Source organism: Macaca fascicularis, chromosome 15, assembly GCF_037993035.2.
Source record: "Macaca fascicularis isolate 582-1 chromosome 15, T2T-MFA8v1.1".
Lineage (NCBI taxonomy): Eukaryota > Metazoa > Chordata > Mammalia > Primates > Cercopithecidae > Macaca > Macaca fascicularis.
In genome coordinates, this window is record NC_088389.1 from 116,127,427 (window position 1) to 116,371,698 (window position 244,272).

The 244,272-nt window shown below is 38.2% G+C and overlaps 1 protein-coding gene across 1 annotated transcript; it reads right to left on the minus strand.

The window, feature by feature from the left end:
- Positions 1-26,683: 26,683 nt before the first annotated feature.
- Positions 26,684-225,475, minus strand: AGTPBP1 (ATP/GTP binding carboxypeptidase 1). Its single transcript, XM_045373027.2, is given in 26 exon segments — positions 26,684-27,426; positions 59,285-59,445; positions 63,414-63,590; positions 70,529-70,660; positions 71,922-72,051; positions 73,344-73,524; positions 74,571-74,724; positions 77,498-77,642; positions 81,628-81,715; positions 104,832-104,980; positions 105,065-105,151; positions 107,041-107,124; positions 118,692-119,404; positions 129,509-129,625; positions 133,084-133,181; positions 141,739-141,916; positions 143,901-144,109; positions 147,389-147,426; positions 155,912-156,005; positions 158,995-159,126; positions 164,196-164,342; positions 165,068-165,131; positions 168,099-168,166; positions 178,229-178,353; positions 225,277-225,318; positions 225,320-225,475. Coding segments are annotated over 26 exon segments (3,834 nt in total). The 5' UTR covers positions 225,463-225,475; the 3' UTR covers positions 26,684-27,248.
- Positions 225,476-244,272: the final 18,797 nt, after the last annotated feature.

The following is a 244,272-nucleotide window of genomic DNA, read 5'->3' on the forward strand; positions in this document are numbered from 1 at the left end:
TGCCACAATGGAAATCTCATTTTCAATAATTTTTTTGTCTACCATTGGAACAGTGTTGGAAGACATTTGAGGAGCTCAGAAGGTGAATGTACAGCCGAGTTCCACCATTCCCAAAAGGAAGGCCACGGGGGGCTCATGTAGCTTGGTCTTTAGCTGGAAGCTAATAAAAAGTGGGAAAATAAAACACATGACTGTAGTCAGAACAAGAGAGACGATACTCGGGTAAGCAGGCCAAGAAGTTTATTGCCTATTTCGTAGGGCCCAGTTCATTAAGCGTCCTACTGAAAACCATGGTGGTTCCAAGTTCTAAATGAAGTGAACTCTGCTGGCAATGAACGATCCGGGTAACTTCAGACTAAACTGCCATTGTTTTTTCCGCAGGGCATCAGAAACAAGACTAAGCCTTGGAAACGTCGGCGACAGGGCACAGGGAGTAAGATCAGCATGCCCAGGCCCTGGTCAAGGGAAATCCATAACAATCTTGGACTCAGAAGATGGCTTCATCAGGAGCCTGCAGGACCCGTGCACCACCACCGCACTCTCTCCAGCCCCCAACACCCAAATCACATCCCCTGAAATGCTGTTAGCTCACTACTACTCACTTTCCTTGTGCTGGACAAATTGTAACAACAACACCGTGCTGGAAGTCACCAGTCCTGTCTTCTTTCTGCCCTGCCACTGCTCGTGTACCAGGGGCCTGTCACTGGATAAGTTTGCTAACTTGCAGGAAAATTTCCCATCAAAACCATTCTTCACCGCCCCCCCCCCCCAACTCCCAGCTCGGCTGGGCTGAGCCAGGATGGCAAGCTTCTCAGTCCCAGGAGGGGCCGTCTAACTCTCACCCTCCCACCATGCCGCTCCTCTCCTCTGACCCTAGGAAACAGTGGGCATCAGAGGGAGGGCTAGGATCTTCACTGTCCCTCTCTTCTGGGATGCATGGCTTGTCCCTGGGTCCCATGACACAAATGCTCGTGGCAAAAGTCTCTCCTCATCCATCTTTCCCCACATGATCAGTCCCTGAATCTATATGGCCTCTGCATTGGCCCAGTTTTGCCATTAAACTGATCCTCTAGTCCCCAAATCCCAATTCCCACCTCCACTAGGGCCTGGGATCTATGACCTCTCTACCAGAAGAACTTTTTCTTTAATGGTTTCCTTGAAGAATTTTGATTTCAATCCCCAGCACTTGTTAAAAATATAGTCCCAGATGGTTCTGTTGCATAAACCAAGATGGAGACCCCTGAATAGAATCTCCACATCTTCTGTAGTAGCTGTTCTGTGGAAATACTACTCTACATATACTGGGTCAGTTTGACTATGCACTAGACATTAGATGACATTATATAATTGTTGATAAATTCTGTTAGGTGCAATCAAAGTGTTGTAAGAGTACTGAAAATTTAAATGCCTAGAAAGAATAGCTAAATTATATATAGCAAAAGTAAATAATTGATCTAGATGGAGGATATATGGATGTTTATTGTACTACTATTTCAACTTTCTTCAACATTTAAACATTGTCATAACGGAAAGCTGAAATAAGAAAGCAGACAACCAATAAAATATTTCATATAACCGCAATTTATGTTAATAAGAAAAAATAAAAACTTTATTATATAAAGGTTTTCCATGTCAAGTTATGCTAATCATTGGGAAATCTAAGAGAAAATCACTCCGGAAAGTGACAAAGATTTGTGCCCTGAGGTGATAATGAGGGTGTGAAGCTGAGGTCAGCTTCATCAGTGGCAGGGGTGGGTGTCATTCACACAGGCTTTGGGGAGGGCAGTTCAGGAATGTTGATCGAAAGCATTTCTCCAGCAGTTCCACTGCTAGAAGTTTACCCAAAACAAATGGGAAAACAAAGGGAGTAAGACATACACATGAGGATGTTCAACATAGTATAGTTTTTAAAGAAAAAAACAACCGGTAACCAACCATCTCTCAATAGGGGGCTGATACAACTGCATGGTGGAATAATATCCAGCCATAAAAATGAAGGTCTAGATCTCTATATGTGTACTTGGAGAGAACCCTATGGCTGCAAAAGGCAGGTCAGTTACAGACAGGCAGATAGATAAAAATCAAGAAGAAATTATAGTCCTCATGGAGTTCTTTTTTATTTGGTGTGTTGTTTAGTCTTGAGTGTTTTTATTCCTGGAAAACATTTAAATGACCATTTATTACTTTTGTAATTAGAAAAAAAACTCTAGCCATTTCCATTTGGGAATTCAAAGGACACAACCCCTTCCACCCAGAGTGAATCAATGTGGCACAGCATGTGTCATGTGGCCCCGCCTGTCCCCAGGGAGAGGACAGATAGCTTTGACAGAGTCCCCTTCCTGCTTAGCCACGGCTGATGGAACACATCCACCAGGGTGCCTTCCAGGGGCTGATGAGTTAACCACGTGTGCAGTCCTCGGCTTCTCAGAAAGAAGAGTACACACTGTTATGATCTTTCTCTCCAGGCATGCCAGCCTGCATTTCATAGTTTGATTGAAATTGTGCCATCCAGTCTGTCTCTTCACAAACAAATGGAATATTCTGAGCTGCCAGCATTTGGAGGCGCACAGCTTGCATCTTTTTATGAAGAAAAATAAACACTGTGTATCGTAACAACCAAGTCATGATGGATAAAACATGCCTGTGATCGAGAACCACTTGCACGGCCCACGCCACAGACTCGAGGCAGGTGGGGAACGGCTGGACAGTGATGGAGAACAGGCTGCGGGCGGCTGGCCGAGAGAAATGAGTGGGAGCAGCGTGTGGACGCGCCATCAAGAACTCTCTTTTCTGGTGGCATCCCCGCCATTCCTGAAGAACGCAGGCACGTGTTGTTTACTCCATGGGTGACAATTAGTGGTGGCGTCCAGCTCCCTTTGTGCTTCCAGTCATTACTCGAATGCTTCAGACTTGTCCCATCTCCTGGGCATCCTTAGGTTGTTTTGTGGACTGGAAAGAATTTTAAACCACTCACATGTGATTTGCCAACTCATTCCTTTGGACAACTGCTTTTCATAGCCCCAAAGTCCTAGAGCAGTGGTGCTCAAGGCGTGGTCCCCGGAATATCAGCATCAGCATCAGTCAGGGAACTTGGGAAACATGAAAATGCTTAGGCTCAGCCCCAGAGCTGCTTAAGGGGGATGGGCAAAGGGCAAAGAGCTCACGTCAAGTGAATTTACACCCGTTTACACACTTTCTAGAAGTTTCATCCAGTGAGCTCTACTTAGGTCTCTGGCCGGAATGGTGTCATATGGCCACTACACACTGCAGGAAAGACTAGGGAATGGAGCTTTTGCCTTGGGCCTGTTAGCATCTCACCAGCGCTCTGGACGGACACACACACACACACACTCACTCACGTGCGCACACACACTGCACACGCGCACATACACACACGCACATTAACCAGGGTCCTGTCAGCAAGAAAGGCAGGCAGGCAGGCTGTTGAGCAGGGAAGTGGGAGTGCCCGCCGCCGTTCTCCTCTGTCCCTACTTCATCCTTCCTCTCTCACTGTCTTACAGCAAAGGACTCAAGAGAGCGCGTTCGGCGCCTGCGCGGCCAGGCCCGGGTGCTGGGTGGCGGCTTCCCGCGGGTAAACCCTGTGGGTCCGCGATCCCCGTCTGCGCAAGGCCAGGAGAAGGCGGTTCCCGCTCTTGTGTCCTCTCCCTTCCCGCATCTGTGGATAACTCTCCCCGCATCGGCCTCTCTCTGCTGACATTAGAAAGACGTCCCTACCCCGCGGCGAGCTTCCTTTACCCCCAAGAGCGCTCCCTTTCTGTGTGCGGGAAACGCCCCCGGCTCTGCGCGATCGCCCCGTGCACGCAGGAGTGACAGGCGCCCCAGCTCGGCCTCTCAGCCCGCCAGGGCGCGGCTTTGGCAGACCCGAGGCTCCTGACCTGCCCTGAGGGACGGGTTGTACTTCCTGAGAATTGATGCTTAGTAAGCTCAAAATCCCCAGAAAGGAAGTCTGTACAGTCCTTGGTGATCCAGTCAATTGTCGCTGCATAACAAACCACCCAGAACCGGTAACTTGAAACAATCACTTATTCTCTCGTATAGGGTTCAGGGGTTTTCTGGCCTTACCTGGAAGTTCTCACCTTACCTGGAGTCTCCCACGAGGTTGCGGTGGTCAGATGGGGTGCATCGTCTGAAGGCTCAGGTGCCTCGACGTGCCAGATGGCTCCCTCCCAGGGCAGGTATGGGTGCTGACTGGCAGCTGAAATCTCCAGGGCCGGAGACTGAAGTGTCCGTTTGCTTCCCCATGTGGCTTGCGGTTTTCACAGCATGGTGGCTGGGTCATGAGAGAGAATGTTCCACGAGGCCCACACTGAAGCTGGAGGGCTGCTTCTGAGCTTGCCTCAGCCAAAGTCCCAGCCACATCACATGGGTTAAGCAAGTTACTTAGGCTAGCCCAGTTTCAGGAGGCGTGGAATTAGATGCCACTGGTCAATGGGAACTTGTGGCCATCTTCAGTCTACCACACTTTGTTTCATAAATAAGGAAACTGAGGCCCAGAAAGGTCTAATCCATAGTCACTCACACTGTTAATGGCAGATTCTGGGCTGATACCTACTCCCCATCCACCCCTACCCCAGCCCCGCAATCCCCATCATTGTTGATAAAGGTGTACAGTAGTTTTTTTCTTATAAACACAAATATTATCATAATTAGAAGGGGAAAACCCCTCCTTTAGGTCAAAATTCCAGGCTTTGTTTTAGGGACTACTCATCAAATATAGAATTTTTCACATTGAATATAGAATTCTACGTTTCGAATATAGAATTTTCATCGAATATAGGGATCTTCATAAGATCCCTCCCTATTTCAAATGTGATAGGGATATGTGGTTGTCTATATAGATACAAAATTCATTCATAACAAATAAAAGCAGCCATAGCCTCCCGTGGCCACTCAACTCAAAACTAGATCCTGGGGAAATTCTCAAATTATCTGTGACAAGTATTTGCTGAGCCTCTGTATTTTGAGTATTTTACCAAATACACCATAAAGAAGGTCTCCCCTTGTGGAAGTTTGTACTTTAAGGCCAGAAACAGAATAGAATGGGTAGTGCTGTCTTAGAAAGCCTACTACCCCAAAAGATGCCCTCACCGCATCCTTCCCGGATACTCCACTGTCAACCCGAAGCAATAGAATTTCTTTCCTCATCATCTGTGCGGCAGAGACTTGAAGATATCCAAAAATCTCTCCTCCAATTTTTCCCACAAGTTTTATCTGGCCATATGGCTGTTTGCATAAGAACTCTAATTCCCAGCTGCTCATGCACCACATTCGGACCAATAGGAAATGCACTGAGGTAATGTGTGCAATGTCTGGACCCGGACCTTAACGGGAAGCAGTATAGCCTCCATCTCTCTTCTGCCTTTTCTGCTGGCTGAAATGCCGATGTTCCAGTCAGAGGCAGAACGGTCCTAGCAGACCCACAAGATGCGAGCCTGCTGTAAATGACAGTGTGACAGCCACGGGTGCTGCTTGCCGTGTTCAGTTCTCATTGCTCTGTGGGAACACCTGCAGGAAGATTTCTGGCCACTGAGTTGCATGTGTCACTTCCAGGCTCAACATTCTATTGCTGATGTAAGGCGTGTACTGTGGCTGCCAGAAATGTTACAGAGAGTGGCAGTTCCTTCAGCATGACTCTCAGAAAAGGACAATGCCCCTTTGTTGATCTGCAATAGACAGCTAGCACCAGGGAGAAATAACCTTGCTGTTTTCAGCCACTTAGATGTTTAGGATTGTTTGTTTCTGCAGCATAGCTAGGCTTTCCTGACTAATACACCAGGCAGCAAGATAGAAGTGTCTTGGGTCCCTAAAATCATAGCACCACAATCACTTCTGCACTGGTGGTTCTTTAGCGACCAAACTATCTGCTTGCCAATGTAATCATCTTTAAGGGATCAAATTTGGAAGGTGTTCTGGCTCCTGGTGATTAAAAGGGCACCAGAAACCTGAGCTTTGAGTGCTGAGCATAGTTGAATGTCCAAGTTTGAAGAAATAGAGTTTAATCTCACAAGGGAAACTCTGAAAGCCAGTGTCAAACCCACACTCCAGTTACTCCACCCAGCATGGTAAGGGAGCTGGGGTCTTTATTCATCAAATCCAGAGACTCATCGGCTGAGTGTGGCTCCTAATTTTTTAGCATTTCCAGCCTGATGTGTTGGCAGCAAGAAAGTCAGTTTGGAAGACAGAGAAAGCCTTCAAGTGAAGCAATGTAAGTGCTGGCAGTGTTGAAAGTTGGCCTATGTGCACCGAGGAGGTAAGAGCAAGAAGATATAGACAAGCCTCCTCCAGCAGGTGCCATGTTCTTCTAGTTTCTCCCCCCTATCCTGAGCAGGAGCCTCTGTGTGCAGGTGCTGACAGAAAGAGTGTCTACAATCCAGCAAGCACAGCCACATCCGAGTAAAAGCCCAGCACAGCCCAGACCTTGCTCCCCTTTCTAGCCTTCTTGTTTATCCTTTACATATTCTGCACTAACCAGGCTGAACATCTGTAGCTCATCCAATATTTGTGCCTGTCACTCTCTAGCCTTTAGCACATTCTGTTCCTACTGCTCAGAAGTCTCTTCTCTGAGAGACAGAGGATGAAATTCAGACATAACTTCCCCCAGAAAGACTTCCCTAGCCACTCAAGTCCAAGTGAGATGCCCATCTTCTGAGCTCCCTTTGCCCAGGTCTCCCAGTGTACTTGTCCCCTTGCCCCTAAACCAATAACCCCAGACAAAATCTTGACTAGCAGATGAAGCAAGCAGGTCTGAATACTAACACTGCAGTAAGCAAGAATCTCATTCTTGCAAGAGGTGGACACTCTTCCCATGCCCACACAGCACCTTCTGTGAAATAACTGTCCCCAAGCACCTTGATCACTGGATTGGCCATTTTTGAGACTCTTTCTTTCAAAAAAAGAAGTCCCAGGGTGGTAGTTCTACATCAACAATAAACAGAAGAGGGCAGCAAGCTGGTCAATCTACAGGTTTTCTACAATGATAGAGAAATTACCATCCACCCCTTCACACCCACCCCAACCCAAAGCTGACCCAATGCTTCCTCTGCCTGGAACGGGAAGCTGTGGCTTCCTGCACCATGTTCTAGAAGCAGTGTCTTGTCTCTCCCACTCAGTGCTTCCTCTCTTCCTTCTGTCTTGGGAGCTTCCTGGGAAAGTATCATTTTCCCCCTAAAATCTTAAAATGATAATCAACTGTCTCCAGCCTCCCTATCATAAACAAATAAAGAAGAAACACAGATAAAGGAGCAAACATGAAATAAGATGTTAAAGAATACAATTCTCACCAAGAGCCCAGTGGACTCCCTAGAGCTTCCCAGGTTGCAGTGGTTTGAATGATGGCTTCCACTCCAAAATTCCTATTGAGACTTCATCTCCAGTTTCATGGTATATTAAATTATGAGGGCTTTGCCCTCATGAATGGAATTAGCACCCTTATAAAAGAGCTTGAGGGAGCCCTCTCTTGCCCTTCTGTCCCTTCTGTTGTGTGAGGACACAGCGTTTGTCCCTTCCAGAGGACGCAGCAATGGGATGCCATCTTAGGCACAGAGCATAGCCCTCACCAGAAGCCCACAGGCCGAACTTGATTTTGGGCTTCCCAGCCTCCAGAACCATGAGAAATAAATTTCTATTGTTTATAAATTGTCCATTCTGTGGTATTTTATTATAGCAGCACAAAGAAAGGTACCTTTTGTCTGAAAATCTAAATTCCAAAAGCAGGCCTGGGTTATTCTGGGAGTATTTTTGGCCAAAGAAGGTTGGACCTGCCTCTGAGACAATTTACAACCCCAAGTGAAAAACCCAATCCCCAGTGTCCCCCGCCAGTGCATGGACTACATCAGGGTCTCACTCATCTGGAAGTAGCACCACCATTTTCTAAAGAGAAAGAACTCCCATTCCCAAAGGGAACAGGAAAAAAAAAAATCACAACTATACTCTTTCTGCCTCTGGACCACACATTCCTCTGACTTTCTTTCTTCCTTGTTTTTTTCCTTACTTGAAAGCAGTAGGGAAGAATTCGTTTGAGGGAATACTTGTAACATTTCTTCCCTAGTAAAAAATAAGGAAAAACAAAATATGGTCATAGAAAAACAGAGTCAAAGGAAAGGAGAGAAGGGAATCAGTATTTGTTTAACGCTTAGTATATCTGCGGTATTGTAATAGCTGTTTTTATCTTATCATTACCCACAATCTTCTGAGGTGGGTATGACCCTAATTTACAGATGAGAGGAATGAAAATCAGAGAGGTTCAGAAATTTGTCCAAGATCCACAGCAGAGGTAGAAAACTCTAGTATGATCACTCTTCTTTTTTATCGCTTTAACACGGCCAGCCATCTGCTCTCTCCATTGCCAAGTCCATCTGCTGTCTGAAGGCCTCACCTCCCCTATCACAAGCTCACCCAGGTTGATCCAGGCACCTAGTTTGCAGAAGCTTTCATGTCTGTTTGACAAAACACAGGAAAGAAAGACACTCTAGGCACAGTGTGAGCTGCAGAGCTTTCTGGAACAAAGGGTTTTAAACTCACCTTTTTTGAATGCTCTCAATTCTGAGAGAAACAAATAAAAACAAGAATTTTTCAGCTGTGGTCTGTTGGAATAGCTGGACACTTTTCTCGGCACGTGACACCATTTTCCTTCCAGACTTCCGTGATAAAAATAGCCCGGCAGACCCTTTGAACCATTGTCTTCCTGAAACACAATGTGGATTGTGTGTGTGTTTACCACTTTGAAGAAACACTTTGTGACATGAGCCATGCTGACAAGCTGTTCCAGGGGCCTGACTGACACACAGCAGGACCTGTACACTTGTTAGGCTTACACTGAGCAGACACACACACACACAACACACACAGATGCTGCTCTTACGGGGTCCAACCGTCCCACACTCAGCACGAGGCCCCCATTCTCTCTCGCCTAGGCAGGTAGGTCAGGAAGATGCCTGATGAGAATTGTAAGAAGCTGCCATCTTAAATTTTCTAACTGCTTTCCTGTCTGGGTGGACTTAGCACATCCCGTCTGTGGACTGTGTCACTCAGGTGACCTCTCTGGGCTCTGGAAAGGTGAGGCGAGTAGGCCTCCTCTGTCTTGAGGCCATGACAAGGGCTCCCCCTTATAGTAGCACTTTAAATGGAGAGCTGGTTGCTGGAGAGGAAGTGAGGACACTCACTGTGCAGCATATTTTTGGGAGCGCAGGGAAAGGAAACAGAGCGGTGTCCATGAGCCTCTCAGTTAGACTGAAACATTCTGGCCAAGACCAGCTGCTCCACCCCTCCCCCAAAATCTTCAGATCAACAGTCACCAGGGCATGAAGCCACTTGACTAAGTCTCATAGTCACCTGTCAGCAGCCCCCAGCAAGGGCTCCACACCCAAGCCCTTCCCACATCTGGATGTCCATGGCTACCCCGTATCCACAGGAGAGACGGCAGGACCCAAAGGGTGGAGTCACGACTGGCCCTCCCACCAGAGCAGCAGCAGGGTGGCCTAAAGGTCTCCAACAAAAGTGAATCTAAGTGTTCAAGGTGTGTACCCTGTGGGTGGCAGTCACTCCTGCACTCCCTGTCAGTGTCCTTGGTCAGACCCAATGTACCAGCTAGTTCAACTTCCTCTAAGCATCATCAGGCCCATGACCAGCAGGAAGTGGTGACCAGCAGATGAGCCTGCCTTACTCTAGTGCAAGGGCAAGTGGACACCCAACCAGAGGAGTGTAGCCCCCCACCACCCCTACCTTCATGCGCAGGCAGGCCCCGGGGCCATCAATCAAGAGGCAGCATGGCTACAGACCACCACCAGCCTGCTGTCTCCTCCTGTGCTACCTCCAGCCCCCACCTCTCCCAAGGATCTCTGGAGAGGAAGAGCAGCCCCATGTTTGAAGTGACTTTAAGGAGTATCTGTCTGCTGTTTCTCTGCAATCGCCGCCTGCATCCTTGCATAGATGGGGAACGCACTCTTCCTTGGTCAGCTTATTCCACCTCCAGCCTTTTCCTTACTTCGACCTCATACTTCACACAGAACCTCCAGGGCCATGTGGAGCCAGTGCAATCCTTTGAACACTTGGACCTACCAATCGCGCTGCTCTCAACTCTATATGGATATGAGCATGAAACAGTTTTCTTTTTCTCCAATGATATTCTTCAATCCTACCTTGTCAGATCTGCCATTTCCTTCCCTTGATGACATTTTGCAGATTTAAGCTCAAATTCCGTTTAAGCCTCATCTTCTTCCTTCCTCTAATACTTGCTTCAGAGGGATCCTAAATGTGTACAGGGAGAGGGTCATGGTCTACCTCTGAGTCCTTCTTCTTCGGGGCAGTACTCTTCAGTCTATGTCAGGGTGAGGGACTGAGAGAGGAAAACCAACCACTGTTTCTTTAGTTGCTTGCGTCCCAGCACAGTCCTCTCCCTGCTGGTTGCCTCTGCTTCCCAGGCTGAGAGCTGGGGGCTAGATTTGGCCTGGCTGCAAACCTCCCTATTGGTTGGCACAGCTGTTGGCACCCCGGGACAGGTGTTTCAGGTGCTGTGTGTCTGGGCCTCAGAAGACCCTGCCGAGCCCTTTGGAAGGCACAGTTCCTTGCAAGGGCAAGTGGACACCCCAGCCAGAGGAGTGTAGCCCCCCCACCACCCCTACCTTCATGCACAGGCAGGCCCCGGGGCCATCAATCAAGAGGCAGCATGGCTGCAGACCACCACCAGCCTGCTGTCTCCTCCCATGCCACCTCCAGCCCCCACCTCTAGTGCCCTCGGCTGGAGCCACCTGCATGGAGCCCATGGCCTTGCAGGAGCACTGGCCCATCCACTGGGCAGCAAATCAAGTGGGACACAGGAGAACCATCTCAATCCCAGCTGCCTTCCACAAGATGCCCTCCCTGGGCCCAGGGAAACTCTTGCATTCCTGCCTGCCTCAACTTTCCTTTAGGGCCCATCGGCATTTTGATCATCAGTAATCCCATATCCGCTGAAGGTGCAGGTGAGAACACAATTGGTGAAAACAGCCTGAAAATTCCACCTTTCTGACATTCAAAAGTGAAGATGGACAAAATCATGCCAAAAAAATGACACCTTGTAGTGGATTCAAAACTGTTGGAAAAGGAGAATATGTGGCGGGGAGTGCTATGAAGTGAGAACATCCACATATTGTGAATAGCTCCGTGTAAATATGGGCACCAAAATTGGCTGAGCTAAGTGGTCCCCCTTGGGTCAGGCAACTTCCCAGACCACCTGGCAGTCATCAAGGACAGCACTGGGCTGCTTAACAATCTCATTTTATTACATTGTATCTCTTTTTCTCCAAAACTGAAACCAAACTATCACTCCACACTGAATATCAGCCACGTGGAAAGCCTTAAAATTCAACCCATTCTCAATAATTTGACTTTTTTAAATGGGGAAGGTATATTGTTCTCATTTTCCTAATTCTCATACTCAATGGGGAATTGAAACAAACTTTCCATACACTTGCAAAAAATATATAAAAAGTATCACCCTGAAGCTGAAGTCAAACATCGAATGTTCAACTCAAGCAATATGAAAGGTGGTCAGTTTTGCTCATGAAAGCAGTCACGTCACAGTTTCATAAGCAACATGTAGAACTCATCGCACAATAGCATGGCGGCTGGCATTTGGTTGTTTTCTGTTCTCTTCTTTTTCCTCCAGTTCCTCTCCACTGTATTTGTGTTCTTTTGAGCCCCCAAAATGACTATAAATTTAGCAGATTTAGCAAATCTAGCACCATAAATGTACTATCTCGCAGTTTCTGTAAGTCAGATGTCTGGGCATAGCATGGTTCTGCTGGTTCTCTGTGTGGTCTCATAAGGCTAGAGTCAAGGTGGCACCCCTTTCTGGGGGCTCTGGGGATTAACTCACTTCCAAGTTCATTCAAGTTGTTGGCAGAATTGCCTTCCATGTAGGACTGAAGTCCTGTTTCCTTGCTGGCTGTTGCCCAGGGTCATTCTCAACTTCTAATTGCTTTCTGTGGCTTGAGGACTCCTCTTGCATCTGTAAATCTTTCTGGCTGAGTCTTCCGCATTGAAGGGTTCCTGTCAGTACATTGGGCCCACCCAGATAATCCAGGGCAATTTATTCTAAGGTCATCTGATTAGTAACCACCTCTTACAGCGTGCTGGGCCCCTGCCAAATATCAAAGGCCAAGGACATGGGCTTTGAAGCAGCCCGAAGGAAACCAGAATCTTCTCCGGGAAGAAAGCTCATGATGGGTATTCCTGGGTATCCCTTTGCTGATCACACACATCCCACCTACATCTCTTTTTTTTAGATTTATTTTTAACCTTCCTACTACCTGCTACGCAATGTTTCCCACCTCAGTTGAAGGTTGCACTTTCAAGTCCCCAAAACTGAGCATAAAGATTGATTTCTCTTTATTTCTTATGCCTCCATACACAAATCAAGTCTTGTTTTCACCTCCAAAAGATCACTCAAATCCCAAACTTAGGAAACTCCAGTCCTTTACCAAGACTGCATGAACTTTTCCTCAGAGATTGATGTGGTTTTTATTCTACTGGTCAGCAAACAAATTGGCTCTCTGTTTGAAAAGAAGACACTATTCTTATGTTCCCGAAGCTGTTTGTTTGAGAAAATAGTCTGGAACAGAAGCTGCAAGTGCCTCTGCTTACATGATATGCAGGAGCAGAAAAGACACATGGGAAATGTCTCCCAGGGCTGCTTTGAACCGTGTGAAAATTAAGGAAAAAGTAAATCAATGTAAATGTTAGGGTGCATTAGGCTACAAGTAACAGAAATCCCCACTAACAGTAGCCTAAGCAATAAAGTACAGAATAGGAAGTCCAGAGCTGGTTTGGTACCAATGTCAGTGGCAACAGGGACTCAGACTATTTCTGTTGCACCATTCTCAACTTGTTTCCTGTTGGTCCTCATGTTCTCAAGATGGATGCTGCAACGCCAGGCATCACAACCACTTTCAAAGGAAGGAAGTAATAGCGTTGCCAGGTGCTGAAAAGGTGCCCTTTTTGTGTGTCTTTTTCTTTTTATCAGGAAGAAATATTTCCCAGAAGCTCTGCAGAAACCTTCCCGGTGTGGCCCATTGGCCAGAACTTGGTCCCTTGGTTACCTCTATCTCTAAGGAAGGCTGGGGAAGCATTTGGTAAAGGGGAATAGGAGGCAGTGTTTGGTTTGGATCCATTACGATCTCTCCGAGGATTTATTGCCACCCTAAATAAAACCAGAATTCTGTGAGGAGAGCAGAGAATGTTTCCTGCTGCACCAGCTAAGTGCTATGCTGTGCAGGGATAGTATCTCACACTAATCAGCGAAACTCAAACTTATTTCAAAGAGAAAGGCAAAGTCCTGTAAAGAACTTCCAACATCAAATACACAGAAACAGGGCTTCTCCACCTCAGCCAGGGGTGAGCATTTGAGTCTCTATCTACTTAACCTCCACTCAACAAACCTCATCAGCACACACACACACACATAGTCTCACATACACACACTCACACACATACACACACTCATATACACGCACACACTCATACACACGCACACACTCATACACATGCACACATATATATACACATACACTCACACACATACACTCACACATACACACTCATACACACACTCATACACATGCACACACTCATACACACATACACACACACAGATACACTCACACATGCACATACTCATACACAATCACACACACTACACACCCACACACTCATACACATAGACATACTCATACACATACACACACACACATGCAGTCATACATACATACACATTCACACGTGCACAGACATACACACATACACTCCCACATGTGCATGCACACATGCATATAAACACCACACACACATACACACACACTCACACAGGCACACATACACACATATGCACACACATACATATACACACGCAGATACAGACACACACAAACTCATGTACACAACAGGAGATAAGCTAAAGGCTTTGAGATAAGAAAAAAATGGCCATTTGTTTCAAATAACTTGGTAAATAAGGAAATTCTTTTAATAGGCAATTTTTCTCAAGGAAGGTGGCCAAATAGCAGGAATACGCATGGCCCTAGAGATGCAGTGAGGTGGTCAGGAGCAAGAAATTCGCCCTAGTGGGGGCAAGTTGTGTTTGTCTTTAGGTGTTTTAGACTCAGGGAGTAGATAGCCCAGCTGAAGCCGCTGTCTTCCTCCTAGCGCCCTATTCACAGGACTAGATCTTTCTACGACCCCACTCGGGATTCAGCCAGCATCCTTGGATGGAAGCTGAAGACTCTGAGGATATGAGAGAATATTGGGGGTCTGGGGTCTCTGCACTCTGGCAAAGGGTGGCCTGGGGCCAGGACAGGAGAGTGGGGGCACCGGGCAAGACACACAGAAAAGGAGGCCGCTTCCCTGTGGGCTGCCCTGAGAAGGCCGCACAGGAAGGTCGTGCCCCTTGTGCAGGCTCAGGAAGTGGGTGAGGCAAGCCACGGGCTCAGTTCCTACTTTTCTCATCTCCCTTTGAATCCAGATCTACAGGGCACGAGCACACTTTTCTGAACCCCTCGGTGAAGAAGTTTGCACACCTCGGCAGAACCCAGGTGCGCTCCCATCGGTGCACGATGAGCCAGGAGGAGGCCCAGCAGGTGCTGACCCAGCTCGAGGGGGCCAGAGGCCAAGTCCCCCAACTGTCCTCTTGGTGGGACAGAAAGGAGGCACCCTGCCTCACAGATGTCCCAAAGGTGAGCAGGATGTGGACCCTGGCCTGAAAAGAAAATGGTAGATTGTTAAGATACAAACAATGGGAGCCCCTAGAACCTGACTTATCCTCCCTCTCTCCTTCTCCTCTCTCTCTTTCCCTCCTCAAACAGACTGTAAGGCCTCATTGATCCCATCTAATCAATCCATGTACATTGATCCAACATTTCCTTTCCCATCCCACTAGGAGGCTTCTAGAACTTTGGTTTGGTTAAGAGAGACAGTGAGTAGAGTTCACTGTGGGACTAAAGATAGTAACAATTATTGTAGTAATAAGCCAAAGTCCTGCTTGGCACACTTTACATACTTCATACGTCAATGAATCCTCGCTTCCACATAAGGAGACGGGTGCTCCAGTTTTCTGCCAGGGCAGGAATCAGTCAGCTAGTGCCTGGACACAGCTTTGTAACAAACCACACCAAAGCTCCTCGGCTCTCAGCGAACACTTACGCCCTCGGCTCTCAGCGAACACTTTCGCGGGTCTGCAGGTCGACTCAGGTCCAACCAATCTAGCCTGACCTCAGCTAGAGCGGAGTGTCTCTCCAGACTGACTCTCCTCGGGGAGGAACTACTCAGCAAATTTATTATTTGGGAATTTGTTTGCAGTTCTGTTGAGAAGGAAAACGAATCGTCAATGTATAGAAGATCTCCTAACTACCCTCCCCAAACGGTGATTCTGTGACAATACTGATCCAGCCTAGAATCCTTAGTTGAAATTTCAAGATTTATCATTTGCATATGCTTGTTAAATTCAAGAATGTGATGTCTTAGAAGAAGTGGTAACCTTAGTTTGCTAAATGATTACAGCTGTCTGCCTTCCTCTGGGCTTCGGGAACAGGCTGCCACAGGCTCCGGCCCCGCGAGAGGCGGGGGGGGTCCTGTTTCTGCGAGCTTGGGGTGGATGTGTTGCCCGGGGGCAGCTATCAGCCAGAGGGAGATGGGGGTCACATATGAACTCGTCCCCAAGGAGGGGAGTTGAGGGGCAAACCTAAGAAACTCAGCTGATTGTGGAATCAGAAGTGAAATCAGAGGTTTCTACCACTCCAATCCATTCCCTGTCTTTCTGCAACATAACTGTAATCCCATTACTTAACTTGCTTAAGACCCATCCATAGCCCCCCACTGACCTGTGGACACAACACCATAGCGTGGTTTCCAAGTCCTTTCATGAAGGGACCCTATTTACCTCTCCTCGCCTACCAGCCTCCACCCTCTGCTCAACTTGTTTTCTTTGCCTGGAATCCCTGCCCTTCTTTTACTCTCTCTCTGCCCCCATCTCCCCGCCTGCCACCTTTTCCCTGTGTGTTATAATCCCCACCTTCTTTAAGATCCAGCCCAGCCTCCCAGCATCACGACACCTTTCCCACAGGCCCATTTCGGGACTAGTCATTCCTTTGTTCCTACCTTGGCACTCTGTCCCTCCTGGCACATCATGTTCTGTCTTGCATCATTGTTTATGGAAACCAGGCCTATCTCCCCCATGGGACTCTGAATTCCTTGAGGATAAGGACCACATCTTACTCACTCTTGCATTCCTCTCCCCTTCTCTGCTGGCTTGCACATCAGTACTCCATCAAAGTTTGAAAAATGAATAAGTGAATGAATGCCCTAAATGAAGAGCTGCCACACTAACTGGCGGGTTTTCTCTATGGCCCAGGCTAAGGGCAGCTGGTGTTTCTACTCCAAGAACTAAACAAATCATTTAGGCAACAGGAAAGAAAAACTTTCTTTTGTTTTTTGTTTGTTTGTTTGATAGACCTACAAACAATAGAAAGTGTAACTTCTAAACAAAGGACAGGAACATTGAACATAAAATTTGGGGGGAAAATGTCAATCCTGAGGTACTATGCTACAATTCTGCAAAATAATCAAAATCTTAACCAGTATTTGGGCAATGACCTGACATTTTGTGCCTTTCAAAATACAAAATGTACCAAGATAACCACAGATCTGCTATCAGACAACTCGTGTCACTGCAAAGTCCATTACCAAATCCCATTTGCTCCAATTTCTCATTTCGCATGAGCTATCATCTTGCCGCTCTCCTGTGCCACCACTTAAGAGCCTCATTATTAGGAGTGGGGAGTACACATTTGGATGGGCAGAGTGTTTGCAATTATATTTTAAGGTGCTTCCTAAAGCTATAAAGTCAGAGCTCTAAACGGCATGATGGACAATGTAATTGCCAACAGACTACGAAACGAGTCTGAAAATAGAGTCAGCACTGCTCGGCCTAGAAGAATGCGCCCGCGGAGCAGACACATCCAAAAGGACTGATGGGGGGTTCGAGGAGCAGGGTCAGAAAGCTGAGTGGCCTCGAGCAAGCCACATAACCTCCTTGGACTGAATTTCTTCATCTAACAAAGACAGTGGGACGTGATGACCCCCGAGGGTCCTTTCACACTGAAAGTCTCTAGGGAGGAACAGGAAAATTCTACATTTGTTTGTTTCTTTGTTTTTTAGAGATGGAGTCTGGCTCTGTCACCCAGGCTGGAGTACAGTGTGTGATCTCAGCTCACTGCAAACTTTACCTCCCAGGTTCATGTGGTTCTTCTGTGTGAGCCTCCCAAGCTGGAATTATAGACAACCACCACACCTGGCTAATTTTTGTATTTTTTTTTAGTAGAGACGGGGTTTCACCGTGTTGGCCAGGCTGGTCTCGAACTCTTGACCTTAGGTGATCCACCCGCCTCAGCACCTCAAAGTACCGGGATTACAGGCATGAGCCACAGCGCCCAGCCATAAATATTAAGTAGAATAAAGGAGACAGCCAAATGGGCCACCAGCCACAAAGACACACTATTTGAGCTGTTATTTTGTGCTGAGCTTTGTGCCTGACATCCTACAGTTGTAATTAAATCCACACACAATACAAAAACAGCACCATGATTGCCACTTCACAGGTGTGGAAATTCAGGCACAGGGAGATGCAGTGTCTTGCCCAAGGTCACCCAGCTGGCTAAGTAACAGGGCAGTGGGAGATGAACTCAGGTCTGCTAAATCCAACACCTAAGCTCTTTCAACTAAGTGCAACTCCCTTTTTTGTTCTGTGTTGTTTTGTAAGGCACTGAAGTGTTCATTATGCAAAAGTCTCACATATTGCACTCCTGTTACAACATTGTTGCAACTTTTCCTTTTCAAAAGGTTGCTCCCATAGGCTCCACTTACACAACAGTGTGACTCCAAGGCCACGCCAGGCCCTGTGCCCCTCTTGGTGATCTCCCTGATGAAGGGACACACTCATTTTCTCAAGCATATTACAACCCAGTTTCACCAGTGAAGATCACCAAGTGAGGACATGGGACTTACAGAGACTCAAAGGCTGAATGAGTCCCCAGGGGTCTGGTGAGGTTGCCTTTCTGGTGGCTCATTGACTAAAATGTCTCTGCTTTCGATGAAGTTTTAGGGACATTATTGACCGAAAATGAAGGAGTAATTCCTAGGTAACCTTCATCAAGATACTGTAGAACATCTCTTGCTTTCCTTCCACTCCTTGTTATAAGTGCACATTGTGGGAATAGAACAGACTAAACTCCTGAGTTGTACCATTTTCCAGTAGCCAATAGGTTGCTGCTATTCGCTGAGGTCTCAATAACCTTATAGGCTGGGACTGTACTATTTGGTGATTTGATTAAATGGACATTGAGTGCTCTACCCAATGCAAAGTAATCCCACACTAGAAAGTAGGCCTGTGAAAAAGCATGCTCTGTCCCTTTGAACAGTTAGATAAATTCAAAGAGTCCACATTTCATAAGATTCCATGATTCCTCCCGCTGGGGCAATAAAATAAACGTGCTGTGGACGCTGGAGAACACATGGGTGGTGCTGATAAGCGGAGAGGTTAGAGACTAGAACAAGTATTTGAAAGACCCACAGTGAATTTACACCTTTAGGTGTCATACCTGTCCCTTACAAATCCCCAGGCAGGTAGTTTTAATGTGGAATGGGGGCTATTTAAATATTAAAGAACTAAAGGTAAAATCTTGGTCTATTATATCTGGTTTCTACCCATTTGTCTTCCTACGCAGACCTCTAAAATGACACTATTTTAGACAAAATGGTACCTTACAAAATTAGGTAGGTCGGTTAAACAATATTCTTTTCCCTCACAATCATAGAAAGAGAAACCAGAAAGACGAAGAAAGGCCTGTACTAAACCATTGCCTATTTTGTTAAACATAAAGTAAAAAAGACCCAAGGGTGTCTTTACTTTGAAAAAAAAAAAATACAAAATGGTTAGAAATACAAACTGGATGTACCGCGTTCTCCCAATCACCCATAAAAATAGTGATTTGGAAAATATGAGAATCTTCCCACGAGCTAAAAAAGAAAATGTTTCCATTGAGATTGTTTTCATAAGACACCCAGGAGAGTGCTTAACCCACATTAGGTATGTTGTCAGTTTCAGCTCTCTCCAATCTCCTTAGGAACACGATGGCTTGTAGTGCTGAAACAGTTACCATATTTCTCCAGCGTCATCAAGCTATTGATACAAGGCTGACTAGGCTGGCTCGCTTGCGCAGCCTGGCCCGGCCACGGGCTAGCTGACTGTGGGGGGAAGCACTGGGTCGTTGGCAGCCCCGGCAAGGCTCAGGTCTGAGTTCCCACTCCGCTCTGCACTCACAGGTCCGGGTGAGACACATGCCTCTCCGACCGCCGGTTCCCTCGCACGTGAAGTGGAAATGCTAATGCTCTCTGTTCAATAGTGTTTTCGTGATGCTGAAATGAGGTACCTTTTAGGAAAGCACTTCCTAAACTTGAAGGGGATGTTCATATGCTCTTTATGAATCCTGTGTGATGAAAAGGCAGGGGGGTGCAGATCCACTCAGCGAGTGGATGAAATAGCTTTGAAATGCATAGATGAATAATGCTAAGACTTCATCCCATTATATTTGTTCATGCTAGAAATGTCCAGCTTTTACTCGCAGTCATTGCATACTTGGTCTAATTGATATGGCCCAGCAAAGGGATCTCTGCTGTTCCTCAGCTTGCTCTCCGGGTCCATCTTGTTATCATGATGCACCATTAAAGAGGTACTCAGTTTCAATATGAATATTCAACAATATTTGTGTCCGTCATTACTACTAGAGAGAACTTTGAAGATGCTGAAAAGCCAGCTCCTAGGACAATATTATCTCTGAAGAAAAAATGACAGGTCTCACCACTGGAGGAAATATTCCCTGAGTTTAGAGCATCGATGATAAAAATGTGGCTCATTTCCGGCTCAACATTGATTTCTGGTAGACACAAGATAAAAATCAGTCGGTCGGACATGTGTGAGTGGACATCTGCTGTTTTTGCCTGCTCAGGGTCCTTTTGGGTAAAGGAATGCATCTTTTCCCTTTGGCTTCTCTTGGGACATTAGCTGTGGGTAGAGCCACACCTTCTAGAATGGAGACTATAGGTTGCTGGCTTTTCAGATAGGTGTCAGACACCTGTAGAACAGACAGACCTTCACTAGTAACAAAACATTCAAGTAACTTAAACAATGAAGGTGGCTTATAGGTCCATATAACTGACACAGTTTAGGGTTTCATGTACAGTTCAATACCGGGCTGAAATGATAAAGACCCAGTTTCTCTCAATGCCTTGGCTCCATTCTTTCAGTGTTGGCCTGCCTCAGGAATCTCTCCTTTCACACTTGCCTGGTGGCTGTCAGTAGCCGGATCCTTCCTTACCGAAGGAAGGGGCTTGCTCTAGCATTGTCCTGATGCTCACTCTGCGTGGACTGGACTGGCTGACATGCTGGAGTGGACATTTGCTGTTTTTGCCTGCCCGGTGTCCCTTAAGAACTCATCTCTTCGTTTTAATGTTTCTGAGGACATTAGCTCTGGGTGGAGCCATGCCTCTGGAATGGACACTACAGGTTTCTGGCTGCAGGAGGATGGCTTGCTGTAGGAGGATTGTAGGATCGCCATCAGCTCAGTCCCTGCAGTCAGCAGTGGAATGTGCCAGATGGCTCAGAGCAGGTCATGTTCTTCACCCCTGAAGTTGCTGGGAAATTAATGAGAGATCTAAAACACCGGTGAAACAAAGGGGAGAATGGATATTTGGTAGGCAACCACATAAGGGTCCACTCCGTCAGGTAAAATACTTTAATTTTTATTTATTTATTATTTATTTAGTTTGTTTGAGACACAGTCTCACTCTGTCATCCAGGCTGGAGCACAGTGGCACGATCTTGGCTCACTGCAACTTTCGCCTCCCGGATTCAAGCCATTCTCCTGCCTCAGTCTCCCAAGTAGCTGGGATTACAGGCATGTGCTACCACGCCCAGCTAAGTTTTTTTGTATTTTTAGTAGAGACAGGGTTTCACTATATTGGCCAGGTTGATCTTGAACTCCTGAATTCAGGTGATTCACCCATCTCAGCCTCCCAAAGTGCTAGGATTACAGGTGTGAGCCACTCTGCCTAGCCAAAATATTTTAATTTTGGCTTGTAATCGTGACGGTGGTTTAGTTTTTCCTATTTTTTCATTTCGTATGGCACTTCGGAGGGAGAAGACTAGCAAAGGTAGGTGTACAATGGACATTTCCCTCTGCATTAAATAAAAATTAGACTCCTTTAAAGGGGATGTTTTCAGATTTTGAAATTTATCTTCTTACATGAAATTATACAACTCATCCACTCTATTTCAAGCGCCCCACATTCTGACAGAAAAAAATGTAGATGAAATGTCAAACATTTCTAGAAATATGAGGAAAACAGGAGAAAGAACAATCATACAGATGACATAAGGGAAAAATGGGAATGCATAAATAATTTAAGTCATGACACTGTAAATGTGTATGTAATCTGACTTTAGTAAATATTTACCGTTGAACATGAAAACAAGTTTCTAGTCATAAAACCCTCTACTTGATTACACTTTCAGCTAGAGAAAAATCTACAGAGAATCAAGCTACTTTCAAAGGTGCAGACATTAATTTATTAAACACTAGTCTTTTCTAATTTTCAGTAACAAACGTTTTTGCCTTTTACAATCTCTTCACATTTGCCATTTAACAAAGATCTGTATGTGGTTTAAAAGCACATCACGAACATTCGGGAGATCATGTATCTTCATAACTGACCAGATGTTTGCTATTGCCTGCCCCACTCTTCTCAATGATGTCTTTGAGAGAGACAGTCCTACACTGGGTATTATAAAGGTCAATCTTTCTAAATAATCAGAGCAAAATCTCTTTAGCCCTTTAAGGTTATCTGGGTTTGCAAATAGAAGAATACCACAAATCCATTTCCACTTCACAGGGATCTAAGTATGCATGCAAATGCACACACACGAAGAATGCTGTAGGACTCGAGTGTCAACCGCATCTTGGACTCCAAATATTACCCTGACTGGCCTGTGTGAGGTCTGTATTCCACTGTAAAAGGGCCATTCACATGAATTTTGGCACTACAAAGTTAGCGAACTCAAACTGAGAAAATGTGTGATTATTCAATGCCTCCCAATAACCAGCCAAGCTGGAAGAAATGGTAGGATTTGATAGAGGGCACCGAGATTCGAAGAGTTGTAAACAAGGCTTGTGAAGCAGAGTGGGAAGAAGGAGTGGCCAAAGGCCACGTCATTGTTCACGTACTAGAAAGCGGAGTATAAATAAAAGACTCCCATCTGCCCTGTATCAACCCAATATAGGTAAGTAAAAATGCTCTGTAAATATTATTAATAGTGGAAAACAACTCATGTGATGTTCGAGGATTAAACCTTCAAAATACTCATTTTCATAAAGAAAATTAAACTTTCTTCTAGACTTCCTTTTCTTCATGTCACAGGAATTTGAATACAGTTTAATCGCAGAAATACTTAATATTAACATCCTATTGTAAAAGTAGAGTAGCATTCTAATTAAAACATTGCTTCAATGGGTTTTTCCTAATGGAAAGAACTAGAGTTTACTTACAGCTAAACCTTCACCAACACAAGAGAAAAATTCACCAGTTTTCAATGAACATTTGGAAAGTATGTATAGGAAAACAAGGATTTATAAGGATACACTTATAGTTCCATTACTATCATTTATTACTGTATCATGCACAAAACAATTCCATTAATACATTTATTATATTATCCATTTCAGTACTTATACTAATATAGTCATTTTAATTTGGATATTTGAAATTTAGAATAGATTCATTGCTGTTAGTGCACTATCTGAAGAGAATTCTAGGTTACTTATTTGTAATTAGGATTCAGACAAATGCCCATTTCTAAACACCACACAAAAACTAGCACAAGTGGCAGAGACTGATTCTACTTCCTGTCTTCAAAAGACAATGATCGCTACAAAAAGTCAATGTGAACCACAGGATTTTGCTTTCTACCTTGCCTGAACAAATTTCATAAATTCAAGAAAGATCCTTGAGCTTTAAGCAGTTCTCACTCTTTGGGGAAAGGCAAAGGTTAGCAGCTCCTCTGCGGTAAGGACATAAGGCAGTTGTCAGGAGACCTGGGCTAAAACCCTGGCTCAACCCAAGTGCCCCTGTGACCTTACTTGACCTCCTTGATTCTACAAATTAGTTTGATCTAAATTCTCCCCAATGCTAATCTGCAGTTCACAAGTCCTATGATTCTCAGAAAGGTGTGAGGCTGGAAGAGCATATTGGATTATACTAGTGATTCTCAAAGTGTGGCTCTGCAGCATCACCACCTGGGAATTTGCAAGGAATGCAGATTCTTGGACCTCCACCCCGATCTACATAATCAGCAATCTGTGTCTTCAGAAGATTTGCAGAAGATTCTGATGCACATCACAATGTGAGAACCAGTGGACTAGACCAAAACTACATTTAAGAGATTCAAAGTTCCAAATGCAAGGTAAAGGAAATAAATCTAAACTCCATCATCAGACTCAGTTTATCAGATCCCATCACTGCTGCACAACGCAGATAATTAATTTTCAGGACTATGGCACTGAAGACATCTAAACCACAATTTAAATACTGAATAATCTGAAAAAGAAATGAGGCCACAGAAGTAAAAATAAGGGCATTTTTAGCTATTAATGGTCAACAAAACTTAATTATATTTCTAACTAGGCATGTTAGGATTTTGATTTTATTTATTCTTTTTTGAGACAGTCTTGCTTTGTCGCCCCAGCTGGAGTGCAGTGGCTCGGATCTTGGCTCACTGCGGCAACCTTTGCCTCCCAGGTTCAAGTGAGTCTTATGCCACAGCCACCCAAGTAGCTAGGATTACAGGTGCATGCCACCATGCCTGGCTAATTTTTGTATTTTTTCGTGGAGGTGGAGCTTCGCCATGTTGGCCACGCGGATCTCGAACTCCTGACCTCAAGTGATCCACCCACCTCAGCCTCTCAGAGTGCTGGGATTACAGGGGTGAGCCTCCGCACCCAGCCCTAAATTATTGGCGTGAACCCGGGAGGCGGAGCTTGCAGTGAGCTGAGATCTGGCCACTGCACTCCAGCCTGGGTGACAGAGCGAGACTCCGTCTCAAAAAAAAAAAAAAATATTTTTTTATATTTTCAAAGCTATTTATTGTTTATGAAAAAATCATTTCCTAACTATAAAGAATTTCTCCTTCAATCTTGTGAATATTTAATAAAAAGTTTTATTCAGGCTCATAATGTATGCTAAAGTACTTCATTAATATAAAATATAATAATATGTGGTTAGGAATTTTTACACTGCTAACATAATAAATTGAAACATTTGAGTCATTCGGCACATTATAGTAACTGTAGTTACTTTTTACACATGACTATCTTGGCGTTTAATTTCTAATTTTGTAAAAGCCAAAAACAAATTCATATACAGCCAGTCCTCTATATCTATAGGTTCCATATCCACAGAGTAAGCCAATCTCAGGTAGAAAATATTCAGTAAATAATGAACAATTTTTAAAAAGGCAAATTTAAAAAACTGCCAGGCACAGTGGTGAGTACCTGTAGTCCTAGCTACTTGGGATGCTGAAGTGGGAGGACTGTGTAAGCCCAGGAGTTCGAGACCAGCCTGGTCAAAGTGTCCCATTGTGAGTCCTCATCTCCTAGAACACACACACAAACACATACACTATATAGTATAACTGTTTACACAGCATTTATATTTATATTGTATTAGGTATTATAAGTAATCTAGAGATGATTTCAAGTATACAGGAGGATGTCTACAGGTTAAATGCAAATACTACCCCATTTTATACCAGAGATCACAGCATCTGTGGATTTGGGTATCTGTGCAGGGTCCTGGAACCAATCCAAGAATACCAAGGAACAACTAACTGTATGGACATAATCTACTGTATGGCTCCATAATCTACTCTCTGAAGAAGTGTAACTATAATAAAATATGTAATTGTTTTATACATAAAATATACAAAACAAAAAATAATAGTTTATAATTTTATAATTATAAATAATTAAATAAATGATTAAATACTTTCCTTGCTAAGTTATCCTGATCTTTCCTAAATTTGGTTACCACACGAAGAGGACTAGGTCTACTTCACAGTCTATTTGATCTTTGTTTTCTGAGATTAGGAAGAATTAGGCTAGTGAAAAAGACCCCTTTTCAATTGCTCCATACTACGTTTTTAAACATGGCTCCCCAAACATCAAAAAGAATTGACACTGTTAATGAAATACTTTAAATATTACAAAGAAAAACCATTGATTTGGAAAACGCAAAACTCTGAAATCCATCTCTATCATTTCTTTTCAATTGTAACAGGTTAAAAACACTTTAGGAAAAAGTGAGGAGGATATGTGCCAAAACCTAAGCACCTGAATCCTGGCGAAAATCTGCAATGAGGTATCTTTTGGAGGTTGTTTTATTATATCAGAAACTTAGTTCTTAAAACACTTAGCCAAAGTCAATGGATTTGCTTTATTTTATTTAAAAATAAAGTCATTCCTGCAGTAAGAAGGCTAAAACCCAGGTAGGTATCACTACAAGAAAGGGCTTGGCCAGGCGTGGTGGCGCACGCCTGTAATCCCAGCACTTTGGGAGGCCAAGGCGGGCGGATCATGAGCTCAAGAGATCAAGACCATCCTGGCCAACATGGTGAAACCCTGTCTCTACCAAAAATACAAAAATAAGCTGGGCGTGGTGACGGGCGCCCATAATCCCAGCTACTTGGGAGGCTGAGGCACGAGAATTGCTTGAACCCGGGAGGCAGAGGTTGCAGTGAGCCGAGATCATGCCATTGCACTCCAGCCTGGGTGACACAGTGAGACTCTGTCTCAAAACAAAACAAAAACAAAAACAAAAACAAAAAAAGAAAGGATTTAAATGTACTGCAGTCATCTAGGATTCTGATACCAGCATCAGCACACCCTAAATCAATTCACTTCAGTAAGTCTAATAACACAGCACAGCTCACGAGATGCTGAATAAGCTCAACAGACAAATGCACATTTAACATCAGATCATCTCCTCACTGCATTTTGCAAGCTTCTTAACAAACTGTTCAACTGCAGTGATACACTTTAGGTATATCCATGAGGCAAAGTATTAGAGAAATGGGCTTTCAGATATATCTCTTATGATAGGTGTGGGTATACCTCTATCATAACAAAATTTAAGACTAGCATATTCAGCTTTTTTTTTTCCTTTTAATGAGACAGTCTCACTCTGTCGCCCAGGCTGGAGTGCAGTGGCGCTATCTCCTGGGTTCAAGTGATTCTCCTGCCTCAGCCTCCTGAGTAGCTGGGATTACAGGCACGTGCCACCACTCCTGGCTAATTTTTGTATTTTTAGTAGACAGGGTTTCACCATGTTGACCAGGCTCAAACTCCTGACCTCAAGTGACCCACTCACCTCAGCCTTCCAAAGTGCTGGGATTACAGGCATGAGCCACCATGCCCAGCCAACTTTCTTAAAAGCAACTTTTTATCACTGTGTCCAATTCTGGGTTTTTATCACATTCTCACAAAGTTCTATACATCAAATAATCTGAGCTGGTTAAAGAAGATGACAAAATGAATGCAACATTTAATACAGTTTTATTTGTTTAATTTGGTAAATGTAGAATGTAATGGTTTCAAGGCAAACCCTGGATTACTTCAGTCACAACCCAATAGTTAACATGATTCTGAAGAACAGTCTTATCTTCAATATCTACCCACTTCTAAACAAACACATCTATAGAAATCCATGTACATATATATTAGTTTTCAACAACTCAGGATTTTCAACAACTCTAAAATTTCAATTTTATATTCTGAACACACTTCAAAATTATCCATTTGATGCAGGATATAACCATAGGGAGATAAAAATTCATGCAATGATACTCAGGTTTTTTAAAGGTAAATCCAATATTTGATCATTCAATGCTACATAAAGTGCACTGAATATCTAAAATAAAACAAGTGCCAATTTTATCATTAATTAATAACATATTTATTGTCTTGAAACCAAACTGGCCCAAGTTACTTTTTGTCTTTTTGAGTCAGCTCTGTATAAACTCATTTCTCTCAAGTTTCCTGTGAAATAAAAACCAAGATATTCCATTTCTTCTTTGCGGTTAACAGGAGATGGTAGCGGGCTCAAGGTAGGTATGTTCTTGATAATTCAGAGTCAGAAAGCACTTCTTCTTGAGCAGAAGGTTCATAATCTCCTACATTTTCAGCCAACTCAATATCTAACTCATCATTACTTTCTGCACTGTAATCAACTTCTTCAAGGAATCGAGGTTCATCTTCATCCAAAACGTAAGTGGTAGGGCTGCAGCCAAAACACACAGACCATACAAGACTTTGTTAGGTCTTAAGGTCCTAATGTAAGATTATTTCACCATACTGGACTAACTCTTTGATTCCAACATGATATAAGCTGCATTAACTTTAAAAATCTTATCCAAATGAACAAGTTGAGATTTATAATAGGTGAAAGTTCCTTGTATTGACAATAAGCAGTGAAATGTGAATTATTAATTATATTACAAGAGTATCGACATATATCCTAACATTAGATAGCTTAAAAAAACAGTGAACTCTCTCATCAGGTTATTTCTTTGAAAGACTTCACCAATTTGCAAGCTAAGATTTATTTTTAAATTCTACTTTAGTCACTGTAAATCAGGCAAAAATAATTGCAATAGTCCTTACAAGAAACTGTGAGCATTTAATTGGCTTCTCGAGCAATGCACTAAAACCACTCACTCTAAGTCTATAAAGTGATTAGCTGCCATAAAAACAGCCCATGTACCCACCCCCCGAGTTTCTGTAGGTCAAGAATAAAAATGAAAAACAAGTGAACACTCTATACCCAGATTAATACTTTCCCTAAGGACACAGAATAAGACATTTGCTTAAAAGCACTAAGTGCTTCTAAATATTTCATGAAGTAAGTCGTTTGGGACTGAGACAACTTTTCTACTAGGTTCTGTAACGTATTCTTTCCTAGAAAATTATCACATCATTCTGATATCTCCCTATTTGTGAGATACACCCCCCCACACACAGTATCAAAGAAACACTACAGAAACATTTCAAAATCTCTAAAGTAGTGCCCAAAACTACCTTAATTTCATATAGATGTATGTTTATTTATTTCCCACCTGTTTCCAAAAAGGATTTCCTATAACTGATGCATTTAAAACCTATAAAATCAGACAATGAAAAGGGAACAATAATCTGTTAAAATAAGAGAGAAGCAGATGTCATTAGGCACCTAAAATGAGAGAATTCATGCAACTGAGTATGAAATTCAGTCCAGATATCTGGAAGTTAAGGTGGGATGGGAAAGTTAATAGATTACATGGTTCTAATTTTCGGAGAAGTTTGCAAGACTTTATCTGGCAAGAGTACCTTTTTTCCTATACTGGCTTTAATCTTGCTCATTAAAGAGAAAAATACATTGTAAAACCACCTTGATTTAATGTAGCAAACTTCCTCTTAAAAGTTCAGAGCTTGCAATATGATAGAGTAGTCCAAATAAATCAGGCTAAGTGGCTTGGAGGATTGTGTGAGACTCAACAACATACCTAACCCTCACAAGAACAATTTTAGTTTTTAATTTGCAACTAAAATATTTAGTATGAATCTGTTAGGTCTTTAGAGAAACAAGTTAGGTTAAAAGAAATGATTATTTGTGTTTTTTGTTTTTGTTTTGTTTTTTTTGAGATGGAGTCTTTCTCTGTTGCCCAGGCTGGAGTGCAGTGGTGTGATCTCGACACACTGCAACATCTGCCTCTGGGTTCAAGCAATTCTCCCGCCTCAGCCTCCTGAGTAGCTGGGACTAAAGGCTCCCGCCACCACACCTGGCTAATTTTTGTATTTTTAGTAGAGATGAGGTTTCACCATGTTGGTCAGGCTGGTCTCGAACTCCTGACCTCAAGTGATCTGCCTGCCTTGGCCTCCCAAAGTGCTGGGATTACAGGTGTGAGCCACCGCGCCTGACCTTATTTGGCCTTTTAAAATGACTTACCATGTTTCTTTTGAAATACAATAATTCATTCTTCCTCCTTGAGTTTGTATTTCAAATTCTCAGAGGAGTCCCAGGTGATTCTTAGAATAAATGGAAAACTAACTGAAGCAAAGAAGGGGAAAAGAGGGAAGGGAGAAAAGACAAACCTTCTCTTGCCACATACTTATTTTCTTCCTGGAGACAGTCATAACAAGAAGAAATGATAATGGAAATGTGAGGAAGAGACACATACTAAAAAGTTATGCACTGTGCCAGCACAGGGGCTGGGGGCACCCAGAACTACAGAGGCTGCTTCCAGATAGACAAGAGTGGCCAGCGTCTCCCCACAGGTGGGAAGAACACAAAACCCACGTGTTGGGTAGGTGGGCAGGGAAGCACGCACTGTTCAAGAGATCTATGGACAGCGGAATTCCAGCCTACCTTTCCCATCTGAAAACAGACTTGGCATAAGTGAAACTGGCTGCTGGGAGCCCAGCCACTGCACTGGAATCAGAGTAAGGATCTCGTTCTCCATGGGAAACTGAATATTAGAGAGTTAATCAATTCGAACAAAAGGAAAGCGTTTACAGAAAAAGCCTACTCTTATAAGCTGAAGTCAGTGAGGAAACAGAATGACAGAAGTATGATTTAGGAGCAAGAAGGATGTCCAGGATGGAGCTAAATAAGCTCCTTGACAGTATGGAATCGTACAGCAATGTTTGTATCAGATGTTGATGTGCACTTTTAAGACAAAGTAGCACAACCTGGAAGGCAAGCACCTGGAAAATTAAAAGAAGCATCTTCACAAGAAATGCTCAGGAAAATAATCTGATCCTGTCAGTTCTTGATCTTGGCTCATCCAGCATGTTGACTATGAGAAGAACTCTATTCATTTATTGAAATCACCCATTCTCGTAAGGGTATGGAACTGGTCCATTCCTCTGATTCCACTCCTATAACCCACAATGGCCCTAACATTTGACTCTTGTTTCTCCAGGTGCTAATAAAATAATGTTCCTAGCCACAGCTTCATTAAGGTCTACATTAGAGCTGAAGTATACAGCACACGTCGAGTTATTGTGATGGGCCGACCAGTGCTAGCTCAGGCACATCAGTCAGGCTGTGTGTGCAAAGAGGAGGAAGTTCATGGTGGAAAGAGGTATGCACAAGTGTGTGTAAGAGTGAGTATGTGTGAGAGGGGGAGAGAGAGAGAGAGAGAGATATTGGGGGATCTCGAAGGAGCTAGGGAAATAAATACTGAGACAGGGGAAAGAGAAAAACAGAAGATTATAACCCCCAACGTTTCACTAAAACCAGCATTCAGACTGCTATTCCAATCACCATTTTCCAGTCCATTTTTACTAGCTCTTTCCACTGTGCTTCATGGTGGTGAAAATTCTGATACCCTTCTATTCTAGTTTGCTTAATTCCTTTCTGTCCCTTCTCAATGGTGATCACGTGCTCCTCATCCTCTATGTATTCCTCAAACCTAGGCACTGTATTTATAAAAATGCTTTCTTAACCAACAGCTCTTATAAGTATCCCGTCTTTGAACAAGTTCATCTATTTTAATCTGTATTCTGATTACTTCCAAATCCAAATTTCTAGCCCCAACTTCTCCACTGAATTTCTGTAGATGCATAGACTTGCCAGTTGCATGACTGTCTCACGTGCACCTCAAATGTAGCATCTGGAGAACTCACTGTTCTCCCCAAGCCCAATCCTCTTCCAGTATGTTTGGTATCAGTCACTCTGAGAGTCATGCAAACCAGTTTACTATAAGCAAGTCTTGCCACTCAATATCCTGACCACTCCATGCCTCACATTTCATATTGCAAGCCTTCACCAGCACTGTTTCCTCTGCATAAGGTATTGATAGGGTTTGGATGTGTGTCCCCTCCAAATCTCATGTTGAAATGTAATGCCCAGTGTCAGAGGTGGGGCCTGGTGGGAGGTGCTTGGGTCATGAGTGGCTTGGTGCCTCTCATGGTAATGAGTTCTCACTCTGTGTTCATGCAAGATCTGGTTATTTAAAAGAGTGTGGCACTTCCCCCTCTAACCATGTGACATGTCTGCCCCTGCTTTGCCTTCCACCATGAGTAAAAGCTCCCTGAGGCCTTCCCAAAAGCCAAGCATACTGTGGCACCATGCTTCCAGTACAGCCTGCAGAACCATGAGTCAATTAAACCTCTTTTCTTCATTAATTACCCAGTCTCAGTTTATAAGTACCCAGTTGCTACAAAGGAATATCTTTATAATGGACAAATCCAGGTATACTTCACATCTTTCTTCCCCTAAATACTCTTATTTTTTCAAAACACAGCTCAGTCTCATCTTCAGATGTTCATCCTTTAAGCTCATCTTGGGATATGTGTCCTTTTCCTGTATCCCCTTTGTACCTTGCACATTCTATCTGATCACTTTATGTATGCAATTGAAACCACTCATTTGTGTGCCTATCTTCTCAGTGTTAAATCACAAGCACCTGTAAGATCAAGAACTGTGACTTACCCATCTGAGTACCTCCTGTCAGCTTCCAGAAGGGCATGACACATTGCAGGCACCTCAATAAATGTCTGCTAAACTCTTTATGAAAAGCCTTGAGGTTGACAAGATCCTCAGTTTTAATCCCACAGATTTTATTTAGTGAACAAACTTCAAGGCACAAGACCAATCACAGCAATTCCTCTTTGCTTTTATTAATAATTTCAACGTATGTTTTGAGCACTTTACAACATAGGAAATGCTTTCATAGACATTATTTCCTATGATTCTCACAAAACCTTCACTTAAGAAAAAGACTTCAAGGTCACTTGCCCTATGTTTATAAAATAATCGCTTAAATAAGCAGATACGAGTCCAAAAATTCTTACAATCATAAGAAAAAAAAAGTCTAACCAGTACTTAATTATTTCCCATCATGATTACTTTGTTTTAACGCCACCATTTCCTTGCGTCCCCCATTTTCTTCACATAAGTTTACTCCTTTTGGCTTGTTCTGCTTCATTCTCTGACAGCTGCCCTGTGTACACCTGCCTTAATATCCATCCTTCTACTCTGAATAGACTAAGCCAAAAGCAATTAAGAAATATTTCATCTTAAGGAAAACAGCATTTTAGTCCAAAACCAAATACTGTCATGCTGCTTCAAGAAAAACATCGTAACTTTCACCCAAAGAGCCTTCCTCACAGGATGAATGCATTGAAATTCTCCGCTGTATGGTGTCATTATGATGCAGAAAAGGTTTATAATTTCAACTGATTTCTAAAGAGAACAGAAAAAAATTTTACTTCATGCAGATTCAGAAATTTTTCTGGCTACCCTCACATTAAGCTATTAAGTGTAACCCAAAACTAAACCTAAAAAATTCACCATCTCCCTCAAATATACGCCATCTCCTTCCACGAGAGCTGATTTGACATGCAAGACACCAGAATGTAGACCCTCAGCTCCATCACCTACAACAGGCACAGCGAAAGCAAAACACTGCCCATGGAGTTGGAAATTCTGGGTTGTGCCTCTACTGTATTTACCAGTTGTGTGACCCCAAGCAAGCCATTTCCCTTCTCCGAGCACAGGTTTCTCAGTGTAAAGCAGAGATAACAATATCAGTCCTACCCATCTTACAAAGTTGCTGTGTTCATAGTATGACAATAATAAAACCTATCTTGTTCAAGAAAACAATAAATCAACCTTTCTCAATTCCTAAAGAACCCAGACAATGGCCTGTCTCAAGCCAACAGGATGAAAAATACTCCATCTACCTTTGCACCTCAGAACTCTGCACTCTGAACTCTTGAGCATAACCCACCTGTTTTAAGATAGCATAATAAAATATCACGGGGGAAAATTCTTGAAAATGATGCACAAGCAGAAAACTATGCCATTGCCTAAATTATCAGCATTTGTGACTTGCTGAGTGTGTCTGATTTTCTTGTATTGAAATGTCAGATTTAGTGTGAAAGAAAATCTTTCTATTTGCACAAATACCAGAGGATGTTTCATTTATAGAATTTATAAAATTTTATTCCTATCTTGTGAAAGATAAATACAGCATCTCCTAAAAATATCACAAAGTAAACAAAGTTATCCATAGAAAATGCAAGTAACAATTTCTGTCAGGCTTAAATAGCTACAGTATATAGACACACATGCATACACACAGAACTAGCGTACCGAATATCCAATGAGAGAGTATGTCTATTTGAAAAAAAAATTTGCTAATTCATTTGTACTTTTGTTGAAAAGAACAATACAGTCCCTGACTTGTAGTAGTTCAACTTAATTTTTTTTGACTTTACAATGTTGCGAAATCATTGTTTTTTTACTTTCTGTATAATACTCAATAAATTACTTGAGATATCCAACAGTTTATTATAAAACAGGCTTTGCCTTAGATAATTTTGCCTGACTGCAGGCTCCTGTTTAAGTGTTCTGAGTATGTTTAATGTAGGCTAGGCTAAGCTATGACGTTTGGTAGTTAGGTGTAGGAAATGGTCTTTTAACTTCCGGTATTTTCAACTTACGATGAGTTTATCGGGACATAATCCCACTGTAAGTCAAGGAGCAGCTGTATCACTAAACCGGCTTTGGGAAGCGGCAATTAACTATGTCACTAAGCTCCAACTTATTTTGCCATTGATTTAAAATATTACTTACACATAATGAAAGTGTTAAATGATTAAATTATCCAAATTATACAACAGTATTTCAAAAATTGAAACCATTATATTCTAGTAATTTTGGTTATACACTTGGGGGACAGAAGATACAATAAAGGAACATGAATTTTAGAGTTAGACCTCAATCCAATTCCTAATTCTGACAGGAATTTCTAGATGGATGGCCTCAGGTAAATTTCCTTCTCTGAGCCTCAGCTGCACACATCCATAAAAGGATCACAAAACCATCTGTCTCTGATCATTCTCAGTAGAACATTAGAACCTCTGGGATAACCAACCTTTACAGAAATGGAGGATGAACATGCTCATCAGGGGTCCCAAGACCACCTTAGGGTTAGTGATTTGCTAGGACGCCTCACAGGACTCAGCACACAGTCAAATTCAGTTATGACTTATTACAGTGAAAGGATACAAAGCAAAATCAGCAAAGAAAAAAAGGTGCGTGGGGCAAAGTCCAGTGGAACCCAGGCCAAGCAAGGGCAGCTGTTAGAGGCAGAGAAGTCATCAGAGCTTTCAGCAATTTCAAAGGATTGGAGGCAAAAACTGAAGTTCAGAGCTGCCAAGGTTCCTGAAAGAAGGGAGGTGCAGACATGTGACCTCAACACTTGACAGTTTTCCCTTAAAGACATTTGACAAATTTTTAAATTACATAGCAGAAGAGGCTAAAAACCAATGCATAAAGCAGCAAAACAACTAAAACAAAAAATAAAAAAGTGAGCAACAGAAATTTCTGGTAGTCCTGTGGTGCTGGGGAGAGGAGGAGCCTAGACCTTCAGTTGTGACCTCTGGAGGGCTACAGCTTTCAAGAGTGAACCAAGAGTTAAAAGAGGTTTCACACATTTTGCAACCCTACCTTAAGGCAACTCAGTGGCTCTCTGGACTGAGGCAATCTGCCCTACTCTAAAAGCCTACCAGAAGATAAAATGAATCTTCCGTGAGGGAAGATATCCAGAGCCTCTGAAGTTTTTATACATAATACCTGGCATTTGACCTAATATTACCAGACATATTAAGAAACAGAAACAGGAAAAGTATTTCAACAGAAACAGACCCAAAGGTAGTTCAGTATGGGGTTTCTCAGGCAGGAACTTTAAATGATAACTGTAATTAATATGTCCAAACAGATGATGAAATGAAGAATTTCACCATCTATTATCTATTTAAAGCGAATCAAATGGAAAGCCTAGAAGTGAAAAATATTTAACTGAAATTAAGAACTCAATTTTTTTGGACAGAGCTGGAAAGAGAATTAGTGAAGAAGAGATAGGTAAGTAGAAAATGTCCAAACTGAAGGGAAGAAAGCAAAAAAGGATAGAAAACTTAAATCTCCACATAAATTAAGCCTGCTGAGGAGAACTGAATGTGGCAGATGTAACATTTGAAGAACTAAGGGCTGGGAATTTTCCAAAAACAATGACAGACTCAAATCACACATTTAGGAGGGGCTACAAATCCCAAGTAGGATAAATATAAAGAAAACCAACTCTCAGCACTCATAGCAAAATTGCTAAAAACCAGAGACAGAAAAACCTAAAAGCATCCAGACAAGACTCATTACCTTAAAAGGAGTAAAAAATAAGACAGTAGGCCAGGCGCAGTGGCTCCCGACTGTAATCCCAGCACTTTGGGAGGCTGAGGCGGGCAGATCTTGAGGTCAGGAAATCGAGACCATCCTGTACAACATGGTGAAACCCCGTCTCTACTAAAAATACAGCAATTAGCTGGTTGTGCTGGCACGTGCCTGTAATCCCAGCTACTCGGGAGGCTGAGGCAGGAGAATCACTTGAACCTGGGAGGCAGAGATTGCAGTGAGCCGAGATCGTGCCACTGCACTCCAGCCTGGCGACAGAACAAGGCTCCATCTCAAAAAAAGACAGTTGATTTCTCAGCATAAACAATGGAAGCTCAAATTCAATGCAGTGGTCTCTTTAAAGTGCCAGTGAGGGGGGCGAGGTGGCACTAGGGGGAAGACCCACTTAGAATTCTATACTGGAGACACAGTCTTCAAGAGTGAAGGTGAAATAATAAGAACATTTTCAAATAAATAAAAATGGAAATAATTTGTTGTAAGCAGACATGCACTAAAAGAAAAATAATCTTAAACCAAAACACAGAAATAGAGGAAGAAATGAAGAACAACGGAAAAGTAAATATAAGTGAATATGACTAACTAAAACATTAATAATGTGTAATTAGATTTAAAATATATGGAGTTCAGTTTAACAAACCCTAGGGCATACTTTAGCGTGGAAAGTGGGAGAACAGAAAGGATCAGAAAAAAATAACTATTAGTCTTAGTACCCAGGTGAGGAAATAATCTGTACAACAAACCCCCGTGACATGGATTTACCTATGTAACAAGCCTGCATATGTACCGCTGAACCTAAAAGTTTAAAAAATACTAATAAAAAATAATAAAATAAAATATATAGAGTTCAATTAAAATATATGACAATAACACAAATGGTGAAAAGGTGAGTAGAATACATCCCAAGGTCCTAGCATTGTCTGTGAAGAGGCAAGAAGAGTACTTTTTATTATACGCTAAAAAACCAAATATCCATGTTGTCATCTCTAGAGCACCAGTAAAAGAATAGTAAAAGAGAATGGAACAAGCTTATAGAGAGACAAAACTGGAATAACAATAAAATGTTTTGAATTAATCTCAAAGAAGGTGAGAAAAAAAACATAAAACAAGTGAAACCAATAGAAAACAAATAGAGTAACTTACAAGCTTAATTGTATTAGTAATTCATTAAATGGAAATGGAGTAAATATTTCAATTAAAAGACAAAGATGACTAACTGGATTATAAAATACAATTACATGATACATACAAGATTCCTATCTTAAATATAAAGAGAAAACTGGGACTAAAAGGATGGAAAAGATATATTATGCAAAAACTAACCAACCAAAACTAGGACAGCTACACTAATGCAAACCAAAGCAGGCTTTTAAGCAAGAAGCATTACCAAAGAAGAGACGTTTCATGATAAAGGGATCAATCCACCAGAATGATGTAATGATTCAAAAGCTCTACACATCTACTATAATAATACATAAAGCAAAAATTGACAGAACTAAAAGGAAAAGTGGACACATTCACAGTGATAGGGGAAACTTGAAAACATCTCTTTTAATACCTAATAGAACAAACAGACCCAAAAACCATTACAATGTGAAAAATCTGAACCACAGATTTAAAAACTTGATCTTATCAGGAATATATAGAATGCTACAATCAGCAACAATGAAAGAATATACATTATTTTCTAATATGAATAACACTATGTATTCTTCCTTATGCTGGTATATTCTTATTTTGAAGTCTTACTTATTGTGAGAGAAATAACTTCTTCTTCCAAGAGGCTACCAAAAATATAAATATCCATAAATCTTTACAATCATCAAATTCCTTATACAGCTAAGTCTTACAGACTAACAATCACTAATTTGAAAGCTATTTACATCTGTTTAATCGTTCAGATAACAGATAAAATAAAAATGCCTTTTGCTAAGCACAAAAATACTATAGCTATTTGCTTTTATGAGTCCTACCAGTATTTCCAGCTTTGACCTGAAAGAGAAACACCTACCCCAGGAAAAACGTAATGCAGACTTAGTGTTGCATCAGATGGAATTTTTATTATACAACACAAATGGGTAAAATTAAAATGACTTTTGTTTGGTAATTACCAATAAATGCCCTGGGAATATATAACGTAATGAATATTCAACAATGAACATTATTGAAAAGAAAGTTCTATAACTTTTGGTAAACACAGAGGATCTAACATAAGCATTTATTTCTGATCCCTTCTTAATTACTACTATGATGACAGTAAAAAATAAATAAATAACTTTTTTTTTTAAGGATAAATTCATAGGGAGAAAACAAATTTTCTATTTTCTATATTCTATTCCTGTCTCATTGTTAGAATGAGACAGGAATAATACAGGGTGGTCACAAAAGAACAGAAAATTCCAGGCAGCAGTTTCACATGACTAGCAAAAAGAAACTGCTGAAATGGCTGCAGAAACTAGGGACTGATAAGACCCTGAAAAACCAGGGTGTGGACCTGGCTAAGACCAACTGGACCCAACACAGCACTGGAATTGACCTAGGTTTTACCTAGGACCCCATCATATGCTCATTAACATACTAAGTCACACACCCACCAGTGTCATGACAGTTCCAGGCACACCCATATTTGGTGTAAAAGTGGGTAGCACAGCAGTTCTGAGAAATCTCCACCTTTTTCCAGTTATCTTCACAAATATTCCACCTTTTGATTAAAGAAACCGTAAAGATAAAAGATAAAAATCCCAGACCCCACTGTGGGACTGTCTCTTGAGTATGCCTACAGTCCCCTTTCTTGAATGTATACTTTTGTTTTGCAATACATCTCTGTATTTTCACTATTTTCTGACTCATCCTTCAATTCCTTGGCATGCTGGTGCCAACAGCCTGGACACAGACACTGGCTGGGGTCAAGGTCCCATCAGCATTTGGAGACCCCCTCCAGCATACCAGTATCAAAAGCAAACAAGAGATATCAACAAAATGTTGGAAGATGGAGGCAGGTGGAGGCAGATGGATGAAACTAATGGTCTTGAGTTCCAACTTCCTTCACTTTGCTAAGTACCTACAGTAGGGAGAGAAATCAAGGGGAAAAAATGCTGACTTACATTACAAAGCCCTAGAAAAGTTCAGCAATTGGAGACGGTGGTTATTTTTAACAAATGGGTTTTAGGGTGGAATTGAAAACAAGAACCACCTAAAAGATTTATAAAGAGGAGTTAGACCTTCAAATTCCCTTCATCAGCCCATCTCCTATTTCACTAAGATGGGAAGTTGGCTTTCAAAAGATGCTTCAGAGAGGCTACGCACATAGGGCCAAAAGGGAGAAGTAGCAGAAGTACAATCCAGAAAATGGGGGTGCAAGTGGGGAGCGCAAGTCAAAGTCTGCTCGAAAGTAAAACCTATCGAGCTCCCCAAATGCTGGCTTATGCCCCAAAGGCAATATTTCTCAAAAAAAAAAAAAATCCCCTAGGGAGTTTTTGTAGATAGATGTTTTTCCTAACTCCCACCCCTTAATTAATTACATCAAGTATTAAAAAGATAAATTTAATGTCAGCTAACACCCAGCTAAACAAAGAATGGGTAAATCAGAAGGTGGGTTAGGAAAAACATCCAGAAGAAATCACAAAGAGATAGAAATCTATTTTCTATAAATAGAAAGGACAGAAATTTATTCATAAGAGAATAAAAGACACAGAGGATATAGTGAAAAGATCTAATGTAAACATAAGTGGAGTCCCAGAAGGAGAGGTAATGAAGGCAGGAACAATGTTTGAAGAGAATATAGCTAAGAATTTCCCAAAACTGATAGAAGACATGAAGCTCCAAATTTAAGAAACTTCGGGAACCTCAAGCAAAAATAAAAAGAAAATCCTATCTATGTATAAAGCTCCTAAATATGAAAGACTAAGAGAAATTCATAAAAGCAACTTAGCCTTAAAAGACAGACCATTTTCAGCCAGGCATGGTGACTCACGCCCAGCACTTTCAGAGGTGGGGGCAGGCAGATCACGAGGTCAGGAGTTCAAGACCAACCTGGCTAACATGGTGAAACCCAATCTCTACTAAAAATACAAAAACTAGCCAGGTGTGGTGGTGCGCGCCTGCAGTCCCAGCTACTTGGGAGGCTGAGGCAGAAGAATTGCTTGAACCCAGGAGGCAGAGATTGCAGTGAGCCAAGATCGTGCCACTGTACTCCAGTCTGGCGACAGAGCAAGGCTCCATCTCAAAAAAAAAGACCATTTTCAAAAGGGCAACAATAAGACGAACAGCTAACTGGACATCCCAACAGTGGAGATGGAAGACAACAGAATCATATCTTTGATGTATTGAAAGAGAGTAAATGTCACCTGGATTCTCCAGCCAGTGAAAATATCCCTCACAAGTAAAGGTGAAGAGATAACAGTGTTCTTTGGGAAAAAGAAAAATGATCTCAGATAAAACCCAAAATGTAGGGAAAAAATGAAGAGAAAAAAGATCAGGGGGTGGAATGTGTAGTGAGAGCTAATGACTGCATTAAACAATAATATCTATAAAGTTAAAATTACTCACAGTACCTGAAAGTATCTAACAACAGCAACAGGTATGTTGAGGGGGGTTCAATGGACTTAACATGCTCTAAGAATCCTGTATTGTCTAAAAAAAGCTAAAAGTACATTTTTTTTCTTTGAGAAGGAGTTCTCGCTCTGTCACCCAAGCTGGAGTGTAGTGGTGCAATCTCAGCTCACTGCAACCTCAGCCTCCCGGGTTCAAGCAATTCTCTGCCTCAGCCTCCCAAGTAGCTAGGTGGCACCTGCCACCACGCCCAGCTAATTTTCATATTTTTAGTAGAGACGGGGTTTCACCATCTTGGCCAGGCTGCTCTTGAACTCCTGACCTCCTGATCTACCCGCCTCAGCCTCCCAAAACTACAATTTTATGTTAAGAGTTTGATAAAGTGAGACTGCATGAAGTAATGCCAAGTGTCCATTAAAATCAGTTAAGAAAATAAAACCGATATAAATCTAAAATCAACCAATCTAAAAGAAAGAAAAAAAAATAGGACAGATGGAACAAATAGAAAGCAAATAATAATCTGGTAGATTTAAACCTAAATATGTCAATAATTAAAATAAATGTAAGTGAACGAAATGCTCCGATTGATAAAGAATAACTATATTCTGCTTACAAGACACATTTAAATTTAAAGACACAAAAGGCTAGAAACAAATAATAAAAAGATAGCTTACATACATAGTAACACTAGCAGGGTTAAGATTCTGTCAACTTTGTTAACTCACACACTCAGAAGTTTCAAGCTTTTCCAATTAAAATAATTTTACAGATTAGTAGTTTTAAGCTCTGTTTAATTTACACCTAATTTTTAAATCTCCATTGTTATTTAAAAGACTAAACTTATCTTTCACCAAATAAAGCAATGGTGTAGAAACTAAATGGAATGACTGGTGACTTATTTTTCATAATTATCACAGATTCACTTTGAATAAGTCTGTTACCTTTTTCTTAGTTTATTTAAACAAACTTAAATGTTACATGCCAAAAACCTGATGGTTCAGTGTTGTAAAGAATAATTACATAATATCTGAAATTGGGCAAATATTTACATCCCCCTTCCCACCCCAATTCATATGTTGAAACCCTAATTCCCTAGGTGATGGTGTTAGGAGGTGGGCCTTTGGGGGGTGATTAGGTCACGACAGCAGAGCCCTCTTGAATGGGATTAGTGCCCTTATGAAAGAGACCCCATAAAGATCCCTCACCCCTTCTGCCATATGAGGTTACAGTGAGATGACCACTGTCCATCAAAGAAGCAGGCCCTCCCCAGACACTGAATCTGCTGATGCCCTGATCCTGAAATTCTCTGTCTCCAGAACTGTGAGAAATAGATTTCCGTTCTTCATAAGGTACCCAGTATATGGTATTTTGTCACAGGAGCTCAAACAAACCAAGGCAGAAATTGACACCAAGAATTGGGGGTGCTATTGTAACAAACATGTAAAAATGTGGAAGCAGTTTTGGAAGTGGGTAGTGAGTAAAAGCTGTAAGAGTATGGAGGTGCATGCTACAAAAGGGATACATGGCTGTGAATGCCCATAAAGAGTGATTCTGATGAGGCTCAGAAAGAAAACAGGAAAGCTACAGAGAAAGCTTCAGACTTCTTAAAGAATACTTAATAATCCTGATAGAATGTTGGTAGAAATGTGACAGTAAAGGCCATTCTGGTGAGGTCTCAGATGAAAATGAGGATATTTGGCCAAGGAAATTTCTAAGCAAACTGTTGAAGGTATGGCTTGGCTTCTCTTGATTGCTTATAGTAAAATGCAAGACTAGAGAAATTAAAGATGGAATTGTTCATGAGAGAGGAAGCAGAACTTAAAAATTTGGAAAACTCTCACCCTGTCTATATTGTAACAAACGAGAAAGAGAGTTTGGGAGAGAATACCAAGAGTGTAGCCAAAGGACCAACTGATAAGGCATAAAGTCAGTCAAATAAACAGTGCCAGGAGCTACTGTCCAAGACAAGAAAAGAATGACCACCCTCCCCAACAGGCAATTCAGAGATCATTAGAGTGGTTTCAAAAGAGGAGCTGCCTGTGCCTGTAGGCTCACAGACTCCACTCCCTGCAGTCTGGCACCCTGCTCCTCAGCAGCACAAGGTGAGGCTCTGGAAGGTCCAGGTGTGGTACACACGCAGTGGTCACCACTGCAGAGGGCACAGGCATTTGGCAGCATTCATGTGTGCTGTCTCTGCTGAGCCCCAGAATTCACCAGCCTGGGGAGCATGGCTACCTCCACCTAGATATCGAAGGATAGCGAAGGATGGAGCCATAGGCACACAACCCAGGCAAGGAACCACAAGGGCAAGGCCACTGCAAAGAGCTGCTACCAGGGCAAGGCCCAGCAAAGCCGTGGGGACAGGACTGCCTGGAGGCTTAGGGATCCAACCACTGGCCAGCAAAACTATAGGGATGGAGCCCCCACTCGAGCGTGTCCAGAAGGTGGAACGGCAGCCCCAGTGGGCCTGAAGAGCAGAGAATGCAGCTAAAGATCATTTTCAAACCTTCAGGTTTTGGACATGCTCAAGAATTGTCACTCCTTTTTCTTTTTGGAATAAAAATGTCTGTCCTGTTCTTGTCCTCCCATTGTATTTTAGAAGCACCTAACTTGGTTGATTCCACAGGCTCACAGCTAAAGGAAAATTTGCCTCAGGACAAATTATATCTTGAATCTCACCCATATCTGATTTAGATGACAGAGTTATATGCTCCAATGATGTTTCAGTCAACAATGTCATGCATACATGACAGTGGTCCCAATTATAATACCATATTTTTACTGTGCTTTTTCTATATTCAAATATGTTCAAATTCAGAAACACTTCCAATTGTGTTACAATTATATATAGTATTCCATACGGTCCCATGCTGTACAGGCTTGTAGCCTAGGAGCAATAGGCTAGACCATATAGTCGAGGTGTGTGATGGGCTATACCATCTAGGTTACTGCAAATACACTATATGATAGTCATACGATGGTGAAATCACCTAAAAACACATTTCTCAGAATGTATTCCTATTGTTAAATGATTCATGACTGTACTCACATGAGTCTTTGGACTTTAAACTTTTGAGTTAATGTTGGAATAAGCAAACGCTTTGGGGCTATTGAGATGGAAATGACGTATTTTGCTTGTGAGAAGGACATGAATTTTGGGATAAGAACAGAGATGAAAGGTAATGAACTCAATGTTTATGTCACGTGAGGTTACAGTGAGAAGAAGGCCACCTATGAGGAAGCAGGCCCTCACCAAACACCAAATCTGCTGTTGCCTTGCTCTTGGACTTCACCACCTCCAGAACTGTGAGACATGAATTTCTGTCATTTATAAGCCATCCAGCCTATTGTACTTCATTATAGCAGTCTAAGCGGACTAGGATAACATCTGTCAATGAGTTACTACTTATGTTGACAAAGACATTTAATGTAAACATTTATTCTTATTGCTGCAATGATCAAGCGTATTTGATATACATTGCCTATAAATGAAAATAAATTAATTTATAACAGATACAGTATCTCGGGAAATAGTTAAAACCAAGAAGGATAAAACTGAATTGAGGGCTAATTTGTGGAATAACACGATCCACACTGCATACAGGTTGAATAAAGCAAAATTCTGGCAGGGAAAGATGGATTTGAAAGATTATAAAAGGGTGAACTCAACTAAAAAAAAAGTTGGGGGAACTTGTATTCATTAACTTGATACCTCAGTTTCACATTAGGACCACGAAATAGATTAAAAATTATAAGGACAAAGAAGGGATCCAGAAGAGCACAGACAATAAAGAGAAAAGGACAGGAGGGTGATCTTAGTAAAAGTTAAGTGGTCTCCTAGTTCCATCTCTAATACTGTCATTTACCCTTTTCACTTACACTTGGAAATGTGGCTTCCCCTACTCTGATTCCATATTCCTCATTACGACCCTCCAATGCTACCTAATACTACCTCCTCAAGCAATCATTGCCCCTTATCCTCACTATTCTTTTTTTTGTTTTGTTTTGCTTTTTGTTTTTTTTTTGTTTTAAATTGCTTTACTCTTTACCAAACATAATTATTTCATGAAGATTGTGTCTTTTTTTTTTTATTTATTTTTTATTATTATTATACTTTAAGTTCTAGGGTACATGTGCATAACGTGCAGGCTTGTTACATATGTATACCTGTGCCATGTTACTGTGCTGCACCCATCAACTCATCAGCACCCATCAACTCGTCATTTACATCAGGTATAACTCCCGATGCAATCCCTCCCCCCTCCCCCCTCCCCATGATAGGCCCCGGTGTGTGATGTCCCCCTTCCCGAGTCCAAGTGATTTCATCGTTCAGTTCCCACCTATGAGTGAGAACATGCGGTGTTTGGTTTTCTGTTCTTGTGATAGTTTGCTAAGAATGATGGTTTCCAGCTGCATCCATGTCCCTACAAAGGACACAAACTCATCCTTTTTTTATGGCTGCATAGTATTCCATGGTGTATATGTGCCACATTTTCTTAATCCAGTCTGTCTAGGAATCCAACTTACAAGGGATGTAAAGGACATCTTCAAGGAGAACTACAAACCACTGCTCAGTGAAATAAAAGAGGACACAAACAAATGGAAGAACATACCATGCTCATGGATAGGAAGAATCAATATCGTGAAAATGGCCATACTGCCCAAGGTTATTTATAGATTCAATGCCATCCCCATCAAGCTACCAATGACTTTCTTCACAGAATTGGAAAAAACTGCTTTAAAGTTCATATGGAACCAAAAAAGAGCCTGCATCTCCAAGATAATCCTAAGTCAAAAGAACAAAGCTGGAGGCATCACGCTACCTGACTTCAAACTATACTGCAAGGCTACAGTAACCAAAACAGCATAGTACTGGTACCAAAACAGAGATATAGACCAATGGAACAGAACAGAGTCCTCAGAAATAATACCACACATCTACAGCCATCTGATCTTTGACAAACATGACAAAAACAAGAAATGGGGAAAGGATTCCCTATTTAATAAATGGTGCTGGGAAAATTGGCTAGCCATAAGTAGAAAGCTGAAACTGGATCCTTTCCTTACTCCTTATACGAAAATTAATTCAAGATGGATTAGAGACTTAAATGTTAGACCTAATACCATAAAAACCCTAGAAGAAAATCTAGGTAGTACCATTCAGGACATAGGCATGGGCAAAGACTTCATGTCTAAAACACCAAAAGCAATGGCAGCAAAAGCCAAAATTGACAAATGGGATCTAGTTAAACTAAAGAGCTTCTGCACAGCAAAAGAAACTACTATCAGAGTGAACAGGAAACCTACAGAATGGGAGAAAATTTTTGCAATCTACTCATCTGACAAAGGGCTAATATCCAGAACCTACAAAGAACTCAAACAAATTTACAAGAAAAAAATCAAACAACCCCATCAAAAAGTGGGCAAAGGATATGAACAGACATTTCTCAAAAGAAGACATTCATACAGCCAACAGACACATGAAAAAATGCTCATCATCACTGGCCATCAGAGAAATACAAATCAAAACCACAATGAGATACCGTCTCACACCAGTTAGAATGGCAATCATTAAAAAGTCAGGAAACAACAGGTGCTGGAGAGGGTGTGGAGAAATAGGAACACTTTTACACTGTTGGTGGGATTGTAAACTAGTTCAACCATTATGGAAAACAGTATGGCGATTCCTCAAGGATCTAGAACTAGATGTACCATATGACCCAGCCATCCCACTACTGGGTATATACCCAAAGGATTATAAATCATGCTGCTATAAAGACACATGCACACGTATGTTTATTGCGGCACTATTCACAATAGCAAAGACTTGGAATCAACCCAAATGTCCATCAGTATCCTCACTATTCTTATTGAAGCACTCATCCTCCTCTCAAATATAAATAATTCCAAACACTTTCCTTAAGAATTTTCTTGCCTCCACCTTGCCAGTTTCAAAAAAATGCATACACTTCTTTCAGGTAAAATGGCATACTTTGTCAGTGGCTTTAAAACTCCCAAATGACTAAAGGATAAAGTCTAATGTGCTTACATGATTAATTAGGGCATATAAGACAGTGCTATTCCCAGAAATCTAATTCCATTGAATTTTTAAATCTTACATAGCTACCTACCTCTTATTCGAATAACTCACTATGTGACTGGCACACATTGCAAGGTACCAGGAATGGCACATTATGCAGTACTAAAGAGCGCAGATACAGTCTCTGGGGTTAACTAAGAGTTAACCAGGCAAAGTGTGAGCAAAAGGCTTCTCTTAAAAGTTGGTATTAAAGCCAGGCACAGTGGCTCATGCCTGTAATCCCAGCACTCTGGGAGGCCGAGGTGGGAAGACTGCTTGAGCCCAGGAGTTCAAAACCAGCCTGGGCAACATAGGGAGGGGCTCCCTCTCCACAAAAAAAAAAAAAAAAAAAAAAATTAGCATGTGTCTATAGTCCCAGCTACTCAGGAGGCTGAGATGGGAGGACTGCTTGAGCCCAGGAGGTTGAGGCTGCAGTGAACTATGATCATGCCACTGCATTCCAGCATGGGCAACAGAGCAAGACCTTGTCTCAAAAAAAAAAGAAAAAAAAACTGGTATAGAAAAGTACATGCTTTCAGGTTCCTGTTATCCCCGTCCCAAAGACAGAGCAATGATTAGGTAAAATACAAAACAGGATGACAAAAATGACACATATGCATATAGAAATAAGATATACATCTCCTTGGACTGGAAAAAGAACAGAATCACGAAGTCAGGTCATGGGTGTGCCACCAGGTCCAAAAGCAGGCAGCAGTAGCTCCTTCAAGGCAACAGAGAGGCTGAGAAAGTGCCCTACAGGCAGGGAGCTAAATTCAGACTTGTGAATGCAGCAGCTGGAGTTAGGCTTCCCACTTTAGAAAGGAGGCTGAGAAAATAAGGCTGAGACTTCTGCCTAAAGCTAAAGCCTTTATAGCATTGCAATTATAAAGTCAGAAAGACAGACAGAGGGAATCACAGCCAGAACTTTCATGAACTCAGTGACTTGTCCTGGAAAATCCCCAATCACTAAAGGATGGGAAGTCTGAAATGTCAGTATCATGCTACCATAAACTTGTGCCAGAGCCCTGAGAGGGCCAGGTAGAAGGAATCACAAAATCATTAAAAGGTTACGGGGAGAGGCTTGAAAGGCCTGGGAGTGGGGGACTCTTACTCAAAGTGACCCTGCAAACTATAGGATCATGAGAAATAATGGATGAATTTACCAACACAATAAAAATAAACAGCACAATCTACAAATGACTTTGAAAGTGCTTAGGGTCCTCAAAGAAGGAAAGAATAACGGTCATAAGATAAACAAGAAAATGCAAGGGCTGGGGTGCTGGCTCAGGCCTGTAATCCCAGCACTCTGGGAGGCTGAGGCAGGTGAATCATTTGAAGTCAGGAGTTCAAGACCAGCCTGGCCTACACGGTGAAGCCCCGTCTCTACTAAAAATACAAAAGTTAGTCAGGCGGTGGCACCTGCCTGTAATTCCAGCTACTCAGGAGGCTGAAGCAGAAGAATCGTTTGAGCCTGGGAGGTGGAGGTTGCAGTGAGTCGAGATTGTGCCACTGTATTCCAGTCTGGGTGACAGGATGAGACCCTGTCTCAAAAAAAAAGAAGAAAGAAAATGTGAAATAAATGCAGAAACAAAACAGAGCAAATTAGATGTGAAATACATAGTCATTAAAATAAAAATCTCCCAGGAGATAAATTCTGGAACTAGTTGGTGAATTATAAAATGCTACTGAAGAATTTACCTAGACTGTAGCAGGAAAAGGAAACATGAAAAAGTGGTTAAGAGATATGCATGGAGAACAGACTGAGAAATTCCAGTACAGGAATTCTAAAAGAACAGAATAAAGGGAATGATAAAGAAGCAATTTTCAAAGAGAAAGTGGTTGAGAACTTCAAAACTGAAGTCAAGAGTCCTCAAATTAAAAGTACTTATTAAGTGTCAAGCAAGATATATTAAAAATAAGTCTACTCCTAAACACAATGTACTGACACTGAACCAGACTGAGGATAATAATACAATCTTAAAGAAGTGGAGAGACAGACATTTTGGTAGAGAAAACCAAAAATGCAAAGACCCTAGAGTGACAAAGAGATTGATCTGTTCTAAAATAAGGCTACTCAAGGTGTGGTCCACTGACCAGTATGGTCTACAAACTCTTTGTTACTGGCCCATGGTGACAAAAGTACAGAAACTGAAATGAAGTGTTCAGAAACCCTTATAACAATTTGACACAGAAATTATAGGTATGGTGAATCTAATAATAAGAAATTAGAGCTCATATTTGTATTCTTTGGGGTCCTCTCTTCCATTTTCATAGTATTTCATTCTCATCGCATTTTTACTCAAGTATCAGTACAGAAAAAGTTGTAAAACAGAAACTGGTCCTTTGCCATAGCTGGTTTAGAAGCACTGTTCTGAAAATTCAAGGGTGGTCAGTGCAGTTAGAATGATAAGGATACAAAGTGAGAGTAGGACAAGCTGAAAGAGAAGAGGAAGGTGTAGGTGGCTTATGCTGGACCTCAGAGACTCTGACAATGGATATATTCCATTACACACCTGGGACACTGATAATGGTTTCTAAGCATGAGAGTGACCAGTGCATGCAAAGAAGGTGGAGGATACCAGAAGTAAAGTACATGGGGCAAGACCAGTCAGAAGGTTACTGGAGTCATCCAGGCAAAGGGTAATGGCAGCCTGGACTACTGTAATGGTAAAGGAGATGGAGAGAAATGAATGCTCTGAGAAATATCTTAGAAGATAAATCGAAAAGTTCTGGGTGATGGATTGGGTTAAGGGTAAGAGAGAAAGAGGAAAATGCCAAGAATAAGACATGAGCATCTGGGTGGACAGGGATGGCTAAGAATGAACAGGTTTGTTCTGGGAGCAGCAGTCACAAGCTGAGTTCTAGACCAGTTAATTTTGTGTCCAGGTGTACATAAGCAAGTTGGAAGATGGATCCACAGGTCTGGGAGATTGTAACTATTTTGGAGTTGTCAACATACAGGTAAAATGTGAAGTCACAGGAATGAATATCACCCACAGAAAGCAGGTAAGTTGAGATGTGGAGGAGGAGAAAAAGCAAAAGAAGATGAAGGAAAAAATGCTCAAAGGAAAGTTTATGAACACACCACCCCTGTTTCCCGCTCAACAAATAAACCCAAGTGACCTGTGTTAATTAACTATGGCTGTTGTTACCAAAGTAAGTTTTATTAGTGATCACTGATGCAGAGTACGACTAAAGGATGAATATCAACAGCTAAGAGAAGGAGGTAAGGATAAGAAATATGTACAACATCCCCATCACATTACCAATAATGTAAATAATGACAAGAATTTGCACTTATTCCTGAAAAGTTTCCAAGAGCAAGAAAAAGAACAGCTGAATGAATAAGCAATTACTATAAAATAAGATATTAAAATAATAAATAGCAGTAACTAAGGAAAAAAGCTTTGCCAACCTGTATTGGGTGGGGGAAAGCAGGCTTAAAAGCAACAAGTATATACCAAAGATCTGATCTGAAATTATAAAGCTGGCTAGTTTCATCTTCATCCCATAGTCAGAACCTCCTCATCCCCCTTATTTACTCTATCTGTATTACATGAAAAACAAAACAATAACAACAACAAATTTACATTTAAGAAGCAGCGTAAACTGAATAGCAGTACGCTAGTAATGTGTCATATCACACCGGAAGTATCCACCTCAAAAAACAACTCCAGATCGCTCTGCAGCCGCCACTCTCCTCAGAGTACCACATTAGCTGGTGCTTACGTCACAGAAGTACCAGGCTACTATAAGCTTCTAAATGTTTTGAATTAATACATTTTTCATATAGGATGGATCATTTATCATTCCCTACTTAAAGACACACACAATTACTATTTCCTCTTCTGTAAAATCTATACTCATTAGCAAAGAACTGAACACTTGCTCCTCTGATGTTTTCTTCAGTCTTAACTTTTCTAAGCTCCAGATAAGTCTTTCCACCTTACCTAGTCTAGAGTAGTCCCCTATTACCTGCAGAGGACAAGATCAAGACCCCTCTGTTCATGCCTGAAACTGTGGACGGTACCAACCCCATATATCTGGTTTTTTCCATCTGATAACTGAGACAGCTACTAAGTGACTAAGGGGTGCAGGGGGTGGGTAGAGTGTGTCTATAGTGTGGCTACGCTGGACAAAAACAATGACTCATGTCCCAGGTGGAATGGAGTGGGATGGCAGGAGACGTCACCACGTTACTGAGAACAACATGCGATTTACAATTTATGAATTGTTTATTTCGGGAATTTTCCATTTAATGTTTTTGGACTGCGTTTGACCACAGGTAAATGAAACCATGGAAAGTGAAACCAAGGATAAGGGGGCCTACTGTATTTTCCATTGCTAACTTTGTTTCCTTCACGTTCAGCTGCTATTTTTTTTTACCAAACCTCATCTACTATTATCTTTCAAGCCCTACTCTAAAACCTAATGACTTGGGAAAAACTCTCTCAGATAAACCCAGACTTCACTCAGTCACTCTTTTTCTCCAAATGTCTATGTAATTTTTAACTGTTATTTCTGTACTCTTTTATAACACCATCATGCCACTTCACAAACATAAACTGTGCTTTCTCCATTATACTACTGGCTCCCCTCAGGACATGAGCTCTCATTTCCCATTTCTCCTACTTTTGCAGAGATTCTAGCTCAACACTGCCCATAATAGGTTTGCAATAAACATCTAAACATAACGACTCATTAACAGGTCGTTGACAATTATGTCAATTATTCATTGACATAATTGGTCAATGAATAGCTACTACATGACAGATACTGAGATTACAAAAATAATTTTTAAAAAGCTCCCTCCCTTTGGATTGTTGGAGCCTAAGCAGGGTGAGGAAGGCATCCGAGAGAGCAGTGAGATAGAAGATTAGTTACACACAGGCAGGTTGATCAAATAAGTAAAAAATATTCAAGATAATGACAGCCAGGTTTCTCACTGTTAAGGAAGGGAATTAGACATTTAAAATTTTAAAACTAGACTTAACCCTTAGGTGTAGAATCAGAATTGAACATATCACTGTGAACTCAGAATTTTCAGGTTATGTCTGTCTTTATTTGAGCACGCATGTATATGCATGTGTGCACATACATATAAATTCATGTATGTAAATACTTAAATATATTCTATAGCTCTGTCCACTGAGAGGACTTCAGAGCAGTAACATCACAAAAGCAATAAATAACAACTAGCACCGAGGCTTACATATAAATACTGTTTTCCACCAAAAGGAATCAGGGAGCATTGAAGAAATGACTGATTCCAACACTGAGATAAATAACATGCAATGACGGCCTGGGAAATCCTGTTCTGCCAAAAAGCAAGGAAATCCTCAAAGACTGATGGGGACATATAAAAAACATACAGAAGTTTGAAGGGGCCAAATCAGGAAAATTTTGAGCATCAAAATAAACAATGACAGCAATAGATTAAAACTCACTGAATTAAAATTATAAATCATAAACTCAATACATACAAATATAAGATGAATAAATTAAAAGTAGGATGATAAAATGGAATACTGACAGTTTCAAAGTACGTGCCCATAAAAATATTTATTAATTATAAAAGAGGAAAAAACTAACTTCATAATGGAGAAGTTTGGCAGATACCATCTTAATTAAATGATCAAAGGGAACATCTTGAGTAATGGAATAAATTAAAACTGCGTTCTATGATAAGATGCAATGAGAAGCGCACAGTATCCGTGATAGTCTCGCCAAAGATGCATAATCTGAATATAATCATGCAACACAGACAAATGCAGATTGAGAACCTTTAATCCTCAAAAGTGTCAGGATACAGAAGTCAAGGAAAAGTCAGAAGTATGTAAAAAATTCATCTGAGATAGACAAAGAGGAATGGTAGCATGGAGGAAAAAGTGACTAGTTTCCTACATCAATAAACAGGAGAAAGAGCTACAGTAAAATCTCAAAAGAAAACTGAATTTGTAATTGGCCATTATTAGTTGTTGTTGTCGTTATTTTATTTTATTTTATTTTTTGAGGCACGGTTTCACTCTGTCACCCAGACTGGAGTGCAGTGGCAGGATCTCAGCTCACTACAACCTCTGCCTCCTGGGTTCAAGCGATTCTCCTGCCTCAGCCTCCTGAGTAGCTAGGACTACAGGCACACACCACCATGCTTGGCTAATTTTCGTATTTTTAGTAGAGATGGGGTTTTGCCATGTTGGCCAAGCTGGTCTGGAACTCCTGACCTGACCTCAAGTGACCCGCCCACCTTGGCCTTGCAAAGTGCTGGGATTACAGGTGTGAGCCACCGTGCCTGGCTTGGTTTGTATTTTTTTATATATGCAATGATAAGGATGAGGAGCTCTTAACCGTTTTTATGCCACAGTTCCCTTAAAGAGTATGGTGAGGCCTCGCCCATGGAGCCTTACTCACTGCTAGCACATCAGTCTGAGATCAAATTCTGAGGCAGCAGCGAGGCTAGGGGAGGGGTGCCCACCATTGCTGAGGCTTCAGTAGGTAAACAAAGCAGCTGGGAAGCTCAAACTGGGTGGAGCCCACCACAGCTCAAGGAGGCCTGCCTGCCTCTGTAGACTTCACTTCTGGGGGCAGGGCATAGCTGAACAAAAGGCAGCAGAAACTTCTGCAGACTTAAGTGTCCCTGTCTGACAGCTTTGAAGAGAGTAGTGGTTCTCCCAGCACCGAGTTTGAGATCTGAGAACCGACAGGCCATCCACACCAAAAACCCATCGGTACGTCACCATCATCAAAGACCAAAGGTAAATAAAACCACAAAGATGGGGAGAAACCAGAGCAGAAAAGCTGAAAATTCTAAAAATCAGAGCGCTTCTTCTCCTCCAAAGGAACGCAGCTCCTCACTAGCAATGGAACAAAGCTGGACGGAGAATGACTTTGATGAGTTGAGAGAAGAAGCCTTCAGACAATCGGTAATAACAAACTTCTCCAAGCTGAAGGAGGATGTTCGAACCCATTGCAAAGAAGCTAAAAACCTTGAAAAATGATTAGACGAATGGCTAACTAGAATAACCACTTTAGAGAAGTCTTTAAATGACGTGATGGAGCTGAAAACCATGGCACGAGAACTACGTGATGTATGCAGAAGCTTCAGTAGCCGATTTGATCAAGTGGAAGAAACGGTATCAGTGACCAAAGGTCAAATGAATGAAACGAAGCAAGAAGAGAAGCTTAGAGAAAAAAGAGTAAAAAGAAATGAACAAAGTCTCCAAGAAATATGGGACTATGTGAAAAGACCAAATCTACATCTCATTGGTATACCTGACAATATACACCTGACAGGGAGAATGGAACCAAGTTGGAAAACACTCTTCAGGATATTTTCCAGGAGAACTTCCCCAACCTAGCAAGGCAGGCCAACATTCAAACTCAGGAAATACAGAGAACACCACAAAGATACTCCTTGAGAAGAGCAACTCCAACACACATAACTAACTGTCAGATTCACTAAAGTTGAAATGAAGGAAAAAGTGTTAATGGCAGCCAGAGAGAAAGGTTGGGTTACCCACAAAGGGAAGCCCATCAGACTAACAGTGGATCTCTTGGCAGAAACTTTACAAGCCAGAAGAGACTGGGGACAAATATTCAACATTCTTAAAAGAATTTTCAACCCAGAATTTCATATCCAGCCAAATTAAGCTTCATAAGTGAAGGAGAAATAAAATCCTTTATAGACAAACAAATGCTGAGAGATTTTGTCACCACCAGGCCTGCCTTACAAGAGCTCCTGAAGAAAGCACTGAACATGAAAAGGAACTACTGGGTGCCAGCCACTGCAAAAACATCCCAAATTGTAAAGACCACCGATGCTAGGAAGAAACTGCATCAACTAACGAGCAAAATAACCAGCTAACATCATAAAGACAGATCAAATTCACACATAACAGTATTAACCTTAAATGTAAATGGGCTAAATGCTCCAATTAAAACACACAGACTGGCAAATTGGATAAAGAGTCAAGACCCATCCGTGTGCTGTATTCAGGAGACCCATCTCATGTGCAGAGACACACAAAGGCTCAAAATAAAGGGATGGAGGAAGATCTACCAAGCAAATGGAAAGCAAAAAAAAAAAAAAAAAAAAAAAAAAAAAGGCAGGGGTTGCAATCCTAGTCCCTGATAAAACAGACTTTAAACCAACAAAGATCAGAAGAGACAAAAAAGGCCATTACATAATGGTAAAGGGGTCAATTCAACAAGAAGAACTATCTTAAATATGTATGCACTCAATACAGAAGCACCCAGATTCATAAGGCAAGTCCTTAGAGACCTACAAAGAGACTTAGACTCCCACACAATAATAATGGTAGACTTCAACACCCCATTGTCAACATTAGACAGATCAACGAGACAGAAAGTTAGCAAGGATATCCAGGAATTGAACTCAGCTCTGCACCAAGCAGACCTAATAGACATCTACAGAACTCTCCACCCCAAATCAACAGAATATACATTCTTCTCAGCACCACATCACACTTACTCCAAAATTGACCACATAGTTGGAAGTAAAGCACTCCTCAGCAAATGTACAAGAACAGAAATTAAAACAAACTATCTCTCAGACCACAGTGCAATCAAACTAGAACTCAAGACTAAGAAACTCACTCAAAACTTCTCAACTACGTGGAAACTGAACAAACTGCTCCTGAATGACTACTGGGTACATAACGAAATGAAGGCAGAAATAAAGATGTTCTTTGAAACCAATGAGAACAAAGACACAACATACCAGAATCTCTGGGACACATTTAAAGCAGTGTGTAGAGGGAAATTTATAGCACTAAATGCCCACAAGAGAAAGCAGGAAAGATCTAAAATTGACACCCTAACAACACAATTAAAAGAACTAGAGAAGCAAGAGCAAACACATTCAAAAGCCAGCAGAAAGCAAAAAAATAACTAAGATTAGAGCAGAACTGAAGGAGAGAGAGACACAAAAAACCCTTCAAAAAAAATGATGAATCCAGGACCTGATTTTTTGAAAAGATCAACAAAATTGATAGACTGCTAGCAAGACTAATAAAGAAGAAAAGAGAGAAGAATCAAATAGATGCAATAAAAAAATGATAAAGGGGATATCACCACCGATCCCACAGAAACACAAACTACCATCAGAGAATACTATAAACACCTCTACGTAAATAAACTAGAAAATCTAGAAGAAATGGATAAATTATTGGACATATATATCCTCCCAAGATTAAACCAGGAAGAAGGTGAATCCCTGAATAGACCAATAACAGGCTCTGAAATTGAGGCAATGATTAATAGCCTACCAACCAAAAAAAAGTCCAGGACCAGCAGATTCACAGCCTAATTCTACCAGAGGTACAAACAGGAGCTGGTACCATTCCTTCTGAAACTATTCCAATCAATAGAAAAAGAGGGAATCCTCCCTAACTCATTTTATGAGGCCAGCATCATCCTGATACCAAAGCCTGGCAGAGACACAACAAAAAAAATATACCTGAAGAACATCGATGCAAAAATCCTCAATAAAATACTGGCAAACCGAATCCAGCAGCACATCAAAAAGCTTTTCCACCACGATCAAGATGGCTTCATCCCCAGGATGCAAGGCTGGTTCAACATAGGCAAATCAATAAACATAATCCATCATGTAAACAGAACCAAAGACAAAAACCACATGATTATCCCAAAAGATGCAGAAAAGGCCTTTCACAAAATTCAACAGCCTTCATGCTAAAAACTCTCAATAAATTCGGTATTGGTGGGACATATCTCAAAATCATAAGAGCTACTTATGACAAACTCACAGCTAATATCATACTGAATGGGCAAAAACTGGAAGCATCCCCTTTGAAAACTGGCACAAGACAGGGATGCCCTCTCTCATCACTCCTATTCAACATAGTGTTGGAAGTTCTGGCCAGGGCAATCAGGCAAGAGAAAGAAATATAGGATATTCAATTACAGAAAAAGGAAGTCAAATTGTCCCTGTTTGCAGATGACATGATTGTATATTTAGAAAACCCCATTGTCTCAGCCCCAAATCTCCTTAAGCTGATAAGCTACTTTAGCAAAGTCTCAGGATACAAAATTAACATGCAAAAATCACAAACATTCCTATTCACCAATTACAGACAAACAGAGAGCCAAATCATGAGTGAACTTCCATTCACAATTGCTTCAAAGAGAATAAAATACTTAGGAATACAACTTACAAGGGATGTGAAGGACCTCTTCAAAGAGAACTACAAACCACTGCTCAATGAAATAAAAGAGGATACAAACAAATGGAAGAACATTCCATGCTCACGGATAGGAAGAATCAATACTGTGAAAATGGCCATACTGCCCAAGGTAATTTATAGATTCAATGCCATCCCCATCAAGCTACCAATGACTTTCTTCACAGAATTGGAAAAAAACTAAAGTTCTTATGGAACCAAAAAAGAGCCCGCACTGCCAAGACAATCCTAAGCCAAAAGAACAAAGCTGGAGGCATCACACTACCTGACTTGAAACTATACTGCAAGGCTACAGTAACCAAAACAGCATGGTACTGGTACCAAAACAGAGATATAGACCAATGGAACAGAATAGAGCCCTCGGAAATAACACCACACATCTACAACCATCTGATCTTTCACAAACCTGACAAAAACATGAAATGAGGAAAGGATTCCCTATTTAATAAATGGTGTTGGGAAAACTGGCTAGCCATATGCAGAAAGCTGAAACTGGATCCCTTCCTTACACCTTGTACAAAAATTAATTCAAGATGGATTAAAGACTTAAATGTTAGACCTAAAACCATAAAAACCCTAGAAGAAAACCTAGGCAATACCATTCAGGACATAGGCATGGGCAAGGACTTCATGACTAAAACACCAAAAGCAATGGCAACAAAAGCCAAAATTGACAAATGAGATCTAATTAAACTAAAGAGCTTCTGCACAGCAAAAGAAACTACCATCAGAGTGAACAGGCAACCTACAGAATGGGAGAAAATTTTTACAATCTATCCATCTGACAAAGGGCTAATATCTAGAATCTACAAAGAACATAAACAAATTTACAAGAAAAAAATCAAACAACCCCATCAAAAAGTGGGCAAAGGATATGAACAGACACTTCTCAAAAGAAGACATTTATGCAGCCAACAGACACATGAAAAAATGCTCATCATCACTGGCCATCAGAGAAATACAAATCAAAACCACAATGAGATACCATCTCACACCAGTTAGAATGGCGATCATTAAAAAGTCAGGAAACAACAGGTGCTGGAGAGGATGTGGAGAAATGGGAATGCTTTTACACTGTTGGTGGGACTGTAAACTAGTTCAACCATTGTGGAAGACAGTGTGGCAATTCCTCAAGGATCTAGAACTAGAAATACCATTTGACCCAGCCATCCCATTACTGGGCATATACCCAAAGGACTATAAATCATGCTGCTATAAAGACACATGCACACGTATGGTTATTGCAGCACTGTTCACAATAGCAAAGACTTGGAACCAACCCAAATGTCCATCAGTGATAGACTGGATAAAGAAAATGTAGCACATAGACACCATGGAATACTATGCAGCCATAAAAAAGGATGAGTTCATGTCCTTTGTAGGGACATGGATGAAGCTGGAAACCATCATTCTAAGCAAACTATCACAAGGAAAGAAAACCAAATACTGCATGTTCTCACTCATAGGTAGGAATTGAACTTAAGAACACTTGGACACAGGGTGGGGAATGTCACACACCGGGGCCTGTCGTGGGGTCAGGGGAGTGGGGAGGGATAGCATTAGTAGATATACCTAATGTAAATGAGGAATTAACAGGTGCAGCACACCAACATGATACATGTATACATATGTAACAAACCTGCACGTTGTGCACATGTACCATAGAACTTCAAGTATAATAATAAAAAGAAATTTAAAAAAAGAGTCTGATGAGGCCTATAAACTCCTTCTCATAATACTTTTAAATATATAAAACAAAATAAATATGATTACAAAGGAAATCAATTATATGGAAATACAATTATCAAAATGTTAAAACATTTGTGATATAGCAGTATATGTGATTTCTTTAAAATATGTGCTTTTCAAAATATATATACTCCCCTTAAAACAATAAGACCAGTGGAGGGTCTAATCATAACCATAGTTGTGAAGTATTAGTAAGTATAAATATATCTAAAGCACCAGTAACATGTCTGTTGAGTATGTTAAGAATACATGAATTAAAACTTGAAAGGAGGCTTAAGTATCAGTGAGAACTGACAATCATTATATTCATTTCTATTCTTGTTTAGGAGGTACTTTGAAGGGTAGAGAATGCAGGTGATTATTTGTCTAAATTATCACATTTATGAAGAATTGAGTTCCAAGTAATGTTTGTCACACCTAAAACTACTATACTGACGTAACAGTGCAGAGCAATAAATTAACAAATTTGATGACAAGTTAATACCTAACAACAAAAATCATGAAGGTTCTATAAAATGAGACTATTCTTACCCATATACACAAAACTATAAAATGCTAATCTCTGGCATTATGATTAAGAATTATGATATGAAATTATCTGAGCCTGTAACTTATCAAATCTGTATATACTAAATTTTAGGAGAAAAAGACTACCTATTTAGAAGTATATTTGGCAGATGCTGTTAAATTTTCAAAGGAATGCTAAATTAGCTGTTTCTACTATATATAACTAGAAGGATACTGGACAGCCATCTGATGTGTGTAGACATCAACAAAATCTTCTGAAATATTCCTGACTCTAAGCCCTCTTTCTCCTTCTTTTTTTTTTTTTTTTTTTGAGATAGAGTCTCCCTCTATTGCCCAGGCTAGAGTGCAGTGGTGAAATCTCAGCTCACTGCAACCTCCACCTCCCAGGTTCAAGTGATTCTCCTGACTCAGCCTCCCAAGTAGTGCTGAGATTACAGGCACGAGCCACTGCACTCAGCTGTCTAAGCCCTCTTAACTTAGATATTAGCTAAGTACAATATTTCTCACATTGTTCATTTTGGGGTTAAAAGTAAACCAGCACAACCACTAAAAATATTTGAAATATATTTTTATTAAAATCTCATCCAAATATCAACATTAAAAGAATCAGCAGTATAATAATTTGGAATGAATATTAGATGTATTAACTTAATTATATTAATTCTAAACATGTTCTCGCCTGTCAAAATTTCCATGCCTTTTCTATGCTAAGTTATTTTAATGACGTCTAATAACATACTACAATATAATAAAAGAATAAACAATTTTGTCCTACCTAGTTACTTTGCAGCTTGATTCAATTAAATCATTTTCAAAGTCAAGCAGGCTGGAAGGCAGATTATACTCCAGTGGAGAGGTCAGTCTTTTCAAACGTAAAAGACCAACACAAAATTTTGCTCCCATCTCTTCCAGTTCTCGGGTACCAATCTGTAAACCCTTGAAATAAAGAATATTATGCATATAATTACAAAGTTTGCTATCTTCTGGATACATCTCAATGAAATTATATAAAAGGAATTTATATTAATAAAATTAAAAGGCTGGTACTTTGTATGGAAGTAGGACTCAATACGTTTAACATCTTAACAATACAAGATTATTCTAAGTCACAAATGAAACTGTCCTAAAAGACAATTTCTAAAACGTCTATTCTCTTTCACTATGATGCAAACTATTTTCACCATCACACTAGGGGGAAAAATACAGTAACACTTTGTGATTAATGTTACTTGTAGAATTCATGTGAGAAACTATATTTTAACAAGAGCTTGTTAGTATTTCTTGTAATCCACTACTTTGTATGCTAATGTTGAAATATTCAGAAACACGTATAACCTTTCTAAAAGTTACAAATCAAAAGGTCAAATGAATGTTCTAATGAAGTCAGTTAGGTCTTATTTCCTAGAATATTTGGGAGTTGGCCAAACTATTTAAACCAAAGAGTTGAAAAGTTAAAAAATTACTGTAAAGTCATGTGCTTCCTGTAGAGTAAGTAACAGTTGTTACAGTTCATTTTCTTCAGTTACTGTGTGCCATAGGAACTCACTTAGTCTGGTCACTGAAAAGCTGTTTTAAAATACTTTCTCTCTAATTGATATCAGCTGTCATCTACAGCTACAACTTTTATAGGTGCAAGAATTTTGCCTTTTTTAGGGATTTGTTTATATCTGAAAAAAAATGATGAGTATATTAATTTGCAGGCCATTTTTACGGTTTTATGTGATAACATTTAACTTTTGGTAAACCTTATGTTACTTATTGGGAAACCATTTTTTAAAAAAGATAGGGAGGTTAAGATAAAATACTCTTTTTGCTTTAGTAGGCAAAATTTGAAATGAACATTCTGAATTGACATGGATCATAGGAATTTATTTTACCACTACTTCATTGGCTTAGATTTGATTCTTTTTTTTTTGACAGTTACCTTTATTTGCTTTTTACTGATCAATTTCTCTTATCATACAAAAGCATCTATAAAGTACTGTTCAAGTATACATATTGGAGCCTTGATTTTAATACTTAATTTTAATTGACCTTAATTTTAATTGACCATGTCAATTCAGAATGTTCATTTCAAATTTTGCCTACTAAAGCAAAAAGAGTATTTTATCTTAACCTCCCTATCTTTTTTAAAAAATGGTTTCCCAATAAGTAACATAAGGTTTACCAAAAGTTAAATGTTATCACATAAAACCATAAAAATGGCCTGCAAATTAATATACTCATCATTTTTTTTCAGATATAAACAAATCCCTAAAAAAGGCAAAATTCTTGCACCTATAAAAGTTGTAGCTGTAGATGACAGCTGATATCAATTAGAGAGAAAGTATTTTAAAACAGCTTTTCAGTGACCAGACTAAGTGAGTTCCTATGGCACACAGTAACTGAAGAAAATGAACTGTAACAACTGTTACTTACTCTACAGGAAGCACATGACTTTACAGTAATTTTTTAACTTTTCAACTCTTTGTTTAAATAGTTTGGCCAACTCCCAAATATTCTAGGAAATAAGACCTAACTGACTTCATTAGAACATTCATTTGACCTTTTGATTTGTAACTTTTAGAAAGGTTATACGTGTTTCTGAATTAGTTCATAGACAATAAAAATAAAGAATACTTACATCCTAAAACTCAGTAAGATAAAAATATTGTTGAGGGTGAAAAAGACTGTTACCTAAAATATTATGAGACTCACATACTTATCAGCTAACAAGTTTAAGAGATGTTAAGTGTGTGTGGAGAGGTTGGGAATGTATGGGAGCTCTGCGTACTTTCCACTCAATTTTGCTGTGAACCTAAAATTGCTCTAAAAAATAAAGTCTATTAACTTTTTTAAAAGTATATGTTATGATCAAAATCTTGCATTTTAGACATTAAAGGAAAGCCCTGGCTTAGTAAGACACTTCTCTCAGTGAGAGTTTTAAATCAATGTATACATTATTTACTAAACAATATCAAAGAAAAATGAGTATTTATTAGGTATCCATTTTGTTTGTAAAAGTTTATATATTTATACATTAAAAACAAAAATGACTTGAAAAAATGATTTCACATTTTACATTTCAAAATATATCTTAGCTTTCTAAAAATCTGTGTTTTTAAAATGACCAAATTTATCAAAATAGAAATCAAAAAACATTTTTAAATTCAATGAAAGTCTATCAGTAGAATCCAAATAGAGTGACAAAGCACTACTATTGTATACTATGGATGATTTCAGGGGTATCCAAGTCAGGTGTCCTGACAGCTTCTTTCTCCACTGCCCAGAAGCCTGTTTCAGAGACAGTGATGCTTTAAGTCACCTTCTGAGCCCAACTGCATAAGTCAACTCTTTAAGAATTAACAGTGTTTCCATAAATCATATAGCCCAAGGTTTTTCCCTAGAAATCACCTATATTCTTATAAAAAGTGATTCTCAAGTTTCTTCCCCATCCCACACACTTATTGAGTGAGACCCTTAACAACAGTTGTCCACTGAAGCAATGATCAGGTGCAGGGGCTGCAAGCTGGAGTGGTACTAAAGCTACATTTTCTCTCTCACCACCATCATGCCCTTGGTAAAACTACACTGACTAGAAGTCACTGTTTTTACAATATTCAGGGAGATCTCATATTACACTTTGGAAGATCACATTGTGATCAACCTAAAATTCAGGGAAGAGTCACTGAACAGAAAGAACTGGAATTTCAGTAAGTTCTACTTTACTACTACTCTTCTTATTTAAGTTCTACTTTACTACAACTATACTTATTTAAGTTCTACTTTACTTAAACATCCCTTGCAAAATCAATGTAATTTTCTTCCAGTTTGTTACAGACTGAAAAAGTCATTATTTAAGCTCTCCTAAAATATTTCACATCAACCATAATATGTTTACATTTTAAATGCTAACCAGTTAGATGTTTCTTTTCAAACACGAAGTTATAACCACCTTTATGTTGAGGTATATAAAAATCATTCTCAGATTCAGTACCCTCTTTCCCCATAACAAAAGAAATGAACAAAATGGAATGAGTGGAATAATTAGCATGACACCTGAAAATCTTTCTGTGCCAAGGCGAGACACAGAAATGCCCAGTTTTGCTCATTGCTTATCTAAAGTCCAACTCATTGCACATTAAGTCTTCAATTTCTAAAATTAATAAATCCAAAATCACCTAACATTTTACTAGTATTTAATTTCAAAAGTACAGTTTAAATTCTAATTATCTCCAGTAAAAGCCTATAGTACCACGAATGAGTAGTCTTAATGAAGAAAAACGTTTACTAATGGGATATGTATTTAAAAGTCACACATAAGGCCAGATGTGGTATCTCATGCCTGTAATCCTGGCACTTTGAGAGGCCAAGGTAGGAGGAGTGCTTGAGGCCAGGAGTTTGAGACCGGTTTGGGCAATATGGTGAGACCTGTCTCTATTTTTATTTTTCAAAATATAAACAAACAAACACATAAACAATAGCTACACATACAAAAACCTAAATATAACAAACCTGCTGCTTTTTAAATAAATATGATGTGTTTATTTTAAATGCATAAAAATATATTTACACCCAATCAATTAAAACAATAGAAAATTTTTAACGTACCACTTACACAGATTAATATAAATTACTAATGAGTAAATGTGTACTCTAATATGCTTGCTTAAAAATTATGAATATAAACAGACTCAACCAAGAATTTAAGGATCCAAGCAAGCTATTTAGTTCAGAGAAGTAAATGAACCAACAAAACAAAAAATTAAAACCTATTCTTAAGACTGTATATGATTCCATTATTACAAATTACATGTAACTCAATAAAACAAACATCATTTAATATATACTTAAAAATCACAAGACATATATGAAAGGAAAGTCTTCAAATATCTTTCGTGGTTAGAAAACCTAAGATGTTTTACCTTGTATTTTCCCTGATCACAGCCACATAAAGTACTCTCCATGGTATAACTTCTTTGTACTCCTATTTCCCTCCAAACTACAACACGTGCTGTGGATTCTTTAGATTTTTCTACTACGAAGCTACAGCTGCTCATGCAAAATGCTGGGGCAATATGGCTCAGTATCTTAGGCAATGTCTGTTAAAAACAAGAATGATGATGATAAAATAAACCAAGAGGTAGTTTTTAATTTTAAATGTTTTTATTTTTAAGAAGTTTTTGATGAAAACACAGTAATCAGAGCAAAGCCATGTGGATGTTCTATTATATATCCCTTGCCATTCAAACAGCAAAACAATCCTCTTAACTAATTTCAAATTTTCTACTTTTCTAAACAAATACAGTATCCAGTTAGAAAACAATGGAAGAATCACATTCACAGTATAACCAGTAAGCAAAATAAAATTATTTGAGAAAACCATGTCTAAAAATATGAAAAAAATGTTTAAAATGTGAAATTTAGTCATAAAAGACTAATTGAGATGTTTAACACTGTAAATGCCAATCATCCCTAACTTAATTAATAAAGCTAAGACAATCACAATCAAAACTACTGCCGAAGTTTTCTGCAACTGAAATTATTCTCAATTTCATCTGAAAGCATAAATATAGAAGTATACCCTGAGAAACTGTAGGGTCGGGGGGAAGGCTGTAACTAGAGAAATAATCCAACATATCAAACTAGCTTACAGACCTAAACTAAGTTAAATTGTGATACTGACACAGGAACAGATGCATCTCTAGAAAGAAAGAGAGTTCAGAATTAGAACCAAATGTATTAAACTTATTATTAGTAGAGAAAAGATGGATTATTCATTAAATACTGGCACTACTGGATAGCCATTAAGAAAAACAATCTAAAGTCACTCTTCATTAAATTAAGTTCTAGGTGGATTGAGAATATAAACTTAATAAATATTTTTAAATGAAACTAGAAATAGTAAACATGGAACTGTACTTTTAAAACTTCAGAATGGGTCAGGCGTGGTGGCTCACGCCTGTAATCTCAGCACTTTGGGAGTCCAAGGCAAGTGGATCATGAGGTCAGGAGTTCAAGACCAGCTTGGCCAACGTAGTGAAACTCTGTCTTTACTAAAAATACAAAAAATTAGCCAGGCGTGGCGGCAGGCACCTGTAATCTCAGTTACTTGGGCGGCTGAGGCAAGAGAATCGCTCAAACCCGGGAGGCAAAGGTTGCGGTGAGCTGAGATCACACCATTGCACTCTAGTCCGGGCAAAGTGCAAGACTCCATCTCAAAAACAAACAAAAAAATGCTTAGAATGAAAAAAATCTTTCTAAGCCTCAAAACTCCAAAAAACAATTTATGAAATTAACAAATATGATAAAATTTTAAATTACTACACATCATAAACAAAAAATTAAAAAATATACTTGTAATATATAAAAAGGTTTTTTGTTTTTGCTGTTTTTGTTTTTTTGTTTGTTTTTTTGAGATACAGTTTCACTCTTGTTGCCCATGCTGGAGTGCAATGGCGCAATCTCGGCTCACTACATCCTCTGCCTCCCAGGTTCAAGCAATTCTCCTGCCTCAGCCTCCCAAGTAGCTAGAATTACAGGCATGCGCCACCACACCCGGCTAATTTTGCATTTTTAGTAGAGACGGGGTTTCTCCATGTTGGTCAGGCTGGTCTCGAACTTCCGACCTCAGGTGATCTGCCCGTCTCGGCCTCCCAAAGTGCTGAGATCACAGGCGTGAGCCACCACTCCTGGCCTATAGAGTTCTTATTTAAAAAACAATAACAATTACATGACCTGAACAAAAGTAAGCAGAAAATATAAGAAAAGACTATTTTAAAAGACACAGATGATAATTGGCCAAAACATAGGAAAACTCAACCTTATTTATAATTATAGGTATGCTAGTTAACAATCAGGTATTATTTTCACCTGACAAAGATGATAGTACAATGTAATAAGGGTGTGGAAAAACAGTACTATCGTTCATGGTATTTGGTAGTATCAATTTGTACATTCTTTATGGAGGACAATTTAGCAATACTTATTAAATGACTATCAACAGAGACCACTAAGTAAATAAATTTGGGTACAGTTTACAAAAGTAACAAAAATGCACAATGGAAATCTTATCTGACTGTTTAAAAGACTGAGACAGATTCAGACATGATGATCTGGAAAGATGACCAATAAATACTATCATGGGAAAAAGTTACTAGGTAGTGTTTAAAATACATAAAAAGACAAAAACTGCATACGCTACTTGCATATCTATATGGATGTGCTCAGTGGCAAGTCTCACAATATACATGGTAAAACTGCCTAGTGTTAAGAGAATGACTAGGAAAAGATAACTTTCACTCACTTCTTTATATAAATCTGGAGTGTTTCCCCATTTTTTATATAATTCTAATCATTTTATTTATTTAGGAGAGGGGAAGAAGAGAGAGGGCACCCAAAAAGAAAATGTGCTTTGAAGTTCTGCTAAGAGCTGCAGTAGGTTACCGAAAATGTTTTTGGGAAATAACCTAGGGCGCTGGTTTAGGCATAACTGTAGGAAGAGAGGCACTGTGACAGAATGGAAAGCACACAGGACTTAAAGCAACACAGCTCATTTCAGTCCTAGGCACACCATATTTTGGCCAAGGCCTCAAGCATGTCAACTGACTCAGATGTCTTAGTGGACTTATTTGTGTAGAAGGAATGATGATCCCTACCTACATCACAGAGCATTGTGAGGCTGGCACAGAAAATTCATATGAAAGCTATAAGCACAACACTAAAAGCTGTAAGCACAATACCAATACGGTAATATAATTGTTACATGTTGGTCTATAGGTATAATTAATTCATCCATCCATTCAACAAATATTTACTTAATGCCTACTAAGAATCAGGGATACTCAGTCAACCAAATAAACAAAAGTCCTAATTTACATTATTGTTAGTCATCTCATTCAGGAATGATGATCTACTATCCATAATATTTAGCAATATTAAAACATCCCTAAAAAGCTAATAGTTTTGTTGAAGCTAAATTACATATTTCCATAGCATCATATGCTATGAAGTTCACCTTATTGGAAGGATGCTATGATGTCCCCCTTATTGGAAGCAAATATATGATTTAACTTCAATTAAAAAATCCACTATGTTCCAAATTCCGAATTTTTTTTAATGTCAACATGATGCTCAAAGGAAATGCTCGTTGGAGCATTTTGGATTTCAGATTTTGGGATTAGGAATGCTCAAACTAGCAAGTATAATACAAATATTCCAAGAAACAAAAAAAAAAATCTGAAATCAAACACTTCTAGTCCCAAGCATTTTAGATAAGGGACACTTAACCTATAATAATAAATATTTGTTTTGTAAACCTTTTATTTTAAGCTAATTTTAAACTTAGAGAAAAGATGCAAAAACAGTAGAATTTTCATTTTTCTGTCACCCTTAACGTTAATATCTTGACTATAGTTCAGTATCAGAACCAAAGAATTAGAATTGATACAATACTATTGATAGACCTTATTCAAACTTCATCAGTTTTTCTAATGCCGCGTTTCAGGATCCTATCCAGAATCTCACATTGCATTTGGTTACTGTTCCTCTTTAGCCTCCTGCAGTCTGTAACAGTTCCTCAGTCTTATAACTTTAATAATCCTAACACTTTTGAAGAGTATTGATTAGTTATTTTTTCAAATGACACTCAATTTAGGCTGGGCGTGGCAGCTCACACCTGTAATCCCAGTACTTTGGGAGGCCAAGGCAGGCAGATCATTTGATGTCAGGAGTTCGAGACCAGCCTGGCCAACATGGTGAAACCCCGTATCTACTAAAAATACCAAAAAAAAAATTAGCTAGGAGTGGTGGTGGGCACCTGTAATCCCAGCTACTCGGGAGGCTGAAGCAGGACAATCACTTGAACCCGGGAGACCGAGGCTGCAGTGAGCTGAGATCGTACCACTACACTCTGGCCTGGGTGACAGAGTGAGACTCCATCTCAAGAAAAAAAAGACACTCCATTTATATGTCATAGTTTTTTGTATTTTCCCAAAAAACATAAACACTTGCACTAAAAGGACAAAGCAGTACTATGATCTATCATCAGAAACATAGCACATAGCATTTATGTGTATTAGTCCATCCTTTCCCAACCCATCTGCAAAAAAAAAAAAAAAAAAAAAAGGTTCCATGGTATGGTAGTTGCCATCAAAAATGTCTTAATCACCAGAATCTAGGAATGTTACTTTACATGGCAAAAGGGGCTGTCCATATGTGATTCAGTTAAGAATCTGAGATAGTAAGATTATCCTGGATTATCTTAGTGGTCCTTGCCATCACAAGGGCTCTCATAAGGGAAAGGGGAAGGCAGCAGCAGGAGAGAAGGAGATGTAGCAATGGAAGCAGAGGTCAGATTTGATTCCTGGTTGAAAGGGACCATGACGCAAGGAACACAGACTTGTTAGGGGTGTGGAGGAGAACAAGGAAACACTTCTACCACAGGGCCTCAAAAATTAATGTAGTTGATGACACTTTGATTTTAACCCAGTGAGCCTTGCATTCGACTTCTGACCTGCAGAACTGTAAGTCAATTTGTTTTGCTGTGTTTGTGGTAGTTTGCTATAACAGCAATAGAAACTAATATGATGATAAAATTATGGGAAATACTCCACTTTCACACATGTGCACACACACCCACATACACACCTGCCCCACAATGTAAGCTTCTTACGTTTCCTAAAGAAAAGAAACAAAGTTGGCTGTGTCTAGTGCAATTACCTGATGTAACTAATTACACAACTACTGGTGAGAGGAGGTGTGTATGAAACACCTGTTAACATCTTGAGAAATGAAATTTGGGAGAAAAGTGCACTATTTACTCTAATTACAGCATCATCTTATGTTTCCTTTCACAACAAAATTCAAAAAATTAATCAAAGAAATTTGGGACGAGATAATTTTAATGAAAAAAACTGAGACCAAAGAGAGTTAATTTTATCTTTTTCTCTTTTTTTTGAGACAGAGTCTCACTCCCCCCCAGGCTGGAGTATAGTGGTGAGATCTCGGCTCACTGCAAGCTCCACCTCCTGGGTTAATGCCATTCTCCTGCCTTAGCCTCCCGAGTAGCTAGGGCTACAGGCGCCCGCCACGGCACCCAGCTAATTTTTTGTATTTTTAGTAGAGACCGGGTTTCACCGTGGTCTTGATCTCCTGACCTCATGATCCGCCCGCCTCAGCCTCCCAAAATGCTGGGATTACAGACGTAAGCCACTGCGCCTGGCCAATTTTATCTCTTACAATGGAAAAACTCTTTTGCATTTACCTTCCCACATGTCTGTCTGCCATTCATCCAACAACTCACCTAACAACAAATACTTATTGAGTACGTATTATGAATAAGGTATTGTGCTATATAGTGGCAATGTTGACAAAATGAGCAAATCAGACATATTTGCTAGGCATGTGGCGCTTACTGAGAAACCTATTAATCAAATAACAGAAAACCTTACCATTATAATTCTTAAGTGTTATGAAGGAGACAGAATCCTATAGATGTCTGATCTGATTTCGTTTTGGGGACTAAGTGAGAATTCCCTGAGAAGTGAAGTATGATCCAAGCAAAAACGACTGGGTGAGGCAATGGTGGCAATGATGGTGCTGTTCCAGAGCGCAGCCTAGGGAAGGCTCTGTGCACGTGCTCTTCATCTAGCTTTCTCCCATTCTCTGGGCCTCTCACTAGTCTCATTTTCTTACTTTTTTTTTTATCTGGGTCTCAACTAAATATTCCCCTTTTCTCTATCACTGAGGTCTGCTAATGTACTTGGTTTCCTTTATTTAATGCGGTCTAACCTAATAAAACTCTATTTTCTGAAGGTCGTGTGGCAGAAATATTTGTTGACTGTTGACATGTTGGGCATTTTACATACATTCTTGGGCTCTCCCTCCACCTTTATCCTGGGCTTTGTCTCTCTCTTGAACTTAATTTCTGTATGCCTTCCTCTTTCATATATTCCTTTATTTTGGCAAGAATGTTGTCCAGCAGCTTCCAGAGAAAGGCTATTTGTGAGGTAAATTTTTCAGACTTTAGTGTCTGAGAACATCCTTTTTTATTTTCACACTTGCTGATGGTTAGAACGGGGTATGAAAATTACAGGTTGGAAATCTAGTTGAAAATTATGAAGGCTTTCCTCCACCAAGTTTTGCTTCCAGTGTTGCTACTGTGAAATGTGATGCCATGCTTACATGTAATCCTTTGTAGAAGGATCTGAAAAATTTGCAGACATTTTTTCCGAAAACACACAAAAAAATCAATAGCTTTCCTATGTACCATCAATGATCAATTGAGGGGAGGAAGATATGTGGGGAAAAAATCCAGTCCCACCTGCAACAAAATTCATAAAGTATTTGGGAATAAATCTAACAAACATTTCACACCTACGTGAAAAAATTGCATACTTTATCGAATATAAGACTTGACTAAATAGACACATAGGCAATGGTCACAGATAGCAATATTACATATTGTTATAATAATTCTCTCCAACTTTAAATTCAAGGCAGCTCTAATGCAGATTCGAACAAAGTTTATCCCAAATGGATCCTAAAATTCACAAGTACAGAGAAAAAAAGTCAAAGCAATTTTTAAAAGAATAAGAAAGGAAAATTTGCCCTACATGATATCAATATTAATTACAAGCCTATAGTAATGAAAGCAACATTGTATGCAAAGAATGAAACAAGAATGGCCATAATAATAGCCTCGCAATACATCCATATTTACGAAATAAGGTATGTAACAGATGGCGTCATCAAACCGACAGAGGAAGGAGGTACAGAGGAAGGAGGTACGAGCTAGTTCATGGTGCAAGCCAACTGGTATTCACAGAGAAAACAGAAATGGATCCCCACATCTCACACAAACATTAATTCCAAACAGACAAAAAATATAAACACAAAAAAACTTTTAAAAATGAAAAATCTGAAACAAAAATGGCAAAATGTCAGTATTTATTGAATTTGAGTAGTTCATATATGTTGTTTTCTGTACTTTTACGCGTGCTTGAAATTCAAACACTCATGACTCATTTGTAATAATTACCCTGTATCCCGTATCTTCCACAACATCACATGAAGTTGCATTATCATTGGTATGCCACACTGTCTCTTTGATGCTGCAACCATACATAAATACGTTCTTCTTTCGGGAATGGCCATGATAATCACAATAAACCTTGAAAATACGTATTTTAAAAATTAAAAGGCTCCAAGTTCATATGTTGCCAAGTAAAGGTAGTTAATATCAAGCCAATAAACATGTAGGTCTGTGTCCCTTGGTCTTTTTTATTGTAAAAGAACCACCATTTAACAATTAGAACCAATGAAAGTAATAACACCTAGTTTGGGAAAGGATCTATAATTAATTCTAGAATTGCCAAATCCTTTAAAGGTCCTATATCACCTTTGTGTTTACTATTCACGGTTTAAAAAACAATACATTCCATTATAGTTCCAATCTACAGTTGTGGTGATTGCTGCCCCAAATGGCTGTGAAAACATTTACCTAATTTGGCCTGGAGCAATGGCTCATGCCTGTAATCCCAGCACTTTGGGAGGCCAAGGCGGGCGGATCACTGGAGGTCAGGAGTTCGACGTCAGTCTGACCAACATGGTAAAACCCCGTCTCTACTAAAAATACAAAAATTAGCTGGGCGTGGCTGTGGGCACCTGTAATTCCAGCTACTTGGGAGGCTAAGGCAAGAGAATTTCTTGAACCTGGGAGGCAGAGGTTGTAGTGAGCCGAAATCATGCCACTGCACTCCAGCCTGGGCAACAAGAGCAAAACTCTGTCTCAAAAGAAAATAAATAAAAATAAAAAATAAATAAAAACAAGCAACAACAAAAAACAAGAAAATGCTCCTATACGAAAACACCATTAAGAAGGGTATGGTTTTAATTTAATTTTTAAGTGCATCATTTTTAAAAAAAATTAAAAATAAAGGGCATGTCAATTTTACTCCTCTGCAAAGTTTTTCTATCTTTCCTAAAGAAAGATTAAATAATATACACACTAACAGGAACATTCTAATCAAAAGCTGGTAAGAACAGGAGGAGCATATGTATATAGTCCAGTCCAGTCATGCCTGGACTACATTTCCCATGTGTGTAGTAGAGACTTAACAGCTTCAGAGCTGACTAGAAAACTCAGAAATAAGTTTCTAGTTTGAGAATCTAGAAGATACATATTGTTACCTTAGCGTTGTTCAAACAGTGAAGTTAAATATCTAAAACTTACAACCAAGAGTTACCAATATTCATAACCAAAAAGGAAAAAAAAGAAAGCTTATGAGAATTAGAAACATTCAACCTTATAAAATTAAGACTACTAACATAATGGATTAATTTGACCTCATGATTATCACACAAGTGCTTGATAATAAAAAATGACATTTTATCTTTAACTATACCAAGTAAAAACAAGTATTGCTACTTACCAAGGGTAAACGCTTCACTGCAGCCAAGTATTGCAACAGCCCCTTAGCATGGTAAATTGTAGGATGTAAATCCGGATTTGGACTTTGCCACTGCCTATTCAAATCCTCTCCACTTAAAGAACAGCGATGACTACATGTACATACACACAAAGACAGAAAAACACTGGTACCAATAAACCCTTATATACACTTCTTAAACCCTTATATACATTTCTGGTTTAACTTTATGATTCTATTCCACTAAGCATTTCAAATAGGTATAGATGGTAAGCTCAACCAAATGCATACTATATTCATTATGTAAACATTTATTGAGTGTTTGCTATGTGCAAGCTTTTATGTCACATGCATTTAACCGTGGTAAGTTTTCAGATTCATAATCAAAATGTTGAAAATATAGAAAAAATTAATTCTTAATTCCAGGGTTTTCTTCCATATTTTATAAAAATGTATTAATAATCACATTTTCCATTCTGACTACATAATAATTTATGTTAGCATGCTATATCTTGACTTTATCAATTAAAGTGCTATCTAGGTGCTTCTTCTGAGAAAGACAAGTATATGAAAAGTATACATTGTTGTAAAAAATCAAATACCTTTTTGTTTATTTATGGGTTTTAAGTAGTAGAGCTATCATGCAAATAAGCAAATAATCATAAAGGGATGACAAATATAAATAGAATTCTAACTGGTCAATATATTTCTCAATTAAAAAGAGACATCATTTTAGTTCCATAACCATAACATATTAAGAAGAAATTCTATATTTAAAAAATTCAGTAATTTCCTAAAATATGAGAAATAGTCATGCTACTTTTATTCAAGTAAGACATGTTATCCTCATCTTTGGAGATATTCATGACAACCAGACTAAATCCCATCTTTCAGAGTGGCACTACAGAGACCTTGTCAAATCACCAGAATAAATGTACTGTACTAACTATAGGCAGCCACCTCTTACAAAGTAATTATCTTCCACTATTCCCCCGCTAAAGAACTCCTGTCAAAAACTACGCCTCATATCAGGAAGAGGTTAGCAGATGGGGCTAACATTCCAAGAGATCCCAGAAGGATCTTAATCTTAGAATAATCTAGGTTCATGCCACTAACAAAAAAAATAAAGGAATATGAGAGGTATGAGTTAATCTTTCTTACAACCTGACATTGTGATTTTTCTAAAACAATTCAAGCATTTTATGAAAGCATATTCCCATGGATACAGAATTTCTCATAATTTCATACCGCTACTAGTATCCAAAATATATTTTCATTTAAAAGTTTATCTTAATTTCCCACCAAAATTTTCTTTATTCTAGAAAAATCACTAAATTTGTTAACCTGGACACTGTTATTTCAACAAGTTTATACAGGACAACCGAAATGGTCTAGAATATATTCTATAACTATTGCTTAACTTACTTTCCATTGATGACACCATCTGGATTTAACATAGGGACAATTTTAAAAATATAAGATTCTCGTAAGCTCTGAGCAGTGGGGTTATTGCTCATGAGATATTCCAACGTTCCTTTCATAACCCAACTTGCATTAGTTTCTCCAGGATGTACCCGAGCAGACAAGAAAACGTAAGGGCGATTTCCTAAAGTACACATAAAATCTCAAATTAAAATGAACAGCTACTAAAAGTTTGTATATTTTATTCCGGGGCTTTAGAAAATGTCTCTAACTCAATTGTGAATTCTGATATAAATTAATAGAACCCAATGGTGCATCCTACAAGCACTGCACTAGGCCCTATAAAATAAACAAATATAAAAACCGATAAAACCATATCCCGAAGGAGCTCATAACAGGACATAAAACAGTAAGTAGTATTTGATCCACTTATTTACTTCCCAATGACTAATTTAACATGTAAAATTAGTTATTTAGTATAATGTTAATTTTATAAAGAACAAGTACTTGGGGGAAGTTTAAAATATAAAACTATTTTTTCATAAAATCATGGGGAAAAGAAAGAAAATATAATTTCAGCCCTGTCTTACAGTTGCTCTGATAGAGAAAAAAGTTTATCTGCTCAGAGATTTAGCCTCCAAAATTTCACTATATACATTTAGATACACAAATCTACAAAATAATCATTCAGCTCATCACTCATATTTTCATACACAATGAGCTCTGTTTCCTGAAAATACTTTGCCTTCTTATCAAACTGAAACAGTTTTATTTTTATTACTACAGCTGTACATTCGAGGCAATTTAAAAAAATATAAATGGCAGGGAAAAATGAGTAGCTATTCAGTGCCAGCTATCAAAACAATTGATAGGTTTCTGGTTGGTTTATTTACAAGTAAAATCAGTTCATTTCTAAATTGATAATATTATTACATGACCTCTTAAAATAATTTGTTGTATTCTACTTTGAATATAATTTCTAAGGATAGAACTAACAACAGTAGTAGCAAAAGAGACCTCAGAGAACATCTCATGTAGCCCCTTATTTTCAGGATAAGGAAACTGAAGCCCAGAGGTGGGCCCATGGCTAGCTAAACAATAGCAAGGCCAAGACTAGAGCTCAAGTCTTCTGGTATCTGTTCCTATTATCATTTCCATTATAAAACACAGATGAAGCAAATCAAAGTGGGTGAGAATGACTGCTCTTGTGAGCTGGGAAGACAAACTTACTGAAATGACAGATATGTTCATAATAATTAGACTCTGGCATTGCTGTTATAGTCACCAAGGGGCAGCTGTTTCCGGACAGGGTTTCACATAACACATCTTTCCGAAAATAGATTTGCTGAGGATTGTGTGCTGATTCCAATTTTTGAAGATGCATCTTGATAAAAATTTTAAAACAAAGTATACAATCACTTAAAAAGTCCCCATGATATACAGAAATAACGCATCCAGATCTCCACATAACTAGAAGTGAACCAGATTCTTAACCCCTTATCCAAAACCCTCAGGGCCAGATGTAATCTAAACATCAGTGTTTGGGAAACTTGAAAAAGGCAATACATTGTTTAAATCATTAATTATGCAGCCCCACCAACAGGGTCAGGGGTAGCAATCTGTAATACACACATTATTTGTGCAGCAAAACATATGAAGAATCACCCTAAGTGGAATCAATATTCTAAATAAATTCAGGTCAGGCTTTGCCTCCAAATGAGTTCCAAAAAACCTTTTGGTTTTCAAAGCCTTCTGAATTTTGAAATTGTGAGTGATAACAGACCTGTAACAGCAACAATCTAAAATTTGAAAAATAAAAATTATGTAGCACAAATTTTAACAATTTATTTTCCTGATTTCAAGATTAATATGGGTTTATTGTAAAATGTCTGACAGTGAAAAAAAAACAAAGAAAAAATTTTTTTAATGTTTTAAAAATTTAAAACATCCACAATTGCACCGCCTAGATTACCACTAACACAAGGTATGTAAGCAAAACCATGATTACACAAAGACTTTTATAATCTGATTTTATCACTTAAAAATTTATACATACACACAAACACATATATATTCATAATTATGAATACGATACCACATCATTAAACACGTTAAATGTGTATTTTTTGAAAATACAAGTTTTAATGGTCTTATGATGTGGTTATACCAAAAATAAATTGTTCAATTCCCTATTTTTAGATATTCAGTTGGTTTTCAAACTTTTGCCTATGTTCTTTCACATAATCACTATTGACTGAGTGGTCACTATTTTCCAGAAACTACAGGGCATTGGGGATATGACAATGAATAAATGAACCCTACCCTAGGGAAAATAGAGAGTGCTGTGGGAGCCTGTAATAAGGGGAGGGGACCTTAGCCAGGTCTGGGCAGTTAGGGAAGGTCTTCTAGAGAAAACTACATTTAAACTAAACTCCAAAGGACGAGTGAAGAGGGCAGAATACTGCAGGCAGAAGGAAAAATATTAGGAAGACCACAAGACAGAACAGTGCTTTTCAAAGAATTCAGTAAGATTCATTATAGCTACAAAGGTAAGAAACAAAGAATCTGACACAGAATGAAGGGCCTGGTAGACTGGTCTTTCCCAAAGCATAGTATACATACCACTGGTAATCGAGACAACTAAGTGATATTTTAGAAGTTTAATAGGTATATATTTTATGTGAATTAGAAACAAGTCTAGCACATTAAATCTTTCATGGATGTCACAGATATTAACTGAGGATGAGGATATAATTTAAATGATTTCATGGATATTAATTGAGGACAAGGATACACTTCAAAGAGTAATCTATTTTAAAGTCTATTTAAAGATAAAAAATACTTCAAATAGTATGTGGATATGGCAAAAAAAAAAAAGGGGGGGATTATTAGAAAAAGGACAGGGTGAATCATGGTAAGAATTTTAGACTTCATACAAAGGGCAAGGGAAATCACTAAAGAGTTTTAAGCAGGGTATTTTGTGATAAGATTAGCTATAAAAGAACCCTTTGGCTACAGTCTGGGCTTTGTCGGAGCGGGTGGGGTAACTAATGAAGAGCAAAGCGGGCAAAACTGAATCCTAGGACACCAGTTACAAAGAGGCTGGCAGAAGCCCAGGTGAGAAACAATGGTCATGCCTGGAAAACATCATGGTAGGGGGACTGAAAGAAAGCAGGAGAATTCAAAACATATTAAAAGGCATAATCAGTAAAGAACAATAACATAAAACCAGGCAAATAAAAACAGTGAAAATATATTTTTATGTGCATTCTTATTTGTTTTCCTAGGATAAATTACTCAAAAGTAGAACTACTGAGCACAGAAAGATACATGAACATTGTACCTTTATGGTAGGTTGTAACCTTTATTAAAGTACAGTAAGTCTCATTTAAGGCTGTCAGCCTCATTTAGTCTTCTTAGGTTTGATCTCTCTTCTGCTCTATAGACTACGTTTTTCTTTCATTTTCTCCTCTCTAATAATTTGGGAGCTTGTTTCTAATTATAGTGTTCCAATTTCTTTATTGGTAAATTGATCACATCTTCATGATCCTTGACCATTAGAATAGATATTCTGTTCTGAGAATAAATATCAACCACAGTTGATATTTAATTACTAGACTTGTTTGTTTAGTTTTTTTAGTTTCGTTTTGCCAATATTCAAAATCTCAAAAGGTCTCACACAAAACAACTCTTATACCCCAGATTCTTAAAAATTTGGATCTAGGTCTCCATAATAAAACCATTTCCTTCAGAAAAAGATCTCAATTTTTCCTTTTAAAAAACTCAAATTGCATCCACATTTTCCTAATACTCTATTTTCTATGAGATTCTGGTTAAACATGCAGAAATCTCACCTGGTTAAAATTTGTCAATTATGGAATCTTAGCTCAGAGAACTGTGGATTTCAACAAAAGATGGGAAGTAAAAATCATGTCAAAGTTCCTTAATATTTCTATTAAAAAAAAAATCACATTCCCATTTGACTCCTCAAGAAATATTGTAGTATTTTCCAAAATCTTCAACACTAAACCCTTTTCTTATGTTATGATATTTAACTAAACTTCATTTTCCTTATGTTAGAATATTTAACTAAACTCAATTTTCTTCCATTATCTTACACATATCCAATATAATACAATTTAATTTAGAGTTCTTACCTGTAAAGTTGAATACGTATATGGATAGTGATAAGCAAAGTAGCAAACATCATCTTTATGTGGAAAACTGACAGTAAATGTAATTGTATAGTAGGATTTTCCCTTTTGCCCACCTGCAGCAACTGAACTTCTTGAGAAATGATTTCTACAATAAAAAAGCATAAAACATGTTCATTTCATCCACACAAAAACTGATTTTCCTTGTTACTTTTATTAAATAGAACTTCAGGGAAAAAAGAAAAACCCGAGTCTGTAAAAAGTGTAACTTAAATACCCTATTAAAAAAAAACTTAGTACTCATAAAGCAGTTAACTGTTATCAGCCGATGACACTACATAACTTTTCACTTCTGAATTTACTAATTAAATGAGCTAATACTCTTCACGTCAAAAAAAATTTTTAGAACCCCATTCTTTGACATCCATACACATTATTGAATCTAGAAAATGATCATCAGTGGCTGCTACAATCAAGAGAGGAAAGGCTGATGGACACCTTTACGTGGATGGATCAGGCTACAAGACCTGGGTTCACTAATCAATCTTAAGATTACAAAAAGAGAAACAATCAGAGATGATGATGTTTCCTGACATGATGCAATGGGAATTCATTGCACCACCTATTAAGTATTCTTGCCAAAAGTCAAACCTGAAGTTGATTAAGCTTCTAGATCTAACTAACAGTTTATAGGAAACTGGTGAAACAGAAGTACTTGTTAACACCACAGGGATGCAATCCAGTAAAATCCAAATGTGAAAAACCCTACATGACAATCCAGCTTCTTTAGCAAAATGAGAAATGTAAAAAAAAAGAAAAGGGAAGCCTATAAATTAACAGACTTAAGGGACATGTCAACAAAAATCAAATGTAATGTGTGATCCTTAGCTGGATTATGATTAAATAAAACTATAAAACACCACTTAGAGGCAATTGGGGAAGTTTCAACGTTGGATATTTCATCACAGTAAGAAATTTTCCTAATCTTTCTGTGTTGTGATAATGGCATTGTGGTTAGATTGTCTTAAACAGCCTTTGTCTTTTAGAAATACTTATGTAAGTATATATGGATAAAATACAGTATCTGAAAATGGCCTTAAAAATTCATTGTGGAAGTATGAGTAAAAGTTTTAATTTCCAAAATGTCAACTGGAGATGTGTTCCAAATACAGAACATCAGCTTACACCGTTCATCTTTGACTGTAAATATGTGATCTACGTATAGCAAGTTAGAAGTAAGTGCTAGAGGTCGGGTGCAGTGGCTCACGCCTGTAATCCCAGCACTTTGGGAGGCTGAGGTGGGCAGATCACCTGAGGTCAGAAGTTATTGCCAAAAATCAAACCTGAAGTTGATCAAGCTTCACCATGTGTTGATAATTGTTGAAAATGGGTGATGAATAAAAGGGGCCTCATTATCTTATTCTCTGTTTTTGTAAATGTTTGAAGATTTCCATAATAAAGTTTTTAAAACTATACATTACTTTCCAGACTCTAAATACTGCTGACATATGCTGACTTAAAGATGCTCTAACAACTTAATTTCTAAAATTCTGAATCATCTTGTATCATTTAAGTCATGAAATGAAGAAAAACCAGGGTCTATAGGTTATTTTTTCATGCACATAAATGTTCAAAGTATTTTCAAATTGATATAGTCTTCATTAACTTATGCACAGTATCTTGAATAGATACCCAATGACAGAGTGCTAAGGATTAACAAAAATGCAAAACAAGTTCAAAAACTAGTCCTTGCCAACTCTTTTCCCTCAAAAGTTTAACATTTAATTGGAGAGGTATTTATACTACCACATTATAGCTATATGGCAGTTTCTAGCTTATAAACCAGTGAAACATATATTATCTCATGTAATGGTGAAAAGCAGTTTTATTCCATTTTATAGATAAGACAAACAAGCATCACAGGACTTAGCTGACATGAAAAGTTATGGCACAATGCAAAAACAGATTTTAATCCTTATCATCTAAATGGACTTAGCTGACATGAAAAGTTACGGCACAATGCAAAAACAGATTTTAATCCTTATCATCTAAATTTCAGGCTGGGCACTTTTGTTCATGCCTGTAATCCCAGCACTTTGGGAGGCTGAAGCAGATGGAACGCAACATGGTGAAAACCCAGTCTCTACAAAAAAGACAAAATTAGCCGGTTCACAACTGTAGTCCCAGCTACTGGGGAAGCTGAGGTGGGAGGATCACTTGAGCCTGGGAATGATGATATGCTCTTGAGGCTGCAGTGAGCCGGATCGCACCACTGCTTTCCAGCCTGGGCGATAGGGCAAGACTGTGTTTCAAAAAAAAAAAATTAAAATTAAAATAAATAAACCTATCTCAGGCTTCAGGAAAACAACTAGAATAGAGTCTTACACAGAAAGTGGTTAATAAATGTTTGTTGAATTGAACTCCACTTACAGATCAGGAAGTAGTAGCCAAAAGAAAAGACAGAACCTAAACTAAAAATATAAAAATCCTTGCCATCACCCCTTACATAGAATAGAACAACTTGTCCTGCTACGATCATTCATTTTGCAATGTGAAAAAGCATTCCTTGATTAACAATTTCTAATGTGACAACATAAAGAAGCGTGAAATAAAGAATGCATTTTGAAAAACATTGTTTCATTCTTTAATAGTCTAAATAATTCTGCTAAAATCTAGCCAAGCACTGCTCAGGTAGCTTCACTCAACTTTATGAGAAACAGACAAGTGATCAAAGACTATTTTTATGTTAGTCTACCATTAAAAGAAGTACAAGATGTATTATGGTGCAGATGAATTACATATTACCTTTACTTCTGTTTCTCATTTATTCGCTATTCATTTTGGTAATAAGAGTAAGGAAGAAATCTTACTGAGATGAATCCCAAGGAAGATTTTCTTTCGCAGAAAATAAGAGTACTTAAGACCAAGTTTTTCCCAAAGCCATGTCAAAACAGTTTAATTTTAGAAGCCTTCTTCTAATTGATAAAACTAAAAAAGAGGGGCATTAGTGCCAGTTAAGCACAATCTAAAAAGTCAAAATTCCCCATACAGAAATGTCAGGATTGAACTTAGTAAGAGCAGAAACAGGGGTGCCAAGTGGAACCAGCAATGAACATTACCTGGAAACATTTGCAGACACAGAGTAAAAATGAGAAGCAAGATACATGAGAATCCTCGAGTACTTAGAGGTGGAGCTGAAGAATAACCAAACTGTTCCACAGAAGTAGGAAATGATTTCTAGCACTTAATTCTTTGTATTTTATTTTATTTTTATTTTATATTTTATTTATTTTATTTTATTTATTTTTTTTTTTTTTTGAGATGGAGTCTCGCTCTGTCACCCAGGCTGGAGTGCAGTGGTGCGATCTCGGCTCACTGCAACCTCCACCTCCCAGGTTCAAGCGATTCTCTTCCCTCAGCCTCCCGAGTAGCTGGGATTACAAGCACACACTACAATGCCCGGTTAATTTTTGTATTTTTGGTAAAGACGGGGTTTCACCATGTTGGCCAGGCTGGTCTTGAACTCCTGACCTCAGGTGATCTGCCCACCTCTGCCTCCCAAAGTGCTGAGATTACAGGCGTGAGCCACCATACTCAGCCTCTAGCACTTATTTCTAACTTGCTATAAGTAGATCACATATTTACAGTCAAAGATGAACAGTGTAAGCTGATGTACTGTATTTGGAACACATCTCCAGTTAACATTTTGGAAATTACAATGAAGTAAATATTGTGTGTTAATATAAAAAGGGAAAAACTAAGAGTTATACTTGATATCATAGGAACAACAAAAAGCCACTGCAAATTACTACTCGTAATTCCTAATTTCAGTTTTATTCAATAAAGTTTCCAGAGTTTTAAAGCTGGAAAAGCTGAGGACACATAACTCTCTAAGCGGTGGAGACATGGCCTGGACCTAAGTTTATCTGCCTATACAACACATTTTATTTCTACTATATACACTCTGTAAGTGGATCTCAAGTTCAAAAGGATTTTTTAGAATTACTAAAGCATAGCACCACAATTCAAAGTATGCAATAATAACTCTACTGTTTCCTTTTACACTGAAACAGGATGTACTTAATACTGCCTTCTGTAAGCTGACGTTCTATTAATATTCTTAAAATCCTTACTTATAGTAACAAATGTCAGTCCCCATACGAATCCACCATGGTCTGGCATTTAATGCTTCCTGAACCGAATACATGAGTGGTTGCATACCTTTGAAAGACAGAAAAAAGACAGAAAATTATTTTCAGAATTTTTGAATTAAAAATTAATCTTGACTTTGTAGAAAGCACCAAACATTCAGGAAAGCAGAAATAAATTACATTTCAGTGTTTTAGTATGTATTTTAAAAATCTGATGCATTTCTTAAACATCCCAAGTCAATCAATTATATGCTTTTATTTTTTAGTTTAATAATACAGGATTGCAACTTTAGAGTGAAAAGTCATTAAACTCTTTTCTATTAAATTTTCTACATGAAATCAATTAAAGATAACATATTCCTTATAAAAATTGAAACAGTCAAAACGTACGTAAAGACATAATGTACAATCACCCCTCTAACTCTCCGTGGATTTCCACCTACACTGAAATTAATGGGAAAACGCCACCAAAATGGCATGTTTGCTTTCTTCCCCACTCTTCTCCATGAGGTATGTGTTCGTAGGACAGAAAAGGAAGAGGGACTCAAAAATATAAAGTATATTTTCTTGGGTATTCTTACAAATATGTTTTCCACATGAACTTTAAAATCATCTTACCTAATTTCTAAATGATATACTAGGTTTCTAGATTGAACTGAATTAAATTCATGTTAATTATAGAAAGGCTGACAACTTTTATTGAGATCTGGTTTGACATGTCTTAAATTCTAACTTAAGGATAGAGTCATTTTCTTTTCCTGGTACAGAATAATTTTATAAAACTTACCTGTGAGTATTTTTATAGGATTCTTTTTTCCCTTTCCATTTCTGATTCGTTATTCCCACAATGAAGCACTATTCATTTATTTTTTATATTTATCTTAATATTCACGTTATCAAATAAACTAATTTTAACAGGTTTTTAGTTGTCTCATGAATTTTCTAGTAATATAATTAAAATATTTTATCTCCTCTTCTAGTATTTGTATCATTTATTTCATTTTCTACTCTTACTACATTTAGATAAATTAAACCTCAAAAAAATTATGCTGAATATAGCGGTAAGAACAAACAATTCTTTTTCATGACTTGAACCAAAATGTTTTCCATTCCATGAAATATTTGCCCCTTTTTTGCAAATCAACTTTGTCATGTTTAAGTAATAAAAATAGCTAACAATGAATAATTTCTGTATGTGAGACACTGCTCTAATGGTTTTTACCTGTATTAAGTAGTTAAATCCTCACAACCACTTTTAGATGGTAAATGCTATTATTAGTCCCATAACTTGAGTAGTTTCACTATAATTTTTATTATACTTCAGAGTTTTAATTACTTTACCAAATGCCTTTTCAACATCTAATAATAGAATCAAATGGCTTTTCTCCTTTAAACTGTTGATTCAATAAATTATGTTGGTAGGCTTCCTATTGTTGAACTATCTTTGCGTTCTAAGAAAATGCTACTCTTTTAACACTATGTGACTAAGTTAACTAATATTTAGAATTTTTCCATCTAAATTCTTAAGATGATCTTTCTTATTTCAATTTACTTTTACCAAGTATGGTAAAGGTTATACGAGCTTCAGAAAACTAACTTTTAAAACTTCCGAAGAATAAATAATAAAAGCACCATCTATTTTTTAAAGGATAAATATAATTCAGCTGGAATTCCATGTCAATATGGTGACTTATTAATAAACATACTTTTTAAAATTTCCTTTCAACAGCTATAGCCTCTTAAGAATCTCCCTTTTTGCTAATCGCTTTTGGTATTTCTCACGCTCTCTCTCTTTCTCTCTCTCTCTCTCCCCTGATGTCCCTAAGTTTTTGGTTTTTTTATCACGTTGTATCATTTCTTAGAATTCAGTCCACTTTTTTTAAAGTGTATTTCCAGGATACAACTAACTTTTAATTCTAATTTGGATGAGTTGCCTTCTAGGAAATCTCGGATTTCATCCTGTTACTTCTTTTCACTGGACTCCCAGATTAGTACCACTTTTTCTTGTATCTCTCACCTCCGTCTCGGGTTTCAAATGGGATCCTAGTGAATCAAAAAATCAAACTTGTTGATTATATTATTCAAATTCTCTATAGCCTTACTTATTTTTGTCTTCTTGATATGTCAAATTCTGAAAGAAGTACTTTAAATTCTCATAAATGTTTTCTAATCAAGCTGTATTTCCTGGAACTTTTTGTCCTGCTTATGTAGGTGCCATGTGGCTAGGGTTGTCGTGCTGTGTAAAGGTTTACAGCATCTTCAAGGACTGCAACTTGCAAATACAAATTATCTGCCTTTATGCAAATCAGTATTTTTGACCTTGACATTTTAGTCTGACATTATTATTTATTTATTTTCCAAGATGGAGTCTCGCTCTGTTGCCCAGGCTGGAGTGCAATGGTGCAATCTCGGCTCACTGCAACTTCCACCTCCCGGGTTCAAGTGATTCTCCTGCCTCAGCCTTCCGCATGCCACCGTGCCCAGCTAATTTTTGTATTTTTGGGTGGAGACGGGGTTTCACCGCGTTGCCATGGCTGGTCTCAAACTCCTGACCTCAGGTGATCTGCCTGCCTCAGCCTCCCAGAGTCCTGAGATTACAGGTGTGAGCCACTGCACCCGGCTGACTGACACGAATATTAACCACTTTTGCTTTATTTTAATTTCATTTGCCTATTTTATCTTTGCCCATTCATTTTCAACCTTGTCACTGAATACACACACACACACACACACACACACACACACACACACGGTGGGGAGCAGAGGAGAGAGGGAGAGAGACAGAAGAACAGAGGGATAGAGGGAGAGAGAAATAGAGAAAGAGAGACCACACTAAACTGTGTTACTTTTAATATCTGACCTTTTGAGGGTACTTCACAGTTTATTCATAGTTGATGATGATGGATATACATTTCACTGTATTCCCTACATCTTATTTTCTACTTCTGATATCAACAAATGCTTTTTTTTTCTTACCATTTTATTTTTATTGGTTTGGTTACATTGCTCCACATTTTCTTTTCTTCCTTAATCTGGAAGCTTTCTATCACGCTTTTCAGTTCTACTTTTCCACCTTCATAGTCATGATTGATATTTTTCTAACACTATATTAAATAACTAAGCCATCCCACTGAGACAAGTTAATTTTCACTTCTCCTATATTACCCCCCTTAGAATATTTTTGGTTAATGCATTTTATAAGTTCCAATACTTCTACCTTGAGACCTTTTACTCATGTTGTTCAGAGAGAGATCAGATAGCATATCTCTGAATTACTGTTTTTGAGACAGATCTTCACTCTGTATATTTTCTCAATTCTTATAAACACTGACATGCAGTTTGCTGGCAGTGACAAACAATTTACAGATTCTTCAAAAGACATTTGGATGTCCACTGGCTTCCAGTGCCACAGACGAGCAGTCCAACACTAGTTTAATTTTTTAAATATGCAGAAAAATACAGTGATTAAGAGCATGCAATCCACAACCAAACTTCCTGGGTTTGAATTCCAGCTTCACCACATACCAGACGCATGATCCTGGCCAGACTATTAACCACTCTATGCCCCCATTTTCTTTTCTGTAAAATGAGGGTGACAACCTCACTGGGTTGTTTGTTGTGTGGATCACATGTGTTAGCACTTGGAACAAGGTCTGGCATGTGGCAAATAATCAATGAATGTTAGCTGCTGGTATTATTATTATCATTATTTCCTTTTAAGTAACCTATTCTTTTAAAGTGGAAGCATGTTAAAATTTTCTCTTTATACTTGAAACTCAGAAGTGTCACTGGTACATATAAAATAAGTCTGCCTTCCTGATCCCTTCCTGGGACGCAGCGAGCAGTGCACTTCAATCTGAAGTTTTGACTCCTTCCACCCACATAAAACTCACCGTAACACAAAACTCATTATAATAGTTTCAATAGTGACCACAGGAGACAGAGGAGGGGCTTCAAGATGGCTGACTAGAGGCATCCGGCACTTACCTCCTCCACCAAGCAGCAGCAAAACAGTGAGTAGATAATCACACTTGAAATAGATCATCTAAGACAGAACACTGAAACTCAACCGAAAACTAACCAGAACACCTAACACAAGGTAGGAGAGGGAAGGCGGGCAGGCTACTTGGCCGGGAGCCAGGGAGGCTTCCCAGTACAGGAAAAGGGTAAGTGAGATTCTCAGTGGTCCACATCCATACTACAGACTCCTCCAGTCCTAGCCAGGGGGCAGCCCCTCCATCCTCACAGGTCCTGAGACTAACACAGGGAGCTGCCTTGAGACTGCACGAAGGCATTGCTCCAGAGAGTGAGTTCACATGGGGTGTGACCTAAGCAGCAGCAGTACTGGCACAGTTTTGAGAACCCAACCCCCACTCAACTGCATCCTGCCCCCTGCCTCCCCAACCCACAGCCACCAATGCCACAGGCTGCTGCCACTGAAACCTAAGCAAAAGTCACTGGCAGAGACCCCACCTCCCAGCAGCAAGCTGTCATGCATTTGCAGGTGCCCAGAGGACAGGCTCCTCTACCCGCAGCCACCACCACTGCTGACCACTGCCACTGGGGCCAAAGCACAAGCCCCTGGCAGCAACTCCATTGCCCTTGGCAGTGTGGTCACCCTACATTAACACACGCCCTGCAAACAGGCTCCCGGGTCCCCAGCTGTCGCCTGGGGCTGAGGCATACACTCCCCAAACTGCCACTGATAGCAGCTTAGCAATCCCTAGCAGCAGGGCTGGGGTACATTTGCAAGCTCCCTGAGGGCAGCCTTCCCCAACCCACCAGCTCTGCTGCTGCCCCCACTTAAACACTCTAAGGGGAGTCTAGGGATCACCCCAGCCATCCTCGTTACAGCCAGAGCCCCTATAAATCACGTGAGGGGTTTGAGGACAGGCCTGCCTGGCCTGGCTTCCCCACCATCCCCAACACCAGAGCATACCTGGGAGCCTAGGGATCGCTCAGCCATGTCACCCATTGCTGGCACCTGAGCATTCCTCCCAGGGGTCTGAGGATGGGCCACCTCGCCTGCCACTACCTCTGCAGCTGGCACACCCTCACACACCACCTGCGGGTCTGGGGACTGGACCACCCAGCCTGTCACAGCCACCACCGACACTAGCACACACCGCTTAGGAAGCAGAGGGTGTCCCACCAATGGTCCTGCCATTGCTCATGCTATGCCTTCTGCTCAGGAGCCAAAGGACCCACCCACCTATCTGGCCCAAAGCTGCACTGCCAGCATCTGAGAAGGCTGCATGGGGGCCCAAGAACTGGCCCACTTAGACCCACTAACACCAGTCATGGTGGGTCCTAAGGACAGGAATCTGGCCTGCTGTTGCCACGCCTGGTGCTCAAGGAATGGCCGACCTGGCACCCTCATTCCCAGCAAAATTTCACCGCAGCTGCCATCAACCACCACCCCCTAAGCCACTGAAGCAATTACAGAAACCACTGACACTGTTTACAACCAAAGACATCATACAGGATGTACATTACTGCATCCACCCAGAATCAAAGCCACAGTGCCCTACCCAGCCAATATCATAGACAGGCCTTCAGAAAAAAGTCCTCCCCATGAAAGTAAATTTAAAAAATTGGAAGATGCGACTGTTATACCAGACGTGCCAATAATAACATAAGGACACAAGAAACACGAAAAAAAAAAAAAAAACAAAAAAACAAGAAAATATGACACCTCCAAAGCAACCAATAATTCTCCAGCAACAGATTCCAATGAGACAGAAATACATGAAATGCTGGAAAAATAATTCAAAATAATGACATCAAAGAAGCTCAGTGAGATACAAGAGAACACAGATAAATAATACAAAGAAATCAGAAAAACAATTCAGAAGGTAAGTGAGAAGTTTAACAAAATAGGTATCATTTTTTTTTAAAGCCAAACAAACACAGGAACTGAAGAATATTCACTGAATGACAGAAAAAATATATATTAGAGATCTTTGACAATAGACTAAAGCAGAGGACAGAATTTCAGAACTTAAAGACAGGTGTTTTCAAATAACCCAGTCAGACACAAATAAAGAAAAAAGGCATAAAGAAGAATGAACAAAGCCTGCATGACATATGGCACACCATAAAGCAAACACATATTCAATTTTTTGGTGTTCCAGGAAGCAAAGAGAAGATGTGAGAGAAAGTAAACCTATTTAACAAAATAAATAGCTGAGAGGCAGAACAAGGTGGCCAAATAGAAGCCTCCAGTGATTACCGCCCCCAACTCCATGCCCCACAATAGGAACACCGAATTGAACAACTATCCATGCAAGAAAGCACCTTTTTAAGAACCAAAAATCAGGTGAGCGATCATACCAAGGAAGTGCACTGAAGAGGGCAGGAAAGACAATCTGGAATTGCTCACACCACCCCCACAGTCCAGCAGCAGTGGCCACACGCAGCAGAGAATCTGTGTGCTTCAGGGAGAGAACATGCAGTGACTGTGGGACTTTGCATTGGAACTCAGTGCTGCCTATGTCACAGCAGAAAGCAACACCAGGCAGAACTCAGCCAGTGTCCACGAAGGGAGTATTCAGACTGACCTAGCCAGATGGGAAATGCCCATCCCAGCTGTCAGAACCTGAGTTCTGGTTAGCCTCACCACCGCAGGCTAAGGCACTCTGGCGTCCTAAATAAATTTGAAAGGCAGTCTAGGTCACAAGGGTTGAAATTCTGGACAAGTCCTGGTGCTGTGCTGGGCTCTGAGCCAGTGAATGTGGGATGCATGCGGCCCAGTGGGACACCAACCAGAGCAGCCAAGGGAGTACTCATACCACCCTTCCCCCAACCCCAGGAAGCACAGCTCCTAGTTCCAGGAGAGGCTCCTTTCCACTTGAGAGCAGAGAGAGGAGAACAAAAAGGTCTTTGTCTTATAACTTGGATACCAACTCAGTCACAGTAAAACTGGGTACCAGGCAGAGTCCTGAGGCCACCATGACAGGCCCTAGGCCCCAGCTGACATTTCTAAACACACCCTGGGCCAGAAGGGAACCCACTGCCTTGAAAGGAAGAGGCCAGTCCTGGCAGGATTCATTATCTGCTGGCTAAAGAGCCCTTGGGCCTTGAATAAACATCAGTGGTACCCAGGCAGTTCTCACTGCAAGACTTGGGTGAGACCCAGAGCCATGCTGGCTTCAGGGGGTGGCCACAGGGAGGTACTACTTTTGCTCAAGGAAAGGAGAGAGAACAGTAAAGGGGACTTTGTCTTGCAGCTTGGTCACCAGCTTGACAACAGTTCCAAGAAGGCTCCTCGGGTCCACGATTTCAGGTCTTGGCTTCTGGACAGCATTTCTGGACCTGTCCTGGGCCACAGAGGAGCTTGCTACCCTGAAGGGAGAGACCCAGGCCTGACAGCATTCACCACAAACTGACTGAAGAGACCTTGTGCTTTGAGGGAACGTCAGCAGGAGCCAGGCAGTGGTCAACGCAGGCCTGGGATGGTGACGGATATGGGAAAAGACTTCTACATGAAGAAAAGAGACAGAAGAGTGGGAAGAACTTTGTCTTGCAGTTTGGATGCCAGCTTAGCTGCAGTAGAATAGAACACCAAGTAGATTCCTAACATTCCCAACTCTAGGCCCCGACTCCTGTATAGCATTCTGGAACCTGCCCTGGGCTGGGGGAAGTTCATTGCCCTGAAGGGTAGGACACAAGTCTGGCTATAAAGCCCTTGGGCCTTGAGTGAACACATCAGCAGTAGCTAGGCAGTGGTTGCCGCGGGCCTTGGGCAGAACCCAGTGCTATGCTGGCTTTGCATCTGACCTAGTATAGTACCAGTGGTGGCGGCCACAGGGTTGCTGGTATCATCTCTCGTCCAGCTCCAGGCAGCTCAGCACAAAGAGACAGACTGTGTGTTTGGGAGAAAGTAAGTGAAGAGAACAAGAGCCTCTGCCTGATAATCCAAGAAATTCTCTTGTACCTCACTGAAGGCCACAAAGGTGGTATCTCTACAAGTCTGCAAGGGTCACAGTGTTACCAGGCTTGGATCCCCCTAGTGCAGATATGGCTGCAGTGACCAAAGATTTAGACCACAACATGCAATTCCCTTTGAATATTTGGAAACCCTTCCCAAGAAAGATGGGTACAAATAAGCCCAGGCTCTGAAGACTACAATAAATACCTAGCTTTTCAATGCCCAAACACCAACGAACATCTGCAAGCATCAGGACCATCCAGGAAAACATGACCTCACCAAATGAACTAAGGCACCAGGGACCAATCCTGGAGAAACAGAGATATGTGATCTTTCAGACAGAGAATTCAAAATAGATGTTTTGAGGAAGCTCAGTGAAATTGAAGATAACACAGAGAAGGAATTCAGAATCCCATGAGATGCATTTAACCAAGAGATTGAAATAATTTTTTAAAATCAAGCAGAAATTATGGAACTGAAAAATTCAACTGACATACTGAAGAATGCATTATACATTATAGTCTCCCAGCAGCAGAACTGATCAAGTAGAAGAAAGAATTAGTGAACCTGAAGACAGGCTATTTGCAAATACACAGAGAAGACAAAAGAAAAAAAAAAGAATAAAATGAAGTATGCCTAAAATATCTAGGCATACTTCAGTTTCCTCAAAAGGACAAATTTAAGAGTTATTGGCCTTAAAGAGGAGGTAGAGAAAGAGATAAGGTAAAAAGTTTATTCAGGCTGGGCTCAGTGACTCAAGCCTGTAATCCCAGCACTTTGGGAGGCCGAGACGGGTGGATCACGAGGTCAGGAGATCAAGACCATCCTGGCTAACCTGGTGAAACCCCATCTCTACTAAAAAAATACAAAAAACTAGCCAGGTGAGATGGCGGGCGCCTGTAGTCCCAGCTACTCGGGAGGCTGAGGCAGGAGAATGGCGTAAACCCAGGAGGCGCAGCTTGCAGTGAGCTGAGATCCGGCCACTGCACTCCAGCCTAGGCCACAGAGCAAGACTCCGTCTTAAAAAAAAAAAAAAAAGGTTTATTCAAAGGGATAATACCAGAGAACTTTCCAAACCTAGAGAAAGATATCAACATTCAAGTACAAGAAGGCTATAGAACACCACGCAGATTTAACTCCGAGACTACTTCCAGCCATTTAATAATCAAACTACTAAAGGTCAAGGATTAAAAAAAGGATCCTAAAAGCAGCAAGACAAAAGAAACAAATAACATGCAAAGGAACTCCAATATATCTGGTAGCAGACTTCTCAGTATAAACCTTACAGGTCAGGAGAAAGTGGCATGCCACATTTAAAGCACTGAAGGAAAAAAAGCTTTGATCCTAGAATGGTAAGCACATCCATTGAAAATGTCGTTCAAACATGAAGGAGAAATAAAGACTTCCGCAGACAAATAAAAGCTGAGGGAATTCATCAACATCAGACCTGTCCTACAGGAGATGCTAAAGTGAGTTCTTCATTCTGAAAGAAAAGGACATTAATGAGCAATAAGCAATCATCAGAAAATACAAAATTCAATGGTAATAATAACTACACAGAATAATATAATACTGTAATTGTGGTGAGTAAACTACTCATATGTTGAGTAGAAATACAAAAAGATGAACCTATCAAAAATAATAATACAACTTTTCAAGACATAGAATAATAAGATATAAATAGAAACAACAAAACGTCAAAAAGTGAGGGGGAAGAAGTTAAAGGTATAGAGCCTTTATTAGTTTCATTTTTGTTTGTTAATTTGTTCGTTTTTGCAATCCATGTTAAGTTGTCATCAGTTTAAAATAATGAGTTACAAGATGTTATCTGCAAGCCTCACAGTAATCTCAAAAAACCTACGATATACAAAAAATCAAAACAGAAATTTAAAAATATCACCTGAGAAAATCACCTTCACAAAAGGGAAGATAGGAAAGAAAGAGGGAAAGAAGAGAGGACTACAAAACAATTAGGAAACAACAAAATGGCAGGAGTAAGTCCTTACCTATCAATAACAATGAATGTAACTTGACCAAACTCTCCCATCAAAGGAAACAATCGATTAACAGGGTAAAGAAACAACCTGTCAAATGGGAGAAAATATTTACAAACTATTTATCCGACAAGGGATTAGTATCCAAAATATACAAGGAACTCAAAAAACTCAATAGTAAAAAAAAAAAAATCATAACAATCTCATTAAAAAGTACGCAAAGGACATAGACTTTTCTCAAAAGAAGATATACAAATGGCCAACAGGCATATGAAAAAAATGTTCTACATCACCAATCATCAGGGAAATGCAAATCAAACTACAATGAGATACCATCTTACCCCAGTTAAAATGGCTATTATTAAAAAGAGGGAAAAAAAGTAACAGATGCTAGTGAGGATGTGGAGAAAAGAGAACTCTTCCACACTGTTGGGAACATAAATTAGTGTAGTCACTATGTAAAACAGTACAGAAATTCCTCAAAAAGCTAAAAATAAAATAACATAAGGTCCAGCAATCCCACTACTGGGTATTTATCCAAAGTAAAGGAAATCAGTATACTGAAGGGATACCTACACCCAGCCCATGTTTACTGTAGCACTATTCACAATAGCAAAGACATGAATCAACCTCAGCATCCATCAATGGATGAATGAATATAGAAAATGATATATATACACAATGAAATACTACGTGGCCATAAAAAATGAAATCATGTCCTTTGCAGCAACATGGATGGAACTGGAAGTCATTATGTCAAGTGAAATAAGCCAGGCATAGAAAGACAAATCTTCACGTTCTCACTCATGTGTGGGAGGTAAAAAAGTTGATCTCATGGAAGTAGAAAGTAAAATAATAGATACAAAAACTGAGAAGGGTGTGGGGCAGGGATGGGGGGATGAAGACAGGTTGGTTAATGAGTGCAAGCATATAGTTCAAGAAAAGAATTAAGTTGTAATGTTCGATAGCAGAGCCGGTGACGATCAGAAACAATATATTGTATGAGAGGACTTAAAATATTCCTAACATAGAGAAATGATAAATTATCAAGGTGATGGATATCCTAAATACCCCGACTTGATTGTTACACATTCTATACATGTAACAAAATATCACACATACCCCATAGATATGTGCAAATATTATGTATCAATTTTTAAAAGTTAACTATATAAAGAAGTGAAAGGTTCAAGTTGAAGTCAAAGGGCACTTTAGATTTGTCTCATGTGTTCTAATGTTATAAAAAACAATTATTCTTATATTACATTTAAAACAATGTATTCTTATATCACATTTAAAGCGATCATATGAAATTTTGGTCACAGTGAAGTTAGCTATATTTGGATATTCTGACTGTAACAGAAACCATTTGGACAAAGTAAGTTGCCCCAGCAAGAATCAATCAAATGAAACAAACTCAGACTAAATAAACCAGTCTATTCAACCTGATACAGTAATACAAAGCCTATATCTGAACAAGATTTATTCATTAGCCAAAGGATAAACCTTCATATACATGAAACAAGTGTGCTTAAAATTGTCCATTTTTTGCCTCAAATATAGATAATCAAAATATTAAATTGCCAGAGTAACATCCAATGGCACTAGCCCCTAATAATATCCAAGTAAAGGCCAAATTTTTATTGAGGACATGGTCAATATTATGTGCAAATACAAAGAAAGATGAGGTGTTTTAGGTCCTAATCATTAATGTACTATAAATCACAGATTTGTAAAATGTTGGAGTTGATGTTAACACCCTCATTTAACAGATGAGGAGAACAAGGAAAGTTTAAAGTGGAGCTCTAATCAACCTGAAGGCACTTATCGTAAGCTGCATGTTATCTGCACTCAGTGACTCTATGTAGAAAAAAATACATGCTTCTAACATATCTAGCATTACAGCTGCAATTTCAGATTCAGATTCAGGTGGCTGCCATTATCCTCCAGTCTCAGAATTTGGTTTTTCATCCCAACCAAAGAAGAAATAAATAAACTCAATTAGTAGCACAAACAAAACCACACATGGCCCAGGCCTTCAGCATTACTAGAAGTCAGAATATAACAAACTTTAAATTGTTTATAAATAGTAAAATGAGCGAAGATATAGAGGGCAGATGGAACAATAAAATCGGGGTTGAAATCCTTAAAGTAGATTTTAGAACAAAAAATATTTAATGAGAAAAAGGAGGAACTTTATAATGACAAAGTCACAATTCATAATGAAAATATAATACTTAATATCAATGCATCCGATAAGATCAACCTCCTACATAAAGCAGAAACTACAGGAGATACAAAGAGAAATTGACAGTGACATACTATTGATAATAGTCTTCAAAGCACCACTCTCAGAAAAAGACGGATCAATTGAACAAGAAAACAAAACATAGAAAACCCAATAACATAATCAATATGGCAATTTTTACATCTAAATGTCAAATGTCTCATCCTGATACAGACGAAAAATATATCTTCTTATGTGAAGATATATTCTTTATATCTTCTTCTCAATAGCACGATACATTCATAAAAATTGATAATATATATGACAACATATTATCAGCAAATTTTAAGCAAAGATAAGTTCTTTGCTTGGAATTTGATGATGATATATTAAGATATAAGATATAAAGAATATATCTTCTCAATAGCACAATACATTCATAAAAACTGATACTGTATTACATCACAAGGAAAACAACAGCAAATTTCACAAAATAGAAATATTACAAACTCTCTGATCACAGTGTACTAAGACTAGAAATTACAAACAAAATGAAAAAACAAATAGGGAGGGAACCCATGCAGGAGGATGGAAACAAGACTGATTTGGGATATCAGACCCTCAATAAGGTGGAGGAAGGCATCTGTCCAAATAGACAATACGGAGACTGTTACGTAAACTGCAATTGATCTCATAAGTTACATGGATAATGGGGCCCAAAATTATCTATCTTGGAGAAGAAAGTTGTAAATATGGAAAGAAAACAAGAATAAAGCCTGTGTTATTTGCTTGAAAGTTAAGGTATAAGTATAACCTCATGGCGTGTATGTGTGTTTGTGTGATTATATACACACAAATATAAACATGTACATTCAAATATGGAAACCACTACAAATGTGAATTTCTGTTTAAATATTATGTAGGTACTAAATATACTCTCTAATTGTTCATTGAGATAGTTTGGTAATAACCCAATAGCAATGTGTATACCACGTGTACAGATCTTGGTTTTCAAGAGAATTTCTTTTTTTTTTTTTTTCTGAGACAGAGTTTCACTCTTGTTGCCCAGGCTGGAGTGCAGTGGCGCGATCTCGGCTCACTGCAACCTTTACCTACTGGGTTCAAGCGATTCTCCTGCCTCAGCCTCCCTAGTAGCTGGGATTACAGGCGCCCGCCACCATGTCCAGCTAATTTTTGTATTTTTAGTAGAGATGGGGTTTCACCATGTGACCAGGCTAGTCTTGAACTCCTGACCTGGTGATTCGCCCACCTTGGCCTCCCAAAGTGCTGGGATTACAGGCGTGAGCCACTGCGCCCAGCCAGATCTTAGGTTTTAAACACCATTCACTACTAAAGCAAAACGGCACTCTTGGGAGAAATGGCAGATTTCATTCAGGGGCAGGGAAAAGCAAGATAGGCCTTAAGCATCTTGTTGTGCCAAAAAGCAAGGGCACCCATAAGGAAAGATAGGGATATCTCAAAAGGGCACACACACCAGCATGAATGGTATCCCACTGGCCAAACCATGGACAATTTGAATATCAAAATAAATAATGATAGCAGCAAATTATAACTCCAGTCAAATAGGAAACCAAGTCTATACTGATATGAATAAATTAAAATCTTGAGAAGGAACAAGATATTTAGATAGTCTCAAAGTACCTCAATGTAAAATACTAATTACAAAGAGAAAAAGGAAATGTAGGAAAGTCACACAGCTAAATAATATTAAACTGTAAAGAGCACCCCAAAAGGTAAAAATGTATGAGGAACATTTGTCAGGGGGACTAATCCATTCTAGGGAGGCAGAGAAGTCTTGAATTAACTAACACGGGCAAAGGGTTGAGAATGTTACAGGCTAGACTTCAAAATTCTACTTTATTGCCTGGTTCCAAACATGTTCAATTTATTTAAGAAGGCAGTTGAAAATCCTCAAATATCTGAGAAAAACAAAGATGGAGAGAAAGTGAAAGAGAAGCTTGGTACTAAAATGCAAGACTGCCATCTAGTGGTAATTTCAGCAAATCCCTTCCAAGTAATGGGGGGTAAGACGGGGGTGATGGATTGAAACAGATAGCACTACTATTTATTGACATACATTCTCAAATTCAGTATTTCAAAGGCGGTATTCTCTTTACAATTAAAAATACAGTACAAAACATAAATATTTTTAAACTGCTTAACTTTAGGATCATTCACTTACGAGAAACACTAAGTATTCAATAGAATCACTTTTCAAAAGCTCAAAGAAAAGGGCAACTTGAAAGAGAAGCAACTGCCAGCCTGTTCCTTTCTGGAGACACTGCCAAAGAACAAGACCTCTATTGGGCACATTTTCTAGAATCCAACACTCAAATAGTCCCCCAATCAGAACGCCCCAATAAAAAAAAAATTTTTTACAGACAATAAGCTACTCTCCTAATTGATACTACTTCCTCATTTCAATCACGTATGACAATTAAACAAATACTTCCAGATGAAGACGTTTCCACTGCACATACTTTCTTTGGTCACAGCCCCCACCCTTACAATGAATTATTGCTAGTTATAATTGCTTACAATGTTAAATTACAGTTTACCAAAATATTTTGGTCCCTTTCTTTTAATTCTGTTAATGTTAAGACAAACCAAGATTTGCTTTATGTTGTACTGACCTAACAAATCTAAAGATAAGTTTAATAAAATATTACATCTACCTAAACAGCTCCATAGCTTCTACTATCTTCCTAAATACTTATGAATACATGGAAATAAAAAGAAAACTCACAATAGACAACTTCTCAGAATCTGGAAGGAATCTCTATTAAACTTAAGGCAGATGGAGCAAGACTGAAAAATCCAATGCAGAATATGCCTCGTGATCTGTATCTTGAGGTTTAGGGGCTTTTTAAATTTTTTTTTTTTTTTTTTTTTTTTTGCATTTTACATTTTGGATTCCACAGCTAAAATAAGTGTCACACTAAATAAAAAATAAACAATAAAGAAGCACAAAAACAGAAAGCATAAACACCCACACCTCAACCATAAGAATTTTAAATAGGTCAAACTTGTCTATTAAAAGACAAATGGTCAAACAACAAAATTCAACCTCTTATTTATGGAAAAAAAGGCAAATATACATCAAGCAAATTCAAACCAATATAAAAACAAAATTCAAGGCAAAAAATGCTGAATGAGATAAATGTGATAATTTTCTACTATTAAAGGGATATGCAAAAGGAACATGGAAAACTTACAAAATTCTATGTGCCAAGTAACCCCACATTAAAATAGAAAAAAATATTTTTTAAATGAAGGCTTGACAGAAACACAACATAACTGAGACTGTTAAGTATTTTTAAGTCTTAGGCAGATAGAAAAGACAAAAAATAAGCATATAGAAAGTTGAATAGATATATAATAAAAAATATGAAATAATATATTTTTCGGGGACAGAGTCTCACTATGTCACCCAGGCTGGAGTGCAATGGCACAATCTCAGCTCACTGGAACCTCCACCTCCCGGGTTCAAGCAATTCCCCTGCCTCAGCCTCCTGAGTAGCTGGGATTACAAGGTACGCGCCACCAAGCCCGGCTAATATTTTGTATTTTTAGTAGAGATGGGGTTTCACCATGTTGGTCAGGCTGATCTCGAACTCCTGACTTTGTGATCCACCCACCTCAGCCTCCCAAAGTGCTGGGATTACAGGCATAAGCCACCGTGCCCAGCCAAATATGAAATAATAAGAAATCTCTCTATACATACTGGTCTCTACCCCCCAGTTCCTGGCACAGAGCTCCTAAAACCCTTGTCAGTTCCTAAGCAATGCAGGTGCCAGGAACATCTTTTGTTCTAATATTTGGTCTTTGACCCCACTCCCTGACAGAGAGCATCTAAATCTCTTAGAACTTCCTGGGTGATAGAAACAACCTCTATTCTAATGAGGCAGCTCTTGGTGTACTCCTTGATGGGGACTGGTCATCAAAAAGAACAAGCCATGATAAGAAGCTTGGAACTTTCAGCCAAACTCCATCCTCAAGGGAAAGGAAAGGAGCTAGAAACTGAGTTAATCATATCAACATGATGAAGCCTCCATAAAAATCTCCAAAGCACGGGATTCAGAGAGCTTCTGAGTGGTGAATGCATCCACAGGCCAGAAGGGTGGTGCACTCCAACTCCATGGCGAAGAAAGCTCCTGTACCCAGGACTCTTCTGGACCTACCCGTTCATCAGGCGGTTCATCTGAATCCTTAAATCATATCCTTTATAATAAACGGGGAATCGTAATTCAGTGTTTCCCTGAGTCCTGTGAGCTGCCATAGCAAATTATCAAAGTGAGGAGGGTTATGGGAACCCCTATTTGTAACTAAGTCAGAGAGAAGTATGGTAACCTGGGGACCCACTACTTTTGATTGGCATCTGAAGTGAGGGGCAGTTGTGGGAGACTGAGTCCTTAATCCTTGAGGTCTGCACTAACTCCAGGTAGTTTGTATCATAACTGAATTGTAGGAAGGACACCAGTTGGTGTGTGGAGAGTAGGAGAACTGGAATGTGTGGAGAAAATCCCCACACATTGGGCACAAAAGTGTTGGAAGTGGTGTGAGTAGTAAAAAGAAAAACATTTTTTTTCTCCTCACTAAATAATACATGTTACATTATGTTGCCTACAAAGAATGAATATTATTTTCTAAGTGCCCATGAACACAAAAACTGACCAGATATTAAGCCACAAAAAATTACTGCAAATCATAAATTCCATGCCAGTGAACAAAATGGATTAAAATTTGAAAGAATGAAAAAAGTCTTCACAAAAATAATACAACCAATTAAAATATAAACTCATGCCTAAATAATTCTAATCTAAACCAACATTGCATACAAGTAATACAAAAAATAACAAGGAGATCTTATTATTAAAATTTGGGAGGGGAATACAGAAGTTGTAATCAAGAGAAAATTTGAAACTTACTTTGATCAACTGACAAAAATAAATTTAGGTAAACCTACCAGAAGTTAGAAAAAGAAAAAAATCAACCTGCAGAGAGGTAAAGGGATAAATTAATAAGTATAAAAAATTCCAGGCCGGGCATGGTGACTCACGCCTGTAATCCTAGCACTTTGGGAGGCTGAGGCGGGTGGATTGCCTGAGTTCAGGAGTTTGAGAAGAGCCTGGGCAACATGGTGAAACCCCATCTCTACTAAAACACAAAAAATTAGCTGGGCATGGCAATGTGCGCCTGTAGTCCCAGCTACTCGGGAGGCCGAGGCAGGATAATTCCTTGCACCCGGGAGGCAGAGCTTGCAGCAAGATCACACCACTGCACTCCAGCCTGGGCGACAGATCGAGACTCCATCTCCAAAAAAAAAAAAAAAAAAAAAATTCCAATAGAAATAATGAATACACCAGCTTTTTAAAATTGTAAAACAACAAATTTAAATTTTAAGTATCAAAAACTTGGAAAAAACTAAGCCAGAAAATAAGCAAATATACATATTGCAGATAGCACACAAATTTCTGCTACTGAATTTTTAAAATCTAAATGTCACTTACATAAAAATATATAATACAAATTATCAAGACTCCCTCAACAAAAAATAAAAAACTAGTCTAGACTAAGTTATAGAAAACTCTGAAAAAGTTCAAAAGCACCCCCTTTCACCCAATTAAAGGGTACAAAATTAGAGTTTTAGAGGCATATTTTTTGCAAATTTCATTAAAACATATGTTATTTCAACTGCTCCAGAACATAGGGTGGAGAAATAAAGGCCTTTACATTTAAGTGTTCAAAGTCAGATCAGCCTCCTTCCAAAACTAGACAAAGATAGTTTCCAAAAAGGAAACTGACTTGTCTAGCTTATAATGTAAAACCTTAAAACACAATTTTAACAAACAAAAATAGCTGCATCATAAAAGATCAATTCACACAGCCAAGCTGACTTATTTCTAAAATCCAAGGATGGCTTAATAAGAGGAATATTATTAACACAATACAACACATTCAAAGGTTATAGACTAATATGGTCACATTACATTTATTGATAAATGCAAAAAATTTTTTAAATCTGATTTTTAAAAAAATAGAAACTCTTCATTTCTATTTTGAGCAACAGAAAAATATGTATCTCAAAACAAGAATACGCTTAATGTAAATACTAGCAACATGCCCATTAAAGTTAAAATAAAATACAAGGATGCCCACTGTATCCCTTTTATTTTAAATATTGTCAAAATTCTATTCAAAAACAGTGAAAGATACACAATATAGCTATGAATCACAGAATTCTAGGTATTTATCAAGAAAATCCAAAGTACCAACTCAGAAACTATAAGAACTAATAAAAAGTTCAGCAAGAAGGTTGATTTTCAAGTAAATATATAAAAATCAATAGCTTTCTTAATAGAAGTAATGTTTGAAAATAGGAGTACTCTTTCACAAAACTCTTCATGACAGAAACAAAGGTAAACAGAAATATAAAACTTACAAAAAGAAAACTAAAAAACATAGGTGAAGGCATAAAAAAACTTGAATCAACAAAACAAAACATCATGTGCCTTAGTAGTAAGACTGGATATAAAAAATTCTGTCTCTCCCAAACTATTCTACAAATTTAATCCAATGGAAATTTTTGGTATTTGATAAAATTATTGTGAATCATATTCTTCAGAATCAACTATTCAGAAAAAATAGGTAGAAAAGTCTGTAAATTGTTTTTGAAAAGAACTACAGGATGTTAGACTATATTTTAAAGTCAAAATAAATTAGAAACACAGTGGTACTAGAGCAACAAGAAACCCCCAAACATAACTAGTATGTAGGACCACAGATTATGAGAACTGTGGTGTTTCAAACCAATGGAGACACATGTGTAAGAGGTCAAAATAATTGAATTCACATTCAAAAAGTGAGGAATTATAAGCAAGTTATGGTGACATTTTATCAATCAGGTTCTAATCTGTTTTTACTAACCTGACCATTGTAACAGCCAAAACAAAGTAACAATGTTTAATGGCTTCTGAATGATATTTTGTACCTTTCATTAGTGGACCAGGTATGCAGTTGTAAATGTGAAATGTCTAACAATTCAATAAATTCATTGACGACACTTTAAAACTCTTTGGAGAAAGAATGAATTTAGTTGTAGCTACTTAACCACTAAGAATAGGATTAAGTTAAATCCCAATTCACAGAAAATACCAAAATAAATCTGGATGGATGCTGTTAAATATAAACACTGAAAACATACTATCAAATGCACTTCAAAAAGGCTGAACTAATTTAATACTTCACCAGCACTGTAGTACCCATTTTCCCTAGTCTTCAGCAACATATGTTCATTCTCTTTGAGAAATGCAACTTCTAGGAATTCATGACAATAATCAGACACATATATGAAAACAAATAATTAAGGGTATCTACTGCAAGACAGCTTATAATTTTGAAATGTGGAGAAAGATTTAAATCTTCAATCTGTTATCATTCAAGTCATTTATTGTACCTTACTCAATAGAACATTACACAGACATTACTAACGATGCTGCCAAATAATATTTAATGGGCATGAGGAAATTTTTTTCACAAATTATTGTATAGTTTAAAAAAATGTAGTGTTACACACGAGCTTTCATACTATAATCCCAAATCTGTAAAAGAGTAAAATGTAATTTTAAAATTATATATGTGAATGTGAATAAGTTTAAGAACAGATAACGAAATGTTAAACAATGGTTCTTTCGGATGCTCCTTTTCCAAAGATTTTCCGTTAAACTGGTTTTAATTTGCTTACTTTCCCATATTAATATCTACTGTTTTATCATCAGAAAAACATGCATGTGTACCTGGCATACAGATACTTCTCTGAATTATAAACACAAATATCTATGTATAATAATGTTTATCTCAGCAATATTTAAAATAGAAAGTAATCAGAAACAACTGTCTTACAAAGAAAGGTTTGGATAAATTACAATACTTCTATTGGATGTCTCCTAAAACAATGTTTCACAGGAATATTTAATAACCAGAAAAAAAATGCTGATAACATAAATTTTGATTAAAATACAGAATATGAAATTACATGGGTTATGAGACTTCTTTTTTAAAAATAAATGCATAACTATATGTAAGCAGAAATCATACATTGCATTATAAAAAAGGCTGGTAAGAAGCAACAAATGTTAAAGTGATTATCTCTGGATGATGCATTGTCAATGGTTTTATTTTTTTCTTAACACCATTCTGTTTTCCAAATTCACTACATAGTGAGTTTGGAAAGTGTGATATACATACAAGAATATCCAAAGGAGAAGGGGGAAGAAGGAGAGGAAATTTAAAAATAAAGCAGCCATCTGTCCCACTGCTTTGAATTAGTTTTAATTACAGAATTTTATTCATTTTAAAATTTCAAATGACACTAGAGGAATTATTTTATCTATCACATAAAGGTATAGGTTTTTTTAAGAAACAGAGAAGCATTGCTCCAAAACGTGTATTTTTAATTTAAAATATTATTTTTTTAATAAAGTTTAAAGTGCTAAGAGTTCTATTTTTAAGTGAATATAGTTAGTAAAAATGCAATCTAGTTGTAGCACTTCTGAAAATTATATTGACTATTATGTCAGGAATAAATATGCCTTTATATTTAACTCATAAGGAGCACCCAACATACCAACAAAATTAATTTAATTAATTGTTCTTTTCTCCTCTAAAAATATTATATAGCATCATTACAAGTTAAATAGAGAAATCACTAGGTTTCTTTACTTATTTTGATAATACTTTGAATGGGTTTCAATTAAGGTAATTTTTAAAGTTAATTGAAAGTTTAAGGTTAACAAATATTCCTGAGAAATATCACATTCCATAGTTAGTAGTTTAAAATCACAAAAGAATGTGAAATAGACTGCATCAAGAATATTCCTATCATTATTCACATAAATCCATATACTCGCTGAACTTTTAGTAAAAATATACATATTTAAAAGAATAAACATTTAAACATTAATTACTTAAACCATTTAAAAATCTTAGAAAAGTGTTTATAACTAAACCAGGTATTATGCTACCAAGTCTTCCTACAATTATTTCATTAAATAAATGAATCTGATTAAAGCTTTTTTCATACATGTGAAGTAATTCTAGAGTATACAATATCCTATTTTCCACATAAATAATGACAATTGGGAACAACCTCTTCAACTGTTGAAAGCTTTAATTTTCAGAAATGTCCCCTTAAAGAGCATGATCATATTCGTGCTTTTAACAACTTAGAGGATTTAAATGAAATGGATGATAAAATATTTCATGTCTCAGTCATTAAAAGCTTTTCAATCTTTCCAACAAATGGTTGAGACCTTGGAGATTTTGTAACTTGTCATACATGTTTCTTCTCAAGCCCCAGTGTAAGTTTTCTTGTATGCCAGAAAAAAAAAAAATCTTTTCTTTTACACAAAAAGATTGTCATTACAACATTAATACTTGAAACTTGATGTTTCAATTTTAAAATGCTGATATTAAGTTCATACAAGTACGTTATTTTCCACAGGCATAATGTTTGACTACCAGGTGTCTTACAAATAATCCTTAGTTTTGTATATATTAAAGTACTAAACACAAAAACCTTGAATGAGGCAATATTTTAAAGATATTTGTGGGTACAACTCAGAGTTTTTTTAAAACGGTCTCATGAGACAAACAGTAGGGAAAACCAATGAAATGAAACACTAGTTCTTCGAAACAGTCAATAAAACTGATAAACCTCTAGAGTTAGACTGACAAAGAAAAAAAGAGAAGAAATTATCATTAGCAGGAATTAATTAGGGGCTATCACTACAGACCCTGCAGAAATCAAAAGGATAGTAAGAGAACACTACAAACAACCCTGCACATTGTTCCATTCCTAAAAAGCACCAATTCCTAAAAAGCACAAACTACCACAACTCACTCAAGATAAAAGTGATAATTTGAATACCCCTAAAACTATTCAAGAAATTACATTTCTAGCTGGGCGTGCTAGGTCACACCTGTAATCCCAGCACTTTGGGAGGCCAAGGCAGGCAGATCACTTGAGGTCAGGAGTTCGAGACCAGCCTGGCCAACATGGTGAAACCCCATCTCTACTAAAAATACAAAAATTAGCTGCGTGGTAGCACGCACTTATAGTACCAGCCACTTGGGGGTCTGAGGCAGGAGAATCACGTGAACCTGAGAGGTGGAGGTTGCAGTTGGCCACAGACACACCACTGCACTCCAGTGTGGGTGATAGAACAAGACTCCATCTCCAAAAAAAAAAAAAAGTTACATTTCTAGTTTAAAAGACTATCAAGAAAGGAACTCTCCAGATTCAGATGGTTTCATTGCAGAATTCCACCAAAGTTTAAGAATTAACACCAATGCTACACAAGTGCTTCCAGCAAATAAGAGGAGGGAACACTTCCCAACTCATTTCATGAGGTAATACCATGATACCAAAAGCAGATACAGTACCAAACCAAACAAACAAAAAAAAAAAAAAAAAAAGAAAGAAAGACAACTATAGACCAATATCCCTCATTAGTAGAAATGAAAAAAATATTAACAAAATATTAGCAATTTATACACAATGACCAAGTAGGGTTTATTCCATATTTTTTTTTTTTGGAATAAATAAATCCCACTTGGGATTTGTTTATCCCAAGTTGGGTTTATTCCAAATAAAAAAGGCTCATTCAACATTCAAAAATCAATCAACATAATATACCATATTAACAGGCTAAAGAAGAAAAATTACACAATCAGATGTCACCGTCGGAGTATACATAATAAACCTTTAGTTCCATTCAATTTGGATGAAATCAATCATTACACTTTAAAGGACTTGGCTATACAAGAGTAACTCTTTTTCACCAACAAAAGCTTGACCTATTTCAAATGTTGCATAATATCTGAATTTTGGGAACTAGAGAAAACAAGACACTGAAACATTTTTTAAAAGTTGATAATTTTGTTAAAAAAACTTCCCTTTTCCACAGTTAAGATGCCTGCATGCCATCTCAATTGGGAAGGAAAATTGTCTTACCATAATTAAACTGACTGTTGGACTTTTCACAGTTAATGATGTTAAACCTGTAAGCAACACCTGGCCGCATTCCACTGACTTCAAAGTAAAACCACTGATGATAATGATTGCTGTTTATATCTGAGTTCAGAATAAGATCATATTCATTTCTGAAAATAGAAGACAAAGAAATCTGATGAAAATTAGGAAAATATCTGTGCACATACAAAATGAGAAAATCTTAAGTGACTTACTTTCTAATTTGAATTACTTTGCGCAGATTCCCAGATTCAAATTTGGAGTTAAATTTCAAAATATCTCCCTCTTCTGGAATGGTGTAACTAAATAAAATTTTTAAAGTAAATATATTAAAATACATTGCATTTAAATAGATGAGCAAAAATTAAATGAAATTATAATTAAAAATACATCACTACTGCCATATCACCTTCCTCATTATTTTTCAGCTGAAGCACAAAACAAGCACAATCAATACATTAAATGTGGATAACATTTATGGACAAACTTATCATTAGAGACTTGTTCTTATGTGTATACTGATATAGTAAGAACTTTTGCCTCACTGAATGCATGCCATTTCTAAAATACTTATTTTTATACAAAAAAGAACATTTTTAAAACCGCTGTGACCTGTACTGAGCAGCCATAATTCTCATAAACCATACGGTTCTCAGGTAAAAATATTATTTTCAAATCGAAGAGCTAAATTACCTATTACGTTATTTCATTAGCATGAAGAAGCACACGTATTAATCCTCATTTTACATACTGATTATTAAACAAGCATTTACCATGTATCTACTAGGTGCCAGATCCTGTTTGAGACACGTGTCCGCTTGGTTCCCTGACTGAACGCAAACTCTTGCTCTTCTGGAGCCTACACTCTAATAAGAGAAGACTAGGACTCTAAGATGCTCAATAATTCTGTCCAATAGCACAGGTATGCCACACTCAGGGTTCCTGAGTTTCTGCTTCTACCACTCTGCCTGTCTTATCTGACAAAGAATTCTCAATGTCGAAATAATTAAATAAATAAGGTATATGTTTCTTCTCTTCTATAACAGTATTATTTCAAATGTAGTCATTAGCTTTGCTACAGCTTATACTTTTATCTAACAAAACTTTAAAAAAAAAAAAAAAGTGTTTTAGCCAGGCACGGTGGTTCATGCTTGTAATCCTGGCACTTTGGGAGGCCAAGGCGGTCAGATCACCTGAGGTCAGGAGTTCGAGACCATCCTGGCCAACATGGCAAAACTCCGTCTCTACTAAAAATACAAAAATATTAGCCAGGTGTGGTAGCACTTGTCTGTAGTCCCAGCTACTCGGGACGCTGAAGCAGGAGGATCACTTAAGCCTAAGAGGCAGAGATTGCAGTGAGCTGAGTCTGCACCACAGCACTCCAGCCTGGGCGACAGAGTGAATGAGACTCCATCTCAAAAAGAAAAAGTGCTTTTTTCCTCCAAATACGATTGGCAAGATGTGAAATTTTCCAAAAATATTAGTATGTTGAGGGAGAGAAGAAAGCCACTGAGGGCTAATTGAATTTCTCATACGAGAAGGCAGCTGACTAAATAAGAGTCAAACTCAGTATTTGTAATTTTCATTTATTTACTTATATTTAAATCCTAAAATGTGATGATATCAGTGACAATCTTAAATAGTAAATGACTAACACATCAAGGATCACAAAAAAAAAAAAAATGCATTCCAAAGATTGAGCAGGCAACCTAAATGAGCCAATTATAAGCAGCGAGAGACAACAGGGTATGGGGAGGACTGTGGAGAAGGATCAAGCAGATGCTCCTTCTAAAGGGATGGTAACTTGTTATCCCAATGAAACGAAGGCTCAGTATTGCAGGACAAGCCAGCATTTCATGTAAAATATCCACTCTCCTAGTGAAAGTAATTTCAGTTCTTTAAAAATACAACATCACTGTGTAACCATTACCTTAAGCCCATTAAAAATCTACCTAAAAACAAACAAAATCTCGTGATAGAGTTAAGTAGGTAAACATGACTTACCATTACCATTACATCCCAAAGGATGAAAACCTAATTAAGTCGCAACTAGTTATAAATTAACTATTTTTTTATTATTTTAAAAACTACCAACATTTTTCACAGAATATTTTTTTACCTTTTAGAAATAATACTAAAATTTTATAGAAAAACTTAAAACGAATAAAAGTTTATTAAAATCAAGACTTACTTTGGGTTATCTAAGTCATATACCACACGATCTATGATATCACTCTGATGTATTAGCCTTTCAATATCTTGAGCAATTTTTGTCCTGAAATCATAAAGGTTTAACCAAAATGTATTATTATACACTAATGTACAACTTTCTCCAAAATAAATTTTGAATGAAAAAAGTGTATGATAAAAATTCTTAAAATGATAAATTCCTCTATCTACATATTTTGCATACAAAAAAATTAGCAATACATAACAAGACAAAAATCAGTATCAGAATCTGAGTTCTAGAAAATAACCACATAGAATACAGCCACAAGTCCAATCATTAAAAAAAAAAAAAAAAAAACCTTGAACGTCTATTTATGCCTTTCCTCATAGAAATGGTGTGGTTTCAGTATCTAACCCTTGGGCAAATAATTTTGTATACATAATAGCAGCATTACTAGAAGGTATAAAGATCTGAAAAGCCAGAGATTATATAAGAATAATTTTTTTAAAACCCACCTGTCTGGAATTTAGCTAAAATGCAATTGGCAGTCAGCCTGCATGTTCTGTAGAATCTCTCCTCTCTTTTGTGGTGGGAAAGGAAAGGTAGAGGGAAGGGAAACATCTGTTTGAGGGAGCAGATGATGATTCCCTGAGCACGCAAAATTCTCTAGACTGGATCTCTCCCTGAATGACGCCAACAAAATAAACATTCACTAACTAGAAAATTCCTATAATCCCTGCCACCGTCCTAATAGACAGTGTCACCCATAGAACCCACAATCTTTACCCCATCAATATTTAAGCAAACGAAGACAATGATCACCAAACTGTGACAAAACAGGTGACACCAAAATATAGCCAAAACAGAACAGATTTGGTTCCTAAAGCCAGACTGTCTGGAACTCCGGGTAGACTGGCCACAAAGTCCCGCTAGTGTTAATACATGGCTACTTCTCATGTAAAACTTATTCTTAAAGAGGAAGGTGATTATATGCACTGATTTAAATTTCGAGTTTGTTCGCTTCAACTGAAGATAAGTAATGCAGATTAGAACTGTGGCTTATAGATTTATTGAGAGCAGGGTGAGAAAGTGTACCAAAATAGTTTATAACAAAATCTCAAGAATCCATTAAACACTGACAGTCTTAAACTTCAGGCAAATCTGAAACTAGTCTCCTGCACAAAGATACTTTTCCATGATTAAAGGATATTAACTCTCATATAATTTAGAAATATATGTAACAATATTACAGTATAACCTTAAATTTAAAATAAGCCAAGAACCTACGCTAATTGAAAAATTAAAAATTACCAGGAAAATATCAGAAGGTATGATAGTTAAACATATAAAAAAAAGGGATATTAAAAAAATAAGTACAACGCAGCTGGGCATGGTGGCTCACGCCTGTAATCCCAGCACTTTGGGAGGCCGAGACGGGCGGATCACGAGGACAAAAGATCGAGACCATCCCGGCCAACGTGATGAAATCCCGTCTCTACTAAAAATACAAAAATTAGCTGGGCGTGGTGGCACATGCCTGTAGTCCCAGCTACTCAGGAGGCTGAGGCAGGAAAATCATTTGAACCCGGGAGGTGGAGGTTGCAGTGAGCCGAGATGGAGCCACTGCATTCCAGCCTGGTGACAGAGCAAGACTGCGTCTTAAAAAACAAAAACAAACAAACAAAAAAAAAGGTAAAGTGCTAAAACTAATCTTAATCTACTAAACAGTTAAGAATAATTTACTTTTAATTTTATTCTATAAAAAATAACTCATTACCGACACAGTAGTCTATCAGGAAAAAAAGATGTAGTATCAAAAAATCAAGCTGCACATTCTTGATGTAAGTTTAATGTCATAACTTTAAAATGCCAATTATAAAGAAACAAGCTTTTTTAAAAGCTCTCAATTACAGTAACACATAAATAAATTCAGAATTTACATTAACCAGACGGTCAACAGTGAACAATATGGCACTTTCACATACTCAAATATACCACATGAAAATTTAAGTGGTCAAGAATGGGTGAATGACTAAATATATCTATTTGTCAGAATAATTTATTTAATTAATAAATAAGGTTGACATATGCCACAAATATGTAAAAAATTCACAAAGGTTTGGTTTTTGATTTTTTAGCAAAATATTATCAGAAGGCTAGTTTTAACAGCTCAGTTGCACAGTGATGTTCCATAACGCAAAACAGGGTCAAAGAGCTTGGGTCCTACAGGGGCCAGTAGGTATGAGAAATGAATGAGGCTGACGGGCAGGAACTGTGGAAAACCAAGGACCACAGCCTCGGTCTAAAAACAAGCTGACTGCTGCTAGGCAGGAAACAGAGGTGAAGGTTGTTGACAACCTTCAAGAAACACCAGAAACTTGGACTTGTTTGGGAGATGTGGAAATCTCCCAAATTTTAAAGGCTGGCAATGGGTAAAAAAAAAAAAAAAAAAAGCCCCTCTGCAAGTTAGGCCAAATCATGTGCAAGTTGAAAATAGCCTAGATACCTGTTTGTAAACCTCTAACACTGTATTTTGGGGGATATAATTGCCCATTTATATTAGACTAGATCTAAAATACTTGAGAGAAATCTTTGCCCTGCCCTAAGCCCTCTTTAATAAAGAGGAAAGGCGGGGCATGGTGGCTCACGCCTGTAATCTCAGCACTCTGGGAGGCCAAGGCAGGAGGATCACGAGGTCAGGAGTTTGAGACCAGCCTGGCCAATGTGGTGAAACCCCATCTCTACTGAAAATACAAAAATTGGCTGTGTGTGGTGGTGGGCACCTCTAATCCCAGCTACTCAGGAGGCTGAGGCAGGAGAATTGCTTGAACCTGGAATGCAGAGGTTGCAGCGAGCTGAGACTGTGCCACTGCGCTCCAGCCTGGAAGACAGAGACTCCATCTCAAAAAAAAAAAAAAAAAAAAAAAAAGGAGGGGAAACAGCTTTTCAGACATGTATTTCTGTTAAGCAGATCAACTTTTATAAAAGAATGAACTCTTTCTTCCTTTACCCCAGCCTCCTATTGAAATACATGGCTTTCCAGTCAAAACAACAAACATTCTAGGTACTCTCAGGGACTGTCACCTCAAACTTACTGCCATTCAACACTTACCGAAGACTTGGCACGGAAAGGAATAATTTATGCAGGACTGTCTGGAAAATATACAGCCTATTCAGTCCATACTGAAAAAAATATGTGATACGTGGCCACCAGCAAAATTGTACGTTGTTAGGTTTTCAACCACAGAGCAACACTACAAGAAATAATTTAGTAAATCTCATTGCTATGTTTATTGTAAGAACATTATGGGAAATGTTCATCACATAACAGTATGCTCTGAGGTTCCATATTATTATCTGTATCTGCTAGAAAGAAGATTCAAGAGCATCTTCTTTACAGAGAGTATAACATATATATGTGATCAGTACATATATATGATCAACAGGATAGGCTCATGATATAGACCAGGGTTTGGCTCTTGGCTCTGCCATTTACCAGCAGCATAACTCAACAACCTTGAGCTTCAACCTACTCTTCTGTAAAATAAGAGAAATAAGAGCACCTTCCTCATAGAGCTGTTATAGTATTAAATGGCACACTTTATATGCATATATACACTGCATATAAAATGTTTGTTACTGAATTGTGTGTCTGGCCCACAAAATGCCTTTAATAAAAGCTATCTGCTGTTTTTGCTCCTATCAATACTTCTTCCAGTACTGCCTCAATTCCAGAAGTACCTGTGTTTTCCAAGCCATTCTGAACTTCATATAAGAAATCTACGGTTTTGTTTTCCTTATTTTGCCTTTGCCACAATTCTTTATCTACTTTTTAATTTAAAATTTCTGAAAAGGTAATATGCTGGCATTACACAAAATCAAGTATGACATAAAAGCATAAAATGACAAGTCTCACTTATTAACACAACCCGTATCTTCCATCCACATAATCAGGGAACTACTTTTCTTCCAGATTTTACTTGATGAAAACATAAATGTAGATTGCTTTTCCCTCTCTCTGATACAAAATCTAAAGTGTCATAAAACAAGCACCTTGTTTATTTCATTTCATAATACACCTTACAGCTCTATCAGGGTACAGGCAGCTTTTTGTTCAACCAGTGCACATTATTCATAAAAAGGTTACACCATAATTTATTTAACTAGTCCCTGACAGATAGGCACTTGAGTTGTATCCAATCTCAAACCAATTCTGCAATGAAAAACTTTGGATGCCACTTCACACATACACAAACTATGTGTGCACACAGACATGTGAGATTTGAGATAAACAGATCTCACAAATTCCCAGATGTGGGACTGACATGTCAACGGAAACATGCATGTTAATCTTGATAGAATCTGTCAGATCGTCCTCTACCAGTGGTATTCTCAACTGACATTTCCACCCTTAACGTACGAGAGAGGCTGTTTTTCCATAACCTCATCGATAGAATGTGATGTTCAATTAGATTTTAGCCAATTTGATACGTGGAAAATGATATCTCAGTACATCTTAATTTACATTTCTCTCATTTGGAGCGAAGTTAATCATGCTTTTGTGCTTGTCACTGTTTCCTTTCCCTTATTTTTCATTTTATTTTCATAAGCGTAAATTTTTAATACCTTGAATGTTTTTTAAAACAGGCAATACATATTATATAAAATTATAATAAATTTATAATAAAACTTTTTTTTTAAATACAGTTTTGGTTTTTTTTGTTTTTGTTTTTTTTTGCCGGGCACGGTGGCTCACACCTGTAATCCCAGCACTATGGGAGGCCGAAGTGGGTGGATCACAAGGGTGGGAGATCGAGACCATCCTGACTAACACGGTGAAACCCCATCTCTACTAAAAATACATAAAATTAGCTGGACGTGATGGCACGCGCCTGTAATCCCAGCTACTCAGGAGGCTGAGGCAAGAGAATCACTTGAACTGGGAGGCAAAGGTTGCAGTGAGCCAAGATCGTGCTACTGCACTCCAGCCTGGGCGACAGAGCAAGACCCTGTCTCAATGATATATGAAAAAACAATGGAAAGAAAATAAATCAAAATGTTAATAATGGTTATCTCTGCAGGATGGGACAAAAAGTGATTTCTTCTTACTCTCTAATGTTACGGACTATAAAAGCAGGAAAAAATGCTAAGCATACTTTAAAATAAGAGATGAATTTAATTTTAAATCCAACTTAAACCAAAAATATAGGCTTAAGTAATCATCAGTATGTGTTCACAATACAATTTTTTAAATGTCAGTGTGCTACGTACATTGAGATATGAATCTTACTTATAATGGACTGTTTCTCTTCCATTTGGAGGTAAAGAGATTTTTAACCAAGTTTTATTCATTTTATACTGAACTTTCTTTAAAACAGTGATTGCACATAAGAAAACTGTACAGTAGAAATTCAAAATAACAATCAGGATATTTTCACTGAAATAATTTAAAGGAGTCTAATGCTTCCTTTTTCTGAAAGTGATAAAACAGTAATTCTTCATTAATTTTGACATCATTCATTTACAATGCATTCAGGAAGGGACTGTGATAAGTTGGCAAATAATTCACAAAATGTCATCATTTGCTCAAAAATAAGATGCAGAAGACTAGACAAATAAGCAAACAAGAATTACCATCCTCAACGTATTTTTTAAAATAAGCATTTCTGAGTACTTTGGAAATACCTTTGACCTAAACTATATTTGACATTTTATCACAAATATAGAACCATAAAGCCTTCAGAATGGCTACAGGGGTCAGCAAACTTCTCCTACAAAGAGCCGGATAGGCTTTTCAGGCCACATGGTCTCTGTCACAGCCATTCAACTCTGCAATGGTAGCACAAAAACAGTCATAGATAATGCATTAAAAAACAAGGCATGGCTGCATTCCAACAAAATGTTATTTGTGGACACAAATATGAATTTCATATCATTTTCATGTGCCACAAAGCTTTATTTTCCTCTCAATTGTTTTAACCATTTAAACATGTGAAAACCACTTTTAGCTCATGGGCTGCACATAACCAGGCAGATCTGTTAGATTTGGGATGGATTTGGCACACGGACCACAGTATGCCAACCCTAACCTAGGCGAATGACCACCAAACTTTTTTTACTATGACCAACAAGAAACACATTTTAAAGATCACAAGCCTACAAAAGAGAAACAGAGAGGTGAATCAAAAGAATTATGAAACAATACGTAGCTGTACTACATGTGACACACTGTTGCGTTAATATTGGTTCCTAATGAGCATCAATCCAAATCTGACAAACACTGATCTAATCTTTGCTTTTAAAAAGTTGAGAAAATTGGTATCTAGAGAGATAAAGTTATTTGCGCGCACACACATACACACACACACACACACACACACACAGAGTGGGGGAGTTAAGTCTAAAACTTGCTTTTCAGAGAGCATCCTGCCCTGCCCTGACAAGATGTCTCACCACGCATATGGTCTCACCCCTCTCATCAAGTCTAACCCAATTATCCAAGCATTTCCACTATACACATATGTTCTTCCAGTCTCACATTAGTGTTACTTGGAGGAACAAATAATTTCGAAGAGTTTCCTACCCATTATTCAAAAATAATGGGTAAAAAGGTGAAAAGGGAGAGTGAAGGCTTTGGAATATGCACCTATTAAGATCCACACTGCACTGCTCACCATAACTCCCAAATAAACACTTGAAAAACTCAGTTGACCCCTGAACAATGCTGGTTTGAACTGCACAGGTCCACTTATTTCTGGATTTTCCTTCCCCTTTGCCCCTGCTGAAACAGTAAGACCTACCCATCCTCATCTTCCTGCTCCTCAGCCAGTTACTTAACAGGAAGAGGACAAGGATGAAGACCTCTGTGGTGATCCATCTCCACTTAATGATTAGTAAACATATTTTCTGTTCCTTATGATTTTCTTAATAACATTTTCTTTAACTTACTTTATTGTAAGAACACAGTATATAATACATACAACATACAAAGTAAGTGTGCACTGTTTACATTACTGGTAATGCTTCCGGCCAATAGTAAGCTATTAGTAGTAAAGTTTTGAGGGAATCAAAAGTTATACTTGAATTTTCGACTGCACAGCGGCTGCTGCCCCAACCACTGCACTGTTCAAGGGTTGACTGTATTTGCAAAGAATATGTAAAATTAGGAGGGGAAAGGCAATAACTTTCAAATACCAAAGTAATATTGTCTATTATACAATCTGTAATCATTTTTAAATAAAAACACTTTACTTTTTGTAGTAGTCATGGCTAAGGTGATTAACATTATTGGGGAAGTCCTATACATCTAAGTCACATAAATAGAATCACATTGCTTTGTTGAAATATGAAATCTTCAGCCCCAATAATGCAATCATTCTCAGGACTACAACTTCATAGTGAAATGTGGTTATACTCCTGCTGCATGTCAACTATCTTAATACCCACAGAAATGCTGGCAAATATGGCATGAAAATGGAGGGACAAATATGATGAAAGGTGTTCTTTGAAACACAGGGTATACAAAGCAGTCAAACTTGGTAAGAGTCACCGCCAAACAATTATATGATGATGAGACTAGCAGACAAAGGTTTTAGATTGCTTGAGAATTTATGACTTATTTCTGCAGCAACAAATCAGAACACATCTCCATCAAGGTCATGAAAATCAAGGGGAAAACATCTCCATAGGGAAAGAAATCTTTGAAACTTCTGGAGAGACGTGGATCACTTGATTCTCAAAGGCGTTTTGGAGCCAGTCCTGCTTTTCTCATTGCAAATTTTCTAGGAGCAAATACAGGTAACAACGGAGTTGATTTTGTTTGGTGTTTTTTGTTTGTTTGTTTGTTTGTTTTGAGACGGAGTCTTGCTCTGTTGCCCAAGCTGGAGTGCAGTGGCGCGATCTCGGCTCACTGCAACCTCTGCCTCCCGCGTTCAAGTGAGTAGCTGGAACTATAGGTGCCCAAGTAGCTGGGACTACAGGCACATGCCACCACACCCGGCTAATTTTCTGTATTTTTAGTAGAGACAGGGTTTTACTGTGTTAGCCAGGATGGTCTCAATCTCCTGACCTCGTGATCCACCTGCCTCGGCCTCCCAAAGTGCTGGGATTACAAGCGTGAGCCACCGCGCCCGGCCAACAACAGAGTTTTAAATTTCCAGGTTTTTTGTGTTTGTTTCCTTGAGTTCCATCTCCTTTGCACTTTAACTTGCACACCAACATATCTATGTCTAAAGCACCTGTACCAACTGTCATCCACCTTTTGATTTCTTATCATCTACTTACCTCACACTATCAAAAATGTATCTTAAAGCTTTGTTTTGGACTCAGTAGTATATTACACTGTACACAGGCAGTACGAATGTCAGTTACTTCAGGAAAAAGTCCTACAGATGGCCTAGCTGGACTCTAATCTGTACATTTGCAGGACAATTCTGAGGTCCATGTTTCAGAAACAAGGTGAGAAAACTAATCATAAATATTAAGACACAGAAGGTTGGAGAAGAGTCACAGTAACTCCCAACATGTATAAATTCCTCCATCATCAGGATAGGCTCGCTCAGGGAGAGAGAGGAAGTGAAGCTGGGAACCATGGAGAGAACAATATTACCTGAAAGGTCAAGCAAGCCAGGCAAGGACAAAACCCAGTATCAGAAATAGCGGCTCAAAGAGGACAGAGGTCACCAGAGCTGAGGGTGGTAGTCCTCAATCTGCATACATTCACAGAGATATGACAGCTAGTCAAAGCCATCATGCATTTACCTGCAATACATCTACACTTAATTAAAACATTAAGTTTCTTTACATATTGATATATACAATCAAGTAAACAGAGTTTAGCACTGGTTATCGAATGTTGCTCAGAAGCACTGCTTGGCAGGGATATATGTCCCTTGCTAACATAAACAGGTAAAATATCTAAATAAGTGTCTTGACCGACGAAAGCTTTCACAATATAAAGTCCAGGAGAGGAAATAAGAGGGTTTGTTGGTAGTTAAAATTAAGGCTGAGAATCAGAGGCTTATACAAAATTGTGCCTCTTTTCTAAAATCCTTCTTCCTTCTAACCTTACCTCAAATATTACAGGCTAGTAAGAGAAAATACTTTCAGTTTGAGGCAATTTAATAACAAAATTTGCTTTCAGGCCTTAAAGAGCACTTAAAATTTAGGAAGTGCCTTCTGTAGTCAAAATGACATCTTCGACTTTGGAGAGATAAAGAGCCTAAGAGATGATGCTGAAAAGAAGAAATACCAAGTTGCTGCCTGACTCTGACCCACTCCAGGTGTGTCCTTCAGATTCTTCAAAAAGCAGATGCCAAGGCACAATGAGATATGCTCCTGTGGGCCTCTCCTAAGGGGAAACTTGGAAGAGAACCAGTGAGACAGAGTTCATCCTCAATCACTGTAATTGTTCTCAGGGTTACAACCCCTCATCTCTATCCCTCACAATCGATTTACTTACTTACTTACTTACTTACTTACTTATTTATTTTATTTATTGAGACAGAGTCTTGCTCTGTCACCCAGGCTGGAGTACAGTGGCACGATCACAGCTCACTGCAGCCTCTGCCTCTTGGGTTCAAGCAATGCTCCTCCCTCAGCCTCCTGAATAGTTTGGACTACAGGTGTGTGCCACCACACCCGGCTAATTTATGTGTTTTTAGTAGAGACAGGGTTTCACCATATTGGCCAGACTGGTCTCAAACTCCTGACCTCAAGTGATCCACCCACCTTGGCCTCCCAAAGTGCTGGGATTAGAGGGGTCAGCCACCACACCCAGGCCCCAGGGTTTCTTTAAATCCCTCTCACCCTCAGCTATCACCTCTGCAGGTCTTGATAACTTATCTGATTAAGCAATCCAAACTCTCATTCCTAAGCAGTGTGGCCCCCTGGGAATCATTCTCATTCCAAGGTGGCTGTAATGTGTCCATTCACAGTTAAAATTGAGGAAGGGAGTAGGCAACAGGCTAATCACTGGATTGCCTGTGTTCCACACATAGTCAACCCATCGCCACTGTGTAAACACAACCCTATCTCCATTAGCTGATCTGGGTCAATCATTTGTGTCAAGATGGTATGTTTTTCCCCTCACCTGCTGGTCTTAGACACAAGGAGTCCAGAGTACCCCACTGGCAACCAAATCTTGTTACATTGTACCCTGTGGTAAGACTGAGCCCACTTTGGGAGCAAGGACTTCTAACCCTGCAGAGCCCAGAGGTGGAGGGACAGAAAACAAAAAGTCCCTGGGTGGATACTGGATGCTACACTAAATAGGGCCACTTCTGTTCCCACCTCCTGGTTCCCAGGCTTGTGTATTCTTTCTACGGAACTATGCAAACATTTCTAATTTAGTGTATGTACTGCATGCTGCAAGATGGCAACCCAACCATGCAGAGGATTTCCTGAGTTAGAGCTTTGCATGGGCCTTTTGAAGGCCACTGTAGCACTCCATGAGGCCAGCTGCCTCTGGATGGTGCCAACTGTAACATGGTAGATGCCCTGGCACAGACCCACTCCCATACATATTTCCCAGGGAAGTAAGTCCCCCATTCTTGATGCTATGATGTGTGGGATGACACATCTGTGAATCAAGGGGCCAACCAGTGGCACTAAACATACACTAAATTGCCAAGTAAAAATAATGAATTATATAAGATGCTACAGGTAAAAAAAAAAAAAATAAGACACAGTTATTTTCTCAAAGGAACTTATAGTCTAAAGAGAATCAAATACAGCAAGTTCTTCCTTGTTCATTACATACTACGCTTGTTACAAGGGTATACTATTTTTTTTCAGATACTGATATAAGCCATTATCATAAAATCTTCACCATAATCACCAAAACCAGTCCCGATGCAACAAAAAAGGTATTTTTATAGACAAATATTCACTCGTTGGCAATATTTAATATTATTTGTAATATCTAACCTCACTCGGTAATATTTAATAACCTTAGCTACTGCTTTTATGAATCCCGTATTTTTATCTTATATATTTCCAATTAAAATTTCAAACTTTACAACAAAATAATACTGTCTATATTGCTTCATTTATAGTCTATTTTTATTTTTTCAATTTTTAATTTTTGTTAGTACATAGTAGGTACACATATATATATTTATGGGGTAAATGAGATATTTTGATACAGGCATACAATGTATAATAATCACATCAGGGTAAAAGGGGTATCCCTCACTTCAAGCATTTATCCTTTCTTCCAATTATACTCTTTTATTTTTTAAATGCACAATAAATTACTGTTGATTGTAGTTACCCTATTGTGATTTATAGCCTATTTTTAAATCATATACTTAAATCAAGTTCAAATGAAAAATCACTAAGTTAACAAATATTGCTAAGGTAATATTTATTCAAAGATTATTAAATAATCTGTTGTTATATTTTGAGATTCAGTATTAACAGAAAATTTCTAAACTATCTAATGGTCAGGTTTACCATTCTGGCTTCATCTGAATAAGTAATAGGCTCAAGAAATAAAGTAAACCAACAAGGACAATTTCAAAACAATGCAAAATTTCCAAAGCAGAATTTAAAAATACAATAACTTATAGCTCACAGTAATTATCTTCCTAAATGCCCAAAGTAATTTTTTTAAGACTGCCTCATATCTTGACAATAGCCTTATTTAGAAGAGGGGAAAATATGCAACTCACCTCTGTACACCGTAAGGCCTTTCTAAAATAGGCTCTTTGAATGGAGGCGGAACGTGACCAAAATAATCGGGATAAGCCACCTCTGAATATTCCGGGACAGATTTTGTATTTTTCACAATCTCAATATAGAGGTCTGGGTCATGGAGTGTTGGTCCATCAGGTACTTCAACCGATGCTTGTTCTACTGATGAATTTGACTCCGTATCTTCATCATCTTCAGTTTCAACTCCAGTGCAGCAAAGCTTCCCTAGCTGAACTGTTCTTCCCTCAAACAGAACATTTCCACAAGTAGCCATGTGTGGACACGCTTTAGCACATGTAAGGACAGTAAGAGGAAGACTGCAGTCCTTCTTCACTTCTGCAGTAAAACCTGGGGCTGTTTGAGAAGGAATATTCTGCAATGTAATTCGGTCCAAGGCCTTTACAATATCATTGTTTAAACCATGGACTGATGAAATAGTTCTATTTTGATCACCTGGCTGCTGTTGTAATGTTCTATCATTATCTTTAGTATCTTCTTTTGCTAGATCCATAAAGGTAGACTTCTTTTCACCTTCATCTTCTTTAGAAGATATGTTTTCCTTCATTACAACTTTTCTTAAATTGCCAGAATTCCCAGATGTTTCCTCTCCTGCCGTAGGAACAACAATAGGACCACGTACTTTTCCCTCAAATACAAAAGGCTTTGGTTCTTTGGAGATTAAATCATAGTCCTTTGAAAATAAAAAATATGTTTAATCTTTTAACTACAAATATTAAAACATATTAACAAAACTAATACATTCATGTTGTATATTGTTTCAGACATTTTTGAAAATTTTAAAGATAGATAAAACAGGGTTTGTTTTCATTTCACTAAAAAGACAAAATTTTTAACCATAACAAATTCATAACACCTACTTTACTTTTTCTATTATAAAAATAATGCCTACATGTCACAGAAATGTGGGAAATCTTAGAATTCTAAGTAGAAGAACATAAAGACTCCAAAATCCTATTAGGGACAACAACTAAATTGTTATTCATTAATTCAATAACATTACAGTGTCTGTTTTGTGCAATATTCATGAAGTGTCTATTTTGTGCCAAGCCTTGTTTCAAGCACTTAAGACACTTAAAAAACAACTCTTCCCTTTTGTAGCTTACATCTTTATAGGGGTAGAAGAGAGGACTGTCAATACAACAAGTAATAAATACAATATATATATTTATATAGAGAACGTTAGAAGGGTAAAGCACTACAGAAAAAAAAAAAAAAAAGGAGGAGGGAGGGCAAGGCCGGGCCCGGTGGCTCACACCTGTAAGCCTAGCACTTTGGGAGGCTGAGGCAGGCGGATCACCTGAGATCGGGAGTTCAAGACCAGCCTGGCCAACATGGTAAAATCCCGTCTCTACTAAAAACACAAAAATTAGCCGAGCATGGTGGTGGACACCTGTAATCCCAGCTACTCAGGAGGCTGAGGCATGAGAATCGCTTGAACCCAGGAGGTGGAGGTTGCAGTGAGCCGAGATCATGTCACTGCACTCTAGCCTGAGTGACAAAGTGAGATTCTGTCTTAAAAAAAAAAAAAAAAGGAGGGCAGGACAGGCAGGACGTAATGTGGATTGGGAGTACCAAGAGAGCAGAGGTAAGTGGCAACTCTAAATGTCATTGGTTAGGGAGTCTCACGAGCAGATGAAATAGAAGCAAAGACTTTAAGAAGGTGAGGGTACCACACAAGGGGCCATTCCAGGCAGAGAGGACTACAGCACATAGCTCCCAGAGTGGAAGAATGCCTGAGGTGTTCAAAGAACAGCAAGGATGGGGTGGCTGGGAAAGAATGGGCACGATGAATGCCACGATGAATGCCAAGTGCTGGAGAGCCTTACCGACTATAAGAATTTGGGTTTTTACTCTGAATGAGATTGGAAGCCATGACAGGGAAGAATGCCATGACATGAGATATTTTTGAAAGATAAGATCCTAGTGCAGGGTTTCTGAATGACAGCAGCCAACACTTTGGGCCAGATCATTATTTTTTGGATGATTTAAACAGATAAATAAGGTGTATATTTAAGTCATTTCCAAAATTTGGCTATTATACAAAACTGCAATAAAAATCTTTTTGCAAAGAGTTTTTGCTTTATTTATAATGATTTCCTAAGCACTGAAATAGAAGTGCAGAATCAGATATTATAATCAATTTTAATAATGCAAACTGACCAGAACACTAAACTCTCCAAAAACACTTGTATTAATGTATATTCCCGGTAACTATACATAAGAGTATCTCTTTCAACTGCTGTCTTCTTTGCCAACATTCGATACCATAGTTTTTAAAAAAACATTTTCTAACGTGGTAGATAAGAAATATTATCTTGCTGCTATTTTACTTTGCATTTCTTTGACTACTAGGAAGCAAACACTTTTCTATACATCTGTTAATCAGCTGCAATTCTTAGGTAACTTTTTTGTTCCTGGATACAGGGTTTTATTTTATGGTATAAATTTTCATGTTAAAAAATTTGTATACACATACATACACAAATCCTCCAGCTAACCCATTTTTTGAAAATTATTTTTCTGGATTTGCAATTGATCTTTTAATTTGGGTTAATTTCCTTATATACATCATGGAGTCAAAATGAATCTTTCATTGTGATTTATTCCTTGAATGTCCACTGTATACAAAGCAAGGATTCAAAGATGATTCACAGGACCCCCTGTACTATAGCTAAGCCAAGAAGACAGTGGAAGCACTAAGGAGGGAATAGGTAGTTCTGCATTAAAAGGGCTAAAGGGGTGGTAAGTTTGCATTAAAAAACACATTTTGTAGGAAACATGGTAGGCTAAGTATCCACCCCACAGAATCATTTACAATTGTTACATATATTAAAATATTTTAAGTATGTCATTAAGTGGATAAGAAAGCAAGGATAAAGGCAAAGTTTCGAATGAAGAAGGGATCCCTATGTGATAAGCTGAAGACTGAAGCTAGCTTTCACTTTGAAAACATGTGACAAACCAGGTGACCTTGGGTACGGATTTTCCCATCTCAAAGACGATGAAGGACAGGAGAAAAACCCTGAACTGGCATAAGGTAATTTTCCTCTCAAAAAGATTAAACTCTAGAACTACATCTTCAATATATAGGTCCTAGAAATACTCCCACCACAAAAGGGGGAAAAAAAACAAACAAACATAAAAAGAAAAGCCAACTGTCTTAAATTTTAAACCATAGCTCTAACACAGTGAAAAGTATCACTATTCACAAACTGGTATTAAAAGTCGGCCATCAAATCACACGGATTCGTAGCCTGAATTCACATCACCTTGGTGGTCCAAAAGCCCTTGAGGATTCAATCTATAATGGTGACTCTCAAAAGCAACAGCTTCTGGAGTTTCCACATACAAAATTATAAAGAAGGAAAGAATCCTAAACATACAATTCAGCAAGGTAGAAGGAAAAAGAACCAAAAGAAACATCAGATATTGAAAAAGACCTACAAGAATCTCAGACTAAGAAATGACCATATTTAGTATGTTCAAAGAAATAAAATATAGAAAACAAGAATTAAAGACTTATTAAATGCATTTTGTAAGCTTTTTTTTTTTTTTTTGGAGAGGGAGTCTCACTCTGTCTCCAGGCTGGAATGCAGTGGCGCAATCTCGGCTCACCGCAACCTCCTACTCCCTGGTTCAAGCAATTTTCTCTGCCTTAGCCTCCCGAGTAGCTAGGATTACAGGCATGCACCACCACACCCAGCTACTTTTTGTATTTTTAGTAGAGCTGGGGTTTCATCATATTGGCCATAGTCTCGATCTCCTGACCTCGTGATCTCAATTTCCTGACTTTCTAATCCACCCGCCTCGGCCTCCCAAAGTGCCAGGATTATAGGCCTGAGCCACCGTGCTCAGCCCCTAGTAGACATTTCTAATGACAGATGAGACAAAGCCAAAAAGAGAATTAGTAAACTGGCAGATAGTTCTAATGAAATAACCTGAAGGCAGCATAGAGAGGCAAAGAAAAGGAAAACAGAAAAAAGAGGTTAAAAGACATGGAGAGGAGTAAAAAGGTCTACATTCAATTCGAATTGCAAAAGAGAGAGGGCGAAAACAAAATGCAGTACCTGAAGTAGAGAATGCAGTTTTTCCAAATCTTACGAGAAAACAACTCACAGAATCCAAATACAATAAATCCCAAACAGGATTTTAAAAAAGAAAATCCGCACTTAGTCAACCTTACTAGGAAACTGTAGCGTTAAAGCAAAAACAGTATATGTTAAAAGCCACCAAAAATAGTTTCTTATAAAACAAAAACATACACTTACCATATATACCACCTATCAATTTCACTGATAAGGTATTTACCCAAGAGAAATGAAAGCATATCTCCCCAAAAAGATTTTTGTTTTTTTTTTTTGAGACAGAGTTTCGCTCTTGTTGCCCAGGCTGGAGTGCAGTGGCGCGATCTCAGCTCACTGCAACCTCCAGCTCCTGGGTTCAAGCGATTCTCCTGCCTCAGTCTCCCAAGTAGCTGGGATTACAGGTGCCTGCCACCATGCCCAGCTAATTTTTGGTTTTCCAGTAGAGACGGGGTTTCACCATGTTGGCGGCGAGAATGGTCTTGAACTCCTGACCTCAGGTTGATCCACCCGCTTCAGCCTCCCAAAGTGCTGGGATTACAGTCGTGAGCCACCACACCCAGCCACCCCAAAAAATTTTGTGCACAAAATGTTATCAACTTTACTCATATTAAAGTCCAATGAAGTCTAAAACTTCAGACATTCCAACACTCATCCACAAAGAAATTGTGGTATATTTCCACAATAAAATACTGCCAAGCAATCAAAGAAAGAACCACTGGCACGTGCAGCAACATGGATAAACCTCAAAAACACATGCTCAGCAAAAGAAGCCTGACCCGAAAAAGGAAACGCTGTATGATTCCATTTATAAGAAGTTCTAAAACAGTCAAGACTAGACACAGTGACAGACAGCAGGTCAGCAGTCACCTGCACAGGAGAGAAAGAGACTTCAAGGGGCCCAAGGAGACTTTCTGGAATGACAAGAAATAATTCTGTCTCAATGGGTGGTAGTCACATAGGTGGATAAATTTGTCAAAACTCACTGAACTTAAGTGAAACTTACTGTATGTAAATTATAACTCAATAAAGTTGATTTTTAAAAAGTAGCCAGAGGAAGAGATTAATTTTAAGAGTGTTTTAGGAATGTTTACAAAATAAAGAATGTTTACAAAATAAAGACACTTTCAGGGAGAGAGGGCAAGAGAGCATGTGCACAAGTGCATATCAAGTTCACGCCACTAAATGACAGGATCCCAACAGAAGGTCTGAGACACAAAAGGCAATGAAAATTTTTAAAGTGGTAAAAATGTGGGTAAGTCTACACTAAATGTTTTACATTTAGTAAAAAAAGCAAAGCAGTTACAACAAGCGGGTGGTTGTTTTATTTTTATTTTTATTTTTTTTTTGAGATGGAGTCTCGCTCTGTCGCCCAGGCTGGAGTGCAGTGGCTGGATCTCAGCTCACTGCAAGCTCCGCCTCCCGGGTTTACGCCATTCTCTTGCCTCAGCCTCCCAAGTAGCTGGGACTACAGGGGCCCACCACCGCACCCGGCTAATTTTTTGTATTTTTTAGTAGAGATGGGGTTTCACCATGTTAGCTAGGATGGTCTCGATCTCCTGACCTTGTGATCCGCCCGTCTCGGCCTCCCAAAGTGCTGGGATTACAGGCTTGAGCCACTGCGCCCGGCTCCAAGTGGGTTTTTTAAAAGCTAGAGTTAAGATACATAAAAAACCTATCTGACGTTACTGCTTTGCTTTTTATGTTTAGTAAAAAAAAGTATATGTATATAAATATATGCATATAAAAGTTGATTTGGGAAGTCACGGTAGTTAGAATACTCGAAGTTTCCATTTATCACTGTGGGAAAGAGGAAAGGTCCTGATTTACTTTAGACTTTGATAAAGATGTTGGAAAATCTAGAGTAACTAGAATTTTTGCTTATTTGTCAATAATCAAACTAATACTTTAAATGGATACAGTTTATGTAAATTATACCTCAAAAAAGTTGATTAAAATAAAAAATAAAAAGACTATATGTACAGTTTTCAAACTAGTAATAGGTAAAGGTGGAGTGAGAGAAAGATAATCCAAATGAAGGCAAGAAAAAGAGATAAACATAAAGAGACAAAACTATTAAAAATAAGATTTCATAAATATAAATCCAAATACAGAAGTAATTACATGTAAATTATCTAAATGCTTCAGTTAAATGACAAAACTCAGATTTGGTATTTTTAAAATCCAACTATACGCTGTTCAAAAAATACACATCGAAGGATACTGAAAAGTTAAAAGTTAATATAAGTACATTAATATTTTTTAAAGTGCTTTTTGTCTTAGAATCTTAGAGGTAAAGACAGTAACTTCATAATGATAAAAAGTCCAATTCAAAAAAGGAAGAAAACTCAATCTACATGTATATACAATAAATAATAACCCTCAACAAATATATACAAAAAACCGACAGACCTGCGAAGAGAAACATACTCATAATCACAGTGAGAAATTTTTCCATTGTGAGAAATTTTTTAAATACTTTTCACAGTGATTAACAGAACAAGAATAAAGATCCATAAGGATAAAAGACAACTTAACTTCTCAACACAATTAACAATCCTTCTCCTAATAGGCAAATAGACAACTGTGACTAACAAGTACAGAATAATTTTCAAACACATAAGAAATAGTAACAAAAGTTGATCATATCCAAGGCCATAAAACAAGCCTCAAAAATTTTAAAAGGTTATGATTAGAAATAATTTGTCCTCTTATTGTACAACTACATGCTAGAAATCAATCAAAAAGATGTAAAATTTTTTATCTTTTTTAGAAAGTCAATTTTAAAAATTATCTTTTTTAAAAAACCAATGAATCAAAAAAAACGCATAAGATTCAGAGTAAAGATAATAAAAACATTAAACATCAAAATTACTGCTTTTAAGATGCAGCAAAAACAGTAATTATAGGGAAATTCATAGCCTATCTATGCATGCATACATACACACCCATGTGCATGCACGCGTGCGTGCACACACACACACAAAAAGAATAAGGCTGAAAATTACTGGATGTCTACCTTAGATGATAATGCAAAAAAAGAAAATAAAAAAGAATGAAGGCAGCAAAAGTCAAGACACAGCACTTTAAACATACTATTTAGAGATATGAGGATTAACTCAAAAACATACAAAAAGTAATTTCAGGATTTAGCATGTGGGAAAGGATTACCTATGTAAAACTATTTGACGCTTTAAACTTTTTCCATGAATAACTTTGACGAAAATTGAAAACCAAATTTAACAAGAGGAAAACAAGAAAGAAAAACAAAATATAACAAAAGTCCACATAGTAAATGTCACCATACTACTACAGATGTATGAATAAAAGAACTGTGAAAGTGCAGAATTTTGATACTTTCAATATTCTGCCATCAAGAAACAAAAGAAAATAAATCTATAATTGTCACTATGAGTAAATAAACATAGCTTTGAAAGCATGGTAAGGATGTTGATAATTACTTTAATAATACCATACGTTGCCTTCCAATAGCATTCATTTTCCATCTGGCCACTGAATAGTGGCCTTAACACATCTGGAAACAAAGTGGGCAGCATTCAAGATTGAAACAAACACATAAAGTAATCTTAAGCATTAATGGTTGATGCTGAAAATAATATACAAATGAAAGTGGAAAAAGTCATAATTGAAATTAACTTCATTTATGTTTATTATGTTATGATCTACAAGAAATGGATACAAAGATAGGTGAAGAAATTTCTTTCAAACACGTCCTACCTGGAACTAACCAATCTTTTTTTTTTTTTTTTTTTTTTTTTGAGACGGAGTCTCACGCTGTTGCCCAGGCTGGAGTGCAGTGGCGCGATCTCGGCCCACTGCAAGCTCCGCCTCCCGGGTTCCCGCCATTCTCCTGCCTCAGCCTCCTGAGTAGCTGGGACTACAGGCGCCCGCCACCGCGCCCGGCTAATTTTTTGTATTTTTAGTAGAGACGGGGTTTCACTGTGGTCTCGATCTCCTGACCTTGTGATCCGCCCGCCTCGGCCTCCCAAAGTGCTGGGATTACAGGCTTGAGCCACCGCGCCCGGCCTAACCAATCTTTTTAATCCTTGAAAGCATGTCTTACATATCACTGCTAAAATTCAAATACACACCTCAAAAAACAGAGCCTGAAGTATCAAATAATGCATTCCTTTGAAACTTAAAAATGGCAAAGATAATCAAGTGGCAACACAATTACCTTAGAAATAATTTTTTGATTATGTCAATAAAAGACAATATGCTATTTCCCATTACATATGCTACAGAAATAGAGCTACTCTATATAAAACTTTACAGCAGAATAAACAATAAATTAATAAATGTGTACTACTTGAAATATCTGAAGTACCATCTTTTGCTTAAAGAAAATAAAAAGGAGTAACTTAGTGACAAGCTCTTTCACTCAGACCTGTCTTTACAATCTGACACTGGAGAAGCCAAACTAATGGACAAGTTGGCAGGCTGTTCATAAAGTGCCATGTAGGAAATCATCAAGGTTAGCCTATTCTGGGTGACAAACTATAATTAGAAAACAAGGACTCTAAACATAGAAAGCAAGAATAATTCATCGCAACCTAAAAGAAAGAAAACTCACTTGTAAGAGAATGAGAATCAAAGTCCTGGGCTTAATACCCAAAAATAGGTTACTTTTTTCTATTCCCAAATCAAAACTACTATGTGTAATCACATGAGAGTAGTGTCCCCTTAACTAAGGTTTGGATTTCCATGGTTTCAGTTACTGGAGGTTAATCACAGTCTGAAGTATTAAACGGAAAAGTACAGAAATAAACAATTCGTAAGTTTTAAAGAGTGCTCCATTCCGACTAGCATGATATAATCTCACACCATCATGCTCCATCCCACCCAGGACATGACTCATCCTTTGTCCAGTGTATCCACAATATCTATGCTACCAACCTGTTAGTTGCTCAGTAGCCATCTGTTATCAGATCAGAAAAAACATAGTATATAAAGGGTTTGGTTTCAGGCATCCACTGGGGGTCTTGGAACCTATCTCCCATGGATAAGGGGGGCCTACTGTATATATTTCTTACATGTACAGAAAAAGTAGAATATACAGAAGAAATAGGCGATTTCTTCATACAATAATTGATTTCCTCCTCAAACCTTTTCCACAGTATTCTTCTGCCTTGATTTAGTAGTATTTGTTACTGCTGGTATTTTCAAGTGGTGCTTAGCTAGGCACAAATGTGTCACGAGAGCTAACAGATAACTGCTGTAGGTTGAATGGAAGAGAATCAACCTACACTCTTTCCCAAATGCCTCTTCCTGTCTTCTTTTTTTATTTTCTTTTGACAAATACCTTCTCCTTCATTCCTGCCTTGCTTCTATTACCCCTGATTTCAAAGTACCTTCTCAGGTACCTCAAATCTAGGGGGAATAACAAGATACCAGAGCAGGGAGTGGCAGGCAGGGCTGCAGAAGGTGGATAGTTGTTGCATCTTTTACGGCATCTAAGGCTTCTAAGTTCCCAAGGTGAAACCTGAATGATTAGAACCATGAAATGTAAACTCTAGGTGATAAATATTTCTTCTTCTTTTTTTTTTTTTTTTTTAAGACAAAGTCTCGCTCTGTTGCCAGGCTGCTGGAATGCAGTGGTGCAATCTCAACTCACTGCAACCTCCACCTCCCAGGTTCAAGAGATTCTCCTGCCTCAGAATTCGAGTGGCTGCAACTACAGGTGCGTGTCATCACGCCCAGCTACTTTTCTTATTTTTAGTAGAAACGGGGTTTCGCCATATTGGTCAGGTTGGTCTCGAACTCCTGACCTCAAATGATCTACCCATCTTGGCCTCCCAAAGTGCTGGGCTTACAGGCATCAGCCACCACACCTGGCAAAGAGTATTTCTTTTTTATTTCTCATCTATAACCTCACAACTATAACCTCACAAGAAAGTATTTTTCTTTAAGCAACTAGAAATTAAGTGTACGAAATTTGGGGAGCAAAGGAAGGGCTAAACAAATCTTTAAGATTATCTAGTTCAAACTCTTTGACATTTTAAGATCCTGGGCGATTTCATAGATTTATCCAAGGAATCATCACAAAAGCCAGTTAAATGCCAACAATTCGATCAACTTGACTTGCCCTATAATCCAGGCTGAATAAAAAAACTATGTCCATTAAAGTGATGAAAAAAAAACTAAAGTGACAAAAAATGTAATAGTCCACCTTCCTTTTTTATCTTTTTCTTTTTGGAGACGGAGTCTTGCTCTTTCTCTAGGCTAGAGTGCAGTGGCACAATCTCGGCTCACTGCAACCTCCACCTCCCAGGTTTAAGCTATTCCCCTGCCTTAGCCTCCCGAGTAGCTGGGACTACAGGAACGTGCCACCACGCCCGGCTAATTTTGTTTGTATTTTAGTAGAGACGGGGTTTCATCCTGTTGGCCAGGACAGTCTCGATTTCCTGACCTCGTGATCCACCCACCTTGAACTCCCAAAGTGCTGGGATTACAGGCATGAGGCACTGCGCCCGGCCCATCTCCCCTCATTTTACAATTGCTTAACTGCAACTCAGGATGTTGACGTAATTATTCAATGTCACTCAGAAAAGCAATGCTAGTTTCACTTTTTAGAAATGGAAAGAGAATAAAAACAGTGATTATCGACCTAAGCGAGAAAAAATAACTTTTTATTAAAATCAGTTAAGATGCTGAATTTTCTATATTTATACCTGAAAATCATCAACAAGCTCAGGGAAAAGGTGTTCATACATTTTTAGATCTTCTATTGTTCGTCCCGGTTCTTGCTGGGGTTTTAGTTTGTTAATATCTGTTTCAATATCATCATTCTGAAATGATAAAAAGAGTATGTTACCAGGTAAAACAAAATTTTTAAAAATTACAGAATACATTTTAGATTTGAAATGTTCCAAGTTATTAATTACATGTAATTAAAGAATAATTACTGAATAAATGCTGCATTAATTTTATCTTAAATTCAAATTTCCTTATTGCTTTGGGGTTGTCGTGTTATTGTCGGGTACTTTTGTTTTGTTTTTGTTGTGGTTACTCTAATACAACAGAGTATTTGGGCTACTGAAAACAGAAAAACTTGTGCAAAGATCAAGACTCCAGTACAACCTCCCCGTTCTCCCTCACTGCCATCATTTTGTTCATATTAAAGGGCAGTAAAACTTAAGAAGATTAAATTGGAAAACATACATATATATGATGACGGTGATAATAAAACAGCTAACATTTATTAAGCACTGAAAATAAATGAAGCACTATGCTAAGCATTTTACATATATTATTTAATCTATTCTGCATAAGAACATTATGAAATTACCCCCATTTAACTGAAGAGGAAAATGAGCTATGGAGAAGTTAAGTCATTTGCTGAAAATTACACATCTTGCAAAGAAAGGAGTCAGGATAAAAACCAGTTAGAGTGATTCTGAAGCACCACACTGTCAGCCAGCATGACACACTGCCCCAATACAGATTAATGATGACCACACACTCTTAGAGTGCATGGGAAATAAAGTTCCTTTAGAAAAGCTCGGTGTCACTATTCACTCTGTTTTCAGCGAGGGGAAAAGTTAGGAGTGGAACAAGAGCCAGAAATGATTTCCATGTCTCTCTAGGAAGAAAAGCAGGTGATGTAAAGGAAAACTATGTCCTCAGAGAAACAAGATATGTACCCAGGATCATTGTGTTCTACACGCTCTTCAGAGAAGAGCTAATGAATTCCATGATAAGAGGGCAAATGTCAGCTTATCTACTACCCAAGCTATTTTCTAGGATCCTCAATGACTCTGGCCTCACACAAACTAATTATTATCTTTGTTATGGCTAAAGAGAGATAATAATACCATTTATTAATTTTCAATTGACACTATTTTTAATTTTGTATTTACTTACTACCAGTGTAAGCTACTTATTTTTCAGCCTAATTTACAAATTTATTTTACTATACTTCAATCCTCAAAAAACTTTATATACATGTATCTGACCATACTTAACACATATTAACTACTAGTTTAAAAGAAAAAACATACTATGTATTTCTTATTATTTCATATTCAGGAATTTAGTTATTATTTACATAGTGAAAAAGATTTTCCTCATTGCTATGCATAACATTGATTTTATTTAAATATTATCATATTAATCACTGTATCATTGTATAATTATTACATGAATATGTAATTTAATCTCTTTAAATTACACATTTATGAACCAATAATGTAATAATTTTCCTGTTTAACATCTAATAGAATACATAATGTTTCTAAAATAAAAAATAATTTACAAAGGTATTCTTTTCTCTAAACTTACTAGTTCATTTATTTGATATCGTTTTGTGAAAATATGGTCTTACACAGGTGGCTCTTTATTTGGGGCAAAAAAAAAACAGACTTTACCTGTAAAACAGGCATAATGAGGAAAGAAAACTATAACACTCCAAAAGCTCAACAGCAGGGAATTTTGTGTCTTGGTTTAAGAAGAAACAGTAGTGAAGAACTACTTACAGACTCATCAGAAAAAAAAACAAAACAACCTGCTACCACTCCTTAAAAGTTCTGCTAGTTAAGGAAGGAACAAAGAGTGCACTGGAACTTATATACAGTCAAGTTGTGGCTATCTGGAGATGAATCTTCTAGAAGCTACCAGTTTCTATAAAGGCTCCAAACTCTGAAAAATCCAGGGCAAAGAAAATGGAATCACAGTAAAAAAAGTTACTACCATAAGAGAACACAAATAAATAATATTCCTACTACAATGTAGCAGTTCACCTGAAGGATGAAGGAATAGGATTCAGATAAAAAGAGGAAAAATTGAGTAACGTCTAAATGTAAAGTCAATGAGAATAAGAGGCAGGGCAGCAGTAGGAAAGAAAAAGAAGATAATAAAGCTCAGCAGTCTCAAAAAGCCAACAATTCTTTAGTTCTTGAAGAAAAATTATCTTTTAGTACAGTATAGTGGTAAAGAGAGTGGACATTCCACTAGACTGCTTTCTGAATCCTGGCTCCACCTCTTACAAACTAGACTGAGAAGCTCTCTCTTACTCCGTTTTCTATGTGCTTATACAACCTGTACTTACCTCATAGGGTTGCTATGAGGATCTAATGGTTACTATGTATATGTAAAGAGTTTGGACTAGCACAGTTAAGTGTTCAATAATAAAATGTATTTTGTTCTTATTACTGTAACTTCTGGGTTAAGATAAAGTAGGGAAAATGTGAGCAATCACTGATAGCCCAGCGAATAATACAAGCTCACAACTACATTTTCCAAAGATGTCAATGGTATAAGACAAAGAAATCTGCAGAAACGTTCCAGATTAAAGGAGACTAAAGAGACCAGATAATTAAGTGCAGTACCTGATGCCAGGACACAGATGTAGTTTAGATTGGCTAACTTGACAGTTTCGCCAAAGCTTGCCTTGGTGATCACATTTGCTGGTTACAAAATTGGTTCTGTATCTATTAAGACAGAAATCTTCCAATATCTTAACTTCTATCTCCAAAGCGAATCAAATACTCAAGTGTACCCCAATTTTGATACAGTTTTGCAAGACAAAAATGGTCCAAACAAGCAAAAGTCAAATTAATCCCTCCTTCCCCACAAAAAAAAAAAAAAAAAAAAAAAAAAAAACAGCAATAAGCTAAACAGCTAGCAAAAGAGACCACTTTTCTACAGATGCTAGAGTGGTCCTCTCTCAATAAATAAAGCAAAATATAGACTTTCTAGGCTTCCAGAGGTACAATGAAACTCCGAAAACTTACCTGCCTCCTTTACTTAACATCTTATGTAATATGACAATAATTTTATATTTTCTCAATAACATTTTTTCACTTCCTTGTTCAATTAACTGAAACCTCAGAAGCATTATGCAAACACTAATTCTCACAAAAACAAATCCATTATAGACTACTTTCCTACTGTTTTTGTATCCCCAAAAGATTGCTGACAAAGGGTAATAATGCATTTTGAAATAACTTGTCACAATAGAGTTTCAGATCACTTTCCTTTAATTTTGTAGATTTCAAAATCTAAGGCAGAAAGGTTCGATAAAACCTTTCTGGTCAGAGAGAGTGAAAACAAGTTACTTTAAGGTCCTTTTCAGACCAGTGGATTTAAACCAATATCATCTACCCCTTTAACTGCATAGTCATCCACGGTAAAAAGATGTGGACAAAGTAAAACCTACAATTACATATATATTTATTTACCCAATTTTTGTTTTACAACTGTAGTATATCATTTATACAGCTAACTAATTACAGAAATTTATACTAACCTTAAAATTTTGATCTAGGTCATCTTCATTCTCAGTTTCGTTTTCAGCTTCTACATCAATATCATCGTTGTCATCACTTTCATCTACTACGTCATCCACTATGATACAAAATGTGCTATAAGTAGGTCAGAGGTAAGCATTCTACAACATGCATAGCCAACGGTAGAATGTGACTTATATAAAGTATTTCAATCACCAAAGAAAAAGAAAATGAGATTTATTTAAAATGTCTCTAAGGCTGTCCCAGCTATTGACAAACCAATGAGACAATATGAGAAAGTGCTTTAAAATTTGGAAAGCACAGTAAAGATGAATTTTGCTAATGTTCTCGGTTTTTAAAAATAATGTCTTACGTTGCAACAGCCTGAATGAAACATCTTGTTTTCTATTTATTATAAATTTCAATGACTCACTTCATCCCTTTATAATTGAACCCCTCTCTATTTGTTTCAATGATGGTCATGTGCCACATACTGTGCTATGTGCCGGGAATTTTTTCCAAAGATGTGTAAATCGGGGTTGTCTAATCTTCTCGTTCCCCTGGGCCACACTGGAAGAGGAAGAATTGTCCTGGGCTACACATAAAATACACTAATACCAACGATAGATGGTATGCTTAAAAAAAAAAAATGACACACAAAAAATCTCATATTGTTTTAAGAAAGTTTATGAATCTCTGTTGGGCCACATTCAAAGTCACTCTGGGTTGTATGTGGCCCATGGGCGCGTGTTGGAAAAGCTTGGTGTAAATATAGTTGCTTCCCTCAGGTAGCTCATGAGGTTAAAGAGCAGAAAGGAGTAAACATGTAATTATAGTACCAAAGATAAACACTAACGAAGCCATAAACTCCAAAATGCTATGGGAAAATGAGGCATGCAGTAACTAATTGTAATGCTTGGCGCCAAGGGGCTTGATGCTGACCGCTTCACAGAACAGGTGATATTTAAGCAGTATCTTGTAGAAAGTACAACAGATTTCCACGTGAATGTAATGGTGGGTGATTTTGGCTTTTAAGAAGAGGAAATAATACTACTAAAATAAGGAAGTGAAATGGTATCTTTAGAAAATAACAAAAAGTATAACTAGGATGAAGAGTATGCTTATGAAAGTAATGAAAGGAAAATAAAGAATTAAAAAATGAAGGATGTTACATAGTAGGCCAAGTGGTTTTGGCTTTCAATATTAAGAAGATAGGCACTGAGAATTTTCAAGACAAGAATGGCTTAATTCAATGTTAAGAGGTGAGAGAGAGCATATGGGTGGAGGGTGACCAACAAATAGGAAAAGAAAAAAAAACAACACTGTCCAGACCATTATAGCAGTAACAGGAATGAAACAAGAATATTTCAGGGAGTAGAATGTAAAAGGACATGGGACCATGGATGTGGGGGAGACAAGGGAAGAAGAGGGAGAGTACTTGGAGGATTCTCATGTAAAAAACAGCTTCTAAACAAAGTAGAATATATTTTTAAAAGCTATTTTTCCAAACTCTTTTTCACTTCCACTTCCAATGCGACTTACAGCAGTGATTAACTGGCCCCCTTAGTATTTGTTCACCTCCCATTCCTTTTAGTAATTGAGCCCCTGAGTTTTAGCTATGGAGACTCCAGCCTCCCTTGCAGCAGTCATAGCCATATATATGACCAATTTTTGGCCAATGGTATAGGAGGCAAAGTGATAAATACAAATTCTAGGTCACATGCTTTAAAAAGAAAATTGTCTTCTCCATTTTTTCCATTCGCATCTTCCACATGAGGAAACCACATAGGAGAAGGTTAAAAACACAATAAAAACAACCTGTTTTCTTTGATAACCCAGTAGAGGTCTACTGCCTAGGACCACCTGTCTATCTTCTGGACGGATATGTGGAGGGAGAAAAATTCTATGTTGTAGCAGGATAGCACAGGGGTTCTGGAAACAAAATACTTGAATTCAAATCCTAGCTCCCCAGCTTACTAGCTATCTGACCTTGAGCAAGTTATATCAATTATTTGTCTTCGTTTCTTTGTCTATAAAATGGAGATATCTACTCATAGTATCTTTGTGAGCATTACAGGAGTTAATATATGTAAAGTGCCAGGCAAAGAGTATGTGTTACACAAATGTTTATTACTGTTGCTGCTTGAGGGACTGTGCTACTGGGTCTCTTTGTAACAGCAGTTTAGTCAACCCTAACTAATACAGGTACAAATACAAAAAACAAACCACCTCAAATTCTTAGAAACAGATAGCAAAACATAAATATTCATATTTCACATGGTAACCTGGGTTGATTTATACTTATGCCCTAACAACAGTTGGTCATGGATAAACAAGGGAAGAACTGACATTTGGAAGAAGAGAAGGAAGAAAATAATTCCTAGGAAAAAAGAAAGGGATTGCATTAAGAAAATCCTACTGCAAATAGGAAAAATGACTGCTTGGAAAGAAAGGGAGAGGAGAAAATGGAGTTCAGCATCAGAGAGAAAATATGTTTTCAATTTTTAGTCAAGCCTTTCAAATATTTTCCTTTGTATGATGTTTTCCTTTGGGTTTATACTCCAGATGTGAAATGCCATATAGCTTAGAATATCTGAGACCTTCTCTGCTATTTCAAAGATCCATTCATTATACCAGTACCAATAATTAACAATATTAATTATTGTAACTAATCAAATTAAAACCAAGGAATATAAATCAAAATTCTTACTGGTTTTCAAAATGTCCTTGGCTTATTTATAGTAAAAACAGAAATATAGAAAACAAATGTCTATCAGTAGGAAACCAGTTAAATTATACTATGACTATATGATGTAGTCATTAGAACAGTCTGCACATTCTATAAGGATTGGGAAAGTACATTACGGGAAGTTTATTTTGTTGTTGCTATTGTGCCTATAAATGTGATCTACTTTCCCTTTATGTTTTCTAAGTGGTTTTTGTTGATGCATATATACACACACAGAGGAAGGCTATTGAATTTTATTCATTTTTCTTGTAAATAGTACTTTACTGTTCTTTTGTGTAAGCCATGTTTTTACGATTGATTTGCTTGGATTTTCTATATAGATAGTAATATCCTCCACAGACACTGATAAATTTATCTCACTCTTTTAATGGTTAAGACTTTCTTTTCCCTATTTTACTGACTTAGCTAGAGTTTTCAAAACTATGGTAAATAATAATGGTTGAGAGAGGCATCCTCTAACATTTCATTACTATTTATGATATTGGCTATTGATTTGAGTTAGATAATATTTGGATTGGTCAGGAAATATTCCTGGTTTCCTTAAGAAATTTTTCTAGACTGATACGATTTTTATGAAATCTTTTCAAGGTATTTACTGAGATGATCATTTTTGTCCCTTTGATCTACTGATAATACATTTTACTAATTAAAGTCTTACTATTACAATAAACTTACTTCCTTAAAAATCATCTTTACTTGGGCAAGGTGTCCCACACGTAAACAATACTGCTCAACTAAATTTGCTAATACTTTAGGATTTTAATATTTATTTTCATGAGTGACAGTGATCTTCTGTAGGTTGTTTCAGATTAATCTTAGCAGATTATGTTTTCAGCATCATGCTAGCTTCTAAACTTTCCTTTTTTTTTTTTTTTTTTTTTTTGCTCTGGAAAATAAAGCATAGGAAAATTTCTTGAAAGTTTGGGAGAACTAATCTATGAAGTCATCACCAACTGGTGTCTTCACTAAAGAAGCTTGATTGCATATTCAATTTCAAGTTTTTTACTATTTAAGTCAATATTAGTTACTCATATTTTCCTAAAATATTGTCCATTTCAATCACACAGTGACCCTTGAACAATCTAAGTTTGAACTGTGCAGGTCTATTAATACACAGATTTGCTTCTGCCTCTGTCACTCCTCAGACAGCAAAACCAACCCCTCCTTTTCCTCCTCTTCCTCGGTCTATTCAACGTGTAGACGACAAGCATGTAAACCTTTATGAAAACCACCTCCACTTAATGAATAGTAAATATGTTTTCCCTTCTTCATGACTTTTTCAATAACATTTTCTTTTGTCTAGCTTACTTTGTTGTATAGAATATAACACATGTAACATAAAAAATATGTATTAACTGTTTATGTTATCAGTAAGGTTTCTGGTCAACAGGTTACTAGTAGTTAAGTTTTGGAGGAGTCAAAAGTTCTATGCAGATTTTCAACTGCACAGAGTCGATACTGCTAGTCCCCAAGTTGTTTTAGGGTCAAGTGTGTATTCAAATGTATTCGCAGGAGTTGCCTTTAACATCTACTTGGACTGATTTAACCACCTCTATTTACTTTGCCACCAAGGTAGAGGTATATTAAAAACAACCACCAACACTGTTTCTACCAATGTCTTTCTGTTATTCAAATGATTATAGTTTTATCCACTTTTAGTATTTGGCACATGTGTTATCTAGCTTGCATAAAATAATCTTCACTGCCTCGTTTTAAACATTTTTTATTCTGTATTCGTGTTTTGTATTAACAGTAATACTCTCCTTCTCACCTCTTTTGGGCTAGGAAATAACACATACATATTTGCTAATCTGTTTACTTTAAAGCTTTCTATCCTGCTGTCTTAAGAGACTTCACATGTACCAGCTAGTCGGATTTTGTTTTTTAACCCAATCTGGGAGTCTCTTTCCTTTAATAGGAGTATTTCATCCATTTAGACTTATTACTGAAACTGATCTGCTTGTACTTGCTTAGCATTTAGTGCTCTCAGGATGTTGTGCACCTTTGAAATTTACTTGCTTTTACACAGCAATGATGGACCCCTATAATTTCGCATCAATTTTCAAAGTGTCCATCGTCTCCAAAGACCACCCATGTATTTCTATGGGTCAATGGACTCCTGTTTAAGGATCTCTGTTCCAATTGTTACTTCTACATTTGGAGAATATATATTTAGACTATTCATATAATTTTCATTTTAGAAATGCAAGAATAATATAATATTAGGAAATCTGTCAATACCAATTTTAGCTCATTTATGTAAACACCCACTTTATAATAATTGTATTATGTATCTTTTGCCAACAATTAGTTAACATGCTCCATAATAATACCATAACAACTATTTAGTATTATATAGTTAACAGATTATAATGTTTAATACAAATACTCTTAGGTAATGTCTACATTCTTGACATCTGTAACTCATCATTTGACTGGCTGGAGTAATATTTCACATAATTACTTCAGGAAGGGCATGTCATACTTCAGGAAGAATATGTCACCTTCACATATGGTGACAACTCATAAAGGTCCAGAAATCTTGAGTCAAAACCCTTTCCTTCGAATCTCCACAGATGCAGCATTTAACATTCAGAAGAGTAAGTATCAACATCGGCTTGATTCATTCATTCAACAAACATTAAATGTATTTATTATGTCCCACACAATCTAAAGGATGCTGAAGACAAAATGAAAAAAACAACAGCCCTATTGTGATATATATTTGATCTTTGTCCCAGGTTCCTGGCACACAGCTGCTAAATCCCTTAGAATTTCCTAGGTAGAGGAGCGTCTTTTGTTCTAATGATATGACTCTTGGTGGGCCCCTTGATAACTTCAGGATAGAGGCTGGTCACTAGAAAGATCAAGGCGTGATTAGACAGTTGGAACTTCAGCCCCACTCCTCAACCTCTGAGGAGAGACGAGCTGGGGACTGATTTTATCAAAAATAGCCCCAAGCAATCATACCACGTAATGGAACCTCCTTGAAAACCCTAAACGATGGTATAAAAGCTCAGAGTTTTGGCCGGGGGCAGTGGCTCATGCCTGTAATTCCAGCACTTTGGGAGGCTGAAGCGGGCAGATTACGAGGTCAAGAGATTGAGATGAGCCTAGCCAACATGGTGAAATCCCGTCTCTACTAAAAAATATATAAAAATTAGCTGGGCATGGTGGCGTGTGCCTGTAGTCCCAGCTACTTGGGTGGCTGAGACAGAAGAATCACCTGAACCCAGGAAGCAGAGGTTGCAGTGAGCTGAGATCATGCCACTGCACTCCAGCCTGAAGACAGAGCGAGACTCCATCTCAAAAAAAGGAAAAAACAACATACCACTCAGAGTTTCTGAGTTGGTGAACACATCATGGTCCTGGGAGGGTGGTGTGCCTGGAGAGGGCACGGAAGCCCCACACCCCTTCTCTTATACCGGGCTCTATGCATCACTTCCATTTGCCTACTCTCGAGTTGTATCCTTTATAATAAACCCATAATCATAAGTAGAGTGTTCCTGAGTTCTATGAGCCATTCTAGCAAATTACCACACTTGAGGAACAGGTTGTGAAAACCCCCACCCCCATCAACTTTATTGCCAATAGGTCAGACATACAGGTAGTCCAGACTTGAAATTGTTATCTAAAGTGGTGGCAGTCCTATGGGACTAAACCCTTAACCTGTGGGTCTGTACTTACTCCAGGTGTTCAGTGTCAGAACTGAACTGAACTGCAGAACACCCAGCTGGGGTGTGAAGATATGGAGAATTGGTTGGTGGGAGGACAAAAGACACATATTTGGGGTCAGAAATGCTGCGAGTAAAAGAGCTCAGACCTACCCTTGTGGACTCACATTCTAGCTGAGGAAGGTAAATAATAATAAAGACTGTGAAACATATAATGAAGCCTGACGTGAGAAAATAATGAAATACAAAGCAGTGGCAAGGGTGCGTAGTCCCAGCTACTTGGGAGGATGAGTGGGGGGATCTCTTGAGCTCAGGACTTCAAGATCAGCCTGGGAAACACAGGGGAAGGAAGGAAGAAAAGGAGGAAGGAATAATGGAAATAGAATGAGGGTATTTTCCTAGTATCTATACACTTGCTATTAGAACCCTCCTCTCCCATCTGAATCATGAAGGCTTGTCAGTCAAGGTAAATATGCATTTCTAGTCCAGTGACTCATTGGTCTGAGAAGTAGGCATAAAAGGAACCAAAAGAAAAATATAACTTCTCATTTGTTCCCATGTTTGGTGAATTTGCTGCACTAGAGGTCAGCTTCCTCTATCCATCAATCCAGACACTAAATAAAGAATTTGCGGGGGCATATCCTACCTCCTTCCTGGTGTTACTACTGGCCGCAGCACAGGGAAGCCTCACCAGCTTTCCACCAGTGAGAACCACCACTTTAACCCCCACGATCCTACGCTGATATAGGAAAGAAAGGGATTCCAACTGCTTCCTGATTGTCCCTCCAAATTGGTGCTGACGGCACCTCAACTTTAGCAGAAGATAATGCATTCCTATAAGTCTGATGCTGCTCCTGCATTTATTCACAGCTCCACCACATTTCTTGCATGTTCAGTATTTGTTCCATGCCCCTTTTACCTAGTTTTCAGATTTGGTACAGATTTTCTCCTGTAAAAGGCTGTCGGTAATTTCAAATGGAATGGAAGAAGGGTATTGGACCATTGTTTTACTTAGCTTTCTTACTCATAAGTCCTAGACTTAGTCTTAGACTTTTCAACATTTTAAAGGAGGTTTCTAAATAATCCATTTTGATATTTTGTGTCAAACTGTGTTTTGATAATTACATATTTTAAAAATAAAAACATAATAGTACCCTATGACATGTACCATTAATAAATTTATATCAAGGATAATGAAACTAATATAATTCCTTGAAAATTCTTTTAAAACACTTGCTTCAAATAAGAATTTTTATATATAAAGAAACTTCAAATTTTTTTTTCAAAAACGTAATCAACTGATAAGAAAATACTATAGAAATTCTATTAAAAGCCGGGACTACTTTCTCTTTTTCACTTTGGTAGATGTTATCAAAGAAATTCTTCTTCCCCACATAAATAAACTTAAACTCTTACTTCCTCTACTGTATACCTACAGTATAATATGGAAAATGACAAACAGTCTGCCTCAGATAATTTCATATTTTCATCCAAGTCAGTCATGTGCAAGTTTTTGTTAAGCATAAAACCATAGTAATTTTGGTGATTAATTTTTTTTTAACTTAAGAAAAAAAAATTCAATGAAAAGCTACAAATGTAAACCCAAACACAATTACCTAAACATTTAATGTTTATATTTTTACACTTTAAAAACATACATAAGTTGGGCCGGGTGTGGTGGCTCATGCCTGCAATCCCAGCACTTTGGCAGGCCAAGGCAGACAGATCACTTGAGGTCAGGAGTTTGAGAACAGCCTGGCCAACATGGCAAAAACCCGTCTCTACTAAAAACACAGAAATTACCCAGGAGTGGTGGCACATGCCTGTGATCCTGGCTACTCAGGAGGCTGAGGCAGAAGAATTGCTTGAACCCGGGAGGCAGAGGTTGCAGTGAGCCGAGATTGCACCACTGCACTCCACCCTGGGCAACAGAGCGAGACTCTGTCTCAAAAAAAACAAAAAACAAAAAAAAGTATGTAAGCTATCAAATAATGTTCCTATGTGAAGCTTAATTATTTCACAATTCACATTTGCATATATACAACACATTCCACACCATTTCGCTTAATTATTGCCTCCAATTTCTTATATTTAAAGAAATGCTTAAATAAAATAAAATGTGAATGTTTATCATGTTCATTAAGGCCTTCCTTTGCTGAGGAGTTAGACATAAATTTAAAAAAAAAAAAAAAATGACAGGGTCACATAATTCTAAGAATCCACAAAAAGCAGCAGTAACCCTGTGATCCTACCTTCAGGGGGTAAGCTGTAGAGCTGAGCCACAGGACCAGTCACAGGAATAACAGGCAACTGGAAATGAAAAGAACTTTTAATTGTTGGGAGTGGCAGTCGATTTTTTGGGAAACACTTCCTCATTATCAGACTGGAGGTATTGACAAGAGGATCCAGAGTCCTGACTGCCAGACATTCCTGTTTTTTAAAAAAAAAGAAAAAGAAGAAGAATGGTTTTGATGAATAACTGAACCAATTTTACTTTACTTCAAAAAGTAATACATTAATTTTCTAGAAACAAATATCTCAAAAACCAGTATTTTAACACAGAATAATTACAAAATAGCTTTACTATTCAGAATTATCTATCTGTAAATAAGAACCCCATGTGGCAAATTGAGAAGAACTTTTCCTTAAATATTTCACTAAGCAGAAATCAGTACCATCTTTGGAGTGACTTGGGGGGACACTTAGCAAGCCTAGGGCATAAAATAAAAAAGACAATTTAAGGGAAAAGGGGGAAAAAGATTAAGCAAGAAAATTTAAAAGGTGTAAGAAATTAAAAAACAACAACAACAACAACAACAACAACAAAACATGCACTTGACTAAACCTTCCTCAGAACTGTATCAGTTAGTATGCAATAATACCTCTCACAAGTTGGCTGTTCACCTTATAAAAGGATAGCCTGAATTTCATAATATAAAGGTTTTTTGGTTTTTTTTTTGAGACAGAGTCTCACTCTGTCACCCAGGCTGGAGTGCAGTAGCGCAATCTCGGCTCACTGCAAGCTCTGCCTTCTGGGTTCATACCATTCTCCTGCCTCAGCCTCTGGAGTAGCTGGGACTACAGGCGCCCGCCACCACGCCCAGCTAATTTTTTGTATTTTTAGTAGAAAGGGGTTTCACTGTGTTAGTCAGGATGGTCTCAATATTCTGACCTCGTGATCCACCCGCCTCGGCCTCCCAAAGTGCTGGGATTACAGGCGTGAGCCACCACACCTAGCCCACAATATAAGGTTTTAAGAGTCTGACTTGCCATCCTGGTATCTAATCTGGAGAAGGGTTAAGGGACATGGGATATGAAACTGTCACATAACAATAGTATTATTAGTGACAATTGACATTTAGATGGTACTCTGATACACTGTAAAAGCTTCCATATACACTTTCACATCTGACCTGTCAAAACAAATGAGAAATTAAGATCAGAAATGTTAAGTGGCATAAACCAAGTCACCTAACTCTTCCTCATATATAAAATATCCATCAATGTCTATACTAGGAATAGTAAAAACAAGTGCATATGATTGACCTAGAAAAGAAAAAACTAAGGTAAACATAAAATATGTGTTCAGATATCTTAACTCTTGTCATATAAAAATAGGTTGTGTTTGTCATGTGTAAGACCAGGAGGGCACAATCAATATAACTGACTGATATTTTCAAAAAGACAGCTTTCTTTCTAATAATTATAGCTTTCTTTTAAAAAAACAGGGGAGGGGTTGCATTGCAACATCCTCATTCCCCATAGCTGACAGTCAACACAGATGCTGGAAAAGATCTCACTAAATATATTGTCAAAAATGTTTATGCTTAAAATGGCTGGCAGATCTAGCATTCCCAGTTCCAGGTTTCATTTTTATACCTTCTCTATTCAAAAAAGCCTCTATCCAGCAGGAAAACATGCACAACACTCACAGACAACAAAGCTGCTCTACAGGCTATAAAGGATCCACAGATACCTCATGAGAGGAGCATACAACACTGAGTACAGCCAACTACACATCCTAGAAAACATGGCTTCATGGAATCCCCTCTTGCTAAGTGGATGAATTTCTACTTCTTTCTTTTGCCTTTCGAAGAAAATTTCACATTGCAGAGCTGTGCACTGACCATTTCCTCCAACTCAGCCTGAGGCCACATGTGAGAAATAATGTGTGTCTTTCACTTTTAAGATTTTCACATGTGTCTTTTACTTTTAAGATTTTCACATGTGTCTTTTAAGATTTTCACGTGTCTTTTACTTTTATTTTCACACGTGTCTTTTACTTTTAAGATTTTCGAAAAATGCATTTATCATGTGTATATGTTTCTGAGTATTTGTACACTAATTCAGTTTTCTTAACAACCAAATCGTATCATTAGTACATAATCAGGATAAGAAGAAGAAAATAACTCACTTGTGAAGTGTTATACAGAATTTTCATCCCATTGGCATCAATAAATGCTTTTCTTCCCAACTTGATGTTTGTAACACTTTTTAAACTCTGTAAAATTCCTTTCCGAATGAGCATGTTTCTATGCCGGTTATCATGGCGGTGCCAATCTACATAAATTGTTAAAAGCACTTGGACATATCCTCTGTCTACAGCTCTCCTGGCATTTGTTTCTTTAACAAAAGAAAATTGAGAAAGAATATTTTTTAAATGACGAGAGAGAGTGGTAGAATAAATCAAATTTAAAATATTACCTCAATAGTATGATGGATACTTATAATTTTTTTCCAAAACAAATGACAACCACATATTTAAATTTTTTCTAACAAAACAAATATGAAGTTCCAGAGAGCAAATTACAACCTCTTCCAAAATCTGCCTGTAAACTGTTTCACAATTTATAAATATCAAAATCTCTTTACTAAAGTTAGAGGAACATCTTTTTAAATGCTTTTGTTTACTAACAAAAGCTTCATGTATTTTAAAATTTATGAATATACTGATTTTTGTTACACCAAATGAAATGTATAAGCTTTCTACTTGCTAGTTGTGAATGTGATTTTTAGAAGATCCGCTATCATTTTTATAATTTATATTACAAACTTTATGTTCCCACTGAAATAAACCCTATTGAATTGTAGCTTCTATTGCAAACTTCGTTGCCACTAAAATTAATTGCTCTAATTACTCCACAATTATATAAATATTCATACTAAAACAACGCTCATTTAAAAATACTTACATAACTTTTTTAGTAAATGAAATTTAAGGAGCATTACATGATTAGAGAATAGTGCTTTGTGGCTTTCTAGTCATTAGATTTTTACTGCAGTAAGAACTACACTAAAGGTTTTTGTAAATACTCAATTTTATTGGAGTAGAATTAACAAATAAATCCACGTTTGACCTAATTTTATTATTTTTAAAAGTATAGTATTTAAAATTATTAACCATAGGGTGTATTTTACTCAGATAGTGGCAAGGGAATCACATCAGAGCAACATACCAACTCACCCAATGCTACTCTGGCGGGTTAATTACAAGGAGTGCAAGATCATGTGCAATACCCATCTGAGGTGGTTTAATTACAAGGAAATACTAATCTCTTCTTAATCTCAAATATACCTATAAAATAACCACTAGGTTCACAGTATGGACACTAAGATAATGCAATAGTAAGGCTCCTATGATTTTAGTTGCCTGAATTATTACAGTTTCTAAATGTGCTAGTACAAACCTAAAACACAACACTGAGATGAACTTATTAATTCCCTTTCAGAACTATGTTCTGACATTAGGCAGAAGACATTTACTAGAGCTAGAGAAAAGATTTCTTAAGTGAAGGCTTTAAACCCTCTATTGTGTCTACAATAGCTAGTGTGCTAAGGCTGTGGCTGTTTACAAAATCACTTCCATTGTTTTGACCAAGAAAAGCTTCATACATTTTACATGAATATACGCTTTGTTTATACCAGTTGGAAATAAGCCTTTAGTTTACTAGCTGTGAATGTGATTTTGTTAAAAGCCATTATGATCATTCTAATTCCTATTACAAACCTTGTGTGTTTCCACCATGATTCCCAATAGCCTAAATGGTATTTACGAGAAATATTAAAATTCTTCATGAAAGATCAAGAAAGAAACTTGCCCATAATTCAAACACAGGTGCTGAGTGCCCCTTAAAGGAAGTGAACTGAGCTACATGCAATCTGTGCTGAGCACAATTAAAACATTAGTAAAGGGAACTTTATTCATGTATTCAGTGTACCAAACTCACAATTAGCCTATGTCTCTTCTTCCCTCTCTAAAATCTAATTTATCCTTTTAAAGAAAATGATTGCTCCTCCCCGCCAAAACCAAAAAAAAATTTGAAAAATAAATGAGAATGCTCCAAAATGCCATGATTTGTTTAAAAATATGCAGTACACTACTAAATTTTATTTTGCATCATTCAATTTTCATCCTATTTAGGGCTATGTGTCATCTGAAAATATATTAAATATAAACTGAAGTCATTCTACTTGTCAGTTACATTTCTTATTCTGATGGAATAAACAGGTATGTTTGCCCACCACCCTCGTTTGAAAAAGCAGGGAGTAAAAAGGAGACTACTAAAAACTGAAAATATTAAATTACAGTCATCATGAATTAATTGATTTCTATAAAATACTTGCAACTTATGAGAATTTTAGCTTTTACTAACTTAGAATTAATGACTTTGCTATCAGTGATCCTGAAAATTAGTAAGCTTTAATAAAACTTTAGTTTTAACAGCTATTCTAATCTACTCCAAATCAAAAGTATTTGCCCATATTAAGAATTAATCTTTATACAGTTTAAACCACAAACTCAGGACCCATCAAAGCAAAGCTAAAAATATCTTCTAAAATTAATCCACATGTGATCTTGGTCGAAAGCTTACCACATCATATATGAAAATAGAGCTACACAGCTAATCTAATTGAGTGTCATATACTTCATCTGAAAAATAAAGTTGTTAAATGAGAATTATATTATTTACTACTAATACCTAAGGTGATTTTTAAAATTTAATAAATCATTACCAAATATTAGATTTTTGATCATTTCATTATTTGCTATTATTAAAAAAAAAAAGAATTCTGGTAATTCAAATGTAAGGGCAAGTTGGTCTCACCCCTGACAGACAGTTCTTGATGAGCTAGCTATTAATTATGTTTCCCTTGTGGAGGGTGGAATGTGGTGGGGACATACAAAAGTCACCCAGCCACCAACACAGATTGTTAAGACCAAATGTTACTGTGATTAAACAAAATGTTTATTTAATCAACCAATAGACCCCTGAAGCCCAATAAAAAAATATTTAAAATAAAGATACTCAGTATCTTGGAGAGAAACAATATATATAAGTACAGACGATTACTCTCCAAAAGCATAAGACATATCTACTCCAATACTTCAATTCTGATAAGGAAAACAGTGCTTTGTTTTGTAAATGAATTAGGCTGTAAATGTATATTGTCACATTTTCTAAATGTTATGTAAACTTACATTTATGGTAGAAATAAAATTTGTAGGGTTCTAAGTTACTCACAAAATCAGAGATAGTAGTTGTTAAAGATATTTCTTATAGTAAAAGTTCAATACCATGTTAGCTTTACTTTCAAAACATGATACTTATATATTTTCCTCTACTAATGGATCGTAATGTTATCTAAATTACTTAGAAATAAGAAATCAATGTGCTTGACTAAATTATACAAATGTACTAAATAAATTATAGCTCAAAAACATAATATGGATTAGTTATGATGCATAGCAACTACGCTAAAAGGAAAAATCAATTTTGACATTAGAATATTATAAACCAGTTTTATTACTACAGTCTAAATCTACATTTCCAGTTTCTTTAACATAGTAAATAGAATTCTCAGAAAAATAGTATCTAGTATTTCTAGTATTTAAAAACTTACTTGATTTTAGCAATGCAGCAAGAGTGTCTAAAGCAACCCTGTCAACACAACAAGAAAACACAAACAACAACAAAACTAGTAAAATTAATCTACAATAGTAAATTCATACAATCTTTTTCAATAAGTCATTATTCTATTATCTATTCCAAAGTTTATTCTTTTTTAAGTTAATTATACATGGTATTTCTCTGTATGCATCTCTCTCTTCAGCTTAATATTGGATATGAAAAAGATTGAAATATCAATAGATGGGAACAAAAAAATGTTTTGAGAAAGAAAAAGAAGGAAATTAACAATGTCTAAGTTTTTGCCAGAAGTTAGATGAACGGAATCATTCATCAGCCTCTATATCTGACCTGAGAGTTAACAAAGGAACCACGCTATTAAAAATCATACGCCGTGACTTGCAAAGGAATTAAAAACAAATCTTAACACGAATTCATAACAACAAAATTCTAGAGATATTGTAACTTTCTGACTTGAAAGTTATTTCCGTTCTATCGAGGTATATATCCTCCTATTTAAGGCCATAACAAAGGAAAAATATTTTGGAACTTGAAGGTTGGGGAGAAGTATGAGCCCTTACCATTTTTCAGCTATGACGCACCAAGATGAGTAAGAAGCCTAAGTAGTATCTCAAAAACTCTTACTGTCCCTTAGAGGACAAAGCAATCACCCCCAAAATCGAAAGTATTTAAATTGTATTTGAACACAAATAGTCACACACAGTGAAATCAACTGCCATTAATCAGCTGTAAAAATACACATAATATCACCATGGAAAACCTGTAATTCAAATCGTTTATTTTTAATCAGTTACTGAAGAAATGGCACTTAATTTCAATAATTTTTAAAATGTAAGGCACATATTATGGTACCTCTTGGTAATACAGCAACAATTACAATTAATTTGCATTAAAATTGTGTATATTATGAAACAATCATTTCACTCACCATTAAGCATTTGTTGAATGCCTACTTGATAACCACAGTAGCAAGTTCTTCATGGTTATAAAATTAGAAAACAAACTTATCTCTTCCACAGATAATTTTACAATCTACATAATGTAATAAAAGAGCACACCTATGAAAAGACTGCTCAAGAAATTAAAAACAAAAAGGAAGTAATAAAGTAAAAGTTGCATACATCAGCAGTAAAAGGGAAGTAGCATGACTAGGTGTAAGTAAAGGTAAAGAGCATAACAGATTACAAGACTGAAGATGGGTAGGTAAAGTTCATAGCAAAATTTGAAACAATAATCCAGGACTAGGCACACGGTAAGTGCTTAACAAATGCCCAGTAAGAGGAAGTTCTTAATGGCTACACTTTCATTTACTGACAAAAATAAAGCAACCATGTAAATCTTTATAATAATGTTTGTAAAATAATAAATAAATTCATACCTGTAACTTCCTCAAAACAATGTGAAGTGTTGGTGAGTTAAAAGTAAACATTATAAAATTTTGTATTACATTTTCATTGCATTGAATTATCAGTAAGAAACTTTCCATACTTTTACACTTATGCAATAAAATGTACAGGAGAATATAAAACTATGAGAACAAGGATGGCTTTTAAATTGTTCAAAATTAAACACAAAACTAAATGAATGTTCCATATGAGACTGCGATTTATAAAAACTAAAATGGAAAGGAAAACTACTTCAGCAAGACCTGACAAATGCCAGACACTGTTACAGGTGCTTTATATATGTTTTCTAGTTTCCTTCTTAAAACAATTTTGTTCCACAGAACTGAAATATAACAGGCCTAGGGCCACATAAAATCTCAATGCAACAGAAAATGAAGAATGTAATTCTCTTGTTAAGAAAGGAAATTATGAAATCAGAAATGTCAGTCTCCCTTTGAGAAGGCTATCTGAACTTTCACTTCCAGACAAGATGGAGTAACAGAAACCGGATGTACCCTCTCATTTGATGTAAATTTTTTTTATGGACAAAATGGAATGGCTGTTTAAGATACTGGATATCAAGCAATGAAAGAGAGAGATCCACAGAAATGGCAAAAATGAGATGGGCCCTACAACTGCCCCAGCTTACTACACCTTGAGAAAGAGACCAACCCACAGCACAGGGAGATGGAACCTAGGTAGAGTCTGGCAGATCCCAAAAGTTGAGCAGATGAACTCCCTGACTGAGGACACAGAGGGTCCAGGGAGGTCAAGTCAATTAGAGTTCACAGGGCAGAATACCAGAAAATGAGAGCTGTACAAAAAGAATGCTCAGGGATTTTCAGCGAGTTGTGTTGGAATATTCAGCAAAGTAGTGATCAGCACATGTGTGTGAAGTAACTACTAAGGATGGGGAAAAGCCATCCAAAAGGACTGGAGAACCACATTCAGTATTCACACAGGGCTGAGAACTGTGCCTGTTCCCACCAATCGCACTGGAAATCCTCGTAATTCATTGGGTAGAGTGCTCCTAAGGATTCTGCCTCAGTAGTGGGGAATAATCAGTCCTAAACGGTGCTTTGATTCCTTCTAACAAACGTGAAAAGACATTTACAGATCAAACTATTTCCAACTAACTTAACCACATCCCAGAACAAACCTCAAGAATATAGAAATACGAAAATATCCAGCACTCAACAAGGTGAAATTCACAATGACTGGCACTCAAAAATTATCAAGCATGCAAAAAGCAGGGAAAAAAAGACCCACGATTATAAAAAAAAAAAAAAAAAAAAAAATTGAAACAGACCTAGATCTGACATAAACATTAGAAAACATTAAAACACTTATCACAATAGTACTCCACGTGTTCAAGCAGAGGAAAGATTTAACATACTGCAGAAAGGCAGTTTTTCTGAAAAGCTACCAATTGATCCAGCCATTCCACTCCTAGATATCTATTCAGCAGAAATAAAAAATATATGACCATAAAAAGTCTGTGAATGCTTATATATCCCAATAAACATTCACAGCAGCTTTATATATATTTGTAACAGTCAAAAACTAAAAACAACTCAAATGTCCATTAATAGGTGAATGGATAAACAAATTACAATACAGCCATATAATTGTGACTACTACTCAACAATAAAAAGGAATAAATTTTTGATACGTGCAACATAAGTGAATCTATAATCATGATACATGGAAGAAGCCAGATCCACCCCACCACGAAAAAGAGTACACACACTACGATTCCATTTATATAAAATTCCTGAACTTACATGTAACCAAATCTACAGTAATAGAAGGCACAGCCATGACCTCTAAGGCCAAAGGAGAGACGCAAGGGAAGAACTACCAAGGGGCACAATAAAGCTCTGGGGGTGATGGAGATGCTAGCTTGATGTGGTGACAGTTTTTCATAGCTGTAGCCATATATCCAGGATCACATTATGATTTTCATGGGCTCCAGACGACTTCTTTGCCTTCATAGGCCCCTTCCTTCAAAAAAGTATTTAAAATTCATATAGCATTTTACAACCATGTTGGTGTTGGTATAAAGATGAATGCACTAATATCACAAATGAAAACACTTTCTTCAGCCTAAAAGTTCATTTTTTATATGATTTTTAAAGAAATTAAAACATTTTTATGGGACCCTAGAAGTACTGTGCCTACCAAGCCTAAAGGCTTTAGCCCAGCCTATATGTTCATTCTCATCAAACTGTACACTTTGAATGTACAGATTTTATCATGTCAACTACATCTCAGAAATGTATTTTTAAAAACAAGTCAATGTAATATAAGAGAAACTAAGTAAACCCCTCTTCCTATGGTTACTGTTTAATTTCTACATGTTATAAATCTCTTCTATTTAAAAAGTGATTAAGAAAGCTGAGACAAAATATTTCCTCCCCAAGGCACTAAACAATCTGCTGATTAATCATGTTAAGAAGGTCTCAAGACTCACTGCATTACATGTATTATCTACAGTAAGTAGCAGACTCCACTTACCATTCAATGTAGTATGTTTCTTACCATTACTAAGGCTTCTTTGTCAACTTTTATTAGAGACTACCATGATCCATCAAAAACATTAACTTCTACATATATACATAGAAGTCAAGTTTTGTGAAAGACTATGCAAACTATGCAAAGTTAAGACACAGCTAACATAGAACACAGTGAAAGATCACAAATTGTGCTTACTGCTAAGTACATGCAGTTAAATCACTGTTATGGGGTGAATTGTATCCAAAGAGATATGTTGAAGTCCCAATCCCCAATACTCCAAATATGACCTTATTGGAAAACATCGTCATTGCAAATGTAACTAGTTAAGGCAAGATCATACTGGAGTAGGTGGACCCTTAATACAACAGACTGGTGGTGTTACAAGGAGAGAGAAGACAATGCAAAGACAGACACAAAAGAGGAGAGTGCCACGTGATGATGGAGGCAAAAACCGAAATGCTACGGCTGCAAGCCTAGGAACACCAAAGATTGCCAGCAAACCACCAGAAGCTAGGAAGAAGCAAGAAAGGATGCTCCCTTACAGGTTTCAGAGGGAGCACGGCCCTGCTGACAAGTTGATTTTGGACTTCTAGCCTCTGGAACTATAAAACAATAAGAGTCTGTTGTTTTGAGCCACTCAGTGTGTGGACTTTGTTATAAGAGCCCTAGAAGACTAATACAATAACTTACATGCAATCACTTACCATGAACTCACAAGACTTTCCTTTCTACAGCTGATTCTTTACTCAAAATTGTAAAAATCTTAGAGTGCTTTCAGAAACTCTCCCTACTGGCAGTTGTTACAACTGTTTAAACCAAATGAAAGTGCTTCTGACAGTTTCTAATCCTGAAATAGAACATCTTTTTCCTGTTGATGTTTATTTTTCAACACTGGAAAGCTGGGATATGAACCCAGTTCTTTCGGATGGCAGTTTCTTATTTCCAGTAGATTCAAAGATATAGTCAAGTTTGGTGCAAAGTCATCTGTACATTTTTACCAAATGTTATTTAAGAGTTATTTTTAGAACTTTACCACAAAGAAATCACTGAAATTCTATAACATTCATAAGTCAGAGTAAATTAATGTTCCAAAAGAATTGTAAAATATTAGATTTATTGAAATGCATAGTTTGTATTATGTTAATTAATTAAAATTTCTCAGTATAAATAATTTATACTTCCTCATGTATTTTTCCAGTCTTCATATTTCCACAAAGAATACTACAAGCAACGATAATTCAAAAAGTAGTCTGTGGCTTAGATTTAGGAGATGTGAAGGAAAAAAGCTTAAGTCCCCAGGTACTAGTGAAGTGACATCTACTTTCAGTTGTAGGGCAGTCCTTGCAATCAATGACTTCCAAACCTATGGGGAAACTCAAAAAGATACAGTTAAAATAACCTCCTGAGTTGCTTCCTTCTAGATTAACAGTTTTAAATCCAAAACCTAAAATTTAAAAGGAAAGGAAGCATAAGCCTTCAAATATACCTCTTCCTCAATCTCAATCTTCTTCCCATTAAATGTGGAGCATTGTTTAAAGGGAGGAAGAAATACAACAGAAAGCTCTAGATGTCTGAGGTTTTTAGTTAATTAGAGGAGAGACCCTCAGATTACTAAAAATGATAAGAGATCAAGATATAGCAAGTTTGGTCAATGAACGGCTTGTTCTTTTTAAAGTAAAAATAAAAGATTGCTTTTTCTTTTTAAAGTAGAAATAGAAAAATAATGAATAATTCATCTTTTCTCTGATGTTTTAGATCCACTGATTTCTATAAGGTTTTGGATATACCCCATGTGGTGTATTATAAAGATCCTTTTGAAATGCTCCATTTCATTTCCCTTGGGAACATTTTGTATTAGATTTGATAACTTGGTTTTAATAGAGCATGAAGTACATCTTAAGTAGGAGATCATGGACATTATACAAAAAATAAATTTTAAAATGCCATACCGATTAAGGGGGAAAACAGCATATAAATGAAAGCATAAAGAATGTACTTTTAGTGTTACCTAGGAATCATTCATACACACACTACTGCATTGCTTACCTAAACTGTATGACATTAATACAGGCATTGTGCTAATTATAGGAATCATTTCATTACAATCTTATAATAGAGGTGCTAATACTATTACCATTTTATAGACAGGAAACTGGGGCATAATAAATTAACTTACTTACATCCTAGGGCCAGTAAATGATAGAGCTAACATGCAAATCCAAGTCTGTCTGCCTGCAGAGCCCACGCTAAACCACCATAAGACGCTAATATTCTGTGTTACCGATTGTGATACAAACATTTTGTTTGCTTTGTTACATTTCATCAGATAGTCTGGGATTGTGTATAATTCTTACGCAGCTGTAACTATGCTGTCATCCCACCAAATGATATTTAATAAATAATTATATGTGCAAGTAAGTTCCCAAAATATTTTAAAATATTTGACCGTTATTAAGAAGGGGTGAAAACACTGGAAATGTCCTGAAGCCTATTTGTTTAAGAGTAAAATCTAATCAAATAGTTCATGTGGACAAGTTCTGCATTACAAAAGATTCACAGCTAATAAACACAGGACAGAAATAAAATTAGATAAGTTATTATTTTCCAACCACTAATGAAATAACAGATATAGGCAATGTCATGAATGACTGCTAAATCACTGACTGAAAAGTGGATGGGGACATTTCTAACGGATAGATCACCTCAACTCAATGATCTTAAGTGACATAAAACAAAGTTGCCAGCTCCACCTATGAAATATTTTTGACCAAAAAAAAACAAACCAAAATCCCAAATCTAATCAAGCCACAGTTTTATCAGTATATAGAAAACGTAAGGGTATATAGAAAACGTAACTCATATGTTAAGTTATTCCAGGATATAGTCAATGTAAGCCAGAACATGGGACATTTTAAAAGACCTATCACTCAAGTCCTTCATCACATAAAACAAAACCAAAACATAGGAAGACTTTTTTTGATTTCACAAGATTATGAGACATAACAATCAAATATAATGTAGAGACTTAATTGAGACCCTGAACAAACAAGCCAACTGCAAAAAAAAAAAAAAAAAAAAAGGCATTTCCTACATAATCAGAAAATATCAGATACAATGGCTGATACTTGCTTTAAAATACGCTTGGAAAAAAGAAAAACAGAAAAGGAAAATGAAATTAAAATGACAGATTTTTGACAGTAAAACTGGGTAACAGATACAACAGAGTTCATTATATTATCCTCTCTACATCTGTGTAGGTGTGGAAATTTCCTAAATATAATGAAGACTAATGCATGTATCTTGTTTGGATTCTGAGTCAAACAAACCAACTAAAAAAGGGCTATTTTGAAACAACTGAAGAAAACCAAACACAGACTAGATTTTAGATTGTATTAAGAAAGTATCAGGAGAGAGAGGTGGAGGATCACTTGAGCCTAGGAATTTGAGGCTACAGTGAGCCATGATCATGCCACTGCACTCCAGCCTGGGCAACAACTCCATTTTTCCCTAAGGATACTGAATTCACAGCTGAGAGAGGGAGAAAGAGATGCGAAATTATTTTAAGCTTTGACAACCAAAAATGTGTACACTTAGTGATACATAGCCAAACTGCATCTCAAAAAAAAAGAAATTAATAATTTTATTGGCTATGATTGTAGTATTCTGCTTATTGTTAAGTCCTTATTTAGTAGAATTATATACTGAGGTATTTAGAAAATAAATAATATTCAAAGAAAATAATCCAAGAGAAAATATCTAGGATCTGCTTATAGAAATACACACACATTTATGTACATATAAAACACCTGAGATTTCTTAAAAGTACCCCAGGAAAAACAAACAAACAAAAGTGTGGAGTGGAAATAAATGAAACAAAAATGGTGGAATGTTCAGAATTGTTAAACACAATAAGTAATTAATATAACTCAATATAATTAGTTTAATATAATATAAACTCTATTTTATGTATATTTTTAAAATTCCACAATAAAAAAAAATTTTAAAGAAAGAACTCTAAAATGGTTTAAGAAAATATTAAACTGTAACCAATAAATGAGACATGACTTTCATTTTCTGAGGCTGAAAGGCCTAGGAATGAATAAAAATACATACATACATACATACATACATATGTGTATATATACACACACATAATGGATGGGGAAAAAGAATGATGTGATTTTGACAAAATAGAAATATATCAATTTAAGATTGTTCAGGTATTCATAAGAATGAAGAAGTCATTACAAGATTGTAAAATTGGGTGAGAAATATAGTAGGCACTCAATAAATGTTTCTGAATGAATACTCTATAGATAATCTTTTTTCCTTTTACCGTATCTAGAAATGTTCAGTCTCAGTTACTATAAACATTATATTCAATGAATTCAAAACTGTCCAGTTTTGATATATTTGTGAAGATTAAATTTTATACTAAAGAAAATCTTTATCATGATAAAATCATTATTTAAGAACTAAGAAATGAAATAACCCTGGAGACAATTTAATTCAACCTGCTCATTGTACATCTCAAGATAATGAGGCCCAGAGTAACAAAGGCTATGCCTATGTTTATATTCAAAACATTTACTCACTTTATAAGACTGGAATTCTTCTTACTAAATGGTCCAATGATTTTAAACATCAGTTCCACAACTCCATTTTTCCCTAAGGATACTGAATTCACAGCTGAGAGAGGTAGAAAGAGATGCGAAATTATTTTAAGCTTTGACAACCAAAAATGTGTACACTTAGTGATACATAGCCAAAAACATATACAAATTGTTGAGTAAATGTCAACTCAAGCCACTCTTAAAGTCCATCTAAGCTAACCACATGAAGAAATACTGTTTTTTGTTTTTGCTTTGTTATGGAAAGTGCAGGGAAATTCTGAAACAAGTTATATGCAAAAAAAAAAAAAAAAAACTATTATAAAAAAAATTCTTCAGTTACTCCATACTTCTCTAATAAATTTAGTGAACCTCACTGAACACCAGGTTATGGGGATTCCAAAACAAGAATAGCCTCTGACCTCAAAGAACAAAGTGCAGAGAGAATGAAACAAATAATTACTAAATTACTTTCAAAATTGATTAAGAATTGTAGACTATTTGGATTACACCACTGAGAAGTTCCTAATTCAGAGTGAGACACAGACATTTCTGGAGAAAATGATGCCTAGGCTCAGTCTTTAAAAGTGAGTAGGCATTAGCTAGGACAGGAGTTGAGGTAAAGCAGTAGATGTGGCTCTGGACACAGGAATGATACAAACAACAGAACGAAGACAATGAACATCACCATGTGAGCAGTTACATATTGTTAAACACAGAGTATCAAACAAAGATACACAAATAGGAAGATGAGGTGGAAAAAGAAGTTGAGAAACAAATTATGAAAGGCCCTAGAAGTTGTTAACTCTTTTGACTATGTGGAATCACCCAAAAGGAACAACAAATCAGATGTGCATTTTAAATAAACAGGTCAGAATTCAAAGAACTCTGGGGAAGCTGGTTTTGAAAGACACATTAGGAGGCTATGGTCTAGGTAACAGGTAATGAGGACTTTAATTAAAGCAAGAGTAGCAAGGAAAAAGATGAAACAATTTCAGTGTTTAATATGGAATATGCAAATAATTACCTAATCAGAAAACTGCGCTTAACATTTTTAATTCTGAACAAATGTTATTAAATATATTGTAGAACCAGGCACAGTGGCATGTGCCTGTAGTCCCAGCTGCTTGGGAGGCTGAAGCAGGAGGACTGCTTAAGGCCAGGAGTTCAAAGCCAGTCTGAGATACATAGCAAGACCCTGTCTCTAAAAGAAAATTGTTTAATAAACAATTTTTAAATTATAGATAAGCCGTTTGCTAGCCTTCTACTGGTTAATCCAATAAAATGCCACCAAAAATGTAGCTCCTAATATTTCGTAGGATGATCTTAATTTTCTCGTATCTGTTTATTACTCCATTATCCCTTCTAATTTCATGTCTATACTGTATTCCTTTTACCTTGACTGGAGTATTTGGTAGTTTAGTTGTTTTACTTTTTACATTTTGGGGTTTTTGTTGCATTGTTTTTTTTTGAGATAGTGTCTTGCTGTGTTGCCCAAGCTGGAGTGCAGTGGTGCAGTCTTGGCTCACTGCAGCCTCAACCTCCTGGGCTCAAGAAATCCTCCCACCTTAGCCTCCTGAGTAGCGGAGACTGCAGGCACACATCACCACAACCAGCCAATTTTTTCCATTTTTTGTAGAAATGGCACCTCACTATGTTGCCTGGGCTGGTTGCAAACTCCTGGCCTTCAGTGGTCCTTCTGCCTAGCTTCCAAAGTGCTGGGATTACAGCCATGTGCCACTGTACCAGCCTATTTTATTTTTAATCCAATACAGTTGTTTTTTTTTTTTTTTAATCAACTGCTTTTCTATTTTCTAATGCATATTTTTCATTTTCCCTTTATTATTTCATTTCTTGACTTTCCCGGTGTTTATTTCTCTGTTCTTAACTTCATTGGTTAGGTATCTAATTCATTTATTTCCTTATGTTCTTTTTAATTACATAAGTGTTATTTAAGTGTTCTAAGCTGTTTTCCACAGAGCACACCTTTAGCCATATTTTAAAGGTACTAATATACACACACAGAGACATATACGTAAGCTTACATATGTTTATATATTACATATATGTATATATGCAATATACACACATATCTAGCACTCTATCATTATTTTACAATAATATTCTACAGTAACATATATTCTGCAATTCAATCTTAGGTTCTTTCATTAACCACTTCAATTCTGCAATCAGAGAATAGAAAAAAAATCCACACCTCATGGTGTGGAACCTCGTGTTAGTGAGAGTGTGTGTTCTGGAAGACATTTTATCTGAGTCTGTCTCTCTGTGATCCCTCTTCTCTCTAACTTCCTCAGAGGTTCCCATACTAGTTATTTTCAGTTCTGCTACTTCCCTGTTGATTGCTGAAGAGAATTAGCTCCAGGTGACCGTGCTACTGCATCCCTTCCTTTTCTGCTTTCCTCTCATCTGTGACAGTCCAAAGAGGCACAGGAGCTTTTCCAGTGGCCAATACCCTCATATTCTTCCACATACAGGCTGCCTACCCATCCTCCTCACTCCTATCCTTTATAAACTGGGGAAATTAGTTAGAATGTTCAAGGTTTTATCAACTTAATCTTCTTCTTTTGTTGTTGTTGTTGTTGTTGTTGTTGTTGAAATGGAATCTTGCTCTGTCACCCAGGCTGGAGTGCAATGGCACAATCTCGACTCATTGCAACCTCCGCTTCCCAGGTTCAAACGATTCTCCTACCTCAGCTTCCCGAATAGTCAGGATTATAGGTGCCCACCACCGTGCCCGGCTAATTTTTGTAATTTTAGTAGAGACGGGGTTTCGCCATGCTGGTCTTGAACTTCTGACCTCAGGTGATTCGCCCGCCTTGGCCTCCCAAAGTGCTAGGATTACAGGCATGAGCCACCATGCACAGCCCAACTTAACCTTACCCCACATCACTTTTGTTGTGGTTGGAGTCAAGAGTTAAAATGAGCCATATTAAATCTTCTCTTTCCTTTTTCACAAATTTCAGAGGTTTACAGAATCATAATACTTTAAAATTCTTTTTGTGTAACTTTCCAACACTGAGTCAACTAAAAGCCACTTAAATACTCACAGTTGGCAGAATATACTCGTAAAAGCTGAAGGCAAGGTAGAACCAAGCGATGATTCTGCAAATTCTGCTTGACCAAATTCAGGGTTATATTCAGAGCCCCATTAATTCTAGCCTTTACTCCAAATTTTTTATCTGTTTAAAAAAAAAAAAGACAATTAATTCATGTATAACTTTTCTTTTCTTTTTTTTTTTTTTGAGACAGAGTCTTGCTCTGTCATCCAGGCAGTGGCTCCATCTCAGCTCACTGCAACCTCTGCTTCCCAGGTTGAAGCGATCTCCTGCCTCTGCCTCCTGAGTAGCTGGGATTACAGGCACCCACCACCACACCAGGTTAATTTTTGGATTTTTAGTAGAGACGGGCTTTTGTCACGTTGGCTAGGCTGGTCTCAAACTCCTGACCTCAAGTGATCCACCTGCCTTGGCCTCCCAAAGTGCTGAGATTACAGGCATGAGCCACTGTGCCTGGCCCACATGTAAGTTTTGAATGAAACGATGATATTATAAATCAGTGATGTAAATTTTAAATTTATATTGTGAATTAATATTATGAAATATAAAGTTGGCCTGAAAATAATAAAATTATAATCCTTATTTGTATTATTTTTAAAATAAAACATCCCTTTTATTTTAAAACATTAGTTGAAAGAACATACCAAGAAACAGACAGGGGGATAGGGCAGGAGGATGGAGGCCAGAGTAGCCCAACACTTAGACTGTCATAAAAAAAAAACTGAACTGCTCTACTACACGTATACATTTGTCCAGTTCAACACATTTCCCAGAACACCATCAGAGAGTCAAGAGGAACAAAATCTAAATGTCCATTACAGCAGTACTTACTTAATATGAACCATATTCCTTTCTGACTTGTAAAAAAATAAAAATTAATTTAAAAAATGAACAGCTTATATAGAAAATAATCTGGCAAACATTACCAAATAAATTTCTAAAGGGAAATAATTCTTAACACAGAAAGGGAAGAAAAGATGTTCTTAATTTTTATTCTTATGAAGAGATTAAAACAGTAAAAAAAAATTTAAATAAGAAAAACTTAAGAATGTTAAGATTTATAGTAGACATTGGAGATACAAACGGTGGCAGGGTGGGTCAGGGGTGAAGGTTGAAAAATCACCTGTTAGCTACGATGTTCACTATTCAGGTTATGGGAACACATTAAATGCCCAGACTTCCCCACTACACAGTACACGCATGTAAGAAATCTGCGCTTGTACTCCTTCACTATATAAAAATACAAATAAAAATGAATTTTAAAAAAGACTTAAGATTGGGTGCAGTGGCTCACGCCTGTAATCCCAGCACTTTGGGAGGCCAAGGCGGGCGGATCACGAGGTCAGGAGATCGAGACCATCCTGGCTAACATAGTGAAATCCTGTCTGTACTAAAAATACAAAAAATATTAGCCAGGCGTGGCGGCGGGCGCCGGCAGTCCCAGCTACTCGGGAGGCTGAGGCAGAATGGTGTGAACCCAGGAGGCGGAGCTTGCAGTGAGCCAAGATCGCGCCACTGCACTCCAGCCCGGGTGACTGAGCAAGACTCCGTCTCAAAAAAAAAAAAAAAAAGACTTAAAGTAAATAGGACCAGCAAACAAAGAATTTTAAATCAAAATAACTCAATATTCATGAGGGAAAATTATCTTATCTCACTAGAAAAATAAAAAGAATAGAAAAAACACTCAAAAAATTACCATATAATGTCCTTGAATGACATAAACATGGGAAACTAGGGCAAACCATAAAGGAAATAGCCCAAATTTAAAAGAATATATAAAAGAAAATAAAGATGAACTAAAACTTAAAAGGGATATTAAAGAACTATTTTAAAAATCAATATCTTAATTTCATGAAAAGTAGAAGAAAACTCAGTTCTGATTAGAAGAGAAAGCACAACAATACTCATCAATAAATCAGGGGGTTTTAACAATTTTCTGCCAAATTATGGTTTTCTTATTTTTTCATTTTCCACAAAAATCTCAAAAGGGAGTCTTTAGATCTTAAATACAAGAGCTAAAGAAAAATAAGAGATAGCTAACATATTCCTTAAATAAACTAAATACATCTTTAAGTCTTAAAGCTTCTAATACACTTGGAAAACTAAAGTCACCTCAGGGTTCCTTTCTTTAAAACAACACCCATAAAAGCTACTAATTACTTATACAATACATAAAGACAGGCTAGAAATATGTATGTTAATAAATACACAAACTATGTACACATGCATCCTTATTTTTTCCAATAAGCATTTTAGCCAAATACTCAAAGTTTAAAACTCACATGTATGCCACAGGCAAAGGCAAAACTCTTTTTTCTCTTTTTGAGACAGAGTCTCACTCTGTCACCCAGGCTGGAGTGCAGTGGCACAATCTCAGCTCACTGCAACCTCCACCTCCCAGGTTCAAGCAATTCTCCTGCCTCAGCCTCCTGAGTAGCTGGGACTACAGGTGCGCGCCACCATGCCCGGATAATTTTTTGTATTTTTAGTAGAGATGGGGTTTCAGCATGCTGACCAGGCTGGTCTCAAACTCCTGACCTCGTGATCCACCCGCCTTGGCCTCTCAAAGTGCTGGGATTACAGGCATGAGCCACTGCGCCCGGCCAAAGGCACAATTCTAATAATTTAAGGAATTACTTTAATCTTTGTGCAAGGAGACAACTGAACTTAAGTTCTAGTCAAAGGGTGCCTTCCCTAGTTAACCTAAACTCAATCAACTTCTTCCTTTGTTCTATATCCTATTTTTCTCAATTTGCATTTTTTAATATTTCACATGTCTTACAGTTGTAATAACTGGTCTCATAATTTTTCTATTTTTCTCTTCTTCATGGGGTGTTTTTTTTGTTGTTGTTGTTTTGGGTTTTTTTGTTTTTTTTTGTTGTTTTTTTTTGAGACGGAGTCTCGCTCTGTCGCCCAGGCTGGAGTGCAGTGGCCGGATCTCAGTTCACTGCAAGCTCCGCCTCCCGGGTTCACGCCTTTCTCCTGCCTCAGCCTCCCAAGTAACTGGGACTACAGGCGCCCACCACCTCGCCTGGCTAGTTTTTTGTATTTTTTAGTAGAGAGGGGGTTTCACCATGTTAGCCAGGATGGTCTCGATCTCCTGACCTCGTGATCCACCCGTCTCGGCCTCCCAAAGTGCTGGGATTACAGGCTTGAGCCACCGCGCCCAGCCCTTATTTTTCTCTTCTTAAGATTGTAAGTTTCCTGAGCATTCACACTATGCAACACAAATATGACTATTAAAGAAAACAGTGACATATTTTACCTCCATGTTCTTCAAAACATTCCCATCCATACTCCTTCCTTCTAGCCTCAACAATACCCATATTGCATGTATCCTTTAGAAACACATTGAGAGGGCACATACACACTCCAAGACACATTTGTGACCCAAACATTTTTCTTTTTTCTACCACATGCAATAGAATTCCTCATAAATTTTGGATTCTCAGTTCTTGCAGGTCACTAGTTGACTATAAAAAAGCATTTCGGCCAGGTGCGGTGGCTCACGCCTGTAATCCCAACACTTTGGGAGGCCAAGGTGGGCGGATCATGAGGTCTGGAATTTGAGACCATCCAGGCCAACATGGTGAAACCCCGTCTCTACTAAAAACACAAAAAATGAGATGGGCATGGTGGCACACGCCTGTAGTCTCAGCTACTCGGGAGGCTGAGGCAGGAGAATCATTTGAACCCAGGAGGCGGAGGTTGCAGTGAGCCCAGATCACACCACTGCACTCCAGCCTGGCAATACAATGAGACTCTGTCAAAAAAAAAAAAAAAAAAAAAAAGCATTTCATTACTAAATCTAAGAAAAAGCTGTAGCATTTTAGATTTTAAAAATTAAGTACTCTCCATAAGAAAACATTGGAGAATGCTTCTGGACATTAGTCTGGATAAAAATTTATTTAGTAAGACCTGGAAAGCATAGGTAACCAAAGCGAAAATTGACAAATGAGATTACATCAAGCTAAAAAGCTTCTGAACAGCAAAGGAAACAATCAACAAAGTGAAGAGATAACTTACAGAATGGAAGGAAATACAGACTACTCATCTGACACTAGATCAATAACCAGAATATATAAGGAGCTCAAATAACAGCAAAAAAGAAAAAAAAGAGAAAGGATTTTTTAAACGGGCAAAAGATCTGAATAAATATTCTCAAAAGAAAACATATAAATGGGCAATGGGTATAGATAAAAACGCTCAACATTACTAATCATTAGGGAAATGCAAATCAAAACCATAATGAGAGATCGTCTTATCCCAGTTAAAACAGCTGTTACCAAGAAGACAGAAAATAATAAATGCTGGTGAGGATAAGGGGCAAGGGGAACACTCATACACGGTTTGCAAGAATCTAAGTTAGTACAGCCACTATGGAAAACAGTATGGGGGTTCCCCAAAAAACTGAAAATAGAATTACCAGATGATCTAGCAATCCTACTGTTGGGTATATATCCAAATGGAAGGAAATAAGTATACTGAAGACTATCTGCATTCCCATGTTTACTGCTGCACTATTCACAAAAGCCAAGGTATGGAATCAACCTAGGCGTCCATCAATGAATGAATATATAAAGAAAATGTGGTTTATTTACACAATGGAATATTATTCAACCATAAAAAAGAATGAAATCCTGTCATTTGAGGCAACATGAATGGAACTGGAGGACATTATGCAAGTGAAACAAGACAGGCACAGAAAGATAAATATCAATATTCTCTTTCATACAGGGAAGCTAAAAAAATTGATCTCATAAAAGGAGTGAATAGTGGTTATCAGAGGCTGCCAAGGGTAATGGGGAGCGGGAGATAAAGACGAGTTTGTTAATGGATACAAAAATACATTTCAATAGAAGGAATAACATCCAGTGGTAACATAGTAAGGCAACTATAGCTAATAATAATTTACTATATATTTCAAAATAGCTATAAAAGAAGATTTGGAATGATCCCAACACAAAGAAATAATGAATGTTTGAGGTGATGGATACCCCATGTACCCAGATTTGATCATTACAGATACATTTGTATCAAAATATCACAGGTACCCCCATAAACATATACAATTACTATGTATCCATAGAAATTTAAAATAACATTTTTAAAAACTGAGTAGTTACAAGGTGAGAGAATCATGTTACAAAAATAGTTCTAGATTCAACAATCATACAAATGAAATCCCTTACCTTTTGGTCCAATCTTTGCAAGAATAGAATGAATCTGTACCATTAAGTCCTCATGTGGGGGAGATTCTTTGCTGGCATTCATAAGTAACTGCAACAGTATTTGAGAACCACCTTTGGTGACTAAGAAACTCACTCTTCTACCTCCACCTAACAATAAAAAAGAAATTGAAACAACAAATCCTCCCATATTAGGTATCATAACTTGTTAGCATTCAAGAAATGGTTAAAACTGATGACTTCTAAAATCAAACAAATACGGCCGGGCGCAGTAGCTCACTCCTGTAATCACAGCACTTAGGGAGGCCGAGGCAGGCGGATTCACCTGAGGTCAGGAGTTCAAGACCAGCCTAGCCAACATGGTGAAACCCCATCTCAGCTAAAAATACAAAAATTAGCCAGGCATCGTGGCGCACACCTATAATCCCAGCTACTTGGGAGTTTGAAGCAGGAGAATCTCTTGAACCAAGGAGGCAGAGATGGCAGTGGGCAGAGATCGCACCACTGCAGTCAAGCCTGGGCGACAAAAGCAAAACTCCATCTCAAGCAATCAATCAATAAAATCAAACAAATACCGTCAACATATTTTGTTTAATCTCATTTATTTAGAAAATAGAACACAAAGGGTAAACACAAATCATGCTGAAATTCTAGGTTCAAGGCTGTGAAATACATGGCTATGGGGTAGTCTGAGGGATACTTGAAAAGATACCAAAAACAAAGCAACGACAACAAAGTATGAAATTTCAGTTTCTAAATTCCAATATTCAGAATAGCCTCTATAAGAGTATCAGAAAATTCCAAATAAAGTGAATATGATACATTGTTGATCACTGTTTAGAAACAGAAATTAGACCAAAGAAACAAAAACTTACCAGCTGACACCAGCTCAACAAGAATGCTTAAGATATTAAGTGTAGTTTGAAGATCTTTTGTGTTCTGAAATAAATAGTTTGTTTTATTAAAACATTGTAAACTTTTGATTCCCAAACTTTTGAATCCACTGGGAACTACCCATATTTTACAAATAACCTTTCCAATTTCTCTAGGAACAAATGTATTCAGGTTTTCACTATTCTTTCATCATTTCAGTCTGTTTCCTTCTGCCTTTAAGAATTTTTACAAATCATTTTTAGTTATTATATTACTTGCTTAATATTGACATTACTCCAAGAAGAATCATTCTGTCATTTGAATTCCTCATCTTTCTACCAAACAGATAATAAAAAGTAAATGAATCAAAATTTAAATGGCACTACAATGTATGTCTGGTGACTACTCAATCACCTAGCTGCCCTCCCAGAAGATGATCATGTTATTAATTTCTTTTGCATTCTGCCAAAGATAATATGCACATATAAAAGAAATCCATGTAAATATACATGTGCATACAGGTTTATTTCTCCAAATGGTATTGCTCTATAGGTACTATTTTGCACCTTGATATTTTACATATCAATAGATAAAGCGCTGCTTCTTCTTGAGGGCTACAGGATATATTCCATTATATGTCTATATCACCATTGTTTATTTAACCAGTCATCTACCCATGAAATATTTAGGTTGCTTTTAATATTTTGCTATTAAAAGTTTCAAATTTAACTAAGGATATATATTTACACGTGGTAAAGTACATCTGTACAGTAAGGTAAATGCCTACAATTTCAAGTTCAAAGAATATGGGCCTTTATTTTAATAGATATTACCAAGCTGCTCTCTAGGAAATAATTTATACTACCATCAGCAATGCAGAGGAGGGGCTATTTCTCCAAGTTTGGACAACCGATCTCATAAGTGAAAATGTTTAAACATTGTACTTCGGTTTTATTTATCTTATTAAAAGTAATGCTCAATCTCAAGTGACATCTGTGTTTCTTTTTCTGAGAACTGTGCATAGCCTTTACATGGTTTTTGAGGGTTTGGTTTTGTTTTTTTTTCCTTCCTAAATGAAGAAGTTCTTTTTTTTTTTTTTTAGATGGAGTCTCACTCTGTCGCCCAGGCTGGAGTGCAGTGACCCGATCTCGGCTCACTGCAAGCTCCGCCTCCCGAGTTCAGGCCATTCTCCTGCCTCGGCCTTCTGAGTAACTGGGACTACAGGCGCCCGCCACCACGCCCGGCTAATTTTTTTTTTTTTTTTTTTTTTTTTTTTTGGTAGAGACGGGGTTTTAGTAGAGCGGGTTTTACCGGTCAGGATGGTCTCAATCTCCTGACCTTGTGATCCACCCGTCTCGGCCTCCCAAAGTGCTGGCATTACAGGCGTGAGCCACCACACCCGGCCTTTAACTGAAGAAGTTCTTTACATGTCAAAGAAATTATATAAGCCAAAATACTTTTCCTCAGTTTTCCAAGTATCCATGGTGTTTTTTTCTACATCCTTTTGTTAATATAGTTGAATCTATCAATCTTTTATAGTTTCTATTTTTTCATACTTAAAAAAGCCTTCTTTGTTGTAAGATTATTTTAAAATTCCTCTCTCTTTCTCTAGTATTATTATTCCATTTTCCATGCTTAAATATTTGCTTCATATGGAATTTATTTGGGTGTGGAATGCAGGAAATCAGGATTCAATGTTACATTGTTCCAGATAGTTACCACTCTATTCCTCACTGATCTGAAATGCTACCTTTAATAAATAATACTAAATTCCCATATGCATTTTGTTTTTGGATTTTCTATTCTGTTACATTATAGTAGTAGTCTATCTATTACTCATGCATAATTTCCAAACTATTTTAATTACTGAAGACTTCTAATGTTCTTTGATATTTAATGGGGATAGTCCTTTCTCATTTATCTTCATTCTCAGAAATGTGCTTTATATTTTGCTGACTATGTCTCCCCATTTGGACTTTAAAAACAAAACGGTTAGGCCGGGCACAGTGGCTCACACCTGTAATCCCAGCACTTTGGGAGGCCAAGGCAGGCGGATCATCACCTGAGGTCAGGAGTTCAAGACCAGCCTGGTCAACATGGTGAAACCCCATCTCTCCTAAAACTACAAAAATCAGCCAGGCATGGTGGTGTGCACCTATAATCCCAGCTACTTGGGATGCTGAGGCAGGAGAATCACTCGAACCTGGGAGGCGGAGGTTGCATTGAGCCGAGATCACGCCACTGCACTCCAGCTTGGGCGACAGAGTGAGACTTCATCTCAAAAAAAAAGAAAAGAAAAAAAATTTGGTAAAATTTTGGTTAAAAAATTTGGTAAAAGAAAGAAAAAACATGTTGGTAACTTTTATTGAGATTGCTCTGAAGTAACAGATCAGTCTAGGGAGAAATGACATCTTCATGATGCTAAGACCTCCTATTGAAGAACATGAATTCATTTCTTGTTCTTAACATTGCAACTGAACAAAATACAGAATCCTGATTCTGAATACATCCTGTTGGTTCACCCAAAACTTTACACTGGCATAGAAATTCAATTATCATCAATATAATACAGTTAACCAATATGTGTAGTAAAATCACAAATGTATATCAGCTAAAACAATAAACGATAATTTTCAATGTCAACCATTTGTTTTAAGCTAAAGATTTATTTCCAGCTAATGCTTTATTTTCTATTACCAACTAGAATGGCATGTTAGGATTACAATTTAGTTATCATTATAATTGTAAAAGGGAAATATACTTCAACAGTCACCTAACACATATTAGAATATTTATACCACCATTCCAAATAGTATTTTAAAAACCTAAAACAAACTTTCATTCACTGGCTTTACCTCTAAAATAAAAATTGTTACATATATATATACACACACGTGTGTATATGTATGTGTATGTGTATATATGTACGTGTGTATGTGTTTCTGTGTGTATTTATACACACACATAGGCTTTTTCTTCTTCAGTATCGCTTGGCATTAGTAGTTACATAATTAAAGTGTGTCACTGATTTACCTCTAATGTTGACAGCAGAATTTCCATTCCTGTAGAACCTTTGGCTGTCATTTCTCTCCTTGTTTTTTCTGAAAAGTAGCAAACAATTTTTTTCTCAAATATACATTTTTAACAGTATGTATAGTTTGGTTGCATATAGCTAATAAAAATTCAACAAGCCTCCACTGGTACAGTAAACACTCTGACTTGGTTCACAGACATTCTTCCCTGTGATGTTGCTAATTCTACCGCATGTGGACTTCGAGATTTCAGTTAACACAGCATTCTTCACATTTCATCACAGCTCCTGTCATGAATTAGGTGATCCCTATTCATTCATTTAGAATCTTAAAATCGATAATATAGTACAGGTGCCAGAACTAGGGAAGGTAGGAGTCTTGCCTCATCTTCATGAGTAGAACTAGAAAACTGTTCATCAAAATGGGTGAAAATAAAAACCTACAATGTTTTGATCGCATTAATACCTTTTTTTTTTTTGGAGATGGAGTCTCACTCTGTCACCCAGGCTGGAGTGCAATGGCGCAATCTCCACTCACAACCACCTCCACCTCCAAGGTTTAAGCAATTCTCCTGCCTCAGCCTCCTGAGCAGCTGGGATTACAGGTGTGTGTCACCACGTCTGGCTAACTTTTGTATTTTTTTTTAATTATACTTTAAGTTCTAGGGTACATGTGCACAACGTGCAGGTTTGTTACATATCTATACATGTGCCATGTTGGTGTGCTGCACCCATTAACTCGTCATTTATATTAGGTATATCTCCTAATGCTATCCCTCACCCCCCGCCTTCCCACAATAGGACCCAGTGTGTGATGATCCCCTTCCTGTGTCCAAGTGATCTCTTGTTCAAGGCAGCCCTGCTGCCTCCACCAAAAAATATTGAGTTGTAAAATAAAACACTGTTTCAAATATCTAATGTATCCTTGATATAGTATTTTAAAGGCCCCCGATTTAATATTAAAGCCAAATTATTTTTCAATATTAACATCACCACTAACAAGCCATTACATTTTCACCTCCATGAAGGGTAAAAAAACTCTCTTCCTTTGAAGACAGTATAATGCAGCCTCCCCTTGTTAACATTCACCACTGTTTTGTTTACACCTCACACTAAATGAGAATTAGGTGTTCATACTAACAGTTTTCTACTCTACTCCAAATTCTGCCATGATCTTGGGAGACTTCAATGCCAATGTAGAAAATTCATTCAAATACCTAGTTCCATAGTTTCTTGACCTCATAACAAAATCCTTCCCTCTGTGCTCCAATTCATCAACATTCTGGATGGCCATTCTCAGGACCTCAAACTGCTCTGCCTCTGATATCTTAACCTCTAATCTTTTAATTATGGACCATAACCTCCTAACATTTCTATTCATCTTTCCTTTATAAAGACTATATAAACCTCACTGTCATCTTTGTTGAAACTTCTTATCCAGTGCGAGGTAGCACTGTTTTCCCACAGTATCAGTCCCCTCCATGCTTAACTTGGATTCCAAGCACATCCACCCCCACCAACTTTCCCACCACAAACCCTGATACAGAAGTGAATCCCAAAAAGCTAAGTTCCCTACTCCTACATCAGAGTTAAAATAACACCACAATTTAAGACTGTTAATACCATAAAATTAATGAATTCCAACCTCACTTGGGAACACAAAACTGCTCCTTTCACTTATCTTAGCTCACATCTATCACCATGGGCCCTGCCATAGCCTATAGCTATTCCAACATTTATAGTAGCCCTCAATCTTTCCTCTCATTCTCTGGACTTCTCAGAACCTAAATTTTTCCTCATTAAAATGAAGCAAAGTAATAGTTAACAAAACATTTTACTAATAACAACCAAACTGTATATGCTCCTGTACCAAAATCCTTGACAGTCTTGCATTCCTTCTGCCAATAAATGGCAGAGAGGAGCAGGGAAGTGGAGGTTAGGAAGAAATGTCCCTTCATCTATGTTCTGAATTCCATCCTTTCTATGTTCTTATGAACCTTTATCTTCAACCTCTACCAACTATCGGTTGTTCCTCCTCAACCAATAAATACACTTTTTATTATTCCACATACTTACCAAATCTTATTTTACCCTGCCTCCCCCTCTATTTCCCTCTTTTCTTTCTCAATGAAGCTCCTCAAACAAGTACTCTATATTCCCTGTGATTATTTCATTTGCCACTCACATTATAACATACTGTAATCTTCCATCTAATCCTATCACTTGAAAAGTGCTTTTGTTGTGATCAATAATTTGTTAATAATCCAACCAAAAAGAACTTTAACTAACCTTCCTAACACTTAGTACTGTTGACTACTGCATCTTCCTTTGGCTTCTTTAAATATAATCCTTCCCAGTTATTATAATGCTGTATTCTTTCTTCAACAGCTTCAATTATCTGAATGTTAGATTTAGATTTACAGACAAGAATTTTAAAGCAGCTATTATAATAAATGACATTAAAGAAGTACACAATGAATGAAAAGACGGGAAAACACTGCAGAGAAATAGAAACTACAAAAGCAAAAGAACCAAGTGCACCCTTGAGAATAAAGAAAATAACACCTGAAATAAATTATCAGACAGCTAACTGGAAGAATGCATAGGAAAGAGGCAGTGAAACTGACAAGAGAACAACAGAAATTATCCAACCCCAATAACAGAGAATTAAACTTAAAAGATACAAGCCTCAACAATAGCTGAAAAAAATACCAAAAATTTAATATATGTATAATCATACTTCCACAAGACAAATAGAGAAAATAAGGGAGAAAAAAATTGAGCAACCAAAAATGTCCCAAATTTGGCTAAAGATAGAAATTTACAGATTCAAGAATATCAGTGAATTACAAGCAGGATAACTATGAAGAAAACTACAGCCAGTCAAACTTGAAAAGCAAAACCAAAAAAAAAAAAAAAAAAAAAATCCTGAAATCAGCTAGAAAAAAATCACATATAACATTCAGGAAAACAAAGATTCAAATGACAACAGAGTTCTCATTTGAAATTATGGAGGCCATAAAATGGTGGAAACACAATTTTAAGCACACTTTAAAATGCTAAAAGATGATGACAATGATGAAACTGCCAACCCAGAATTCTATATCCAGTAAAAATATCCTTCAAAAATGGTGAAATAAATTCACCGTCAGATTAAGAAAAAAAAAAATCTTCCACAGCCAATCTGAACTACCGGAAATGACAAAATTCTGTAGGCTAAAGAGAAATGGCACCAGACCAAACTCACATCTTAGAAAATAATAAAGAGCTTTCAAAATGGTAAATATCTCTGCAAATGTAAATTCTACCTTTTTTCTTCTTAATGTCTTTAAAACATACATGACTGGATAAAGCAAAAATTGTGTTGTAATGTATATAGATGTAGATATATATGACAATTACAGCTGAAGAACAGCAGAAAAAATTTAAGATTCTAAATTTACATGAAGTAACAATAATAATTCTAAGCAAACTGTGAAAAGTTAATGACATTTACTGCAATCTTCAAAGAAATTACTTCTTAAAAATGAAAAGAGGTATAACTAAAAAGCCAATAGGTAAATTAAAACAAAATTCTAAAAAAAAACAAATAATCCAAAATAGGGTAGGACAGGAAGAAAAGGAATAAAAAACATAAAAGACAAAGAGAAAATAAAATTGCAGACCTAAATCCAATCAACAACTACATTCAATGTTAACAGACCAAATGCTCAAATGAAACACTCAGACTGTCAAACTGGTTAAGTATTTTTTTAAAAAAGATCCAACTATATGCTGTCTACAGAAATCATACTTTGGATTCAATGACACAAAAAGGTTGGGAGTAAAAGAATGGAAAAGACTGTATCATGCAAAACAACAACCGCAGGAAAGCTTGAAGGGTTATACTAATATCAAAATAATATCAAATTATTACAAAATAAACTTCAGACAAAGAACACTACCAGAGATAAAGAGAAACTTTCCATAATGATAAAGGGGTAAAACATCAAAGACATAAAATCATGTGAACGCACTTGATTATCTTCACAAGACCCCCCTTAGAGCCCTATCTAAATGTGCACAGTTCCCAGGACACAAGCCTCAGCTTTTTCACTCTACATCTCCTTCTAAGGAAACTTAATTCCACCCCTGTTACTTTAACTATCAATATGTTGGCTCTTAATCCTGCTCTTCATTCAGAACTTCTTTATAAAGCATAAGATGTGTAAGCAATAATTATAACACTGTATTGCTGGGATTCTAGTATGTATAAACATAACATGTAAATCAATAACAGCATAAGGAGTGAGAAGGAAATGAAGCTATATGGGGAGTTTTGATACTGACTGGAATTAAGTGCACCACAGTACACTGTAAAAAGATGCACATTTTAATCCTTACAGGAACCACTAAGAAAAGACCTACAATGTCTTAAAGTTAGATAACACAAAAGCAGTGAAAGAATGAGAAGAATGGAAAACACATGAAACAAAACAAATAGCAAAATGGCAGATGTAAATCCAATCATATTAATAAATGCATTAAATTGGAAGCACTAAAACACTCAGACTAGTTAAGAAGCAAGATCCAACAATATGTTATCTTCAAGAAACACACTTTAGATTTGAAGGTACAAACAGGTTCAAAGTAAAAGGAACGAAAAAAGGTACGATACGCAATGAGTAATCATTAGGCAGCTGGAGTGGTGATATTACCATTAGACAAAATGAACTTTAAGTCTAGAACTATAATGAGACAAAAAGCAATATTTCACAATGATGGAAGAGGCAAACTATCAGGAAAATGAAACAACTATAAATGTACACACAGCTAACAACAGGGCCTCAAAATACATTAACCAAAACCTGTCAAAATTAAAAAAATAATACACAATTTAATAACATTTTAACACCTCTTAATAATTAACAGAGCACCTGAATAGAAAGATCAACAGTGTATAAGAGATCTGAACAACACTATCAACTAACCTGACCTAATTGATATGTATAGAACACTTCGCCCAACAACAGCAGAATATACATTCTTTTCAAGTAGGCACGGAACATTTTTCAGGAGAAACCATAAACTAGGTCATAAAACAAGTCTCAAGCAATTCCAAGAATTGAAATAATTCAAAGTATATTCTCTGGCCACAACAGAATTAAATTAGAAATCAACAGAAGGAAATTTAAGAATTCCTGAAATATTGGGAAATTAAACAACACACTTCTAAAACACCTATGGGTCAAAGAAAAAAATCACAAAGAAAATCAGAACATATTGTCAACTGAATTAAAACAAAAATACAATATATCAAAATTTGTAGAATGTAGCTAAGGCAGTGTTTACAGGAAAATCTATGGCTTTGAATGCCTCCAGTGGAAAAAAAGGTCTCAAAATAAATAATCTAGACATCCACTGTAAGAAAATGGCGTCCAGGCGCGGTGGCTCATGCCTGTAATTCCAGCACTCTGGAAGGCTGAGGTGGGTGGATCACCTGAGGTCAGGAGTTCAAGACCAGCCTGGCCAACATGTTGAAACCCCGTCTCCACTAAAAATACAAAAAATTAGCCAGGTGTGGTGAGAGGTGCCCGTAATCCCAGCTACTCGGGGGTGCTGAGGCAGGAAAATCACTTGAACCCAGGAGACAGAGGTTGCAGTGAGCCGAGATCTTACCATTGCACTCCAGTCTGGGCAACAAGAATGAAACAGTCTCAAAATTTAAAAAAAAAAAAAAAAAAAAAAAAAAAGGCGAGGAAAGAGCAAATTAAACTCAAAACAAGTAGAAGGAAGAAAGCAATAAACAAAAGAAGGAAATCAATGAAACAAAAGGGAAAATCAATTAAACCAGAAGTTGGTTCTTTAACAATATCAACAAAATTGATCAACTTTTAGCTAGCCTAGGGTTTCCTAACCTCAGCACTCTTGACATTTTGGGACAGATAATTCTTTCTTGTGGGGGGTTGATCTATATATTACAGAATGTTCAGCAACATCTCTGGCTTCTATCCAACAGATTCCAGTAAGCCCCACTAAAAAAAAATTTACAACTAAAAATGTCACCAAACATTGCCAATGCCCCTGGGGGGAAAAGTGGGGCAAACGCAATCACTCCTGGTTGAGAACTAATGAGCTGACCGAGAAAAAAGAGAGGGCACCACCAAAATCAGGAATGACATTCCCTACTCTATAGAAACTAAAAGGATTATAAGGAAAGATTAGCAACAACCATGGGCCAACAAATTAACCATTTGCATGAAAATAGATAATATAAATGTTTCTAAAAAAAAAGCTAAAGGGAAATTGCAAGAGATAACCATGTTCACTGTACATAAGTAGTTAACGAGAGGCAAATTATGGAAATGTGTAAGTTCATAGTGTGAATAAAATGTGTTGTAGGGGTTGCTTTTTATATCATTTAAATACATAAGTAGTATATGCTTGTTGCAACAATTTAAAAGTGTTTGAAACAAAATTAGCTTACCTTATTCTCCTCCATTCCTATCCCATCAATATAGCTACTGCTAACAATTTGATATGCATCCTTCCTTTTATCTTTTGGCCTGGCTCATACAAATATTACATACAAATATAATGGTTTCTTTTATACAAAAAATGAGACTACACATATTTTATACAAAAATGAGACTATATACATTTACAGTCATATGAACTAAAGAATCTTGCTGTACGTAATATACTAAATTTAAGCCTCCAAGAGAGTGCATATAGTTACACATTTGAACTGTATGTTTCAATTATAATTTTTTTTTCAGTGTCTACAATAAAGTTTATAGGAACTCAGCCATGCCTGTTTCTTTATGTATCATCTGTGGCTGTTTTTGTGCTACAGGGCAGAGACTGTATGGCCCACAAATCCTAAAATATGTCTATCTGGCCCTTCCCAGAAAACACTAGCCATTCCCTGTCTACAGCAGTAGCTCTCCATTTTAGAACCATCCGAAAAGCTTTAACAATAAGATTTAATTAGTTTGGGGTAAGCCTGGGTGTGGGGGTTACAAGAGTCCCCATCGTAAATAATGTATTATTCATAATAGCTGCATAATATGACTATAAATTTCCAGTTTGGCTATATCAAAAATTATTCACACATTCTCTTAATGATAAACATTTAAGTAGTTTCTTGACCTTTGACATTACAAATAATGCCACAATGAATATCTCTATACTCTCTCTAACTAGCATTTTTATTTCAGTTAAAATATATTTCTTGGCCGGGCACGGTGGCTCACACCTGTAATCCCAGCACTTTGGGAGGCCGAGGTGGGCAGATCACCTGAGGTTAAGAGTTGGAGACCAGCCTTGCCAACACGGTGAAATTCCATCTCTACCAAAAATATAAAAAATTAGCCAGGTGTTGTGGCATACGCCTAGCTGGCGTAATCCCACCTACTCAGGGGACTGAGACAGAAGAATGGCTTGAACCAGGGAGGTGGAGGTTGCAGTGAGTCGAGACTGCACCACTGCAATCCAGCCCGGGCAACAGAGTAAGAGAGACTGTCTCAAAAATAAATAAAATAAATAAAAATAAAAATTATACATACATATATATATATATATATATATATATTTCTTAAAGTAAAAATCAAATACCAGGTGCTGGGTCAAACACCGGGTGCAATTTGTTTTAGCACACATTGCCAAATTATTTTCTCCAAGTTTGTAATAATTACTACACCTCCAACAGTATATGAGAGTACCCTCTCCCTGTGCCTTCAACAGCACCAGATGTCATTCTAATTTCTGTCAATCTGACTAGTGAAAGATATCTTGGTTGTTTTCATTAGCAGTTCCTGAACTGTAAGGGAGTAAAGAAAATTTCTGTACATTTCTTGGTTGTTTGCATTTCTTTTTTCAACTACAAATTCCAAACTTTTTCTCCCAAATGGATAGCTAACTGGATTATCCTATAAAGGTTGGGACAATCTTTCACTACCAACTTATACTGTGTTGGTTGGCTAATTCTAGGCACCATAAACAGAGTCACGAGATTACACACCCCAAGGGACAGTATTCAGGAGTTAGACTCCAGTGGTGGCTGAAAAGGTGGGAGGAGGGTCATTCTCTGACAGAGGTATGGTTAGGAGTATTTTCAGTGGTAATGCTGGAGTAGGGGTTTCTAGGTTGTGACACAAAGGAGAGTCTACAGTGGTAGGAGCAATGGACAAAAGTGTTTATCTATAGGTCTGAAGGATTCATTTTCTTTTGTTTTTGTTGGGTTTTTTGTTTGGTTTTTTTGAGAAGGAGGTATTTCACATGACAATGTAGTGAATATACCTGGCACATTTAATTTTACACTGATACAATGAACATCCTTGTTCATTAGTTGCCTTAGTTAATAAGTACAATATTTCCAGAGCCTGGAATCCAATACAGTGGCTTTCTTAATTCAAAGGTAGAAGTATTTTAAATTACGTGAGAAACAATGGGGTGGTGTCAACTATCCCCCAAACGCATGGGCTACATGGGAGGAAGTGATCAAAATATATATAAGTGTCTATGAACAAGAAGAAGGGTTAATAGATACCGAGCCCTTGAAACAGTAAATGCCTGCCAAACATCTTACATGAATGACCTAAGCCTCCAGAATAATTAAGTTTTTAAAAATTAAATAAAGATTATAATTATTGAACCTTAATTCTAACAGAAATACCTTTTATGTGCACTGTTAAATATTAAAGTAGCTGCTGGTTTTCTCTTATTTAAATCATGCAGTTTTTAGTCTTACCAAAGTCCTTTTTACTATCTATTAAGATAATTACATGGATTTGACCTGTTCAGATAATGTTATACTGACACATTTCCTGATATTAAACCATCTTGCATTACTGAAATGTGTTCTTTTTATTTTTTATTTTTTATTTTAGATGGAGTCTTGCTCTGTCGCCCAGGCTGGAATGCAGTGGGGCGATCTTGGCTCACTGCAAGCTCCGCCTTCCAGGTTCACACCATTCTCCTGCCTCAGCCTCCCGAGTAGCTGGGACTACAGGCGCCCGTCACCATGCCTGGCTAATTTTTTCTATTTTTTAGTAGAGATGGGGTTTCACAGTGTTAGTCAGGATGGTCTCAATCTCCTGACCTCATGATCCACCCACCTCGGCCCCCCAAAGTGCTGAGATTACAGGCTTGAGCCACCGCGCCCAGCAAAATGTGTTCTTTAACAATGATATTCATATTTCCATGTATAGACTTAATTCCCTAATGTTTTATTTGAGCCTTTTCACATTATGTTCCTAAGTACAAAGTCAATACTATTTGTGTACTCCGTCAGGTTTTTGAAATCCATTTAGTACTATTACCATCATAAAATATAAAAATAATGTCTAATTACAGAGGACGTTTATAGAACATTTTAAACATTCTTTTTATATGCTTCTCATGTAAATCTCATGACAATCCCATGATATTTGTGACCTCTACTTCAGAGATGGTATAGCTACTATACATCCTAGAAATTCAATAACTTCGCTAAGGTACCCAACCACTAAATGGTAGAGCTTGAATTTCAAAGTGAGGAGCACAAAATAACCAATATTCTATGCTACTTGATATCTGTTTGCCAAAAATCTATATCAAGTAGCACTGGAATTCGGTACTGTCTGTAAATTGGAGGGTGGCAATCATATACAAGTAAAATTGTAATCATTATTAGAAACAATGCTTTGAAGATCAATTTCCTCCAGAGTTATTCAGTTTTCCATTCTTGAGTCAATTTGAGAAAGTTTGATTCTTTTTTTTTTTTTTGAGACGGAGTCTCGCTCTGTCACCCAGGCTGGTCTCAGTTCACTGCTGAGACCTCCGCCTCCCAGGTTCCAGCGTTTCTCCTGCCTCAGTCTCCCGAGTAGCTGGGACTGTAAGCGCATGCCACCACACCCAGCTACTTTTTGTATTTTTCAGTACAGATGGGGTTTCACCACATTGGCCAGGCTGGTCTCGAACTACTGACTTCGTGATCTGCCCACCTCGGCCTCCCAAAGTGCTGGGATTACAGGTGTGAGCCACGGGGTCCAGCCTGAAAGTTCAATTTTTGTGGAAAATCAACTATTCATTAGAAGTTTGAACATTTTTAGCATCCACTTTTAAAGAATTAAAATAACATTTCAAAAACAAAGAAGAGATCAATGTTTACCTTGACTCTGAGCCAGATGAAGAATTTTTGATGTAACATATCGGGCAGTGTCTGATTCTGAAGGTTCAGCATTGATCTTCTCCAGCTGAGCCAGGAGTCCCACGATCCTAGAATTATTGGTAAGGCTAAAAAGAATATAGGGTGTTAGGGCACATTCTAAATCAATGATGTAAATTCAATACTATAATGATCACTGTTTAAAAAATAATTCTATTCTTTTAAAAACAGTAAGCATTTACACGTTGCACTTCCTTACTCTGTTCTATACTTTAATATTGTTAAAATTCTACTGACTTAAGTGAGAAACACATTCTATTTCAGAAAATCACAAATCACAAATATCCCTTCAACCCTGTTCAGTAACCTTACATCACACCTGGAAAGTTCACCTTTCCACTCTCAAAGACTTTTTACACTTATTCTGCTCTCCTCAAAACTCTGATAATCCTTCTTCCCATCCCACTCCATTCTCAATTAGTGCCCTGCTTCATAACTGGTATAAATCTAGCAAGAATACACTCACTTTCCTGTCACCAAATCCTTAAGCCTACCTATCCTCCACCTATGTTCTTTCTTCCCTGTTTCTATTTATCATACAAATATTTGTACATAGGCCGGGCGCCGTGGCTCACACCTGTAATCCCAGCACTTTGGGAGGCCGAGACGGGTGGATCACTTGAGGTCAGTTCGAGACCAGCCTGGCCAACATGGTGAAACCCCATCTCTACTAAAAATACAAAAAAATTAGCCAGGCGTGTGGCACATGCCTGTCATCCCAGTTACTTGGGAGGCTGAGACTGGAGAATTGCTTGAATCCAAGAGGCGGAGGTTGCAGTGAGCTGAGATTGTGCCATTGCACTCCAGCCTGGACAACAGAGCAAGACTTCATCTCAAAAAAAAAAAAAAAACTGTACATATGGTACTGATCTTGGTATTGTCAATATAGTGTAAACAAAACAAGCAAAAATTCCTACCCCGCATAGAGTGTACATTCTTATGGTGAGAAACAAGTCAAATAAGTAAATATGTACATTTTATATGTCAGGTGATGGGAAGTACTATGGAGAAAAAGCACATTGGGGGAATAAAAAGTGCAGGGAGAGAGAGACAGTTTTAGACAGCATGGTCAGAGAAGACCACTGAAAAAGTACCATTTAAGAAAAGGCCTGAAAGAAGTAAGTGAGTAAGCCATGCAGATACCGGCAAAAGGAGCTGTCCAGAAAAACGGAGGCGCGAGCTCCAGGATCCCCAGGCAGGAGCAAACCTGCTAAGTTCTATGAACAATGAGGTGGCCAGTGTGGCTGGAGGAGACAGTAAGGAACAAGGTCAGAGCTGGGGGTAGGCATGGGAGCGAACAGAGAAAAATAGCAGATTGCTTAGAGGCTTGTAGGCCATTTTAAGGGCTTTGGCTTGTACAATGAGTGAGATGGGAAATTTCTGAGCAGAAGAGTTACATGTTCTCACTTTTAACGGGCTCTATTTGGCTGGTACATTGAGATTCAAAGAACAATCCACTCATACACTTGCTCCCAGTCCCTTTCATTCTCAAAGTACTTGCTTTGTCTTTCAATTATACTTTCTCTGATCCCTCATCTATCTTTCCCCTTCAATTAATCAGATTTGTAGGTACACAAGTATGATCTAGGAGCTCCTACCAGCGGTTTCTCTGATATTCCTCCAAAGAGAAGTATGTACTGCTCTCTCCGTTTCCCCACATATTGTTCACTTTTCAAACCACCAGGTTGCCTTCTGAACTCTTGAGATCTCCCAAAGCCTCCTGTGGTCACTTCTAATCCCAACATATTCACATCTCTGCACCACACAAACCAGTTATCTCCTCTTTTCTTAACACACTTTCTTCTTTGGGATTCAATGACTCTATACTCGCCTGATTTTCCTCCTCTTGCCCCTTCTTTGAGATCCCCTCTGACACACCTCTAGACACTGACGTCTCCCCCAGCAGCTCTGTCCCAGGCCACTTCTCTTTACTCACTACACTTTTGCCTTGAGTGATCCCATCTAATCCCACAGCTCTAATTATTATCTGTATGCTGCTTGGCTCCTACGTTCAACAGCAGCCTCAACCTCTGATAGCTTCACCAACCTAACGAGCCCAATGTAAAACTTCTGTTCCTCCTCTCAACCTACTCCTCCTCCAATCCTAACCTTCTCAAATTCACATGAATTCAGTTGCTCAACATAAATATCTAGACTCCCTTTTCCACACTGCAACGTAATACAAGCACTATCTCTAAAACACCTCAAATCCATTCACTTCTCTCCATTTCTACTATTACTACCCACATCCAAGCAATCATCATCTCTCACAATCTCGTGACTAGTCTGCTTACCTTCTTGTGCCCAATAATCCATTTCCACACAGTAATTTTTTTAACTTTTTATTTTGAAGTAATTATAGATTCACAGGAAGTTGCAAAAATAGTAGACTGGTCCTTGGTAACCTTCACTCAGTTTCCCCAATGGTTACATATCACATAACTATAGGACAATATCAAAACCAGGAAAACTGACACAGTTGCTTTCCTGTGAGGGCCTCATGGGCAGCCTATACTGGCCCTTGGGTGCTCAGGGGCCCCTTGTTTTATCTGATTCTTAAATGTTACCACAGAAAATAAAACAGAGATACAAAAAAAAAAAAAAAACCACTAAGGGTACCTGAAACCCTTTCAGAAAATGTGCAAGGCCAAAGACAATTTTCATTAAAATATTAACATATTATTTACCTTTGACATTGTGTTGACATTTGCACCGATGGTCCAAAGGCAATGATGGGTAAAGAGTTGGCATTGCAGCAAAATGAAGGCAGTGACACCAAACTGTTCTAATAGTGCATTTTTCACTGACCAAAGTTTTCACTATTTTCACAAATTCACCATGAATTTGTAGTTTAAAGAGAATGCCAACTTCACCCATGAGTGTACATCATCTTAATATTCTGTGTGCATAAAAACATTTCTGCTGCATATTGAAATATGACGGTTATCTTGGAAGAAAATACATGCAACTGTCTCAATGACAAGCTAAACCAGCCACTTTTTTCCACAGAACATCATTTTTACTTCAAAAACACGATGGACAAACAATGATTATTCAGACTGGGATATTTTGCCAGACATTTTCTTTTTCTTTTTTTTTTTTTTTTTTTTTTGAGACAGAGTCTCACTCTGTCACCCAGGTTAGAGTGCAGTAGTGCAATCTCGGCTCACTGAAACCTCCGCCTCCCAAGTTCAAGCGATTCTCCTGCCTCAGCCTCCCGAGTAGCTGGGATTACAGGCATGAGCCATTACACCCAGCTAATTTTTGTATTTTTAGTAGAGAAGGGGTTTCACCACATTTGCCAGGCTAGTCTCGAACTTGTGACCTCAAGTGATCCACCCACCTTGGCCTCCCAAAGTGCTGGGATTACAAGCATGAGTCACCATGCCTGGCCTTTGCCGTTTTCTTTTCATGGAGATAAGCAAAGTGAGCCTGTCACTTCAAAGGAAACAACTAATAGATTTGTTGCTGATGATAAAATTTGAGCTTTCAAGCAAAAATTGGAATTTTGGAAAACACTGATCTACCATAATGACCTTGACAGTGTCTCAATATTTAAAGAATTTTCTCATAAAATCAATGGTGATATTAACAAATATAATTTTTTATATTGTGTAAAAAAATGTGTCAACCCAGTTCGGCACAGTGGCTCATGCCTGTAATTCCAACACTTTTGGGAGGCCGAGGTAGGCAGATCGCTGGAGGTCAAGAGTTCGAGACCACCCTGGTCAACAAAGTGAAACCCTGTCTCTACTAAAAATACCAAACTTAGCCAGGCGTGGAGGCACACATTTGTAATCCCAGCTACTTGGGAGGCTGAGGCAGGAGAATCGCTTGAACTCAGGAGATGTAGGCTACAGTGAGCTGAGATTGTGCCACTGGACTCCAGCCTGGGTGATAGAGCAAGACTCCGTCTCAAAAAAAAAAAAAAAAAAAGTATCAATCAACATTTACGAGATTTGCATAACTAAATCAGTACCGAATGACCAATGCATGGTGTTACAAAATCAGACATGGGTAAAAGAACTATTTTAAGTGCAAGATAGACCAACGGATTTTAATGTAACAGAGTACAAAAGTTCACTAATATGGTTTCAGATTCCACATCGTAACTAACATTTCAGACACTACCACTTACCAAGTTTTAGTGTAATATCAAGGAATATCAATTTCAATTTGAATTTCAAATAATATGGCTTTATTTCCAAAGCACATTTTCATTTAAAACTGTTTGTTCTGCATTTTAACTATTATTTTTGCTTTGATCACATTTTTACTGCTTTTCTCCAAATAGTTAACACACAATTTTATTTTTCTCCACCATAAATCGAAGGACAACAATCTAAAAAGGCCACAAAAGTACTCCTTCCTTTACTATATATTTCTGTGTGAACCCAGACATGTTTCTTCGTATCCTTCAACAATACAATACACACAAAAAATATGTACATGTATATATATTTACATATAACATGTAAACTCAGAAGCAGATAAGAGAATCTGTTTTCTATTAAGCCATACATTAATAAGGTCTGCAAAAATGTAATAAAATATGCCACTCTTCTTACCAAATCTATTTTGTTTAGGAAACCACAGTTATTTTTAATGCAAAAACATTGTATGTTATGCAATGGGTTTATTATTTTTAAATGAATTGATAAATATTTGTAATATGATAAATTATGGGTTTTAATTTGATATATGATAACTATCAACAGATAAAATAATCCGCATGAACAAAAGTTTTTTGGAGTATCATTAATTTATAATAGAAAAAGGGTCTAAAGCCAAAAAGTTTGAGAACTGCTCTCTTAGGCTTATCTTGTACATTCAGCGATCTTGATCTGGTTCTTTTTGGTGAGAAACGGTATACAAGTCACCACAATCTGTGTACTAGAGAGCAAACACATCTTCTTAAAAATTTCTGTAACCCAGATTTGAGAGAAATTCGCTTTCACAGAAACCAACATTCTAAAATTTAATAACTGACCATTTTGTTTTTCATTATTTTTCTTTTAAAAGATCATGTTATTTTTTTCAGCAGTTAATAAAACGTCTATTTAAAAAAATTCAACATAAAAGAATTCACAAACATACAAAACACACTGAATAGAATACAGGTCCTAAAATTAAGAGCTTGCTTTGCCAGTAACCCTGACCAGTTAAAATTAATTACACCAATTAAAATAAATTTACCACTATAAAAAAACGACTTGCATCTTAGTGATTCCTCTGTGAAAATCATGCTTTTCCAAATGATGGATAAATTTTTTAAAGGCAAATAAATGGAAATAAACAGTTAAATTAATTTATTTTTATTTTTATCTACGGAAGGAAAGTGGAACAAAATTATATTCTAAGCTACTTCCCAACTCAGTTCTAAAATTTGTAAGACTGTTGGTTGACACTAACGTTGAGAGTCAGAGGGTGAACACCAGAGGGCAGCTCTGCCATTTGACTACATTTTGGGTTTAGAAAATCTGAGGGTGGTGGGATGCAAATGGAAGAAAGCTACTAATGAGCAATTTAAGATACTACACTGCAAAGCAGAAGAATGTTAAATAAAGACACTTAGCGGGGGAAATGTATCTTCCCCACCTAACCCTTTTTTTTTTTTTTTTTTTTTTTGAGACTGACTCTGGCTCTGTCGCCCAGACTGGAGTGCCGCGGCGCGATCTCTGCTCACTGCAAGCTCCGCCTCCCGGATTCACGCCATTCTCCTGCCTCAGCCTCCTGAGTAGCTGGGACTACAGGCGCCCGCAACCACGCCCAGCTCATTTCTTTGTATTCTTAGTAGAGATGGGGTTTCACCGTGTTAGCCAGGATGGTCTTGATCTCCTGACCTCCTGGATCCCCCACCTCGGTCTCCCAAAGTGCTGGGATTACACACCTAACCCTATTTTTAGATGCATCAAAATAAGGCTGAGACCAACTTTGGGAGGTTCCATTTGTAATTGTTAATGTTATGTATGTAACAGTGAGAAAACTATGGAATTGAAAAAATGATCAATGTGAAACACATCAAATCAAGTTAACTTCAAATGCATATTTTTAAAAATAATTTCATTTATTTATTTTTAAGAGACAGGGTCTCACTATATGCTGCCCAGGATGGTCAAACTTCTGGGCTGAAGCAATCCTCCCACATCAGCCTCCCAAAGAGTTGAAACCATAGGCACATGCCACCACACCCAGCCCAAATAAATATTTTAAGGACATTATCACTCAAGTACTTGTTTCATTGTATTGGTCTCATGCTGCTTTTGATTCTTTGAGTTTATATTCAATCTTGGAGCTATTTTCCTAAAAATATGAATTTTCTTGAATATTGCAAAAGTCCTAATGATAAGCAGATATTGTCTCTGCAACAAATAATTTCTTAAGTAAGGGCAAGGGATATAAAACCTATATTCACATTATAAATAAATTGCACTACCTTTTTCACCTTACAATGTAAATCAAATGCAGGTAATAAAGACTTCCTCATAAATACAGTTTTAAAAAAGCAGCAAAAAAAAAAAACCCATAAAAATATACAAAACTTTTAGAATTACGCAGGATGCATGGTAGTAAAACAATTTCAAACAATATGGCTTTATTTTCAAAATGCACCTTATCTTTCAGAAATTTCTGCTCAATTATAACTATTACTCTGGCTTTAATCACATTTTTACGTTTCTCTCCAAATATTAAACACATAACTTTGTTTTCCTCTACTTTATGTGGAATAGATTTTTTTTTTACCATAATACAAATTAAAACTGAACAAATGTTAAAGTACTCATTCATCATTAAATCACTTAAAATAATAAATCGGTTACATAACATTTTTATAAATGGTATCTGTATTTTACCAAAAAAGAAAAAATTTAGAGAGAAGAGCGGCAGTGTTTTACATTACTACAAATCTCTTTTAATGTCTGGCTCAGTAGAAGACACAGTCTCATACCTACTTCTGCATTCAATCTGTTACAGTATCACACATCATGAGGCCTCTGGAAAACAGCATTATACTCATGAGAAAATGAGCGCGAATAAAGCAAATCATCTCTCAGTACTACTATTAAAACGGTTGTGACCGCATTCCTCTAAGGTCCACAGCTAACACCTTGAGAACTTCTGGGCTAGGTTATACTGCCAAAACGAACAACTCCACAATCCCCTTGGCTTATTCAATACAACGAAAGTGTAATTCCTGCTCACATCACACGTACAGCGCAAGTCAGCAGGAGACTCATTCAACGACGTAGGCTGCCAGAGATGTTTGCATATTCGCAAAACCAAGAGGGAAAAAAAAAGAGAGAAAGATGTGGCAAATAGTGTACTAGCTCTTAAAGCTCTCACCTGGAAATGACAAATATCACTTCGGTTTGTTTCACTGGCTAAAGCAAGTCACACAGCCACAGATTAACCTCAAAAACAATACAATACAACCCTGCCAGGTGCCCAAAAGGAGAACTAAAATATATGTGACCAGCCCTTGTGACTACCACACTAGGCATAGCCGTGTATCCAAGTCCTGGCAAGTGACATATAGGCAGATAAGATGTAAGCCACTTTGCAAGTTTTGCTTTTAAGAATAAGATGTGCATCCTTTCTGCATTCCCACTGGCTATGATAGAGTGAGACCAAGAGAAAACACCTGGGACCCAGAGATAGAAGTCACATAATCAGGAAAAGCAGAGCCATTCTGCCACCCTTGAACAACCACCTCTAGGTTAATAAAATAGAAATAAGCTTGACTATTTAGCCATTGTATTCTTGTATTCTGAGGTATCTATTACATCAGCTTAGCCTATATGTAAACTAATACATTGCTATATATATTAAGCACACTATATTTTTTTTTTCTTTTTTGAGACAAGGTCTTGTTCTGTCGCCCAGGCTGGAGTTCAGTGGCACAGTCTCAGCTCACTGCAACCTCTACCTCCCAGGTTCAATGGATTCTCGTGCCTCAGCCTCCAGGGTAGCTGGGATTACAGGCATGTGCCACCACGCCAAGTTAAGTTTTGTATTAGAGATGGGGTTTTACCATGTTGGCCAGGCTCGTCTTGAACTCCTGGCCTCAAGTGATCCACCCGCCTTGGCCTCCCAAAGTGCTGGGATTACAGGCACAAGCCACCATGCGTGGCTTGTTTTTTGTTTTTTGTTTTTTTGAGATGGAGTCTTGCTCTGTCACCCAGGCTGGAGGACAGTGGTGCGATCTCGGCTCACCGCAACCTCCGCCTCCCTGGTTCAAGAGATTCTCCTGCCTCAGCCTCCCGAGTAGCTGGGATTACAGGCGCCCACAACCATGCCCAGCTAATTTTTGTATTTTTAGTAGAGACAGGGTTTCACCATGTTAGCCAGGCTGGTCTTAAACTCCTGACCTCAGGTAATTCACCCACCTCGGCCTCCCAAAGTGCTGGGATTACAGGCATGAGCCACTGCGTCCAGCCAACTTTTTATCTGAACCAAAATATATGTTTATAAAGAATTACATCAATTGCTATATTGTAGGGGTGATCAAACAGTCCACATCAGGAACACCATGAACACAACACAATGTAAAAACACCGTAACACAGGACAAAAACAGACTCTGACAGATTGCTTTATAAATAGGGAAAACAACCTCTCCAAGTCCCCATAACCACTATTCCACTCTCTACTTCTACGGGATCAACTTACATATACTACCTTTTACCTGTCTTTACCAATAGGTCAATTAGGAAAGGAAAAAATGTGAATTCCTTTACGGGAACTGCTTCACCTGTTTCCAAAGGTTAACGTCTGCTTTCATGACTGTATTCCAGATATTCTCAAATGTCTGTTATTATTTCCTCTTTGACTCGGGTTGTTCAAGAGAGTTTTAAATTCAAGGTGAACAGGCTTTGTTGTTAGAAGCAGCCTGATTCTTTTTGCCCCATATAATTTTATCTGTTTACCTAGCTACCCAAAAGACTACCTTTAAGGTCCAAAACTTCTCTAGAATATGTTCTGCTATCTAGCATATGTCCTACTCTGCGCAGTTTTCTCTGACACAGCCTGTGTGTTTTAAGTCATCATTCTTCCTTCTCCCTCCCAGCACTCAACCAGAAGTTTTCTTGATACATTTCTAAAAACATAACTTTTAAATAACACATTCTATTCCACTGTTTCCGTTCCTTCCTTGGAAATTACAGTTACAAGTATACTGGACTTCTTTTGCCAGTCTTCCACATCTAACCTTTTATCTCTAATCCCTTTAATCATTTTGTTGACATCTATTAAATTGTGTTCACTTTTTCCATTACTATTCTTCGTGTGTTTTACTGTGCTTTTATAGCATCTATCTACTTTCGTACTGCTGCTAATTTAATTGTCCTTTCTGTGATATTTTCTCTTCTAAGTATTGCCAGTTCACATTTCATCTCTTCCTGCTGACTCACAATATCCTCTCTCAATGTATCTGTTTCTGTTTTATGATCTTCACAGAGGTTACTGCATCATCAGTTTTGTTATTTTTTAATTTGTAGTGAAATATTTCATAAGAATTTTCACCTGCTTCCTAAAAATGTTATTTCTGGTAACAACTCTCTGTTTCTCCCTTTTTTTTTTTTTTTAAACAGTACCTTTTAATTACTCATGGAATGAGCTGAATTTTCCTTGATCGGTAACTTGTGTAAGTTCCTATAAAAAGATGGGAGGTGAAGGAAGACCAGGGTAGCATTTCAAATTAATTAGGTCTCACAGTTGAATGGCTCTCTCCTTCGCTGCCACAGAGACAGACTGCTTTGGGTACATGCTGTTGGTTTACATAATTGTTGAATAGCCTGTCTGATCTGCTTCTCTGAACCAGTCCCATCCATGAAATACTGTTCTCCCATCTCTGCACAACCCAGATACAGTGAGTTGTCAAATTGCTGCAAAACAATTTAGGGTCCACCCTAAGCCTTCAACAAGTATATTTTTGCTGGAGCTTTCTGAGATCTGCTATTCTGAGCCCTCTGGTCCCTACATGTACTTATCTTCACTTCCTCCCAAGTGGCTTCTGCCCAATGTCCCAGTTGCATTTGGCAGCCTTTACATGTATTGCTGAGTCTGCAGCTAATGTTTCCTAATCTTGCCAAAAACTGAATTTTCAAAGAATCAGGCTGTTTAGTCCTCCTAGTTTTCTGAGTATTTTAAATAATTTCCAGGAAAAGATGGGGAAGATAGAATTATTCAATGATATTCAAACTGGAAGTTTAGATATACAATTCTTAAAGGCCTCCTGGCTCTTGTGAAGTGAACGGATTACATAAAGGAATCAAGAGTAGAGGCAGAGAAGGAGACTATTACAGTGGTCTTAGAAAGGGATGATAAAAGCCTAGTCAAGGTAGCAACAATGGGCATGGAGAAGTACATAGACAAGTGATTTACTTTTAGTGATAGATACAAAACATAGTATTCATGATAGCCTGGATGATGAGTCCTAAACGAAAAGATTGTCAAGGATGACTCCTAGATTTACGGCTTACACTTGTGCATGGTTAGAATGTCATTTCACCGAGTCAAGAGTAACACTAGAGGATGAAAAGATCTGCAGAGGCTCAATTTGGGGGAACACATATTATGTGGGAGACAACTATTAAACTCCCAGGTGGCAATACTTAACAGGCATGGAGATACAGAGGGACTGGTCTCCACTACAGATGACATCTAAATCAACAGGACTCAAATAAGATTGTCTAAGAACACTGTATAGGTTAAAAGGAGAAAAAGTTTAGGATGAGTCCTGAGGACTATTTAGAGGTCCTACAGAGTAAAAAGTCCCATAAGTAGGTTTAGAAGCAGTGGCGAATGAAGTGGGAAGAAAAACAAGAGACAATGGTACCACGGAAACCAACTGAAATACGTTTCAAATAGGAGGGACAACATCTAAAAGAAATGTCAATTTCTGATTAGAAGTTAAATAAGACAGAAGCAAAAATAAAATAAAACAAATCCACTAACTTACCACCTGAAAACTACAGGTGGCCTTGGGCTTCCATATCCTACCAATATGGAAAGACAGGAAATAAATGAGGTAAACCAAGTACTTGCCCCAGCTTACAGCCTTGACAGTTTCAGGCAATGTAAGAAGGCAGAACCCAGACAGCCCAACAGACTTCTTTAGTTAAGGAGGTAACGCTAAGAGGCCAGGAAAACCATCGTGGCTAGAATTCCAAAGAGAGACGACCAGAGGAGAGACAGCTGCACAGAAAAAACTCCAGAGACCTGCAGAAAGCCTCCCTCAAATATACAGCTGAATATAGATCAGTGCAGGAGTGTGAGGAAACTACCCAAGACTAGGAAAAAAAATCATCAGAAAGGATTCAAAGTAATACTGCTAGGTGATCACAGGACAGGGAATTGTGTCTGTTTCCACCAATCAAAATTTTAAAATCTCATGATTAGCAGAGCACTGGATAGAGTACACACAGGGGTCTAACCTCAGTAGTAAGGAATAATTTAGTCAGATGGACTGAGAATAGCTCCAGTCCCATCTAACAAACATTAAAACAAAGACTCAAAAGATTCACACTTTTTTGAAGTAACTTAACTGCATCCCAGAATAAGGCTCAAGAATATTTAAAGAATACAAAAATGTCCAGGACAGCAGAAGGTAAAATTCACCAATCAAAAGTTACCAGGCATGCACAGAAACAGATAAGTACAATCTATAATGTGAACAATCAAAATGAACAAAGAATAGATACAAACATTATAATAAGAATATCAAAATAAGTGTTGTAACTATATTACATGTGTGCAAAACTAGTCACTTAAAAAATATTAAAAAGACCCAAATCAGACTACAATGTCTGAAATGAAATATACTTTGTATGAGAAAAACAGCAAATTTTATGTGTCAGAAAAAAAGATGAGTGAACTTGAGGATACAGCAATAAAAAGTATCCAAAATAAAAGAGAGAGAAAAAAGAAATAAGAGAAAAAATTTGACAGGGCAGTGATCTGTGGACCGACTTCAAGGAAAGATACATACATTTAACTGAAGTTCCTGAAGAGAGACAGAGAAGAACAGAAATATGTAATAAAATTATGGCCAAAATTTTTCCAGTTTTGATAAGCTACATACCCAAGAAGCTCGATAAACTAAAGGCACAAGAAACATTTAAAAAAAAAAAAAAAACTTATATTGAGGGACATCATAATCAAACCTTCCAAAATCAGTGATTTTTAAAAGAAAACGGGAAAAGCAGCCACACAGCAAAAGACAGGTTATACACAGAAGAACAAAGATAAGTATGACAACAGAATTATCTCCAGAAAAAAAGCAAGCAGCCAGGAAGCCAGGAGCAGTGGCTCAGACCTGTAATCCCAGCACTTTGGGAGGCTGAGGCAAGAGGGCAGCTTGAAACCAGTAGTTCCAGACCAGCCTGGGCAACATAGCAAGACCCTATCTCTGTTCTTTAAAAAAGAAAAAAAAGAAGTAGAAAATGAGTGATAAGACAACGATACTACATATTATTTAAATTTCTCTAAAAGATAATTATTTAAACTAAAAAGAAGTACTGTGCTGAGTCCATAACATATGTAATAGTAAGCGTATGACAAACAGCACAAACACTCTGTCGCCCAGGCTGGAGTGCAGAGGCGCGGTCTCGGCTCACTGCAAGCTCCGCCTCCCGGGTTCACGCCATTCTCCTGCCTCAGCCTCCTGAGTAGCTGGGACTACAGGTGCCTGCCACCACGCCCGGCTAATTTTTTGTATTTTTAGTAGAGATGGGGTTTCACCATGTTAGCCAGGATGGTCTCTGTCTCCCGACCTCGTGATCCGCCCGCGTCGGCCTCCCAAAGTGCTGGGATTACAGGCGTGAGCCACCGCGCCCAGCCTATGGAAGGTTTTTATCCTATGTAGGAAGTGATGTATCACTAAAAGATGGACTATGATAAGTATACTAGATGTATAGTATAAACCCTATAAAAGTCACTAAAACAAAACGGAGTTCTAGCTAATAAGGAGCTAAGCCAACCAGAAGATGAAATGGAAACAGGAAGAAATACTCATTAATCTAAGAAAAGGAAGAAAAGGAGGAAGAAGAGAATAAGAAATGAAATACATAGAAAATAAATAGGCCAGGCACGATGGCTCACACCTGTAATCCCAGCACTCTGGGAACCAAGGCGGGTGGATCACAAAGTCAGGAGTTCAAGACCAGCCTGGCCAAGATGGCGAAACCCCGTCTCTACTAAAAATACAAAAAATTAGCCAGGCGGCGTGGCAGGCACCTATAATCCCAGCTACTCGGGAAGCTGAGGCAGAGAATTGCTTGAACCCGGTAAGCGGAGGTTGCAGTAAGCCAACATTGCGCCACTGCACTCCAGCCTGGGTTACATGGCAAGACTCTGTCTCCAAAAAACAAAAAAGAAAAGAAAAGAAATAGTAAGATGATATTTTTTAACACATTAAATATAGAGGATCCAGGGCCAGGCACCGTGGCTCACGCCTGTAATCCCAGCACTTTGGGAGGCTGAGGCGGGCGGATCACGAGGTGAGGAGATCGAGACCATCCTGGCTAACACAGTGAAACACCGTCTCTACTAAAAATACAAAAAAAAAATTAGCTGGGTGTGGTGGCAGGCGCCAGCAATCCCAGCTACTCAAGAGGCTGAGACACGAGAATGGCGTGAACCCGGGAGGCAGAGTTTGCAGTGAGCCGAGATCGCCCCACTACACTCCAGCCTGGGTGACAGAGCAAGACTCTGTCTCAAAAATAAATAAATAAATAAATAAATAAATAGGATCTAAAATCCTCAATTAAAAGACAGAGAAGGGTAGACTGTATATTAAAAAAAAAAAAAAAAAAAAGCAGACACATACACCGTGCCTACAAGAAATGCACTTTAAATATAAAGATAGAAATAGGCTAAAAGTAAAAGAACAGAAAAAATACATCATGCTAATAACTAACCAAGTCAACTATGGAACTAATGTCAGTAAAAACCTTTAGAAACCCCTCAAATATTTGGAAAGTAAATAACAAGCTTCTAAATAACCCATGGATCGAAGAAAAATCAAAAGGGAAATCAGAAGTTATTTCGAACTGAATGAAAATACAGTATATCAGAATTAGCAGGATATCACCAAAACAGTATTTAGGGGGAAATTTACAGTAATAAATGTCCACAGTAGAACAGAAATGTCTAAAATCAATGACCTTAGCTTTCAATGTAAAAAATAAGAAAAAAAGAGCACACGAAACTCAAAAGTAAGCACAAGTCAGGAAATAATAAAAATTAAAATAGAAATCAAAGAAACATGCAAAACCATAGGAAAATCAACGAAACCAAAAGCTTCTTCTTTGAGAATATCAGTAGAACTGATAAACTTCCAACCAGGCTGATCAAGAAAAAAGACAAAACACTAATTCCCAATATTAGGAATGGAAAAGTAACATCACTATAAATGCTAGGCAGTAAAAAGATAAAAAAAATACTTCAACAACTTTATGCCTACTAAATTGGACAACATAGAAGAAATGAACAAATTCCTTGAAAGACATTAGCTTCCTAATACTTTCATATGAAAGTATTTGTTTCCTACTACTGCTGTAACCAATTACCACTAACCTCACTGCTTAAAAACAACATGCACTTATTATTGTATTACAGGCTAGAGATCAAAAATCCAAAACCAGTTTCACTGGGCTAAAACCAAGGTGTAAGAAGAAATGGTTTGTAACATGTTCTCACTCATAAGTGGGAGTTGAACAATAAGAACACATGGATACAAGGAGGGAAACATCACACACTGGGGCCTGTTGGGGTGTGGGGGGGTAGGGGTGGGATAACATTAGGAGAAATACCTAATGTAGGTGATGAGTTGATGGGTGCAGCAAACCACCATGGCACATGTATACTTATGTAACAAAACTGCACGTTCTACACATGTAATGCAAAACTCAAAGTATAATTTTAAAAAAATAATAATTTTTTAAAAAGAAGAAGAAGAAATGGTTTTTCTAGAGGCTGTAAGGGAGAATCCATTTCCTTGCCTTTTCTAGTTTCTAGAGGTCACCTGTATTCCTTGGCTCATGGCCTCTTTTTTACATCACCCTAATCTTTTGCTTCCATCCTCACATCTCCTACTACTGACTGATCCTCTTGCCTTCCCCTTAATAAAGACCCTTATGATTACACTGGGCCCACACAGATAATCTAGGATCATCTCTCCATATCAAGAAGCCCAATTTATTTATATCTACAAAGTCCCTTTTATCAAGTAATGTAACACATTCACTGGATCCAGGGATTAAGGCATGGACATCTCCTAAGGGACCATTATTCAGACTATCATAGACACAAATTACCAAAACTCACTCAATAAGAAATAGAAAAACCTTAATAGTGCTATCTCTATCTATTAAAGAAAGTGAATTTATACTTTATTGTTTGTTTGTTTGTTTTTTGAGACAGAGTCTCACTCTGTTGCAGAAGCTGGAACACAGTGGCACTGTGTCGGCTCACTGCAACTTCCGTCTCCTGGGTTCAAATAATTCTCCCGACTCAGCCTCTCAAGTAGCTGGGATTACAGGCATCCACCACCACGCCCGGCTAGTTTTTATACTTTTAGTAGAGACGGGGTTTTACCATGTTGGCCAGGCTGGTCTTGAACTCCTGACCTCAGGTGATCTGCCCGCCTCAGCCTCCCAAAGTGCTGGGATTACAGGCATGAGCCACCGTGCCCGGCCATGAATTTATACTTTAAAAACTTGCCACAAAGAAAATTCCAAGTCAAGGTGCCTTAACTGATGAATATTACCAAACATACAAAGAAATAATACCAATTATATACAAACTCTTCCAAAAAAACTGAAAAGGAGGAAATGCTTCCTGATTCCAAAATTCTGTGGCTAGTACCTAATACCAAAACCAGATAAAAACATTACAAGAAAAGGAAAAAGCAGCCCAATATGCTTCATGAACATAGATGCAGAAGTTCTAAACAACACTTTAGCAAATCAAATTCAATAATATATGAAAAGGATAATAACAATATATCATGATGAAGTAAGATCAATCACAGGAATGCAAGGTTGGTTTAATATTTGAACATCATTCAATATAATTCACCTATTAATAAACTAAAAGAAAAACCTTGTAGCCATCTCAACAGACAGAAGAAGTATTTCACAAAATCAGACATTCATACTGGATAAAAAATTCTCAGCATACTAGAATATAAGAGAATTTTTTCAACCTGATAAAAAGCATCTACAGAAACTTGGTTAACAAAATGCTTAAAGGTAAAAGAATGCTTTTCTCCAATGATCAGAAAACAAGATAAGGATATGCACTGTCACCATTTTTTTAGTGATACCTACTAAATGAGTTCATCCTCCAATGTCATTCAGCTGTTCAATAAAGGTTATCCAGGGTAAGGACTTCGTCTCTTGGATGTGATGGAAAAATTTAAAGTGAGGTAAAGACATCTCAGGTATCAGCAAGAATGTGTAATAATGGACAACAGATTCTATACTAATAAAAGAGGAGGAGGAAGAGATGAATGAAAGAAAATAAAAGTGAACAGAGTAGAGCTCTGGGAGAGGTAGAACTCTTAGAGAACAGATATTTGAGCAAGTGAGCTAGAAAGATAACAGATTATAGTTGGAGAATGAAAAGAATAAATTAGTATTTTGAAATGAGAGTTTTTCTAATGATAAGATTTAGGGCATGACCACAATGGTAGAGAGTGAAGTGTAGAGAATATTTCTGCTGCTGCTTATATTTCACTAGATGTGCTTCTTTGATTTAAATCGCCACTTACTGCCATCTGCCATGGTCTTTAAATCTGCCAATCTAATCTAACTAATTAGAATATTTGTTTAAATTCAGCAACTCTGAATATTCCACTAACCCTCAAGCTACCCTTGCTTCTTCAAGCCCCTATCACACAATAAACACCTGTTTATGAGTACCTTATTTTCAAATTCTATACACCTCAAAATTTAACACTTCACTACACACTGGTTAAGTCACCATACTGCATTTGTTCAGATATTCTTTATCAGCTTACAGGCTTTGCGTAAAAAGAGAATAGGGCTTTTTTTTTTTTAGAACATATTCAACACTCATTTTCTTCAATACACTGTATTGTGTTATATTCATGTTTTTTTTCTACTGTCACAGATTTAGTACCAAGCTAGGTACATAAAATTTCTCATAATTGAGAAATAAATCAAAAAGAGGCAAAGGAAAAAAAAAGAAATCAAAGAGTATCTACAGAAGCCTCTAGAGACAAGAAAGTACACAAAAGATGACATGAAAGTACACAAAAGATTTTCTGTGAAAATTGGTGAGCTCTCATCAAATTTGAAGAAAAAAATTCAAAACAAAACCTGGAAGTATTATTTCTCCCCGTTTTTCAGACCCTTAGAAGACATTCTTGTAAGTTCTCTGACACAGTCTCAATATGCCATACTATGGGAAGGGAGCTTTGACCCTTTTCTATCTATGTCAGTTTGCCTTATTGCATTCAGCTTTCTTCACACAGCAATATGACAAGTTTTACTAGAAATTATAATTGCCTTTAGACAAAGACTATTTGCAGTGATTCCAAATTAGTTACCCTACAACAAAAACAAAAACAAAACAAAACAAAAAATATCCAATAAAATATACTTCAGGAGAAAAAAATTTTAAATGACCTTAGGAGCCAGAGGCTTTCAAACTAAAAGTAATTTCACATTTTTATGCACAACGATCTAGTAACTGTAGATAGTTTAGCTAATCAATAGAAATAGCATTATTTGTTTGACCTGATGCAAAAAGTAAGGCATTTTTTAAAAAGATCCTTTTAAAAATACAAATAATGCCTAATTCCTTTCCTATAGAAATTACACAAGTATGTGACTAAAATGAAATTAATAACTGCAAAACCTAGCAATTTAAGGAATAAATCTAATCTAAACAGTGTGTATACTATTCATTATAAAACAAATATAAAGCATACCTATGAATGTAAAGTTGTATACACGTAACCATAAGAACATTGCGACAAAGCAGAAACTTTCACTACCAATATTAATACACTGTTAATTATACCGAGCCAAATACCATCTAATCTTCACAGCCTTATGATAATAACATTATCATTAAAATAACTGTACAGATGAGAAAACTGAGGCTTCACAAAGTTACACATTTTGCTCATGGCTGTATAGCCAAGACAATTTCAAATACAATCAATCAGAATTGTCTTTCAACTGAAAGAAATAAAACCAACATTAAGACAATTTCTTGATATTTAAGAACTTTAACAGAGATGATACAGTGTGCTTTAACTCAGGAATCAGTTAAACTTTTTCCTTTTTCTTTTCTTTTTTTTTTTTTTTTTTTTGTTTGAGAGTCTTGCTGTGTTGCCCAGGCTGGAGTGCAGTGGCGAGATCCGGGCTCACTGCAACCTCTGACTCTCGGGTTCAAGCGATACTCTAGCCTCAGCCTCCCAGGTAGCCGGGATTACAGGTGCCCACCTCCACACCCGGCTAATTCTTATATTCTTTATAGAGACAGGGTTTCTCCATGTTGGCCAGACTGGTCTCGAACTCCTGACCTCAGATGACCCACCCGCCTCAGCCTCCCAAAGTGCTGGGATTACAGGCGTGAGCCACCGCACCCGGCCTAAACTTTCCCTGTAAAGGGCCAAGTAGTATATATTTTAGGCACTGTGGGCTATCCAGTCCTGGTCATAACTACTCAAATTTACCATTTTAATGCAAAAGTGGCCACAGACAATATGTAAATGAATTAGCATGGCTGTGTTCCAAAAAACACTTTATTTATAGATGCTGAAATGCAAATTGTATATAATGTTCATGTATCACAAAATACTATTTTCTTTAACCATTTAAAAATGTAAAGACTGGCCTGGCACGGAGGCTCACACCTGTAATCTCAGCACTTTGGGAGGCTGAGGCAGGTGGATCACCCGAGGTTAGGAGTTCGAGACCAGCCTGGAGAACATGGTGAAACCCTGTCTCTACTAAAAGTACAAAAAATTAGTTGGGTGTGGTGTTGGGTGCCTATAACCCCAGCTACTCAGGAGGCTGAGGCAGCAGAATCACTTGAACCCGGGAGGCAAAGGTTGTAGTAAGCTGAGACTGTGCCACTGCACTCTAGCCTGGGCAACAAGAATGAAACTCTGTCTCAAAAAAAAAAAAAATGTAAAAACCATTCTGAGCTCACAGGCCATACAAAAACAGGAGGTGGTCATAGTTTGCTGACTCCTATTTTAACTGAAAAGTTAAACATTAATAAATATTTTTAATTACATAAATGTACTATCTACTTAAACACAAATAATACTTTGTCAAGTATTGAGTTTCAAATAATTCTGTCATACATTATTTCTGTAACTTATGCATACTGATATTTAGAATTACAGTACCTTTTCTCTGGTATCACTTTTAACTTGCTCATCTTGAGTTATTTCATTTCATAATTGCAGATAATCTAAAAGAAAAATGTTAATGACATTAAAAACTTATAACTCTTTTTTCTATACATTAGATATCACAGAAGCCATACAATGGAAAGTTTTCATTATGGGCAACACAAGATAACACCAGAAACAAAAAGAGAACATTTGAGTTCTATGCACTTCTGCTGGGTCACTTAAGAATGCAATGTATGACTATTAAAATACCTATCATCAGCCAGGAAACTGTTATCAAATACCTAAAATCAGCCAGGAAACTGTTAATAAAATCAATTTTTTTTATTGATTTTGATAACAGTTTCTGCTACAAAACACAGAAACTGTAGGTTTCTGCTACAAAAACACAGAAACCTAACATAATGTCATTTGCAACCTAATGTTAAGATCTTTTGAGACAGTTCAAATTATCCTTCCTGTTCTAATACTCTTCCTTAAAATACATAAACCAATCACAGCATCCTGTGATTAGTGTACTTACTGTACACCATTCACACAGTAGTCAAATACTAGTAAATATGTGGTATTTCCATATAAGAATATTTTCAAATTAGTAAAAGCTTCTATGCACATCTTCCCTCAAACAATAGGTTTCATTTTTAGACATCATACATGTTAAAACAACCTTAAATCTCAATTCACACAATTTTCATAAATCTTCAAGTTTATTTTGCAACTATTAACCCAAAAATACTCTAAATATCTTTTAAATACCAATGCTTACTGAAGCAGAATTTTTTGGCATCACTAAAAAGTAGAATAACTACTGTGAATTCAAAAAGTTAATCACAGCTGGGCGTGGTGGCTCCCGCCTGTTATCCCAGCACTGTGGGGGACCAAGGCGGGTGGATCACCTGAGGACAGGAGTTCGAGACCAGCCTGGCCAACATGGTGAAACCCCATCTCTACTAAAACTACAAAAATTATCTGGGTATGGTGGCAGGTGCCTGTAATCCCAGCTACTCAGGAGGCTGAGGCAGGAGAATCACTTGAACCCAGGAGGTGGAGGTTGCAGTGAGCCAAGATCATGCCATTGTACTCCAGCCGGGGCGACAAGAACAAAACTCTATCTCAAAAAAAAAACAGTTAATCACATACTTATGAAATATTTAGTAATGTCATATTTAAAGAGACAACACACACACAAAAAGGGTAAACTTCAAATTGTTTAACTTAATACATTTAGAAGATACTCTGATAAAGTAGAAAATATTCTGGATGTTTTTCTTCAATAACAGAACTTTTCAACAAGACATACATAATTTTTTTTTCATTTTCTTAACTAAAAAAAGGAAATATTTAGAATTGTGTACAAAAAATACATCAATTGTTTTTAAAGTCAATGAGAAATTCTAAATTGTAATATTTTTTTTACTCTTTTTTAAGACACACCTACAAAATCAAAGTAACTTTTTTCTATTTCTAAATTAAGTAAAAATCACTATATATCCACCGGGAGAAAAAAATCTTATGTGATTTCAAAAGCACTGTTGCTGCCACAAACAGAAGACACTATGAATACACTAACAGCACATCTCATGAGAAGTTCCCTGTGGATTTTATTAGAGGTGATAGAGTTGAAAAGAATAATGGTGAGCACTATTATCACAGCCAACTCTATTTCAACAGATAAGAAATGATTTGAACTTGCAGTTCACAGTAAAATAAACCACAGGCATTTCTCTCCTCTTCCTCTTGGGACTAGATTACAGTAAAAGTAAAGAAATAAAGTTGGTTCCTCTCAAGTCCTTCTGGCGTTACCAAAGTGAACAGACCCTGAAGGGGGTCCATAGGTGGGAAGTGAAGTCAGTGCCTCAGTTGCCTGTGTGTGTTTTGTGCCTTATTCTTTTATCATGCAAAAAAGGAGAATACTGCAGTGAATGAAGTGCATTTTAGCACTGCTTTTTCTACTGTAGTTGGTATTTGAATGAGATGACAATGGAAGAGATGAAGAATGAAGCTGAGGCCATTTCCATGTTTTATATGCCCTTCTATGCAGTCATGTATCCTGTGTCTAATGAGCTAGAAGGAGTAAATCTGCCTGCAGCTCTAGAATGAGTAAATCTGTCTGCAGCTAGACACCGAGACCATTTTCATTATGGCTGAAAAAGACAATGGTAAAATGTAGCTTCATCATAATCTCACACTGAAGACTTTTTGCATCATTTTTGCTATTATCATTCTAAGAATTACAAGTCAAAAGAATCTATACCTTAATGTGTCATTATATAACATTCCTTAAAATAATTGTAAATATTGGTGTTGTTTCTGGCATTTTAACTTGAAAGTGATATACTGCAAGATAACATTTAAGAATATTTGATGGCAAATATTCAAGATATGGTATATGTCTGTTAAACATCTCTTGAAAAAATGCATATATATTTGTGCATATATGATCAGAATATCAAGACAACATGGTGTAATGTCTTAAAAAAACTTCTAACAGGAGCTTATTATAGCAGTTTATCAAAAATAAGGGGCCTGGTGCAGTAGCTCACACCTGTAATCCCAGCACTTTGGGAGGCCAAGGCGGGCGACCTGAGGTTGGGAGTTCAAGACCAGCCTAGTCAACATGGTGAAACTCCATCTCTACCAAAAATACAAAAATTAGCTTGGCCTGGTGGTGCAAGCCTGTAAGCCCAGCTACTCAGGAGGCTGAGGCAGGAGAATCACTTGAACTGGGAGGCGGAGGTTGCTGTGAGCCAAGATCGCACCACTGCACTCCAGCCTGGGTGACAGAGCGAGACTCTGTCTCAAAAAAAAAAAGAAAAATGAAAATAAAGCAACAAGAATTCTGAAGAAGGGAGAGAGGAAGGAAGGAAGGTTGGTTATGTTTAAGCCTACAGCGACAGAAAAGAAAACTAAGGGGGAGAAGGAACCGGTATTCTGCTATGAGGAACCCAGGAAACTAGTAACCTAGCACTCGGAAACAAGGACGACAGAGGAAGACTACGAAACGGGGCTAACTAAAACTTTGGAACTGCAAATAGTAACTTCTTACCTCTTCCATATCTTCCATGCCCTACCACTGTGGAACATGCTCAGCAGTAACAAGCATCTAACCCCTGGCAAATAATCTTCACTAAAGAAACAGACAACTTCAAAGAATTCTGCTTTCTAGGCTTAAGAGTCCCCTATGAAAAAGGTCAGCTCTCAACCCTATTATCCTAAGGCAGGCCAGTGTATCCCTTACAGTTCACTTTTTATTACCGAAGCCTGAAGCCAGAACACTTCAGAATAAATGAAAAATCTTGCGAAAGCTTGTGCTGATTACAATATGGTGTAATAGAAAGTGCAGGCACCTAGAAGCAGAAGTGTTGCATTTCACCAAGTTTGTGGCTTTGCCAAGCAAGACTGATAAAGCAAGAGAGGGGCAGAGGAACTGAGAATGTACGAAAAAAAGTGATTATAAAAACAGAGCTCGGAATTTAGGTATAATCTCCTCTTTCCTCTTTATTGAATCATTTTCAAGATATTTCTGTGTCTTAGGAAAAAAACTTTCTCACTCCTATTCCCCCAATCCAACTACTGTCCCATTTCTCTCCTTCTGAAAGCAAAGACTTGTTTATGCACGCTGTCAACAAGCCTCTCTTCCAATCCTCTCTGAAACACATTCCAATCAGACTTTCCCCACCCCACTCCACCAACACCATTCTTCTCAATAACCAATGATCTCCATGTTACTAAACCCAATTGTCAATTCTCAGTCCTCATCTTATTTGTCCTATCAACAGCATTTGATAAAGCTGGCCACATCCTCTTCTTGGAAATGCTTTCTTCATTTGGCTATATACTTTGTTTCCTCCCAACCTCACTGACCACTTCTAAGTTCACTTTAATGGAATGCCCAGGGCTTAGTCCTTTCCCTGTCCTCCCCTAACTACAGTCACTTCCTTGGTGATCTCATCTAGTCTTGTAATTACTCAACATTTCCACTTCAATCTCTAATAATATTACCAACTCAACACATACAAAATGGATCTGACCTTCCCTTCCAAGTGTGCTCTACCCTGGCTTTCCCATCTAAGTTAAAAACAATTCTATGTCTCCAGTTGCTCAATCCAACTTAGCTTCATCCTTGTCTCTTATCCCACATCCAATACAACGGGAAGTCTTGATAATTCTACTTTCAAAATATATCCAGAATCTGATCACTTTACCACATCTACCATGGTCAAGTAAACAACGTCACTAGTCTCCCTTCTACCTCTGACGCCCCCTACAGTTTATTCTCAACACAACATGCTTAGTGATCCTTTAAATACACTGGGGGATAGAAGAAGGAAAAAACACCTTAGGTAGATTTTTGTCACCACTCTGCTCAAAGCCCTGTGCGGCTACCCATTTCAATGACATAAAGGACCCTAGGGGAATACCCCCAGTCCCTACCTCCCTGTCTTCATATCCTACCTACAAGTCTTCTCACTCACTCTGCTCTGGACACACTGCACTGAGTGGGCCTCCTTGCTTTCCTCCAACATGCCAGGATCTCACTTTAGTGCCTTTGTATAAGCCGTTTCTTTTGCCTGGAATGTGCTTCTGCCAGATATCTCTATAACGAACTCCATCACTTCCTTTGCTGAAGTAACACCTTTTCAATACAACCCATCCCAACCATCCTATTTAATATTGCAAACTACCTCCAGACCCTAGCATACCCATTGCCCTTGCTGGAATCTACTTTGTCTTCTTCCAAAGCACTTACTGCCTTCTAAAACACGATGATTCAAAAATAACTGAACAGGCTGGGTGCAGTGACTCACATCTGCAATCCCAGCACTTTCGGAGGCCAAGGTGGGAGGACTGCTTGAGCCCAGGAGTTAAAGACCAGCCTGTGCAACATAGCAAGAGCCCTTTTCTACAAAAATAAAAAAATAACCAGGCATGGCGGCATACACCCGTAGTCCCAGCTACTCAAGAAACTGAGGTGTGAGGACCACTTGAGCACGGGAGGTTAATGGTGCAGTGAGTTGTGTTCACACCACTGCACTTCAGCCTGGCAGACAGAGAAAGACCCTGTCTCAAAAAATAAATAAAATAAAAATAACTGAACATTTTTGCTATGGTCTGAATGTTCATGTGCCTCCCAATATCCATATGTTGAAATGCTAACCCCCAAGTGACAATATGAGAAGTTGGGGCCTTTGGGAGATAATTAGGTCATAAGGGTGGAGGCTTCATGAATGGGTTGAGTGTCCTTTTTTTTTTTTTTAATATACTTTAAGTTCTAGGGTACATGTGCACAACGTGCAGGTTTGTTCCATAGGTATACATTGCCATGTTGGTTTGCCACACCCATCGACTCATCATTTACATTAGGTATTTCTCCTAATGCTATCCCTCCCACAGCCCCCCACCCCCGACAGGCCATGGTTTGTGATGTTCCCCGCCCTGTGTCCATGTGTTCTCATTGTTCAACTCCCACTTATGAGTGAGAAGATACAGTGTTTGGTTTTCTGTCCTTATGATAGTTTGCTGAGAATGATGGTATCCAGCTTCATCCATGTTGCTACAAAGGACATGAACTCATCCCTTTCTATGGCTGCATAGTATTCCACGGTATATATGTGCCATATTTCCTTAATCCAGTCTATCACTGATGGATATGTGGATTGGTTCCAAGTCTTTGCTATTATGAATAATGTCACAATAAACATACGTGTGCAAGTTATTGCCTCAATTCAGAACCTGTTATTGGTCTATTCAGAGATTCAACTTCTTCCTGGTTTAGTCTTGGGAGGGTGTATATGTCCAGAAATTTACCCATTTCTTCTAGATTTTCTAGTTTATTTGCATAGAGGTATTTATAGTATTCTCTGATAGTAGTTTGTATTTCTGTGGGATCAGTGGTGATATCCCCTTTATCATTTTTTATTATGTCTATTTGATTCTTTTCTCATTTCTTCTTTATTAGTCTTGCTAATGGTCTATTTTGTTGATTTTTTCAAAAAACCAGCTCCTGGATTCACTGATTTTTTTAAGGGATTTTTTTGGTGTCTCTATCTCCTTCAGTTATTTCTTGCCTTCTGCTAGCTTTTCAATTTGTTTGCTCTTGCTTCTCTAGTCCTTTTAATTGTGATGTTGGGGTGTCGACTTTAGATCTTTCCTGTTTTCTCTTGTGGGCATTTACAGATGTAAATTTCCCTCTACACACCGCTTTAAATGTTTCCCAGAGATTCTGGTACGTTGTGTCTTTGTTCTCATTGGTTTAAGGAACGTCTTTATCTCTGCCTTCATTTCGTTATTTACCCAGTAGTCATTTAGGAGCACGTTGTTCACTTTCCATGTAGTTGTGCAGTTTTGAGTGAGTTTCTTAATCCTGAGTTCTAATTTGATTGCACTGTGGTCTGAAAAACAGTTTGTTGTGATTTCTGCTCTTTTGTATTTGCTGAGGAATGTTTGACTTCCAATTATGTGGTCAATTTTAAAATAAGTGCAATGAGGTGCTGAAAAGCATGTATATTCTGTTGATTTGCAGTGGAGAGTTCTGTAGACATCTATTAGATCTACTTGATCCAGAGCTGAGTTGAAATCCTGAATATCCTTGTTAACCTTCTGTCTTGTTGATCTAATATTCACAGTGGGGTGTTAAAGTCTCCCATTATTATTGTGTGGGAGTCTAAGTCTCTTTGTTGGTCTCTAAGGACTTGCTTTATGAATTTGGGTGCTCCTGCATTCAGTGCATATATATTTAGGATAAGTAGCTCTTCTTGTTGAATTGATCCCTTTGCCATTATGTAATGGCCTTCTTGGTCCCTTTTGATCTTTGTTCGTTTAAAGTCTGTTTTATCAGAGTCTACAATTGCAATCCCTGCTTTTTTTGCTTTCCATTTGCTTGGTAAATCTTCCTCCCTCCCTTTATTTTTAGCCTATGTGTGTCTTTGCATGTGAGATGGGTCTCCTGAATACAGCACACTGATGGGTCTTGACTCTTTATCCTATTTTCCAGTCTGTGTCTTTTAATTGGGGCATTTAGCCCATTTACATTTAAGGTTAATATTGTTATGTATGAATTTGATCCTGTCTTTATGATATTAGTTGGTTATTTTGCCCATTAATTCATGCAGTTTCTTCATAGTGTCGATGGTCTTTACAATTTGGCATGTTTTTTGCAGTGGCTGGTACCGGTTGTTCCTTTCCATGTTTAGTGCTTCCTTCAGGAGCTCTTGTAAGGCAGGCCTTCTGGTGACAAAATCTCTCAGCATTTGCTTGTCTGTAAAGGATTTTATTTCTCCTTCACTTACAATGTTTAGTTTGGCTAGATGAGAAATTCTGGGTTGCAAATTCTTTTCTTTAAGAATGTTGAATGTTAGTCCCCACTCTCTTCTGGCTTGTAGTGTTTCTGCGAGAGAACTGCTGTTAGTCTGATGGGCTTCCCTTTGTGGGTAACCCGACCTTTCTCTCTGGCTGCCCTTAATATTTTTTCCTTCATTTCAACCTTGGTGAATCTGACAATTATGTGTCCTGGGGTTGCTCTTCTCGAAGAGTATCTTTGTGTTGTTCTCTGTATTTCCTGAATTTGAATGTTGGCCTGCCTTGCTAGGTTGGGGAAGTTCTCCTGGATAATATCCTGAAGATTGTTTTTTAACTTGGATCCATTCTCCCCGTCACTTTCAGGAACACCAGTCAAACGCAGACTTGGTCTTTTCACATAGTCACATATTTCTTGGAGGCTCTCTTCATTTCTTTTCACTCTTTTTTCTCTAATCTTGTCTTCTTGCTTTATTTCATTAATTTGATCTTCAAACACTAATGTCCTTCCTTCCACTTGATCGAATCTGCTATTGAAGTTTGTGCATGCATCATGAAGTTCTCGTACTGTGGTTTTCAGCTCTATGAGGTCATTCAAGGTCTTCTTTATACTGTTTATTCTAGTTGGCCATTCATCTAACCTTTTTTCAAGGTTTTTAGCTTCCTTGAGATAGGTTAGAACATGCTTCTTCAGCTCAGAGAAGTTTGTTATTACCAACCTTTCTGAAGCCTACTTCTGTCAACTCATCAAACTCATTCTCAATCCAGTTTTGTTCCTTTGCTGGCAAGGAACTGCAATCCTTTGGAGGAGAAGAGGCACTCTGGTTTTTGGAATTTTCAGTTTTTCTGCTCTGGTTTCTCCCTATCTTTGTGGTTTTTATCTACCTTTGGTCTTTGATGTTGGTGACCTACAGGTGGAGTTTTCATGTGGATGTGCTTTTTGTTGATGTTGATGCTATTCCTTTCTGTTTGTTAGTTTTCCTTCTAACAGTCAGGCCCCTCAGCTGCAGGTCTGTTGGAGTTTGCTGGAGGTCCACTCCAGACCCTGTTTGCCTAGGTATCACCAGCAGAGGCTGCAGAACAGCAAATATTGCTGCTTGATCCTTCCTCTGGAAACTTCATCCCAGAGGGGCACTCGCCTGGATGAGGTGTCTGTCAGCCCCTACTGGGAGGTGTCTCCCAGTCAGGCTACATGGGGGCTTGGGACCCACTTGAGAAGGCAGTCTGTTCATTGTCAGAGCTCAAATGCCATGCTGGGCGAACCACTGCTCTCTTCAGAGCTGTTAGACAGGGATGTTTAGGTCTGCTGAAGCTGTCTGCTGCCTTTTGTTCTGGTATGCACTGCCCAAAGAGGTGGAATCTAGAGAGGCAGTAGGGCTTGCTGAGCTGCGGTGGGCTCTGCCCAGTTCAAGCTTCCTGGCCTCTTTATTTACACTGTGAGCACAAAATCACCTATTCAAGCCTCAGCAATGGTGGATGCCCCTCCCCCTGCCAAGCTGCAGCATCGCAGGTCGATCTCAGACTGCTGCACTAGCAGTGAGCAAGCCTCCATGGGTGGGGGACCCACCGAGCCAGGTACAGGAGGGAATTTCCTGGTCTGCCGGTTCCAAAGACTATGGGAAAAATGCAGTAATTGGGCAGGAGTGTACCGTTTCTCCAGGTACAGACTGTCATGGATTCCCTTGGCTAGAAAAGGGAAATCTCCCAACCCCTTGTGCTTCCCGGGTGAGGCAACGCCCCGTCCTGCTTTGGCTCACCCTCCATGGGCTGCACCCACCATCCAACCAGTCCCATTGAGATGAACCAGATACCTCAGTTGGAAATGCAGAAATCACCCGTCTTCTGCGTCAATCTCACTGGGAGCTGCAGACCAGAGCTGTTCCTATTTGGCCATTTTGGAAGCTTCCTCTGGGTTGAGTGTCCTTCTAAAAGAAACCCTAGAGAATAAGCTCTTCCCTCCCACCATGTGAGCACACAGTGAAAAGGCACCATCTATGAACCATGAAACAAATCCTCACCAGATATGAACCTGCCAGTGCCTTCATCTTAAACTTCCCAGCCACCAGAACTGTTAGAAATACACATCTGGCCAGGTACGGTGGCTCACACCTGTAATGCCAGCACTTTGGGAGGCTAAGGCAGGTGGATCACCTGAGGTCAGAAGTTCAAGACCAGCCTGGCCAAGATGGAGAAACCTGAACTCTACTATAAATACAAAAATTAGCCGGGTGTGGTGGTGGGCACTTGTAATCCCAGCTACTCAGGAGGCTGAGGCAAAAGAATTATTTGAACCTGGCAGGCAGAAGAATTATTTGAACCTGGGAGGCAGAAGTTGCAGTGAGCCGAGATCACACCATCAACACAGTGAGACTTTGTCTCAAAAAAAAAAGAAAAGGAAAAAAAAGAAATAAACATCTATTCTTTATAAGCTACCTACTCTATGGTATTTTGTTATAGTACTGCAGACTAAGACAACTTTGAAAATTGTCATTAATGAATAACCAGTGATACATGAACCTGTGTCAAAACCAATTTTTGAGAGAACAGTTTATTTTTATAAACTTACAAATGCTCAACATATGCCACATCATAACACATACATTAACGCCACGATCTACTTTATCCCAGACCTTTATCCATTAATCACCATTGTTTACTGCAAAAGCAACCAAAATAGATTATTTCCTCAAGGTTGTGGGGAAAATGTGGTAAAAGTCCAAGGTTCTTGACATAGCCGCATAAATACTCACATGGTATAATATCTAAGATTTCACTGGCCACTACTTGACTCTTTTTATTCACACAATAACACAGAAAATTTATTTAACAATGTGTTATGTCTATTATCTTATCTCTTTCCACTGGAATTAAAGCTCCATGAGGACATGGATCTTTGTTTTGCTCACTAAATGCCGCCCAAGTGTCTAGAAGAATGCCAGCACACTGCAGGTGCTAAATAAAATTTTTAATTAATGAATGCTTTTAAGTTTCCTTTTGAAAAAAATTTTACTACACAAACAAGCAAGAAAGTCTTCCTTTTTAAAAATCCAGTAATATGGCAGATATGGTATACTGGCACAGAGTATCTATCCCAATTTCCCTCTACTATGCCTTCCTATACCACAGGAACTTGAAAGTTTAAAAACTAAAAAGCATTTCCCAGACTCCCCTGCACCCTGCAGCTACACTTCCAGATGTAACTGAAGTCTACCAAATTCGTCACTTGTGAGAGATGTAGAAGATGAGCAAAAGCTGCCTGATTATAGAGGAAAGCACAGACACAGGCATGTTCAGTTTTTCTACGACAATGTATTCCAAGAGGTCCCAGAGTACAAGGCAGGGATTCTCAACCTGGAGTCCACAAGATATTGAAGATACCGCTTGAGTTCTTTGAGAAATCAGAAATTTAACAAAAAAAATTTTTAAAAATTTTTTAACTTTTGTGCATCAAGCAATGAAAGTATTGACAGTAAATGAACAACCTCATTAACAACTGTGTTAGAAATTAGCCATATGTGGTAGTGCACAGTAAGACCATGTTTATTGGGATACAGTTGTCCTTGATAACTGGAGGTTGCTACGCATAGGGGGAGGATGGTAGGGGGCTAAGGAACATCAGCCTCTCCCTCTCGAATTACCTCCCTAAACCTCCCTCTAGGCACTGCCAACTGCCTGATATGAGCAAAAAAGTTCTACAAGTGTAATGGAAAACTGGAGAGAAATTTTGATTCTGATGAAAAGGCCAGCCACAGTGGCTTACACCTGTAATTCCAGCACTTTGGGAGGCCAAGGTGGGAGGGCTGCTTGAGCCCAGGAGTTCGAAACTAGCCTGCACAATATAGTAAGATCCCGTTTCTACAAAAAATTAAAAAATTAGGCCAGGAGCAGTGGCTCACACCTGTATTCCTAGCACTTTGGGAGGCCAAGGCGGGCGAATCACCTGAAGTCAGGAGTTCGAGACTAGCCTGGCCAACATGGCGAAATCCTGTCTCTACTAAAAATACAAAAAAAAAAAAAATTAGCCAGGAATGGTGGCACATGCCTGTAATCCCCGCTACTCGGGAGGCTGAGGCAGGAGAATTGCTTGAGCCCAGGAGGCAGAGGTTGCAGTGAGCCAAGATCATGCTACTTGCACTCCAGCCTGGGAGACACAGCAAGAGTCTGTCTCAAAAAAAAAAAAAGAAAAAGAAAAAAATTAGCCAGTGTGGTGGCATGCACCTACAGTCCCAGCTGCATGGGAGGTTGAGGTAGAAGGATCACTTGAGCCTGGAAGGTTGAGGCTACAGTGAGTCGTATTCACGCCACCGCACTCCAGTCTGAGTAACAGAACAAGACTCTGTCTCAAAAAAAAAAAAAAAAAAAAAGTTTACACCTTGCAACTCAGTTACCCCCAATGTTTTGCTATTTGGTACAAGCTTTGTAAAACATGGACAAAATTACAATGGAATTATATCATGAAAATTTAGTTTTGTGATTTTTCTCAAATAGTTTTTTGTTACGGTCTGTGTCTTATGCATTAACATCTGCATTTTGCAAATGCCCGATAATCCAACGTGGTAATTTCTGAGGATGAAGTGTGAGAATAGGGCCAAGGGAAAATTCCAGCAAGGTTGGTAAAGAACGGTATCTAGTGAGTCATTTCATGGCACTAGTACATCAAGAAACACATGAAACAAGTCCCTCTTTACAATGCAAACTACGTATCAATGGATGTACACAGGGCTGCACTAAGTTTTCCCATACCATTTTGTGGTGCCTGTGGAAAACAACTTTACAAATACAGCAATAGTTTCAGCAAAGTTCAACAGACACTTAAATACAAATTACATTCATTTGACAAGTTAAATGTCAAATGTAATGGAATCTCAAAACACACTGAATATTTTGTTTAAAAAACAAAAATCAGTGAAAAGGCTGAGGCAGCAAGTTACATAGTAGTAGAATGTATTGCCCAGCAATGGGAAAGTCACACAATTGGTGGTGAGAATCTACTATAATTATAATAAAAAATGTAAAATTACACTGAGTAAAAGATCAGTAAAATGTTTATATGAGATACAGAAAAGAAACTGAAAAAAGTTCTACAGTACATGTTGAACATCCCAAATCTGAAAATCTGAAATCCAAAGTGCTCCAAAATTCGGCCAGGTGTGGTGGCTCACGCCTGTAATCCCAGCACTCCAGCAGGATGAGGCAGTCAGATAACCTGAGGTCAGGAGTTCGAAACCAGCCTGGCCAATATGGTCAAACTCCATCTCTACCAAAAATACAAAAATTAGCTGGGCGTGGTGGCACGCACCTGTAATCCCAGCTACTCAGGAGGCTGAGGCAGGAGAATCGCTTGAACGCAGGAGGTGGAGGTTGAAATGAGCCGAGATTGCACCACTGCACTCCAGTCTGGGCAACAGAGGGGGACTTCGTCTCAAAAAAATAAAAGCAAACCCCACTTCACAACACAGTGTTTTCTTCACAGAGAGATGCTGGTGTCAAAAGCCCTAGGAAAGGAAATTTTTAAAGTTCTAATTGAAGTTCCAGAAAAGTATTAACTTATATAAAAACCTATTCATTCAAAAATGTTTAAAGAACTGTGTAAAAATATGGATGAAGAGCACATAAATCTACTATATACAGAAATACAGTGGCTTAGCAGAAGAATTCTCAACAGGTGTCTAAGCTGAAAGATGAATTCCAGGAGTACTTTCGCAAACACAGCGGGCCAGATTTTGCCAAGTATTTTGAGAATGAAGAATGGCCCAATCTGCAAACATTTGTTATCACATGAAGTAACTGAACAACTCTCCGCGAGACCTTAGAGAAAATATTTTTAAGGCCAGTTGTGGTGGTTCACACTTGTAATCCCAAGTGCTTTGGGAAGACCAAGGCAAGAGGATCACTTGAGGCCAGGAGTTCTGTACCAGCCTGGGTAACACAGTGATACCTCCATCTCCACAAAAAACAAAAAAAAATTTAAAAAATCAGCTGGGCATGGTAGCATATGGCTGTAATCCCAGCTACTTGGGAGGTTGAAGCAAGAGGAATCCCTGAGCCCAGGAGTTCAAGGTTGCAGTGAGCTATGACTGTATCACTATACTCCAGCAAGACCGTGTCTCAAAATACACATTTTATATATATATATATATATAAAATATGTAATATATATTTTACATATTATATATGTTTACTTCAAGTGACAAGATTCTTGGGGAAAAAAATCCTGTGATCAAAAAAAGGAAATCTTGAAATGTTTCCATTGTTTCTTGGGCTTGAGAGTAAGAATGTTTATCTGCAAATCTCAAGTTTTGCTGATATAGGAGAAAAATATTAAAAAGGAAAAGTAAACAGTATTTCCCTTTTCTTTTCAAATAAGTGTAAGACTGAGGAAGGAACCCTTTCTCTGAATCTTGTGCTCAGGCTGAGAACTTAACTTTGAGGAGGAGGAATTTGCTCTTCCTCCTCACTGATGATACACTCAAGATGAGATTTATGCTCTTGATTATATACTCACGATGAGATTTACTGATCATAAAAATGTTATGGATTTCCCTGAACCAGCAATGTCCTGCCAATCATAGGAAAGTAATGAACATTTAGCTGCAAGTTTTCAACTTCTTAAGTTTTTTCTTATTTAACAAGCACCTACAGCAAGGAGGAACTGTCTCATGTCAGATAAAAATCAACACTGTGAATGCTTATTTCAAACTAAACAAAACAAAAATAGGTTTCATGTGAACAAGATGAACTTCATTCTTTCAGTTTTAAAAGGCAATTTTATTATATATGTTAAAGCCTATAAAAGATGAAAAAAAATCAACACACATACAAATATTTTGTTAACTTATGGACCTACATTTCAGCCTTACCATGCCAATCGGAAAAAAAAAAGTTGGCTTATTTCAAAATCTTACATAAATTATGACTTGGACTATATTTTTATTAGTATCATTTTGGCTTACGGTTTTTAATAGCTTTGCTATTTGATATTATCAATAATTTTCATGGTGTATTAGGTGCAAAAGTAATCACAGTTATTGCCATCACTTTTAATGTTAATTGTACTTTTAATTAAAAGTAATGGTAGAAACTGAGATTACTTTTGCACCAACCTAAATAAATAACATTAATTAAAAACAGCTAGTAGTAGCATACAGACAGACATACAGACCAATGGAATGAAAGTTCAGAAATAAATTCATATATCTATGGCCAATCGATTTTTGACATGGGTGTCAAGTCCATTCAATTGGAAAAAACAGTCTCTTCAACAAATGGTGCTGGCCAAAGAATAAAGTTGGACCCCTATGTCACATAACATACAAAAATTTACTCAAAAGGGATCAGCAACCTAAATATAAATTAAAACTCTTAGACGAATATATGGGGGTAAATCTGCATGCCTTGGATTTGGCAATGAATTCTTAGTTAGGACAACAAAGGCATGAACAACAATAAAAAATAAATAAATTGGACTTCATCAAAACTAACAACTTTTGTATATCAAAGGACATTATCATAAAAATGGGGAAAAAAACAAGTGTTAGGATGTAGAGAAACTGGAACCTAGGTATGTTGCTGGTGGGTGTGTAAGAAAATACAACTATTGTGAAAAACAGTTTGATAGTTCCTCAAAAAGCTAAACGTAGAATTACGATATGACCCAGCAATTCCACTCTTAGGTATATACCCAAACGAACTAAACACAAAGACTTGAACAGATACTTTATGCCAATGTTCATTGCAGCATTATTCACAACAGTCAGAAGATAAAAACTACCCAAGTGCCCACCAATAGATAAATGAACAATATGTAGTATCAACATACAATGGAATACTATTCAGCCATAAAAAGCAATGAAGTTCAACATATGCTACAACATAAATGAACCTGAAAACATTACACTAAGTGAATTAAAGGCCTAACTGTAACGCCTGAACCGTAAAACTCTTAGAAGAAAACACAGTGAACAAGTTCCGTAGCACTGGTCTAGGCAATTTTTTGTATAGGATCTAAAGTATAGGCAACAAAAACAAAAACAAATGGGACTATGTCAAACTAAAAAGTTCTGCACACCAAAGGAAATAACAAAATGAAAGACAGCCTATAGGTTGGCAGAAAATATTGTGCCAGCCATACATCTAGACATATGGCTTATCTCAAGATATAAGAGGTTAATATCTTAAATATATAAGAAACACAACTCAGTAGCAAAAAAAAAAAAAAATGGATAACCCAATTTAAAAATCAGCAAAAGACATGAATAGATACTCTTCCAAAGAAGGTATTAAAATGGCCAACAGGTATATAAAAAGGTGCTCCACATCACTTATCAGAGAAATGAAATTCAAGACCACAATGAAATATCATCGCCTCACACCTGTTAGGATGGCTATTATCAAAAAGACAAGAGACCTAAAAGTTATTTCACAGTTCCTCCAAGATACAAAGATTTAGAAAAGTTGGGGCAGTCACTAGCAGGCAGCTGGTGCACACCAGAACGGGTCCAACATGGTTCTACAGCTAGTAAGCATAGTCCGAGGTTCCTGATCACCACAGCGTCCTAACCTCAACTGTTTCCAGATTCTGAAACAGCAGTGTGGTTCCAGAAATGAAGCTCTAGAAGCAATTTCACAATTAGACCGGAAGTTTCCTAATCACAAAAGAGATAACTCTCTTGGTTTCCCAGTTCTGTGCTAAGATGTGAGAGTTGTTCCTTAAAGCTCAACCTACTGTCTCTTTCTTCAGATCTCCCAACTTAATTCCTCCTACGTAAGCCACTTAATGCCTATGCCAGATAATGATTTATTGCCCCTCATCTCCCAATTCACCCTTTTTGTCTGCTCTGTGAAAATGGATATGCGCCCTTTAAATATTTTTTTATCTGCCAGCTGACATGACATTAAGCTCTGTCAGTAGAGGGCACCGGAAAGGCATTGCAAGGGAAAAGAATTGTGCTTCCTGGTTCCAGGGCATTCACTTGGCTCCAGTAGGCAAGACTTTTCCAGGGCCCTACTCCTTCAACAAGGATGGTTTCCCCACCACCAGGCTCCTCAGTATGTGCTCTTTTTCCAACAAGAGCCTAGGTAGTTTTGTAGTAGAGGTCTCTGATGAGATACCTCTTCATAAACAGCATTCCCTGGTACCCTAAGGGGCAGATTTCCAGCAAATTCCACTAGTGCTGTACCATAGCTTGAACTTGCCCTTTGACAGAGCCTGGACCGTGCCCTTTCCAATAAGATCTAGGTTCATCTGGAAGATGGAAACGCACTCTATCTTAGTCTTGGGATAGTCATTGCTCCTTATATCTGCTATTCCTATATTCTTTAGCATTATCTTTACTTCTCACTGGTAAATATCTTATTACTCCAATCCCCTGTTATAGTCAATAATTCCTTATATTATTCTTTCCCTGCTAAATTACTATGTGGTTTCTGTCTCCTGATTGACCCCATACTGATACGTTCCAACAATTCTTTAAACTATTTAGCAGCCTATGGTAAACCCTCTCTTTGCTTAAGGGAGAGTGGTTCTTTCTCTACAAGTGTGTCTTCACTGTTTTATTTTTAAACGAAGGATTTGGGCTGTGGAGTGGGAAGAGAATAATACAATATCCTCAGAAATGAAATGAAGTTGTAACATCAACTTTTTTAAATTAGGAAGTGATACTAATCATGTATAGCCAGGGTCAAGAATCATTCCTAGGTCAGCCTATTCAATACTTTTAATTGGAATATTAACTTCATCTTAGAGTACTACCATTCCTGTTATGCCTAACTGCTATTTTGAAACTTAGCCTACAATGAGATACACTTCACAACCAATAGAATGGCTAAACTTTAAAAAGACAGATAATAGCAAGTGTTAGCAAGGATGTGGGAAACTGGAACCCTCACACATTGCTGACAGGGATGTAAAATGGTGCGATTACTTTGGAAGTAGTTTAGCAGGGTTTTTTTTTGGGGGGGGGTTGTTTTGGGTTCTGTGTGTGTGTGTTTGTTTTTGAGACAGGGTCTTGCTCTGTCACTCAGGCTGCAGTACAGTGGCACAAACATGGCTCACTGCAGCCTCAACCTCCTGGGCTCAAGCAATCCTTCTGCCTCAGCTGGGACCACAGGTGCCTACCACCATCCACCTAATTGTTTTTTTCATTCTTTGCAGAGAAGAGGTCTTGCCATATTGCCCAGGCTGGTCTCAAATTCATGGGCTCAAGCAATTCTCCCACCTCAGCCTCCCAAAGTACTGAGATTACAGGTGTGAGCCACCAAGTCCAGTCCAATGATTATGTTATATTTTAGTACAATCTGCAAACAGGCAAATTGATTTCACCTATTTTATTGTCATTAATTTTATCAAAGAGTATGAGTAAGAGTAAACCTACAAAAAGCTTATATATCTTTCCTGAACATGCATTCTTATCAAAACCAAACAAATCTGTAAGGTTCACACACTACTCCACAAAAGATGTTCAGACACTTATAAAAGGTCTAATTAGTTCTGCTTTGTGACATTTCCATTTTACTATCGAAAAATGAGGTAGATTTGAAGAGCAGAATCCCATTACCCTTCAATTATTAAATGATTTGTTTAAAAAAACTATTCCTCCAACTCAGATTTCAACTATTTTCAGACTTAAAGCCAAAATTTCTAAGTCTATATAGGTGATAAATGAGATTTAAAATCTTACCTTGAAACACACATTTTTCTCTGCCTCTAACCTATGACTGTGACCCATTTTTATAAAGAAACCATTATAACCCAAAGTCAGCTCCAGCTAATATCCCAATATAAATCAAAATATACAAAATATGAGGAATAAAAACAGCTATATGGCATACAAAAAACAAAGAACAGAAATAAGCCCCTAGTAAAGGGATTAAATTTGCCAACCAAAACATAAAGATTGGCAGAATAGATTTTTTTTAAATGATCCAACTGTATGTTGTCTGCAGAAGACTTACTTTAGATCCCACGGCACAAATACATGGAACGTGAAAAAATGGAAAAAGATATTCCATGCAAATAGTAACCAAAAGAGAGCAGGAAGGGCTATACTAGTATCAGACAAAACAGACTGAATCAAAAAAGTTTACAAGAGAAAAAGTATATTATATTTTAATAAAAGTTCAACAGAGCAAGAAGATAAAACAATTATAAACATTTACACACCAACAAAATATATGAAGTAGTTACAAATCATCAAAATATGAGGCAAAAAGTAACATAATTAAGGGGAGAAATACTTCTATAATAAAAGATGGAGGCTTAATACACCATTCTCAATAAGGAAAAAAATAACCGGAAAGAAGAGAGAGGCGATTTGAACAATAAAATGAATCAACTAGATCTAACATATATTTAGAACAAGGTACTCAACAACAGAATATGAATTCCTCTCAAGTGCACATAGAACATTCTCCAAAACAGGCCATATATTAGGATACAAATTAAGTCTCAATTGATTTCAAAAGATATTTATCATACAAAGTATGCTCTCCAACCTCACAACAGGAATAAGTTAGAAATCAATCTGAGAGGCCGGGCACGGTGGCTCAAGCCTGTAATCCCAGCACTTTGGGAGGCCGAGATGGGCGGATCACGAGGTCAGGAGATCGAGACCATGCTGGCTAACACGGTGAAACCCCATCTCTACTAAAAAATACAAAAAATTAGCCGGGCGTGGTGGCGGGCGCCTGTAGTCCCAGCTACTCAGGAGGCTGAGGCAGGAGAATGGCGTGAACCCAGGAGGTGGAGCTTGCAGTGAGCTGAGATCCGGCCACTGCACTCCAGCCTGGGCAACAGAGCAAGACTCCGTCTCAAAAAAAAAAAAAAATCAATCTGAGAAAGAAAACTGGAAAATTCACAAATTTATGGAAATTAAACAACACACTCTCAACCAATGAATCAAAGAAGAAATCACTGGGTTAATCAGAAAACAGAGACAAAAGAAAGCAAAGACACGACAAACCACAACTTACAGGACATAGCAAAATCAATGCTAAGGAGAAAATTTACAGACATAAACACATTAAAAAGGAAGACAGCTCTCGAAACAACCTATCTTTATAACTAAGGAATGAGAAAAAGAAGAACTAAACCCAAAGTGAGCAGAAGGAAGAAAATAAAAAAGACCAGAGCAGAAATAATTAAAATAGAGACTAGAAAAACAATAAAGAAAATCAACAAAACCAAAAGTTGGTGCTTTGAAAAATTAACAAAACTGACAAACCTTTAGCAAGATTTAAAAGAGAGAGAGAAGACTCAAATTACTAAAATCAGAAATGAAAGGGGAGACATCATGACCAATTCTACAAAGGCAAAAAGGATTATAACAGAGTACTGTGAACAACAGTACACCAATTGGGTAACGTAGATGAGATAAATTCCTAGAAACACAAAACCTACCAAGCCTGAACCACAAAGGAATAGAAAATCTAAATACCCATAACTATTGAGGAGATTTAATCAGTAATTAAAAACCTCCTTACAGGCTGGGCGCGGTGGCTCACGCCTGTAATCCCAGCACTTTGGGAGGCCAAGGTGGGTGGATCACAAGGTCAAGAGATCGAGACCAGCCTGGCCAACATGGTGAAACCCTGTCTCTACTAAAAATACAAAAATTAGCTGGGCGTGGTGGCACGTGCCTGTAATCCCAGCTACTCAGCAGGCTGAGGCAGAAGAATCACTTGAACCCATGAGGCAGAGGTTGCAATGAGCCAAGATCGCACCACTGCACTCCAGCCTGGCGACAAAGAGAGACTCCATCTAAAACAAACAAACAAAAAAACCTCCTTACAAAGCAAAGCCCTAAACCTGATGGCTTCACTGGTAAATTCTATAAAACATTAAAAAAAAAAAAAAAAGATCAGTTCTTTTCAAACTCTTCCAGAAAAGTGAAGAAGGAACACTTACTACCTCATTCTATAAGGCCAGCATTGCCCTGATACCAAAGTCAGACAGATGCTACAAGAAAATGACAGACCAATACTCTTTATGACCATTAATGCAAAACTCTTCAACAAAATACTAGCAAACCAAATACAGCAATGTGAAGGCAAATCAAAACTACAAGATACCACTTCGCAGCCATTAGGATGGCTGCTACCAAAAACAAAACAAAAACAGAAGATAGTAAGTGCTGATGTGGATAGATTAGAATCTTTGTGCACTATTGATAGGAATATAAAATGGTGCAGCCATTATGGAAAACAGTATGAAGGTTCCTTGAAAAATTAAAAATAGAATTATCATATAATTCAGCAATTCCACTTCCAGGTATATACTCAAAAGAACTGAAAGCAAGGTCTTCTTTGGGAGGCCAAGGCAAGTGGATCACAAAGTCAGGAGACAGGGACCATCCTGGCTAACATGGTAGAACCCCATCTTTACTAAAAATACAAAAAAAAATTAGCCAGGCGTGGTGGCACACACCTGTAGTCCCAGCTACTTGGGAGGCTGAGGCAGGAGATTCACCTGAACCCAGAGGCGAAGGTTGCAATGAGCCGAGATTGCACCACTGCACTCCAGCCTGGGCGGCACAGCGAGACTCCATTTCAAAAAAAAAAAAGCAAGGTCTTGAAGAGATGTTGACATACCTAGATTCAAAGCAGCATTATTCACAAGCAACTCAAGTGTCCATCCATCAATGGATGAATGCATAAACAAAATCTGGCATATGTACACAACAGATTATCCAGCCTTAAAAAGAAAGTCCTGACACACAGTACAACATGAACAAAGCTTGAAGACATTGTGCTAAATGAAATAAGCCAGTCACAAAAAGATAAACGCTGTATGATTGACTCCACTCATGTGACATCAGAGTTGTCAAATTCATAGCAACAGAAAATAGAACAGTGCCTGCCAAAGAATGGACTATGCGGGAGGGGAGAGTAATTGTTTAATACATAGAGTTTCAATTTGAGAAGATAAAAAAAGTTCTGTAGATGTACGGTGATGACGGCTGCACAACAATGTGAATATACTTGATACCACTAAACTACACACTTCAAAATGATTTAAATGGTAAAGTTTATGTTATATATGTTTTACCATCATTTTTTAAAATGAATATTTTTTTAAAGACAGAAATATGAATCTTGTGTTAAAAACTGGGGAAAAAAGTTGTTTCAAATGTAAATAAAAGTTAAAATTAATGAGATTAAATTAAAAGGTGAGAGATTAGTTTTCACCATGCACCAAAAAGGAGTCTAGAAAGTGCGTTGACCATAAATTAATAAATCTAAAGAGTTCTTGTAAAAATAATATTTTTTAATTCACTAAATTCTATTATATGTAGGCAGTGTTCAGATTTTTATTAACATTATCTGACCATAAATCCCCATGGCTGACTTTATTATTGTTTTTAATCCCTCTATAACCAATATCCTTATAATCTTCATAATTTTAAATCATTTTCCCCATAAGGAAAAATGTAAGGCAAAGACAGCAAGTACCTGGCATTTCTCCACAGGGCAGCTCATCCTCAGCATGAATTAAGTGAGAAATAAGCAGAGTTTAAGAAGGGAAACCAGGTCACTTTTTTTAAGCTTATGAGTTAGATATTAGTGGAGCTTTTCACATTGTGCCTTCACTGTTTAATATTTACATTCCCAAAATGTTAAATTTGAACATTTACACAGAAATGTACAACAGGTCTGACTTTTGTTTTTAGATGGTATTAAGATTACTAATACTATAATTCCATTGCATCGGCACCTGACTAAAACCATTAAGAAACTTTCTGTGAATAACCTTTACTGTACTTCATTTTGTATGTTAAAATATTCTTCTTTAAATTTTTTAATTCACACAATAATCGTATGTATTTATGAGGTACACAGTGATCTTTTGATATATGTAATGTATAGCAATCAGATCAGGGTAATTAGCAAATCCATCACCTCAAACATTTACCATTTCTTTGTGTTCAGAGCATTTGATATCCTCCTGGCTATTCGAAAGTATATATTATCAATTACAGCCATCCGATAGTGCTAGAGAACACTGTAGAGCTTATTCCTACTATCTAGCTAGAATACTTTTTTTTTTAATACGGCCTTTACCAGGTCCCAAAGCCTAAAACAAAAACAAACCAGAGATTGTCACTACCACTTCACTTCTTAATCAAAGGTTTGTGAGAAATCCTCTTTAAGATTTAAATCCAAAAGTTCTAAAAGCATGGTGCATGGGCCCCTGGGGTCCTGACACTCTTTTAGGGGACCCACAAGATGTGTGGTCCCCTATTTCTGTAACACTATTTGTATAATACTAAAATTTAAAATATTAAAATTACTGTCATCTTGGACTGAATTAAAGTCACCATCAACCACCAACAATTATAAAACAAGAAAAAGCCAGCTGTGGCTCACGCCTGTAATCCCAGTACTTTGGGAGGTGTATGCGGGTGGATCACAAGGTCAGGAGATCGAGACCATCCTGGCTAACGCAGTGAAACCCCATCTCTACTAAAACCACAAAAAATTAGCCAGGCATGGTGGTGGGCACCTGTAGTCCCAGCTACTCGGGAGGCTGAGGCAGGAGAATGGCATGAACCCAGGAGGCAGAGCTTGTAGTGAGCTGAGATTGCACCACTGCACTCCAGCCTGGGCAACACAGCAAGACTCCACCTCAAAAAAAAAAAAAAAAGACAAGAAAAAGTCAATGTCACTTAAGAATGTCCTTGAAACAGTAAAAATTATTAATTTTTACACACCTTTTTATGTGACAAAATGGGAAGTTTGCACGAACCATTTCTGCTACATACTGAATTATAATAACTGATGGTTGTCTCAAAGTAAAGTGCTTCTGTAACTGAACTGACAGCTTGAACTAGCCTCTTTTTTAATGAAAGTGACTGAAAGAATGATTGACAGACTATGGTTATTCAAATTGGAATATTTTGGCAGAGGTTTTCTCAGAAATGAATAAACTGAGCTTGCTTGTCACTTTAAGTAAACAAGTCTCATTTGTTGCCAATGATAAAATTTGAGCTTTGAAGCAAAAATCCGAATTCTGGAAAATTCATATCCACCATCGTCATGTCAAGACCTAAACAGCTTCCCAATAATTTGTCTCTAACAAAATGAGTGGTGATATTAACAACCATAACTTTCTTTGACATTGCATGATGAAAGATGTCAACATTTGGAAGATCTGCGTAACACTGAACCAATATTTACAAATGACCAAGGAATGATGTTACAATCTCAGGAATGGGTATAAGATCCATTCAAAGTTCAAGCCAATGGGTTTTACCAGAGCATGCAAAAATCCACTTACATGATTTCCCACTGCATCTAACCTTTAAGAAATTGCCACTTACTGAGTTTTGATATAATACCAAACAAGAATATCCACAATTATCTGAAAAGGCTATTAAAATGCTCCCTCCCCTGGCCTCTCCACCCTGTTCAGCCATTACCTGTGTGACACTGGATTTTCTCTATATGTACTTCAACCCAAACAACATACTGCAATAGACTCGATGCAGGAGCAGATATGATAATCCAGCTGTTTCCCTTAAACCAGACAGATTTACAAAAAAAGTAAAACAATGCCACTTTTCTCACTACCTTATTTTTTGTTTAAAAAAAAAGTTGTTTCCATTAAAAATATGGTGTTTATATTAACATGTAAAGAGTTTATAATTGTCATTTTAAGTGAACTGACAAAACAATTTATATTTCTCTTTTCATTTACAATACAGTAAACATAGATAAATTCACAAAAGCTTTTTGGGGATCCTCAACAACTTTTAACAGTGTAAAAGGGTTCTGAGACCAAACGTTTGAAAGCATTTAGAGTTTTAATATTAGACCTCTGCAAACCAAGAACAAGTATGTAAAATCATACTGGAGGGGGAAAAAAAAGTTCCTAGGAAAATTATATGAAAGCTGAAAATGAACACAATGTCAAATCAAAACTGACCTCACTCTATATAATATCAATAAAAAAGAAAATAAAGAATACTTAGATAAAACTGATTTTGTGTGCCCTGGAAACAACATACAATATTCTGATCAAATAAACACGTATGTACCTACCAATATTTTGACAGATTACATTTTTGATAACGGCACATTATGGTCAAAGAAACACCCAATCACAAACTCAGAAACAGATGATTAAAATATTAAAATAGCAGCCATCACTAACAGGAGGGACACAATCCAAAGTTCTGTCAGAAGGGACAAACAGGGATATATCAGCAGCTCTCCAGTAGCATCCCAGGGCACCCCGCTCAGGATCTAGCTGTTCTATTTAAAACTGACTTACATGTTTCCAAGGCAGGACGGTGAGACTAAGCTCTCATTTAACCCCAAAGGAGCAAATGGGTCATAGTGGAATTAATCTGCACTAATACTGCTCCATCCGCCAAAAGTCCTTTTTCCGCTTACTAGATCCCTTTGAAGACTGAGGAAGAGCAACGGTAATAATAGCAACATTTCCTAGGCACCAGTTACTAAATGCCAGGCACTGTGGGCTAAGCACTGTACATATATTAATCACTTAATATTTGAGAATATCTTAAGAGTATATACTATTATTATGTCATTTTTGGAGCACGAAAAGGACAAATAACTTGCTTTAAAAAAATAAGTAAATAAAAACAACTTGCTTAAAGTAAAGCCAGGACCCAAACCGAGCCATCTGGCTCTGGGGCCCAACCGCTTAGCCACTACACTATAGTACACAGGCATAGTAATCAACGATAATATCTGAAGTTTAAAATTCAGGGCCCACCCTACACAATTTCGGTTGTTTATACTGAAACCCATTGCCTAAGGAAAGCTCCCATCTTGCAGACGGCCCTCTGACAGGTGCATCAATTGCTATTCACGCACTGTTCAATTTTCAGATAGTGGAGGACTTCAAGCAAGAAAAGCAGATTTGGGAAGATGAATACTTTGGATGAGGTTTAAAAAAACTAAGGTCAGGCCGGGCGCGGTGGCTCACGCCTGTAATCCTAGCACTTTGGGAGGCCAAGGTGGGCAGATCACCTGAGGTCAGGAGTTCAAGACCAGCTTAAGTAACATGGTGAAACCCCGTCTCTACTAAAAATACAAAAAATTAGAGCCAGGCGTGGTGGTGTGCGCCTGTAATCCCAGCTACTCGGCAGGCTGAGGCAGGAGAATCGCTTGAACCCAGGAGGCAGAGGTTGTAGTGAGCCAAGATCAGGCCACTGCACTCCAGTCTGAGCAACAAGAGCAAAACTCCGTCTCAAAAAAAAAAAAAAAAAATTCAGGCCAGGTGCGGTGACTCATGCCTGTAATCCCTGCATTTTAGGAGGCTGAGGCCAGTGGATCACCTGAGGTTGGGAGTTCGACACCAGCCTGGCCAACATGGTGAAACCCTGTCTCTACTAAAAACACAAAAATTAGCTGGGCATGGTGGCGCGCGCCTACAATCAAGAAGCTGAGGCGGGAGAATCGCTTGAACCCGGTAGGGGCAGGCTGCAGTGAGCCAAGATCGCACCACCGCACTCCAGCCTGGGTGACACAGTGAGACTCCGTCTCAAAAAAAAAAAAAAAGTAGAATACAAATTACAAAATTTCATAACTCTTGGACCTCTTTTCCTTCTGCTAATGGAAGTAAAACCATTATTATATAGCAGCCTAGCTACACTTTTCTAAAGAGAACAATGCCTCAATTCAAGTCAATTGGAAAAGCTTTATAAAAATTGCTTCTACAAAAGTTTAAATTACATTAATAGATTCAAATGTTTTGCTATGTTGGCCAAATACGAGGGTAGTGTTAAGCCTATCCACTTCATTTCCAAGTTCAGAATGAGTCTGCAGTTGTAATTATGTGATGAATCAATTCAAGGCAGAGTTTCGTGATCATTAAAAATGAACCTATAACTTCACCATAGAATTTAACTCAAGAGAAGTGGAATGGGAAAATGAACAAGTCATATTAGAACTCTGCCTGCAGGATGAGAAAGAGCGGGTATGGCACGACTTATTATCTCGCAGTAATTCTACATAGGAAATACTTACAAATCTTTTAGAGTTTTGTTTGGTTCTGACATTTGGCACATGTTTTAAAATAAGCACCATTTAAAGTTCCTTAAATAAATCACTTCTTTTTTGGCCTACCGAACTAAAAACATTCCACAATACAATTACAAAAATAACTTTCTGGTTTTCCCAGACAACCAGTTTATAAGAATAATTCAGAGGTTCACAAAGGATAATTTGATTTACATAAAGCTTAAAAAACGGACATAAAAGGTAAGTGAAAATGAGTGATTAAGAAGACTGTTAAGGTCCTTTCTAACCACAAATTGTCATGAATTGTAATTAAACACAACTACAATTTTAAACACCTGAAGGAAAAAACCCAGCTAGAATTAATACTGCCAAAGAAAATTTCCGCTACTTTCAGGCACTTGAGTGAGCTATGTTAAAACGGGAAATGGGCTTTAAATTATCAACATTCACATCGATTACACTATGATGCATGAAAACTCCATTCTACAATGAGTAAACGCCCAGGAAAGGAACCCAACCAACTCCAATTGCCCTGGTGCTCATAAGAGGTTTATACGGCACAAGGGGTAAAATTACGGTAGAGTCGAGCAAGCCTTTGGGTTACAGGAGTCCTTGAACACTTGCAATTGAGAACCCGCAATTCAGGAAGGAAGACACTAAGGAAACTCTGCACTGTCATCGAGGGTGATCCGATTCAGGTTCAAACCAAATGCTCAAGGCGACAAGTTGTAAACAGAAGACACACTTCAGCTCAAACCACCCAGGGAGAGGAAGCAAACCTGCCCATCGCCGATGTCACAGCAAATCCCACCTTGCTGGCGCTCAGCCGGGAACCCTAGGATTGCCGAAGCACAGGGGCCCGCGACCCGGCAGCCGGCCACCACCGCGGAGGAGGGGCGCGGGGCTGGGCGCGCCTGCCCCGGCCCTGCAGCCCCTCGGTTAGACTCCCCGCGGCGCCGCGAGCTCGGGCCCGAGAGAAAGGGCAGAGCAGAAGGGGCGGCCTCCGCCCAGAGACCGCGCCCAATACCCTCCGCAACGACTGGGACGGGGGTCCACCGAGGGTCCGGGGACTGGGGAAGGCGTTTTCCAGACCCAGCCAAAGCCCCAGCCCGTCAGGGCTTTCCCTCAAGACCGAGTGCTTTCCCCTCACGCCCCGTGAAAGACATGCGTTACACAACCCGTCAGGTAAGGGGCGCAGGGATCCGGGGTCACCCCTCCTACCCCCGGGCGCCGCCGCCTGCATCTCCCGCGGCCCGGGGACAGCAGAGGGACGGACGGCCGGGACGCGCGGACGGCAGCGAGGCGCTCACCGGCTCAGGATGGGGCGCTGGCGGGGACCGCGAAGAGCCGCAGCCCAGCTCGGCACCTGGATCACGGCGGATCCCTCGCCGCCCGCCGCCCGGTGTTTTCATACAAACCCCGGTGGCAGGCGAGGCGGAGGCGGCGGCGGCGGCAGCTGCGGCGGCGGCGCTGGAGGCGGCGGAACCTGCCCGCATCCCGGGCAACGTCAGCGCGGCGCCCCGCCCACCGCACGCCTTGCCAGCCGGCTCCCAGCACGCGCAGGGAGTGGGGGCGGGGCGTACGAGGCCAGGAAAGGGGCGGGGCACAGCGCACGCCCCCTTCCCGGCGCGTCCCCTGTTACCCCCGTGCGCGCTCCGCCCCGCCCCTCTGCGCGCCCGACGGGAGGGAGCGCGCGCGTGGGGGCGGAGCGTGAACGGGAGCGGGAATTAGGGGCGGGTGTTCCGCGGGCTGCCGGCGCCTTGTCCCCAGCAGCCCCGGGCACCGCCCCACCGTACCGAACTGCGAGCGACTCCCCACGTTCTTCAAGTCACCTTTCTGTACACTCCCAACGAGGGCCCCAGCCTTTTCCCGGAACTAAGCCCGCGCCCACCCCTTCCCCCGCCATCAATCAGTCACTCTTAGGAAGGGTTCTTAACGCTCCCCACCTGATCCCGGGGTCGCATCAAACGCTGGGGACTGCGGTAAAACTTAGACCTTTCCTGACCTCAAGGAGGGTCCGTAATAAGAGGCTGGAAGGGACATTCTGTTACTACAGTCGGGCTCCCAGAAAACAACAGGATTGCACCTTGTGGCCAAACCTCAGTAAATTGGATGCCTGGTGCTGCAGCGAACAAAATAGCATGCTGATTTACTGTTTTTTGAAAAGGTGCCTGCATATAATCAAAACGGTAATGCTAAGTTGGATACTGAAGGCAAAGGCGGAATGTTTTATCTGAGCCAGAGTAATGTGTCAGAGAAATTACTAATACACCCCCTTCTGTTTTGACTGTATTTAAGTGTACTGTAATGTATTGCAAATAAATACTGACATCATTTACTTTTTCAAGATGCACAAGATCATGTTTGCTACTGTTTATGGTAAGGAATGTAATATTACTACTAGATAAGGGAATGCATTGAGAACTGTGGGATTTTTGTTTTGTTTTATGATCTTGTTCCAATAAAATTAAGCAGGTGTGAAAGCAATTCAAAAAGTAACCCAAGGTACACCGCAATGCTTCTTACAGTTTACCCTTGGTAGATGTCTTTATTCAGATGAACAAGAAACTGCCATTTTGTAAACATCGTAGTTTCCTTCATCGTGAGCACTAAAAGATAGGTTACGGTATTTAAAATAATTTAAAAACAACCACCACCCCAAACCACCCAATCGGAAAGGTATTATCTGAAAATACCCAATAATAATGTAATAATTTTACAATAATGCTAAAAATACATGTAATATACCTGAAACTTTTCTTAAAGAACATGTTTCTAAATGAGTCAACTTGCAATATAGGAAGGTATTATGTGGATGTGTGTGTTTGTGGAATTTGAATCCCACTTTCACAAGCACTGTTAGCATAGTTTGATGACCAGGACACAGACCCAGGAGATTAACCGACACAAGATAAACAGCAGTGTTATGTTGCTTTGAAATGATTCCGATCACATAGTTTGCCACAAGAGTGAGTGATTTATGTTTTGTGGTAATTAAGAACTTAGAGCTACTCCCCCACCTCCTGGGAATGTGACATCACTCTTCATCAGATCCCACATGTATGAAGTTGAAATAAACTTCACCTCCCCTAGCTAATGTGACATTACACCTTATCAAACACCATATATAAGTTACTGACTTCAACTACAGGATTTCAAAATACATATAAACTCAAGAATTTGCGAGATGCTTTGAGAGCTCAGCGGGTGGCAGATTGTAAGCTCTGTCCGCCACTTCCCTAAACACTACCGGCTCAGGCTGCAACAGGGCCACATCCTGTTAGCCTTTAAGCTTTGAAGCCTGTCCACCAACACTGGCACCACCCTGTAGCATCGTGGGACTTTGCATATCCTCACAGATCTCCTATATGTTGGACACCATCTCTCCCAAGAACCTCAACCTCCAAAAGGTAAAGGTACACCTCAATTATTTTTCTTTTCTTTTTTTTTTTCTTTTCAAGACAAGAGTCTCACTCTGTTGCCAAGGCTGTAATACAGAAGTGCAATCATGGCTCACTGCAGTCTTGACCTCCCAGGCTTAATGAATCCTCCTACCTCAGCCTGCCACTGAGTAGCTGGGACTACAGGCACATGTCACCACATCTGACTAACTTTTTAAATTGTTTTTGTAGAGTCGGGGTCTCCCTAAGTTGCCCAGGCTGTTCTCAAACTCCTGGGCTCAGCAGTCCTCCTGCCTTAGCCTCCCAAAATGCTGGGATTACAGGCATTAATACCACACCCACCTCAATCTTTAATTAGACTTTACTTTCCACAGAGGTCTGCTTCAAACTTAATTGAACAACTAGATTTTAATAGTTTTGGAACTCACTATGTAGTTAATATACATCATCTATGGAGTGTATTCCCTGTGAAATTATTCCCTTAATTCTCTGCCTCTATACATTGTGAACCTAAGAAAACAAATTATCTTCATATGGCAATAAACCATGTTGACGAAGGATTTTTTTCTCCTTAGCTCAGCTAGATCAAGGTTCTTGTCTCAAGACCAGGAAAAATTGGGTACGCAGCCATTTGAAGAGTGAGTGGAGTAGAATTTATTAAGCAAAAGGAAAGCTCTCAGCAAAGAAAAGGGTCCTGAAAGCAGGTTCCCAGTTGCCCGCTTCACAGTTGAATACAAGGGCTTTTACATGCAAGCTCATGGGGCTGGGTTCCCTATTTGTATAAGGCGCAAATTCCTGGTGGCTCCACCCCATTCCCCCAGAGTGCATGCGGGCCCTTAGTCCACTGTAGGCATGTTTAGGCAAGACGCCTGTGTAAGTTCCCTTATCTGTACGAAACACAGATGGGAGGTTCTCTGGGGACCCTTCCCTTACTGTCTGCCTAAAGCAAGCTGGCTGACTCCTTTCAATGTAATTCAGGAAATCATACTTTTATCTCCCTACTTTGAACCATACAGAACACAGAGCTAATTTCTATTGATCACTCTTTCCACAGCGTCTTCAATAAACCTTATCATGATACATAAAACTAAATGTGAATAGCTGATATAATCAGAATTGGGCTATATAATGGAATTCATTTAACTTGGATTCCTCTATTCAGTCTAGCCTTGTAGGTACTCAATAAATGTTTGCCTGTTTCATTTTTGGACTAATCATGGGGAGAGAGAGGTGAACACTGGAGCCCAGCTATCTCTTTCTCCTCTTCTGCTGATTTCCTTATCTCCATGCCTTTCATAAGGTAACATAGAAAATGCAACACACTGTATTACAAAACTCTGTAGTCATAAGGCTTAGAACAGTCATGGACCTCTCAAAAAGTCTACAGCAATTTCCATCTAGAACATAAATGTTAGGAGAGCATGATTGATCATGAGGTTTCTGAAACATAGCTGGTCCTCTGGAGTTAGAGGATTGATTGTTGTAACTATTGAACAATCAACCATTTATTGAGCACCTCTTATGTACCAGACAGTCCTCTTGAGATCTTCTGAGGAATTAAGCAAATGATAATGCTCAACAAAAGACCTAACCACTGCCTTGTGTCAAACTAAAAGGTTTACCACAAATAGACCACAGAACAGAATGTAGTACCAACAACCAGAGCTGAATCTAAATGAATGCAGCAAAACTGGGAAATAGAGGGAAGCAATCTGGGATTTCACACAATGAATGGTTCTGATGCAAAATCTTTTACAGTGGCAAATGGTTTCCATGGTAAACTGTGAATGATATGTAATTCAGGGTCAGAAAAATTGAACTTAAAGGCCAGGCGTGGTGGCTCATGCCTGTAATCCCAGCATTTTGGGAGGCCAAAGCAGGAGGATCACTTGGTGATATAGGAGTTAAGAAGAAATCATTTAGGCAGATAATGAGAGTATGGGAGCCCTTGGTAAGGCTTTTCTCTTTAATGAAAAGCAGCCCCAAATCATTTTCTAACAAAGAGCAGCCTGTAAGGTCGAGCTGCAGACATAGACAAGCAAGCTGGGAGCTTGCACTGCTGAATGCCAGCAGAAACTCGGGGATAGACATGTTCAAGATGGCAGCCCCACCCTCCCTTCTCTTTGTCAGCCACGTGTACAGTAAGAAGCAGACAACATGGTGCAGATCAACAGGAAAGCCCATTTGCAGAATAAGATTACGGTGGGGAGACAAGCCTTCCTTTTCCCCCACCCTCACACAGTATGTAGACGTCATACCTGATGGAACCAATGTGTGAGCCCTATGTAAATCAGATACTGCCTTCTCCAACCTGATGCCTATAAAATCTACTGTGAGCCACCTCCTCACCCCCTCTTCAGACATCTCTCTTTCCCAAGAAGCTGCTCTCCTCTCTCCTTTCTTCTGTCTATCAAACTTTCCACTACTTAACCCACCCACACGTGTCTGTGTCCTGAATTCTTTCTTGGCGCACAACAACGAACCCCAGGGTATATACCCCAGACAGTATAGGCATATTATTGGAACCAGGAATTCAAGACCACCCTGGACAACATAGCGAGACCCCCCAACTCTACAAAAAATAAAAATTAAAATTAACTGGGTGTGGTGGTGCATGCCTGTAGTCCTAACTACTTGGGAGGCTGAGGCAGGAGGATAGCTTGAGCCCAAGAGTTCAAGGCTACAGTAAACTGTAATCACACCACTGCACACCAGCCTAGGCAACAGAGCAAGATTATGCCTCTAACAAAAAGAAAGAGAGGGAGAGAGAGAGAGAAGCAAAATTGAGTTTAAAGATCCATACGTATAAACCACTACACCTTCACTCACATTCTTCTTTTTTTCTTTTTGTTTTGTCAGATGAAGTTTCACTCTTGTTGCCCAGGCTGGAGTGCAATGGTACGATCTCGGCTCACTGCAACCTCCGCCTCCCAGGTCCAAGCATTATCCTGCCTCAGCCTCCCAAGTAGCTGGGATTACCAGGCATGCACCACCACGTCCAACTAATTTTGTATTCTTAACATAGATGGGGTTTCACCATGTTGGCCAGGTTGGTCTCGAACTCCCGACCTCAGGTTATCCACCCACCTCAGCCTACCAAAATGCTGGGATTACAGGTGTGAGCCATTGTGCCTGGCCACCCTCACATTCTTCATTTGTGAAGTGGAACTTAAATATTCCTGCCAAATCTAAAGCTTTAAAATTTGGCATACCCTTTGATTCTCTTACAGGAATTTATCCTAAAGAATGTATCCAAGTGGCATCATATTTCCCAACTTCAAACCGTACTGCAAAGCTATAGTCACCAAAACAGCATGATATTGGTATAAAAATAGGCACATAGACCAATGGAACAGCATAGAGAACCCAGAAATAAAGCCAAATACTTACAGCCAATGGATCTTCAACAAAACATACGAAAACATACAGTGGGGAAAGGACAACCTATTCAACAAATGGTGCTGGGATAATTAGCAAGCCATGTATAGGAGAATGAAACTGGATCCTCATCTCTCATGTTATGCAAAAATCAACTCAAGATGGATCAAAGACTTAAAACTAAGATCTGAAACCATAAAAATTCCAGAAGATAACATTGGAAAAATTCTTTTAGACATTGAGTTAGGCAAAAACTTTCATTACAAGAACCCGAAAGCAAATGCAATAAAAAACAAAGAAAAATAAATAGATGGGACTTAATTACACCAAAAAGCTTCTGCACAGAGAAAGAAACAATCAGTAGAGTAAACAGACAACCCAGAGCGGGAGAAAATCTTCACAATGTATACCTCCAACAAAAGACTAATATCTAGAATCTACAGAGAGCTCAAACAAATCAGCAAGAAAAAAACAAATAATCCCATCAAAAAATGGGCTAAGGACATGAATAGACAATTCTCAAAAGAAGATATACAAATGACCAACAAACATGTGGGAAAATGCTCAACATCACTAATTATCAGGGAAATGCAAATCAAAACCACAATGTAATATCACCTTACTCCTGCAAGAATGTCTGTAATTTTAAAAATCAAAAAATAATAGATGTTGGTGTGGATGTGGTGAAAAGGGAACACTTTTACACTGCTGTTGGCAATAGAAGTTAGTATAACCACTATGGAAAAGAGTATGGAGATTCCTTAAAGAACTAAAAGTAGATATACCATTTGATCCAGCAGTCTCACTACTGGGTATCTACCAGAGGAAAATAAGTCATTATATGAAAAAGACACTTACACATTACACATGCATGTTTATAGCAGCACAATTCACAGTTGCAAAAACATGGAACCAGTCCAAACGCCCATCAACCAGTGAGTGGATAAAGGAAGTGTGGTATATATATACCGTGGAATACTACTCAGCCATAAGCAGCAACCTGGATGTAGTTGGAGACTATTATGCTAAGTGAAGTAACTCAGGAGTGGAAAACCAAACCATGTATTCTCACTTATAAGTGGGTACAGCATATACTGCTAGGGTGATGATGGGTGCACCAAAATCTCATAAATCACCACTAAAGAACTTATCCATGTAACCAAACACCACCAGTTCCCCAAAAACCTACTGAAATGAAAAGGAAGGAAGGAAGGGAGTTGGGGGGGGGGGCGGGAAGGGGAGGGGGAGGGAGAGAAAGAGAAAGACAAAGAAAGAGAAAAAGAGAGAGAGAAAGAAAGAAAAGGAAAGAAAGAGGGATGGAGAAATGGAGGGAGGGAGGCAGAAAGAGAAAATGTGTCTGAATTCAGTGGCTCACGCCTCTAATCCTAGCACTTTGGAGGCTAAGACAGGATGATCCCTTGAGTCCAGGAGTCTGAGACCAGCCTAGGCAACATAGCAATACCCTGTCTCTACAAATTTTTTTTAAAAAATAGCTGGTGTGGTGGCATGCACCTGTAGTCCCAGCTAATCAAGAAGATTAGGCAGGAGGGTCCCTTGAGCCCAGGAGTTTGAGGCTGCAGTGAGTTATGATCACCACTGCACTCCAACCTGGCCAGTGGAATGAGACCCTGTCTCAACCAAATAAATAAATAAACAAATAAATAAGAAAGAAAGGAAGAAAATACTTGAGTCCTACTTCTACGTATAAACCAGAAATCTTTTCTTATTCATCACTGCAATTCATATGCATGCTTGGATATGCACAGAATATCATTGAAAGCTAAATAAGGAACTGATATAGTGGCTGCCTCTGAAGAGAACTGGTAGGCTATCTGGTGAAGGTGAGAGGGAGACTTATGTTTATTGAATACTATATCATGACTTTAGATTATGTCATGTGTACATAGTACCTGCTTGACTTTTTAAAAATTTACTTGATTATATTTAAATTTGAAACTTTTAGTTTAGCTTTTTTTTTTTTTTTTTTTTTTTGAGATGGAGTTTCACTCTTGCTGCCCAGGCTGGAGTGCAACGGCGTGATCTCCACTCACTGCAACTTCCACCTCCGGGTTCAAACGATTTTCCTGCCTCAGCCTCCTGAGTAGCTGGGATTACAAGCATGGGCCACCATGCCCAGCTAATTTTTTTGTATTTTTAGTAGAGACGGGGTTTCTCCATGTTGGTCAGGCTGGTTTTGAGCTCCCAACCTCAGGTGATCCACCCGCCTCAGCCTCCCAAAAGTGATGGGATTACAGGTGTGAGCCACCGTGCCTGGCCATGATTTAGCTTTTATTCAGCATTTTATATAGGGGAAAAGCTTTTCATGTATAGATTAATCCACAGTCATTTCATATGGTTTGGCTCTGTGTCCCCACCCAAATCTCATCTCAAATTGTAACCCCTGTAATCCCCGCATGTCACTTGAGGGACCTGGTGGGAGGTGCTTGGATCATGGGGGTGGTTTCCCCCATAGTGTTCTTCTGACAGTGAGTGAGTTCTCAGGAGATCTGATGGTTTCTGTAAGTGGGAGTTTTTTCCTGCATGCTCTCTCTTTTCTCTCTCACGCCATCATGTAAGATGTGCTTTGCTTCCCCTTCATCTTCTGCCATGATTGTAAGTTTCCTGAGATCTCCCAGTCATGCAGAACTGTGAATCAATTAAACCTCTTTCCTTTCTGAATTACCCAGTCTCAGGTAGTATCTTTATAGTAGCGTGAGAATGGACTAATAACACATGTACACAGATGAGGAAACTGTTAAAAACCGTCAAGAGTGGCATTACATTGTGCACTCAAGTTAAAAACAGAAATTCCTTTTGAAAAAGTCATGCGTAGGCCAGGCACAGTGGCTCATACCTGTAATCCCAGCACTTTGGGAAGCGAAGGTGGGCGGGTCACCTGAGGTCAGGAGTTCAAGACCAGCCTGGCCAACATAGTGAAACCTCGTCTCTACTGAAAATACAAAAAATTAGCTGGGTGTGGTGGCAGGCGCCTGTAACCCCAGCTACTTGGGAGGCTGAGGCAGGAGAATCACTTGAACCTGGGAGGCGGAGGTTGCAGTGAGCCGAGATCATGACATTGCACTCCAGCCTGGGCAACAAGAGCGAAACTTCGTCTCAAAAAAAAAAGAAGTCATGTGTATATGTATGAATATATATATTTGAATAAACAGCTAGCATATATACCAAAAATAATAAGAACTATCTCTGAATGTGGATAAGCGATTTTTTATTTTCTCCCTTTTACTTTCTTAATTTTCTAAATTTTTATAAGGAACATAGGTCACTTTTGTAATTAGAAGGGAAGCCAATTTAAAAGATGAAATCTTCCCATGAGTTAAGCCCAGCTGTCCTGATTGATTTATTTTCCCATTTCCTTGCAGCAAAAAGAATGTTTCCAGCTGCTACAGTTAAGAGAGAGCTGGCCGGACGCGGTGGCTCACGCCTGTAATCCCAGCACTTTGGGAGGCCAAGGCGGGCGGATCACAAGGTCAGGAGATAGAAACCATCCTGGCTAAGACGGTGAAACCCCATCTCTACTAAAAATACAAAAACACAATTAGTCGGACGTGGTGGCAGGTGCCTGTAATCCCAGCTGCTAGGGAGACTGAGGTGGGAGAATGGAGTGAACCGGGGAGGCGGAGCTTGCAGTGAGCTGAGATTATTCCACTGCACTCCAAGCTGGGCGACAGAGCTAGACTCCGTCTGAAAACAAAAACAAAAACAAAAAGCTACCAGAGAGTTTGGCTTGCTGATTACACTAATAAAAATCCCAGACGAGCAATTCTTCTTGTCTTCAATATGGTTAGACAATAAATTTGGCTTTTTTCAGTAGGTGCATCTGAACATTATCAGTTGATTGAAAACTAATTGATGTTAACTGAACTCATGAATGGCTGAATTATACCCAGGTTAATAACGTATTAAAATAAGGGATGTGCTTTTCTGGTGAACAAACAGCTCTGGCCCATCTTCAAAAGTTATTTGTTATTGCTTTATTTATTTAGCAGCGGTATGCTTTCTTCAAGCAACTGTGTTTTGTTTTGTTTTTATGGACAACCAATATATAACAGAAAATGAAGCTGCTCTGATTGAAGACAGACGAAAGACCTGCCCAGTCTCAAGTTCTCCTTCCTTTCCCTTCCCCAAGATGTTCCCTAAGAGGGCTCCTCAGAATCCCCAAGACTTCAAAGAATGAAGTTTAACACCAGCTCATCTGATGATACCAAATGGATAAGCAGAAGGTTGTTTGGTGAACATAGACCTGAAGCAAACAAAATTAGAGGAATACTAAAATCCAGATTCTGAGAGATGGCTGATGAGTTTTTCCAGTTCCACAACAGTGCATGCCTCTCTGAGAGATAGGAATATACATTCCTGATAGAAAGAATCACTCTGCCTTCAACAGTGCTAAACAATGGTGGGCTGGCTGAAAACAAACAAAATAACCCAAAAATCCCTGGTCTACAGCAATTTGGCCTTTTCTGTGGTATAAACACTCCCATAGTGGTCTATCAACAGAATTTAACAATGGCTTGCAAAATTCCCGAATATTTATCAGTTCTTGTAAACCCCTACTAGCTGACTTTAGCACACACTGGCAGAAAACCCCTAACCAACTCTTATTATATGTGTCCTCCACACAGAACCCAACCTGCTGTTTCTTCTTTATTTCTTCATACACTTGGGTTATAACATTGCTTATCAGGCTACAGCTTTCTTTGGGGATGTACTTGCCTCGGTAATAAATCTGGATCAACTTTATAGGATTTAGGAGTTTCCTGAAACTCTAGCAATCACATATCTACAAACCATCTCTGGATGGTTTCTGTAAAAGGCAAATTGATTTGTCATGTGTTAATTGTTACCGGCTTTGTTCAGAGAGCAGCCAGATAATGAAAGCCCCATTATGTATTGACAGCAGTGATTTCTTACAAATTATAGACATCCCTCCAGCATTGTGATTATTTCATACCTAAATGTCTTTTCTTCCCTTATGAATCATGCTGCTGTTTCTTCCTGGAAGCCAGATGGACTCTTTTTTTTTTTTTTTTTTTTTGAGATAGTCTCACTCTGTCCCCCAGGCAGGAAGGGCGATCTTGGCTCACTGAAGCCTCCTCCTCCCAGGTTCCAACAATTCTCCTGCTTCAGCCTCCCAGGTAGCTGGAATTACAGGCACGCACCACCATGCCCGACTAATTTTTGTATTTTTAGTAGAGACGGGAGTTTCACCATGTTGGCCAGGCTGGTCTCAAACTCCTGACCTCAGGTGATATGCCCACCTCAACCCTCCCAAAGTGCTAGGATTACAGGTGTGAGCCACCGCACCTGGCTGACAATTTTTAATAAATGTTTTGTCCACATGGCTCTGGAAGAGCTGGACCTGGACAAATAACTGGGTTAGTCTAGTTTTACTGTTTTTTGTTCAGTGCCCTAGTTTATACTGAAGACCGGGACGACCACTTCTGCTTTCAATAATAAAGCAGCTCCTGGTTCAGTTTTTTGAAGAGTTGTGTAAGATCAATTCACATTTTGTGCAGAATCACAGACATTGTAAAACATTTCTACTTATCTTCTAGGCAATACTAGCTAGCACTAGTGGCTGATATGCTTTTAAAAAAAAAAAAAAAAAAAAAAAAAAAAAAAACCTTAACTGCCTCCCAAAATATCTTCACTACAGTTATATCAAGTTGCCTAAAATCCTCAGCCTAGCAGTCTCTTGTTTGAGGTAAATTACAGTTCTCCGGGAGATTTTATAGCTATGAAATATTTAACCTATGAGGGAAATACCTTTGCAGCTAAAAACACAATTTTCAGATATTTATGAATTCAATGAAAAGGAAATAAGCCACAAAAGATAGATTATCATGAATGAATGGTTTAGAGTTTGAAAGAACAATATGTTCGGGCTCTGGGCCAAATGAGGCACAGAGAGGCAACGAGCTTCGAAAGTATCAGAAGCAGTAATGGGAGGTGAGGGAGTGGAAGACAGATTTTAATTCTGTGACTTTTTTCCTACTGCTGGCTTTGGTTCTAGCACATACGTGATTCTGGAAAATAAAGCATAGTGTTCTCTTTTCTAACTAAAGTGGTTTCATTTCCATTGCTATCGCAGCTGAAACTGAAAAGTGGATGGCACCACTGTGAAAACCTACCAGTCCAGTCCAGAGCCTTTTCTTCTATGGATCAGCAGCAATCAGGAGTATGAGTCAACAGAGTACTCCTGGAAAGTCACCCGTATGTAATTGGATCAGGTATCACCAATGATTACAGAAGATGAAAGGAGATAGTAGCAAAATGAAAGAGAAATTTGACCTGAGGCATGCAGCCTGAAGCAACTGGAAAGCCAAATCATAGTATGTCCAGTTAGCGCTCCAGAAAACTCCCTTATAGCCAGGACGGGTTTAATTTGATTAGCAAAGGGCTGCAGGAAAAGGGCATGTGAAACCTTGAGGCTGGCTAGGTATCCTGAGCTCCAAACCAGATTAATTTTGGGAGATTTATCATAATTCCCTTGCTTCAGCACCTAAGCCCATCCTGAATAAGCTTCCTGAAACTCAAAAGAATGCTGTGCCCCGCACCTTGTGTTTCTGCACGTACCTTTGGGTTCACTTCACTGCTGCCCCCCGTATCCCTTCCTCCCCAGCTTCCTACTGCCTGTCTACTTCACATCCTTATTTCACAGACACAATCTAATCCTTCTGTGTGTGTGTGTGTGTGTTTTTTTTTTTTTTTTTTTTTGAAATGGAGTCTTGCTCTGTCACCCAGGCTAGAGTGGTATGGCACAATCTTGGCTCACTGCAATCTCTGCCTCCCAGGTTCAAGCGATTCTCCTGCCTCAGCTTCCCGAGTAGCTGGGATTACAGGCACCCGCAACCATGCCCAGCTAATTTTTGTATTTTTAGTAGAGACGAGATTTCACCATCTTGGCCAGGCTGGTCTCAAACTCCTGACCCCATGATCCATCCACCTCGGCCTCCCAAAGTGCTGGGATTACAGGCGTGAGCCACCACGCCTGGCCTCTAGTCTGTCTTTTGCATTCCTCCCTAAGCACTCCTCTCCCTGCATTGGCCTAGCACATCACTCCCAACAACTCTCAAATTCTACCCTCCACGGTTTAATTGACAACTGGAAGAGCATCCCCCACCAACTCCCTACGTGACTGCTAGATGACCCTCATAGTGCGTGTCAGCATTGTGGACAACATCTTGGAAATTTCTCATTTTACATATGAAGAAACTAGACTCAGAGATGTTAAGTAACATACTCACAGTCACAGAGCTAAAAAGAACAACAGTAATAATTGTTATTATTTATTACCATTTGCTGAAACTGTGCTGAACAATTTACATACATTTTCTTAGAATGAGAAACCTAAGGTCAATTCTGGCTTTCGAATGTCACCCCAAAATACGCTGCTGCTTCAGCTTCAGTATGCTAATTAGTTAGAACTGAGGGCTTTGAAGGAAGAATAGGAAGTTACGAAGAGGGAAGAAGGAAATGGGAGTGGGAAAATGGAATGGAGGGCTTAGCAGCCAAAAGGAAGAAAATGAACAAAGGATCAGAGTTGGGACTAAGAGCTTTCTGAAGGGCTTTACAGTAATAAAGAGGTGCCATCTCTAGATGTGAGGAGAAACCCAGATTCTGTATATGTCCTTGGGTAAGTCTTGTCACTTCTTTTTTGTTGTTGTTGTTTTTTTTTGAGACAGAGTTTTGCTCTTTTTGCCCAGGCTGGAGTGCAATGGCATGATCTCAGCTCACCGCAATCTCCGCCTCCCAGGTTCAAGCAATTCTCCTGCCTCAGCCTCCCAAGTAGCTGGGACTACAGGCATGCACCACCACCCTGGCTAATTTTGTACTTAGAGACGGGGTTTCTCCATGTTGGTCAGGCTGGTCTTGAACTCCCAACCTCAGGTGATCCACCTGCCTCGGCCTCCCAAAGTGCTGGGATTACAGGCATGAGCCACCGCGCCCAGCTAAGTCTTGTCACTTCTAAGACTTTAGATCTCTCTTCTGTAAAACAAAAGATCTGAAAAATAAACAAACAGAAGGGCTGGGCTAAACAATCCCTAAGGTAGTTTTTTGTTTGTTTGTTTTGTTTGTTTGTTTGTTTTTGTTTTTTTTGTTTTTGTTTCAGATGGAGTTTCACTCTTGTTGCCCAGGCTGGAGTGCAATGGCGCGATCTCAGCTCACTGTAACCTCCACCTCCCGGGTTCAAGCGATTCTCCTGCCTTAGCCTCCCGACTAGCTGGGATTACAGACATGGGCCACCACACCTGGCTAATTTTGTGTTTTTAGTAAAGACGGGGTTTCTCCATGGTGGCCAGGCTGATCTCGAACTCCTGACCTCAGGTGATCCGCCCACCTCGGCCTTCCAAAGTGCTGGGATTACAGGCATGAGCCACTGTGCCCAGGCTTCTAAGGTAGTATTTTTAAGCAGATGGGCCAATAAACATTAATGTGACAGGAAAGACTTACGGGCAAGCTGCCAGTCATCTGGATGCCCCTGTCTGGCATCAGTGTCAATGCTCATTCTGATTGGTAGGTGCCTGTGCAGTAAAAGTTGTTAGTAATGTATTTGCTCTGGCTATAGATATGCGGAGGTATTGAGCCCTCAGCACTCATGACAGCTGGAGGTCCTGAGCCTGCTATTTCTTTTTTTTTTTTTTTTTTTTTTTTTTTTTTTGAGACAGAGTCTCGCTCTGTCGCCCAGGCTGGGGTGCAGTGGCCGGATCTCAGCTCACTGCAAGCTCCGCCTCCCGGGTTTAGACCATTCTCCTGCCTCAGCCTCCCGAGTAGCTGGGACTACAGGCGCCCGCCACCTCGCCCGGCTAGTTTTTTGTATTTTTTAGTAGAGACGGGGTTTCACCGTGTTAGCCAGGATGGTCTCGATCTCCTGACCTCGTGATCCGCCCGTCTCGGCCTCCCAAGAGCCTGCTATTTCTAACTACAAACTACCCTATTCATTTTTCGTGATATGCAGACAAATACTAGCTTTTATGAGACACAATAACATCTCTTTCAGAGCTAACATTCTGTTAATCTGTAAGAGTATCATTCGCATTTTCTAGAGGGAGAGGTTTCATAACCCTCAGATGATATGTGTGGGAGGTCACGGAAAAAACAAATGGGGAGCTCTCTTTGGAGAGTCTCAGAAAAGGCAGAAAAGATGCTTATAGCAAAGGTAGAGAATTGGCAGGTAGCTGTCCGAAGATTTGGCTTTTGGGGTTGCATTAATTATTTTACACTCGAATCACAATAATAATAAAGAGATAGTTCCTCCTAAAGATCTGGTAGAAGGTATGAGGTTTAGTAGATGGTGAATGAATGAACGAATGAATGACCTATACTCAGTGTCATTGAGCACCTAGAATTATGCCTGTAACCACACAGTTCCCTTGATATGTCCTCAGCTGGCCATTTATGTATGTCTGTTGCCTCCACTAGACTCTGAGGGCCTCTTGATCAAGGACACACAGTCTATAGTACTTCGTTTCAGCAGCCCAAAGTGACAAAACATGCCCCATGAGGGCAGAGCCCTTATTGTCTCAATTACCACTGTATAACCACTATGTTGAAATAGCCACATAGTACCTAGCACACAGTAAGCGCTCAATTAATATTTGTTGACTTAATTAATTCCATTCCATCTTTAAGTATAATAGTGTAAAATACACTAAGAAAGACAATATTAATGTTGAAAATAGAATATAAATAAGGCAAGCTGTATTTATTGAGGTCCAGGCAACAAATAAAATTAGGCTCAAATAGTTCTCTTTTTTTTTTTCTTTTTTCTTTTTTTGTCAGACAAGGTCTTGCTTTGTTGCCCAGGCTGGAGTGTAGTGGCACAATCTCAGTTAACTGCAACCTCCGCCTCCCGGGTGCAAGCAATTCTCCTGCCTCAGCCTCCTGAGTAGCTGAAATCACAGATTCACGCCACCATGCACAGCTAATTTTTTTTTATTTTCAGTAGAGGCAGGGTTTCACCATGTTGGCCAGGCTGGTCTCGAACTCCTGACCTCAGGTGATCCACCTGCCTTGGCCTCCAAAGTGCTGGGATTACAGGCAGGAGGCTCAAATATTTCAAATGATGAGTCTTTAATGAGGGAACTGCTTAAAGAGCTCCTTCATGAAAGGACCAAGCAAAGAACGTTGAGCCACCTAGAGCTTGCAACAGTGGGGCTCCATTACCATTTCTAAGGCTGAAGATGCAAGGGCAGGAAATAGTGTTACCAGAACGCAGAGAGTGCAGAGCTGGAGAGGATGGGCTATCTTGCAAGAGCTACAGCTGTGTAATGAAGCTGCCACTGTCAAAACCACAGAGCCCTCTTAACATTGCTTTTGCTGCATCCCAGAGATTTTGGTATGTTGTGTCTTTGTTTTCATTTATTTCAAATAATTTTTTTATTTCTGCCTTAATTTCACTGTTTACCCTAAAGTCATTCAGGAGCAAGTTGGCTTAATTTCCATGTAATTATGTGGTTTTGAGAGATCTTCTTGGCATTTCTATTTTCCACTGTGGTCCAAGAGTATGGTTGGTACAATTTCGATTTTTCCAAAATGTATTGAGACTTGCATTATGGCTGAGCACATGGTCAATCTTTGAGTATGTCCCATGTGAAGAAAATAATGTATATCCTGTGGTTGATGGGTGGAGTATTTTCTAAATATCTATTATGTCCAATTGGTCAAATGTTCAGTTTAAGTCTAGAATTTCTTTGTTAGTAAAAGCAGTGATAAGAGGAAATTTATAATTCTAAACACCTACATCAAGAAGTTAGATCTCAAATTAATAATCTAACATCACATCTAGAGGAACTAGAAAAATGAGAACAAACTAACCTCAAAGCTATCCAAAGAAAATAAATAACTAAAATCAGAGCAGAACTGAATGAAATTGAGACCCCAAAATTCACACAAAGGATCAACAAAACCAAATATTGGTTATTTGAAAAGATAAGCAAGATGGATAGACTGCTAGCTAGATTAACAAAGAAAAAAGGAGAGAAGATAGAAATAAGCGCAATCAGAAATTACAAAGGTGGCATTACAACCAATCCCAGAGAAATACAAAATATCCTCAGAGACTAATACGAACACCTCTATGCACATAAACAAGAAAATCTAGAAGAAATGGATAAATTCCTGGAAACACACAGCCTCCCAAGATTGAATCAAGAAGAAATTGAAACCCTGAACAGACCAATATTGAGTTCTGAAATTTAATCAGTAATAAAAAATTTACCAAACAAAAGTAGCCCTGGACCAGAGAGATTCATGGCTAAATTCTAACCGATTTACAAAGAAGAGGTTCTACCTATTCTACTGACACTTTTCAAAAGAATTGAAAAGGAGCAATTCCTCCTTAACTCATTCTACAAAACCAGTATCAGCCTGATACCAAAATACAACAAAGACACAATGAAAAAAGAAAACTGCAGGCCAATATCCCTGATGAACATAGACCCAAAAATCCTCAACGAAATACTAGCAAATTGAATCTAGCAGCACATTAAAAAGTTAATGCACCACAATCAAGGTATTCCTGGCGAATAAGCTTAGTTCAACATATGCAAATCAATACATGTGATTCTTCACACAAACAGAATTAAAACAAAACCATACAATCATCTCAATAGACACAGAAAAAACTTTTGATAAAATCCAGTATCCCTTCATCATAAAAACCCTCAACAAACTAGGCATCAAAGGAACATACCTCAAAATAATAAGAGCTATCTATGACAAACCCACAACCAGCATCATACTGAATGGACAAAAGCTGGAAGCGTTCCCCTTGAGAATTGGAACAACACAAGGACTCCCACTCTCACTATTCCTATTCAACGTAATAGAAGTCCTAGCCAGAGCAGTCAGGCAAGAGAAAGAAATAAATGGCATCCAAATAGAAAAATGAAGAGTTAAACTATCTCTTTGCTGATGATATGATTCTTTACCTAGAAAACCCTGAAGACTCCACCAAAATGTTCCTCGACAGATTAATGTCCTCAGTAAAATTTCAGGTTCAAAATCAACGTATGAAAATTAGTAGCATTTCTATACACCAATAATATTCAAGCTGGGAGTCAAATCAAGAACACAATCCCTTTTACAATAGCCACACACACACACAGACACAAATAAATAGGAATACATCTAACCAAGGGTGTGAAGGATCTTCACAAGAAGAACTTCAAAACCCTGCTGAAATAAATCAGAGATGACACAAACAGAAAGAAAAACATTCCCTGCTCATGGATTGGAAGAATCAATATCATTAAAATGGCCATATTGCTTTGGCCCATACTGCCCAAAGCCATCTACAGATTCAACACTATTTCTGTAAAACTTGACCAGTGTAACTTTTCACAGAACTAGAAAAAACTATTCTAAAAGTCATATAGAACCTAAAAAGAGACCAAATAGTTAACACAATCCTAAGGAAAAAGAACAAAGTGAGAAGTATCACATTACCTGATTCCAAACTGTATTATAAGGCTACAGTAACCAAAACAGCATGATACTTCTACAAAAACAGAGCACATAGACCAATGGAACAGAATAGAAAACCCAGCAATAAAGCCACACACTTAGAACCACCTGATCTTCAACGAAGTCAACAAAAATAAGCAATGAAGAAAGGATTCCCTATTCAATAAATGGTGCTGAGGTGGATTGGTTAGTCATATGCAGAAGAATGAAATTGGATCCCTACCTTTCACTATACACAAAAATTAACTCAAGATGGATTAAGGATTTAAATGTAAGGCCCCAAACTATAAAAACCTTAAAAGAAAACCTAGGGAAAGAATTCATGAGGAAGTCCTCAAAAGTAACTGCAACAAAAACAAAAATTGACAAGTGGGACCTAATTAAACTAAAGAACTTCTGCTCAGCAAAAGAAATTATCAATAGAGTAAACAGCCTATGGAATAGAAGAAAATATATGCAAACTATCCATTCAACAAAGTTCTAGTATCCAGAATCTAGAAGGAATTTAAACAAATCAACAAGCAAAACAAATAACCCAGCTGGGCGCAGTGGCTCACATCTGTAATCCCAGCACTTTGGGAGGCTGAGGGGGGGCAGATCACCTGAGGTCAGGAGTTCAAGACCAGCCTGGCCAACACGGTGAAACCCCGTCTCTACTAAAAATACAAAAATTAGCCAGGCATGGTGATGCATGCCCGTAATCCCAGCTACTCTGGAGGCTGAGGCAGGAGAATCACTTGAACTCAGGAGGCAGAGGTTGCAGTGAGCCGAGATCGCACCACTGCACTGCAGCCTGGGTGACAGAGTGAGACTCTGTCTCAAAAAACAAAAACAAAACAAAACAAAACAAAAAATAACCCCATTAAAAGGGGGGGGGTGAAGGACATGAACAGACACTTCTCAAAAGAAGACATACAAGCAGCCAACAAACATGAAAAAATGCTCAACATCACTAATAATCAGAAAAATGCAAATCAGAACCACAATGAGATACCATCTCAAACCAGTCAAAATGGTTATGATTAAAAAGTTGGAAAA